The sequence below is a fragment of the Camelus bactrianus genome, chromosome 32 (assembly GCF_048773025.1).
Source record: "Camelus bactrianus isolate YW-2024 breed Bactrian camel chromosome 32, ASM4877302v1, whole genome shotgun sequence".
NCBI lineage: Eukaryota > Metazoa > Chordata > Mammalia > Artiodactyla > Camelidae > Camelus > Camelus bactrianus.
In genome coordinates, this window is record NC_133570.1 from 8,853,035 (window position 1) to 9,110,669 (window position 257,635).

The following is a 257,635-nucleotide window of genomic DNA, read 5'->3' on the forward strand; positions in this document are numbered from 1 at the left end:
TCTCTGAACCCCCATCTCTGCCCCTTCACCATTCCCCCACACTGTGCCATCCCCCTTATTGTTTCTCCAAAAGGGAAGCTCTGCTCCAGCCTCAGGGCCTTTGCATGAGCTTGTTTGTTTATTGTCTGTCTCCCCACACACACAAAAAAAATGTCCATAAAAGAAGGAATTTGTATATTTTATTCACTGCTGTATCCTCAGAACCTAAAAGGGTGCCTGGCACATAATAGGTCCTCAGGAAGTAATTGTTCAATAAATTGAATGGAAACCCCACCCCACCCCCACCCCCACATCCTTCGGCCAACTTCCTAGCTGTCTGAATTTAGGCAAGTGACTTCACCGCTTGTGCTTCCTGTTTTCTCACTTGCAAAAAGTAACATCCTACAGCAGTAGTAAATCACATCCCATAGTGACCCCTGTATAGACTGTTTGGGGTGGTATGCACATTTTAACTGTATTAATTCCTGAAATCCAAGAGTATGGTATGTCTTTCCATTTATTTGTATCTTCCTCAGTTTCTCTCATTAATGTCTTAAACACTTCAGAGTGCACGTCTTTCAGTTCTGTGGTTCAGTTTACTCCTCGGTTTCTTTTTTTTAAATTCATTTTGATGCAACTGTAAATGAGATTGTTTTCAAATTTCTCTTTCTGATAGTTTGCCATTCATGTATAGAAATGCAATAGGTTTCTGTATATTATTTTGTATCCTGTAATATTCCTGTATTCAATGTGTCATTCTAAAAGTTTTTTGGTGGTGTCTTTAGGGTTTTCTATGTATAGTATCAAGTCACCTGCAAATAGCAATAGTTCAAATACTTCCTTTTAAATTTGGATGCATTTTGTGTATGTGTGTGTCTGATTGCTATGGTAGCACGTCTAATACTCTTTGGAATAAATATGGGGAGAGTGGGTATATTTGTCTTGTTCCTGATCTTAAAGGAAACGTTTTTAGCTATTTACCATTGAGTATGATGTTTGCTATGGGTTGGTCATATATGGCGTATATTGTGTTGAGTTATGCTTCCTCTATACCCATCTTATTGAGATTTTTGTATTAGAGGTGGATGTTGAATTTTCTCAACTAGTTTTCCTATATCTGTAGAGACGATCATATGATTTTTACCCTTGGTTTTGTTAATGCAGTATATCACATTGATTGATTTGTGGATATTGAACCATCCATGAATCTCTGGAATCAATCCAACTTCGTGACGGTGTATGATCTTTCAACATATTGTTAAATTTGCTTTGCTAATATTTTGTGGAGGGTTTTTGCATCTATGACCATCAGGCTGATAATTTTCTTTTTTTCTAGTAACTTTGGTTTTGGTATAAGGGTAATGTTCTCCTCATAGAATGAGTTTGGAATCATTTCTTAATCCTCAATTTTGTGAAATAGTTGGAGAAAAACAGGCATTAATTCTTCTTTTAAAAATGCTGCTGAACAAACACATTTTTCTAATTTTTTTTCCCCTTCTCAGTGTAAGAGGAGGAATGGGAAAGAAGGGGCACTGCCGCCTCAGTATGCCCTGGAGCTGCTGACAGTCTACGCATGGGAGCGAGGAAGCGGGAGCCCAGAATTCAACACGGCTCAGGGATTTCGGACAGTCTTGGAATTAGTCCGGAAGCATCAGGACCTTTGTATCTACTGGGAAAACTATTACAGCCTTGAAAACCCTATTATTGGACGTTACCTGAAGAAGCAGCTCGGGAAACCCAGGTACTGTGTCCCCGCATGGCTGAGCCCCCCACGTAAATGAACCCCTGCCCACAGCGGTGGCACCTTGGAAATGCAGGGAGTGGGAGGGCTCCCCATTTATTGGTCATCATCAATTACTAATCACTGTGCTGGGCACGTGACTCCTACCATCTGATTTAAATAATCACCTTGATCCCTGCGAGGCAGGCGCTATGCTAACCATTTTACAGATGACTGAGGTTTGGAGAAGTGCGAGCTTGCTGTAAGACTAACACACTGTAATAGAAGAGTAAAATGTGGGTTATTAACACTGACAGGTATTGACCTTCTGTTACGTTGCAGTCCCTGTGCTGAGCGTTTCGCGTGCTCGTCTAGCTCCTCCTATGACCACCTTTGAGGCAGGTTGCTTACATCTCCCCACTTCACGAATGAGGATACTGAGGATGAGAGATTCAAGTTAACTGCCCGAGGTCACAGTGCTAAGAAAGGGCAGAGGTGAGAGTCAAAGCCAGGTCCATGAAGACTCAAAAGAAAAGCTCTTTCTCCTTGTGATCAACACCCAGCATAGGGCAGGCACTCAGGACACAGCCCTGGGAGCCAAGCCCTGTGGGGCCCCTCCTGCTGCCTGTGTCCCAGCCTGCGCAAGGTTTGGTCTTTGCTCTGCCCGGAGCTCTGGCCTCCCAGAGACACCCCAAGACCTCACTTGGCCCTCTCTAACTGTTACTCTTCAGGCCTGTGATTCTGGACCCGGCTGACCCTACTGGAAACGTGGCTGGTAGAGACCCAGGCAGCTGGTGGCTACTGGCCCAAGAGGCGGCAATCTGGCTGCGGTATCCATGCCTTACGGAATGTAATGGGTCTCCTGTCAGCACCTGGGAAGTGCAGTGAGTCCTCCTGGTTTTTATTGTGAGCTGACACTGATCGTGCGTTATAATAACAACTTCGAGAAACTTTGTGTTAAAGTCATTTTCTCCTGTGTCTTTCTAATCTTTTAAAGGAGTTACTAGAAAATGTCATATTGCACCTTTGGTTTGCCTGATATGATGTTCTGCCCTAGAAGGTGAATCACTGGGTTAGGCAATGGGCTTACCAGTTTACATTGTCACTCTGTCACACTGTCTCAGTACGAAAAAAACAGCATCCCATTTACAAGCCTATCCTTTAAAAACTCCCATAAGTACCCAGCAAAGAACCAAGCACGTTCTTAGCACCGGGGTGGCTGGAGAACAGTCTTTGGCTTGTCCATCTCACTATTCCTCCTTTGAGTCCTCCAGCACCTCTGGGAGATAGGTTTTGTTCTTATTCTCATAATAAAAAATTGAGATGTGGGCACTCGCTCAGGATCTCCTGGCTAGTGAGAGACAAGAGCCTCAACTTGAACCCTGGTCCTTCTCACTCTGAAGCTCATGCTCCTAATCACCGTAGTGTGGTCTTCATGCATCTTCAGTCATGGAATTTCTATGCTTCCCTCTCGTGACCATGAGAAGGGATCCAGCAGAGCCCCAACTAGAGGGAGTGTAATCAGCTGAGGGCCCCAGCTTCTCCCTCTCAGATCCGCCTGCACGTTTACTGCCTCCCTGCAGCTCCCAGCCAATGACCGAGGGTGGCAGGGATATGAAGGCAGCCCCCTCCCTGCAAGACACAGGCCCCTCTGATGAGTGACCTTGGCTCCAGGGCGCCCCACTGGCCTCGCGGGATCTTCTCGAGACTGCAAACCAAACAGTCCTTCCATCTTTCCTTCACCCAGAGTCAGACTGGATCGGGGTTGTCAGCTTTCCCAGCCTCTCCCAGACCCCTGCCCAGTATCTCTCACGTGGGCGTTTCTCCCTGTCAAAATCCCTGACATTTAACTCTCCACTGGCATCTGCTCCTTGGAGTTACCCAGACCGACCCAAGCCCTTCTGCTGCCACCGTCTAGGTAGGTGTGGGCTGTTCCACAAATCCAGGCTGTGATAAAGGACTGAGGCCCACCCTGGTCATCTCAGTTCATCACCTCTTCTCAGTCAATGTCACTGCCGACCAGGCGGCTCCTAGAAGAGGCCACCACCTCCGCCTCTCTCCGCCCCATCTCCAACCTCACAGCTCCTCCTGGGCGGTCCTGCTGTCCTCATCAAGCCTTTCTCTTTTTGTATTTTCTGACGCTTTGACACCTGGGGCCTTGCTGATCCTGGACAGACCACCCTCCTGGGGCCCCTTACTTCCTAGACACAGCACCCAGCTCCCCAGAGAGCTTGCGTTTCCTAGGGACACCTGTTCAGCAATTCCAATCTGACCCACGGCCCAGACTCAGAGCCACTCTGGGCCACAATGCCACCTGCCCCGCTCACCCCAGGACCAGACAACTGAGGAAGACCCCCACTCTCCAGAGCCCACGTAGCTGAGTCACACTGGCCCAGCCAAAGTCTGCCTTCCCTGCCTGGCCTGGCCCCGGGAAAGGTCCCCATATAAGCTCTTGGCTGTGCTTCCTTCCAGCTCCCTCTGCCTCATGAAAGACCCTGGTGCTTCCCACGTGGCCCTGCGTGGCAGGCTGTCTCCTGCATGTACAAATCTGTGAGGGTCATATTGAGATATTGTCTTTAACGTCAGCACAATAAGTGTCACTGAAAAAAAAAAAAAAAAAAAGACTGAGAGTCCTGTAGTCTCTCCCTCCAACCTGTTACAGTTTGGGACTTGACTCTCCAGGCTTTTCTCTGACTCTGCCTATTTCCCTGTCTCTGTGGAGTTTTTCTAAAAATGGGATTCTGCTCCCTGTGGGATTGTGTTACATGCCTGGTCCCATTTATCACAGCTATCCCTCCACGCTGAGAGGAAAATATTGGAATCACATGTAAGGCCGGACTGTGTATTACAATCTGAGTGATCCACTTGCGTTGTTTTCTGAGAGTGTTTCATCATTATAAATGATGCTACAGTCATTAGTCCATTAACTGAATGAGTAAATACTCAAATGCTTAATTGAAAAGCCACATAGATCATGTGGTGGTACTATTTTTAATCTGGGGGGGGGGAACTCCCATTCTGTTCCCAGAGTAGCTGCACCGTTTTGCATTCCCACCGGCAGTGGACAGAGTTCCAGTTCCTCCGCATCCTCACCCACACATGGGTCTATATCAACACACACACATATGTATCTAATAGCTATGCTCACAGGTAAAAGAGATCCCCTATGATCTGGATTTCCATTTCCCTCAGTAATGCTGAGCATCTTTTTCATATACCTACTGGAACCTGCAAACCTTCTTTGGAGAAATAAGTCTTTTCAAGACTTTAGCCGATTATTCATCAAGATTTTGCTTATTTGCTATCAGGTTCCCAAGCTCCTTGTTATTTTGCGAATAAACCCCTTACCGGATATATGGTTTGAAAATATTTTCTCCCTTTCCATTGGCTGCTTTTCTACTTCATTGGGTGTTTGTTGTTTTTTTTTTTTTAATTTCCTGTGTAGGAACTTTTTAGTTGGATGTAGTTCTACTTGTCTGTTTTTGTTTTATTACCAGCGCTTTGCATACACAGTCAACTAATCTTTGGTGAGTTTGTCAAGAATACAGAAAGGGGGAAGGACAGTCTCTTTGACAGTCAAGCTAGGAAAACTGGAATGCCACATGCAAAAGAATAAAATTGGACCTGTTTCCTACAACATACACAAATATCAACTCAGAATGGATAAAGTCTTAAGCATAAGACTTGAAACTGTAACACTCCTAGAAGAAAACAAAGGGAAAGTTCATGACATTAGATTTGGCAGAGATTTTACAAATATGACACAAATAAAACACAGGCCACAAAAGGCATCCCATTTTATACGGTGTGAGGTAGGGACCCAGCACCACTTCTTCTACCTGGATGCCCAGATATCCCAGCAGCATTTGTTGAAGGGACCATCCTGTCCCCACCACTCTGTGAGGCCACCTGTGACATATGTCCAGAGACTGCCTAGTTGTGAGTCTGTTTCTGGACTATGTTCTCATCCATTGGTGAATTTTGGTATCCTTGAGTTTATAGAATCTTGACTAATTACTCTAGCCTGGTATTCTTAATTTCTTGTAGAAAACTCTGTTCTCTTTCTATCAAAAATCAATGTCTTCTCATGGCTCTTTTTATTTCTATGTTAATATTATACTAACATCATTCTCTGTTTATATAATACTAATATACTATTTCTACATTAACGTCACCCAAATGCAGGAGGCATTTGATTAGAATTCCATAAGTTAGTCCAGGAAAAATGGCGTCGATGTAATATTGAGAATCCCAATCCATAAACTTGGAGCTTCTTTCCATTGCTTTTACTCTTCTTTCATGACTGTAACTAAGTTTTCTAGTTGATCGCTGCATTGGTCTTCTATGTGTTTTGTCATATTATTCCTAGACATTTTTTCTTGTTCGTGTACTTAGTATGTTTTGTTTCATTTCATTTTGTAATGGTTGGTCTCAGGAAGACTAAATGTTTTCAGTAAGTGTATTTGCTTGTAGCTTTATGAGTGATCTTTATACTTCTCTGAATTTTCTGGCTTTATTAACTTGTTGCTGTGAATTTATTTTACTTGTATTAACACAAGAAACAATAAAGCAACTTTCTTTCAAAGCCTTTTTTGATAAGCCTTTGTCAGCTGAGGTCTGACAGTGTGTGCAAAGCTCGCAGACCTACGTTCTAGAAAGCTCTAGGGTGCCGCAGTTTGGAGCTGCTGGTTCAAGGACAATTTCAGAAGGTTTGGAAACAGAGGAGCATGTGTGTAAGGGATGACGGGAATGCTGGTATGAAACTCAAGCACCCGAGTCATCAGCTCCTGATTCCCAAGGGACAAGACCCCATTCTGGGCAACTTCCCGCTGAGGAAAGGAAACTGAAAAGGACTAAGGTTGAGGCAGCAGAGATGAGGGTGGAGGCCTCTGAGATGTGTTGTCTGAGATGCCTGGTCCCTCGGCTCCACCAGGGGGCGCAGAGTGATGTGCTGCCCGCCTCCCATGCCCTGGGTGAGGGCTCCCAGCCACGTGGGAGTCAGGGCTTCTTTCTCTCTCTCTATTCACACTGCTGAGCAGACGTCTCCCACAGTTTGAGAGCCTTACCGAAACAAGATGTCCCTTCAAAGTAGAGAAGAGAGCATAGTATCTCTCCTGGGACAAGAATGATCCAACCATGCAAGCGACGGTGAACAGCAAATTGGCACAATTTGGGCGCAAGACCTCTCTTAGAGAACCCAGGCCAGGCTTACTTGGCTGGCTTAGGGCAAAGCGTGTCAACTTTCTCTTTCTAGCAACGGGGGAGCATTGATCTGTCCCCTGCACCTGGGGGTCTGAGAAGCGCACGTCTGTGGGGTTTGCTGCATTGGAAGCACTGTAACAACACCCAGCAGTATCGCTATGAATAATTACCATCACTGTCTTCCTCCTGGCAAACAGTGTGCATTCGTGGTCTCTCCAGCCTGCGAGATCCTTCCTCCTGTTTCCCCTTCCCAAAGGCCTCTCCTGATAATAGAAAGCAAACCTCCCTTAAGGTCACGGCTAAAGGCAGGCCGGTCTGAACTTTGCTCCAGATTCTGTCAAGTGAGGATCTACTTAACAAAAGAACACACGTCAGGGATGAGTCTGATTTGTAGTAATTGGCCTTTATTTTCTCACACTGTGCATGAGAGAACATGAGCTCATGGGCTCCTGCCCCTTAAATGTCCCTAACCCCTTACATCCCAGCCACATGCAAGTTGCTTTTCCTAAATCGTTCTCCCCACCACCCCTTTTCCCATCCACCCAACCCTCCAGAAGCAGCAGAGTTGCAGCAGCCAGAAGCTGCGCTGGTCATTGTGAAAAAAGGGACCAGGAGGCCTTTAACCAGTTTAAGATCCAATAAAGATTTGATAGAGTCAGGTTTGCCCTTTATATTTGCCCAGCATTTGGTACCTTTCAAAGCCCCTATTGCGTCTCTTCTTTAAGATTGTCCTCAAAAGCAGTTGTGGGCGTGAGAAAGAAAAGTCTGCCCTCTTTACAGATCAGGACACTGAGGCACACCCAATCACACTCGTGTTGAAAGCTGCACAGCCCAGGGCAGTTTGAAACTTTTCCGTCAACCTAAAACTGCTTTAGAAATAAAGTCTGTTTATCGAAAAAGTAAAAAGTACATGATGATGCCATTAAAAAAAATAAGAGAGACTGTGTTTCTATGTATGTGTGCATGAACCTAGAAAAATATCCAGAAAGATCTACACCAAAATATTTATATTGTACCCTTTAAGGTTTATATCATGGATGGGTTTTATAGTTCCTGATTTTTCTGACTTTGAGTCTGTTTGCAGTACACACTACTGATGCTGTAAAGCTCATAGGAAACTATAAAATAATTGTGTCGGCAACAAAAGAAAGGAAAGGAAAGCAGAAATCTGTCTTCATTCATGACTTCTCTTGGATGAAGCACGAACTTGAGTTAAAAAGTACATTTTCAGAGGGCAGTCTGGAGAAAGGCCAGACATTCCAGGCTGCCTGTTGAAGGCAGAGAATAAGTCCGGGAGAGTAGAGGAAGCAGCTGGGGGACCAAACATGGTTTGCGGTCAAAGGAGTGTTTGATTTGCTAGAAGTCAGAAACTCAGGGCAGAGCTCTTCCACGGAAGCGAAACTAAGAGCAGCCCAGACTCAGAGCAGAGCTCCTCCTTTCCAAGGAAACGAAACTAACAGCAGCCCAGTCCCCGGCAGCAGGAGAGACAGAGGCTAAGAGGCTTTGCCAGCCCGCTCTGCCTGCGCTGGCTCTCCTGCAAGGAGCATCGTGATGGCGCTCAGAGATACCCGAGCCAATCAACTGGACAAGTTCATCGAAGACAACCTCCTGCCAGACACCCCTTTCCGCACCCAGGTCAGAGAAGCCGTCGACATCATCTGCACTTTCCTGAAGGAGAGGTGCTTCCGAGGGGCCGCACACCCTGTGCGGGTGTCCAAAGTTGTGAAGGTGAGCCCGGGACTGCCTGGCCGGGGACAAGGTGGCTGAACCAGTAGGCATTTCCGTAGAGACAGAGAGAGAGAGCAAAAGGTTGAGTTCTCCGGGGCTGAGGTTTCTGATTTATCTGGGCCAGAAATGTAACCACAGCTCGCGAAAACAGCTCCTGGGGGGAGGTCCTCCACCTGTAAGTGTTTACCAACTGCCCAGGTGAAGCCTGTCAACCACCTATGTCCCATCCATTTCCGACGTAGGAAACCCGAAGCCCGGCTCTGCCAACCATCTGCTGATCAATGGCCAGGCTGGGGACTCACCATTTCTGCAGAGTCCCGAGCTGTTGAAAGTTTTGAAAGCAGATAGCACCTACTGGCTGTGAAACCTCGAGCAACTCACTTAACCTCTCTGTGCCTCAGTTTCCTCAGCCACAATTCCCAGTAGCTTACAGGGCTTGCAGATTAAGTAAAATACAGCATGTCACCCACCCGGCATGGGCCAGTCTATAGTATTAATAATACAGGATCAAAAGGACAGGGGGTACAGAACACAGACCCTCGAAAAAGGCAACCAGGTTGTGAATTGCATCTCTGCCACCCACTAGCTGTGTGGTTGGGCTGACACACAATCTCTCTCCGCATCTGTTTTCCCATCTGTAAAATGGGAACAAACAGTAATAGTAGGTAAATCACAGAGTCCCTGTGAGCATTCTAGGAGTTAAGTCTGGTAGTGCCCTCAGAACAGTGGCTAGCACTCAAAACTGTTAGTGATTGTTCTCAGCATTTTACATAGGGAGGCTCTTCTCAGTAATAAATGTTAGTCTTCGTTCTCATCACCTGTTTTAGGGTGGCTCCTCAGGCAAAGGCACCACCCTCAGGGGCCGGTCAGATGCTGACCTCGTCGTCTTCCTCACCAATCTCAAAAGCTTTCAGGAGCAGCTTCGTCGCCGTGGAGAATTCATCCAGGAAATTACAAGACAGCTGGAAGCCTGTCACAGAGAGAAAAAGTTTAAAGTGATGTTTAAGATCCACAATTCGTCATATGCAAATCCCCGAGCTCTCAGCTTTGCGCTAACATCCCCCCAGCTGGACCAGGGGGTGGAGTTCGATGTACTGCCCGCCTTTGATGCCCTGGGTGAGTGTTCCCGGCCATAAGGGGTTTCAGCTTTTGTCCTGTGTCAGGGCTTCCTTCTCCCTCTTTTCATGTTTCTGAGCAGAAATCTGCCTTTGTTCAAGAGTCTGTTGAAACAGGGCATCCCTTCAGCATGGTGGGGGAGATCTTAGCATCTGTCCCAGGGCAAGAATGACGAGGGTCCTACTCAGCCACCACAGCGACATTAAACAACAAATTGGTACAGTTGGGGGTGAGACATTTCTTATAGAAACCCTGCCAGGCTCACTAGTTCTACTTATGGCAAAGTGTGAATCTTATTCGTGTAAAAATCAGGCGGCATAGATCTGGCATAAACTCAATATGCTAATTGCCTCTTTTATCTAAAACCTGAGGAAGCTTCATGAAGCCTCTGCTGAGGGTTAGAATCTACTGATCATCTGCAGGAACATTTGGACAGGAAGCAAGACCTGCCAGAACCTCAATTTCCACATTAGGAAACCTGGGACACTGCAGTACTGATGTCACACTGTTGTCTCCAGTATTAGGAGATTGTCTCCATTCAGCCCTTACACAGGGCCTGGCACATAGTGGGTTTTCAAAAATGTGAGTTCCCCAACTGTGCATCAAGGCACTCCAAGACACCACAGTGACTCACAGGGGTGAGCAAAATCAAGGGGAGAGTTCAGCTTTAAAAGTTTTAAGGGAAACATAGTGATATCAGTCAGACCCCAGGAAAACTAGATGTGTGGACTAAACTACCTACGCACAGCTGCTTGGGATTTCTTTGGGCCTAGAGGACGGGTAGGGAACACACTGAAACTCTAAAGGCAGCGGTAAATGAGACTGTTTGGGAATTTCTCCTTGTTGCCATGTCCTGTGTGGGATGCTGGGGTACAGTGGTTGCCAAGAAGTAGGAGAGAGAGCAAGAAGGGGTCGGGGGTATGCCAGGCAGAGGGTCGAGTACAGACAAAGAGCTGGAGGTCAGAAGAGATCAGAGTGTGGTGGGGGAATGGCAGGACCCTGAGGATGAATGGAGGGGAGGGGGCAAGGACCAGGTGACCGAGAAACGAGCCAAATCAGCTGATCCTGCAGAAGCCTGTAGCCTTAGGAATCGGTTTCTAAACACAGTGGATAGCTGTGGAAGATTTTAAGTGGTGAAGTAACACGATCCCGCTTGTGGTTTAGGATGGTTGAGGGGGAAACTGATTGGAAGAGAGGCATCCAATCAATAACCATCAGCACAGATTATCCACTGAGCACCTACTGTGTGCACGGCAGAGTCCCATGATCATGAATGAGCCAGACAAAGGAACTTCTCTCCTGGAGTCCAACAATAAAAAGATCCACAAGATGAATGCAGTGATACTTGCTGTAAAAATTAAACATGATGCTCCTAGAGCGTGATGGGGCTGGGAAGGCTTTTTTTAGACAAGGCAACAAGGGAGGGGACATCTGACCCGAGGTCCGAGGGATGAGAAGAAGCCAACAATGGGAAGATGTAGGGGTTCCAGGAGGAGGAAGCAGCAAGTGCAAAGGCCCTGAGACAGGGACGTGGCTCGAGCTTGAGGCACGCAGGGCTGGAGACGCTGGGTACTCGGGACACAGAGCAGCTCGGAGGCGATGAGTAATAGCTCTTCAAGTCTGCAATAAAAAATGGCCTCCAATAAAGCTACATTGCAAAAAATGGGAAAGAAACAGAATGGAAAGAGTTAAAAAGTCGAAGAGGCAGAGCCTGAGGAATTTGTGGTGGAAAAAGTGCTGGGCTGTCGTTCTTAATTCTCAAAAAGCTGGTAAAGAAAAAGATGGAACAAAAAGAAAATCTTTATCCAACAGTAAATCGGATGATAGCAAATCAAAGAAGGAAAGAGATGCTGCTGATAAACCAAGAGGCTTTGCCAGAGGTCTTGATCCAGAACGAATAATGGGTGCCGCAGACAGCAGTGGAGAATTAATGTTTCTCATGAAGTGGAAAGGTTCAGATGAGGCGGACTTGGTGCTGGCAAAGGAGGCAAATATGAAGTGTCCTCAAATTGCAGTCGCTTTTTATGAAGAGAGACTAACCTGCCATTCTTGTCCAGAGGATGCAGCTCAGTAATTGTTTGCATTGCTTTTTATATATATTATATATATATAAAATCTGGGTCTTGGGTTTTTGATTTATTAGTGTGAAGAAATATTAATATTCTAACAAAAATCAAGTTTGATATGTTCGTTTTGAAATAGTATTGGGGAAGTTGTTGGGTTTTTTTTTTTGCATCTATAGCACTGGTAACTTTGAACAAATAAAAGCTTTCTGTAGTTGCTTCCTTTAGCAGAAAAAAAGACTTGATATATTATTATTATTATACTATTTTTATTATATTATTTCCTCTGCATTAGGGAATAGCTTTTCTAAATGTTGGGGGAAATCCCTAGTCATTACTCAATCAGAATTTACATTTAACTCATATGCCTAAGGACCATTCTTGGTTTTGTGTGCATATATATATATAATACATATGTAAATGGTTTTCTTTTCATTGTTTTTGTTTGTTTGGTTTTAATACATTTACCAAAACAAACAGTATTTCACAACCGTGGATAAGCCCATGTTTCTAGGATTCCATTATTTTGAGCAATCTAATAAATCACTTCAAGTTAAGTTGAAAATTTTTGAAGCCTTAACTTTTCAAATTAGATAAGTAATCTTCTAATTAATTGGACAGTTTAAATAGAATGTAAACAATTTAAATTGGACAGTTTTTTAAAGCAGCCATTTCAGAATCCGTATCCATATCTATAGTCATATAAATGCAATTTTATTTGCAAAACCCCTGAAAGAAAACTTTTATCACTACTGACAACTTCCCCATCACCCAAATGAAAAAATTAGACAAATTCTGGTGTTTTTTAATTAGCCAAGCAAGACTTACTTAAATGGACATTTAAGGGTTCCTTCTGGTGAACTGTTCCTTTACAGGAGATTGAAGTCCCTGTGCTATATTTACTGAAAGCTCGCGATCCATGGAATGTGTAAGACTTGTTCATGGAAACCTAATCAGATGGTTAGAGATGCTGTCAATTTAGGATCTGCAGGAATAAATGAGTGAACAGACGTTTGTAATCTAAACTCTTGACCTGCATGCTTTTTCTTTACTCTAACCCATTCCTTACATTGTACGTTCTCAGTATTTGGGTTATTGGTTCAGCAGAAGCCAGGAAAAACAGTAACTTTGTAGTAATCAGAATGTTACTCAACTGTATATTGTTTACTTTATTGTGAATACTGGTGAACAGTGGTCAATAAATAGTTTTATATTCCTTAAAAAAAAAAAAAGACCCTGAGACAGGAGTGAACTTGGTATATTCGAGGATGTGAAATAACCAGAGGAGTAAGTGGCAAAGGGGTGAAGACAGGAGGTGAGGGGGGAGGTGGCAGGAGACAGACCACACCAAGCCTCTAGGCTACCGTGAGGACTTGGGATTGTATTCAGATGACCTGGGAAGCAAGAAGTGGAATGATCAGAGTTTGAGAGGCCTCTGTGTGGGCTGGGAAGAGAATGGGGTGTGGAGGACCCAGAAAGGAGGCTGTTGCCATCTCTGCTGTGTCCAGGTGAGGAAGGATGGTGGCTCGGACTGGGTGACAGTGGTGGGGATGGGAGAAGGGAGGACTGGGGGTCGACCTCAGGCCTCCTAGCTCTGGGCCTGCTGACCTTTCCCCTGCACCCCGGGGCCCGTGAACTTGTCTCCCCAGGGTGGCTGAAAGATCCTCCAAGCAAAGCTGACATCTTCACCTTATGGATTCATTCCCAACAGGTCAGTTGACCAGAGGCTACAGACCCGACCCTAAAGTCTACATTCAGCTCATTGAAGAGTGTGAGTCCCTGGGGAAAGAGGGCGAGTTCTCCCCCTGCTTCACAGAGCTGCAGCGAGCCTTCCTGAGGGACCGTCCAACCAAGCTGAAGAGCCTCATCCGCCTGGTGAAGCACTGGTACCAGGAGGTACGGCCGCCCTATCCAGACAGGGAGAGAGGAGGAGGAGGACAGAGAGCAGGACAACAGTGAGGACAGGAGCAGGAGGGAGGGGTGGCCTAGAGGGAGGGGAGGGGATAAGGATGGGGTGGGGACAACGCCATCCTTCCAGTTACTCTGGCCAGAACCATAGGTCACCTTTGATTTCTTCACACACACCCATCCAACCAGTCAGCAAATGATACTCATCCTGTATGTAACATATACCATAATCCATAAATTGTCACCACCTCTATCACTGCTACCCTGGTCCAAGTCACTTGGGAGGCTCACAGGATCTGCCCTTGACCTCCTGAGCCCCCATCTCTGCCCCCTCACCACTCCCCTAGGCCATGCTCTCCTCTGTTAGTCCTCCAAGGAGATGCTACTCCAGCCTCAGGGCCTTTGCATGTGCTTACTTGCGTGCACATAATGGGAGCTCAGTACATAATTAGTGGATGCATTAGTGAGTGCTGTATGCCCACACAGACACTACAAACACAGACACACACACTTCTGTTCGCTTCAAAATAACTGTCTGGCTTTGGGCATGTGAGTGAACGTCCCTGAGCTTCCTGTTTCCTCATTAGCAGACAGCCACATGGCACAGCAATAGGGAACCACATACCAAGAGTGTCTGGCAGAGTTCGTCCTAATAAATGTGCTTTCTCTGAGATGCTGCAAGAGAACATACCCTAAAAGCTAACGTGGACTGTGTGCCTGCCTCGCCACAGTTCATCCTTTGTGGATGTGACATTCGTTTCTGTTTACTTGTAAATAGCCCATATTTAAGCACTGTGGTGCTTCTGTGAGCTGGGTAAGGGTAGGTATTATTAGTAACCCCATTTTACAGAAAGAGAAACTGAGCATCAGAAGACACTTTCAGCTAATAAGCAGCAAAACGAAAACATGCATCTGGGTCTTCTGATGGAAGGTTTGGCCTAATACATAATAAGCATTCTATATCATTTTAGATGAATAAATTGAGTTATAGAAAATAATTCAGGATAACCTTCCTACTTTAAAAACAACACTTTAGGCAAGGTAAGACAAGCATTTATTTGCTAGACGTTTCAGTTCACTCTCCAGGCATTATGATTATGGTGCCTGTGCACTTTAGAACTTACAAAAGTGGTTCCTGACAAATGCAACCCTGTTCTCCAGGACATAGTAACCTCTTGAGAACATTTTCGTGATGAGGGACTGTTGCAGAAAAGTGTGTTATAGCTCAGCGTTACAGCTGATTGTTACAGCTCAGTCGTGACAGCGATCCAGGCAAGACACAAGCAGCACTCAGGCAGTTGGAGAACTAGAGTTTGTTACCCTAATGGGCCCAGAGGACTTAACACTGGAAGCTCTGGACCGTATCTGTGCATTTACACAGGCTTTTATAGGCTGCCAGTTTACACTTTGCAACATTATATGCAAATAAGGTATAACAAAAGTTGACTAATTAGAAACAAGCTTTGTAGAAATGGACCAATCAGGAGTGAGAGAAATAACCAATCAGGAGTGAGCTCCATGCAAATGAAGTACTACAAATGGACCAATCAGGAGTTAGCTCAGGGCACCAATAGAATTTTAGGGGTAAGTTCCACTCTCCTAGAAGTAAGCGTTTCAGAGCCAAAAAGTGAGATAATGCGGCTGGGCCAGGGAACCGGATGGTGCTGGCAGGAGAGTAGTGGCCCTGCCTGGGGGTCCTGCCGGTCTTTTTTATGGGGCTTCCCACCTCAGGACTAAGATACACTGGTAATGATCGGAAAGAAGCCAGGAATACTAGGTGTTTTCCAATGAGCAAGACAGTTCTGCTTAGCAAAAAAAAAACTCTTTATTTCCTTCTTTCTTTTTAATTCCTTCCTATTCTGATGTACATTTTACTACTACACAAACAAACAAATCTTTTTAAAAAAGAAAAAAGTTTCAAATTCAAGTTTTGTGGATTCATTACCATTTGCCTTTTTATTGTTGTCGGTCATCACTCTGGGTGTTTTGTTTCTTTGTGTGTCTGGTTATTTACGTGCTGGTCATTGTACATGAAAATTATTTGTGAAAGAATTGGAGGCTTTGGATTAAATATCTTCCTCAAAGAAAAAAAAAACTTGTTTGCTTCTCTAGGCTCTCAGGAACACAAGTCCTTATTCTCAGTTACTTTTCATAGCATCCTTCTGAGGTCCGTGCTAATATTACTATTCACTTGGCAGAGGAGAACAATGAGGCGCCAAGAGTCGACCCTGTCTGCTCTCAGAATCAGACAGTAGTGGAGCCAGGATTCAAACCCACATCTCTCAGAATCCAGAGCCCAGGCCTTTCACCAGGGGTCAGTTGCTTTACACAAAAGCCGGACAGACCTGTTTTTTCTGATTGTTCTTCCTCTCAGTGTAAGCAGCAGCTTGGGAAGCCACTGCCGCCTCAGTATGCCCTGGAGCTGCTGACAGTCTACGCTTGGGAGCAAGGAAGCGGGAAGACAGAATTCAACACGGCTCAGGGATTTCGGACAGTCTTGGAATTAGTCCGGAAGCATCAGGACCTTTGTATCTACTGGGAAAACTATTACAGCCTTGAAAACCCTATTATTGGATGTTACCTGAAGAAGCAGCTCGGGAAACTCAGGTACTGTGTCCCCGCATGGCTGAGCCCCCCACGTAAATGAACCCCTGCCCACAGCGGTGGCACCTTGGAAATGAAAGAAGTGGGAGGGCTCCGCATTTATTGATCATCATCGATTACTAATCACTGCGCTGGGCACATGACTCCTACCATCTGATTTTAGTTATTTAGTTACTTTGATGGAGGCACTGCGGGTTGAACCCAGGACCTCGTGCGTGCCAAGCACACACTGTACCACTGAGCTGTACCCTCCCCCACAACTACCATCTAATTTTTTAAAAAATGTGTGCACAACCCTGTGGGGCAGGCACTGTGCTAACTACTTAACAGATGGGTAAACCAAGGTTCTGAGAGGTAGGGAACTTGTCAAAACCTTAACAGAAATGAGCAAAACGGCTGAAATTTCACCTAAAACACCAACAGCTGCAGCAACAATGACAGTTGCCACCAGGGATTAGGAGCTTGCTCTGAGACTAACACAGTTTTGTAGAGGAGGAAAAATAACGCTTATTATAACTGATATGTGTTGACTTACCGTGTTCCAGCAAGTCCGCTGAGCGTTCACACGCTCGTCTAGGTCCTCATGCAGCATCCTTTGAGGTAGGCGTGTACCGCTTTCCCCTTTTCACCAATGAGGGCACTGAGGATCGGGGGTCAAGGGACCTGCCCCAGGTCACACCACTAAGAAGGGGCAGGGGAGCGATTCGAACCCAGGGCTCTCAAGGCCCCAAGGCAAGGCTCCTCCTCCTGCTCACAGTCCTCCTGAGGGCAGGCAGTCAGGGCACAGCCCAGGCAGCAGTGCCCCCGGGCCCCTCCCGCTGCCCTGAGCCCCAGCCTGCGCCAGAGCCTCTCCACCCCCAGACACAGCCCCCGCTCCTCACCTGTCTCTCTCTAACGTTGCTTTTCAGGCCTGTGATTTTGGACCCGGCGGACCCTACAGGAAACATCGGCGGGGGAGACCCACGCAGCTGGCAGCGGCTGGCGGAGGAGGCTACAGCCTGGCTGAGTTACCCGTGCTTGAAGAAATGGGATGGGTCCCCAGTGGACTCCTGGCATGTGCCGGTGAGACCTTCCTCCCTTCTGCCCTGCACACCCCACGCCCCAGCACCACACAGCGTGGGCGGTGGGGTGAGAGACCACTTCCTTCCAAAGACATTGCCTCTGCTGGAGGTCGCCACATTCATACAGTTCCAGGATGCACTCTCTATTTTATAACCATCGGGCCCCATTCAGAGGGTTCCCGGATTTTTCGCATCCCTTATCCAGAGTTCCTTCTTCAATTAGTGCCCCCTTGGCTGGAAGTAACTTTTTTAACACCTCCGGCTGGCTCATCCACTAAGAAGAAATACACACAGTAACAACCACTTCTGAATGAATACCTACCTGCTTTGGGTTCAGTCTCTGTCCTAAGCCCTTTAAAACACATTATCTCATTAAATCCTCACTACACCCCCCTGAGATGTGTGTTGTGCTCCCATCTTACAGATGAGAACAAGGGGCTCAAAGAGGTGCAGTCACCTGCCCAAGGCCGCTCAGCTAGGGAGTGGTAGAGCTGGGCGGCCACCCCAGTGGATCACACGCCAGTGCTTATTTCACTGCCTGGTAGCCTCCAGGGTCACGTGACAAACGAGGCCCAGAGTAGCCGAGGACGGGGGCGTGGCACACAGCCAAGTAGGGACAGAGGGCCCAAGCTTGGTCTCCCCACTACAAGAGCCGAGGTCTTTCTCATGTAGGGTGGGGAGGGTTGATGATGCCCTAGGTGGGTTTCCTAGGAAACAGACCGTGGGATGAAGTTTAGAGTGCACAGTGTTTCAGGGGGCCCTTGGCACCAACACCTGTGTAAAGGAGGGGAATGAAGCAGCCCAAGGAGAGGTGCAGCTGGAACGCAGCCCAGTGACAATCTCAGCCCCCCTGCCCCCCACCCTTCAGGGAGCCGTGGAGATCCAGTGGCCATTAGAGTTGTCCTGCAGAGGAACAAGGTGGCCAGGTCTGTATTCCCCGACATGGATCAGCCACTGAGTGTGGACACCTCAGGGGCTGGGGTGGCCTTCCTCAAGGGGATCCAGGGGGCATGTCCGTGTCCAGCAGAGATGCTCACTGAGAGCCGGTGCCAAGGTGGGAGGACCAGCTCTCCAGTGTGATCGTGTGCTTTACCCTTGCAGCCCAGGAAAGACAGTTACTGGACACATGAGGCCTGTGATGATTGTCAGCACTGGGAATTCTCTCCAAGACCCATTACACTCCAGGGAGGGCGCCCTCCCTTGGAGGAAGAGAACTGGAGCTGTGTCATCCTCTGAACACCGGAGGATTTTAAAGGCAAGTTCTCCAGAGCCACCTGGGCCAGCCCCGTCATTTCTAGGGGTGGAGTTGGGGGGTGGTCCTTGATCTGTAGAGGGCAGAGAGTTGGTGTCAGACCTGGGACCACAAATCCAGGTCCCCTGGCCCCCACCCTTCCCACTGTTCTCCGCTGTCTTCTTTTGAAGGTAGGCTTTCCCCAAGGCCCCCTCCCCACTGGAGCCTGTCCTCTGACAATATTCTCAGAGAGACAACAGGAGAGGCTTTGGCCAAAGAGTGGAATCTCAGCCTTGACTTTCTTCTGTGTACCTGGTGGGAGGGTTAGGGTCTAATTTATAGTCCATAACAATAGAAATAATAGCAAATGCCATTCAGTGGGTGTTAATTAACGACAAGGCACAGAGCCAAGATGTGCATCTGCATGTTGTATGTGTGTGCTGTGTATTCACTGATTCAGCTGCCCTGTGGGATACAGTGGTCACTAACCACATAAGGCTGTTGGGCACTTGAAACATAGCTGGACCAAATCAAGATGGGCTGATCTGTATACTTTTCTGAATTTTCTGGTTTTATTAATTTTTTGCTGAAAATTTATACCACTTATATGACTGCAAGAAACAATGAAGCAATTTTTCCTGCAAAAAAAAAAAAAAAAAGGTTAATGAGTACTTCCGCTGAGCTCTGATAACGTGTGCAAAGTCGGCAGGACCAGGTTCTAGAAAGCTCTGGGGTGCTGGTATTGGGAGCTGCTGGTTCAAGTCCAAATTCCTGAGACTTGGAAACAGAGGAGCAAGTGTGTAGGGGTCAATGGAAATGCTTATATAAAAATTGAAACCTAAAAACTGAAGTCCTGAGTTTCTGATTCTCCAGAGGTAAAACCCCAGTCTGGGCAACTTCCTGCCAAGGAAAGGAAACTGGGCGGAGCAGATGTTTAGCCAAAGGAGATAAGGGTGAAGTTGTAGAAGGAGATTAGGACTAGCTGGTAGGCTATCAAAGAGGGGAAAATGCATATTCAGTGGAAATCCAGGGTTGCAGTAGGAACCCCAGTGTGCTTAGCTTCGTGCTGAGCTCCCCACAGCTCATCAGGAGCTGGGTTTTAATGTACTGCCACCTCTGAGGTCCTGGGTGCGTGTTCCCAGATACCCCCTCATCCTCACACAAACCCCATCGCTGCCCACCCCTCACCTGCGTCTGCAAGATGCCGGGGCACCTCCCTGCAGCTCCTCAGAGCCCTTCCCACCCTGCACAGGGACCCTCTACTTCCTGTGTTTTGGGCTGGATCCAGTCCCAGATCCAACCCCTTTATCCAATCCCGTATCTCCCTCAGCGGCTTCAGTCTCCATTTCACCCAAGGTACCTCGACGTAGGAGCCAGCAGCACTGTTAATTGTCTTCATCTCTTTCCTGTTCTTTCCAGAGGTCTTGGGTGAGAGTTGAGGACCCGTGCCGATGATCAGTCCACCATCGTGATCCAATTCTTGAACCTTCTGCTTTCTACCTTCTTAAAAACTCATCGAATGTGTTCTGGCCCCTTGGTGGCTTGCTTCCTCAATCTCAAACCTGTTGAGTCACACGGTACTTTTAACACACATTTGCTGTCATTTCAGTAGGCTCTTGAGTGTGTGTGCAGCCTACCATCTCAAATGGAAGATTTCTAAAGTGACCTGTGAATCTGGAAGATGACTATGACTAATGGGGTGAGCAGGAAAGTCACGGTTTTATGTCTGAAGTCACCTGGCTTGCATTCCCTCTGCAACATCCAGTCTTCTTCCTGTACTTGAATGCCTCCCGTGATGTAGCACTCACTACTCAAAATATAAACTGGGTGTACACACTGACAGTCTACCATCTCTCCTGCGACTTCACCACGACCTCTGAAACTCACCATCTGACCACATCTACGTCCTTTCAGTTAAGGTGGATTTCAGGAAGCCTTTGTTAGCTTTGTCTCCTGACATGTACTCAGAGGCAGAGTAAACACTGGATTCCTGACCTGATGGGACAGAGGACGAATGAGTTTTTGAGTGAGCTAGGGAGGAGGAGAGGGACTCTGGCATGGGCCTGGCCTGCCAAAGAGCTCAAAGGTGCAGATTCTGATCACCTGGCTGGAGGGGCAGCGGGGAAACAGACGCGGCCAAAACAGGAAGGGACAGGCCACCATGAAGATGGCAGCAGCCAGGGACGGCCACGTAGCTTTACATCTTCACGCTGAGGGCACCTGCTGCCTAGTTCTCTGCCGGCCTCACAGGGATTTACCTGTTACAGCTTCATCAGGTTTTAGTACGTAACTGTGTGTGAGAGTTGCCACTGTAAACTGATTTTCCTTTCTCATTTTTCCTCTTTACAAAAAAATTCCTTGTCACAGCTATAGAGAACAAACTAGTGGTCACCAGTGGGGAGAGAGGAGAAGGGAGAGGGGCCAATATAAGGGTAGGGGATTACGAGGTACAAACTATCAGGTATAAAATAAGCTTCCAGGATATATTGTGCAACACAGGGAGGATAGCAAATATTTTATAACTATAAATGGAATATAACCTTTAAAATTGTGAATCACTATACTGTATAACCTGTATCTTATATAATGTTGTGTATCAACTACACTTCAATAAAAATTTTAAAAAAAATTCTTTTACATGCAATATAATGTATACGTGCAGTCAATCTGTAATAATTCTACCTAATAAAACTTCAAAAAGGAAAATAAATTCTTAATGCTTACAGATAGACTTTAAAATGATGTGTTAGAAGTTTTAAAAAAAACAGAATGTTTGTTGGGATTGCCCTAAGTGTATAAATTAGTGACGGAGAACTGGCAGCCACACCCCTGTGGCTACTGGACAGTCAGCTGCAGTTCAGAGGACACAGCTCTCAGAACGAGCCACCTAGGCCAGCGCCCGAAATCCAGGGGCAGACCCGCTTGCCAGTTGCCTGCCTGGCTTCACCCTTCTCACAGCAGTGGCTAGTGCTGTGACCCAGGGGAAAATTTTTTTAAAGCTAAACCTGATCAATCAGCAATTGAAATCCAAGCATAAGCGTCAGAGGTGCCCCCTTGGTGGCCTGTGAAGAGGCCCCCTTCCTCTGCAGCCAGAAGGCAGAGAGAAGTAACTGAGTCCAGAACTGAATCCCCAGAGATGCAGAACTCCAGAGGAAGTGTTGGCATTTTAAAATTTTCACTTTGATTTTTTCATTTTTATAAAATTCTTACTGAAATGTAAGTCACATGCCATAAATTTCACCTTTTAAAGGGTCCCATTCAGTGGTTTGAATATAGTCACGAGGTTTGTATTCATTGTATTCACATGGTGAGCCGTATCATAAGATACACTCATGGTACAAAGTCCAGAACATTTTCATCTCCTCCCGAAAGAAACCTGAAACCCAGTAGCAGTCACTCACTCCCTCTTCCCTCCAACCCCTTTCCCCTAATCCCCGCCAACCACTAATCTGCTTTCTGTCTCCATTACAGCGTTTCATAGACGTGAATCCTACAACGTGTGACCCTTTGTGTCCGGCGTCTGTCACTTAGCATTAGGTTTTCAAGGTTCATCCATGTTTACGGCGTATATCAGTGCGTCATTCAATTTCACCACCTGAAATCAATGCAATGTTGTTACACTTCAATTTAAAAAAAAAAAAAAAAAAAAAAGATGACCTCCAGCCCCCTGTGAAATGTTTGCTTAACAAAGACTCACAGAGCCCTAGCCATGAGCTGGGTCCTGTTCTAAGCACTTTACAAGCATTTAATCCTTGCAGTTAAGCCCACGAGAGGCACTGTTGCGATCCCCACTTTACAGATGGGGAGATCAAGGCACACAAAGACACAGATCTAGCATGGAGCAGGCTCTCATAATCCAGCTCCAAAAGCTGCATTATTAACCACCGGGATTCCTTCAGAGCAGCAGAAACACCCACAGCTGCGGGGGGCGGGCAAGACGCTGGAAGGAGGGAGTCCGCAGGGAAGGCTGTGAAGTTCCTTTCCTCCTGGCGGGAGTTTCTGTTTTCCGGCTCCTGGCACAGGAGTTTCTCCTTCTCTTCTGCCTCCCGCCCGGGCCTGGCCGTTAGCTGTCCGCTCAGCAGCCAGCCAGAGCCACGGGAAAGTGGGAGTCCCAGCTCTGCTCACTGCCTGCTCAGAAGCTGCGCGAGTTTATCCAGAACAAGCTGAGGCCCTAGGAAGACTGTCAGGGACAAATCGACCAGACCGCGGATGCCAGCTGTCCGAGCCGTTCCCGCTGGTGGTAGCCAAGGCCAATGTGAGTAGAGAGCTGGGATCTGGGCTTCCGAGATCCAGAAGGCAGAGCGACTTGGTGCTGAGCACCTACTGAGTGCCAGGCTCCGGGCCCACAAGACGTCATCTTCTCTTCCCCACACTCTAGTGAGATGCTGGGATCTGGTGTAGTGTTTAGGGGTACAGCCTGGGGAGTGCTGCCCTTTACTACTGTGTGAACCGGGGCAGGTTGCTTAACCTCTCTGTGCCTCAGTGTCCAAATCCATAAAATGGGAGAGGAATACTACTCATCACAAAGTGTTACAAGGCTTCTTGCACAGCGTTTGGTACATACTTAGTGCAATCAATTAACTGTGATTGCTATTATGGTTTTTAATTGTTCCCATTTTACAAAGGAGTAAATTGAGGCCATAAAACTTCAGTAAAACTACCCAAGGATGCTCTGCGATTTCTCAGCAGTAAGCAGGTGGGGGGCTCTCATCAGTTAGAAATGTTTGGTGTTCTGAGCACAAATCCCAGGGCTGAGGCTGACGATTCTGGATCTTTGAGTGAGGGAAGGCTCTGGGAAGCTGTCAGGACCCTGGGGTGCAGAGGGGATTATGGATGCCCACGCCAAGCCCCATGCTCTCTGGCACTGAATCCCCTGCTCTGCAGTCTGAGTGCTTTCTGGCCTCAGCCCTGACACACCCCCACTAGTCCTAGCAGTAAAGATACCTGGACACTTGGTGCCACCTGCCTTGTCCCAGAAGAGGAAACTGAGGCCCTAGGAAGTTATTTAATAGCTGGCACCTGACCTTGGATTTTAAGCTCAGGTAATCTGCTTGGGAGCGTACACCCTTAACCACCACGCAATCCTACCTCTCAATATTGTTAACTTTTTTCTGATTATAATAGTACACACAAAAAGGGTGCAGATCTAAGGGTACAGCCTGATGGATTGCCACAAACAACATGCGCATGTAACCTACATCTGGATCGAGAACTAAAACATTCCCAGCCCCCACCCAAGAGCCCCTATCTAGTCACCGCCCTCAACCCTAGGCAAACACTCTCCTGACTTCTAACAGCATAGATCTGTTTTGCCTGTTTTTAAACTTTGTGTACATACAAGGTGACCAACCATCCAGGTCCGCCCAGGACTGAAGGGTTTCCTGGGTCACGGGCTTCTGGGTGCTAAAACTGAGACTGCCCTGGGTAAACCGGACAGGTTGGTCCGCCTTTATAAAACAAGTCATGCCCTGTACGGCTTTAGCGTGTGGGTGTTTCAACCCATCTGTTGGTGGAATGTCTGGTGTCGTGCGCAGCTGTGGTTTATCATCCGTTGTTGTCGTGTGCCCAGTGTGTGGGGACACCACACGTGTCCATTCTATTGTGGACGGCTGTTCGAGCTGCATGCAGCTTGGGGCTCACATGGAAAGTGCTGCTGTGCACCCCGATTCTGGTCTTTGGGTGGACAGATGAACGCCTGCCACTCAGCCTTACGACTGTGTTGACACTGGGGGCTTTTGCTTGAGTTGAGAAACGCTGCCGCCTGCTGGGGTGCCCTGTGACTCCAAAGGGTCCAGTCTCACGTCCACTTCTCCGTTGCTGACAAGGGTGCTTCCTGCGGCCAAAAAACAGTCTTGAGGGGCTAGAAAGATCAGACTAGAAACAGTTACTTAGCCGGGACTTTAGGACAATTAGGGTTGAGAGTATGTGCCTGCCTCAAACAAGGGCTGAAGTCAAGGTGAAGAGACACAGTGTGACTCAGAAATCCTGTGTTCTCTCCCTCTGGTTCCCTGCAGAGTGGTTAGGACCCAGACCAGAGCGCCCTCTGCTGGGCTCACTACATCATTATAAGAATGAGCAGCTCTTCCTCACGTGTAGTAACCAGAAGCTGCCACCAGATGGCGGTAGAGCTGCACATTCCAAATAGTCCTTTTTCAGAGGGAAACAATAATGGACGCTTTCTGAGAAAAACAACCTGCTAGGGAATTTTTAAATTACTCTTTATTTGCTAAATATTAGCCTAACTAATCTGGCCTATTCTCCACACCAACTTCCTTTAACTCTACGTCTCGTTCCACTGCCGCGGGCCACCACTGCTCTCTCCCCAGGGTCTTTGACCCAAAGCAGGACTCCCCCATTTACTTGACTTCTTGGTGTTTGAGTTTAATTTGTAAATCTGTAAATGAGCAGCTCATTGCACTAACCACGCAAGAGTTTCACGAGGCTTACATATTTCACTGAACACGAAGGGCTTAAACTGTGCCTGGCATAGAGGAGATAATGCTCTTTCCCTCACTCGCCCTGCACGCCAAGTGCCCAGAACTGTGCCCGGCTACTGGTAGGAAGTCAATAAATACCTGTCGAGGCGAACGGAAAGAATAAATTCTCTGGCTGCTGTCTCCTGGTTGTGTGAACAGTAGGGCTCCGTAAGTGAGAGAGCTAATCCTGTGCTGAAATTCTGGAATCTACTGCCATCCTATTATATTTGTTTTTGCATTCCCACATCAGTGGTCCTCAAAAGTCAGTGGATATCAGAATCTCCTGGGGAACTTAGTAAGAAACACAGAGGCCCTGTGCTCTCTCCCACTTGGGGGTCAGATCTCCTGCAGAGCTAATCTGCAACCCAGAGGCCCAGGCTCACTGACACAGGCCGCTTCTTGGCTTGTGTTCCACATTAGCTGTGCAGCAGGATTCTGCTAGGCACCCAGTCTGAGAACCACTGCCTTGTATCACCCTCAACTCAGGGGGTCCAGCTCTGCAGGGAGTGACCCTGCCCACTGGCCCCCATCCCCGGCCTCCAGTGCTCTGCCTTCACCTCACCTGCCTGTACCCTTGACTCTCTGATCTCAAACATTCACTGGATAGGCTGAACAGCAACCTATGCTGTATGTGAGACACAAACTTCATCTTCTTCCGGGTGTATGCCAATGGTGCCAACACCGTTTTTTTAATTTTTAAAAAATTTTTATTGAAGTGTAATTGATTTACAATGTTAGTTTCAGGTGTACCATAAAGAGATTCAGTGAAACATGTACATACATAAATTTCTTTTTCTTTTCAGATTCATTTCCATCATATGTTATTACAAGAAATTAAATACAGTTCCCTGTGCTCTACAGTAGGTCCTTGTTGTTCATCTATTTTATTTATAGTATGTGTGTGTCTGTTAATCCCCAACCTCTGATTTATCCCTCCCAGCCCTTTCCCCACACCGATAACCATACTTTGTTTTGTATGTCCGGCAGTCTGTTTTGCCAACACCATTTTTTAAAACTTTTTTTATTGAGTTATAGTCATTTTACAATGTGTCAAATTCCAGTGTAGAGCACAATTTTTCAGTTACACATGAACATATATATATTCATTGTCACATTTTTTTCTCTGTGAGCTACCACAAGATCTTGTATATATTTCCCTGTGCTATACAGTATAATCTTGTTTATCTGTTCTACATTTTGAAATCCCAGTCTGTCCCTTCCCACCCCCACCCCCGTCCCCCTGGCAACCACAAGTTTGTATTCTATGTCTGAGTCTGTTTCTGTTTTGTATTTATGTTTGTTTTTTTTTTTTTTTAAGATTCCGCATATGAGCGATCTCATACGGTATTTTTCTTTCTCTTTCTTGCCAACACCATTTTTAAAGCAACCATTCTTTCCCTACTCTTGGAACTCCCTTTTTTCGTTTCTGTGTTTCTCGTCACTCCATTTGGTACTGTTCAGCACGTCTCGGCAACAACCATGCCACCTTCACAACAGTCATTTTATTTACTTGTTTTTTTCCATAACAGTCACTTTAGACTTTGTTTTATTATCCAGCAGAATGAGCAAGCCCTTACCTTTCATGCAGATACACCAGACCTCTTACAGATTAAGCAGTGGATGTGTGCTATCAAACCACATCCGACCTTCCTCGTGGGCTCACTGAGGCCAGGTTCCAGGAACACCAAAAGTTGCGTTTCTCTTGAGGGCTCAAAAGATCCTTGGAGATGACAAAAGCCAGCCCTGGTGAGTTCTCAGTCTGCTTCACCAAACTCCAGGAGAAGTTTTTTAACAACCATCCCAGAAAACTTTAGGATTTGATCCTCTCAGTAAAGTACTGGTATCAACAGGGAAATTTCAGTTTGCCTGTCTGTTGCCATCATCCCTTCCCCTTTTACTGAGATCATTTACATCCGGTAAAGGACCATGATCTTAAGAATACAGCTCAGTGCATTTTTATAGCCTTTTAAGCCACACCCAGATCAAAACAGGACACATTTCCGGAACCCCAGTAGGCTACCCACTCCCAGTCCACATTCCCCGCAGAGAACCACTGTCCTAACTGTCTGTCACCACAAATTAGCTTTGCTTGTTTTCAAACCTGCTGTCAATGGTATGTACTTCGTGTCCACCATCTTTTGCTCAGTAGTATGCCGGAGGGACTTGTCTGGGTCGTGGCACATGGTGGTAGGTCATTGTTTGTAGTATTTCACTGGAGTAACACACTGCACACTGATGTATTCTACTGCTGATGGATATTTGGGTCATTCCTAAACTGGGGCTATTATGAATTAATATGTTACTGCCCAGGGAAATATAAAAATGTAGGTGAATCAAAAATCATGACGCTTATTTTAAATGTTTCTGAGATTCAAAATATGGGAAGGTCATAACGAACGTTCATAAATTGTACATTTAAAAAATAGCCTTATTAATAGTGAATCCTCAATGAAATTTGAGAGTTTGCTGCTGTTGTTGTTAAATCTGTTCTCACATATTTTGGCTTCTTTTCTTCCAATATAAAAAGCCTGGACAGGTTTTAGTTCTTGACTGTTGCAGACAGACTTAACAACGTTTCATTGGAGAAATAATACAAGTACGTCAAGGCCATCTCACAGCCGCCCTCTAGGTGGCGCTGTCAAAGTATATGAAAGGACGTCGCTCCTCCCGGTTCTGATCCAGGCTCCCTGCCTCCTAGATGCTACTTTATGAAACGCCCACCAGAAGACAAGGACCCGTTTGACCCTGCAGCTGCTCACTTCTGTAAATGTCTCTGTCTCTTGATAACTAGGGATATCCTGACTACATGCTCCCGACAGGATTGTTTACAGAATGACAGCGGATTAAATCCACAAGTAAACGTTCAGCCTTCCTTCTCCCTGAGAACCTTCACCCCTGAATGACGTGGCCATTGCGACTTGACCACCCCCAACGCCCCAATCAACTAACTATTCCTTCCTCTAGGAATTTTTTATTTTGTCCCAGGACAAAGCATTGCTTTATGTTGCTCTCCCAGGACAATTTATAAATATTCCTTAACTAATCTGTCACTATTTTGTTGTTGGTGGTGGTTTAGAATCATCTATGAACTTAGCAGAGAACTGAGTGTGTGGCCGTGATCTTGGTTATGAACCACAAGGGATATCAAGTCAATAGTAAACAATGAACAACTACTGTTGGCTTGACATATAATTGAATTTAATCACTTGAAATCAGTCTGATTTGCTGTCTATTTTCTCCTGGTTTTCTTCCTCCCTGCACTCTCCTGGTTCTCCAGGTGACATCTCCTTAACAGTAAAAGAACTCGAACAGCCTCACACTTCCTGACCTGAGTAAGAAACCCAGTTAGCCAGAAGGGACTTCTGACTTACAGAACTATGTGATGGTAAATGGCTATTGTTTTAAGCTGAAAAATAAATTCTGAATTAATAATGTAATTGTATTCGTTGACTAAGTGGGTGGTATTTACCCACTCACACTTATCTGATGACCCAGACAGATGTACCCTATGTTTCTTTGTCCATGGTTTCATTCATCAGGGACACCTACAGAAGATGGGGCTGGTTTTCAAACCCTGACCATGATGCTTTTGTAACAAATTTATAGTCTGTTACATTTACTTCAACCATTTCATTTTTCATTTTCCTGGTCTGTTTATTAGAATATTCAAAATTACATGTGAACCTGAGGCGGGAAGCCCCGTAAAAAGACCGGCAGGACCCCTAGGCAGGGCCACTGCTCTCCTCCCAGCACCGTCTGGTTCCCTGGCCCAGAGACTTTACCTCACTTTTTGCCTCTAAAGAGGCTAACTTACACCTAGAATTCTATTGGTTCCCTGAGCTCACTTCTGATTGGTTATTTCCTTCACTCCTGATTGGTTATTACTCTCACTTCCGATTGGTCCATTTGTAGTACTTCATTTGCATGGAGCTCACTCCTGATTGGTCTATTTCTATTTCCTGGTTGGTCAACTTCTGTTATACTTTATTTGCATATGATGTTGCAAAGTGTAAAATTGGCAGCCTATAAAAGGCCTGTGTAAACCTACAGACGGGGTCCGGAGCTTGAAGTGTTAACTCTTTTGGGTTCCCTGGTGTGATAAACCTGAGTTCTCCAACTCTGTGAGTGCTGCTTGGTCTCTCGCCCCAATCGAGGTTGCTGTCACCACTGAGCTGTAACACATTTTTCCGTAACACACCTGGCATGATATAATTTTTGGTGAGTGCTCATCTAGAAAATGGAAAGTTATGCCCTCTTCTTTTACCCCTTGAACTCAACTCTGCTCCGGGGTCATGTCCCAGCCAGGCAGGAGCTGCAGATGGAGCTGGAGTTGCTGATAAGTTTGGCTACTCTTCCTCCACCTCAGCTCAAAGCCCAGAGATGATTCTAGACTTTGATTCCAAATCGCACGTTTCAAATCTCCCTAGGTTTGGACTGTGTACCCTTTATTTTGTGTGCACATTGCTTAAAACTAGAAATGACATTAAATGAGGACATGTGAACTATTTCCATGTTAAGGATGAAAGGCTTTCAGGAAACAATAACATTTAAATTGCAATTGACCTCATTAACCTATCCAGCTACTATTCCTTCGAGAAGCCACCTTGGAAGACACAAGGGGAAGTTCTCTCTGCCTTGCCTCTTTTGAGAAGCCTCTTGTGGTATAATAAACAACATATTTCTTCTTCATCCCTGGTTCCTGGCACGGGGCTCCTAAAGGCCCTTAGAATTTCCTGAATTCCTTGGGACTGCACCTGTGTTTATGATGCTAATAAGGTGATGGGGGAGGGTGTTGAGATTGCATCAGGATGGGGCTGGTCACCAGAGAGATCAAAGATGTGGTTGGTTCAAGGATCTAGAACATTGGCCATCTGTGAGGGGAGCGGCCTGAAGACTGGGCTATAAAAACTCTTGAAAGAGATTCAGGGAATCTTCTAGTTTGACGGATACATTGTTGTTCTGGGCTGGAAACTCACCACCACCCCGTCTATCTTGCTCTATGCATCTCTTCCATTTAGCTTTTCCTGACTTGTATCCTTTGTAATAAACTGGTAAATGAAAGTAAAGTGCCTTTCTGAGTTTTGTGAGTATTCTAGTGTGTTATCAAACCCAAGGAGGGGGTCGTGGAACACCTGAATTTAGGGTCAGGTAGGTAGAAGTGTGAGTAGCTTGAATACCCCATTTGTGACTGGCATTGGAAGGTGGGGGCAGCCTTGTAGGACTGAGCCATTAAACCTGTGGGGTCTGACTCCAGCTGTAGGTAGTTAGTGTCAGAATTGAATTGTGGACACCTGGTTAGCTAATTTGGAGACTCAGTCCTGGTTGGCAACAGAAAAGACCACACACCCAGGTACTTGAAACATGGACACGTCTGCTGTCTTCACTGCATCAGTTTACCGCAGAAGGACCCTCATGGGGGGTCCTCTATGCTCTGAGATTTCTTGGAAGAACTGCATCAGGCTCAGTTGGCAGCGGGGGATGTTGATTTCCAAGATCACAGATTTGAAACCTTAGCTGAGAGCTCGTCTTCTAGGTGAACCCAAGGATGCTGAAATTGCCAGGTAAGAACCTCCACCCACTGTCCCCTTCTCTTCTGATTAAATGTATTAAATTTATTCTTTGAAATTCGGGGAGAGCCTAGGAGGCTAAAGTTTTGTTTTGTTTTTTTTTTCGAACAAGCAGGCAGAAGCCCTGGTGGGGTGGAGTTTGTCCCAGGAAGTCCCCATAGGGTCCTGTTCGGTTACATTTCCCACCTCTTCTTAACCCTGGCCCAAGTTCAAGAACTTTTTGTCATAATGAAGCCTCAAGTTGAATCTCTGTTGTAGGCAAACCACCTATTTCTAATGCTGATTTCCTCAAGATATGTAACACAATCTTGCCATTTTCCTTAGATTTCTAGGGAGGAAATATAATACTAATGTGTGTCTAACTGACTTGGGATAGGATGCGGGCAATACAGATGGGAAAAAAGCTAAGTACTTCAAAATTACACTGCCCATTTGTCTTAGGTTGCTTATTTTCCTCATTCAAAATTTGTTGTAAGTGATCTACCATGAGACAGGATATGGGTTAAGATGGGTCATTTATTGAATCCTGAATTGGGAGTTCAGGAAAGATTTCTGTGGAAAGATTTTATTGACTGTGGAAAGAGCAGAGATAAACCAACTTAAATGCAAAAGGAATATATGGGGGCCTGCTCTGATTGGGCCATGCATTCTGTCTACCTGCTCAATTATTTTCACTCTCCACTGGCTAGAGAGATCCAGTGACAACCTCAGGATTTCTGACAACCTGAGGAGTGTCCAATGTTGGTATTCATTTCCAACAGAATTAGAAAGCCTTCAACCTGACATTTCTTGTGTGTGTGTGTGCATGCGTGTGTGTAGATAGATGGATGGATGTCAGCGACAATTTGCTGGGGTCTTTTTTCTTTGTTTGTTTGACGGGGGTGGTTAGGTTTCTTTATTTTTGACAGAGGTACTTGGGATTGAACCCAGGACCATGTGTATGCTAAGAATGCACTCTACCACTGAGCTCTACCCTCCCCCTGAACATGACACTTTTTAATTGACTTGCAAAAAAAATCAAAGGTAAAGAAAAATCTTGAAAGCAGTCAGTTATACATAAAAGAATGTCAGTTTCAAGACTTGTGATTTCTCACCTGAAAACAAAAGCGGGAATAAGGTCTTTCAACAACTGAAAGAAAAGAACTAGTAACTCAGGACACTAATGTAGCAAAGATCTCCTCCAAGATTGATGGCAAAACAAACGTGAAAATAAAGCCAAGTCTGGTGAAGGTGAAAGAAAACAAAAAAGTTCATTATCGGGTAACTCAATACAAAATGATGAGAAAGGAACTTCTTCAGGTTGAAGTCAAGTGACACAAGAGTTTCTAAAATCAGAGCTTCAGGAAGAAAGGAACAAAGCACCAGAAGTCGTACCATCTGGATAAATGAGATAGCCTATTTTTCTCCTCTGCAATACTTTTATTGTATATGTGACATTTGAATGAAAAAATGATACCCCAGTCTCAGAAGGTGAAGTTCAATTCATGTTGATATATTACACATGGCTACTATAACATAAAGGCCAAAGGGTAAGAAAGTCTATATTGCTGTAAGTCTTCTACCCTTTACTTTCATCAAAGCAAAAATTACACCCAAGAAAGTTTAAACAGACAAGGAAGATGATATCTAAGGCTATTGCAATAAGGGGAAAAGGCCAGAACTCAGTCTGAGCTCAGCTTCCCTGAAACAAAAGGCAGGGGAGTTTTCAGTGCTGAGGTGAGGTTGATCTGTGGAGTGTGTCCAGCACATTGAGTTATGCCCGAGTTTGCAATGGTTTTTCTTGGTGATGAAGACATCTCTGTGTGCTATTTAGTACCCACCAAAGTTAGGCTCCTGCTCTCCCACAGAAACTGGGAAATATATATGGTATATATGTCCCTCCCAGGCCACCCCAGCCGCCACTTCAGTTGCCACCCTAGCAGGATCTCGGTGGCATGGGCACTTCTGAGCGGCGTTCCCCTCAGATGGCACCCAGGGAAAGGGCGAGAGGATGGACAGGCGCTGATGCCAAAGCTGCTACCTCCGGCAGCGGCCGCTGGGCCAGGTACCCTGCTCCCCAGCAATTCCCGCTCTGCGGCCGGGGTGGGGTGGGGGGACCGTCCTGTACAGTTAGTTCCCAGACAGCTCTGGGGCCCTGGCCAGGGTAGATGCTCATCGCCCTCAAGGCAAAAGCCTCTAATCCACAGACTGCAGGAGACTCGGAAGCGCCAAAGGGTCGGGGGAAGAGTGGGCGGGGGGGGGGGGGGCCGCATCCCCATGTATACAGCCGTGGGCCAACCCCCAACCCGCTACCGTGTCTTCTGCGCATGCGCCGTCCCGCGTGGGCCCTGTGCACATGCGCACATTCTATGCTCGCAGGTTACAGAGCTGCGTCCCGGCAACAGGCCAGTGTGCTTGGCCTTAGACAAAGTTGGTAGCTAAAGGGCAGAGCTCAGAGCCCAATTCTCTATCCAAGAACTGACCTTATTCAAGTGCTCTATAGGCAGTTACCTGGGCAGATCTTGCCCCTCGGCCCCGCCCCCGGCACCGGGGGGGTCAGCACCTGCCAGGAGGGCTCGGCTGCCTCCAGCCCGCTCCCCGTGCTCTCCGATTTCCCTGGGCTTGTCCAGGTCACCCAGCTGTCCATGAGCTGCTAGCCACTTGCAGGCCAGCCTATAAGTATCCAGTGACTTTGCATCCACGCTTGGTCATAGCATCTCTGAGACTACATTCAATGATCTCGCAGACCCTGCCCTCATTTCTGGGCATCCTTAGCTCCATCTGAAGGCGAGGCCATCAGAGGAAGGCGGTGCTGTGTACTCAGACCTCCACGATGTCCTGCAGCTCAGTGACTTCAGTGGGCATAGTCACTGTCTGTGCGGTGCAGGAACAGCTACTCACCCCTAAGCTGCCCACAACACCCAGGTGTACCCGGGACTCGTGCACAGAGATGGTATGGAGGGCCCTTGGTGAGAGCGGGAAAGGGATGGCCAAGCAGGAGAAAGACCTGGCAATCAGAGAGGAAGGAGGATCAGAGGCGCCCACATGGCACTGGGGGTGAATAACCTGAAATGAGGCACCTGTGGGTCCAAGAGGCCTCTCTTCCTTCACATGTCAAGTCCTGGGTCTCTACAGAGAAACCTCCACATCAAGAGCTTAGAAGACAGATCCAACAAGAAATCCCAGACCTCCTCTATGAACTCCTGCCCCCAAAGAAATGCCATCAGGGGCTCATACAGTTCCACCCGAGGTTTCCCGCCAGTGCAGAGGAAGAGGGGTCCTGCACACACCTGGTTGCCCCCAAAGTCCTCAAAGAAAAGAAGGGAGGAGAGCCCTCGGCCTCCCTCTGCAGCTCAGGTGGTTTCCCAGCAGAAGAACCAGCCTGACTAGGATGCACATGGAACAAGAGGGCAGAAAAGAGCCTGAAAGAACTGCTCACTCACATCTCATGGTCCCATGCCCCGAAGACGCAGGATTCCTGTTGCCACACAGGCAAGGGGAGCCCCTGAGGCTGCCCACACCCTCTGGACTGGGTTTCTGAGTCACCGCTGAAGACCTAGACTTGGAGAAGGAAGCCAGCATTCCACCACATCAACAGCACACTGCGGGGTGAGACCCAGGCAATTTGGGGCTGCGGCACCAGCACCGCACAACCTTCCTGTTCCTTCCTCCTGCCTGCCTCAGGGGCTGCTCCTCTGCCCGCTGTCCCTCCAGCCCCCAGCAGGAATCCACAGCTAGAGGGATGCAGGAGGAGGCAGGACCCCCCCCCCCCCCAGCCCCAGTGAACATCCGGGCATCTGCTGGAGGGGCCACCTCGGTGCATCCGTTGTCTGAGAGGAAGCACAGCTCACCAGGCCTCCTCCTCTCCCTGTCACAGCCCCTTCCAGGCACCTCTTCGCACTCACAGCCCTCAGCCCCATTCGCCTTGTTGACCTGGTATCAGACAGGGCTGACCTGTCTGTTGGGCCCCCAAGCCCCTCGGGCTCTGCTCCCCCTCTTCCCCAGGCCTGGCAGCTGCTGACTGGCTTGCTCCCGCTGCTGCTAGGCTTCCCTCCTCTGCTTCAAGTTGAAGCCCATCTGGGAGCCTCCTAAGAAGGGGGCAGGAGGAGGCCCTTTACCACCCAAGGCAGCTGTCCCCGCTGCAGCAGGTGCCATATCTGCCTTCCCTGCAACCCCCAGCACCTCCAGAACGGAGTCCCCCTCACCCATGTGTATAGACTCTCCTGTCCTCGCCTCACAGAGCCCCCGCCATCACCAACCCTAGTGTCCCTCCCCCCACAAGCCTGCTGATCACCTCTGCTGTCAGTTCCAGCCCCTGGACCAGCACCTCTGCAGGCCTGGCTCCTCCGCCAGCTCCACACACTGAGGTCACACCCATGAACACCACTCAACACTCCCAGCATCTCTCCTCTTGAGGGCTCCCCCTACCTCTAGTAGAAGCATCTTCCCATCTATGCAGGCTCTGCAGACGCCCGCAGTGATAGCATGGACTTAGTCACCACCGCTCTGGACACTGAGGTCACCCCCATGGACACTACCCCACCCTCCCAGCATCTCCTCTTGGGGGCTCTCCCTACCTCTGATGGGAGCATCTCACCACCTATGCAGACCCTGCAGATATCCCTCAGTGATAGCGTGGACTTAGTCACCACCGCTCTGGACACTGAGGTCACCCCATGGACACTACCCCACCCTCCCAGCATCTCCTCTTGGGGGCTCTCCCTACCTCTGATGGGAGCATCTCACCACCTATGCAGACCCTGCAGATATCCCTCAGTGATAGCGTGGACTTAGTCACCACCACTCTGGACACTGAGGTCACCCCTGTGGATGCTACCCCACCCTCCAGCATCTCCTCTTGGGGGCTCCTCCTGCCTCCAGTGGGAGCATCTTCCCATCTATGCAGACCCTGAAGACATCCCCCAGTGATAGCATGGACTTAGTCTCCACCGCTCTGAACACTGAGGTCACCCTGATGGACACCACTCCACCCTCCCAACCTCTTGTCTTGGGGGCTCCCCCTATCTCCAGTGGGAGCACCTTCCCATCTATGCAGTCCCTGCAGACACCCCCCAGTGATGGTATAGCCTTAGTCACCCTCACCACCTGCCTGTCTGCACTCAGGTTGTACGAACCCAGCCCAACTTTGAGACTTCCTGTTACCCCTGGAGCCTCTGCCGAGCCCATCTTTGCAGCCCCTGATGGGCAGCAGCGCAGAGCCACTGCCTGTGACAGCTCTCCCCAGTATGGAAAATGGCCAGCTCCAGCCCCAACCTGGGATGCATTCTCTGCTCCAGGTCCACTAGCCTTGCCCCCACCCCAAGCATATTCTGATGCTTCATCACCCAGAAACTCCACCGTGGACACCCGCGCCAGCACCCAACCGATCTTTGCTGCCACCTCGACTGTATTCCCCCTGGCTCTGCAGCTGCCACCTATATACCCAGCACTGTGACCAGGGCTGGGCCCCACACTTGAGGGCACTGCTCAACATCTGACATCTCAAGTCCAGCCCCCTTCAGGTTGGGGGTCTCAGCAGCATCTAAGGGCTTCAGGAGCCAAGTGGCTGACCTAGATCTGAGCTGCCCCTTTGCAGCTCTCAGCATTACGGGAGGAGTAAAGGGAAACCAGAACACCACACACTGCTGTGGGGGAAGCATTGGCCTGAACACCTGGGGCCCTCCTCACCAGAGCACCCCCATACTGACCAGGGGACCCAGCACCCAGCCTGGATTTGGAGGCCCTACATCCCCCATCTTAAGTCACATGCCCGGGGGCACACCCAGGCAGAGCCCCTTTACTGCCAGCCGAGGGACCGGCACCACTCCCAGCAAGGCTGCCCTTAGGGGCATGTCTGTCCTGGCCTCTGCTAGCAGCCCTGCCTCCTCAGTGAGCACGGCAAGGAGCAGTCTTGCTGTTAGGGCCCCCTCATCACCTGTCCAGGCCTTGGTTGGACACAGAACTGCTGAGCGGTCAACCAAGTCAGTTTCCTCCAGCTTGGGATCCACTCCCTTGGGGTCGAAGAGGTGAGTGATGGCCTGAACTGGTAACTCTGGGGAGAGGCAATCAGTGTCCATCCTCCTTCAAGGCTGGACCTTGTGTAGGCCCCATTTGGATGTGAAACAGAAGTCTAGTCCTAACCTTGGTAATCCTGGAGCAGCCTGGGCACCCCCTGTACAGCATTCTGTTCCTGCTCCCTGCCTACGATCTTGTCCCCAAAGATGCTTGATTTGAGGCTGTTGTCTCATCCCAGTGGTCAGAGTGCTTAGGACAAAGGCCCTTGTCCTGTCCCCTCGGGTCCTAGAGCGGGGGGACACCCCTGTTGCCTACAGCTGACTCCTCCCCTCTCCCCATTTTCCCCCCAGGACCCTCATGTCGCCTTCATAACTTATAATAAAGTTTTGTTCTTGTTCCTTTGCATAATTCTCAGTCTGCAGTCTGTAGATCAAATGTGAAAAAGCATTGGCTTGTATGAGTGGTGACACGGGAAACCAGACGTGTTTACAGTCTCCTGTGACCCGGCTCATGGGGTGTGGAGAGAGAAGCATAGCTGACGGCTAGAAGGACTAACAGGTGGACATTAAAAGTGTGTTTGGGGTTTAAAAGATGCAGCCCAGGATAATGTGGGCCCAGGGGGAGAGGTAAACAGGGAGGATCATCCTGGTCTGTTGGAATTGCTGTTTCTCACCCACCTCTCTGACCTGGAGGAGGCTGGACCATCCCGACTGTACCCCAGGAGCCCACACTCCACATGTTTACTCTTTTCTAATGTAGCAGTTTGACTTTTTGTTGCTTTCAATAAGTCTTAGGCAAGTCATGTGTACATACATCTTACCCAGCAAATACATGTTCATGCTACCCAGGCAGTCTGCAGATTCAGTGCAATCCCTATCAAAATTCCAATGGCATTTTTTTTACATAAGCAGAAAAAAACAATCCCCAAATTTGTATGAAACTGCAGTAGATTTCGAATAGCCACAGCAATCCTGAGAACAAAGCTGGAGGCAATTGCTTTCCTGATTTCAAACTATCCTGGAAAGTTATAGTAATCAAAATAGTATGGTACTGGCATGAATACTGACACAGACACCAATGGGACAGAATTAACAGCCCAGAAATAAACCCACACAGGTACAACTAATTGACAAGGGATCTGAGGATACTCAACAGAGAAAAGATAGTCTTTTCAGTAAATGATGCTGGGAAGACTGGACAGCCACATGCCAAAGAATGAAACTGGACTGCTATCAAGCACCACTTATAAAAATTGTCTTAAGGGGGAGGGTATAGCTCAAATGGTAGAGCGTATGCTTAGCATGCACAAGGTCGTGGGTTCAATCCCCAGCACCTCCTCTAAAAATAAGCAAATAAATAAATTGCCTCCACCAAAAAATTTTTTTAAAAATTAACTTGCCATGGTTTGAAGACTTAAATGTAAGCCCTGAAACTGGAAAACTCCTAGAAGAGAGTGTAAAGAAAAAGCTCCTTAACTGTGGTCTTGGTGATAGTTTTTTGGATATGACACCAAAAGCACAAGCAATAAAAACAAAAAGCAGTGTTACTCCATCAAACTGAAAAGCTTCTGGAGAGCGAGCTAAACAATCAACAAAATGAAAAAGCAACCTAGGAAAGGGAAAAAATATTTGCAAATCGTGTATACGGTGAGAGGTGTATATCCCAAATCTATAAGGAACTCATACAAATCAACAGCAAAAAAAAAAAATCTGATTTTAAAGTGGGCAAATCAAGACATGGAAACAACTAAGTGTCCATCAACAGATGAACAGATAAAGGAGAGGTGGTATATACATACACGACGGAATTTTATTCACCACATAAAAAGGAGGAAATCCTGCCGTTTGTGACAACACAGATCGATACTCGAGGGCACTATGCTAAGTGCATTAAGACAAATGGAGAAAGAAAAATAGTGTATGAAATAGCTTATATGTACAACCTTAAAAAAGGAAAAGAAAACAACCTCATAGATACATAGAACAGATCAGTGGTTGCCAGAGGTGGGAGGTGGTTGAAGTAGCTGGAAGTGGTCAAATGGTACAAACTTCAAGTTATAAGTTAAATAAGTCCTGGGGGTGTACTGTTCAGCGTGGTGACTATAGTTCACAATACTGTGTTGTGTATTTGAAAGTTTCAAAGAGAGTAGATCTTAAAAGCTCTCATCACAAGAAAAATAATAATAATTTGTAACTATGGGTGGTGATGGATGAAGCTGGTGGTGATGAGAAAACATGGAGGAAGCTTAAATGCCTATTGCTAATTGAAAGAAGCCAGTCTGAAAAGACTGCACACTGAATGATTCCAGCTATATGACATTCTGGGAAAGGCAAAACGACGAAAACAAGAGGACGTGTGCCCTCAGTGGGCAGCACCATCTCTCCTTCCAGGAGCCTGGAGGGGAGCAGCATTGCTCAGCAGCTGGTGGACCCTGGCAGATACAGGGTCTTCTCCAAAGTGAGTGTCCGGGTGCTGCAGACATTCCCTCCCAAGATCCAGGTCTTTGTGATGGACTCCAGCCACCAGAGCAAGCCTTATGCCATGGGCCCTGATGACTCCAGCCGTGACTTGAAAGAGAACACAGAAGAGGCTGGAGGACCTTATGTGGAGGGTAAACTGTGCGATCAACATAGCCTCTCAGACCTGCACCTCAAGGATTGTGACACCATCACACTCATTAAGAGAGGCCACAAGTCCCCATAAGTGCCCACGGTCGGGCTGCTCGTGATGTAGACTTCCATGGTCCTGTCCCCCTGCCCACCCCTTTTATCCCCAGGCTGCTGTGCTCTTTCTGAAGCATAAATATGAACATTACCCTCACCTGCTTAAAAAAATCTGCCAATGTGAATTCCCTGGAGAGAGGAAAGAGCTTGACATGGTCCCAAAACTGACCGATTGGGTTTCAAGGCAGGGAAAAGAATGGAATCTCACTTTAGAAGCTTATTGAAGTTGTCCAGGGGGAGGTGATAATGAGTTGGGCCGGGGGAGGCGTGGAGGTGAAAAGAAGTAGATGGATTCAAGGCCCATGGCTGATGGTTAGAATGTGGGACAGGAGGGAAAGAGGGAAATCAAAGCTGTCTCTCAGTTCTCGTAGCGGGTTACTGATAAGCACGCAGTTGAAGGGACCCTGCTGAGATACTAGAAATGGTTTCTTATCTTGATCTGAGTGGTGGTTACAGGGGCATATGCAAATGCATAAACTCTACCCAGCCATACATCCAGGTGTCTTAGATCGGGTTCCCAGAGAAACAGATTCTGAGATGGACATGTATGTACAGTAAGTTTACTAGAGGGTAATTCTCAGGAGCAACACCTGGAAAAGATGTGAAAGAAACGGGACTGAGCAGAAAGAAAAGCTGAAGTGTGTTACAGTCACAGCAAAGACTTCAGCCAACCCACAGGAGCACTGGAGCTGTGTGATGGCCGTTCTGAGTTGTCCTCAGCTGAAGCAAGGGACCAGGCCTCTAAGCCCCTAACGCCAGTCAGTCATTACATGCAAGCAGCCCCAGGAAAAAGGGTATCACCATGGACAAAGCAGCCTCCCTTTAACTGAGGGTGATGCTCAAGCAGGGACCCAAGTGAGCGTTGTCAGCAGCAACACTCCCACCAGCCGAGGAGGTGAATGTCTCAGTCCTGAAGCGGGGATCTGGGTGGCGCATAACAGTATCCACTACACTTCAAGTCTGTGCACTTCATCGTGTGTAAGTTACATCCGCTGGAATAATCAAGGAAATAGAAGGACACTCAGATTTCTAGCCACGTCTGGTGGATGGTGTACCCTGTAATTTTTGCTATTCATACTCATATCATTAGCAATTCTGATTTGAGGTTCGTCTCCCCTACTGTAATAACAGCTCACATTTATCGAGCACTCACTATGTACTGGGCATTAGCTGAGTACTTTTCCGCCATCATTTCATTGAAGCATCATTATAGCCCTAGGATGTAGGCATTCTTATTATCGCCACTTTTTATAGGTGGAAGGAGCTGTTATTGGCTCCTTCCCCTGCCCTCTCCAAGCTCACCTTTCATATCCCAGGGTAGAGGAAGAGGGATTTCTCTAGAGCTGTATCCTCTCTGGTCTGGGGCCAAAATGGCAAAAACAGAGAATGGATGTTGTAGTAGCAACTGCTCTCCTCCCTCCCCACATTCTTTTCTCCTTTTCTTCCACAGCAGCAGAGTTTTTAGGTAGGCATGTCGCCAGAGTCTGAAGACTACATTTCCCAATCTCCCCTGTGGCCATGTGATTAAGTTATGAGCAATGGCATTGATTTGTATTTCATGCATGAATTTACATGTTCAACCTCGACAACCTTGATTTGTCTGTTGGGTCCAGAGTCCCCATGAGCTATTTTCCTCCTGCTTTATATCTGGCAAAGAGGATGGAAAAAATGTTGTGATATTAGGCATTTGGCAGCATTTAGGTGAAAGTTCCTGTCCCCTGAGTAAGCTTTAAGACTGGGTATGGCTTTCCTTCATGGAGAAGTCTCCTAAGAGCCACAAGTCCAACAGAGCTACATCTTGCCTGAATACAAGATGAATGATGAAGATGAGCAGGGAACGGGCTCCCTAGTTTTTGTACCTTTCAATGGGGGAGTGTTCAGAGCTCTGCGGACCTCTGGGTGCCTGGAAGGAAATGGGCTGATATGAGGTAACATGGGTTCAACATTGCTGAGGGAGATCAGGAGGCAACCCATGAATTTGACCCAGTTCCAAGAAGAGAATCAGAGAAGGAAACCCTAGTGTTTCAAGGAGGAAGGACCTTGAACTACCCACCCTTCCATTTCCTCTCCACCATGGATTTACTTCCTTTTCTAACCAGCCTAGACCCCATGATCAAGCCTACAAGTCACTCATTAGTTGATGTCTTCATCTTTCCTGCCCGTTTGTCCGTGTAGTCCATTCAGTTTTGGATCAGCAAAGACCCCTTTTGTTGCAAGTGGTAGAGACCCAATTCAAATTAGTCTAAGCAAAAATAAGTAGACTGTAATGGCCCATAAGAGTCTAGGGGTAGCTAATGTCAGGCACAGGTGATTCTCAGAATCCAGATGATGCCAAAAGTTGTGTCAGTTAGTTTATGCCACCTAACAAACCATCCCCCAAAACCCATTAATTTGCTTGTGGTTCTGTGGATCAGCCGAGCAGTTTTTCTGCTCTGAGCTGGCTCCCCCGAAGCTGAAGGTCTACAACATCCTCACTAACATGTCTGGCAATTGGCTCAATATCAACTGGAAAAAAAGGAATGCCTTAACTACGTGTTCTTCATTATCCAACAGGCTAGTGTGAGCTGGTTCAAAGGTTACTGGGTTGTATAAGTAGCAAGAGACAGGGCAAGCCCCAACATAAGCCTCTTCTTGCATCATGTTTGCTGATGTCTCACTGGTCAAAACAAGTCACGTTCCCAAGCCCTGCCTCAAGGGATGGAGAAATAGGCTCTACCTCGTGAAGAAAGGAACTGCAAAGTCAGCATTGCAGAGGGGTGCATACAGGGATGGGGAAAATTTGAGAAGCTTGTTTAAAATTTCTTGGATAATCTCTCTCCACTTAGCATAGAAAATGACCCTGCTCTCTACGGGGCATTCTCCGCTGCTCCAGAGGAGCCTCTGTGGGCATCCACTCAGCCATCAGGATGCACAGCAGACATGGAAGTTCCAGGGAGTTAACACCCCAGGGGGCAAGCCTTGACCAATGGAAAGACAGGAACCAGTGAGTGCATACTCCCCTTTTCCACTGCTCTTCCACCTCTCTGGTGTGTAATTTTGAGGCACATTCTGCATGGCTCCTCAGAGGGTCCCCAGTGGGATCAAACCTCAGCTGCCCACAGTAGTAATCAATTTCATAATATTTCTTGGATTGGTTTTTCCTTCCTCCTCAATTCCCCAGCCCTGTCCCATGGGATCATTTCCCAAAACAAGTCTCATATAAATCCTTGTCTCAGACTCTGCATTTGGAAGAACCCACACCCAGATAACACTCATCTTTATTTCCCTCCTTGCCAAAACCTAGTCCACACCCTCCCTACCCGCCACTAGCTCTTCCACCACCTCCGTAGAAATGTACTCAGCTGGGTGGCATTTTGACAAACCATAAAGCCAACACACAACCGACTCCATGATCCCTTTTTAAATCTTGAAAGCTGCTGAATTCCCAGAGATTTCATGAAGATGAATCCAAATTAATATGTGAGGTCTCTTGAACAACGTGGTGGTTACCAGTGGGGAGGGGAAGGCCGAGGGGCAAGATAGGCATAAGGGATTAAGAGGTACTGTGTATAAAATAAATAAGCTACAAAGATGTATTGTACAGCACAGGGATTACAGCCAATATATTTTAATAACTTTAAATCGAGTATAACCTATAAAAATATTGAATCACTATGTTGGACACCTGAAACCAATATAATATTGTAAATCAATTATGCTTAAAAAAATTTAACCAATATGTAAGGTCTGAATGTTTATTGTTGGAATAACTTTTAATATTGCCTTGAATTTCATTATTTGTCATTATAAACATATGGCAAATGTTTAGAGTCTCACTTTATTGTTGACCTACATTTGTGAAATTGCCACTACTCTTGAAACTCTTATAATATGGGACTATTTAAGGACCAAACACAGGAAGTAGGGGGACTTACAGAATTTGTCATTAAAAAGATGATTCTTTCCATCTGGGGTTAGCCAGTTTGAAAACTGAAATTGAAACATGTCATGATTGAGGTTTGTTTTTTTTCAAAATAGTGTTTAAAACAGTAAACCTATCTCTTCCTCTAGCTCACGCCCTGTCTTTGTCCTCCCTTTCATGAAACTTCTTGAAAGGATTCTCTACATTCCTGCTGCTAGAGGAAGTGGTGAGAATGAATGAGTGAATAGCACCCCCAGATTCAGGAGTGAATGGCCAGTCCAGGTAGATCTCTCACCTCCCCACTCCTTCCCCTCCCCCAAGACAGATCTGACAGCTGAGTCCTGGGCCACACCCTTCTCAGCCTTATCCTCTGCTGTGCCCTCTGCCTCCTGGCTGCATTCCCAGTCTTTTAAGACTCATCTTAAGCAGGTGTCCACTAACACCACAGGTGACCCAAAGGAAACTCTTCTGCCTGAATTTCCATCAGGTTTCTGTGCCTTTTTTTCTACCTAGCACTGGTGACACTGGATTCTCAGAGTCTCTTGGCTGCTCTGGGAGCCCTTTGGGATAGGAACCACGTCTTCTTTTGTCTTCTTAGCATCATGTCTGGCACCCAGGAGGCACTCAATAGATGTTTATTGACTGAATAATAATACTTGCACTTACTTAATACTTTCTCTGCTAACTGTTCTCATGCATAATCTGCACAACATCCTTGGGATAAGGATTATTATTATTAAGCCTATTTTAAGGATTAATTATGTAAGGATCAAAGAATTTAAGAGTCTGGTAAAAGGCAGACTGGAATTCAGAGTTCGTTTTGTGTGACCCTAGAATTCCCACTGTTCAGCCCAGCCTTGAGCAAGTCCTTCCTCTTTGGGACCTGTATCGTATGACAAGGTGGGGCGATTGGATTGCGGATACCATCCAGCTCCCATCTGCTAGGGAAGTTGCCTCTTTCGGGGCCAAACTCAAGCCAGTTTCAGTTTCCAAATCATAAAAAGGAAACTAAAACTTTAGAAATGAAACCTTCAGTGGAAAGGCTGAGCGAAAGCCACTCCTGTTAAGGTGGCCCCAGACCTTCCAGGCTAAACTCAGTGTCCTTCAGTGCCCCTGCTGCAGTGGACGGTCTCCAAAAAGAGGCGCCCCAGGTCAGCCAGACGCCCTGGTGTCCTCTGCACTCTGGTCCTTTATTCCACAGGGTGCCGGAGGTCAGCTGAAGAGGAGCCCCCTTAAAGAAGAGGGTGTGTGCCACGAGCTGCGTAGGTGTGTGGCTATATATCTCCAACACTGGTACCCTCAGGACAGAGATGGCACTGCCACAGGAGCTGTTTGACACCCCTGCTTACAAGCTGACTACCTTCGTGCAGCAGTGCCTGCACCCCAGTCGGGAGTGGAAAGAGGAGGTGCTGGAGGTTGTGAGGACTGTGGAGTATTCCCTGAGAAAGAAGTGCTTCCAGAGGAAGAGCAGACTGGACAAGGAGGTGTGGGTGCAGAAGGTGATCAAGGTGAGACTGCTGCCCTCCATCCCTGGGCCACACAGAACTGAGCATGAGGGTCCACGTCCCTGAGGATGCTGGCAGACCTCTTGCCTCATTATCCCTAGCCCATGCCACTGACATCTCAAGACCTTCCACCTAGCTGCCGGCACCTCAATGCACTGCTGCCTTGAGCAGAATGAGTCCAGTAAGGAAGCCAATGATAATAGTTCACTTTCTTGGATGCACTAGCTTAGCCCCTTAACATGTATTATCTCTAATTTGCGTACCCTGTGGGGTATGTATTACTCTTTCCCCATTTTACAGATGAGCAAAATGGAAACTCAGTGAAGACAAGGTTTGTAACAACCAAATGCAATGCAAGGTCTCTGATTGGATCTTAGTGTGAATGGACCATCTGTGAAATATAATTTGAGGACAGCTGGGAAATTTCAATATGGCCTGAATATTAGATAACATATATAAGGGAATTTTTTTTAAGGTGTAGTAGTTTTGTGGTTATGGGAGGAAATGTTCTCTTTGTTGGACCCAAATGCTAAAGTATTTAAGGACTAAGTTCCTTAGTGTCTGTATTTACTTTAAAGTGGCTTCGTTGAAACAAGTGTAGCAAAAAATTTAGACTTGTTGAATCTGACTGTTTGGAGGTATAAGGGTTCATTGTATTCGCTTTCTATTTTTCTATGTTTAAAATTTTTGATAATGAAAAGTTTTTCTTTACTGAAAGCTCAGAGAGGTAAGTTAACTTGCCCAAGGTCACACAGTTAGTGGTGAAGCTGGGATTTGAACCAAGATCTATCTTACTCCACTCCAGGCTGCCTCCATGGAGATTTTTTTCCCCCAAGCCCTTCCTCCAGCTGCGTCATGTCACCTCCCCTAGCTAGGATCATAATTCAAGAGGGTCAAACAATTAGAAAGGTGAGATGAGAAAAACAACTTTTAAGGAAAATAATTTTGCTTTCCTAGCATTTTACAGTATGATGACCCAACTCATACCCAGAATCTGGACACTTAGATAAGGGCTTGAGTTTAGGATACCCCCTCAAGTTCCTGCTTTGACTTTCCTGGGGCACCTTTTAAAATAACCACTTAAAAGAGTTAAGCTTGTGAAAAGCTGGTAACCTCCAGCCCAACCACCTTATAAGTAACAGGTGCTTCTACCCTGCTCTGTGGCTCATTTCTGGCTGGGACAGAGGACTGCTCTTTCCCTGGCTCACTTGCGTCCCCTGACTTTTGGGATCTGTAAGTAATCAATCTTACGACTGCTTCCCTTGTATGGGTGTATTGAAACTGTGCCTTCCATCCAAACAACTGGGTAGGTTTCATTTCCCCACAGAGGGAGTTTGGATGCTGAGGGAGCTACCTGCCCACACTGTGTGGGTGGCTTGTGCTCCCTCATTCATCAGGTCATAATCTACATATTCTTTTGGGTTTTTTCCCCCTTTTTGGGGGGGGGGGGATGCAGTAATTAGGTTTCTTTACTGATTAATTGTTTCTCTATTTTAATGAAGGCACTGGGGGTTGACCCCAGGACCTTGTGCATGCTAAGCACACACTATACCCTCCCACCAACATATTCTTAATTCAGTCACCAGCTCCAGTTTCCCAACACAAAAGGCCCTGGAGACAGACTATCTTGTCCAATCCTGCATGTAAGCACTAAGGAGACAGAGGCACAGAGAGGGTGAGCGACTTCCCAAGTTCACACAGCGAGCTGGGGACAAAGGCAAGACTCGCATTAGGACTCCTGATTCCCAGCTCAATGCTCTAGTTCCGCCTTGAAGCTTCAGGGCCGAATCACTTCTTTACTCTTATCCTTAGCACCTGGATCCTGAAGCCATACAATTTAAGTGAGAAACCATACATTTTGACATCAGACGTGGGTTTGACTCTTGGCATCTTCTCTTACAGCTGTGTGACCTTAGATTTACCATCTTTTCTCTCAAACCCTTAGTCTTCTCATCTGTAATTGGGGTAACGCTGTCATCACCTTCATCATCTGTCTCTCATCAAGTAAATGGGGTGATGCAGGCTACATGATTAGTCAACGCTCAAAAACAAAAACATCGATATAAGCTCTTGTTCGAACTTTCTTCTGGGCCTGGGGCATCAGTGTGACTCATGTAGACCCTCCCAGACCACCCCCATGAAAACCCTGAGAATAATGGGGTTGGAGTGGGGGATGTCTGGGGATGAGAGGATACCTCAAACAATATGAGTTTTGAAGGCAGGAAGTGGTATTTACCCAGCCCTCAGATCCTGACTGCAGACCACAGCCATTTCTTCATCCTTGAAACCAATTGGTAATAGAGACACCCAAAAAGCAATGGTCAATGAGAAGTTAACATTTTATTTGGGCTCTAAACCCTCCCCCCACCCCCTGAAAATCTGGTGAGCTGTGCTGGTCCACATGAATGCGTGCTTGTCTTTAAATAGTTTAGATTCTAACTGAAGCAACTCATGAAGCCTATGCTAGAATGCCTTTCTCTCTCTGCCTGTATCTTAGTACAGGGAAAGGTGAGGAGGGCAGCCTAGGAACAGACTTCAAGGGGGATGTGCCCTTCATCCACACACAGGGTGCCATCCCCTGCCCTCTCACATAGGGTGGAAACCAAGAGTCTGGATGCAATTGGAGAAAGAAAATGGAAAACTAAGAGGGGAAAAAAAAGATGGCAGACTCCTCCTCCACAGAAGCAGGGTCTGGCACGTAAGCTTGTGTCACAGGGAAGAAAGAGGTAGAGGAACCACACCGTGTGCTCTGACCCTCTATCTGACCGTGGCTATGAGTCCTGGCTATGAGTCCATGGCAAGATGGTTAACCCCCAACTTCCTCCCTTTTTCTTATCTGTACCAGAAGGATAATGATACTAGTTCCCTCACCTCAATCAGTGGGGATGAGGGTTAAAAGGTATCGGATGTATAAAGGGCTTTCAGTAGTGCCAGACAGTGAGGGCTCAGCTGCTGACAGCTGGGTTAGGATCAACTCCACCCACCAGCAGAGGAAGCCGACCTGAGGTCTGATGTATCCCTGGAAAATTTCACCTCCCGACCTGGAGTGAGAAAGAGAGAAGGACAGAGAGTTGGAGGGCTTTGTATATTAGAGGAAACAGGTTCAGAGAGCAAGTCTAGAATCTCAGAGCATGAAAAGGACCCCTTAAAAAATCATCCAGCTCAGGCTTCTTCTGTTCAGATGGGAAAGTTGAATCCCAGGCAGCAGAAGAGCTGATCTAAGTCAGCAAGATTAAGAGGAGGAAGAGAGATGTATTGCTGACTTTCTGAGGGCCGGGCACCACGATCTTATCTAATCCTCCCAATAACCTGGTGACTCACATTCCATCATGACTTTCACGTTACAGAAGGATCCCACAGCTGAGAAACAGGTGCCAGAGGCAAGGTCAAAATCGGGCTGCCCCATTCCCCAGCCCGTGGCTGTTATCCATCAGGCAATCCTGTGCCCCGCTATTTAATGCTCATAAAATTGCTCAGACCCCTCACTTCCCACACCCCAGGATCCTCAAACCACTCTGTGGAGTAGACAAGCCTGTTCGCTCAGAAAGGGATCACTCCTCAAATAAGGTGAAGTCTCAGAAGCAGAGCAGGGTAAGGAATAAGAAACCTGGCTGTGGTAAGTCAGAAACAGAAAGAAAAATACCATATGATATCATTTATATTTGGAATCTTAAAAAAAAAGAAAAAGAAAAAGATGAAGGTATTTACAAAACAGAGACAGACTCAAAGACATAGGATCAAATTCTTGGTTCCCAGAGGGGAAAGGGAGTGGGAAGAGATAGACTGGGAGTTCAGGACTTGTAGATGCTAACTACTATATATAAACATAGATGAACAACAAGGCCCTACTGTATAGCACAGGGAACTATATTCAATACCTTGTAATGGCCTATAATGAAAAAGAATATGAAAAGGAATATATATGTATAAATGAATCATTATGCTGTACACCAGAAATTAACACAACATTGTAAACTGACTGATTTCAATTCAATTTTCTTTTTTAAAAGCAGGGGAGGGGAGAGTATAGCTCAGTAGTAGATTGGTCCTAGGTTCAATCCCCAGTACCTCAATTTAAAAAAAATAAATAAACCTACTTACTGCCCCCCTCAAAAGAGGAAAATGTAGGCTGTGGAGTCAGCCTACTTGGGTTCAGACCACCCCCTGTGTGACCCTGGACAAGCTGCTTGTCCTCTAGAGATCTCTTGTGTTCTCCTCTTTGAAGGGGGATGTTAGCAGTAACCACCCATCCCTGAGGGCGGTGGTGGGCATTGAACAGGATAATTCATCCGGGTAGAGAGCCTCAGGGATTGCCTGGTCCAGGTAGAGGCCTTGGGGTGATGGGACTCTTTGTTGCGCAGGTGGGCTCCTTGGGGAATGGCACCATGCTCGGGAACACCACGGAGGTGGAGCTGGTGGTGTTCCTGAGCTGTTTCCGCAGCTTCCAGGAGGAGGCCAAGCACCACCAGCGCATTCTGAACCTGATTTATGAAAAGCTGCTGTATTGCCAGGACCTGCTGGCCCTCCAGCTCCAGGACCTCAGGCTGGTCCAGGGAGCCCCCTGTGAAGTTGTCTCTTTCACCGTGCAGACCAGGGAGACTGGAGAGCCCATCACCGTCACCCTTGTGCCTGCCTTCGGGGCCCTGGGTAAGCGGAGGGGAACCCACCCGACTCACATTCCCGCCCTCCCTGCAGGACCCTCAGCTCCCTCAGGCCCCGGTCATGGCCGCGTGCAGACACCCGCATTCACGCGTTCAGCCCATGTCCTGCGCTGGGCGCTGTGCCCCCCGCGGTGCCTGGGACTGACCAACTGTGGCTGTCCCGTGGCTCAACTTGGGAAACAGAGGTATCAAAGAATCATGCACATAAATATATGCTTGGAGAGGAGGTGAGACCCAGGGAGGGAAAGGAATAAGCGCAGCCCCGGCTGCTCCCAGAGCCGTTCCCGGGCAAGGGGGCGGGGCACGGTGCGGGCTCTCCCGCAAGCCGACCCTGAGACCCGGGTCTGAGGATAAGCAGGCCCAGCCAACGCTGTCAGCGGAGTCAGGCAGTGAGACGGAAGGGAAGGAACATTGCAAGGTGCACACCGAAAAAGTCAGCGTGGTCAGCCCCTGGGCTTGTGACCCTGGGGAACTGCGGTAAAAGTACGGAGCACCGCTCAACCGACCGTGTCCCACGTGGGATGTCGGAATGTCCCGCCCACCAGCTTCGCGACAGCCGTTGGCTGAGGGAGCGGGAGCCGTTAGCGGTAGTGACACCTGCCCACCTTTGAGCACATGGGCTATCTCCCAGCCCAGCTCTCTTATCCGGAACTGGTTCTCCCCTGTGATGATGGAGGTTCCAAATCACTGAGAGAGCGAGATCCAAAACAAACATTAAGGGAAACTGAGGGTGTTGGGCACAGCAAGAAAAGAGGACAGTCCTTGAGTGGCCTGCCGAATAGAAAACCCACTTTTGATTCTCCCCAGAATGACAATCGAGAAGGGAAACCTTTAGTGTCTTAGGCTATGTGGTCCCAGGCTCCCCTGGAGAGAGACTCCAGTGAATTAGCAGGCTCTCCCCCACCGGCTAACTCATCAACCTGGGGCTTCCTAAGCGCTTACTCTCTCCCTTTTGCCTCCTCTCTCCTCAGAGCTTTATCTTCACAAACCTCAGCCCCCGCCAGAGGTCTATGTGAGTCTGATTAAGGCCTGCAATGTCCCTGGAAATTTCTCGCCATCCTTCAGTGAGCTGCAGAAAAACTTCATCAAACACCGGCCAGCGAAGCTAAAGAGCCTCCTGCGGCTGGTAAAACACTGGTACCTGGAGGTGAGGCGGCTACTAGGATGAGGGCAGGAGGGGAAGATGGAGGAGGGAGGGTAAGAAAAGGCAGGAGTGAGGTCTGCCATCTCAGCAAACAGCACCCAGGGGCGATGGAGGTGGGGTGGGAGAGAATGCTAGTCGTTTGGAATGTTCAGTGAAATATGGGAAGAAGATGGAAATGAAGGAGGATAAGAAGAGGGAGAGGAGACAGAAACAGAGAAGGAAGGAGAAAAATAAGGAACGTACAGTATTTCAACAAACAGTCCTTGTAATGGTCCGGCTACAGTCCAGTGCTGGCTAACGTTAGCTTCTCTGGGTTCTCTGGATGTTAATCTCAGCTGAGTCAGGACTAACAAGAGGAAAGATTCATTTAAGTCCATCCTGCACCTATTCCCCCTTCCAAATGATTGGAGTAGCATCCTGTCTCCTGACCCTTACTGAGTGAGCACATTCAGAGAGCAGCTTCTTTTTAGATTTTTACATTTGAGATCTGCATGGTGTCTGCCAAGTGTATTTCAAAATACCCAGATGGACAGAGTCATCTGGACTTGTGAAAGGAAGACTCAGAAACAGACAAAAAAAAAGAAAAGAAAAGAAAAGAAAAGAAAAGAAAAGAAAAGAAAAGAAAAGAAAAGAAAAAGATGCTTTCTTATTTTAAAAAATGATGAGTTGGATTTTAGAAAGACTGGCTTGGTTAAAAAAGAAAAAAAAAGTATTTAAAGATAAAAATCAGAAAATTACCAAAGTTAGTTTACAGTTACTATGTCCATGGTAGAAAAACAGCAGTTTTCTCACATAATTATCACCTCAACCAAGGTTGTGATGTATCTTCAGAAATTAGCATCACCGAAGCCAAGAATGAAATTGGTTTCTTTGGTCAGGCACATAACAGCAAACAACCCTAGGTTCTGCTGGATTTGGAAAACTAGAACTCAACAAAATGATCTGGGTGCTTTGCTTGTTTGTGTGACTAAGGATACATATAATATGCACATTTATGCTAATGTCCACAGAACAACACACCAGTTTTACTTCTATAGCTCTTCCTTTGTTCAAGTCTTTGCTTCTAAGACAAGAATTTGACTACATATGGTTTTGTGAAACAGTTTTTTGATTCAGTATTATTAATTTGACATTTTCTTTTATATGAGTTTTATTTAGCTAAGTGTTACAAGGTGTGTTAATCAATACACAAGGACACAAAGAGTTTATATTATGCATGTTAAACAAAACTAGAGTCCTCTGATGTTAAAAAGGTTACTAGTTCATTTTTGGCTGCAGACTTCATAATGTCCTGGGAGTTGTCATTTACCTTCATGGTTCAAAAGTATTTTATGGTTCTTACCAATTCATCTGCTAGGGTCAGGGTCCAAGGAACATGTAAGTTAGCATCTCTGGGTTCTATCCGCCAAATCTTACCTGTAAGCGGGTATCACTGATTTCAGAAATGCCCAAGTTTATTCATGCTTGTGACCTACCAAAAAAAGTGTTCTTTTGACTGTCTGTAGTGCTGGGCTTTCAAAAGCTTTGCAACAGTAACAGTTTCCAAGAGAGACTTTATAAGCATCATTTCCACATCAGAAGAGTTGTCCTTGATTTTTTTGTTTTTTGGGTTTGGTTTTTGGTTTGTTTTTTATTTACCAACAAACTGATGTTTATTTTCTATCTTTTGAAGTAGTTAATTTAATGCCATTCTGGGAACAACATGAGACTTTGTTTTTTTTGTTAATTTGTTTTGTCATTTTAAGTGTACAATTTAGTGGCATTAATTGTATTCACAATGTTGTATAAATATCACCACTATCTATTTCCAGAATTTTTTTTTTATCATCCCAAACAGAAACTCCTCTTTCTATCCTCCCCCTGGCCATGATGTCTGTTATATTTTCTGTCTCTATGAATTTGGCTACTCTAGGCACCTCTTATAGGTGGAGTCATGCACTATTTGTCCTTTGGTGTCTGATTCTTAATCGTGAGATTAGCAATACCTAATTGAGATTTCTGACATGGATACAAATTTACTTATAAACTTGATGTATTGATTTATCTAATCGTATCCTAGTAGGAAGGAGGACAAATTTTTCTGAACGTAGGTAAACACTACATAGTCCTGAAAAGGATCTTAATATAAAGACACTTTGTGAATATTCAACCATCATTCTAAATAGTTTTGTAAGCAAAACCAACTTAGATATGCTATTATTTTACAGAATAATTATATTTGTTTTCCTGAGGATTTGTTACTTCATGATCTATACTAGGAATTTGTATGGGGATTTTCAAATTCTGAGGTGTCAGGTAGAATGATCTATCATTTGAAGAATGTATCTTAGCTTGTACATGGATAGCTGTGTATTGATGGTAGGAGATTCAGCAGAAACAAAGGTTTTTTTCCTCTTCTCCTATAGCCATTAAAAATAGAGCATTAACCTGGGTAATTCTCATTTTGTTAAGCAATCTGTTTTTATGAATTCATCTCCCTTTTCTAAAATTAATTTTATAGACTTGTTTTTGTTTTTTGGTTTTGTGTTTATGATTTTTCTTTGCAGGGAGAGGTAATTAGGTTTTTGTTTACTGATTTTAATGGAGGTACTGGGGATTGAACTCAGGTTTGAGCATGCTAGGCACACACTCTACCAATGAGCTATAGACTCTCCCCACCCCAAGTCACCTACTTCTGAACTAAAAGATTCTGGTAAATTCAAAAGTCCCCTTTGGCGACCATATGAATCCTTATCTACAAATTTATTACACTCCATTAATTTCCTATAGTGGAGTTGTGAGGAAGAGGTGTTTCTGCAGATATATTATATCATAATGAGACCACTCTTTTGTGAAAAGCTTTTTTCACTTATGTACACAAAGACAAAAGGAACTGACAGCTTTAGTTTTACTACTTTAATTATGGGTCCAAAATAAACACAGCATAATATCTAATAGTCCATCAGCTCCTAATTTTATAGGGTTGTTTTTCAGGAGTCGTGAACACACACACACAGACACACACACACACCAATTTTTGAGTGATTTAAATTCGTAATGGCATGAAAGACAACAATAATGGAGCTCTCAGGAGATATCTGAATTCTCAAGACAAACAGACCAAAAGAGAGAGAGAGAAACACAAAAATACAAATTCTCATCAACTGCCACCCAGCAGAGATTGATTAAAAAAAAAAAAAAATACAAGTACAATCGAATGAATAAAGGCGTTAGATGTCTAATCACTCTACCCAGATCAAGAAACAGAGCACTGCGGTCATCTTCCCTCCCCTCCCCAGTGTCCCCCACTGCTATGCTGGAGTCAAAACTCTCTCCCTTCTGTGGATAACCCCCATCTTGATTCCCATGATAGTAACTGTCTTCCCAGCAGAGAGTCAATTCCTACCATCTGTCTCCCAGCAGAGGCCACCAGATGGTCAAACCATCAAACCAGACTCCCAGGTTGTAGTCACCAACAGGGACATAAGTGGCCCAACACAATTAAGTACAAGAACCAGAATCAGACTTGACCAAGAATCAGATTTCATCTAGAATCAGAAAGAAAACCAGAGCAGAGGTGGGGAGGGAGTAGACCAAGTCAGAAGAGTAAAAGCTGTGGTTGTCACCCTCCAAATTGAAAAGGTGCGGCATGTTTGAATCTAAACAGCCCATGGGGTGGGTGCATTTCTCAGGCAATGTGGTTTCCTCAGCTTTGGAAATAAGTCCTCTGAAACCATCTCAGTGGGACCTCCAACTGCAAAAAGAAACTAAGATAAAAATCATATATTAAATCAGAGAAGTTGCCAGGGAATCAGGCTGCAGAAGGAAAGTCTTGATTCAATTAAAAAAATTCAATAGGTGTTTAAGGAAAAAATGATCACCAAGATTATTAGGTTTAGAGCGTCTCTGTTGATGCTGGGGAAAATAGTGATTTTTCTCACATGCTTATATCTAGAAAGGTCATGACACACTGCAACTTCACAAGAGTCAGAGAAATCCAAAATACGAAGAAATCAGAGCATTACTAAACATCAGCACTGGAAGGGAACAGAAATCCTTTCTTCTTTTCTTCTTAATGGACCATTAAATAGTCTATTTAAGATCCTAGAAGGAATGAGTGGCTCATTTTTCCTAAGGCTTATATCTTATGATTATAGGCATTCTGCATTTTCTTTATCATCTAAGTTTTAAGAATCTCACTAGTAAAACCTCACCAGTATTTGAATTGTATTGTCATGAGTTTAAATTCTTTTAAAAAATTATTTTATTAGTGAAGATTTACAGCTTTGTTAGGTGTGAACTCACAAAATGTTACAAAAACAAATTAATTAATAAATACATTTGAATTTCATTTAAAAGATTTTTAAAGTCAAAGATAAAGTTGTTTTTGTTAGTGAGTCAATAACTTACAGGCAAGGCGTGAGGTTTCATTTATTTGGGGGGCTAGAACTAGACAAGATGACCCTGTTCTTTTTGTTTCAAGGTCAAAGTGGGGTTTTGTCCATTTGACTGTGGGGTATGATACAATACTTATTTGTAATGGCCAGTGGACAAGATGTCAGTTTTGCTTCCACAAACCAAATAGCTGGAAGTTTGACAGAAATTTTCACTTCCTAGCTCAATGTTAGAGTGGTTTCTAGGCAGGAAGTGACTGATATCAGTTAAGATGCTTTATTCTGCAATTAACACACACCAAAAAAAAAAGAAAAAAGAAAACAGAAAAACCAACTCATACTGGCATAACAGAGAGAATTATCAGCTCATGTGTGAAAACCCACAACAGTGAAAAGGGGACTTCAGATGCTGTTTGGTGAAGACTCCAGCTCTGTTTATGGTACTTTCAGCTTCTCTCAATTCTTACATCACCTTGGTGCTCAGGCTGGTTTCCCTCATGGTGGCAAAATGACCACATCTGTTCCTGCCCTCACATCCACATACAAGAGGGGACTTTTCTTCCTTCGACCACTGAACAAAAGAATTAAGCTTGACTCAAATTGAGCCAACTTAGATCACAAGGCTTCTCTTGAACCAATCACTTGGCAAGGGGAATAGGTTTATACTGATGATCCTGTCCAGTTAAGGCCAGCCCTGGAGATGAGGGGCAGGTCAATCCCATTCAAACAGCAAGACTACTATACAATGGAGAAGGAAGAAACACCTGTTAGAGAGGCAACCCTGATGCTCACCATAGATTCTCAGCTACTACCTAGTCCTGTAATCCCCCAACACACACACTATTTTTTGTTTTTTTGGCTAAGAAGACTTTTCCTTAAAGGAAACCTTTCAGAAGCCCAAATAAATTTAAATGGAGCTGCTTAGTCTGGGGTGCTGATGGCAGACCCCAACCTGCTCGCTCTTTGGGACACCTCTTCATCACTCCATTCCAGGAGTAACATCTGTCACAGTCTGAAACCAACTAGACTAACCCAGTTACTTAAATTCTAAAGTAGAGAAACCCATTTAGAGCCAGAGAGGGAAGGTCACTTGGCCAAGTAGGTAGCAGAGCTGGGACAAGAATTTGGATTTTCCAGTTTCTGGTTCAATGTCATCTTTACAAGGAATCTTGGGGTCTCTTCTCTTTCCATGTCTTTCAACAGTACGTGAAAGCTCTGTGCCCCAGGGCCAACCTGCCGCCTCTCTATGCCCTCGAGCTACTGACCATCTATGCCTGGGAAGTGGGTACTCAGGAAAATGAGAATTTCGATCTGGACAGAGGCCTGGTCACTGTGATGAGCCTGCTCACAAAGTATCAGTCCCTCTGTATCTTCTGGACCAAGTACTACACATTCCAGAACACGATCATCGAGGACTTTGTCAGAAAAGAGCTCAAAAATGAGAGGTACTAGATCACCACATGCCAACCACACCTCAAAGAGGAAAGAAAGAGAGTTGAAGGAAAGGTGGCATCAGGTTTTATGGGTGGGCTTTATTCAGTAGGAAAGCTGAAATCTCACCCCGACAAGGATGACAACTCAAGTTGGCTGCCTTTCAAAATTACCAGGGCCTTAGGGGCTATAAGCCTTTTCCTTGTTCCTGAAGCCACCACTCCACCTTGCTTCAGCCCTCTTGCCCTCAGATAATTTCAGTGCTTTTTAGTGACAGTGTGGGAAAGTGGGAAGAATCGTGGAGACTCAAGTGTAATCCCAGCTCTGCCATTTTCTCATCTCTGTGAGCCTCCATTCCTCACCTGCAAGACAGGAGTGACTGGCATCAGTTACTGTTGGGAGAGCTAGAGGAAATATATGTAAAGGGCCTACGGTATCCAGACTATGGGAGATGCCCGATAAATGTTCAATATTATAGCACATGCTACCAGTGCCCACTCATACTCCCTGGGCCTTTACCATTTCAGGGAAGACTGGTTCAACCTCCCAACTGTCAGCACCTTCGTCCCTTTGTCTGTGGTTTTTCAAGTTCCCCCAGTGACTGGTGGAAGTTGGCATGTAAACACCCCAGCTCCCTCCCATCTCAGATGGAAAGACTCTCTCTGGGTCACATATTCTGTACTGGTTCCCAGAGTCCACCCAGTGGGACTAAACCCCAGTTGCTCACAGTGGTAATCACCTTGATACATGCCTTGTGTTGTCATCCTTCCCTTCCCTTCCCTGTCTCACTTTGCCAGTCCCTCACTGGTGCTTCCTGGCATCTCCTTCCAAATAAATGACCTGCACTCAAATTCTTATCCTGGGATCTGCTTCTGGGGGAACCTAGCTTGAGACAACTCTTTATATTAGAAGCAAGCAGTATCACAAGAGTGTTTACTGTTCCGTTATGTGACTGTTTTTTACAAGGAAGAAAAATCAGGTCTTCTTCTAAAAAGCCTTATTGTAGGGATGCTCAGAAAATTGACCTTGGAAAACCACTGGGGCCTGAGCAAACGCATAGACTCCCTCTCTCTCTTTTTGCCACATGGTCCCTTTCCTCTCGCTGCCTCTGCCTCTCTCTCCACACCTGCCCTGCTCCCCTCTTACTCTTAGTTGATGAGGTTGACTCCCATCATCGCTGGTCCAAATTCCAGAGGGAACCAGTCTGTTCACTGGGCACTGTCCCTGCACATCAGGTCACCTGGTGGGTCACTTTGAGTCAGGTGACCCTACCCCATAGGACAGCCTGGCACTGCTCCCTGACTCCTTTAGGCAGGACCATTTCAGGAAGCCAGGAATGTTGGGAGTCGAGAGCATGGAGCCTAAAGTGTCCAGTTCACAGCAATAACCTTCTATCACATTCTGTCACATAGATAAGGTAGCAATGAGCACCTGAGTCAAAAGCTCCCAGAGTACAAGGGCCAGGTCTTGATCATGGGTTTGACATCCTACACATGTGGTCACCCTGAGCAGCCCAAGTAGGCTATTAGACCCCCTTCAATCCAACATTCTTTAAAATATTTATTCATTTACCTAGAGGAGAGATGCTTAGAGGCAGCCCAACCTGTCGTCTGTTGAGGCAGGAGAGATGGGTACAAGTCCCATCTTCAGGTTGGGAGAACCTAAGGAGGTTTGTGCCTCAGTTTCCTCATCTGTACAATGGGGGAAACCATCATCATCATCATCACCATAGCTCCTTCCTTACAGACTTGTTGTAGGAATTAGAATAGGTTCATTCAGAGTTTGGCCCAGTGCCTCAATAGCCCCCAGTAAATGGCACTGGTGGTGTTACTATCATCCAGAGCAGTTCAGCAGCCCTAGCCTCAGCTCACTTATGTAGCCTGCCCAGCAAAACAAAAGCTCTGAACTTAAGAGGTCCACCTGCCTGAGTAGGGTCTACAACTCAAAAATTCTTTGCAAGCACCTACAGTACGCTCTCCAAGAGAAATTCTTGGAAATAGAATCCTCCCTGTTCTGTTACTCTCTGGTGATGTTTTGGGGGCCCTCCTGGACTGGCTGCTCTGGGTTCTGGACATAGCAGAAGCACAGAGGCTGGAGTAGATGATTGCCAAGGAGGCTTCTTCCTGGCTTACAGGCCCCCAAACTAGAGCGAGCCTGCACACCCTCTCTCTGCATTGCAGGCCCATCATCCTGGATCCGGCTGACCCCACCCACAATGTGGCGAGAGGCTACAAATGGGAAACAGTCTCTCAGAGGGCCAGACAGTGCCTGAAACAAAACTGTTGCTATAACAACAAGCACCAAGTCTGCAGCTGGAACGTGAAGGTAATGGTTCTTCTCTGGGCTGCCAGGGGCTTGAAGCTCAGAATGAGAACACCACATAGTATTTACTTATTTACTTTGGTGTCAGTGGAGCCAATAGGGCGTGAGTGTCAGTTTGAGGCCTGGCTGCACCACCCACCAGCTCTGTGAACTTGGGGAAATTATTCAACTCTCTGAGCCTCAGATTCCTTATCTTCAAATTCTTGTTTCCCTGTTCTTTCTTCTTTCTGTAACCTTCCAAAGAATCACTGGGATTCTTTGCTGTCAATCATTCTTTGCATAAGTTGAGCCCACACAAGTCAATTCAATCAGCTGTTCCGTGCCAGCACTGGGCTGATGGGAGGTGGCCAACGGGGCAACACTGGTACAGAAATAAGGCCTGGCCCCTGCTTGAAGAAACTCACCAGATTTTGTCAGGAAACAAGTCCATGACACAAACTTGCACAAAACTGCTAATCAGAATCACCAGAGAAGACACTCAGAAAAGAAAAAATGCCATTATAATATTATAATATGATGCCAAACCTATGGTATAGGTAAAGATCGTAATAATGTATTTTCATCACATTGTGCTTTTACAATTTGCAGAGCACTTGTCCAGCAATAGTTCTGCAAAATAGAAAGATCAAGTACTATTATTATCATTATCTTTAACATTATTATCCCCACTTTACAGATGAAGAAACTGAGGCTCAGAGAAATTAAGGTGATTAACCAAGGTCACACTGCTAAGAAGCAGCAGAGCCAGGATTCACATCCAGATCTTTGTGGGGCTGTGGAATCAGAAAACAAATGTCACCAGAAGTCACCAAGGAAGATTCCTTGAAGTGAGGGCTTGAGGTGGGCCCCAAAAGCCAGGGAGGGATGTAGACTCAGAATGAAGGGTACTCCATCCAGGTAGAGGGTCAGGGCAAAGGACTGGAGGAGTGTGCAAAAGACTAAGCTACTTGGAGCAGAAGGCATAAGCAGACTCAGAGGATCAGGCACAGACATTACAAACTGGGGCCGTACCAGCCAGAGGAGGCCCACAGATGGGCTAAAAAGTATATCCCTCTGGATTTTTCCTGAATATAAAAACCCTCATGCATAGATTTTCATCTTGAAAAATCAGAAGAGTTGGCAATGCTAGGCCTCTTCCTTCTTGAAAGAAAAAAGGATCAGCTTGAACGGATTAGCTAGGGGTCTGCCTACCATCCCCCTCCCCCAGCACCTTCCAGATGGTGTTCTCCAGCCACCTGGGGCTCTTGGGCCCTTGAGTGTGGCCTCAGGTGGTGATGAACAGACTTTGGAGTCTGACTGACCTCAGTTCAAATACCTGCTCTGCTCCTTGCTCCTTTTGTAATGGTCAGTAAATAACTTAACCCTGCTCAACCACGGTTTCTTCATCTGTAAAATGGGCTAATAATAGAACCAACCTCATAGGGCCACCGCGAGAACAAAATGTGTTAAGAAGACTATGAATGGTGCCCAGCCCAGAGCCTGGAAAGGGGTTGGCACCCTCTAAATATGTGCTGCTGTTGTTGCAAAGATGAGGACAGGTGAAGGGAACTTTTGCACTCAGACAGGGATGCGGACTTAACCCATCTCTCTCCTCTCCCTTCCAGAGCGCACGAGACATCCAAGTGACAGTGGAGCAGTGTGGTTACCCTGATTTAACTCTCACGGTGAACCCTTACAAGCTCATAAAGGAGATTAAAGAGGAGATCCAGGAGACACTGGGCTCCTCGGCTGTACTGCGTCTGTCCTTCCAGGAGCCCAGCGGGGAGCGGCAGCTTCTCAGGAGCCGCGACTACTTGGCCAGTTATGGGATCTTCTCCAACACCCGCATCTGTCTGCTGGAGACCGTTCCTCCTGAGATCCAGCTCTTTGTGAAGAATCCCAGTGGTTGGAGCCACTCCTATGCTGTTGACCCCAACAGCCTCATCCTGGATCTGAAGCAGCAGATTGAAGAGAAGGAGGAGCTGTTCAGAGAGGAGCAACAGCTGGAGTTCCAAGGCCAAGTCCTGCAAGATTGGTGGAGGTTGGGGATCTGTGGGTTCCAAGACAGTGACACCCTTATCCTCTCCAAGAAGAAAGCTGGGGAGGCTCAATTTCTACCCAGATAGTGTCCTCTAGGAGACGTCTCTGTGCATTTCTGCCATTTGATCCAGGTCCCACCAGCTTCCCCTTACCTCGCCAGTGAACAAATGAGGAGGCATATGAGAGACTAGATGCACAAACTGACAATGGCAAGACTGCACTTGACAATAGAATTCTGACCCACCACCTCAGCAGCCACCAGCCCGAAAGCCAAACCACAACCTCTGCATCAGTCAACCCCAAACCATCAGGATTTGGTCAATAACTGCCAGCTTCCCTATTTCCCCCCTTCCAACTTAGGACCAACCAAAGAAAGCCAAACAAGCTCCCTAACCAATCATATAGGATGCCCTGCTTCTAGTTAGCCCGCCTCCAGCTTCCCCATGCAAACAACCACAATTAGGATATACCTGAAGCCTTCCCTTTTCCCCAGTATGAAGCTTCCCCATTGCCCTGACTGTGTTGGAGTCTTTGCCAAACACAAGTGATGGTGGCTGACTCCCTTGCTACTGCAACTTGGAAATAAATAACCTTTGTTCATTCTCTTCTGGGTGGTCTTCATTTCTTTCCATAGGTGCTAAGGCTGTCCTAGGGGGTTAATGTTTAGTCAGCTTGAGCCTCTCAACTCTGGAAGGTGAAGACCGTGGGGAAACTGAGATGAAGACATGCAAAGTCTGGGAGAGCGAGGATGACGCAGTGTTAAAAATCTGCTCAATTCCTAAAACACACACACAAACAGTACCTAATGCTCCAAGGACTTAAGGAAAGTAATAGCATCTTTATTGTCAAAGGACATCATGTGATTAGGTTTACTCCAATCAACCCATAAAAATTTCCTTTTTTCCCTTCCCCTTTTGCCCTGTTTTCTAATGGACTACTCACCATAAGGGTTAAAAAAAAAAGATACTTCATAATTGGTTCTCAATAGTCTTTGGGCACTTTATCAATAATAATCTGTTTCCCACCTCTTTTTGCCTTCCGGGGCAGAAAGAGTGCCACTTTTCCTTGGGGTAGACAGGGTAGCCCACATCTTTGTATCCCTCATAACACCCAGTATAGCCCACGTTCTAGACAGTGGGCCGATTCTTGTTTCATAAAATGATGAACAAGTCGCCTTCCTCTCTTTCATAATAGAAAAGCTGAAGCCAGAGAGTTTATTTTAAAAATGATTTTTACACAACTTCAAATATAAGATAAAAAGAAAAGCATTACGAAGACAAAAGTGATTTCGTTCATCTTTCACAGTGGAGTATCTTAATTTTGCAGATTCTAATGTGTTGGTCTTGGGTGGATCTTAGGAGTCAGTATTTAAAAGTTTCCCAGATGTTTCCCGTGTGCAGGCAGAGTGAAGTCTTGATGTTAGAAAATCGCAGAATGTTTCCCAAACCAAACCGTGCATCAGAATCACCTAGGAGAGTGCCTCTCAAACATTAATGTGCACACAAATCACCTGGAGGTCCTGTGTAAAGGCAAGTTCTGATTCAGTAGTTCTGGGCTGATGCCAAGATTCTGCATCTGTAGCAAGCTCCCATGAGTTTCCAATGCTGCTGGTTCACAGACTGTACCAAATAGTCAACGCCCTAGAATATTGGAGGAAATACAGATTCCTGAGTCCCACCACTTGGAGACTCTGATTCGGTTAGTTTTAGTGAGACTCAACAATGTGCGTTTTAATGAGTTCCCTGAAGTTCTTCCGATGCCCAGATGGATTTCGGAATTACTGGAATAAATGGAAATATTGAAAGTGCCCTGGATCAAAACCTGCAAACCAATCCTGGCTCTGTCATTAACCCCCTGCGTGACCTTAGGCGATTCCTTCCCCTGAGTAGGTCTCATTTTCCTCATCAAGAAAAGGATGCATAAAAATATAACACACATGATTACAAAGAAAACAAATGATCCTGAAATTCAGTTGTCATTAATAGTAAAAAGTCACATTTGGGATATTACTATGTATGAGTCTTCATCCATGCATTAAATAAGAGATTAAATCATGCATTAAATAAGAGATTAAGTCGATCTCTTAGGCCCTCCTAGCTCTCACGTTTAAGGAAACCTCCAAGACCTTTTGCGACCAATGGCGGCCTGAGGCTGAGAACTACAATCCCCACAATGCCTTGCGCTTTTCCCGCTGTCTTGTAGGGTCGTGGAGGCGCTCCCCACAATCCTTTGCGGTGGTTCAAGGTGGCGGCGCCCAATGGCACCATGAGCGATTTGGAAAGCAGCAGCAGCAGCGACGCGGAGGAGGTGCAACGATGTCGCGAGGCAGCGATGCCGGCCTGGGGCTTGGAGCAGCGCCCGAGGGGGCCGGTGAAGCCAACAGCCGGTAGGGGACTGTGTTCAGGGAGTCTGGCCGAAGGGCGTAGGATCTTCCCCTGCGGCCTAAGAGGATGGATGGTGAGGAGGGAGTCACCGGGATTCCACTTCTTTCCCCGAGAAGGCTCCAGGGTTGGGAGGTCTTTAATCCACTGATGAGGAACTGGTCGTCCAAACCCTCAGACCCCTTTAATTTTAGGGCAATGTACACTTTTGACTCCTTTTTGCAACATTTATTTTACACCAAGGCACTATGCCGAGAGCTGGAGATAAGATAAAAAGAAGCAGACCATGTACTCCGGTAGCTTACAAATCCAGGGAGAGAATGGACATGCAAACGAAGTGTCCGAAACAACATAAAACTTCATTATGTCCTCAGACTCACCCTGGAAGGTCAGTAATCTATCCCTATTTTATAGATTAGAAAAAACAAAGGCTTGGGGAGGTAACATGACTTGTCCAAGGTCGTCAGTAGAGGAGCCAGGGCTCAACTGAACTCTTGTCATCTGGGGCCTGGGATCTGACTGCTTCTGTTCCGTGACAGAACCTCACATCCACTGGTCTGTGGTCGTGACAGAAGAAATCCTCTTCTTCCTGTGATCACTCAAGAAGGACCAGGTCTTTAAAGACCGTGTATCCCAGGCTTCCAAATTCCTCAAGTCCAGGAGCATCGGGCACTTCACATCCTGCATTGTGCTCCAGAGCCGGCGACACAGACCACAGTGTCAGCTGTGTCCCCTGGAGTGTTTGATGCGCTGTGGCCCTGCTTTGGGTCGAATTACCAAGTGTCCATTTGGCTCAGTTGGCCTCTTAAAAACACAAGCACATTTTGTCCCAGGATTCACAAAGCTCAGAGCCATCTTTCACTCATCTCCCACACTGTCTGTCTAGACCATCAGCAAAATCCCATTGATCCATCTTCAAAATACTCACATCCCGAGTCCTGCCACTTCTCACCATCTCAGTTACTACAGCAGTCTTCCGCCTGCTTCCGCCCTTGTCCCTCTGCAGTCTGGCTCCTCACAGCAGCCCCAGAGATTCTGTAAAATCCTGAATGCATGTGTGTCCCTCCTCAGTGCACAGCCTTCCTGTGGCCCCTCACCTCCCTCAAGGCCCAAGTCATCACGTGGTCTGGCCCCTACAAGTTCTCCGTTTCTGCTGTTACCCCCGCTCCCTGGGCTTCAGCCCCACTGGCCTCATTGCTGGTTCTGAAACACACCAGACAGGCCCCTGCCTCAGGGCCTTTGCAGCTGCTCTTCCCTCTGCCTGCAAGACTCTCCTGGATAGCCATGGTCTCCAATCTCTGCTCACGTGTCACCTGTCAGTGAAGCTGTCTGCCCACTTTTATAAAGTGATCCCCAACCAGCACTCCTTACCTCCCTCCCCTGCTTTGTGTGTTTTCCCTGTACCTATTATCTAATTTTGTGTTTTAATTGTGTGTGTTTTTTGTCATCTGTTTCCACCAACTAGAATGTCAGCTCCATGAGGGCTGGGATCTTCATCTAAGTTGTTCAGCAGCTGGAACACCAGCCGGATAATATTAGACCTTCAGTGTTTGGTTGAGCAGGTGACCGCCAGGCCAGGCATCCCCATTGTCTTAGCTTGAAAAATGTGATCAGCATAACTGAGTCCCCTTCTCTCTCCTCCACAGCACTCAGCACACAGCCAGGTACGTACTAGGTACTCAATAAATACTGAAATCAAATGATCCTTAGACTTGCCTGTTCATCATGGTGGCTAAGAGCAGGGCTCTAGGGCCAGACAGCCTGGGTCCTCAACTCTGTCGCTTACTAGCTGTTTGACTCTGGCTCAGCTCTTTTACATCTCCTTGCCTCAGTTTCCTCTTCTGCAAAATGGGGATAATTGTGACCCCTCCCCCGTGAGGTTGTTAGGAAGATTCAGTGAGTTACGCATGTAAATCACATAAAATACAGCACTTGACAATTGTTACTGTCATTTCCTCTATAAATGCCTCAGCGTTCTGTTTTTCCACAGGTGCTGCGAATACTCAGTTGCCAACCACCCAGCCGAGCTTCAGGTACCATGCATTGTGGGTTCAAATTTCATGTATTTGTTCACTGATGTTGCTCCCCTGCTGTGTGGCTGAGGCTGGGTGAGACCCTGCGATGTCAGAGTAAACCAGACATACATTGTCCCTGCCCTCACGGGGACAGCTTCTAAGCTTGCAGGAAGTGAGCCTTTTTGTGTGTGTTGTAGGCACAAGGCGAATGAGCACGAACAAGATGGCAACGAGCTTCAGACCACCCCCGAATTCCGAGCCCACGTAGCTAAGAAGCTGGGAGCCCTGCTGGACAGGTAACCAGAAGCTTCTGTTCTCTTCTCCCACCCTCAATCAATATGCACAGTAATGGCTCCCGTGGGCTAGCATCCGTCACCTCACTGCTTTCATAATCACCCTGCCACATAGGGTCTGTCCAAATGTAGAAATAGAGGCTCCCCTCTGAGTAGAAGCACTTGCTTGAAGTCATAGGAAGGAAGGAGCAGAGTGGCTTTGACTCTGAAGGCCATGCTCTTAACCACTGCGCCCGGCCACCAGCAGAGTAGAAGGGGAGCCCGAGATGAGCGAGCTCCTTCCCACCGCAAGAGGGCAAGGGACCGACAGAATTACTGCTTCTTGGGTGCTTTGTGTATGCCAGGCACTGAGAGAACACAATCTGTAAAGATCCAGGCCAGCGTTCCTAAAGTGGGGGCCAAGGAACGCGAGTCTGGAGCGTGGCTCTCGACAGAAGGGGTCCAGCAACAAAGAGGCTGGGAAACGCTGCACTCTGTGTGCCCCCCGTGCCCTGGAGATTTGGATTCCTTGTAGAATAGTCAAGGCTCTGAGAAGCCCTGCTGTAGAGACCTGTGTGACTTTGTGTAGCTCAGCGTCTTCCAGAGTCATGTGGCCACAGTGCCTCTGTTCTACGGAGGACCCATAGCGGGGCATGGGGCACGTTTCAGGACAGGCTGGTCTAGACCCGTTTCCGATGGACAGAGGCCTAGCAGGATTTAAAAGGAAGATGAGGACATCCAGGCCACAGTCTTTCAATTTGAAATAGCCATCTAAAAGGACAAATGAACCTCCCAGAGTGCACAGTGGCTGCTCCTCTGATACAGAACGGTGGGCCAGGCCTCAGCAGGCTGCACCCCACATTAGTGCTCGTCCCCTGACCCGAGAGTGTGCTGAACGTGTTGAGGAAGGACAGTTGGCATTTTAGTCCATGGGAGCAGTTTTTCTCCACCTGGCATTGCAGTGACCTACATCGGCCATTTCCCCAGGTAGAAATCCGGCAGGATGCTAGTTACACATGGTCAGAATATTCCCTGCAGCATTTCCGTATTTCTCTCTAAAGAAATGGTGCTCCAGTTGGTCCTGTGTTACATCAGGGTTTCTCAGCCTTGGCACTATGGACATTTGGGACTGGAGCTTTCTGGGTTGTGGGGCCATACTGTGCACTGCAGGATGGTCAGCAGCATTCCTGGCCTCTACCCACTAGACCCTAGTGGCATTCCCCCTCATCTTTTGTGACAACCAGATATATCTCTAGACATAGCCTGATGTCCCTTATGGACCAACCTTGAACCACTGCTAGATGCTCAGGTCAGAGTCAGCGCCTGGTTGGCATCATCTCCAGTTTTATGTGAGGGGTCCTGTGAGGCTCATTTTTTATTTCTACAATGGTAATCGTCTTCATCATTGTCATAGCTGCCATTTACCGAGCACCTGCTTACAAGCCAGGCTCTGTGCTGAGTGCCTCATATACCCTATCTCATTTCATCCTTGTGACAGCTGTAAGAGGCAGGGACTGTGACCATTCCCAGTGTACAGATGGGTAACAGAGACTCAGAGAGATGAAGTCCCTTGTTAAGTGACAAAATCAGGATTCAAAACCCAGGTCTGACGTATGAAAAAGCTCCATGGATTGTAGCAAAGTTGGTTTCCTAGTTGTGATGATGGACGCTAGTCACGCCCAGTATTACCACAGGGAGAAACTGGGTGACAAGTATGTGGGATCTTCCTCTATGTTATTTCTTGGCACTGCATCATGTCAGTATGCAGTTATCTCAAGCTTTTTAAAAATTTAAAAATTAAAAACAAAAACCAAATAAAACAGGTTTGCCCTGCTCTAGGCACCAACCTCAGAACAATTTTTTCTAGATTAGTCATATTTCCTTCTTCCTGCTTGCTGCCAGGAAGCTCAGAACGCAGTGTGTGCCCTCTGTCTAGCAAGTGTATGGGACTTCCTGACCACACTCCTGGTTCATTCTGTCCCTTGTGCTCTTATTTTCTCTTTGCCTCATTTAAAATTGCACTCTTCTGTTGGACTGAATATTTTCAAAACTTCTTCAGCACTTTCTGGAATCAAGTAGGGTTTAAACAAATGAGGCACTGCAGTGGGAGCTAGCAAGGGCTGTAAGCATGAGCGTCTTTATCGGGCCAGTATGCTCTCTCCTTTTGCACTTAACATCACATTACCCTGTCCCCTCCACTTAAAAAAAAAAAGGTTTAATTAAAGTTTTTTTTTTCCTTGTCACCCCAGATCACATCCTAAATCAACCATCTCCTCTTTCTTCTTCCCTTAGCTCCATTACCATCTCAGAAGTAGTGAAGGAGCCAAGAAAGGCTGAAGTACAGAGAGTCACCCCAGAGGATGATGGTGAGCAGTTATACTATTAATAACAGCTCTCGTCTATTAAGCACCTGCTGTGAGTCTGGAGCCGGGAATACAGTTTTGTATGCAACCTTCTTTCATCCCTGCAGCCCCTGTCTGCGGCTGGTATTGTGCTGACACTGTTTACAGGGGGAGCTGTGAGGGAGGCTGGGACTCCAAGAAATGCAGGCACTTGCCTGAGGTGACCTCGTCTGTCTGGCCCTGAGCAGGAGCGCCTCACCAGTGCACACTACAGACATCCTGCTGGGGTCTCTGTCCCATGCCCGAGTCATCTGCCACTTGGGAAACTGCCTGAGGCAGGAGGCTCAACTGCTGCCTTCCAGATGCCTCAGAGGGCGTGCTGACCTGATTTGGCAGCTGGCCTCCTCTCAAGCACCCCGTCCTCTCGCTCCAGCAGGCAATAAGCGTGCCCCTCATCCCGTGAGGCACCATTCCCTGTGGACTGGGAGCTCCTTGAGGGCAGAGGCAGGGCAGCTGAGGCACCCGGGGAGGGGGCCCCTGGGATGCTGACTCCGCCCCTTTGGATTTCAGGCTTCCGGCTTTTCTTCACATCCATCCCCGGAGGCCCTGAGAAGGAGGCCACCCCCAAGCCCCAACAGAAACGGTTGCCTTCCAGCTCCAGGTGAGACAGCACACCCTTTCCTCAAGTGCCCTCGCTTTGGCCTTGTTCTGTCTTGGCCAGTTCTGCACCCCACCGCCTGCCTCCCCCGAATAGTCTAGCCGACTCTGGTCAGGTCCAGAAGGACCCTGTCAGGCAGCTGGAGAAATAGTGCATCAGTGGGAGGGGGAGAATTTCCACTGGGAGTTGGCTTTGGATGTTTGCTGCTTCTTGAGCACCCATCTTGGCCAGACACCTCACTCCCAGGACATCCCTGGGAGCCCTGGGCTCTGTTAAGATCCTCATTTTATAGATGAAGACACTGAGGGTCAGAGAGCTTAAGTCACTTAAAGAGGCCACACAGCTGGGAAACAGAGAAGCCAGTACTGGAACCCAGGTCTACCTTACTGAGCTCCCTGACTGCTGCCCTCTCTGTGGCCTTTCTGGTGGCTTTGACTGAGGCAGCAAGAGACAGCCTTGGGGCCCCATCCCGACTCCAGCTGACCCTGCCTGCCCTCCCCTTGCAGCAGTGACGATGGCGGCGAGGAGTTGCAGCGGTGCCGGGAGGCGGCTGTGTCAGCCTCCGACATTCTGCAGGAGTCTGCCATCCACGGCCCTGTCAACGTGGAGGAAAAGGTGAAGAAGAAGAAAAAGAAGTTGAAAAAGAAAGCCAAGAAGGAGGCCAGCACCGACATCGTCACCGCCACCACCACCACAAGCAAGGCCGCCGTCAGGAAGCAGGAACAGGAGTCCGCTGAGCTCAACGGAGACCAGGCGCCACTTGGAACCAAAAAGAAGAAAAGGAAGAAAAAGGCAAAGAGGGCCAGTGAGGCCTCCCCATTCCCACCAGCAAGGAGTGCAACAGCTGTGCCTGCAAACTGAGCCCAGCCCGACTAGGGGCGCCCACTGGGGACAAGGTATTTCCACGCCCTGCCTCCCTCTCCCAGTTCAAGGACTTGGCTGGCAAGTCCAGACTCTGCCCATGACTGGGGCTTGCCCCAGGGCCAGGGCAAAGGCGTAGCTGTAGGGCCAGAAGCCTGAGCTGAGCCCTGCCCTTCCGGGCTCCCACTGGGGCTGGGGCCGGCCTGTGGTACCAGAGCATTCCATGGCCTCGGGAAGCAAGAGGAGCCTCCAGTTACCCAAGCTGATGGCCAAGTGGTAGAGCTTCCACCTCCTCAGTCCTGTCTGAGGAGAGCAAGTCAGGGGAGACCTTTTCCTTCTCCTCCACCTCCTCCACCTGATGTGGGAGACAATCTGAAGAAGACAGGGGAGGGGGACCCCGAGATGCAGAGGCCTGGAAGGAGTTTTGTGCTTCTCCCGCCAAACAACACAGACTTGATATAACATTGCCTGAAAAAGAAGGAGAGAGATTTCCCCCTCCCCCGGTTTTCCAGAATCCCCTTTCTCCACATGGGTGAATACGCCACACATAGTCTTGTCTCTGAGCCAACCAGATTATGGAAAATAAATTGTCAAGGAACCTAGCATGTAACAGAGTGATTTGGGTGCTGCCTCCCTGTCAGTGCTAAATCTTGATGAGCCATTTTAAGTAAGCATCACACGGGTGGGGTCTTCCTGCCTACATCCCTAGGAGTGTTCCTGCACCCCAGCTTCAAGGAAGTATCACAGCGCTTGTGGACTGGGATTCATGGACCAGAGTATTCTGCAGGAAGGAGCAGACGTGCAAGGTGAAGGTGAAGTTCTGGCTTCATCACCTTGCCTTGGAGATTCAGCAGAGCAAGAAAGACACGTGGGCTGTGAGAGTGGGTGTGCTAGACTCAAGCCCCCAGGTCCCTCTGCTCCCCTCTGCCTGCCCATCCCACTCTGGGCAACGTGTGGACACACAAGAAGTTTCTGCTACGTTCCTCATTTGCTTTACTAAAAGTTAAATAAATGTACAGGCTCGCCCTTAGCCGGCTGCAAGCTGCAGGGGTGCCAGCTCTCCCCCTGCACCAGGATGGAGGCGGTCCACGAGGGCCAGGTTGTCTGCAGCAGCCCTGGGATGATGAGGGCACATGAGCCCTGGGTTTTCACGGCTGCCTTGTCCCTCAGGGCCTCAGGTTCCGGGGGTGCTGTGAATGCATGGACCTCTCCCCATCGCCTCAGCCAGCCAGGCTCCAGGCTTCCAGGTGGCAGCCTCTCCGCCAGTCTTGCCTCTCCTCCCTCTGGGCACCTCAGCTCTGCCAGCTGCTCCTGCCTTACTGCCTCCTGAGCTCAGCAGCTTCTCCTCCAAACCAAGGAAGGGTCTGCTGCCCCAGGACCTCGACTTCACACCAGGCTCAGAGTCACGAGGCTCCCATAGGAATGAGAATGACGTCTAGCCCTGAGGGGGGCTTTCCAGCAGCAGCAGGATGCCAGGCTGGCGTCAGAAGGCTTGATGCTTGGGGGGGACGTATGTCCAAGAAAATTGGAGGTCACAGGGGCAGGGAGAGGGATGGCTCAGGACGAGGGAAGCTGGTGAGGCCTGCGTGCCCTGGGCCCCTGGCACAGAGTAGCCACTCAGACGATGCTGATGTGAGTTGGGGACAGGGGTGGGTCCAAATGGGGGTTCACAGCAGGAAGAGAGGCTGGGCATAGGTGACAGAATAGGGCCATGTTGATCCATGACCTCTGTCCCTTGTGTCCTGAGAAGTGTGGCTGGCAATTTCCTTCAGGATACCAGGGCTTTCCACAGGCCCAGCCTTGGGGTACCAGAGTCCAAAGGCTGCCCCCTTTCTATTCCAAGTCATAAGATGTACCCTGAGTGGCAGGGATAGTCCCTCCCATGTCGCACTGGGAACAAACTGCTTCCCAGCTCTCTACAGTCCCCTCTTGTGCACTGAAGCAGCCTTCTTTGGGTTGGGGCACCTCAGAATCCCCATCTTTGATGCTGGCAGAGCAGGGTGGGGACCGAGGCACCGTTTTCCAGGGGAGAGCAGCAGCCCCGTGACAGCGGAAGTTTTGCAGGCTCAGATGTCCTCGTCACCCCTCAAGCAGGCTGTGGAGGCTCCAGGGCCCAGTCCATGGGAGGCAGTTGCCATGGTTACTGGGAAGAAGAGGCCATCTGCGTGGAGATGAAGGTCTCGATGACGCTGTGGTTGGACGGCAGCAGGTGGCTGTGGCCGTTGGTGGAGTCGGAGCTCTGGTACAGCACCAGGCTGCTGGAGGACACTGCAGAGGCAGGTGAAGCTGTTGGATTGCACACCAAGGCCAGCCTGACCCCTCCGGACCCACAGGGTGCTCAGGATGGGAACATGGGGCCTCGCCTCCTCCTGAGTCTTAGCAGGTAACCAGAACCCCAAAGTCAAACCTCTACCCTCAGGCCTTGTTAACCCCCAGCCAGGTTCCAGGGCCTCCCAGGAAATGGCCTCAGCACGTTTTAGTGGAAACATCAGAAAAGCCTTGGTGAGACAGTGGTGGTTAGTTTTATGCGTCACCTTGGCTGGTGTTTGGTACCTAGTCACTTAGCCAAATGCCAATCCAAGTGTTGCTGTGAAGGGTTTTGTAGACGTGGTTACCACTTGCGTCAGTTGATGTTAAGCAAAGGGTATTTCCCTCAATAATGTATCTGGGCCTTGTCCAAGCAGTTCAAGGCCTTAAGAGCAAAAGCTAAGGTTTCGCAGAGAAGGAATTCTGCCTCAGGACTGTAGTATTAACTCCTGCCCTGCCCTGCAGCTTTCAAACTTGCCAGTCGTGTGAGCCATTTCCTTCAATATATGTATGAATGTGTGTGTGTGTGTGTGTGTGTGTGTGTGTGTGTGTGTGTGTGTGTGTGTACATGTTCTTATTGGTTCTGCGTCTCAGGAGAACCTGACTGATTCAGACGGTTGAGAGAATGAGCTTTGAGTTTGAACCTGGATTCAAGTCCCGGCCCCATTACCTAGTAGCTGTCGGGGGCACAGCCAAGCCCCTCTCCTTGAGTGCTTTCTCATCCGTAGAATGGGGATGATGACACACACCTCAAGGGCAGAGCGTGGAGCCTGGGCCGTGGAGCCCTCGGTGACTGTCCCTGCAGCCACTAGGGCTGGATGCAAGGCCTGAGGCTCACAGGGGAGTAACTTGCCCAGAGTGACACTCAGCAAGCAGCCGCTCCAGGCCTCAGAGCCTGGCAGCCTGATTCCAGAGTGCCTGCTCTTCACTGTGACATGGGGGCTGCAGACTCGGGGCGTCAGGGTGGAAAGGCACGGGTTGGGTGGGACGTGGTGGGCTGGAGAGCCCACACTCTGATTGCTACGTGGGAGCATGAGTCCTTCCGATTTTCCAAGAGAAGTCAGAAACCTGTGAAAACTCTTAATTTTTAACCGTTGGCAAGGAGTTCAAAAAATGCTAAGCCCTGAGCCAAGGCAGCACATCCCTGAGTCACTTCTGGCCCACAGCCAGCCCAGTTCTCACCTCATGATTGCCCTTTACTGCCTCTTCCGGTTCTTTTTCCTCGACTGAGTGAATAGATGTTCCTGTGAGATAGGCCCGTTTCCTGTGGTTTCCTGTCCGCCCGGGCTCACTTTGGGGGAGTGCAGGTGCCCCTCCATTTACACCCGTCTGCTGCCCACAGCTTCCTCCCCAGCTGTGGAAGCAGCAAGGAAGGGGGCAGGGAAAGGCCGCTCACCGGTGGGGCTGGCACTGAGCCGATGGGTGGGCTGCAGGTGCTGGATGCCAGCAGGGTCCTGGCTTGGGATGTGGATGGTGGTGGCCTGAGATGCCGGCGTGTGAAGCCCGGACTCGCTGGAAGCCTCAGCATCTGAGGTAAAGACCTGGAGGAACAGCGGCCTCCTGAGCCCCCAGGGTGTGTGCTGGGGCTGGGCCCAGGAGGGGCCGAGGCAGGTCGGGGCCTTACCTGCTTGGTGGGTGTGAGGCTGGCCAGGGCACTCAGGTTGGTGGTGTCGGTGATGAGCATGGTCTGCGGAAGCAGGCCTGTGTGGGTGTACTGGGCCACCTCTGGCTTGTGGCTGTAGAGGGCTGGCCAGGAGGGAGAAGAGAGGAGGATGCAGACATGGCACCTGGGCTGGGCTGGGCTGGGCTGGACCCCTCCCCGGAGGGCCTCAAGGCAGGGGAGGGGGACTCGGGGATACGGGGAGCGTGAGCCTGGTGAACACCCAGTGGGATGTTGGGGACTCAGGGCTAATTTCCAAAACTGGGAGCTCCAGATGGAGGGGTTGGATGTTCTCCCCAGCTACAGGGGCTGCTCCGCCTGTCTCAGTGATGAGGAGCCTGGGGGAGACCAGGAACCCAAACCCAGGTCCTCCCATCACCTGGAGACAACAGGGGTGAAAGGGACTGGGAGGCACAGATACTACTGTACCAAGTACCAGCCTTGGAGGGAAAGGCCGGTGCCTCTGTTAGGGGGTGAGGCGGGCAGCACATCTCTGCCTTGAGGACCCCTCGCCACAGTGTAACCCAGCCTTTCACCGGCAGTGCCCAGCCCCACAGCAGCAGACGCCAGCAGAGAAAGCAACATAAACTGCATATTCTCACGTGGACCCCGATAAAAACACAACTACCCATGTGCACACATAAATGATGCTCTTAGCCAGATACTGTTAGCCACAGATACTCAGGTCCACGATCCCTTGTTCATGATTCCAAATTCCAAAAAGGTCTGAAAGCCAACAGGTTTTTGTCAGGTTGGCACTAAAGTTCATTTGGTGGCAAAATCTGACCTGAACGCGGTGTGAGGCTATGTGAATCTTTATTAGCCTACTTCATGGAATTCTGCCTTTTGCTGCAGGAATCATGGTGTTTGATGACGGGGTGTTGCCCCAAACCCTGCTGGGAGCATTATGTAATTCATGCTGTGACCACCATGTTACCTTTCTAAAGGCTGAGCAACAGTGAACCCTGAAATACATACGGCCCCAAGGGCGCACATCCACTCCCACAAACCCACGTGTGCACACACATGGCCACGCACATTCACACAGTGAAACGTGTTCTGGCCCACAGACACTCGCCTGGGCCCCTGGAGAGCCCCCGTCAGAGAAGCGCTCGCACTTGTACCAGACAGACGCGCAGGCCACATCTGCTAAGCCGCCCCCTTCCCTTAAGCCAACCTCTCCCACCGCCTCCCCCAGCGTGGGGCCAGGGGACGCTCACCGTGGGGGCTCTGTAGCTGGGCCATGGTGGCCATGAAGGGGCTCTGGGCCACATGGCTCTGCACCGAGGGCATGAGTGGCTGCTGGTAGGACGGGTGCAGGGGCTGCGAGAACTGGACCGGTTGCAGGGTGGTCAGGCTGCTGCCCATGCTGTTGATGACCGGCACGCTCTGGGCCTGAGTGGAGGCCAGGCCTGGAGCGGGAGGGGCAGGAGTCAGCCAGGTCTGCCACCCCTGTGGCCTCCCCGGACCCAGCCCAGACCCACTGGGGGCACCCTCCCTCCTTCCTAGAGCCAGTGTGCTGGAGGAGGGACAAGGCAGTCAGGAAACACCCTTGCACTAGGAACTGTCACTAACCTACATGGCCCTGGCAAGCAACTCCCCTTCTCTGGGCAGGGGGTGTGTCAAACTAGATTCCCTGGAGGGATTCCACAGCAGTGCAAAGGCCCTGGGGTTAACTCTCTGTACCCCTCTCCTAGCAGCTCCCTATGTGTCATATATATTGAACTTCTGCATGTTAATTCCCACAAATAAAAGTCTTCCTGGACTTTAAAAAAAAAAAAGAAACACCTACAACCTAGAAAACGTCAGTCCTCCTCACCGCTCTGTTTTCCCATAGCTGTTTACCTTCTAAGGCGCTCTGTGTATAATTTATGTATTACGCTTGCTGTCTGCCACCCCAGTTGGGCCTCTGAGATTTTGGTCTGTTTGGTTCCTGTGTGTATTGCTGATGGAGCACGGGGTGGGCACTCAATAAACACACAAATGAATGAGTCCTGGGGCTCTAACAGTTCCTGGATTCCATGGGAGCCCCATGAGCCCCTCTCCCAGGTGCTCTCCCACCCCCACCAGCTTACCAATGACCAGGGTGGAGGCGCCTGTGTTGGTGAACGTGGGGCCCAAGGAGGCCGGCTCACCAGGCCCGATGGCCATGACCCCGGGGAGTGAGGCCATAATGAGGTTCTGGGGCTGCTGGTTAAGGCCTGGGGATGTCTGGTCCAAGCTGTGCAGTGCTGTCAGAGTGCTGACAGGGGGCAGGGGGCCCCCAGCGGCTGAGACCTTGGAGGGGAAGCCGAACTGCGTAAGGCTGAGTCCACACCCTGCCTCCCTGGAGACTGCTCCAGAATCTCCCAGCCAAGGGGAGGTGGGGTTGGAAAGGTCTCCCCCACCATGGGGATGGGGGAGACACTCACCAGCTTGGCTTCTGTGCTCAGCAGACTGTGACTCGGCTCCAGGCCTGTGGGGGACACTTGGTGCAAGGGTGCAGACACTGTCACCAAGGGACCGCCACTGCTTGAGGGCACTTCTGCCCCCTCACTGGTTGCAGACTGTCCATAGCGCACACCTGCAGTGGAAGCAGTGTCCAGCCTCAGCACCCCACTTGCCTACCCGCCTCCAGGGCCCCCATCACTCCACACTGCATAGGTTTGCGAAGGCCCCTTGTCCCATCCCTCTTCATGCAGCCAGCGAACTTTGCTTGAGCGTCCACTTCCCACCAGGCCCTGTGCTGGCTGCCTCCAGGTCCTTGAACACAAGGGCCGTGTTTAATGAGCTCTGTGGCCCCCACTGCCTAGTGCTGTACCTGACTTGTAAGTGCTCCAAGTGCTTAAAGACAACTGAACCAAACTGAACAGAGGCTGATGAAACTGCAGCGAACTGAGTTGAGTAGAATTGGAATTAGTTGAATGAAACTGAAGCTAGTTGAATCAAACCTGAACTGAATTGAGCTTGATTGAGTTGAATTGAATTGAACTGAGCTCTACAAAATTAGCCAGCCAAATTTCCTTGAAATACATTTAGTTAAGCTGAATCGATTGGGAGTTGGACTGGATCAAACTGTACCAAATTTAAAGGAACCAAATTGGATTATAATGAATTGGATTGAATTGAACTGAAATGAATTGAGTTGATTTGATCTGGAATGAATTGAATTGAAATCAAGCAGAGTTGAGTCAATGGCATGAGTGGAGTTGAGTGGTCAGTGGAGTGGAGAGGAGACCAGAAAGTAATGCAGATGGAATGGAGTGGAGCCCTACTGAAGTGCTGAGAGGTTTGGGTGGCTGCTGCCACTGGGGTGGGGCCCCCCAACTCTCCCACCTACCCCCATATTCCCTCTGCCCACCGTCCTAATCCCCTTGCCCGCAAGGCACTCACCGTGGACCTTACTGGGGGAGAGGGCGGGTGGGGGCAGGCCGGGGGAGCTGTGGGCAGGGAGCGCGGGGCCCGGGCCTGGCCCGGGGGGCGGCCCACTGTATGTGTCCATGGCCAGCTTGTGCCGAAAGGCTTCTTCCTTGCGCCGATTGGCAAACCAGTTGTAGACACGCACCTCCGTGACAAGGTTGGAGCCCAGCCCCTGCGCCTGCGATGGTGACACCCCTCTTTGGATGCACTCCGCCCTGCAGGAATGACCATTCGTGAGCGTCCAGGGCGGGTGCAGAAGAACCCTCTCCTGGGGTCTGGGGAGGGTTCTCAGAAGTAGGGCACTACCTGAGTGTTTAGGTTCCAATCCCAGGCTGCTGTGTGACCTTGAGCAAGTGACTTAGCCTCTCTTAGTCTTTTCAATCATAAAGTGAGCACAGTACACATAGGTTGTAGAAAGGATGAGTGAGACTAGCAGCCACTCAAAGGTTGCTCAGGGTGGTGGGGGAGTGGGTACCAGGAGGTTTTAGACACTGAGCGGGAGTTGAGAACTCCTGGGCCAACAGCAGCCATGTCCCTCAGGACCCAGAGCCTCCCACTTCCCAGCCTCTCCCCAGGCCTGCTGACCACAAGCCATACTACCTATTGCATTCCTCCACCAATGCCTCTCTCTCCTCCTTGCTGGGGTTCTTCTGCCTCTCGTAGGCCTGGAACAGGATCTGCTGGGATGCTGGGCCCCATTTGAAACGGTTTCTCCGTCCTTTCTTGGTTGGTAGCTCATCACCTGTGGGCTCTTCAATCAGCCCACCCTGCCCAGCGTGAGTGAACTCTGTAGGCACAGAAAGCCATGAGCAGGACGCTGGCCAATCACACCTTCCCACATCAGCTTACCTGACCATGCCCCTGATTCTTTCTCACCCCTAGGGTGCTGAGCCAAATGAGCTTACAGCTAGAACTTAGAAATATCTGATCCAGCAGTGACAAACACACAGCACACGCACCACCACTTCCTTAGCCTGTGTCCAAGGCAGACATCACTAATCAACCCCTGCACACTTTTTTGCTGAGCCACGATATCATCTCACAATCCTTCTCAACACAAGGCTCCAGGTAAGCATCAGCATTTGTTCGTGTTTGACACATATACCACTCCATTCTGCAGATGAAGAAACTGAGGCTCAGGGAGGTTAAGTATTTTTCCAGTGTCACACGATAGAGCAGAAACTTGAACTGTATCTCCTGAGCTTGATTCAGAGCTATTTTCAACATTCCAGACTTGAAAATCAAGCTTAAAGTGCAAGTATTAGCCAGGAGAGAAGAAACCCACTTTCTCAGTTGGTCCTTTGGTAAGGGGGTCAGTTAGCGGCAACTCCAAATAATAGAACAGCAAGCAATCCTTAGAAGAGTGAGAGGTGGGGGGAATATGTATACATACATAGTTAGTATATTCACACAATATCTCTGCAAGGATACATATGGGACTGAGAATGCCAGTGGCTGCTTTAGGAGAAGGACATCTAATTTTTATCGTAAAAATCTTTATTTTCTTCCAGTTTTAAGCACTTTTAAACCAAGTGTGTATTGCCTTAAAAAAAACTGGATAATTAATAAAAGAAACATCGAAAGGATTTTTTTACACTTAGGCTTTAAAGTATGAAAGTGCACCTGGGATTTTGTGGGGTGTGAGGCTTGAGATGTAAAATCCATCCATTCCCGGAGTAATAATGTAGGAATAAAAAATTTAGAAATAAGGTTTTCCCAGGTTTGCAATGGAGGATTCCCTGAGCATACTCCTTGCCTCTGAGCCTTTACTCATGCTGTTCCTTCTGCCTGAGACACCCTTCCCTGCATCTTCATAGGTCAAAATTCAACTCACACTTTAAGACTTAGTCAAAAGATCATACTTCTAGCGTGATTCTTCCTAATGCCCCCACCTTCCTGAGGAAGAAGAGATTATTCTCTCCTCCCCCACCAGCTCAAGGCTTGGAAATGCTGTCTGTAGTGCTCTGCCCGCCCGGGCCAGCACATGGCGAGAAGTCCATAAACACTAGCTTTTGTGGTTGTTGTTATCACGTTGTAATACGTGTCTCATCATATTAAAATGATATTTTTCTCCTACTTCCCCTCTACACAGGGAGCTCTTAGGAGGCAAGGACCCAGTTCTTCCCTCTTTGGATGCCCAAGACCAACCCTCCTCCCCTCCTGCAGAGTGCCTCGTGCAGAATAGGGGAATAAATGCTGGTTGCATCCTGCCGACTTCCTCTCAGTCTGCCCATCTGAGCCCCAGCTGGCGAGGCTCCCCACCCCGACCCTCGCGCTGCAGGGCGTCCCAGGCCCTGCCCAGAAGTCGGGGCTGCAGTCGGTCATTACTTACGCTGGGCCACCTCTCGCTGCTTGCGGACGTACCAGGTGTACAGGGCGGCTCGTTTCTGTGTCTTCATGGGGGTGCCCTTGTTGAGGTGCTGGGACAGGTGGGACTGGTTGAGGCCCGTGGTGTCGACCACCTCCCGCTGCGGGATGTTGTGCTGCTGCAGGTAGGACTTGACCATCTTCGCCACGCGCCACGGGTCCTCCCTGGGAGGAGGGCAAGGACAGGGCCTGCTCAGCCAGGGCTGGCGGTGCTGCGGGCCAGAAGCCCTGTCCACTCTGGGGGTGGGGATTGTGGGTGAAAGCAGGTGTGGAGCTGGCGGCCTGCACCCTGACTCAGGGACAAGGAGGTATGGACACTCGCGTCAGGACACAAGGACATGGGGACAGAGACCTGTAGACACATACACATGGCAGACATGAGATCACAGGCCCCAAACAATCCCACACAGACATGGGAACAGATAAAGACTTAGACAGACACATGGACACAGATGTCGACGTGAACAGACTCCCACCAGAAGCTACACAAGCCAGATGGAGAGGGACCTCACCTCTGAGCCTCCTTTAAAGATCCTCCCCTCATTCTACCTAAAAAGGTTATTTGTGGGTGTGTCTTATCCACTGTGAGAGACTGTAAACACCTTGAGGGCAGGAACTGTCTGGTACTAAGCACCCAAAATAGGCCTGACATAGAGTATGCCCTTGATGAGTACATGAATGAATGAGTGTAGAGATGGATGGATGGATGGATGGATGACTTGGTAATGTGTTGATGGTGGATGAGAGGCTGGATGAATAGTCGGATTGGTAAAGGGCTGATGTTGGATGAGAGGATGGATGGTTGGATGGATAGATGGGGTGGCAGATGGTGGTTGGGTATATAGAGGACGGTTGGTTGGATGAGAGAGACCAACTGCAAAAGAGATTGGGTCTGAAAACAAGAAGAGAAACATGATTCTGCCACTTTACAGCCTGGGCCTCTGAGGCTAAGAGCACCTGTGTCGCTTGTATCTCTTGCCCAAGGTCACAGGACCAGCTCAGCAGAATCCCAAATAAAGGGATTCGGCTCTGAGTCAGCCTATCATGTAAAAATCACACAGGTCAAAATGCCTCCTGAAAATCTGCACTGAACCCTGGACGGTGGTGTGACCAGTCTTTCCACAGCACGAGGCAGGTGGCCAGTCTCTCCAGAGTCCTAGGGGAAGGGGTTGTGGGCTGGCATTCAGAGGCCTTGTTGTTGAGCATGGAATCCCACTCTGCGAGCTGAAGTTCTCTCACTAGAGGGATTCAAGGGACCGAGGCCACCTGTGGTTCCTACTCCATATGGTCCTCTGCTCACTGTGGGGTAATGGAAGGGGTCAGGTTGCCTGTACGATATAAATTCTCCTCTCCCTCCCTCTCCTGCTCTGGCTCAACCCTCCTCTCTTCCCTTCCCCCTCTCCTGGGCTTCTGTTACAACTGTGTCAGGTACAACCATGCTGAAACAGGCAGAACCAGGATTTGAACCCAGGTCTGTGAGATCCCAGGGCCTGTGTTCCCACCACCCTGATGCAGCAGTTGGCTTCTAGACTGGGAGCCCTCCCACGCTGGCACGTGTGACAGATGGCATGTGCAGGAGGCAATTCATCACCGTGTCACTTGCCACAGCCGAAGAGTGGAAACAACCTAAGTGTCCAGCAAAAGGATGCTGATTAACTAAATTGCGGTGCCTCCGTACAAGGCAGCTGTAAAAACCCACTGAGAAAGTTCTGGATAACCCCTGATGGAACAGTTTGTCTGTTTGTGTAAAATTTCAGGTGGGATAAGAAAAGATTTCCACATACTTGCTTAGGTTCGCATGAAATACCAGAAGGACACAGAGTGACCTGGAGACGCTGACTGGGTGCCAGGGAGTGGGTGAGAGGTGAGAGGGACATTTTTCTGTTGCTCTTCTGTACTTAGTAAATTACATAATATAGTATACTACGTATACATATATAATGTTTTCAACTGAATTCTAAAAAACTGAACTAAAAGCAAAGAAGCTCCCTGGTGCTCTAAAGCCAACCCTCACTGCCTTCTCCCCGGCCCTTCCTTCTCTCCTTTCTCAAAGAACCAGCCTCGCCAGCCCCCTTGACAATGCCCTTCTGAGACAGGAGGCCACAGAGCCTTTCGTCGGCTTTGGCCCTCTGACTTCCTCCTTTTTTTAATTAGCGGTTCCTATCCAGGCAGGGAGGAAGGGAAGGTGGGGACAGAGACAGTTAAAATAATCAGCAGTCAGTCCAGCAAAGTCCCATTTGTATAAAAATGATAGCTGTGGGAATTCTGTTCTTGAGTATTTACGGTGAAGAGGTGGTCATTTAAATCTTAACAATAACCCTAAGAAGCAGGTACTGCTCGTACGCCCATTTCACAGGTGAGAAGATTGAGGCTCAGAAAGGTGAGCCCTTGTCCAAAATGACCTAGCTGGGACTTGGGAATATCTCACTTTGCCAAGACCCCCCTGGACCTCTCCCTGAGCTGCATCTCCCTGCTTTCAGGGGCTCCTAGGGGCCTCTGCTCCACCTCCCCGACTCTCTGAGTACCAGTCAGAGCTAGGAGGGAAGGGCAGGACAAAGTCCAGCCTTGTGCTCTGTGGCAAACATGTTTATCTGATTCTGGGGCTGGGCTGCCCGATGGCCTCCCCCCCACCCCCGCCCCAGAGGCAGTCATCACCCTCCTGAGTGCCCCTCCCTCCCTCTGTCTCTCTTCTCCAGAGAGAATGAGCCCGATCTTCCTCTCAACAGGGCCCCTCCTGGCTCAGACTAAAGACTTACTATCTGTCCTTGTCCATATGACCCCATATGAGTCTGTCTTTGTTTCCCTCCATCTCTCTTTTCTCCTTCTGTCTCTGTGTTTCTCTGTTTTCTGCTCTCTTCCTCTCACCCACCCCCAACCACACACACACACATACACACACACGCACACACGCACACGCAGAGTCTCTACCAAGGGCGTGGCTCTTTTCAGTTTCCCCAACTCAGAACTAAGGGGCCAGGTCTCCAGGCGTCTCCTGCTTTCACTCTAACGGATTTGAGAGTGAAACCAACCTGGGTTCAAATCCCACTGCTGCGACCTGGCACCTGATGTGCAGATGCCCCACATCTCTCCTATAACATGACGGTAAATCCATGCCTACCTCCCAGGGCCGTTGGGAGAACTGAATGAGTTTCTACTAGGATTGAAATGCTGAGGTCAGGGCCTGGCACACAGTAAGAGCTCAGTATTTGGAAAAATATTGTCATCATCATCAATACGATGTAGTCCTGGGAACTCCCGGCCCCACAGCTGAAGGAAGAGGGCCTGGGAGAGGTGAAAAGTCTGCCCACATCTCCCTCCTCCTGCCTCTGCCAGTCCTGGGGTCAACCAGAAGTTCAAGGCTTTGGGTCTTTTGCTCACTGGTCCCTGGGGTTTCAAGTGGGTCCAAGGTCACAGAGCTGGGAGACAAGCCTGAAGGGCCACTCGACTGGAGGGTGAGCTAAGTTCTCAGTGTGAATCCCAGCTCTGCCACTCAGTCTCCGGGTGGCCCTGGGAAGTTGCTTAACCTCTGTGTGCCTCAGTTTCCTCCACTGTGATATGAGGCTAATAATATTTCATAGGCTGTCAGGAGGAGAAAATAAGTTCAATGCATTCATAAGCCCTTCGTGTAAAATGAGACCACTAATAATAGCAATCATCTGTTGCACTTATGTGCTATTTAACCCTGTGGGTAAGCATTATTATCAGCTCCACCTGGCAGAGGACCTAGGGCTCAGAAAAGTAAAATCACCTGCTGGAGCTAGAATGGGGCAGAGCTGGGATTTGAGCCCAGGCAGGCTGGTCTCAGTCAGGGGTGTCAGACTGACCCGCTAGCCACTGTCTTCCTGGGTCTCAGTGCCTTGGTGCTGCCTGATGGAGAGGATCAGAGACCCTCAAGGTTGAGGTGTGAGCTGCTCAGGGATGGAAGGACCTAGGAGGACACTCAGGAAGGAGCCTCCCTTAGCCAGAGCAGCAGACATCCCCAGCGGCTCAGAGAAGCCTAGTCACTCATTCATTCCTGCTGCGCGTCAGCTGCTGGGCTGATATCAGGGGTATAAGTGGTGAACAAGACCCTGCCCTGGAAAAACTTCTGTTCTCATGGCAGGAGCTAGAAAACAGACAGACAAATAAGGTAATGATAAGGGACAGGTGAAAATTAATGAAAGTCACGGAAGAGGGAGTGACTGGGGTGGAGCCTACCTTTATTTAGATGGGGTGGTCAGGGAGGACCTCCCTGAGGAGGTGATATTTGAGCAAAAAGGAGAAGGAATTGGCCCCGGGAAGATCTGGAAGAAGAATTCTAGGCAGAAGGCACAGTGCATGCAAAGGCCCTGAGGTGGGAATCAGCAAAGTCAGTGTAACTGAAAGGAAGTGAGGAAGGGAGAGAGGTCCCTTAGAAAGAGGTCAGGAAACCAAGGCTGGGAGTTTGAATTTTATTCATTGTTGAGGTGGGGAAACTGAGGCAGGAGGAGGAAGAGACATTAGCCCAAGGTCATACTTGGTCACACTTAGTTTGTGTGAGAAGTCCTGCCTCTTCACCATCCTTTCTAGCCTGCCTGGGCTTCATCAGGGGTCCCCTACCCTCTCTAGCCTGTGCCCTGGGGCTCGAGGCCCCACTTTTTCCCTTCGGGGCGTTTTCAGATCCCTTTTGTTACCTGAACAATAAGTAACCCGGGTAGTTAGTTATAAACTCCGCAGGAACAAGGAGCTGGTTGATAATTTATAGCAACATCTCAAATTTAAATGGAAAGTAAATAGCATGCTGTTAGCATTAAAGAAAACCCAATCGGGGCGGGAGGGAAGCACTCCAGCCTTCTCTCAGCTTGGGGCGCCTCACTCTCTCCCCAGCCCCTTCTCCCAGCTGCCTGTGAGCCCCTCTCCCCTCCCGGCTTCTTGGCTCTGCTCTGCTTCTCCAGGCCTCTCTCTACCCACATCCTGTCTCTTCCTCCATGCCTCCCCTCTCTCCCTCAGCTTCCAAGTCTCTGCTGGTCCCCAGGGAGCACTTTGACCCCTGTTCCCCGCTCAAGTGCTGTGGATCAAGCCTTCCCCTCCACCCACCATCCCACCAAAGGGGCTGCTGGTCAAGAGGCCCCACCCAGCCAGGTAAGGCCTTTGGCACCCCTTGCCCCCACTCCCCCCGGAAAGCCCCCAATCCCATCTGGGGCCCTGAGCAAGTCTGGCCCAGCCCCACCCTGTCAGGGCTGCCCTTGCCCTGGGCCTGGCGATGCCTGACTCTTTGCCCCTCCCCTGCAGACAGAGGCCCTTTGCCCTCCTCTTCCTGCCAAGTCAGGGGGCCCTGGCTGCTCCCCTGCCCCCTGCCCAGGCCCTCATGAGGCCTGGCAGACCCTGAAGGCTCCCTGTGGCAGGGATCCAGCCACCCCCACACCCCAAGCTGGGATCAGGACCTTGGACAGAAAAGAGATGGTCTCTGGGACTCTTTCTCAGTCTCCCCAACCCACCCCCAGCCGGCCCCTGGCCCCCAGTCATGGAGGAAGAGGGCACCAAAGAGAGTGGGTGTGGAGTCCCAGTTGGGTGGCCTTCATCAAGCTACTTCCCCTCTCATTTCCCTCGTCTGTGAAGCAGTTATTCATAGCTGCCTCCAGAGTTCATCTCAGTGTTGCCAGAAATCACACATGTGAAACTTCAGCACAGCGCCCACCCGGCTGTTAGGATGGAGGTTACAGAGCCTTAGGGGAGGGGCAGTGCTTGAAGCCCCCAGACCCCCTTCCCCTCACCTTTACCCTCCCCATCCCCCAGCCCGCTGGGTGGGAAGTTGGTTGGCTCAGGCCTCCCCAGGCCACCAGCCCTACAAGTTAATGATCACAGGCCTTATCAGAGCCTTTTGCCATGTATAAATTTATAAAACAAAAGAGAAATAATAAAGCCTGTGGGTAATTAGTAACCAGGTCAACTCTGCTGAGGAGAGGGGAGGCATCAGGCTCAGACCCACCCAGCTCTCCGGGATATGGGGAGCCAGCCAGTGGGTGGGGGTACGGAGCGGGGAGGCCTCTAACTGCACCTGCTGGAGAGGTGGGGGGGCCTGAGGCTGTGCTGGAAAGGGGAGCAGCTCCTTCCTTGAGGCTCCATTTCCCTCAGGTAAGAAAGACTGGGCCCTCCTGGCCAAATGTTTGAGTTCCGGGGAGGCCAGGGAAGCCCCCGAAAGCCCAGTTCTCGCTCCCCAGTGGTGCACCTGGTGCTTGGCAGGGAAGGTAGGGCTCGGGGAGTGGAAATAGGGATGGTGGCTATAAACTCCCTCCGCCCTCTGGTTGTCCGGCCACTTGAATTGTGGACTCTCCCGCTTTGTCCCCATCTTGGAGCTCCCCGGGGGGATGGCCCCACTTCTGAAGTGCTGGGCTGAGAGCCTTGGCTCGTGGGGACTCAGAGGACCAGGTTGGGGGCTGGAGGCTCCAATCCCCGAGCCGGGACCACCCCCCCTCCAAGCTCCAATGGGCCCTGTCCCCCTTAACCAACATCCAGAATGAAGGCCACAGCCATGGGACTCTGGAGTGGGAAGGGCTGGTCAGGAGCCGAGGGTGGGCCCCTCCAGGCTCCTTGGGAGCTGGGGACAGGAGAGGGGTCCTTACTGCAGCAGGGTCTCCACCACGGCTTTCTGGTGGGCTGCCTCCTCCGGGCTGAGGTTCTCCAGCTCTTTGAGGATTGGCGGCGTGAAGTCTTCCCCATCGTCGTCCGTCTCGTCCTCGGAGCCCCTCGTCTCCCCGAGTCCGTTGGGAAGCTCGGCCAGCTCCCCTCGCCCACCACCGCCACAGGACTCCCCCTTGTCCAGGGGGCCATCTCCGGCCAGCAGGTAGGGCGCCGGCTCACCCAAGGCCTGGATCAGCGCCTCTTTGCTCAGGCCCGACTCAAGCAGGGCGGCCAGGAGCTCCGTCTGCAGTTGGCTCAGTTTAGAAACCATGGCTCTGCTAGCGCTGGGCCACGCGGCCCTGGGCCACCCAGCTGGCCGCCTCCCCAGCTGCGTGGGCCGGCTCCGTGCTGGCCGGCCAGCAGGCAGGCCCAAACCAGGCTCCTTGCACCCGCTGCCCCCCCAAACCCCACTAGCCAAGCCCTGTGGGCACCCCCAACCCCCAACCCTGGCCCCAGTGGCCAGTGAATCAGGGCCCCTGCCCGCTCTGTTTACATTGGAGCTGGGGAAATTCTCCAAGGTTCATATTTATCCGTGTGCTTAGAGAAGGGACTGAACTTTGGACTTCACCCTGCAAACTGCAGGCCTCATGGCAGCGCCGAGGGACGGGGAGCTGCGGCCTTCACTGGGAGTAGGCAGAGCAGAGGGTGGGGGAGGCGGCAGTGGGGGGCCCAGGGCAGCTGGGACGGATGGTGCTGAAACAGGGAGGTCTTCAGGTGACCAGCATGGGGTCCCACCCCACCAGGACCTTGTCGGGGATCAGGTTGAGGCAGGAGAGCAGAAACAGCGGGTTTCCCTTGGGAACAGAAGCAGCAGGGAGTTTTAGGCCATTGGGCCATCTCTCCTCAAGGGCAGGGCTGGGTCACATCCATTTGGGGAGCTGCCTTCCTGCCAGCCCCAACATCAGGCCTGCTGGGAGGAACACTGTGTCGACTTAAGTCTGCTGTGGGCTGGGTCTGTAATGTGCATCATTACCTCAGAGTAGCCCCTAACCACTGTGAGTAGGTACAGGAATTATGCCCATTTTACAGAGGAGGAAACTGAGGTTCTGAGAGGGTAAGCAACTTCCCCAAAGTCACACAGCTAGAAGACTTGTGGGATGGGAATAGGGTGAGAGCAGTCAGGCATTTGGCTCAGAATTTTAAGGGGGCACCAAAAAACTCAGTAAATCAAGAGAAAACAATATTTGTATGCAATATATTAAAAATTCAGAATTAATGCTAAGCCCAAAAGAATTTAAGATACTACCACATAAAAACTTGCATGTGAATGTTCATAGCATTATTCACAATAGCCAAAAAGTGGAGAAACATAAATATCCATCAGCGGATGAATGGGTAGATAAAATGTTGTCCATCCATGCAATGGCATGGTATTTGGCCATAAAAAGGAATGAAGTCCTGATTCATAAGGGTGAATCTTGAAGACATTATGCTAAGAAGCCAGACACAAAAGGCCATCTATTGTATTATTCCATTTATAGGAAAAGTTCAGAATAGGCAAATCCACATGGACAGAAAGTAGATTGGTGGTTGCCAGGGGCTGAGGGGACAGGTGCGGGGAGGGGGAGAGGGAGGGGAGGGAATGGCTGCTTAAAGGCTACGGAGTTTCTTTGAGGGTGATGGAGATGTTCTAATGTAGATTCGGTGATGTTATACCATTCTGTGAATATACTAAAAATCACTGAATGGTGCATTTTTAAAGGGTGAATTTTATATAGGAATCAATAAAATATATTTTTAAATCAATGCAAAAAATCTGTGATGAACCACAAATATCAAAATGTTAAGTAAAGGCAGATTCTAACCCTCACTCACCCCCACCCACCTCTTCCCTCTTCCAGTCAGAGCCTGGACAAAAATTCCTGCAGTCTGTCCCCTGGGGTGGCCCTAAGCTCCCAGAACAAGGGGTGTACACCATTGCCTGGAGTACGCGGAGTGGGTGCTGCGGGGCTGCCCCCTAGGCTGGGGCATCTCTCAGGGGTCTGCAGAACCAGGGTCATATGTTGGGCAACAGAAGCAGGGAGAAGGTACCATTGGCCAGAAGGCCCTCCCTGCAGGCCAGGCCAGGCCAGGCCAGCGGAGAGGAAGCGGGGCTGAGGAAGGATGATAGCTGATCTATCAGCTCCAATCCCCCTTCTCTGTCGTCTCCCAGACCCAGGGCTCCAATCCCCCTTCCTCTGATTTCTGGCTTCATTTTTGCACGCACCTAATGTGCTGGCAAATGTGCTGCCCATGCGGCCACTAAGCACTTGAAATGTGGCTGATGCCTCTGGCTGAAATAATAATATTTTGGATATATTGGGTAAAATTTTTCAATTTGAAAACTAAATTTAAGGGGGGGAGGGTAATACATCCATGGTAGAGTCCATTAAAAACACACACACACACAAAAACAAAACAATATATAAACATAATTAAATTTTTTAAAATTTTAATTAAAAATTATTTTTACTTGTTTCTTTTTGCTTTTTGTTTGTTTTATGAGAGAGAGGTAATTAGGTTTATTTATGCTTGGAAGAGGTACTGGGGACTGAACCCAGGACCTTATGCATGCTAAGCATGCACTCTGTCACTTGAGCTACACCCTCCCCTGTTTTTTCTTACTTTTATAATGGTACCACCAGAAACCTTTATTTTTTGGTGTATATTCTTTTTCGATTGTTTGCTTTTGTTTTTGTTTTTTATTGAAGTATAGTTGATTTACACTGCTGTGTTAGTTTCAGATATATAGCAAAATGATTTCAGTTATACATATATTCATGTATTCTTTTTCAGATTCTTTTCCATTATAGGTTATTACAAGATATCGAATATAGTTCCCTGTGCTATACAATCGGTCTTGTTTTTTTATCTAGTTTATATATAGTAGTGTGTATCTGTTAATCCCAAACTCCTAATTTATCCCTCCTCCTCCCCTTTCCCCTTTGGTAACCAGTAAATTTGTTTTCTATGTCTGTGAGTCCATTTCTGGTTTATAAATAGGTTTATTTGTATCATTTTTTAAGATTCCATGTATAAATGTATCATATGATGTTTGTCTTCCTCTGTCTGCCTTACTTTGTTTAGTATCGGAAGCTTTTAAATTACATTTGTGGCTCATGTCTTTCTGTTGGACAGCACTGCTCTGTAATTTACTTAGATATTATGTTTGTTATTTATGGTTTGTCTCCTTCTGCTAGAATGTAGGGCAGGGCTTTTGTCTGTCTTGTTCACTGCTATATTCCCAGTGCCTAAAGTATTGCCTCATCCATACATAGTAGGTGCTCAGTAAATATTTGTGGAGTGAATAGCTAAATTCCATTGCACACCGAACACGTATATTTAGCTCTGCACTAAGCTTTAGTAATATATGCAATTTGCAGACCCACCCTGTGAAGTAGATACTGTTGTTACTCCCATTCTGCAGAGGAGAAAACAAGCTCACAGGGGTTGCTCAGAGTCCCCCCAGAGCCAGGCAGTCAGACTGCACATGATGATGCTAGCAGTGGCCCCTTGGGAAAGTGGGACCCCCTGCGTTTTTCCATTGCTTCCATTTTCCTCCAGTGCCGGTAGGTTTGGAGTCAGGCAGCTCACTGCTGGGGGCAGAATTTTCAAGTCCAGGCTAAAGGCCAGGGAGGATGCTGTGTGCTGTCCCTTCGTGGTTTCATGGCTCTCCTGCTTGCTGCCTGCAGCTGCCTGCAGCTGCCCCTTGGTAAATTTCTCCTAGAAGGGAACCAGAGGGAGCCAGTAGGGTGGGGCCTGGATCCTCTGCACAACTTTTGAACTCATTAACTGTTGGGTCCTCTGGCAGCCAGCTGGTTGAGCCGGTGACTCTGGGACTGAAGGTGGATTTGGTTGGGAGCGGGACCAACAGCGGGCTGTGGGGAGACCCTCCAGGGAGTCCAAGGAGAGAAGATCCCCCAGAACCCAACTTCAGCTCCCAGTATACGGAGAGGCTATTGTCCTGGGCCCCCTGAGTCAAATATTGATGCTTGGCAAACAGAAAGGGTGGTTCCAGCCCCACCCTGCCCTTCCCCACAATCAGGGGACAAATCTCAAGGGACTCCAGAGGTTGGGAGAGGCATTTTGCCTTCTTGAGAATCGCACAGGACCTAGTGTGCATTTCATAGGCCCCTCCAACACCCTAACCCCTCACTGGGTGGCCTCAGGCAACGAGTTCCTCTTTCTCGACTCATTTATAAAGCAGAAGTATACCTCTCCTAGGGTGGCTTAAGATAACATTTTGTAAAGAGCCTAATGCAGAGAGATTCCAAACTTCCTTGGTTCTAGGCACCCTTGGTGTCTCAGTAATTTTTTTTTTTTTTTTTTGGCATCTCTTCCTACCTGCCTTCCAGCCCCAGCAAAAAAACAAAGAAACAAAACTAACAGTTTTGTTTACTTAGTAAGTAGTTAACTAATAAGTATTTATGTCCTAACAACTTAGTAGCCACTTGAAAATGCATATAACTTAAAAGAAAAAATAACATTTTCACTCCTTCTGAAATAATCATGGGTATGTACTCCAGGGACGTGTGGGTTTGTTGGGCTCTACACAGCAGCTCAAACCGTGGAATTAAATTAGACATGACCACCTTCATTTCTGGCTCCACAATAACTTTTGCATTTTAAAATTTTTACTTTTTAATGAGAACAACTACCATAAACTCAGCTTCACAAAGCTACTCGACATTCAAACCGTGAACTGCCTTGGGTTGGTAGTTTGCGAGGTGTCCGACAGATGTCGCTGTGTTCCTTTCAAAAATCCTCTTAAAATATACTGCAGTGCCCAGGGGCACCTCGGTACATAGTTTGGGAACTGCAGACCCCAGAGAGATGATCTTGGACACAGATGGTGTTTGGGAAACCATAGCTGTGAGCTTTATCGCCATTCTCTCCTACTGAGCAAGCAGATGTTTGCAAAGCCAAAGTTCAGGCATGTTGTAAAGCTTCTCCTTGGCCTTAGGAAGAAGCACGAGAGGGGTGCCCTGTCAGCCAATCTCAGGGCTCTCTTGGAATGTGATTAACCCCACCACCCCCACCTCAGGGCCCCCCTGTATTCATCCTCAGACTATTCTTCAAGCCCCGCTACCATTTAACCTTTATCAAACAGTCATTGGTACATGCAATTTCATGCAATTTCTCACTTACCATCTCGACAGCCTCATGAAGTAACTACTACTCAAGCCAGACTGCCTGGGTTTGAGCCTGGCTCTGCCACTTACCAGCTGTGTGACCCTGGGCAAGTTGCTTAACCTCTCTGTGCCTCAGTTTCCTCTTCTGTAAAATGGGGGTGAAAATACTGTCTGTCCTGTAAGTTGTTAGGATTAATGAGGCAATACACATAAAACACTGTGCCTCGCACATTGTAAGTGCTCCTACGACTGAATGATTATTGTTACCTGATCATTAACCTGGCTGCCCTACTCCCACTGGTCAGGCTAAATTCTCTTCTTTTGCAAAAATTCTCCATGTAAGAGTCCCTGCCACCCATTTTATGTGACTCCTAAGCCCTGATTCTGGCATTCAAGGCTATCAATACCTCAACTCCACTCTCTCACCAGTCACACTACTCGCCATCTCCAGGGCATCCCTGAAACTTTCTCTCACCTGTGACTTTTGCACCAGCTGTTTTCTCTGCCTGGAGACCGCCACCTCTTAACCTGTCCTCAAGATCCTCCAGGGTCTTCTGCCCACAGCGATGTGAACCTTCACTAGCCAGCCTTCCCTAACTCACTGGAGCAGGACAGCAGCGACAGAAAGCCCTGGGCTGAGGATGAGAGATGCGGCTTTCAGACCCCACGCTCAAAGGGTTTGATTTAGTAGGTCTGGAGTGAAGTCCACAGTGTGCAAGTGTCTTGCATCAAAGGGCAGAGAATTGAATGGTGTTCTCTGCAAATCAACCATACATGTGGTGGTATGTGTGTATCTGAGGAAGACGTGGAAGAACATACGCCAAGCTGTCAACATCGGTTATCTTTGGCAGAGAGGTGTGCACAAACAAAACCAAAAACAATAGTAGGGAAGAGAAAAAGAGATCAAGAAAAGAAGCTTCAAAGAAAGAAAGAAAGAAGAAAGGAAGGAAGAAAGAAAGAAAAAGAAAGAAAGAAAGGAAAGAAAGAAAGAGAAAGAAAGGAAGAAAGGAAGGAAGAAAGAAGGAAAGAAGTTGTAACTATGTGAGGTGATGGTTATTAATTAAACTTCATGTGGTAATATTTTGCAATATATACAGACATATATCAAATCATCATGTATACCTTAAACTAATACAATGTTATATGTCAACTATACAATAAAGTTGGGACAAATTAGATTGTGATGATGGTTGCACAACTGGTAATACACTAAAACCACTGAACTGTCATTTTAAATGGGTGAGTTTTGTGGTATATGAATTACAGCTCAATAAAGCACTTAATAAAAAAAAGAAAGAAAAGGTGCCTCAATAAAATACTGCATGTATAATGAAATGATGGGGTGTGTATATGTGTGTCGGTAGAAACCAGACAGCCACATCTTGTAGTTATTGCTAGGTGGTGGGATTTCAAGTGTTTTTTGGGTTTTTTTTCACTTTGTTTATCTTTTTCTGTATTATTTGAATAGTTTAATATGAATGTTTATGTTCCTAGATATAGAAAAACAAAGTTATTTTTATTTGAGTGGTACCTCCTCCCCACCTCTCAAAATGAGCCAGACTCCCCAGGATATGGTGAGGCCCACAGTTCTGTTCCCCATCTCGGGTGTTTGTCCCTGGACCCCTACCTGGCTATGGGCCACAGATGGCAAGAACCGTGGTATGTCTATTCCTGGGCACCCAGGGCTCATCAGTGCGGTACCTGTACTCACGGAGCTCCGGACATGGCGCATGCCCAGGAAATACTTTGCCAGATGGAGACCCTTCCACTCTTTCTGAACAGGATTCTCATGATTTCCCGTAGTTGTCAATCTAATTAGACTGTAAACTCCATGAGATCAGAGAGAACCTTGACCTTCCTTTTACTCCCCTTGCCCCTGCCTAGCTCTGATCTAGGTGCGTAGTGACATTGAAGGTTAGAAAAAAGCCTCAATGCAGGAAAAACACCTGCAGGAGGAAGGGACCAGACCAAGACTGAGAGGGCCTCCATCTGTTTTAGTGTCATCCTCTTCATTGACAGCAGAGGCCACTCTAATTCCATGCAGCTAAAGCTTCCAAACCCGCGTTACCTTTAAAACACCCAATCACCAGGGCAAAAAAGAAAAACATAAATCCAAGGCCCCACCCCCACTGTTTCAGACTCAGACTTGCCAGCAGGAATGCCAGAGAATCTCTCCTTTGAACAAACACCTCAGACAAATTTTTTCTGGATCAAGCAAGTTGCAGAAACTGCCTCACACAGCCCTCTAGCTATTAAGAAGACAATCTGGTTCCAACAAGCAAAAGCCCAGAGAGACTTAACTATAATACAAGGAATCAAATTGAGCAAACCAAATTCTTCAGCCAGGATGTCACACTGCTGCCCGAGGGCTAGATTATGGCACTGCCCAGAGAGCAAACTATTACAAGCTTTGCTGTGTACTAGTTGTGCGACTCTGAGCAAGTCCCGTGATCACATTAAACCTGTTTCCTCATCTGTAAAGCAGGTATAATATGTGCCTAACAGGGTTGTTGTGAGAATTCAATACAGCAAGTAGGCATTTGGTTAAATGTCAGCTTTCATCCTAGTAAAAATAGCTAGTTTTTGATCACCTACTACCTTGCCAAGCCCTGCATAAGTGCTTTACATTTATTTTCTCCTTTAACCCTGGCAGCATGGCATGAAGTGGGTTCTGTCATCCTCCCATTTCACAGATGAGGAAACTGAGGCACAGAGAGGTTAAGCACCTTGCCCATCGTCTCCCAGCTAGGAAGTGGCAGATCTGGAGTTTGAACCCGGGGAACCTGGCTCCAAGCCCCAGGATGAACTAGCCCCATGGGAACAAAACTACAGAGTCTTTCAGGAATCATGAAAATTGCCCCTTGGCTTCTTTGGGGAAAAGTAGACCACCCAGCTGAGCCAGCCCAAGAATTAGCTGAGGGGCCAAATGCAGGTGCAGGCTGTCAGCCGGCATTCTTAGTCCTGTGAATTTTCTCTGATTGGCACCTGAATTCCTGGGACCGGGAAGTGCTGGGTCTTGCTAAAGCGGGTTCTCGTTGACGGACCGCCACTCACTCACAGACAAGTGTCAATGCGTTGCAGCCTCAACACAGGACAGGGGCAATTCCAGAAAGCCATGGTTTCTGGACTCTGCCCACTGAAAACAAGGGCTTTGTGAGCATATAAAGAGACAAGAGGGAAATCAAGCTGAACCGCTGTCCTCGGGACCTGGCATTGGAGTCACGTCCACTCACGTGCTTGGCTTGGCTCCCAAGTTACTGGTAAACCCAAACAAACTGTGTGGTCATGTTTCTGGGTGGAGAGATGCCAAAGAGCCTGGGAACATTGGTCGTTTCTGGGGAGGGGAACCCAGAGACTGGAGGAGAGGTGGGACAAAGGCTTCTCTTTTGTGCAGCTTTAGTTTTACTCCCTGAGTGAGCTGGTCAGGGTCCTGGCGGGATACCACTGGCACTCTCAAATGAGAAGATGCGGGCAGGCTTTCCTGAAGAGGCTGTTTACCAGAGTGGGAGCAGACATAGGTCAACCCAAGGGATGGGGTATCCGGGGTGGGGCTGGGGCCAGTAATAGCAGGGAGCTGTTGGCAGGCCTGCGCCTCTTTGGGTGAGGGCTGGGAATGGCCACCAGCGCCTTGGAAAGGGCTGCCCTGGGAGGACAGAGCCGGGTGACTCAAAGCCCAGGGGTGGGATGGTCATTAAATACCTCCGCCTCCACCTCGCTCTGGTCCTGCCCTCCAGTCTTCTGCTGGCCTCTCCGCTTGCCAAACCCAACCACCAGGCAGAGACAGGGAGACACTCCGTGGGGCACAGAGCAGGGTGGAGACAGGCAGAGAGGCACCTCTGCAGAGCAGACCGACCACTGCACAGTAGGCATGGTTACAGCGATACGGTGACATAATGAGAAATACGTATTTGGCCTTCATTCTTGGTTCCTGGCACAGAGCCCCCAAACCCTTGTAAAACTGAGTGATGGGGTGATAGGAGCATCTTTTGTTATACTATTTGATCTTTTTTCTTTCAGGTTTTTTTTTTTTAAGGTATAGTTGATTTCCAGTGTTATACTAGTTTTCAGGTGTACAGCAAAGTGATCCAGTTTTTTTTATATATATATATATACTTTTTCAGATTTTTTTCCCTTATAGGTTATCACAAGATATTGAATATAGTTCCCTGTGCTCTACAGTAGTTCCTAGTTGTTTATCTATTTTATATATACTAATATGTATCTGTTAATCCCAAACTCTTAATTTATCCCTCCCCCCACCACTTTCCCCTTTGGTAACCATAAGTTTGTTTTCTACATCTGTGAGTCTATTTCTGGCTTGTAAATAAGTTCATTTCTATCATTTATTTTTAGATTCCACATCTAAGTGTTATCATGATATTTGTCTTTCTCTGTTTGACTTCACTTAGTATGATAATCTCTAGGTCCATCCATGTTGCTGCAGATGGCATTATTTCATTCTTTATTTTTTAAAAATGTTTGGGGTTTTTTCTGGAGTGATTAAGTTTATTTATTTATTTATTTAAATGGAGGTACTGGGGATTGAACCGCAGTTCCTCCTGCATGCTAAGCACTGGGCTGTACTCTCCCCTCTCGTTGTTTTTTATAGCTGAGTAACTTTTGATTGACTGAATACCACATCTTTTTTATTTGTTCATACTATTTGATCTTAGTCCGCATTCCTGACATAGAGCTTCTAAGACCTTTGGAATCTCCAGAGTGATGAGTGTCTTTCTGTTATGTTAAGGAGATGATTGATTGACTAGGGGCTCCTGGGGAGTTATCTTCAGAACCAGAAAGACCAAGGCAAAGTTAGAGGGTTAGAATTTTCAGCTTCAAGTGGCAAGAATGTATACTAGGTATGTAACTAGCTACAACTAGCCCCCACCCCGACCTCTGGGGAGGGGAAAGGGGCTGGAGATTGCATTAGTCATAGATAGCTGGTGATTTAATCACTTATGCCTAGATAATGAAATCTCCATGAAAACCACAAATGAAAGGGTTGGCATTGTTCGTGCTTGGGAAGATATTCACAAGCCTGGAGGGGGTGCACCCCAAATCCACAGAAGCTCCTACGCTTGGGACCCTTCTGGAACCTGCCTAAGTACCTCTCCCTCTGGCTGGTCATTTGTGTCCTTTATAATATCCTTTATAATAAACCTGCAATAGTAAGTAAAGTGTTTCCCTGAGTTCTGTGGGCCATTGCTGCAGATCAGCCAACGTAAGGAAGGGGTCAGGGGAACCCCTGATTTGTAGCCAAGTCACACAGAAGCGTGGGTGCCCTGGGAACCCAATACCAGTGACTGGCATCTGAGGTGGGGTCCGTCTTGTGAGACCAAACTCCTAACTTGTGTCTGCGCAAACGCCGGGAGGTTAGTGTCAGAACTGAATTAAAGGCTGACGCTCCCAGAAGCTTCATGCGATACTTCTGCCTATGGTTCATTGAACAACATGCAGTCATGTGACCCCATAGCTATGCCATAGGAGCTGGGAGATGTCTTTATTTTTGACAAGGAGAGCAGGATTCTGTTATTAAGAAAAAGTGGCAAGAATGTGTATTAGGTATGTAACTAGCTACAAAATGTAACAATTGCTTCTCAGTTTCCTGAGCAGTTACTATGTGGTAGATACAGTGCTAAGCACTTAATAAGTGTGGTCTGATAAACAAGATTGCCCTCTTATAGTCAGGAACACACACACACACACACATACACACAAGCCTTTTGGATGTGGTCCCTTCACTGTGAGCCATTGATGTGAGAAGTCTTTGTAATGCGACCCAGCAGGGAGGGAGGAGTAATGTTCCCTTAGCCTAATAAGGTCAGGATTACTGGTGCTCATGAAATTAAATCAAAATCTGTAACCAGGAGGAATATGAGTTTCCCATGTAGAAGAGAAGGGGGGAGGGATGTTTTCAAAAGGAAGTTCATCTTTATGGTTTGAGACGTGTTTGATTTTAAATATATCGAGAGAAAACCAGCCACTACCTGGCATGGAAACCCCCCACTGTTCCAGCCAACTCCATCCTCCCCACTCGTGCCCCTAGAGGAGTCAACAAATGATGAGACCAAAGTCCCTCTGTTCCCCTCTGCGAGTCAGCAGAAACTCGGAGAAGAAAGACTTTTCGACAGTCAGCAGACTCCGGGAACTGTGTACTTAGCAATTTACAAAAAGGGGCTTTGGCCGGGACTTTGACATTTTTACAGAGAAGGGTAATGTTTCATGAATTGTGAAAAGGTCGGAGACAGAAGTAGGTGGTGCAGAGAGGAAGGGAGCTTCACAGGGCTGCCATTTTGCACAACTCCAGGGTCACACCCACCCACAGAGAAGAGAGGGAACACTGGTTCTAAAGGCTTACTGAAAGGAGATGCCACAGGACCCTGTGGGGAGGGGGTTGGAAGAAGGAGTTGGAGGGTTAGAGGCTGAAGCAAAGGGAGATGCCCCAGGACTGGAGACTGGTTTGGGATTCCTGAGGATCTGGGGAGACTGGATCTGAACTATGAGTAGCCAATCTGAATGAAGACTCCTGCACCAAAACTTGGCACAGAAATAGTGGTATTCCCAGATTCTCAAAATAATACTAATAATAATCCCAAATGTGAGTGGGCTTGATAGCATTAGGACCCCAGGTTCTCTCCATCTGCCCTCTCAGCACAGTATCAGCTTGCCTGAAGGTCAGCTTCCCTCGTGGTCACAAAGTGGCTGTCACCACTCACTGAGGCATCTTGTTTTCCAGGGGTAGGCAGTGGCAAAGGAGAGGGAGATGCTGGTCACACCTATTAGCCCAGACCAAGCCCCTCTTCACACCTCATTGGTCCACCTGCTCAAGCTTAACTCTGAATCGATCACTGGCAAAGCGAGATGGAATTACCATGATTGAGTTAGGCCAATGGTTTTCTGTGATACCAGCAGTATCAGCCTCAGCTGGGAGCTTGTTAGAACTACAGATCCTTGAGCCTTATCCCACATCCGCCAAATCACAAACGCAAGGGGTGGGACCCAGCAGGCTGAATTTTCTCAAGCTCTCCAGGGATTCTGATGCACACTCAAATTGGAGAACCACTGCCTTAGGTAACATTCTTCTTAAACTGCTCTTAACGTCCAGGTGTGAGGGTGACTTTGGAAGAAGGTAGGTGAGGTGGTGTGAAGCTGGGGGAGGGGAAGAATGCCTCTTCAGTGGGCACTGCAGCTCATGCTGTGGACAGCCAGATGACAGGAATGGTGTGGACTCAGGAGTCACCATCGGCAGTAAGGAGACAGCAAGACTAAAGTGTCTTCCTACAAACCTCTCCTCCCCGACCCCAGGGGGAAAGGATAAACCCAGTGAACAGGGAAAAAAGAAAATCTACATGTGTATCATGTCATTTGACCTCACAGCTATCTTTTAGAAGCTATGTTATTAATTTCTAAATTTAGTGATGAGGAAATTGAGATTCAGGGAAGTCACTGCTACACAGTCACACACAGCCATCCATCTGCGTCCTATCCTCTACGCCACATGAGATGTCCAATCTCTTGTCCATGTGACCAGTGCTATGCCAATGGCAGGGCAGTGGAAGCCGTTGGAAGCAAAAGGGAACACTCTGTGTAGAGAATTTTAAGACATTCATAAAACAGGCTGAAAGTTCGTCCTTGTCAAAGTGCAATAGCAGTTTTGATTATCGGAATGCAAAAGCACTTCTAAACAATGTCAGAGACAAAATACCCTTCCCCCAATTGGTTTGGGTTCTAAAGAATTGCCACAGTGATTATTGAGTTTTAAGAACAGACATGACGGTAGAAGAATAACTGTAGAAATAAAAAGAGAACAAATAAGCAACAAGGATATATTGTATAGCACAGCGAAATAGAGCCATTATTTTGTAATAACTTTAAATGGAGTATAATCTATAAATTATTGAATCACTATGTCATAACCTGAAACTAACATAATATTGTAAACCAACCATACTTCAATTAAAATAAATAAATAATATAACTAGGTAAATAATGGAAGTTAAAATATAACACAAATAATATAAATTAAAAACAAATACTTTTTAATAACTCCTCTTTTAATCAACATTGTAGTCTACATGGAGGAAGCTAATTCCGAGAATGCCTGCTTATACAACTGGTCCCCAACACAGCTGGTCTCAACTACCTTGGTTTCAAAGGTAAGTTTATAATAATACGAAATCATAGGGCACAGTGTATCACTCTAGCCCCTATGGTACTACATACTCCTCATTTAAACAGTAGATTTAAAAAAAAATACAGTGATTGTAAAGATGAAGAAATAGAACTTAGCCTACTTCAATTCTGTCATTCTGTGTGGCCACTGGGGTTTTTCTTTGGAGTTAAAATTTAAAACTGTGAAACAGCACATAAGCGACAAGGTGTAAAGATTTTGTGTGGTCAGTACAAACTGTAGTTCATGCATGAAATATTTTATGAAATATTTTACTGAATTTCAATAATGTCTTTAAAGCTGAAATGTATCCCCACTTCCTAATTGTTAACGGTTTTAAAATGAAAGAATGAATCAAGAAAATGATGATGATGATTGTTACATCATTAACACTGAAAATATTTCTATCATCTAGAAGAGGGGAGTTAAAAGAGGTTACAATCTGGGTCAAGTGCACTCCTTCAAATGTCTGAAGACTGTTTCACGCCACTACTGAGAATTCTCTTTTCTGGTTAAACGGCCCTAATTCCTTTGTCCACTCCTCAGCTGACACATTTCAGACAGTCCACTTGCACACCCCTGTTAGCTGCTGAATAAGATCACGTTGTGGAGATCTTCTAAGATTGTGGCATCCAGAACAGAGGATTCTGCAGGAGAAAAGAGCAAACACAAGTTTTAGAATCAGATGTGCCTGCGTGCAAATCCTGGGTCTGGCTGTGTGACCTCAGACAGGTCATTTTCTCTCTGAGCCTGTTTCCTCATCTCTACAATTTGATTAAGGATCTTTATAATCTCTTGGGGTTCACACGAGGATTAGATGAGCTAGTTTATTATTATCTAGGTGTGATTATTCATACTCTCCCTCCCCACCTTCAAAGGGGGGAAGATTCTTGCCAACTCAGTTCCATCATACCTTTCCTTTATCATGCAGAATCCCAGCAACGGGTTACATCTTGGGAAAAAAGTGGTTGGGGAGTTCAAGACCTGAGTGTACTGCCTTCTCCAGGGAGACCACTGTAAGGTAAGAAGGAGGGTTCTGAAGAAGTCTTATTCTACATGGGAAATGCACTTACTCCAAAACCACACCTATTAGAATGGCTAAGATTTAAAAAGACTGAGCAGAACAAGTGCTGGTGAGGATGTGGAGCAACCGGAATGTTCATGCACTGCTGTTCAAAATGTAAAGTTGTGCATCTACTTTGGAAAATAGTTTGCAAGTTCTTAAAAAGTTAAATATGTAACTACCATATGACCTAGTTGTTCTACATCTAGATATTCACCCCTGAGATATGAAAACATGTGTCCAGAAGTAAACCTGTACCACAAATTTCTTAGCAGCATTATTTGTAATAGTCCCAAATTGGAAGCAACACAATGACCATCAACCAGTGAGTGTGTGAACAAAGTGTGTCCTATCCATAAATGGAATATGACTCGGCAACAGAGCGGAATGAGTTATCTATACACAGAGTGCATGGATGATTCTCAAAATAGTTATGCTGCATGAAAGAAGGCAGGCAAAAATGAGAACATACTGTATATTTCACTGAGATGAAAGTCTAGAAAACGCAAATTAATCTAGAGTGATAGAAGGCAGACTAGCGGTTATCGGGTGTGAAGGTGGGGTAGGCAGGGAGGAAAGGATTACAAAGCGCAGGAGGAAACTTTTGTGAGTTACAGGAATATTCATTATCTTGATTGTGATGATGGTTTCACGGGTGTGTACTTATACCAAAACTCATCAAATTATACACTTTAAATATTGTACGTCAATTATACCTCCACAATGCTTTTGTTAAGAATATACTCACCCCTTTGCATTTTTTGACAGATTGGGAAAAGATTTTCATTCCTTTCAATTACATTTTTTCTGACAAATCAGTCACCATGCAGAGACAAGACCACCAGAAGCCCTGAGTGTATTTGGCTCACTTATAGTATGCGTGCAGCTAGGTGCCTGGCCCCATAAATAGCCGAGATTGGGGTTACTAATGCAGTGTTTCAGGTATTGTCTGACTGGCACGGAACTCTATTTAGACCAGAAGTTGCAAACTCAGAGGCTTTTAGGGCCCAGGCAGGTGAAATAAAGCAAGCAAACTGGGCTGAATTGGGCAAGTCCTTGGAGCTGGGGTGGTGGTTGTGGTGTAGTTTACTTCATTGTCCCAACTACTTACCTCATGTCAAGTAGGTCCATGCAACTCAGTGATTCAATAGTAACAGTTGACATTTTATAAAATGCTTTTATTTGGTCCCCCTGACAATGCTGTCTGCTTCATAGGATTATCTCTATTTTCTAGACGAGGAAACTGAGGTTCAGAGAAGTCATCAAGACTCCCGCCCAGGCCAGTGAAAGTAAGACCCCGCCTTGCTCCTCCTTGAGTCTTTTCGCCATCCGGCCACACCTGTGTTTGTATTCACTTTGTTTCCTCCCGTGGAGAAAACTCAGCTACCTCTTTCTTCCCATGACGGTCGCTTCAGGGGCCACGGATGTTTTGGAAGGAGAAAGAGCTCAAGAGCCCTCTTGTGGACGTTCCAGGAAAAAAAAGAGTTGGAGACAAACACACTGCCTGTAATGACTCCAGTGTTTTGTTTTTCTAAGTTCCCTTTTTAAGGATTTCACCTGTGCCTAAATATCCTGGGGTATGATGGAGGTATGTAGTATCTTTCTATGGTGACAGATGGTAAGCCAACTTACGGTGATCATTTTGAAATGTATAGGATTATCAAATCACTATGTTGCAGAATAGGAACTAACATAGTGTTGTAGGTCAATTATACTTCAAAAACAAGCAGACTTATAGAAAAGAGATCATATTTGTGGTTATCAGAGGTGGGGGTAGCGGGAGGAAGAACTAGATGAAGGCATTTGAAAGGTACAAACTTCAGTTATACTAGGGGTATAATGTACAACATGTAAATATATTTAACACTGCTGTATGTTACATATGAAAGTTAAGAGAATAAATCCTAAGAGTTCTCATGACAAGGAAAAATATTTTTTCTATTTAATTTTATATTTGTATGAGTTGATGGGTATTCACTAAACTTATTGTGGGCATCCTTTCATGATGTATGTAAGTCAAGTCATTATGCTGTACGTCTTAAATTTATGTAGTGCTGTGTGTCAATTTTATCCCAGTAAAAATGGAAGGAAAAAAATAAGGGTACTAATTCCATGCATGAGGGCTCTGCTCTCATGCCCTAATCACGTCCCACAGGCCACCATCATTTGAGGTGTTAGGATTCCAACGTGTGAATTTGGGGGAGACACACACATTCAGATCATAGTACCTTCCACCACACCAAAGGATAGGGTTCCCCTCCAAAAAGAAAGTTATTATATAAGAACTTAAACCTGCAAAATACATTTGCTTATTCAGTCCACAAGTACTTACATCAGGTGTGTGACAATCTTAACAGTTGGTAGGGCCAACTACATATCCGGTTCAGTTTTAAGTGCTTTGCAGGTATTAACAATTAGTCCTGAATAAACAATTATTTATCTGGGTTCAGTTAGATCTTAGTCCATTCAAGCTTCCATAAATATGCCATTGACTGAATGACTTAAACAGCAGAAATTTTATTTCTCACAGTTCTGGAGGCTGGGAGTCCAAGATCAAGGTGCCAGCAAGGTGGGTGTCATTCTGAGGTCTCTTTTCTTGGCTTGGAGGTGGCTGCCTTCTTACTGTGTGTTCACATGACCTCTTCATGCTCTGGGAATGTCAGCTGTCTGGTGTCTTTCCTTTGAAGGACACTAATCCTATTGGATCAGAGCCCTACCCTTATGACCTCATTTTAACCTTAATTATTTCATAAAGTTCCTATCTCTAAATGCCATCTATTGTGGGTTAGGGCTTCAACAAGTGAATTGGGGGCTGGAGTGGGGCACAATCATTTGGTCCTTACCATCCTCATTTTACAGCTGAGAAAAATAAATCCACCCTCCTGAGCTTACAGTCTGGTAGGAGAGACTGATATTCAATTACAAATTACTATCATCACCAGGGAAGTGGGACCCAGCCTGGTTTTGGGAGTCAGAGAAAGGGACTTTCCTGAGGAAGTGCTGGGTGAGCAAAGAGGGGTGTGGAGTGGAAGGTGGCGTGGAAAACCCAGAGGCATACAGGAGCAAGGCACATCCTAGAAACCAAAGAATTGTGGACATCGTGTAGAAAGCCAGTGGAGGGCCCAGTGGAGGAAAATGGCTGAATTTGAGGTATGTTTTGAAAATGGGCAACTTGGGACAGAGGGGAGCAGGGGATGCCCCTGGATGTGTCCCTGCTTCCCTCAATCTATTACTGGGGGAAAAGCAGAAGCAGCAGCAACGGTGGGGCCCCAGACTGAGCTGCTTAGGGAGTGGAAAGACCGTGCAGCACTGGGACTCAGACAGCCTTAGATTTTGAAGCCTCCTCTCAGTGGCTTATTGGCTGTGTGTTCTTCTGCAAATAGTTTGCCCTCTCTGGGCGGACTGCAGGGCATGAGGCTCTGAGCTGCCTTCTCAGCATTTCTCAGGACTTTGTCATCTGAGCACATCATGACAAGCCCCAGGCTGCGCTGACAATTACAAGAGTCCACACGCCACCACCTTCTCCGCGTGGCTTCAGAGTCCCCAGGTGGAAACCTGACCCCGCCCTGCCAAGCCCAGCTCATAAACAACAGAGCCCTGCGTTAGGAGAGCAATTCCCCCTCTAGAACCTCAGCTTGGTTCCACTGCTTCTTCAGCCCAGCCTTGCCCTGATCCACCTCCAGGATTACTCCAGGCTCTCGTGTTTGCTAAGCTCAAATCCTGCTTCTCCCACATCCTGGCTATGAGCTTGGGGAGGTGACACGCTCTCTGAACCTCAGTTTCATCACCTGCATAATGAGGATTTGTGTGGATCCAATGAGATCTTACGAAACATAAAGTGTTCAACCCATGACCTGGTACACAGCGACCCCCAGTAATGGTTTTCATTTCAAAAAGACATTTTGTTATATAATGTCTGCTACATGCCATATAGCATATTCATTTCAAAAACATTTATGAAGGACCTGCTGGGTACCAGACCTGGTTGTAGATGCTGGGAATACAGCAGGGACTTAGATCTAATTGCTGCTTTCGTAGAGCTTACCTTGTAGAGGGTGGGATAGATGATAAACAAACAAAAGCTGACACTTTCCATCTCTCATATGGTAGTAAGTGTTCCAGGAAAATGTAAAATAGGAAAGAAGTTAAGGAGCACAGAGTGGGTAATGGGGGTATAATTTTACCGAGTGTGACCTTAAAAGCTTCACTGAGGAGGTGAATTTTGAGCAAAACCCTGAAATATGCTATAAAACTTAATCACAAAATGAACACCATCCATGAACAGACCTGCTAATTTATGAGCTAGAACATTATCTGTTCTGAATCTATGATATATATTTTTTTGCATTGCTTTTCCCACGCAGAACAGAGCATTGCTTTTTTTTTTTTTTAAGAGAGCATTGCTTTTCAAACTTTAATGTGCACTAAGATCACCTAGGGGTTTGGTTAAAACGCAGGCCAGGCTTGAGGCTCTACATTTCCAACAACAAAGCTGTGGCTTTTACGGTATTTTCACTCCCCTGTTATGGCCTCCCCTAGCTTTACCCATCTTAAGATGTTCCTCCATCTTTCTCCCTCCTCCTCCACCAAGAGAACTTCCTGTCTGCCACACCTCACATTTGTTTCCTTTCTCATAAGTTCTGAAGGGCTTTAAAACAGCTTAGAAAACCTGAGTCAGGAGGTGGGTTCACAAAGAATCTTGACCACAAGCTCTCTCGGTGACCTTGAGCAAGTTGTCAGCCTGCTCTGTGCCTCAGCTTCTCCATTCTGAAAATGAGACAAGAGGCTCTTCAAGATCTCTTCTAGCTTAGACCAGGGGTTGGACTCTGTGTGTGTGTCTTTCCAGCATCTGAACCTCATTCCTGTTTTTGAATGTTTGGAAAATCCACCTTGTAGATCAAATATCAGATTTTGTGTGGAACAAAAATATCAAAAACTTGTTCTCCTCAAGCTCGATCGTTTGGACAGTGCCCCTCAAAGCACAGACTGAGGGCTACATGGGAGGAGAGGTAGTCTAGATGTCACGTGGCTGCCAGAGTCCAGTGGGGGCAGCATGCTATTTGTGGCACAGCCCTTAGCTGCGGTTCTAGCGATCCAGGTCCCCTGGGTTTCTGCCAATTTTCTGATCCCATCTCTCTTAGAGAATTGTCTCTAAGCTTCCAGATATCCTTCCAACAAATTCCATTCTACCTGAGTTACCTCGAATTGGATTCTGGTATTTGCAACTGATGGGCCCAGACCCTCAAGTGGTCCTGTAACACAACTATGTGTCTTTTCTTAAGTGTGTCTTGCCACTTGGATGTGTATGTCTTATGTCTCCCTGCCTCCAGTCTCCCTTCCCCAGATAGAGGGGTATCTTGAAGGCCCAAACATAGTGCCAAACTCAAAAACAGCTGGTTGATAGACATGGAATCCTTCCAAAGATTGGGGAATATCTTCTAGTCCAGGGGATCAAACTGTCATCCTGATATAGCCAGCATGTGGATATCCTTTGTTTGCAAATTTCACATAAAAGTTTCAGATTTCTAGATTTTCCTGAAAAATCAGAAGCTCTGGCCACATTGACCCACAGTTCCACATGGCAACATTTGGTTAGAGCTAAGTAACACCTACCCTCTTTGGCTGGGGTGTGACTTCTCCAGTTACCCACAGTCTCCACTCACCCCTTTTGTGTTACAATTGGACCACTTCATTTAAATGATCTGTTTGGGTCTAGGAGGCATCTGAGTTTGCACCCCTTGCTTAGGGGAGTAGAATGTTGTAGTTCATGCCTTGTTTTCCCTGAGTATGTCTTTTAAGGCCACAACTGGGGATAGGATGTGGCAGGGTGAGATGAAAACAGGCTTTAGAGTCATTTACTAGCTGTATAATCCTGGCAATGTCCCTTAAGATCTCTAACCCTCAGGTTCTTCAACTCTGAAACAGAAATAATAGTTCACCAGAATATTGTAAAAAAGATAAGTGATAAGCCTAACACAGAGTAGATGTAGACTAAAAGTTTATTAAAGAGTTAGAGGATTCTTTCATTTTAATTTTATTTTTTATTGAAGTGTAGTTGGTTTACAATGTTAGTTTCAGGTGTACAGCAAAGCAATTCAGTTATACATATACATACATATATAAATGTATATATATATTTTCAGATTCTTTTCCATTATAGTTTATTATAAGAAATTGAATATAGTTCCCTGTGCTATACAGTAGGTCCTTGTTGTTTATCTGGTTTATTTTATATATAGTAATGTGTATCTGTTAATCCCAAACTCCTAATTTATCCCTCCCCCCGGCTTCCCCTTTGGTAATCATAGTTTGTTTTCTATGTCCGTGGGTCTGTCTGGTTTGTAAATAAAACCTGTATCTGTTTTTAGATTCTACTTATAAGTGATGTCACATGATATTTATCTTCCTCTTTCTGACTCCTTCACTTAATATGATAATCTATAGGTCCATCCATGATGCTGCAAATGGCATTATTTTATTTTTATGGCTGAATAATATTCCACTGTGTATGTATATATATAATATATATATTATATATATAATATATATATAATATATATATATATATATAGCTTTTTTATACACTCATCTGTTGGTGGGCATTTAGATTCCTTTCATGTCTTGGCTATTGTAAATATTGCTACTAAGAACATTGGGGTGTATGTATCTTTTTGAGTTAGAGTTTTCTCCAGATATATATGCCCAGGAGTGAGATTGCTGGATCATATGATGAGTCTATTTTTAGTATTTTAAGGAGCCTCCATAGTGGCTGCACCAATTTACATTCCCATCAACAGTGTAGGAGGGTTCCTTTTTCTCCACATCCTCTCCAGCATTTATTATTTGTAAGGAGTTAGAGGACTCCGAGATCTTAAATTTGGAAGGGCCCAGCAGGATGCTTGGCTGGAAGCGGGTGCTTTGAAAATGTGCTTTCTCTTCCCCCAGCTCCTTGATTGTTGGGCAGAGTTCCTGCATAAGGATGCTTTGGCTGAGCCAAGGTTGGGCAATCAGGCCACGGTGCCCTCCAGTGGGGCCCTGTGGGCTAGAAATAGGCCCGCCTCCAAATAGCTATGGGACGTTAGCTGTGAGGGGGCGGGCGTGACTGACGCTGCATGGAGTGTGGCCAGCCACACCCCTTGATTTGCATGGGTCCCATGAGCTTCTTGGGAAAGAACTGATAAACTTTCCAAGTGTGTGAAACTGGGGTTCAAACCAGCCCCACAGGCTTCAAGGGACGGACAGAAGCTAGACGGAGGGAGGAAAGGGATGAAAGGAAAATCACAGGAGGAAGGCAGTAGGCAGAGAGGGCCTGACAGAGGCTGGGCCTAGATTGAAGAGAACATACGGTCGGTCGAGGAACTGTCTGAAGGCTGTGTTCCCTTCTTCGTGCTCAGGCTTGTTTCGTAGCCCTCGCTTGCTCTGAGCTGGAGAAGGCTGTGTGTCAAGGCTAGAAGGGGCTCAGATGGAGCCCAAACAGCTCTGCTAAAGGAGCCCTCTCTCTGTGGAAACACTGCCAGAGTCAGCAGAAAGCCTCCACAAGAGGCAGGCCCGGGAAGGAGGCTGGCAAGAGGGCAGTGCCTGAGACCCACAGACAGTAAACAACAGCTCTAGCCACACCTGAGTCACCTCCTCCCTGCCGAGGCGTCAGAAAGAGCCACAGCACCTGTCAGAACCCAGAGCCTCACTGGAATACTTGGTGAAAGGGACCGATGTCCAAGATGGGGCTTCCCGCTGGCCGGATCGGGGCTGGTGAGGGGCGTGGAGCACCAAGACTGTAGGTGTGGGCGTGGCTGTAACCACGGCCCCGTAATGCGCACGCGCGTCCGCACCTATTCCGCACCTGCTCTGTGTCAAGCTCAGGCCAGGTGTGCAGTGGGGAGCAATAAGCAAGAGCTTCCAGGCAGCAGGGGAGATAATAAGCAAGGGGTCAGAGGAGCCAAGGGAAACTCGGAAGCGATGCGTGTCCTGAAGGAAACAGGGTGATGTGGCAGTGACTGAGGTGGGTGGGGCTGTGTCCAGGGCACACTTGGTCCTTGATGTCACCAAGGGATGAGCTCGGGGCAGAAGGCCACAGCTGTTTCCTCCTTGGCCTTGTCTTCTAGGGGCCCCGCCCCACCGAGAAGCAGGTCCAGGGAACAGCCTGCCCACGGGCGCAGGTTAGCCTGTAGCCCCCTCAGCAAGCCAACCGCCGGGGTGTCGTCTTAGGAAGGAGGCTGACTGGGTGAGTGTCCTCGGAACCACTGGGGTTTGCGATGTGCTCCTACCTGCCTAGGGAGGTCCAGGCTCCAGGGCTGGGGCGTCACCTGTGAGTCATCTCAGGTAGTGCTGGGGAGCATCCTGCTGCACCCTACTGCCCACCAAACACACGCACATACGCACACGCGCGCTGACAGAAATGCTTAAAGAAATACGGGCTTGTGATCAGAGGAGCAGCAGCCGTGACCCCTTCCCCCCACCCCACCCCCACAGTGGCCGTGATGAAATTGAAGGTTCGTTTCCACCTCTTCCTGTGGGCGGGGCGTGTGGTTCTTGAGGAGCTCCATTTCTCAGGGGAGTGGCCTGGGCTGTTTTGCAGCACCCAAAATACTTGCTCTAGGAGGCAGCCAGCGGGCTGTAGGCCTCGCCTTTGCTCCTTCATCCTCAGAAGCGCTTCCTTCAAAGTCCACTCGGTTTCTCCCTTTGCACCCCCATCTCATTCACTCAAACCAAGAGCCCCCCACCTTTCACTTCCTGGGTCATCAACTTTCCCTGGATTCAAAGCCTGGCCCCTGTGCATTTATTACCTGTCTGCCCTTCCACCGCCACTTCTTTCCCGCTCTGCATTTTCACATGTCCTCTTCTGTAATATAGAAAGAGTCTAGCCTTGTAGGGTAGTTATCAAATTTTTCATCCAGGAAATACTGTGAGTTAAGAGATACAAAGCACTTTGAACAGTGCCTGGCATGAAATAAGCACTCAATCAATGGTCGCGATTAGCATGATTAAATATTTACCGTCTATTCTGCTAGGCGTTGAGGATTCACTGGTGAGGAAAACAGACAACATTACAGTGGCTGAGGTAAGATAAAGGGTGTGCAGCGTCTGGCACAGAGAGGGCCCCCAATAAATAGGTGGATCCTCCTCTCTTCCTTCCCAGGAGCATATCCCAGCTCTGAGAACCCCTCTGGTCCTCAGTGTTCACTGGAACCTGTAGACCTGACATAGGATGGAGGCTGAGTGGATGCTTCTGGCTGGCAGAAGAGTCCCAGGAGTGTCTGATCATCTTAGGATGGGCCGTGTGCCGCCTAGGAAAGGCTTCCTGGGGAGGAATCCTGAGGACAAGTCGGGAAGATGTGGGGCCAGCTTCGCGGGTGGTAGTGAGTCCTGCCTGCCCAGTCAGCTTCTAGAAATGGGATGTTAGAAGCTTGCCTTCCATAAGTCCTCTTTGGCCGGGCCCTTGTTCCCCTAGGACATTCTGACTCAGTTCTGATTCAACAGGGGTGGTTAGTTTCAGTGATTTAAGTCTGGTTTTGTGATTTTCACAACTCATCCTGGTATTCAGAGTTGCCACTCAAGGCTTTATGGAAGGCATGACCTATAAGGTCCAATTCACAGGTGAGAAGGGGCACAAGCTGAGGCTGAGGGCATCTTAGTCACTTCTAAGAAGCTCTTCCAGGTCTTGGCTCAGTTTAAAATGCTTCTTGCTCCAGAGCAGAGGGACTTGGATGGAGATGGATCAGTTGCAAGGATAGAGGTTGTGTTAACTTTTGGGAGAGGGGGATTTTGAAATACCTTGGAAGATATGGGGATGGTTTAACTCTGGCAGTTGGATTTAGGTAGGAGATAGAGCAGAGTTCAAGACACCAGAAAAGCCGAGGATGTGTTCACAATAATCGTTACTATCTATGGAAGGCTTCTAGGTGTCAGACGCTGTGCAAAATGCATCACATGCATTATCTCATGTATCTTTACAACAGCCCCGTGAGGTTGCTGCTATTATCATCTCCATTTTTGAGGAAAGATGACAAAAAAGCTCAGAGAGGTGGAGTCACCTACCCAAGGCTACACAGTTAACGTGACAGAGCCAGGAAGTTGATCTAAGTGGAGTGACCCTAGAGCCTTCAGCCTTAGCACCAGTGTTGCTACCTAGAGGAAGCATAATGGAAAAGTGAGAATCCTGAGCTACAGTAGACAGAGGAAAGCTGGTGGTAGGTACTTTGCCTTTACGACAGAGTTTTTTTTTTCTTCTTCTAATTTTTAAAGATTATTTTCCATTTACAGTTATTACAAAATACTATATTCCCAGTGTTGTACAATACATCCTTGAGCCTATTTTACACCCAATAGTTTGTATCTCCCACCCCTATATTGCCCCTCTCCACCACTGGTAACTACTAGTTTGTTCTCTGTATCTGTGAGTCTGCTTCTTGTATGTTATATTCACTAGTTTGCTATGTTTTTTTTAGACTCCACATATAAGTGATATCATGCAGTATTTGTCTTTTTCTGGCTGACTTATTTTACTTGGATATGCCCTCCAAGTCCATCCCTGTTGCTGCAAATGGCAAAATTTCATTCTTTTTCATGACTGAGTAATATTCCATCAGTCATATGTGTGTGTGTGTGTATATATATTATATATATATGAGTTTCTTTATTCATTCATCTGTTGATGCACACTTAGGTTGTTTCTGTACAACAGGGGTTTTAAACTCTGGGCATTAGAATCATCAGGAAACAGGATAAAAGGTAGGTTCTTAGTCCCTACTGCTAGAGATACTAATCCAGTAAATGGGGCCTAGCATCTCTATTTTTCCTTAGTTTCTCAAATGATTCTATGATGTGGGTTGAAAACTACTGCCGTCACCTAAATAGGGGTTTTGAGGGAATCTCACCTCTTCCTGTCCTTAAATATTTCCAAGTGGGCTCTAGCTGGAATGCAAACCACCCTGAAGATGTTTGGGCATGGTTGTGAAGTGAAGCAAGGCTGGGGTCATGTCATTTGACTGGTTTCAAATTGTGGCTCTCTTATGAACTAACTATGTGACCTCAGGCAAGTGGCTTCACTTTTTTCAAAGCCTCAGTTTCCTTAGCTTAACGATGGGGGCTAAGTATACTGAACTTAAAGGGCTACTGTGAGGAATAAAAGGGTTAAAGAATATAAGGGGTGGTAATGGCAGAGCAGCTTTTTCAGAATAATTATAAAATCTGAATGAAATATGGACCAAAACACCCCACTTCTAGTCGGGATGTTTTGGTCCATATTTCATTCAGATTTTATAATTGTTCTGAAAGAAGCCTAAAGCCTGATAGATCAACATCTTTACAGCACTGGGAGGGGAAAAACCCGTTTCAAAACAGGTTTCTACTTCCAGTAAAGATATGTTTCAAACATGAAGGCAAAATGGACACATTGTCATCATTCTAAAAGAAGTAAGCCAGAAAGAGAAGGAAAAATATGGTATCACTCATATGTGGAATGTAAAAAAAGAAAAAAGAAGACACTAATGAACTCATTGACAAAACAGAAACAAACACACAGACATAGTAAACAAACTTATGGTTACGGCAGGGGAGGGGGAAGGAAATGGGAAGGGATAAATTGGGAGCTCAAGATTTGCAAATATTTACTACTATATATAAAATATGTAAACAACCATTTTCTTCTGTATAGCACAGGGAACTATATTCAATATCTTGTAGTAACCTATAATGAAAAAGAATATGAAAATGAATATATTTGTGTATATGTATGACCTGAATATTGTGCACCAGAAATCGACACATTGTAAACTGACTATACTTCAATTTTTTTAAGAAGTCAAAAAAATAAAATAAAATAATTTAAAAAGCTCCCACCAGGCAAAATGGGCCCAATGTGAAGTCTAATGTGGGCCTCTGAGTACCCTTAGGGGAACTTATTTTACTGTAAAAAAAAAAAAAAAAAAAAGATAGCTGGGAAAGCCCCAAATATTTGGAAATTAAACAACACATTTCTAAAAATCCTACGGTATACCAAAATAAGTTGAAAAGCTATGTTCACACAAAAATCTGCATATAAATATTTTTAGCTCTTTTATTCATACTTCCCCAAATCTGGACTCATCCAAGCTGTCCTTCAGTAGGTGAATGGAGAAGCAAACTCTGGTAGGTTCATACAATGGAATATTATTCAATGATTAAAAAAAAAAAACAAGATATCAAGCCCCAAAAAGACAGAGAAAACTTAAAAGCATATTGCTAAGTGAAAAAAAAAAGTCAATCTGAACAGGTTACATACTGTATGATTCCAGCTATATGATATTGTAGCGGGGAGGGTGGAGCTCAGTGGTCGAGTGCATGCTTAGCATGCACAAGGTCCTGGGTTCAATCCCCAGAACCTCCATTAAAATAAATTTTAAAATAATCTAATTACCTCTCCTCTGAAAATAGTTAAAAAAAAAAAAAAGAATCTGTACCCAACTATATGACATTCTTGAAAAGGCAAGCCTAGGGAGACAGTAGAAAGGTTGGTGATGGCCAGACGTTTAGGGGGAGGGAGGATGAAGAGGGGATTTTTAAGGCAGTGAAACTATTCTGTATGATGCTGTAATGGTGGGTACATATCATACATTTGTCAAAACCCGTAGAATGTACACCACCAAGAGTGAACCCTAATGTAAACTCCAGACTTCAGTTAATAATAATGTACCTTTATTGGCTCATCAATTGTAACAAATGTATAGACTAATGCAAGATGTAGATAATAAGGGAAACTGTTGGGGGAGAGGGAGTAGGTGGGAACTCTCTGTACTTTCCCATCAATTCTTCTGTAAACCTAAAACTGCTCTTAAAAAAATAAAGTATTAAAAAATACCATGATCCGGGGGTGGGTATAAGTTCAGCGGTAGAACTCATGCTTAGCATACATGGGGTCCTGAGTTCAATCACCAGCACCCCCATTAAAAACACACACACAAACACAAACAAACAAAAAACCCATGATCAAAGACTGCAAGGGGCTCGAGAGCTAATAAGCTCACCATATACCTTATTTCCAATCTTTTGTCTTCCCATAATGTCTCTAACAGATTTCTTTCCCTTTGGGATTCTCCTTCTCAGTCGGGGGATGAGATGGGAGGCTGAATTTGAGATTACGGAGAGAATCATGGGAATATCAGGTAGAACCAGATGTTCTGAAAGCTGGTTTGCCTTCTCCCTCATTCAAGCATCCATTCCACAAACTTGGAGCTTTTCCTCGGAGCTGAGTTCTGCGCTGGGCACTGAAGATGTAACTGGCAACAAGCCACAGTCCCTTCCCACAAGGTATTCACAATCCAGAGGGAGAGTATGATAAGTATACAGGCAGGGACAGCTCACTGTGCTAAGTGTTATGACACGGGTAAATTCAGGGGTCTGTGTGAGCACAGGGGAGGAGTATATAACCCAACCTAAGTTTGGTCAAGTAAGATTTCCTGAAGGAGGGGCCATAGAAGCCAAGCCTCAAATTTGTGAGTAGCAGTTAAGAAGCAATCAGAGATTTGGAAGCAAAAAAGAACATAGTACATCAGAAGCTGCAAGCAGTTCACTCTGTGTTTGTGTGTGTGTGTGTGTGTATTGCGAGGCAGTGTTGGGTAGGGGTGAGAAATAGGCTGGAGAGGCAGGAGAGGATCAGTCAGACCTGAGCCTCTGACCCTCTTTGAAGCACTGCCTACGCAGCCCAGTTAAACCTGGCAATGCCTGCTCCCTGGAGTCTGTGCCTGAGGCAGATGACGTGTCCTGGGGAGACTCACTAAGTCTCTTTTGAACGCACTTGGTGGAAAAAGCAATCCTATAATTACCGCGGTAATAATTAGAGGAACTTCCATTGCCTCTTTCACAAACATTTCACAAGCTGTAGCCCTCTCACGTGGGCCAGGTGGGGTGTGGTGGGAGCCAGGTACCCCTCCTGGGGGGAGCCAGTGCCTGTGTCTCCTGCCAAGCACACCGGACTCCCCGGCTGAGGCCCAGGGGTGCCATAGCTACCACCTGGGGCCGCTCCATCTTGGAGCTGAGTGCTGCTGGTAGAGGGACTGAAAGTCACTCCCCAAGTGCCCCAGGCTGGGCGGCCTTCAGTCACCCCACAGACTTCAGATTTATTCAAGGAGACTTCAAGCCTGCAGAGGTCCTGAGCAGGACCTGGGGGTGTCTTCCATGTCTGGGCAATCCTAGCCTGAGATACAAAAGCCATTAGGTTCTGGGCTCACACTCCATCTGCCTGGACACAGGCTTTCTGTGGCCTGACACCTCCCAGCCCTGCCAAATGCTGTTTGGCTTCTTATACGTTGGCATTCACACATTCACATTTGGAGGGCCTCTGGTTTAGAGTGAGAGAAGAAAAGCTTTCTTCTCATTTCTGACCCCATACCTTCACCCAGACCCCATCTCCCTCCTTTCTTCCACTAGACTTTTCTCAGTGCAAAGAATGGTCCCTTTGCTTCTGGGAAGGCCTTGACTTTCTTTCCTTAGCACATCCTATTCCATCCCTCCCATACCAAGCTTTCACTTGACTTTGCCTTCTGTGACTCACTGGGAACGAAAGCCCAAGTGGATTGCCCAGGGGCTCGGCGTGTCTTTTTGTTTCATTAGCGACCTGTCTTGTCTGTTTTGTTTTTAGCTCTCCAGGGAAGGAGTTTCTGCACCTCCCATATCCTTTTGTGCCTTTCCCATGGGGCCTGAAGTCTCACCCATTCGAGACTCAGAATTACTTTGTATCACATTCAAGGGTACAGCTGGCATTCTGTAAAAGCACCTGGCCAAACCGTAAGAGCTACATGAATATCAAAAAAGTAGGCTCTTTGCTTTTCCATCTCCCCATGATACCCCTACATCCAGTGCCATTTAGAGCTGGGCAGATATTTGCAGGCTGGTATCTTCCTGTGAATGGTCAGAGGAAGGGCCCCTGGTGGTTTGGTATATACCTGGGGCCCTGCCTCAAACCCTCTGGGGAGACCGTGATCTTATCAGCCAGCTCTTTCCCAGGGCTCTCTGATGGAGCTTCAGGAAACATGTTGAACCTGACTGGTCCTGGCTCCTGGCAGCAGGGGAAGGAGGAAGGAGAGTTTGCTTCTGAAGGAAACGTGTACTTGGCTTTCCCATGAAAGGGTTCTTCCCCTTGGGGAACAGGCAAGTGGCAGATGTATGGGCAATGGCCAACTGATCCACTTGGAGATAGATTCAGGGTGTGGTATTCCCCGTAAGGCTGGGCAGGTCCTGGGAAACTGGGGCAGAGCTAGATCCCGGCCTGAAACTGGGCAAGCTGCAGAGGATCTTGAGTATGCTGGTTTCAGGTGTGCCAGCTCTGCTCCTGGTGGAGACTAGGGGTCCGGGAAGGCATGTGTGTCTGTGGCCCAGGCGTGCTTCTAAAACCTGGAGCTGCACTGATCATTTTTATTCACGAACGTAGTAACTGGCAGGGAGGCTTAGCTAGGCCCTTCAAAGTCTAGGTTCAGAGTGCTTTTTCAGTCTCTTCTCTTAACACTCGGCAGCACAAATCAGCCACCCCACTCCTGGATCCAAGCTCACGCCAATTCTTCACATCTTTGGGCCTTGCCTCATGCCATTCTCTTTCCCCAGAGTCCCTTTTCTCTTAGTAGCCGCTCACTCTTTCAGACTGCCTCATCCACTCCTGGAAAAGCCTTCCCCAATGCCCCGGGGCTCAATTCATCTCTTCCTCCTGTCTCCTCCTAAGCCCCAGATTCACTCTGTCAGTCTCTTGTCTAGCTCTATTGAGTTTACTTCTGTGTCTGTCTCCCGTCCTCCAGATGGGCTGTTCCCTGAGTTTTGCCCTTGTGTGGTCAGCTCCTTCTTATCCTTCGGGTATCAGTTTAAATGTCACCTCCTCAGCCAGCCCTTCCTTCCCCACTTTATCAAAGGAATCCTCCACCCCTCCACACTCTGTCCCCTTACGTTGTGTTTTCACCTTCATAAAACTTAGCAGCATCTGTAATTATATTCACTTATCTGTTGGCTTGGACTATGTCTTTTCCTCTGGAATGTAAGCTCTCAGAGGGCAGAGACCCAGCAGCATGAGTTGATACACAGTTGGCACCCAATAAATTTCTGTTGATTTGATTACATGAAGGCAAGTATGGGATATTCAACTTAGCACCCCCCGGAGGACTTGGCACAGAGCCTGGGCGCAATAAAACCTGGCTGCGTGGAATATTTGCTAAACGAATGAATGAACCAACGAATGTACGAAGGAAGGGACGCAGCGTTCTCCCTGCTGACTGACAGATTGACTGACAGTTGGGAACCCGTGGCCAGAAGACTCTTGATTGATGAGTGACAGCTGAGTGGCAGCGAACAGACGTGCATCCGGGCTCCTGACTGGCTGGCTGCAGCAGCCCCTCGGAAAAAGTAAGAGAAAGGGGTCCGAGGCGACAGCTCCGCGTGAGGAGGGGGCGGCACCAGGCGGCGGTAGGCGGCCCAACCGCCAGCAGCGATGCTAGCAACAGTCGCCGGGAGCCAAGGAACCGACATCTCCGCGCATGGGCCGGCGCGAGGGGCGGGGCGCGCGCGTCACGTGAGTGTGTTTTGGGCACGTGACTCGCGCGGGTCCAAGGCTCGCTCCCGCCCCCTCCTCTCCTCCCCTCCGCGGGTGTGAGCCGAGCGGCCTCGCCTCATCGCCTAGCGCCCCCCTCAGCTGCCGCCGCCGCCGCCGCCGCTGCCTCCGCCCGCCGGCCATGTACCCCGGCCGCCGCCGCCGCCGCGCGAGCGCGGCGCTCCCGCCGCCCAGCGCGCAGTGAGAGCAGGGCCCTCTTGCCGTTCGCCCGCCGCGGGGCCCCCTTGTTCTCAGCGCCGCCGCCGCCGCCGCCATGTTGGGTTTAGAGCCGCAGCGGAGCCGCCGCCGCCGCCGCCGGTGAGGGAGGCCGAGAGCGGAGCCCGCCCCGCCCCGGGGCCCAGGGAGCGGGGCCGCCTCGGAGCCCGGCCTCTCTCCGCCAGCCGCCTTCCCGGCCCGCCCGCCCGCGGTGTCAGCGAGCGAGCGCCCGGCCGCGGCCGCGCCTTCCGCCCCGGGCCGGAGCGAGCCCGCCGGCCGTTCGTTCTCCCGCCGCCGCCGCCGGCAGAGCCTGCAGTGGAGCCCTCGAGAGTCAGCGCCATGGCGGAGCAGACCTACTCGTGGTGAGTGCGGGGCTCCGGGAGGCCGGGGCGCGGCGAGTGTGGGGGGTCGGGGCGCCGGCCGTAGGGGGAAGAGGAGGAGGAGGAACAGGTGCGCGCTGGGGGGGGGCGCGGGATAGGGGTGCACGCCCCCTTCGCCCCCACTGGAGGGGGCGGCTGGCGCTCGTGGGAGGAGGTGAGCGGCCGGGGACCCGGCGTCCGGGGAGGGGGATGGAAGAGGCGGCGGCGGCCGCGGCGGATGTCATCTGGTCATGGGCGGAGCAGGTGATGGAGAAAGGGAGCATGACCCCGGGGGTGGGAAGCCCACGGTTGAGAAGTAGAATCCCAGGGGAACCCCGGAACTGACCTGAGGGGGTGGCTCCCTGGCAGGAGGGATTGAAACGGTGGAGAGGGGCGGGCCGGGGCACAGGTGGGCCACCCAGCTGAGAGTCATTTTCTGAGAACAGGTGATAAGAGGCCGAACTTGGAAGTTGGGAGGGAGGAGGAGCCTCACCTACTGGGGCTGCTGCTTAGCCCTGGGATGAGGAGTGAAGGGAGAGTTGGTAAGGTGGACAGAGGCCCAAATGTGAACGGAGGAAAGCCGCGGAAGGAGAGTATCTTGGAAACCCTGGAGGGGACTCCCTGGTGAAGAGGTTGGAAGGGGAGCCTCTTTGGATAACTAAATTCTGGAAAGGAAGTCGTTGGTAACAGTGGGGCGTGGGCAGAAATCTTTGTACGGGTTGGTACTCTGTTTAGAGTATGACTCGGTACCCTGGGTCAAGTACGAGAATGGAGGATCTGCAACTTATGTTCATTTTAATGGGACTTTTAAAGTTATAAGATAGCTTGTTAAGGACTCAGAAGGGTAGTATGTAGTTTATGGTGTGAGGACATACCTATCCTGAGAAGGGAGTGCAGAGGTTTGGAGAAAGGGGGACGAGACGCCTCCCTTTAGCAGGGGGAGGTGGAATATTTGCAGGAGGGGCTGGAAGGAATGTTGATAGTATTTGTGAGGGGTGGAAATTGGATAGTGGGGAGGAAGCAAGAAATGAGGTGATTGTAGGTGCAGGATTGGAAAATCTGGTTGCAATCTAGAGAGATTGTTCGAGGATGGTTTACTCTTTGAAGTAAATGTGGTTTGGGACGGAACTGTGGCCTTTCCCTTATTTGCAAAGAGCGTAATAGAGTGGGAAGAACATGGGGTTTAGGATCGTGTTCACTAACTTCTTAATGACTAGACAAGATAGTGAGTTCCCCATTCCGTTCGCCTTACCTACAAAATAGGGGAATTACCTTTTTCGTAGGCTGTAAAGATTAAATGAATAACTTTACAAAGCACAGGGTAAACTGTAAGATGCTATATATTACTGTATTATAATTAGGGAAACAGCAAAGAGATGGGTGGGATCTGAAAACAAGGAATGGCTTTGGGTAGAATGCTTTAACTGAGTGGATTATTTGTAGTGGTTGGGGTTATTTTAAGTCAGGAACTCATCGTGTCTTCACATAGGGAAAGAGGATTGGTGATTGAAGATTATTCAAAAGGGAACTTCAGTGATCTATATACAATCTCAAAAAGAAGGTAACGCTACAGGAAGAATTAAAATCTTAGTGAACAGTTGTGACAGCATATGTATTTTTAAAAAAATGTTTAACCTGCTTCGAACGTTTTGCGCAACAGTGAGCTGCCTCTCAGTAACAGGTGAGATGCAATACAAAATTACAGTTCCAGCTTTCTTATGGTCAGAGTGAGAAAGGAAGTGAAGGTGCCCCTGCATGCATTGTAACTAACTAGTCGTGAGCTTCATAACATTCTGGGGGTGTTGAGAGTCCTCATGACGTATGGCCCTGCTGTTTGTACCATGCTGTGTAGAGGCCATGGATGGTTCAAAGAGTAAACACAGGGGCCAAGAAGTGGGGATAATGAGAGTGTTTTACACCGGTAGATTGGCCACACACCGCCTCTGTGTGATGTTGGGTGGTTCTGCTAGTTAGGGGGAATTACTTTGTGAAGTTTGATAGTTTGTAAGATTTATTCTACTAGAATACTTTCTTCAATCTCAGGTCCCTTTATTTGCTTTACAGATAAAGAAATAAGCTGCTTGAAGTCAGAATGCTTAACTCCTTACCTTTAGCATGTTTTGAGATGGAGAAAGTGTTTACATCATCTTGAGAAAGGGTGATATGTGAGGGGAGAGGATTGAGAAACCAGGCAGCTTTCTTCCTGACTGGTTCTTCCCAAGTCCACCGGGTAATAACATAAAGAACTATCTATGTGGCATTTATGGAATTTTTTTTTTCTTAAAGCCTTTACTTTTGAGACATGATAGGAAAATCTTACAGAACACATGGAAAATACATGATCACAGCTGAAGGTGAAGACAGTCTAATCAGAAAGCTTTTTTTTTTTTTTAACTATGCATCCATTTAATTATCACAATTCCTTGAGGTAGGTGTGATCTTTCCCTATTTTATAGAGGAAACTTAGGCTCAGGAGGCCAGATGATTTGTCTGAGGTACTTCACCTGTGATGCTTCGTTTTGTTTGATGTGAATTCTCCCATCATTTTATTCATTCTCATTGAAACAAATATGGAAAAGGTATTCCCAAAGCATATGTAAACTGAGTTTTGGATTGTCTATCATTTTGCAATCACTTTGTCACTGTTCCCTTGGTTTGTGCAATCAAAAGAGTTGATTTTTTTGAAAATAGATTTGTACTTTATTTGTATGTGGCCTTTAGGAAAATCAACCTTGTGGAGACTACTGTGGCTGTACGGGTTTGACTGAGGATGGAATTAGTGAAGAATGTAGGAACATACGAAAATAGGTTCCTTTAGGATTTTTGTATAATAAGACACATAAATTATAAGATAAGCTTGGCCGTGAGTTGATTATTGTTGAAGCTCAGTGGTGAGTCCACAGAGGTTTATTTTATTGTGTATACTTTTACATGTTAAAATATTTTATAAAAAGCATTAAAAAAAAAAAGCCCCCAATCATAAATTCATGCTGTTCTGGTTTCTTGTGCTTGATTTTTTCCCTAGAAAACTCTATCAAAGTTCTGTTACCCAAGGTCTCCAGCTCAAATTCCACCTGTGAAGTATTTTCTGACCATCCCAACTGAAAGTGAGCTCTTTATTTTTGACACTTGTTGTTCTGTCTGTATCACTCCTTCCTTTTGTGTGAATACCTTATCTCGTCACTAGATTGTAAACTCTTTGAGGGTAAGGACGCAACTATACTAACCTTGGTCCTCCCATGGTGCCTCACACGTTGTCTTGCCCATAGCTCCTGCTTAGTAATACTGAACTATTGAATATGATAGATTTTCAGGATGGTTCATCCTTTGTTGAAAGAATATTAATAAGAGGAGCTACAGATAGATGAGTATTTGTAATCCATGTACTTAAAATAAAAGAGAGCTTTTGGTAACTTAGTTTCCTGGTGAATAGTGCTGTAAGAATGAAGAATAACATTCCTTAATAACATTTTAAATGAAAGCAATTGACAGAAGAAATTATAATAATTGGTAGTAACACCACAATTCTTTATCATGATTAACCACAAGATGATGCTTGTATCCTTTTTTACTTATAAACACTGAAGAAATAAAAGAATGCATGTGAAAACACACATTGAAAGTGCAAACTAGACTTTCATTAATTTGAGAAAAACACCTTGCTCAATGTATATTTATGAGCAGTTGTTTTAGCATAAGTTCTGTGAGGAAGAACTTGTCTCTTGATGGAGTAGATTTGGTACTCGTATATAATTGTGCTTGAATCTTAGTAAAAATTACTTATGTTAGGATTAATGTTGGTGTAGGGGAAAAAAGTCAGTCCACATGAACCTCACTCAGATTAACTTCTTTGCCAAAGGAATAACAATAATTTATTGTATGTTTTCTGTGTGCTGGGACTTAGCAGGCGTTGCTAACTAAGGAAACTGAGGCTCAAAGAGTGTTAGTAACTTGCCCAAGGATGTAAGTCAAGACTGTTTGACACCAAGATTCCAACACTGAATCTGTCTGCTTCCTTGTGCACAGTCACTGCTCCAAACCAATTCCTCTTTTGCTTGAGTTCCCCATTCTCCTCCTCACTGGTTCCCTCTGTTCTCTGCACAGTGGCCATCTATTCTGAGCGGATTTCTCATAATGTAACTCAGATCATGTCAGTCCTCTGCTTAAAACTCTTCAATGGCTTTTGGCCACACTTAGAATAAAATCCAAATTCCTTAGTAGGGCTCTTCATGGTCTCATTTTGTGTGTGTCTCGGAGGAATGACAGACAATAATCAAACTAAAAGTTACAGAAGGGTAAGAGTCTTTCTGTTTTGGTGCTCAGTTCGGTGACTGGCATATACTAGGTGGTTGGCAAATATTTACTGAACAAATGAATGAGCATGCCTTCCTCCGGGGTGCTTGTCTGAAGATCTGTGCTAAGGACTGCATTATATTGAGGTGATACATTGTCCTGTAAGGTATTTACAAATAATGATAAACTGGAGAATGAAAAATAAAGATCTCCAGAACAAATGGAAGTTTCTTCTATTTTTGGATTTCTGTTATGTATCTCTGTATCTGTTATGATCATATCTAATTGTCTTGTGATCATTGCATCTGATGAAAGTTTTTCAGAGAGAAACATTTAGTTGAAAATGTTTGTCTAGCATTATAGACTTTATATTTACTTCTTGTTTTAAAGACATGTTTTGCCTATAGTTAAATGTTATGATAATGTTTTGGCGATGCCATGCGTAATTTAAACTGTTAGCCAAAGGTAAGATCATAAATTTGTATTGAAATAATTTTCCTCAGTGTTTGATGGCAGTGGGGGGTGGGGAGCTGGAGAGTTTGTAACCATATCAGTCTGTAATTTATCAAGTAGTACTGTGAATTAAAATGTCCAATGTTCATGCATTTCTCAAAATAGATTTCTGTGATCATTTATTTTAGAGCTGATAAATGTCACTGAATTGAGGTATTAATGTAGTTCTATATAATTGTATTTTATTTCAACCTTAGTAGCTTACTTAGTTTTTATCATTCTTACATTTCATCAAACCATCTCATGAAAAGTCAAGGATGTCCTAAGAAGAGAGTGTCTAAGTGCTGTTTTAGTTGGCTGTATTTAGCATCTGAAATTTTATGTGATTGCTGTCCTTGAAAGTAGAGCCATAAGTATAATTTAATTTTCAAAATCGTGTAATATATTTTCTGGAGTTTAATGGTTCCTTCTTAGGAGTTAAAGGAAAATAGTGGTTTTATTTGTTGTATGTATAAATCAAGAAATGTTTGCAACTTTGAGTTTCTATAGCATATTTTCTAATTCTCATTTAAAGAGTTAGATGTAGAGTGCTTCTCTTCTGGAATTTTAACCTGTAAGGTGTCTAGAGGGGCTCCAGGTGACCAAATTCAGTTTCACAAGGAAAATCTAGTTAGTTCCCATGATCCTTGCAATAAATTGTTACCTCTCAGATTTTGTTAATAGGTCTCACTAGGGCCGCAGCTCACTCATTTGCTATGATAAGACTAGATTGAGCCCCTGTGAAAAAGTAAGGTTTCAAAATATTTTTAAGGCATTAGACCTATGAATGTGAGTTACCCTAACAGAGACTTGGTTTTTGGTTTGTAGAGTTCACCCTAACCTTGTGTGAAAACTTGATGATCTCTGTTTTAGAGTTCCAGTATTGATAATAAAGAACCACTAAAGAATTTTTTTAATGCACTAAAATAGAGATATCTTAATTGTTTTTTACATGTTTTTGAATTATACTGGATATAAGTGATCAAAGTATTCAATTGTGAAGATTTGTCTTGTTTCACAATTTAACCAGCACTTAAACGTTGAGATGTCCATTCTAGTTTGAATAATGCTGTGTAGAAAGAAATAGAAAGTTATCATTGATTTCTGTTTTTGCCTTTGAAATGTGATATAAGATTGAGGTGCGGAGGGTATAATTCAGTGGTCCTGGGTTCAATCCCCAATACCTCCGTTGAATAAACAACCCTGATGACCCCCCAAAATGTGATATAAGGTCATCTTTAGTCCCATGTTTCATAGTCCATTGCTACTTTCCACAAAACAAGAACAATGTGAACTGAATAAAGGCTAAATTTTTTTCATAAGATAATATTAATTTAATTTTATTTTAATTTTAAAAATCTTTTGAAGGCAGTTTCCCTCATAGTCTTCTTAGTGGTGTGGATAATCCTGGTCTTTGCCTGTGTTTGTTTATTTGTTTTGTTTTGTTTTTGGAATGCTTAGGAAAGTTTTCTATCTTAAAATGCCTGAGGCGGGACTGTTAGCAGTCACTTATCTGTTTCCTTACTCCACACCAAGTCTGCCAGGCCCACCCACTTCCCTTTATCTGACAGCTTCAGGTTTGGGCTTCATTCTTGACCTAAATAGGACATATGTAGCAAAGTTTTGTTAATTGTTTCTTCAACCTGGTTATACAGACTTTTTGACCTAAATACAATGCTTGACTTTTTGTTGTTTCTTTATCTTAGTTTTTGCCCCAAATTGTCTAGCTTGACCTTCCAAACTTGACTAAATCTTCAGGCTTTGCCTGACAACCTTAACTTTTAAAGCTTTGACTGGATTCTCTGATTTTATAAACTCCTAGAAATTTACATTTATTTCTCAAAAAAAATGCATGCAAAAATACTGTTTGAAGAAAAAACAAGTTTTAGAGAACAAATTCTCTTACCTATGCCATTGATTAGCGTAAGGACTAATACCTTAAAAATATTAAGGTCTAATAACCTTAAAAATATTTTCAAACGTAACTTTCATAGAGCTCAGTCTCGTCTTATTATAAATACCTCCTGGAACCACAGCTAGGCCAACTAGAGTTCAAGATTTGAGATAAGGTCAGTTACCCAGGAGGGAGAGTGTAGAGAGGACAGAATGGAAGACCATAGTTGAGGCTTGGGAAACTCACAGTTGAGAAATGGGAGGAAGGGGAGTCAAAGGAAGCTTCATCAGAGGTAGGAGAATTCAGAAAGTGCAATAGAGATGAAAGAAGAGGCAGAGAGAATTTCTAGGGGCAGTAGTGTAAAAAGCCACAGGGTTCAAAAAGAATGAAGGAAAAACAGGCTGTCGAATTTGCGAAGGAAGTCATTACTGAAAGTGCACTAATAAAGATCAGAGCGGTGAGGGTGAAAGCTAAATTAGGGATGGTGGTGAAGAAATAAGGGCATCCTTTGGGTGCTGACCATTTGTTTGAGAGATGAGAAGGACATAAGGAAAGAGGGTTTGATACAGACAGCAGAGTCATAAGAGTCTTTTTATTTTATTTTAGTAAGGGAGAGGATTGTGTATTTGAAGGAGGAGAAATTGGTCTTGGAAAGAAATTTTTTTTTGCTGTTGTTTAAATTTATAGAGATTTCTACCTTTTTTTTTAAATCATGAGTTTCAGTTAGTTGTGAAGAGAATTTAATGAGGAATGAATGCTATGTGTGTACATTTTATTCTTTGTTTCTTTTTGTCTTTACATTGTCTCTAGTCTGGATCCTATTGCATTTGGATTCCTAGGGTTTTTTAAATTGCCTGCTGTATAAAATCCAGTCTTTGTTCTGATTTTCTAAACAACCTGGCCTTGTAACCCTACTTCCCTATATTTTCTTTAAAAACTCATTATTTCAGCCAAACTGGATTAGTCACTGTTTACCTTTTTATTTAAGCTGACCAGTATGCCTGGTTAGGCTTTCTCCCGTCTCTGAAATTTGTGAGACCTTGTCTTTCAAGGTCCAGCTGAAATGCTGTCCTCCTGTTACAGAGCCTTCTGATTGGCCCAGGAAAGATACTCTTCTGATGCCTGTAGTTCTTTATCTGATCCTGTCAGATGGCAGTGCTTTTACAATTTTCTGACCTTGTATTGAATGTATTTATGTAACTATCTTCCCACCTTGACCATGAACTCTGTAAAGGTAAGATCACAGTCATTAATTCCATGGTTTAAGGACCCATATACATGACAGATACTAAGTTGTTTTTTTTTTTTTCAAGAATGGATATTTTAGAGGTGAAGTTGGCCAGGTGCTGGGTTTTAAAATAGAATGTTTACTTAAAAATATAATGACAGGGCATATAGAAGAGAGGAAGAATACTTACCTAATGATCTCACTGCTCTTTGAAGAAAATACAAAAGTAGAATTGTTACTGTTAAGTTGAGTGAAATGTTATGGCCAGATTTGCCTACCTTCCTAATATCCATAGAGCACCTAGAGAATGAAAGTAGCTCAACCTGGGAACTGATCACCTAAAGGGGGCACTTACAAAGGACCACGGGCCCTGTAGACACCTGCATTTATCTCCAGTCTTCTTTAGCTGCCCACAGACTGGCTACTATTTATTTATAATTTATCTCCCAAATAAGCACTTGTTCAGTATGTGACATATATGATACATAATATAAATGGAGAAGCTCTGCTTTTTTGTTTTTGCAATTAGCAAAACAAATTATTGTAGGGAAAATTTTTTCAAATGAAGTATTTTGCAGGAAACTCCCTTTGAGGTGTGAGGAGAGCCATAAGCTATGTAGAAATTGGCTCCTGAACAATTTAACATTTTCTCTCTCTTTTGCTACTGTTTCAGAAATTCATACTTTTTGTACTTAAGCTTCTGTTTAAAAGTTAATGTTTTTAAAAATAGAAACTTGTGTTTCATCTTTTTCCTGTTTCTAAAAGACTATTTTCTCTTTTCACTCATTTTTTTTCTTGTGTTTAATAATTATTATTCACAAAGGGCAATTATTAAAAAATCTCCTGGCCTGGTGTGGGCATATTTTAAATTTCATAGATAGAGTAGTGCCTCAGTCTTAGGTTAGAATTAAAAATCTAGTCATCTGGAATAGGCATAAACCAGAAGTTTGGGGGATTATGAGTTTGTTTTTGAACCTTTGCATGCTGTGCAATGGTGAAAATAACCTACGGGCCTAATGATGATGTTTTAGGCTGGTATTCATGGATATCAAACGTTCTCAAAGCCAAGCTAAAGGTTATCAACAAGTTTATAAAAAAGGGAGTAGCAGGTAGGGGAGAAGTGGGACAACAGTGAATGGCAGATGTGACTCTACAGTGGAACAAAGGCGAAAGAGACTCCAGCATCAGGAACATTCAGGTAGTGAAACCAAATGGTTTAGAGCCAGCTGCTAGAGGACAGGAAACCAAGCCAGTCTCCATGTATCCAAGGTACAGTTGGCCCATGCAATTCTGGAAATCCAGCTTTGTGCTTCCGTTTAGACTTAACTAAATTGATAATGAGTCACCATCTCTTAACATGTCCCATAGCTTTTGAAGGCATCTGGTTTGGGTGTCACAGCTAGAGACCTTGAAGAAATTCTCGATTCTCATCAAACAAGTCACTAAGTCCTGGTGATTGAGATACCTATGTATCTATCTTTCTGTAATTAGATATAATTGTTATTAACTATTATATGTTATAATTGTATATGACTATATATAGATAAAATTTTTAAAATTTGCTGCCTCTTCATTCTCATCTTTATTCCAGGATGGCCCTGCTTTGGTTTCCCTTGGTACACTACACTTGCCTCTTTGAACTGTTGTTTCCCTGTTCATCTCCCTGTTAAGTTTTAAGGACGTGGATTGTATTTTGTTCATGTCTTTATCCTCAGTGGTTTGATACATAGTTTATTTAAATTAGTATTATTCTATATTTGATTTTTTGGATAATAATCCTAAAAATAAAATTAGTAAGATGGAAAGAGTATATGATATCTTGAGTTGCTCTCAACCTTTAGTTTAAGAGCTTAAAGGGACAAACATTAAATATTTGAGGTATATGGATCTCTCTCTCAAGTTAATGAAACTTTTTATTCAAGGTGTTAGTCTGGAACTTGATAATCACTTTCATTTGTAGAACCTCTTCAAAATACAGTGGGAGAATTGGTTACAGTATTGGTTAACTATTATTGCCACAATAATACTGCATAACAAATAGCCCCAAAACTCAGTGATTAAAATACTAATTGATCTGCACATTGGCTGGGGCAACTTTGCTTCTTGCTTCAGATCTAAAGTCAGGAGGAAGACTCTGCTTCATGTGTGTTCATTTTGGAGCCCAGGCTGAATAGGCAAGATGATACAAGATGTCTTCAGGGTTCATCCTGTTGTAGCATATATTAGTGTGTCATGCCTTTTTATTGCCAAGTAACAGTCAGTGGTATGTATATACACATTCTTCTTATCCATTCATCAGTTGCCGGTTGTTTGGGTTTTTTCATTTTTTGGTTGCTTACGAATAATAATGCTGCTATGGACCTTCATGTAAATGTTTTTGTGCAGGTATATGTTTACGTTTCTTGGGTAAATACCTGGCAGTGAAATTGCTGGCTAATAGGGTTTTCTGTGTTTAACATTTTGAGGAACTACCAAACTGTTTTCCAAAACGGCTACGCCATTTTGTATTCCCACAGCAGTGTATGAAGGTTCTGATCGCTTCACGTCCTCGCAAGTTCTTGTCATTGTCCATCTTTTTAATTATAGCCTCCATAGTGGGTATGAAGTGGTTTGTCTAATGTTTATATTGAAGAGTTTATGAAAGAGGAAAAAGCAGTGGTTGAGAACTTTAGATCTGCTTGTTCTTAATAGTGTAGTACCAAAGTTGAACCTCAGTTTTAGTTACCTAAAAATCTATCATTGAGGAAAAAAGTACGATCTTTTGGCTCACAGGTTTTTGCTCAGACTACTTCTTATTTCTTTTACGTGCTAGAATCATTTAGGACGAAATTAGTCTCAGATGATTATTAAACTAGTTACTTCCCTTTGGGTAAGTGAATGACCAAACTACTCTGGCAACCTACTGCGTCATCAGTAGTCCTGGTTTAACGACTGAAGGGTGTGTGTGTGTGTGTGTGTGTGTGTGTGTGTGTGTGTGTGTGTGTGTGTGTGTGTGTGTGTGTCGGGGTGGGTGGGGAGCTCTGTGTGTGTGTGTGTGTGTGTCGGGGTGGGTGGGGAGCTCTATGTGTCTTCTTGCCAGGAGGAGGAATTGGTTGTAAAATATGACCTTTTCTTGGGCAGCACAGTCCACATATATAATTTAAAGTTTTCTAGTAGCCACATTAAAAAGTAAAAAGCAACAGTAGAAATTAATTTTAATAATATAGTTTATGTAACCCAGTATATCAAAAATGTTTACCATTTATTTATTGGATGTAATCGATACAAAAATTAAGATATTTTACATATGTTTATAGTACAAAGTCTTCTCAGTTCATGCTAACCACATTTCAAGAGCTATATGTGGCTAGCAGCTACCATATTGAACAACATAGTCCTGGAGGTCTAAGAGCTTATGATCTAAATTTCTGCTGACAGGTATGATGATCTGTGTATCTTTTGGAAAAACAGATGAGTGCTTGATCAACCTGTATTTCTGGTTCTTTAATTTTATGTTGTTACTGCCCTTTTTTTTTTTTTTTTTAATGTGGAAGAGGATCTGTAGAGGGGTATAGAGAGGCATGCTCCTTACAGCTCAAATTTTTGATTGTGAGTAGGAATTAGTTAGCAGAAGGAAGAAAAAAATTTGGTCTCTGTCATCATTAAGGATGTACCAGTTTCCATAGTTCTTAGCAAATGAACTAAATCTGTTGGAACTGCTGTTGTTTGGTCTTTATTGTAATTGTTCTGTATGCTCAGGGTTTGCTTCGGCTTGTTCTTTATCAGTTACACACTACTTGAACTGTTTGACCACATAACTCACTTGGTTAGACAGAATAAGGTTGTAGATTCGATCTTTATAATTAATGGATGACTTATGCCTGCTGGGGATCCACCATAGTAACTAAAGCAGAATAAACAGGATCCTCTCTCTTCTATGAGTTTGCAATGTTGTTAGAGACTGTTGATATTTGCTGGGTCACATGCCAGCAAATGTAATTAAGACAACTTTGAGAGAAAACAGATTTCAGAGTGGGCCTTTAGGTAGTCTGTGTGTCCCAAGCAGTCATTTTATTACTAGATGGACTGAATTTAGTCAAAAGTGTCTTAATATTTGAGTACCTTTACTCGTAGCATACAGTTTCTAATTTGCCCCAGTCCCTCCACTTTCTGGTCCTGTACAGTGACTCTCTACATCACTACTTTATATTATTTACCTAGCCCCTGAAGGCAGTTAAGTTTATGGTCCCCTGATGTCTATGATCAGTTCATCGCCTCAAGGATAGGTTAGGGATAAGGAGATAGTTGATCAGTGCCCCAGTGACACTAGATATGGGCATGTGCATACTTAGACACACATACTTTCACCAAATTTGACCATTGCATTAAGTATCACAGACTATTGGATACCTTAATGTTCTAACAAATGTTCCATCAGCCATTGTTCTGGTTTTCTGAGTGTGGACTTGCAGTTACTCTAAATGGAATTCACATGCCTTTGGATTGGGGTCTATGAATGGTATCCTGACTGAGAGAATGGGGTCACTACTGAATTTACATCATATAACCCTATTGCACTCATCTTTGAACTCTTTGACATTTGTGATAGTGTGAACCCAGGGCCCATTTGTGAGTTCATGGATTTGAATTTGAAGGCCACGTGAAATCTGCATATTGTAGGTCCTTGGTGCACAATTGTGGAATTAAAGAATACCATGAGTGGTGTTACTTTTTTGGTCAGCAGTTTACTTGGTGCCTTTGTTGTGTTTTTGATACACATTATGATTTTGATAATTTCCAAATATAGCTTGACTCTTTATTAACTTCTTCATTTTTTGAAATGGACTTGAAAGCTTTAGCCTTTCTAAGAGAGAAGGGTCTTTCAGTTGTTGAGTGTTAAATGCTTTGACTTGTTGGTAATATGAAATATAAATTTAAAGGCTATTTTACCTGTTCTCAACTGAGTGCACAGTCTGCAAGTGGCTAAGCTCTAAGTTGGTTGGACCAATGGGGACAGAATTGGAAACTTCACTTCTCTGGTCCTGTGGACTAAATAATTCCACTCCTTTGGTGGTAAAACCTAATTTAGATCTCTTCTGGTAGTAAAAACACAAGACTTTAAGTGATGTGAAGTTATTTACCAGTTTATTCCACTTAGTGTTAACTCTTTGCTGCCGAAATGTTTGTGTTTGACTATGGAGTACTGCTTGAGACCCTGCTGGGGGTGTAGGTAATCCTAGTATATGTACTGTGTTCCCTTTCGTAAAGCAAAAAAAGTCAGGATTCTGAAACATCTCTGGCTGCAAGAATATTAGATAAGAGATTATGGAACTGTAATACATATTATATTGGTACAGTTTTGGAAAATGCAGGTAAACAGTAAAAGACAAGTATACCACTGGTAACCCTACCAACCCACATAAGTCCTTTATTAAATTTTTTTTTTTTAACCATTCAGGGCTTTAAAAAAATGCACATGCTTGTGACTTTTAAAGAAAATTTTATTTGCATAAAACAAGTGCATTGAAAATCAGAGATCCTAAGTAAGGGGCAATTAGAAAATTATAGTTACCTAAAACTTAACTTACCTAGAAAACTGAAGGTAACATTTCATGTTACTCTTTGGGAATTATATATATAGGAACTATAGATCATTTTTTACACAAAAATAGAAACAGGTTCATACGATGTTTTCATTTTTATGTTTAATATCTACAGAAGAATGTATGTTCTGTGTATGTACGTTATGAGCCACAATAAACAAACATTCATGAACATTACCAAACAACTGAAGAACTACAGGATTACCAGTAGTCTTGAAACTGTACTCCTTGATCCCTCCTCTTACCTCTGTCCCCTACCCCGGCCAGGCAACCACTATTGTGAATTTTGTGTTTACAATTTCCTTGCTTTAAAAAAAAAAAAAAAAGCCAAACAAACCAGTTTTATGTTTAATACATTTTTATGTTTTACTGTACAACATAATGTTTACTTTTTGCTCTATTTTTATAAAGTTGAGTATTAAAAAGATGATATCTTTTATAATTTTCTTTTTTCAGTCAGTATCGTTTCCAAGACTTGTCCGAATTATTACACTCTTTACTGCTGCTTGTATAGTGTTCCATCCCATATATAGCCCATAATTTATCTATTCTCCTGTTAATATTTAGGCTTTTCTAGTTTGGGCTATTTCAGAGAGTTCTTCTGTGAGCATTTTTGTACATATTCCCTGTGTTCATGTTTATGAGTTTTCCTAGGGTTTATACCTAGGGCTGGAATTAGTATCTTTCATGGTGAGTGCTTTTGTGTGATAAGAAATCCTTTTCTGGCTTGAGGTTTTAAGGCTATTCTGCTATATATCTCTCCTATATTTTCCTCTACGTAGGAATGGGCTGGGGTAAGCATCAGGGGTAATACTTTACCTTTCATGTATTAGTTTTTAATCTAGAGTCTAGATTAAATTTAGAGTGTAGTCTAAATTAAGATGGCTTTAGATAAGACTAAATGACATCTACAATTAAGTTTATTTATCTGTGCATGAGTGAGGAATTCGGTTGTAGTACCATTTATGGAATAGTTCCTTCTTTCCTTAGTGATCTCTAATGTCACCTATGAGACTCTTCTGGCGGGTGGGGAGGGGCATGTAAGGTTAAATGGCAAATAGTACTTTGTTATAAGTGGTAAATAATACTTTGTTATCTACTTAATATGTCATGAACATCTTTTCATACCATATTATAGATCAGTTTCTACTGTGTGCATAGGAGACCATTATATTCAGCCCCTCTTCATTATATTGTGTTCATTCCTGATTACCTTCCTCTCCAAGAAAACTTGTAACATGTTTTCTCTCCACCCTTCTAGAAATGTATGCTAAAGGCACATGTATGTATATAACTCAATGTAATTTTTAAAATTATTGTGGTAAAATATACAAAATTTTTCATTTTAACCATTTTTAAGTGTAATTCATTGGCATTAAATACATTCACATTGTTGTGCAGCCATCACTGCCGTCCATCTCCAGAACGTTTTCATCTTCCAGAACTGAAATTCCATACCCATGAAACCCCATTTCCTCCATTCTGCCCTACCCCTGTTCCCTGGCAGCCACTGTTCTACTTTCTGTCTGTATGAATTTGACTAGTCTAGGTAAGTCATATAAATGGTATCATGTCATATTTATCCTTTTGTAACTGGCTTATTTCGCTTAGCATAATGTCTTCAAGGTTCATCCATGTTGTACTGTGTGTCAGAATTTTCTTTTTAAGGTTGAATAACATTCAGTTGTATGAATTTATCACCTTTTGTTTATTTATCTATCAATGAACATGGTTGCTTCCACCTTTTGGCTATAGTGAATAATGCTGCTGTGAACATGGCTATACAAGTATCTCTTCAAGACTCTTCTTTCAGATCTTTTGGATACATACTCAGAAGTGGGATTGCTAGATCATGTCGTAATTTTATGTTTAATTTTTTGAGACGTTATCATATCATTTTCCATAGTAGCTGTACCATTGTACACTCCCATCAGCAATGCACAAGGGTTCCAGTTTCTCCACATCCTCTCCAACACTTGTTATTTTCTAGGTGTTTGTTCTGGTGGTGGTTTTTTTTTTTTTTTCCCCGTAACAGCCATCTTGATGGGTAGGAAGTAGTATCTCATTGTGGTTTTGACTTGCATTTTCCTAATACTGTTGATGTTGAGCATCTTTTTATGTGCTTGTTGGTCATTTTTGTGTGTTTGGAGAAGTGTCTATTCAAGTCCTTGGCCCATTTTTTATTCAGGTTGTTGAGTTTTGTTGCTGATTTGTAGGAGTTCTTTATATATTCTAGATATCAATCCCTTATCAGTTATATGACTTGTAAATATTTTTTCCCATTCCATAGGTTGCCTTTTCATTGTGTTAATAGCGTCCTTTGATGCACAAAAGTTCTTAATTTTGACGAAGTCTCAGTTTTTTCATTCGTTGCCTTTGCTTTTGGTATCATATCCAAGAAATCACTGCTAAATCCAAGGTCATGAAGATTTTTCCTAAGTTTTCTTCTAAGAGTTTTATTGTCTTGGCTCTTTACACTTTGGACTTTGATCTGTTTTGAGTCTGTTTTTGTTCTTTTGTGTAATCCTTTTTAATAGAATGATAACATACTATACACTGTGATGCTATATCTTGCATTTTTTTCCCTTAGTAATCTATGTTAACCTCAGTAACTTGTTTCCTTTTTGTTCTGTCTTCCAATATTCAGTTGAAATGTGTGAGCCCATATGTAGGAGAGCTTTTGAGTATGACTAATAGTTAAATTAAAAGAAAATCACATAGGAATGTTAAACACAGGTATCACAACTGAAAGGAAAAGACAAAAGCAAGGAGAGAGGGAATGTATGTGACTAAGTATCATCCACTTTTGCTTACAGAAGGAGAAAGTGCAATTTTTTTTTTTTTTTTTTTGGTCTGATCTTATTTATTTGTTACTCTTAGAACATCTCATTTTTGACTGGATTCAGACTTAGAGGTAGAAGCTCTCAGAGAGGAAAGCCTCCGTCTCTTGGCAATCTGTTCCTGGCGTTTTTCTTTGGCCTCCTTCATCCTCTTAGCCAAAAGTTTAGCACGTTCTGCAGCCTCTTCCTTGTTTTCCTTAGTACACTGTCTCTTCAGAGCAATACGCTGATGTTTGTGTTGCAGAACACGTGGAGTAACAACACGCTGAATCTTGGGAGCTTTGGTCCTAGGTTTCTTACCTTCTCTGTTGAGGGGCTTCCTCACAACATACTGGCAGACATCATCTTTAGAGAGGTTGAAAAGTTTGCGGATTCTGCTAGCTCTTTTGGGCCCCAGGTGACAAGGCACGTATTATCAGTGAGTCAGGAATAGCCTTCTCACCTTTTTTCACAGTGACCAAATTGAGAACACTCAGATTGGCATCCACAATACAACCCCGTACAGATTTGCGCTTTCTTTCTCCAGTCCTCCTTGGTCTGTAATAGGAGTGCCCCTTACTCAGTAGCAGGCTGACTCGACCATGGGTCAAGACACCCTGCTTCATGGGGAAACCTTGCTTGTCATTCCCACCACTGATTCGGACCAGATAACCCTTCCATTCTTCACCCAGAGCGTCAGCAGCAACTTCCGTGGCCATGTGCTTCTCATAAAAGGTACAAAGTTTACGTTCATCGTCTACTTAAATGAGTTTCTGGCAGCCGGTGGCCAGGAAAGAGATGTTCAGCTTCATTCTGAAGCAGCCGACTGCCTCCGAGGCACCGTGAAAAAGGGGGAAATGGCAATTTCATTGAAAGTTTACCAGATGCGTTGTTAACACTCTGTGTGTATATAACTTATCCTTAAATCAGTCCTCAAAAGTACATTGTTTCCCCCATTTTACAATTGAAAAAACTGATTACTCACCCAAGATTATATAGTTAATGAGTGGCAGAGCTAGAATTTAAACACAGGTATTTTTAACTCCAAAGCCAGGGCTCTTTGCCATTAATGGTTCTCTGAGAATAAAGGGAACCTTTGATCAAGTAAGCTTGAGAAAGACCGCATATTAAATCTCTCTTTTGGAAATATGTAGTCTGAATTAGCATATTATGAGCCCTGGTAAGTTGAGTGATAAAAAAGAAACCTGTTTAATTTTGTTTTAAATGTTAAAAGACACTTGCTCAAGGGAAGAGTTTGCTTGATATCTTAACAATATCTGAAGCAGTTCTCTTGTAACACTGTTTTGGGAAGTACCACTAACAGTTGTGTTCAGTTTCTTGGATCAAATCTCAAGAAAGACTAAGGACAGGAAATTAAATACTAATTTAGTGAAGAAAAGGAACAGCCTGTAGAATTAGCTTTTTGGGGAGTGAGAGTCAGCTTATACCCCAGAGGCTACTGTGAGGTAACTCAGAAGAACAGGTGCTGTTCCACAGGTGAATTGCGTGTGACTGCAACTTCCGGTGTCCACATGACAAGTAAGTATTAAGCTCTAGCTTTATTCCAGTCTGTATAATATGGTAAAGTTATAATACAATAGAAGGATTTAAGACATTCATTTAGAAATATTTAAGAAAAAATAACATTTGGCCTGCAGTACTTATTATGCATGAGCCTTGTGTTAAGGATTCTATCTTGGTCATGAGTTGTTCATTTTAGCTGTACCACAGATAGCATAAACTATGATTTAGGAAATGAAAGATTGTCTGTTATGAGGGTACCATTTAAACACTGCACAGAAACTGGTGTCAGAGATGGTCAGCAAATGAATGAGTCAGTAGCCTGTTTGCATTTGTTTTGTAAGGGAGTCATTTATCAGTTTGAGACCCAACCCCTTGATAAGGCATTGCTTTTTCTGTTCCATAGGGCTGATCCTATCTTTTTGTTTTTACATATTGCTCTTTGATTTTTAGTTTTCATTTATTTTCCCAGGTTCTACAGTTCTGTGAAATATCTTGCTAGTGTTTTAATTGGAAGTACATTGCATCTCTTTTTTAACTTGGACAAAATTGTCTCCTTCATGATACTATGGTATATTTCTTCTCTGCAGCTAACCAAGTTTTTACTTTTGTTGCTGTTTTAATGAGATACTGCCCCATTCTTTCTCTGGGTAGCTTTTACTGGTTATAGAAGTAGCACTCATTTTTGCAGATTTGCTTTATATCCAACAACTATAGAAAACAAATTATTCTAATCATTCTTTGCATAGAGTTTTGTATAGAATCAAGTAGTGATAAATATCTTTCAGTAATTTTTGTAATTTCTCTTGTTTTATTTGCCCCTTCCAAAAAAAAATTACTCAGAAGTGAAGAATCTGTAATATACTGTTATAAATAACTGAATCAAGTGTCCCTTGGTCTTTTAAGTGGAAGGTGTTTAACCAATCAAATTTGTGATGTGGATTGTTTTAATTATATTAAAAAAGAAGAAAAAATCTTTACTGCTTTTTATAGAATCACTAAAAAAAAGGAGTGGGATTGGTTGAATTTTATAAAAGTTAGAGTATTGCTGTCGTGACATTTTGCGTGAATCCTTTGCTTGTACGATATCAATAGTTTTACTTATTTAAAACCATGCATTCTTAGAACAGAACTTATTTAATAGTTTTAAGTAAATCTTTTGAGGTGTTGCCTTAATTGGTTGAGTTTTAAGATTCTCACATCATTATTGATAAACAAGTTTGTTCTGTAGTTTTCTTTTTAAATTTTACCGAAGACCTGAATAATATTTCTTCCACAGCACTTGGAGATCAGTATGCCACATTTTTGTTAGAAAAATTTTTTTAACATTTTTTTATTGAGTTATAGTCATTTTACAATGTTGTGTCAAATTCCAGTGTAGAGCACAATTTTTCAGTTACACATAAACATACGTATATTCATTGTCATATTTTTTTTTTCGCTGTGAGCTACCACAAGATCTTGTATATTTAGAAATTTTCAAGTTTCTGTGTAATTTCATAGGGTTTTAGTGCTCTTATGGGGTAAAGATGGGTGTTTGGGTAATTTTTTATCTTGGTCACTGTCTTCTGTTATGGATTTGTTTCATGTTTTCTTATATTAGTTTTGGTATTTAATATTTTAATAGCAAATTATTCATTGAACTTAACACCCTTAAATGTATTAGCTTGTAAATGTGCATAGTAGTCTCTAATCTGATCTGTTTTATCTAGGCTTTTATGATTTCTCTCTCACTTCCCAGTATGAGATTTTTCTTTTCCAATTTAGCTTGCAAAATTTTAGTCAGCTTTATGAGTTACAGTTACCTACAGTAAAATTCACCCATTTTAAAGTAATAATTCAGTGAGTTTTGGACAAATACATACTATTAACGAGAGTACCATCACAGGCAAGATACAGAACATTTATTTCCATCACTCTTAAGCAATTCCCTCGTGTCTCTTGTGCCCCTTTACAGTTAATTCTCAACTCTCACTCCTAGGCTCTTAGGAATCACTGATTTGCTTTTGGCATTACATAATGTAATTTTGCTTTTTCTGGAATTTCATATAACTGGAGTCATACAGCAATAGTCTTTTGATCCTGGCTTAACTTAGTATTATGTTTTTGAAATCATCTCTGTTGTTGAGTGTATCAGAAGTTTGTTCTTGTTATTGCTGTGTAAATATATCACATTTTGTTTACCATTCACCAGCTTATAGACACTATTTCTCAATTTTTTTGGCTATTATAAATAAAGCTGCTATGAATATTCAAATACAAGTCTTTTTGTGGATGCATGATTTTATTTCTCTTGTATAAAACCTAAGTGTGGGAATGCAGGGTCATACTGTAAGAAATGTCTAATTTTTAAAGAAACTGTTAAACTGTTTCTGTTCCCACCTGCAGTGTCTGAGTTCCAGTGGCTGCATTCTCATACCAGAGAGTTCGAGTTGCTTCATTTCTCTGGTCATTCTAGTGGTGGGTAATGGGATCTCATTATTGGTTTTAGTTTGTATTTCCATGGTGCCTGATGATACTGACCATCTTTACAGGGGTTTAGTTGCCATTAATGTATCTTCTTTGTTAATGTCTGTTGAAATCTTCTACCCATTTTTTCCATTGGCTCTGTCTTACTGAGTTGTAAGAGTTCTTTATATATTCTGGGGTACAAGTTCTTTGTCAGACACATGCTCTGCAGGTCTGTAACTTGCCTTTTCATTTTCTGAACAGCATTTTTTTTTAACTTTTTAAAATTAACATTTTTATTGAAGTGCAACATTAATACAGAAAAATCACATGAATCTTAAGTGTATAGCTCCATTCATTTTCATAAAATGAAAACACCTTTAAATGAAGACCAACCAATAAGACATTCCAGTATCCTAGGTCAAGAAATACTACATTTCAGCATGTCTTTCTGCCCACTTCTTGTCACTATGTTTAATGGCATTTGTTGAAGAACAAAGTTTTTTAAAAAAAATTTGGGGGGGGAGGGTAATTTGGTTTATTTATTTTTCACTGGAGGTACTGGGGATTGAACCCAGGACCTCATGTGTGCTAAGCATGCACTCTACCACTTGAGTTATACCCTCCCCTCTCAAAGACCAAGTTTTTAAAGTTCTGTTGTGGTCTAACTTACCCTTTTTTTTTTTTTTTTCCTTTCATGGTGTATACTTTTGGTGTGCTATCTGAGAAATCTTTAAACCAAGGTCATCATAATTTTTTTGCTGTGGTTTCTTCCAGAAAGTTTATGTCCTTTGTTCAGGTCTTAGATCCATTTCAAGCTAAATTTTTGTATGATATGAGGTAAGATAATGTTTGTTTTTTATTTCCATGTGAATTGATCCAGAGCCATTTTTTGAAAAGGCTATCCTTTTCCTATTGAATTACTTGCACCTTTGTCAAAAATCAATTGACTGTAAACATGTGGGTTTACTCCTGGACGCTCTGTTCTGTTCTGTGGATCTATGTGTTTTTGTCTTTACAGCAATATTATACTGTTGATTAAAACAGTGTTAAATTATAGCTGTATGTATTATACCTGTATAGTAAGTCTTAAAAATAAGATAGTATAGGTCCTCCGATTTTGTTCTGTTTTAAAATTGAGCTATTCTAGGTCCTTTCTATTTTAGAGTGAGCTTGTTAATTTCTATCATAAAAGCCTGCTGGAATTTTGATTGGGATTGTGTTGAATCTATAGATTCAATATTGAATTTTCTGCTCCATGGGCATAGTGTATCTCTCAGTTTGCTTAGACCTTCTTGAATTTATCACAGCAGTCAGTGCTTTGTAGTTTTTGGTATACAGTTCTTCCAGATATTTGGTTAAATGTATCTCTTTTCATATTTCATATTTTTTGATGTAGTTGTAAATGGTGTTTTTGTCAAATTTTCAATTTCCAATTTTTCACTGTTAGTATATAGAAATATAGTTGATCTAATTTCTCTCGTACTCTGCAACCTTGCTAAATACACTTATTCTACTTTCTGGTAAATTCTTTACAATTTTGTACATGCACGATTATATTATTTACTGATAAAAATACTTTTACATAGTCCTTTTTAATTTGGCTGTTTTTTGGTTCTTTTTCTTGCCTCATTGCACTGGCTAGGACTTTGAGTATAATGTTGAATAGAAGTAATGAAAGTGGACGTCTTGACATTGTTGATCTTAGGTAGAAAGGATTGAGCCTTTACCATTGTGTGTGATCTAGGTTAAAGAAGTTTCCTTCTGTTCCTACTGTCATGAGGTTTTGTCAGGAATGGGTATCGGATTTTGTCAAATGCTTTTTCTGCATCTAGTAAGATGTTCATACGGATTTTTAAAAATCATGATATGGTAAATTACAGTGATTGATTTTAGAATGTTAAACCAATCCTGCATTCCTGGGATTATAACGTATTATGCTTTTTCTATGTGGCAAGATTTGATTTGCTAATGTTTTGTTACAGGTTTTTGCATCTATATTTATGAGATCTGTTGAGCTGTTATTTTTTTTTGTAATGTTTTGGCTTCAGGGTAATGCTGGCCTCATAAAATGAGTTAAGAAATGTTTCCCCCTCTTCTGGAAGTTTGTGTAGACTTGATTATAAATGCTTCCTGTAAATAGTTGATAGCTGACCAGTGAAGCCATCTGGACCTGGAGTTTTCTTTATAGAAAGATTTTTAATTATAAATTCAATTTTATTACCAGAGACTGGGCTATTTGGGTTATCTTTCTTCTAGAAGTTAATTTAGGGTTTATGGTCTATATCTCATCACACTTTTTATTAGAATTGGTGGTTTGTCTTCTCATTTCTTCTAGGTCGTCTGATTCTTTGGCATAAATTTATATTTTCTTATTCTCATAATATTCTTTCTTATTTTCTCATTAAGTTTTATATTTGTGCTGTTGTGACATCTCTTGTTTCATTCCTGATATTAGTATTTTGTTTCTTATTCCTTTTTTCTGACCAGTCTAGCTAGAGTTTTATTAATTTTATTTATCTTTTTAAAGAATCACTTTTGGTTTTTATTGCTTTTTCTCTTGTGTTTTTTTATTAATTGTATTGATGTTTACTCATGTTTATTTCCTCCCTTCTTACTTGACATTTTATTTGATTTTCTTTTTCTAGTTTCTCAAGGTGAAAGGTTCATTGATTGATTTGAAACCCTTCTTCTTTTCCAGTATAAGCATTTAAAGCTATGAATTTACCCCAAATACTTGTTTACCTCTATCCCATAAATTTTGATCTGTTTCCTTTTCATTCTAATCAAAATATTTTCTGATGTCTCCTATAATCTCATTTGAGCCATCGCTTATACATTTAGAAGTGTATCTTTCTATTAATTTGTAATTTAATTCTCTTGTAGTTAGAGAACATGCTTTTTATTATTTCAGACCTTTTAAATTTGAGAGATTTTTGGTTGGTTTTGTTCTGTTTTGTTTTTTCAGTAGTCAAGAATATGGTCCATACTGGTGAATGTTTTAAGTACACTTAAAAAGAATGTGTATTTTGCTGTTATTGGGTGAAATATGTAAGTATCTATTAGGTCAAGTTGGTTGATAGTGTTCAAATCCTTGCTGATTTTTCAAGAATTCTGTCAATTACTGAGAAAGGTGTGTTGAAGTTTCAAACTTTAATTGCTTTATTTCTCCTTTCAGTTCTTTAGAGTGTTGAAGCTCTGTTAACAGGTACATACATATTTAGGATTGTTGTGTCCTTTGATGGATTGACCCCCCTCCATTATGTAATAGCTCTCCTGATGTTCCTTGTTCCAGACTACCTTGCTGATACTTGTACCACTCCAGCTTAGTGCCTGCATAGCATATGTATTTTTTTTCAACCTTTTATTTTTCAATCTATCTGTGTCTTTGTATTTAAACTGTTTCTTATAGATAGCACATGGTTAGGGCTTGCTTTTTTAATCCAATTTGACAACCTTTGCCTTTAATTGGAGTAGTTAGATCATTTACATTTACTGTAATTATTGATATGCTTGTATTAAACATATTTTCCTTCTTGCTGTTTGTTTTCTATTTGTTCCATCTTCTTCCTTTTCCATTTTACCTGCCCTTTTTTTTTTAAAACACTAGCTGAGAATTTTTATGATTCCATTTTATATTCTTTCTTGGCTTAGTAGTTTTATGTCTTTGTTTTATAATTTTAGTGGTTGATAGAGGATTTTACAGTATACATCTTTAATTTATCACCATCTCTGCTGAAATAATGTTATACCAGTTCACCTGTAGTTTAAGGAATTTACAATGGTACACTTTAATTTTTTCTGTTTCAGTTTCTTTCATGGAATAATAAGAAGCCAGCAGAGTGAGTTAATTAAAACTATACTATTAATTTTGCATACCTATTCTGTGGGTCAGGCGTTTGATTGGAGCACACTGGAAATAATTTACGCGTGTTCCATGATGTCTGTGGCTGCCACTGAGGCTGCTCAAAGTGGGCACTGGGTTTATCCCAAGGTTTACTCACTCACATGTCAGCCAGTTGATGCTCTCATCTCATCATTTTTATCTTCTAATTCATTGTCTGTATCATTAATAGGTCTGTTTCAGTTGATTAACTTTTCTTCTGGACATTGATCATCTTTTCCTGCTTCTTTGCATGCCTGGGCATTGTGAATTTTACATTTCTGGGCACTGAATTTTGGTGTATTCTTTTAAAAGAATGTTAGGTGTTACTGTCACACAGTTTTAAGTAACTTTTGGGTCATTTTGATCCTTGTGAAGCTTGTTTTTAAGCTTTTTATGGCTGATCATAGCAGTCTTTTATCTTTGGACTAATTTAGCCCCACTGCTAAGGTGTGATCCTAGTAACTGTTTCTCCCTTCTGACCAAAAGGATCACAAGTTATTTTCAGCCCTCTGTGACCTCTGGGAATTGTTGGGTCTGTTGCTTCCCATTAGTTTGTTCTCTGCCTTTGGGAGGAAGATTTCACTTGCAAATCTGAGATTCTGGGGAACCCCTTTGGAGATCTCCAGGGCTCTCTATGCATGGAACACCTTGCTCTTTCTTACTTAGCTGCTTCAGCTTCCCCCAACTCTGTTGTCTCCTCAATACAATCAGACGCCATGCTTTGTTTCAGTGTTCTGTCTCTGCGGTGAAGCCTGGAAGTTGCCTCCAGGCAGTCAGTTTGGTTAATCATAGAATTTACCTTCCTTTCCTTTCTCTCAAGGATCATAGTCGTGTGTTGCTTTTTTGCCCACTGTCTAAAAACTGCTGTTTCATGTCTTTTGTCTGGTTTCTAGTTATTTGTAGTAGGAGGGCAGTTCCTATGCTACTTATAGTTTTATGTTCAGAATTGGAAGTATTCCTATTTAAATTGTATTAATACTTTCAACGATTATCAATTTCATTTGCCAACAAATTTTGTAATTAGTTGTGAAAAAATTTTAGTGTAAAAGGTAGGATTACTGTAACTTGGGTTTATGACTTCAGATAGTGACCTCTACATAATTTAGGAGACATGCACTTAAAAAAATTATTTACGTTTTCAAGCATATATATAATGATGTGATTTTATGTTATCAGCAACTGAAATGCGTAGTGATGGAGCTGGAAAGAGCAGAGTTTTTGTATGTTTTTGTAGTTAGGTAACTAACTGTAAATTCATATTAGGATGTTAAAACATTAAGATGTTAAATGGGAATCCCTATAGTAGCCACAAAGAAAAATTGGTGTGGAATATACACAAAAGGAAATTAAGAAGGAATATAGACATTTTATTACAAAATATCAACTAAATACAAAAGAAGGAAGGAATGTAGGAAATGAGGAAAAAAATATCATAGGGCATGTAGAAAACAAAGAGCACAATGAGAAAAGTAAGTCTCTCCTTTTAGTAATTACTTTAAATATAAATGGATTAATCTCTCCAATCAAAAATCAGAGATTAGCAGAATGGATAAAAACAAAACAATCCAATGTCATTGTGACTTTGATTGGAATTTAATTGAATTTGTGGAATTTCATTGAATTTGTAGAATTTTGTGTACTATGGACATTTTCACAAAAAAGTTACAAATTTTTCCAGCTTGAGCACACAGATATCTTCCATTTGTCTGTGTCTTTAATCTCTTTCATCAATTTTTAACATTTTTGTATTAAAATTTTTTCCATTTTCAGTTTTATTAGGTAGAATTGTTAGTTTGACTGCATATATACAATATATTTTATGTAAATACATGTACACAATATACTGCTCATATTTTTTAAATTTACATATATGTACTGTTCATTGTTTCTAAGAACGTTCAAAGCTTTAGCTTTTTAAACTTATACAGTTATCAAAGGAATAAAGCCAACCATAAAGTAAGAATTAATTCAGAAAGATACATACACCCTGCTCTTAACAGCAGCATTCTTTATAATTGCCAAGATACGGAAGCATCCCAAGTGCATATCATAGATGAACGGACAAAGAAGATGCAGCACATATATGCAATGGAACACAACTCACCCATAAGAGAGAAGAATATTTTGCCATTTGTGGCCCTTCACTTTTTTTTTCCATTTCACTTCAAAAACCAGAATTTTATAACTGGCATAAACATTTTCATTGCATCAAAAACAACAAAACACCCAGAAATAAACTTAATTAAGGAGGTTACCTATACTCTGAAAACTGTAAAACATTAATGAAGGAAATTGAGCCCCCGGCCCATTTATTAAATCTTGATACTAGAGCACACATCTTTTTAATAGTCTCTGTGATGTAATGGGAAGTACGTGTAAGGCACTTGCTTCTTCTGCAATTTGAAGAACTATGTGGTTTTAACATGGAGGATTGTTTGAGTTGCATGCTGACCTAGCAGCATTTTTCGTGGAACACCATTTTTACTTGAGAGAATAATTGACAGAAAAACTGTGGTTATTCAGATTTCGGTACTTGGCAGAATTTTCTCAAAAATGAAGGAACTGATAATAATTGTTGTCAGCGATGAAATTGAAGCTTGACAACTTCCTAGTATTTAAAGATTTCTCTGAGGAGATCAGTGGTAATGTTAAATAGGAAGTTTTAGTATTGAATTGTGAAGTGTATCACCATTTTAGGAACCACACACACAACTCAGTGAATTATTTGCTGAGTAAACATTGATTCAAATTGCAAAATAGGTGGATTTTAGTGTAACGGAAGACAAAAAGTTCATTGGTGGGATATCAGATTCTACATGCATGTAACCTTTAAGAAACGACCATCAGTTGAGTTTTGTTGCAGTATTAGAGAACAATATCCAGTTATCTGAAAGGCTGTTAAAATACTTCCCCTTTAAACTACAGATTTGAGTGAGGCTAGATTTTCTTCCTATACTTCATCCAGAACAAATTATCACAACAGATTAAATGCAGAAGTAGATATGAAATTGCACTTGACTTCTGTTAAACCAGGCATTAAGGGTATTTGCAGAAATGTAAAGCAGTGCCATTCTTACTATCTTTTGTGTTTGTTTTGGAAAAGTTATGTTTCACTAAAACATGTGATTTATGTGAATATGTAATAGGATTTTTTTACTTAAAATTTAACATTCTCAATTTTAATTCTAATGTAAATATCAATAGAATGTAGGTATAATGTTCATAAACAAAAATTTGAGAACAGCTTCACTAGACACTATGGACGTTATTTTACAGTTGTACTGGTTGCATTACAATTATTGTTGACTAATTTATCGTGGTTTTTGAGTCTTGGTCCTTTCAAGCATGTTGGCCAAAATTCTAGAATTGAAACTATATGGAAAACATGAAAATGTTGAGAACTACTACTCAAACCTGTGTTACAAATCCTTTAAGAGTTCTCTCTTACCCTTAACTTCCTTATAGCCCCTCTTCTTGTTCTTTTTGGTAACTGGGAACTCCTGGGTGTGAGGGATCCAGGTCATATTTTGAAGGGTACTACGTGCTTTTCTGTCCTCTCTACCACATCTGTTATCCTTGTTGCTCCTGGAGTACAGTTATTGGCCTGCTATTTAAAATTGAGAGATTGTTCTTCAGAGATATTTTAGGTATCTTTTAAGTTTCTGAATTTTATTTTTAATGGTTGGAAATCTGCTCATGGTGGAATTTTGTTTTTTATTTATATTGAGGCAGTCAGGGTCTGGTGAGAAAGTTTGAGTAATAGGGGTTAGGAAATTTGAATTTTGGTCTTAAATTTGCTTTTAACCACCTGTGAAATTTGTTTCCTCGTCTGTGAAAGGCAGGTGACATTTACTCACCTTTACTCAGACCTCACTCATTCATCAAATAGTGAATTGATTGGTTGGTTGATTGATTTTATGTGTTTGGTAGAGGAGCTGCAAAGAGGAATCAGACAGGAATCCTCTTATGTAACTTAGGGTCTAGTAGGAGAAGTAATGTCATTTTTGCCTTGTATTTTGGCTATTTATAGATGTATCTTATTTTAATCATTAGAAAATAACTTTTTTGAAGGCAAAATCTTATTTTTGTACCCATAATCTACCACCTGTGGAGTTTTGCACCTATTAGGCACAGAAATTATTTCTTAACACAAATAATGAGGGACAGGACTAATATGTTAGGAGATTTGATTGTTTTTATATGTTATGATTTCAAAGATGTGATTAAAAAGAAAAATCTACCAGAGATTTGATTGTTTAAGTGTGATATCAGACAGTGTTCTCCCCTGCCTGTTAAACCAGGATTCAGTCCTTTGGTAGGATGTATATAAAGGAAGACATCTTACCTGTGTAGTATCAACATAGGTCACTATAGTTTATTATAATAAAGTGAGGATCCACCACGGCCTGATTAACATGCAACTAGAAACATAGCTGATGGCATAGCTAAATGATATCTAGACCAGTCTGATAGCAGTCTTTCAGGACTGGTTTCCAAAAATCGTACTCTTTCCCCCTTTATTGTCAAACCCTTTCTAAAGTTTTGTCCTTTTGGAACATTGTGTGCTTTGTCTCCTTCCTCATTCTACTTTTCTTGAATGTTACAATACAGGAATCAGCAAACTATGGCCTGCAGGGCAAATTCAACCCACCACCTATTTTTTTAAGTAAAGTTTTGTTGTAACAGCCATAGCCATTTTGTTTACGCGTCATCTGTGGCTGCTTTCTTGCTATGGTGGCAGAGTTGAGTAGTTGCATCAGAGACTGTATGGCTTGTGAAGCCTGAAGTGTTTACTCTCTGGCCCTTTACAGAGAACTTTGCTGGCTTCTGCTTCTCAAACTGGTAAAGTACTGGTTTCTCCTACCCTCCCTCCTCCCAGTGTGTCACAAACAGATTTTTTTTTTGATAAAATACACTAAAAATAAATTACCAGAAAAAAAAACTTTACAAAGTGCATGTCCCAAATTTTCATTATTAGGATTAACAGACATAAAATTACCAAATTGCTGTAAAGATTTTGAAGACTTGTGGTTGCCATAGGAGGGGTGTGGGAAGGAATAAACTGGGAATTTGAGATTTGCAGATACTAACTGGTATATATAAAATAGATAAGTTTATACTGCATAGCACAGGGAAATATATTCAGTATCTTGTAGTAGCTCACAGTGAAAAAGAATATGAAAATGAATATATGTATATTCATGTATGACTGAAGAACTGTGCTGTACACCAGAAATTGACACAACATTGTAAACTGACTATACCTCAATAAAGTAAAATAAAATAAAATAGATTTTGAAACATTTATTCTGTTTTTGTGCTTACCTTGAAGTGCATCAGTTACCGATGGTTTGTGAACTAACGCCAGTGCTGAACCACACTTTGAATAGCCCTTTTCTAGTAGTCAGTGCATTACTCAAAAACTTTTATATTTGTACAGTTTATTCACTTTTCCTGCAAGTTTTTAAAAAATATTATATTTTCTTTCTCCAGATAGGATGGGTATAAAGTTAGAAAATTTTACCAAAGTTTAATAATACAGTAATCCTTGATTCTTCAAAACAGCCACCAGCTTTTCTGGACACACAGTTTACACAACCTTATGAGACTGATTCAACCAGAAATACGCTTTCTCAAGAAAGCACAGACAGTCAGTCTTTTTCAAGAGGCTTTCCTGCAAGTATTTTTGTAGACCAGGCATATTATACATTTATATGTTTCTGGTTAAATATGCCAAAAATTGATGAAGATATATCATGAAAGTGATGAGAGTCTTCCAGTGGTGAGCCAAGTCCTTCCTAGGTAATTTATGTATTCTCTGACGCCCTAAAGACCCTGCTCAGTGACTGAGTAGACTTTTTGACTCTGTATGTTTTCTATTGTGTTTAAACTTAACAGCTTCCTTATTAATAGAGACAGTATGGCTGTAGGTATAAGTGTTCCAAAAATGTTTTTTAAATCAGTGGTTCTTACAGGATTTCTGTTTCAAGAACTGTTGCTTTTGTTTGGAGGGGGTGCAAAATAAACTGTGTACACACACTACTATAGTATGTATACTGTACTATACTATCACAATTTTAACCTCAGTTATCACATGATAAAAGCATTTAGATTCAGCAATTTTTATCTTATTTAGGAAGATGTTAGCGCTTTCTTACATTTTGCTTATAACACACTTCAAATTTTCTTTATAGATATAATCTCCCCATTGGAAAGTTGTTTTACTGTGCCTCCAAGAAACATGAGGAGACAATAAAAAGTGAAAACATAACTTTTTAATAAGGACCCTAAATACAGTTAATAAATAAGTAAAGGAAACACTAATAGGTTCTGAAAAGAAACTGGTTCTTAAAAAATTAAACAAATTTACGTTATGACCATGCAGTTTCATTCCTGTTAGTTTGACTGCCTGTAAATTCTTGGCTCACATTTGGTTTACTCTGTTGTCTTCTGCCATCTAGCATTGCTGTGAAAGACTAATAATATTCTGATAGTCTTAACATTACGAGTGGTTTGGGCTTTTTGCCTGGATGCCAGGACTTTTGCTTTTAAAACATCCAGTAATTTTACTAGATTATTTCTCAGAATTGGTCATTAGGGATTGATTGATTCAATATAATTTCTTTTTTTTCCCATAAAACTTTTCTTAAATTATTTCTTATGTTCCATTGCTTGGATTTTTTTCCCTTTGGGACATTGTGACATTGTTACATCATTTTTAAAAAATTCCAAAGCTGATTTTGAAATACAATTTTCCTGTTTTAAAGGATTGTTTTTGTAGGGTGCTTTCATTATCTTTAGGAATGCTATCTGCACCACCATCGCCCCCCTCCTTTTTTTCTTATAATAACTTTCAGGTATAACCACATTAGTTTCTCTTGCTCATTTTTAAATGAAATTAATTTTCCTAAACTATTAGAAAAAAGAGGTGAGTCTTGAGAGCTTTTCTAGCTTCATGGTTCTAGAGCTCCCTCTTCTGAATTTTCTGGTGGGGAAGAGCTGAGAGAAGCCTTGTACTTAAATTGACGTTTCCTGGGCCTTACCCCTCCCAAAGTTCCTTATCTGGGCTACCTCTTCCTGTACCACTCTTGTCTGTTCTGCTTAATCTTGGATTCTGTTCCCAGTAGTTTCTCTTCGGTACGAGACTGTCCTGAAAGCAGCGTCGCGTGGTTAGCATTGAGTTTATAGGGCCCAGAGCACTCCGTCCCCTTCAGATTGCCAGTCTCCTTGTGCTCAACCACAAATTGGAATGTGCAAAACTCCTTTCAGTTTCAGCTGCTGTTCTTAGTTTGGTCCATGGCACTTTCCAGTGAGTATTATCTGTTGTCTCTTTGGGATTTTCCTAATTTCAGGCTCATCAAATACCCCATTGTTTCCCTCTGTTTTTCTCACACAAGTAGCAGTTGCACAAGAGTCGTTAGCAGTCAGTAGTTTGTTCCCACCTGCTTGTATTTTGGGTTTCATAAGGATACCTTATCACTTAGTTTTGTTGTAAATGCAAACTTTAAGTTTTGCTATTCAGATTGCTCAACCTGTTTTTATGGGAGAATTCAGGAGGATTCAAAAATAGCTATGCCCTGGCTGCTGCCATCATTCTGGAACCCTGCCCCATAATTAAATATTAAAATTTTTTTTTTGTTTAGCAGAAAAGTGGGAAAACTGAGAACCAATAGTCTTTTTTCTTTTTTAATTTCAAACCTGCATGTAGTCTGTTTAACATGATATGGTGGGAAAGCTCTGGTGTGATACACTATCTTGATCCATTAGGGGTACCAAACAGATTTGAATTATTTCACTTTGGGAACATGATTTAGTCTGTGTTTATATGATTAGTAAAATTAATAATGTGTTATTGGAGTATTCTTTGGTTTGAGAATAATTAGATAATTTAATGCAAATTTTATAATTGTTTAATTTAAAACGGTAGGGAGGTGAATGGAGGAGAAATTAAGTTAGAAAATTTTTGTTTGTACCTACATCTTAATAGTGATAAGTTTAAATGAGTCCTTGGATGGTAGTGTACAGGTGGTTAGTTTACTGTTAACTATTTTATTAATGTTCCTTAGTAGTCAGGTCTTAATGTTTGCTAACAAATGATTTTTAACAAAGTACTTACAACCCATTATTTAGGATCTGTTTGTTCTAGAAGTATTTCCTTTGAAATTGACATCAGTATCTGACCTTTAAATGCCTAAGGAAAACAGTTTACTTCATCCCCTTTTACCTTCTTTTGTGAATTAGTATATCTTCAGCTACAGTTAACCGAAAAGTCCTGATTTGACTGACTTAAATAATATGGTTTTACTCCTATGGACAGTTGTGCTCTTTGCTGTGTCTCTAGTCAGTGCTTAGGAAATACCTAAATAAATGAAAGCATCTAAAACATCTTAATAAATGAATAGGTGAAATGTTGTCTCTACAACAGTGGCCAGGCAGCTCATTGCTAGTTTCAAGGGGCTGTGTTGTTCTTTCTGTTCTTCCGCTCTGCTCTCTTCAGTGTCTCTCTCTCACCTGTAGGCTTGTTGCCCTGCTCTTTGCAAGATGGCTGCAACATTTCCAAGACATCGTGTCCTCAGAGGCCACATCCAGAGCCAGAGAAAAGAACCTTCTCTTGTGTGTGTGTGTGTGTTTTTTTTTTTTTTTTTTTTTGGTACAAGAGAAACCTTTTCCTCCTGTTTCGTTGGTCAGAATTGCATCATAAGCCCGCATCACTACCAAGGGGCCTGGAATCTCCAGGATTTGCTTAGATCTGTGCTGTCCAGTAAGGTAGCCACACATGGCTACTTAAATTTAAATTCATTAAAGTTAAATAAAATTACAGATTCAGGTCTTCAGTAGCACTCACCACTTTCAAGTGCAGATCTACTGGACAGTGCAGATTTAGAATGTTTTCATCATCACAGGAAGTTCTGTTAGACAGCGCTGACTTATATTAATCATGATTCACCCTTCGGGCCTTTCAGAATTACACTCTTAAGACTAGAATTCTCTCGGCTGCCTTGCAGGAACATCTGCATGGGGAATAGGCACAGTATCTGACAGTGATTCCATCATGATGTGGCTCTTGGGCTTCAAGTGCACCTCCAGTTCTTTGCAGGAGTGACATATTTCCTCCACGTATGAAAAAGAGTAAGGTTATTTTACTGCCGGAAAGAAGACTGAATACATTTCTGTAGCAAGTGTTTTACTTGACACCAATAACTTTTGAAAATTAAGCTTTTAAGTCATGATGCTAAATAGCAGGGATCTATGATTTACTTGACAAAAATTGGCTTACATATATTTGTCAGTTTCTAATTGGGTAGTTGAAAAATGCCATTAATCTGTGTTATTTCTGTTCATTTATTGTGCTGTCCGGAAGCTCTTCTACTGGGAAGGTCTACTTCATAAGTTATTAGAATCAGCACCCAGAGGTGCTAACTTAAGTTGTTAGGACGTGAGTACTTACTAAGTTTGGATCTAACAGACTATTAGGCATTTCTTTTGGCCTATGGCATGCCATGAGAAAGTGACCAACATTCTAAGGGAGCAGTGGCCTGAGAAGGTTTAAGAATCTCTGGTGTGGTCTAAAGCTTTTTGGTAACTTGCAGTTTGGACTTTCAGTATGTTAAAAATTCAAGAAAATGAGAGGAGAAAGGCCAGGGAATTATAAACAGCAGTGTGGAGGAGAAGCCAGTAGTGGCTCTGGTTTTGAGTCCCAGTTCTTTGTCTGACTTTATGATGCCCGAGAAATTAACTTTTCTAGATCTACTTGATCATTAATAAAATACTAATGATAACAACTCATAAGGTTTAAATGAAATGTGACACCTTTATAGGTAAATGTGCTTTTATGGAATTTAAAATCTCTGTACAGGTGTGTGGTAGGCTGAATAATGGCCCCTCAAAGATGTCCACTTCCTAATTCCTGTTACTTGGGAATATGGTTAAAGAGACTTGGTGGATGTGATTAAGTTAAGGATCTTGAGATGGGGGGCCATCCAGGGTTATCCATGTCGGCCCAGTATAATCGTAGGGGTCCTTAGAAGAGGGAGGCAGGAACTCAGAGTGCATGGTGGAAGATTTGATGACAGAAGCAAGAGGTGGGAGCAATGTGATGAAGGGAACATGAGCCAGGGAGTACAGGAAGGCCTCTGGAAGCCGCACATTTCCCCTCAGAGCCTTCAGAAGGAACCAGCCTGCCAACACCTTGATTTTTAGCCCTGTAACTCATTGCAGGTTTATGACCTCCTGAATACATTTGTGTTGTTTTAAGTGATTTAGTTTGTGGTAAGTTGTTACAGGAGCAATAGAAAATTCATACAGAGTGTTAAGTTCAAAAGCGGAAATTTTGTTTAAGAAACCATTAGTCCGTTATCCAGAGACTCAGCGTTCTTTTTCGTAGTGTGAAGTCTGGCATAGCAGCAGTTGACTTTTTAGACTTCCCTACACTGTGGCATAAATTTACATGGTGTGTACATGTTGAGACGATTTCCTTTGGCCTTTAACAGTCAGATGGCTCCAGAGACTAAGTAGATTTGAAAGGGGTAGTGGGGAGGACTCATAAACCTCTGGAACATAAGAGTGTTTCCAGAGGCTTAATTTAGTGGGAAGAGGTCTAGGAACAGACTTCCCTTGGTACCTTCTGGAGCTGTCCTTTATTGATCATCCATCTTATTTCTAAACCTGGCATGGTCTAGCAAGTTACTTTAGAACAGTTTCTCCAAGCCTAATGTGTTTTAAGTTTGCACACCAGAGGGTAGTATTTCAGAACCTCTCTGAGGTACAAACTTGGGGTTTTCCTTGGCCTAGTGATTCAGCTGAGGGAAGCGTCTGACCAGCGTCTGCCTTGTATGTGTCTGTTACACTGTTAGGAATGTTTTTTTGGTTTTTGTTTTTTTTTTTTCTTTTAGTTTTTTTGTTTGTTTTTTACTGAGTCCTTGTCAGCATCCTTTCAATCTTAAATTTTCAAATAAAAATATTTAACACTAGAATTACGGATTTACAGAGCAGCACCTGTCATAAAGAAGTGGTAAGGCTTGAGGACATGAAAACTTAAGGGGAAGGGTTGCATGTGAAAAGATTTGGAGCCTGTAACCCAGAGTTGTTTTCAGGAGTCTCAGCTCAGTAGGGTTTGCCCAGTTCCAAAAGGTGTAGACTGCATGTAGCATTCACAGCTAACCAGAATGCCTGGTACAAAGCCAGACATTTTCTTGGACATATTCTCAGATGCCGCATGCAAAAACCATACAGAATATGTTGGTCTCTGTTTTTCAGAGCAATTTTGACCGTCTAAGTAATAGTCATGATTTTACCTGTATTTCCTATATGTTAGTAACCTAACTGCCCCAGATCTTCTGAACAGTTCCTGGTGTAAACAGATCACCCATTTCATCTGCCTCTGTGGTGGCTCATTAATCCATTAGTAGCTACCTAAATATTAGTAGCCTGGGAAACATCCTGCCATTTGACTACAACTTTGTAGAAGTTGGTACAAATTATGTGAATTTGTTACCTTTAGAAAACTGACTTAGTTGCTTTGATACACAAAATCTTTTTAGAGTTGATGACCCCATCTCTAGTAACTTTGTTAGAGGGAAGGGAGAGTATGGGAGTATGTGTAAATGTAGCTTTAGTTTTACTTTCATTAATGTAAAAACGTTTACATACAAATCAAGTTTATATTATGTCCTGAGCCCCAAAAGATGGTTAAATAAATAATTAAATGTCATAAATCATCTCTAGTCTGCTCATTTTTTGGTCATCAATGTTGTATCACAAAAAGGTAATAAAGGATAGTTTACACACAATTTTTTTGAGAATTCTTTTCTTTACTATTTGCCTACTTTCTTTACTATTTCCTTATTCTTTAGATATAATGAGGTATTCTACAAGAGCAGTATTTTTAAAGTACCCTTGAAAAACCTAGCCTTTCCCTTGTACCTTCTGGATTTGAGTTTGACTTTTGGAAATGAAACAGGAAGTAGTTACAAAAATTGTAAATTTGGCTTCCTTTACTCTTAAATATATGGATTAATTCCACAAGCCCATGTAAAATAAGCAGATGATTTCAGTAGTGTAGCAGTTTTAGAATAATACTTGTTAAGCTAGCTCACTTGGATGGTTGGGGGAGGGGGAAGGTAAATTATTTTTAATTTTTATTTTTTTATAGAAGTACAGTCAGTTACAATGTGTCAATTTCTGGTGTATAGCACAATGTCCCAGTCATGCATATAAATACATGTATTTGTTTTCATATTCTTTTTCATTAAAGGTTATTATAAGATATTGAACATAGTTCCCTGTGCTATACAGAAGAAATTTTTTTAAAATCTATTTTTACATACAGTGGCTAACATTTGTAAATCTCAAATTCCCAAATTTATCTCTTCCCACCCCTTTCCCCCAGTAACCATAAGATTGTTTATTATGTCTGCAAGTCTGTTTCTGTTTTGTAGATGAGTTCATAGTGTCCTTTTCTTTTTTCTTTTCTTTTCTTTTCTTTTCTTTTCTTTTCTTTTCTTTTCTTTTCTTTTCTTTTCTTTAGATTCCACATTTGAGTGATATCATACGGCATTTTTCTTTCTCTTTCTAGCTTACTTCACTTAGAATGATGATCTCTAGGTCCATCCATGTTGCTGCAAATGGCATTATTTTATTCTTTTTATGGCTGAGTAGTATTCCATTGTATAAATATACCACAACTTTACCCAGTCATCTGTCGATGGACATTTAGGTTGCTTCCACATCTTGGCTATTGTATATAGTGCTGCTGTGAACATTGGGGTGCATGTATCTTTTTGAATTAAGGTTCCCTCTGAAAGAAAAAAAAAAACTCAATTAAAAAAAAAAAAGGTTTCCTCTGGATATATGCCCAGGAGTGGGATTGCTGGATCCTAGGGTAAGTCTATTTTTATTTTTAGTCTTTTGAGGAATCTCCATACTGTTATCCATAATGGCTGCACCAAACTACATTCCCACCAACAGTGTAGGAGGGTTCCCTTTTTTCTACACCCTCTCCAGCATCTATTGTTCATGGACTTTTGAATGATAGCCATTCTGACTGGTGTGAGATGATACCTCATTATAATTTTGATTTGCATTTCTCTGATAATTAGCGATATGGAGCATTTTTTCATGTGCCTATTGGCCATTTGTATGTCTTCTTTAGAGAATTGCTCATTTAGGTCCTCTGCCCATTTTTGGATTGGGTTTTTTTTTTTTTTTTATTAAGTTCTGTGGGCTGTTTATGTATTCTGGAAATTAAGCCTTTGTCAGTTGCATCATTTGCAAATATTTTCTCCCATTCTGTAGGTTGTCATTTTGTTTTGCTTATGGTTTCCTTTGCTGTGCAAAAGCTTATAAGTTTAATTAGGTCCCATTTGTTTATTTTTGCTCTTATTTCTATTGCCTGGGTAGACTGTCCTAGGAAAACGTTGCTACGATTTATGTCAGAGAATGTTTTGCCTATGTTTTCTTCTAGGAGATTTATTGTGTCTTGTCTTATGTTGAAGTCTTTAAGCCATTTTGAGTTTATTTTTGTGTATGGAGTGAGGGAGTCTTCTAACTTCATTGATTTGTATGCTGCTATCCAGTTTTCTCACCACCACTTGCTGAAGAGACTGTCTTTTCTTCATTGCATATTCATGCCTCCTTTATCAAAGATAATTGACTGTAGGTCTGTGGGTTTATTTCTGGGATGTTCTGTTCCATTGATCCATATGTTTGTTTTTATGCTAATACTATGCTGTTTTGATTACTGTAGCTCTGTAGTATTATCTGAATTCTGGGAGGATTATTCCTGCTTTATTTTTCTTTAGTATTGCTCTGGCGATTCTGAGTCTTTTGTGATTCCATGTAAATTTTAGGATTGTGTTTGTTCTAGCTTTGTGAAAAGTGTCCTGGATAATTTGATAGGGATTGCATTAAATCTGTAGATTGCCTTGGGCAGTATGGCTATTTTATTTTATTTATTTTTAGTATGGCCATTTTAATGATATTGATTCTTCCAATCCAAGAGCGTGGGATATCTTTCCATTTCTTTAAGTCATCTTTAATTTCCTTAATGTTTTGTAGTTCTCCATGTGTAAGTCTTTCACAACTCCTTGGTCAGATTTATTCCTAAGTATTTTATTGTTTTGGATGGGGTTTTAAAAGGGATTGTTTTTTTTACTTTCTTTTCCTGCTAATTCATTGTTAGTGTAAAGAAATGTAACTGATTTATGTATGTTAATCTTGTATCTTGCTACCTTGATGAATTCTTTTATCAGCTCTAGCAGTTTTTGTATGAAGCTTTTAGTGTTTTCTATATACAGTATCATGTCATCCATAGGTAACAGTTTTACCTGTTCTCTTCCAATTTGGATCCCTTTTATTTTTCTTGCCTGATTGCTGTGGCTAGGACTTCGAAGATTATGTTGAATAGAAGTGGTGAGAGTGGGCATCCTTGTCTTGTTCCAGATTTTAGTGGGAAGGCTTTCAGTTTTTCACCATTGAGTACTGTGCTGGCTTAGGTTTGTTATAAATAGCTTTTGTTATGTTGAGATATGTTCCCTCTATATCCACTTTAGTATGAATTTTTATCATAAATGGGTGTTGGGAAGGTAAATTAGTAAAAACAAACTCCATTCTCATAGCAGCACCCCTGTTCACAGTCATTCAGACTAGACAGGAAGGAGCAGTGCTTATGTCCCACCTTCCTTGGGTCTTTCCCACACTGAAGGACTTTAATTTGAGGTCTTAGTTCTGTGAGTATGAGAGTAACTCTAGACCCATATGCATCCCTATACTCCTCAGTCCACACTCCAGGGTTTTAGGATCTAGTAGTTGTGGTTTGGCCTCTTTTCTCAGATTCTTTCTTTGAGATTTATATCCTGATTCTGTATATTAAGAAGAAGCTATTGGGGAAAATGAGGTTAGACATTGCAAGACTTTGCTTACAGTGCCAGCTAAAACAGCCCTGAGTTTCTCTGTCAAGGCAGTCCTAGTCATGTTCTTTTCCTTTAATAGATTCTGGCTGCCCTGTTCATCAGGAGGTGGTAAACAGTCCAGATCAGGGTCTGCTCTTGGACATGTATACCACCCTCTCAGCGCACGCCAGTGTTGATGAACAAGACTAGTTTTGTTTTGTTTTGTTGCATAGTGCCACCATTCAGCTGTTTAAATGAATCACTCTCTACCCAATCAGAGATTATCCCCTTTATCTCAGCAGTTAAGGTGAACACAGTTTATACTTACTGTGGCATTTAGAAAGTAAGGGTACACACCCAAGGTGATTATTTGTGGGTCCAGGAGAACAGAAAGACCAGTGCTCTGCTATGGAACATTAATTATGAATATTGGCACTGTTTTTATTAGATTAAAAGCCAGTTCAAATGGCTACTTTAAAATTAAATCCAATCTGTATTTCCAGCCTCCCCAGAGAGACTAACTAAATTAGTTTTTTCCTCTTCTTTTTTTTCTTTCTCTCTAGTTAGTGTTGAAAGCAGTGTTACATCTTTTTTGGGGGGATGGTAGTTATTCTGTTTGTTGGAATCTTCGTTTTCCTTAATGTTTGGTTCTGTGTGTAGTAAGCCTTGAGCCTGTTGGTGCCGGTGTTCAGTAACATAAAACTTCATTTACTTGTGTTTATAAGTCAGAATCCTATTTCACTTCTTCATGAGCCTGAGGGAAGATCTTAGAAAATGCCATTGAGATTTAAGTTATAAACACACCACTTAATTACCACACAAGCTTAAGCACAGGGTTTGCTGTCACAATCCAAATACCGAGATGAAAGCCTGAGAGAAGCCTCCACACTTCACCCCTGTGAACTCTCCTGGGCTTTCTCATCCTGCCTTCTGTCTGGCAAACAAAAATATGAAATCCATTCCAAGAGCTTCTGTGAAACTGGTTTAGAAACCTTATAAATGTCTCAACTAAATGCTCAAAACTCTACTACTTCCCTGATGTCTTGCCAGCTTTCTCCAAGCCACTTTTTTTAATTAAAAAAAAAGAATTGGTTATTTTTCTTAAAAACTGACAATATTTTACCCTACTTGCTGCAAGTTTTTAAAACTCCACTTTTAAGACTTGTTTCTCCTTCTAGTCTTAAGTATCATACACTAAATAAGTAAACCATCCCTGACTCACTCTCCAAATCCTTTATAGGATAAAACATGTTCAGGCTTTAGAATTCTCACACAGCTATTTTAAAGTGAAGTAGCAGCTGTTTAAGTAAACCAGAAACGAGGTTATTTTATCAATTTAAAACAGTTAAATATTGCTTTTACTGTAATTAAATATCTATTTAAAGAGCTTGACATATACATTTGATAAAGTGATACACTGAATAAATGTGCCATACTGTGCATGTGTTTGAAATGAATTTGTGAGATTAGAAAATTATTGTATCAGTCCCCTTAGAGTGTCCCTACTTTTCTGTTATTCAGTCATTTAAGATATGTACTGAGCTCCAGTTATGTGCCAGGCACTGTTGTAGGTGGTGGGGATACAGCAGTGAACAAAGCGAAGGTCCCCCCAGTGAAGCTTACCTTCTCTTGGGGAGCAGCAAACAAAGTACTGGGAAGGAATTCTAAGCAGAGAATGATACAGTGATTGGGATGGCCCTGATGTTAGATGGGCAAGCAATGCCTGTCTGAGAAGGTGACATTTAAGCTGATGTCCCAGTAACAAGAGCCAGCCCTGCAAAGATCAGAGGGAGAGGCAGCATGTTCTAAGCAGAGGGCCTAGTCCTACAGTTGAAATGAGTTGGTACCCACAATAGAAATGTGGTTAGTGAAGCCACATCATAGTGTTTGTGTTGGTTATAGCATGGGGGAGGGGGCGCCAGGGAAGGCGTGTTTCAGCGAATAAGGATGAGATTGAGGTCAGATAGGCAGACAGGAGCTAGGATTTTATCAGTACAGTGGGATGCCATTGAAAGATTTTAAACAGAGGCATAAAGAATTGTGCATGTGTTGGCAGAAGGAGGACAGATGTAAGACCAGTTTGGAGGCTGTTGTAGTAGTAGTTTAGGATAGAGAAGGTGGTGATGTGAATTGGGTTGCTTATACTGGAGATAGAAATGGAAGGATTTGGGGTAGGTTTTGGAGGTATGCTTGATTTACTTGTGTTGTAGATTTTGACTTTTGAGTACCAGGATGGCTGATGCCTTTACTGATATGGTGAAACTGGGGAAAGAGTAGCTTTTGGGGAAAAAAAATTTGTTTTTGTTTTTGTTTTTGTTTTGTCCATTTTAAGTTTCAAGATACCTATTATTAGATAGCCAACTGGTGATCTCAAATTAGCAATTGAATATATGACTCTGGAGTTCCAAGGAGAGGCTAGGCCTACAGGTATAGATTTAGGATTAAGCAGTAGAGAGCAAGTACTGTTTAAAGCCATTTGACTTTATAAGATTATTAGCAAAATTGTGTAGATTGAAAAGAGCAGGGGAAGGAGTCAGCAAAGGTGACTGAGAAGGTACAACTATTGAGGTGGGAGGAACCAGTGGATTGTGGGATCAGAGAATCCAAAAGTTGAAAGTTTCAAGAAGGAGGGTTAGAAACCAACCTACTACTGAGAGGTCAAGTTAAATAAGAACAACAGACATTTTGGCTTTGAGAGTCATTCGTGTCCTTGACAAGAGCATTCTCAGTAGAGTCAAGGAGAGAATAGAAGTGAGGTAGGAACAGTGATTATAGATAGCTCTTAAATCACAAAGGATTATATCAAGAATAGATATAACAAGTAATTATGTTTCTAAGAGAATAGGAATAGCAAACACATACTTTATTCCTAATGCAAATCAACAGAAATATCACTGTATAATTTATATATGTGTATTCCCTACCTGTGGACCCAGACATGTATTAGTAGAACTGCGATCCACCACGGTATGAATGCTATTGAATGGAGCAGAGGCACAGAGGTCCCGCATGTAGCTGCACTCCTGGGGATGTGCTCAGTAACTCACTCTACTAGTCTGAGGCTGTAATTTAATATATTTCAAGCTAGAAATAGTGCAAAACATACCGTTGGAAGGGATGTGTGTGTGTGTGTGTGTACTGCCTCTTGCAGCTTCCAAATCACTGATCAGGTCCTGTTCTTCTGCATTTAAAAAAAAATACCTTCTTGGTGTTTTTTCCATTAATTGAATGTTTGTTAGAGCTCTTTTTGCTCTGTCTTTAATACTGTATTTTTTTCCTTTCCACTATTTTTTGAAAAATAATTTGTTTAGGAGCATTTTATAAGCTACTGGTAAGATCTCCACCAGCCCCGGCTGTATCTTGTTCGTATGTAGTATAATGTTCGGCCGCTATCTTACGTTGAGGAACAAGAGTTTCTGGTAGTTGTTTGTAGATGTCTTTAACTTTGTGGTGCCAGTTGGCATGATTACTTTTATCAGTCAGATAGACCATCAGAGGACTTTTTGTGACTATTTTCTCTCTTACTGCTCTATCTAAAAACTGTCAACTTCCTGTGTGTGCTTCTGACCCATCATTTCAAAAATTGAACTCTCCTTTTCGTTTTGCCATCGCAGTTTATAGCTGCACTTTATTTTTTATCTGAACTTCAGTAGTCCAGCTGACACAGGCAGTCTGTGTTGGTGATCAAAGTGAATTCAGCCTGCAGATCCTTAGATTTACTATCCTAGATAGTAAGCTAGTACTGGGGTGTGAGAGAAGCTTTAGGAAGTGATAGTTACTGTGTCATATTTTGCCTTAAATGCCTAATAGTACTGGTGCTCGTTTAAATGTGCAAGCCAATAGTTCTATGACTCATGCTATTGATTAGTAGTAAGAGTATAAAGACATATTATGTTGATGCTTTGAAGAAAAAAGTTGTAATTGCTAGGTAGTCAGATACTGAGACACTCTGACCAAAGGAGAATTCAGTTATCACTCTGTGTCTGACCTTTCACTTTCCAGATTCAGAAACTGAATAGATTTGGATAACAAGGGATAGTTGTTTTTGTAACATTGGGCTAATTGTATAAAGCACAGACTGGGACTTGCCCAATTAACACATTTTGTTTCATATTCCAGAACTTCTGACTAACACAGTCATGTAATTTAACCCAATTCATGTGAATGGGTAAACTGAGGCAGTTTCTTTTTTCACTCTTTTAAGGAAAATGTGTAACTTGGCCTTTTATTTCTTATCCTCATACAACATGAAGGTTTCAGAAATCTATAATAATGAAAAACAGTTGCAGGGAGGAGACAACCCAGATGTTTTGCATATAAGTAGTCTATTTTCACTTAAAAGTGCAAAGCAGGGGAAACCAGTGAATAATAAAGATATGAACAATTCAAAGCTTTTATTGTTTCTTTTTAAAAATAACAGCTTTATTGAGATGTAATTAACATACCATAAAATTCATCCTTTCATAGAACACAGTTGTGTAGTTTTTAGTTGTGCTGCCATCATTATAACCTAATTTTTATTACCCCCATAAGAAACTCATATGTACAAGCAGTCATTCGTCTGCTCCCCCAACGCCAGCCCTAAGCAACCACTAATCTACTTTCTGTCTGTATTAATTTGCCTCTTCTGACATGTCATGTAAATGGAATCATACAACATGTGGCCTTATGTGTCTGACTTCTTTCACTTAACATGTTTTCAAGATTCATCCATGTTGTAGTATGTATCAGTACTTCATTCTTTTTTATGGCCCACATTAGTCCATTACATGGATATACCACAGTTTGTTTATCCATTCCTCACTGGTGGACATTGGATTGCTTCCACTTTTGAGTGATTATGAATAATGCTGCTATGAACACCTGTGTACATGTTATGTGTGAACATGTTTTTTCAGTTCTCTTGAGTGTATACCTAGGAGTAGAATTGCTCCATTTTATAGTCTATCTTATTGTTAAATAACAGTTATTGACTAGTCCATTGAATGGAATACGTCATATGTAACTACATACTGAAAAAATAATTTAGCCATGGAGCTAAGGGTATTATTATGCTATTTTTTCACCTTTGGTTGTTTAAGGAGAAAGTCTCTTAAACATGAGTTGAGGAAAACTCTTTGGGTTTTTTGAGACTGCCCATTTTCTTGGAATGATGGCTTATGTACTTTGATAATACTTCTAATTCTCATTTCACATTTGCTTCTTGGTAGCTCAAAAATTTTTATCAGTTGAATGTTTGGAAGCAAGTAATAGAACAGAAAACCCAGTGGCTTAAGCAATAAGAGGCTTTTCTAGAACAGTAACTGAAAAGGCCAGGAAGCACTGGCTTCAGGCAAGACTTGTTCCTTCACTCTTAGTGTTCCCTGGTGGCTTAGACAGAAGGCCCAGGTGCATCTCATTGGTTTTCTTGATCTGCCTTCTGTCATGTCCTTATCTTGGGTCAGGATTTGGAATAAGCTCAAGCTGGCGATGGGTGCAGTCCAAGTCAGGGTTCTGCTAGGAAAGGAAGAAAGAATGCATGCAGAGATACCAGCAAGTGCCCACTGCAGGATCACACCTCTCTTCCTGTAGAGCTGATAAGGAAGAAATAAATACACATTCACTGCACTCGTGTCTGTATCTGATAACCTGCTGAATTCAGAAAGCCCATCTTTCCTCAGAAGACCAACTCTTTTTCTAGGCTTTCCTGCAGATCTTTAGATGTCTGTGCCTTTTTATTCTTAAGTATCTGCTTTGGTAAAGTATTTTATAGCTTTGTTAAACAAAACTAGTTCCTTTGTTTTAAGTGGTAAATGTGGTCTGTATTCATAATCACTGTATCTGAGTTTTCATTCTGAAGAGACAGTGAAGAATGTTTTACTTTTGCTCAGTGATTGTCTTGTTTGATACAAGGATTGGGTTTTTAGTGGCTGGTGCAATTTGAGTTTTGTCTGAAGCAGCTTCTCTATATGACCCTTCCAGCTAATTCTAATAAGTAACAGGACAAATCTAAATATGGTGGCTTAGACATCCTCTGGGCATCAGTGAGAAGAATGCAGATGAGCATTGAGTTTCTGCCTGTCACGTGAATTGTCTCCAGTTTAATAACTTTCCTTGTAGAACTCGATTGCCACGCCTCCCGGCCCCCAAGCGTAACAACCTCAAAACCTCAGTGAATTAAAACCCACAGCATTTATTTTTGTTCTTATGGGTATTCAGGTTGGTGTAGTTCTACTGATCTAGGCTTTGCTCATCTAGGCCAAGCTGGGCCAGGTTCAGGTCTCTTTCCTAAGTTTTTATTCTGAGGCCTAGGCTGAGAGGCAGTAGCTACCTGGGCATGTGGCTACATGTTCTCCCATAAGATCGCAGGAGTTTAAGAAGGATGAGTAGAAGCATGCATTGCCTTGTAAGGCATTTACCTATTGTAAATGTTATCTTACTTCATTTTGAAGTTTGAATTCCATAAAAAGTACAAAGAATAGGATAAGATTATATAACTTTATGCAATTAATGCTTGTTTCAAATAGAACTTCTCCTTTGCAGAGCAAGTTGCTAGAGTTCAAGTTACTTACCAAATTTTTAAGGATTCTCAGGGGGCCCGTGGTATTTGCAGAATAAGTGGCTGTTAAGATGTTAGGAATGGTTCACCTCTCTTTTATTTTCCCAGGCCAGCTGTTTTCTTGTGATCTTAAGATAGCAGGGGCTTGTATACATAGTTCCAGCTTTCTATATTACCAACTTTAAGAGACATACAGATTTTTCATTAAACTTTTTAGGTAGGCATAAGGATACTGCTTTTCAAGATATTTTCGACTTCATAGAAAAGATCTTTTAAGAGGGTATAAGGTTGTAGAAGGAAAGAGATACTCATTTCAGCTAAGGATTTGAAACCAGAAGAGCATTTTCTCTTAAGATTTTTTTTGACTATGAAATGTTACACTTCCCTTGTTGTGAGAGTAGAATGGGACAAAGGTTAGAGAGTCTGGACTTCATTGGGAGAATTTTTGATCATCTCTTACACTGTAAGGAATAAACTTCCATAGAATTTGTGGAAGGGGAGAGAATTTAAGAGCTATTGCTCAGGGAGGAATACATGCTTAAAGAGCCTCTAGTAAATTATGAGGATGATTAAGTATAGTTGTTGCTGCAGATATAGAAATGAAATCTTCACTCTGAGTTTTAGAACAATGTTATTTGGCTGAGAGTTTCCTTCCTGCCTTCCCTTCTGAGTGATAACTGATTTCACAATTACTGTGCACTCTCAAGGGTCCCTATCCTCCAGGAGATTATGGTCCTACAGGACAAATTAGATGTACACAAATAGCTGATACACAATACCAAGGTGATAACATAGAAGTTCAAAACAAGGAGAGAATGTTAACAGACAAGGTAAGCTGCCTGAGGCTCATTTTTCACCACTGTAAAATAAATGTGGACCGGTTCTCTTCCATCTCTAAAGTACTGTACTTCTGAAACGTTTGTTTTGGTTATTAGTTAGAGGCTTATACTTTTTTATAAAGATGCATCAGATTCCATGTGACATGGAAGATTTATTACTGTGTATTTTTTTGGCACTTTTATGTACTGTGTACACAGATGAACACTTGTTTTGTTATTCATTAATGAAACAAGAGTTACAGGAAGGGAACACACAGAAGGTTGTTTTTATCTTTGGTTAAACCAGAGCAGTTTGAGACCTTCATTTAGTGCTTTTCATACCATTCATAATGGTGAGAATAGCACAGCTGATCCTTGTTCCCTCTGATAGGGAAGGAGAATGAATTTTAAATTGCAGAAGGAAGTATCACGTAGGCAGTGGGGAGGAAATGTCTTCCTTTGTTTTGGTGGACTTTTCTAACTTCTTCTTTGGCAACATCCACTATCCTCTTTTGCTTTCCACCTCCTGAATGTTAGGTGTTCACGTGAAAGCTGTCGTGGCCTGTTTTTTGGCAGTCTCTCGAAGGGTACTTCAGAGGGCAGAATCCCTGCCGATCACCCCTACTCACAGCCCACCTCAACCCGTTTTGGAGACAACTGAGTGGACTCCTGGACCAGTGAGTCCATCTCACCAATCTGTTGCCCTCTTATTAACCATGGCACAGTTGGCTTGAAACTAGTTAGCACACATACGTGTGCTGAAGGGATCAGGATCAGGGAGCTATGAGGAGTAAAAATGTTACGAACTGAAGACTTTTAAACCTGTGAGGTGAGATTTCCTTTGTTTCTGCTTTCCAGATCGTGATTAACATAAAGCTAGTTCTAACTGTGAACTCATTAACTAGGAAGAATTTATAGGTCAAATATTACAATTTCAGGAGAGAGTGATAAGTAACCTTGTGAGATAAAGATTACTGATCTCATTAGGATCAAAGAGAATGTAAATGAAAGTGTCTAATCTTCGACACCTGTTTATTCTGAGTCTTCAGAGATTGGTGCTATGCAAATTTAAAATCACCTTCCATATGTCTGTGTTAAAATGAAATCTCATTCCTGAGCTCTAGCCCCACATTTGCAGCCCATTTTACTTAAATAAAACAAAAGTGGGTCTCACCACTTTAATATATCCCTCTATCTCTTGAAATTCAGTATATTAAGAACAACTCTCTTCCCTGCCTCTACTTGCATGCATCTGTTTCTCCTCCTTTGCTCCATATGTTTATTATTTTTATTGTTGTATTACCACCCTCTCATTTGCCCACCTTCACTACTGTTTCTCTCTTGCTCCGCTATACCAAGTCAGCTGCCAACTGCTGTCCATTCTGCCTCTTAAAATGAGTCTGGTGTTCTTCCTAATAGCGTCCCATCTGAGCTTTCTCCTGGTCTCACTCCTTTTTTAAGGCCTGTCTTCACCAAGATTAACCAATCTGGCCAGTCTTGTTTCCCTCTATTTCCTTTCTGGTCCCCATGCTCCAAGTGACTCCAGGTACTAACAAACCCCACACTTTCTTGTCATTATGCCATCATTCCTCCTGTATCCTTTTCTTCTGGATATTCTTCAACTCTGTTGGATTCCGCATACACAGATCCTGCTCATCCTTTGAGAACAATTCAAATATCGTGTCTTCAGAAGAAGCTAATTTGACCTCTGCAGTTGGAAATAGTCTCTTCCTCCTCTCCTGTAGCTGTCTGTTTTATTGAACTTTAGATCTCTTTCTGGTTCATTTAGAGTTGTTTATATACATTTTATCTTCCCACTTAGATTGTAATCTTAAGGTCAGGAGCCATGAGTTGTCACCGTATCCCCATGGTGCTAATGTAGTGCATAAAGCAGTCCCTTATACTTCAGAAGGGTTCAGTAAAACATCTGTCCAAAACACTGTTTCTAAAGAGTCTTCCTGTGCAGTTCAGATCTCTAATATTAAACAGCAGTGTGGAAACAAGCTGCCTGTGTACTACAGTGAGTCCTGAACTGCTGTGAGAGCAGCCTTGACATTTTCAAATAACCCACTTTCTTTAAGAGGGGGCATACCTCTGTTTTTCTTTTTCTTTTTCTTTTTTTTTTTTTAATGTTAGAGCCAGAAGATAATAGTATAAGGTAAAACCCAATCTCTCATAATCTTTTAAGGATTAATTAAGTGTCCTACTGCTTAGTATACTGCCTAAATATTAGTCATTCAGACCAAATTTTAGGTACTTGGTGCTTGCTTATTTCTAAGGTTGACATAATACCTCTTGTTTTTATGAATGTTTTCTTGAATGCTGACTTTACATGTGTAGAATAGGTATAATGGTAATGATAACTTTGTCACAGGGTTATTCTGAGTATTAAATGGGCTAATTTGCTAAAAGCACATAGCACAGCACCCCACATATATTAAATGGTCAGTAAAACTAAACAGTGTGACTACTATTAGGAATTTACAGTTTGAAATTTCAGATTGTTGATGGTACAGAGGCAAGTGTGCTACTGGTTTTTACATATTGAACTGTGCCAAGTAGTTTCCTAGGAGTTAGATTAGCCCTGAAACATTATGTCAGCTGAGAATTTTGGTTTCTAGGTGACAGACAATGCTACCATAAGAAACAGGACTGGCTCTCCCTTTGGAGAAAAAAAACCTTTCAGTGGGAATCCATAGTAGCTTCTCTGTTTTGCTATCAGATTCTTCCCAACTCTCAGATTAAAATGATAGTCAGTGTAAAGGAGAGAATAGAGAACCTCTGCAGAAAGGATCAGGGGCTCTAGAACTTCAGAGGAACTGCTAAGAGATGGCAGAAATGAGAAGCAGTTTTTGTTTTGCTTTGTTTTTGTGTGTTAAGCATGCGCTCTATTAGTGGAAATGAAAAACTTCATAATAGGAAGGAAAGGCTGTGTCAGAAATACAGGTGATTCAGACACGAATTCCCAAAATATCCAACCTCTCCTTCACATAAACCACTGGGGTAAACATTGAACGTAAGGAGTGAAATATAGAAATAGTAACTTGGAGGAACTTCTTCTGAAGGGCTGTGAGTGGGGCCTGATTAAAGGGGCTATACACAGTAGCTTTTCCCTTTTGATAAGGAGGAGCATGCTTAACTTGGGTGTGAGAGCTTGCGGACCCATCACGCTTCGATGAGCAGAACTATATGATGGCTGGGCTTCCTTTGTGGGGTCACAAAGTCTGCATAGTAAGGCTTCCAGCTGAAATGCAGAATGCAGTGATGTTTACAAAAACAAAACAATGAGTTACATAATGACACTTGTCTCCATTTTATAGCCGACTTGAGCTTAGAACTGAGTTCCTGACCTCTGCCCTCCTCCCCTCCACTTGTTTCATTATAGCATTCCCATCTCAGTTGATGGGGGCTCCATCTTTCCACTTGGCTTGTGCTAAAACCATGGTACCTAGCCTTCACTCCTCTTTCTCTCCATGCTCCATGTTCAGTCTATCAGGAAGTTCTGTAGACTTTATCTTCAACATATAACTAAAATCAGATCACTTCTCACCACACCATGACTTTCACCCCAGTGCCAACCACCATCTGTCATCTTTTGCCTGGATTACCACAGTAGCCTGTTCTCTCTGCTGCTGTACCTCGCTATAATCTGTTCTTTTTTCTCCCAAGGTTTATTTTATTTTATTTTATTTTATTTTATTTTATTTTATTTTATTTTATTTTATTTTATTTTATTTTATTTTAAGGTATAGCTGAGGTATAAGTTTTAGGTGTACAACATAGTAATTCATCATTTTTAAATGTTATATTCCATTTAGAATTATTATAAATTATTGATTATTTTCCTGTATTCCCTGTATTGTACTATATATCCTTGCAGCTTATTTATTTTATACATAGTAGTTTGTACCTCTTAATCTCTCACCCCTGTGTTGCCCTCTCCCGCTGGTAATCACTAGTTCTCTAAATCTGTGAGTTGTCTTGTTATATTCACTAGTTTGTTTTATTTTTTAGATTCCACATGTAAGTGATATCATACAGTATTTGTCTTTCTCTGTCTGATGTGTTTTACCTAGCATAATACCCTTCAAGTCCATCGTGTTGTTGCAGATGGCAAAATTTCATTCTTTTTAATGGTTGAGTAGTACTTGTGTATGTGTATGTGTGTGTGTATCCTGTATCTTCTTTATCCATTCATCTGTTGATGGACACTTAGGTTGCTTCTATAATCTGTTCTTAATACATCAGCCAGTCATCCCTTTCCCCCCTACTTTTCTAGAAGTCAAATTTCTTAAGGTATAATTCACAAACAGTAAAATTCACTTTCTAGGCATAGAGTTCTGTGAATTTTGACAACACACGTCTTGTACTGATCTCCATAATCAAGTAATAGAACATGTCCATTGCCCTAGAAGTTCCCTTATGCCCTTTTGTAATCAATCTCTTCCTCCCATCTCCAGCGCCTGGCAGTGGGTCTCTTTTTTCTCCCTTTAGTTTTACCTTTTCTAGAACGTCATATAAATGAAACATGTTTGTGGTCTTTTGAGTCTGGTTTCTTTCACTGAACATAATTCGTTCAAGATTCATCCATGCTGCATTGTCAGTAGTGTGTATCTTTTTATTGCTGAGAAGTCCTCCACTGTATTAAGGGACCACAATTTGTTTATCCTTTCACTAGTTGATGGATATTTGGATAGTTTCTGGCTTATGGCAGTTCTGGATAAAACTGCTGTAAAAATTCATGTTCCTGATTTTGTGTGGGTTTATTTTCATTTCTCTTGGGTCATATGGTAACTTGTTTAACTTTATATGAAAGTGTTAAACTGATGCTAAAGTGACTGTACCATTTTGCTATAAATTAGGTACAGTAGGAGAATTGGCAGCATCATTACTCTTGCTTTTTAGGGGTCATTATTAATTAAAATAAGGGCTACTTGAATGCAAATACTGAGACACCATGACAGTTGATCTGATAACTGAGACAGCTACTAAATGACTAACGGGAGGGTAGGTATACAGAGTGGATACTCTGGACAAAGGGGTGATTCATGTCCGAGCAGGATGGAGCAGGAAGGTACGATATTTCATCATGCTATTCAGAACTGCATGCAATTTAAAACTTATGAATTGTTTTGGTTTTGGAATTTTCCATTTAATATTTTCAGACCACAGTTAACCGTAGGTAACTGAAACTGCAGAAACTGAAACCTTGGTTGGGGGCAGTACTACAGTGTTATGAAATGGTTTAGAGCATGGCCTCTGGATCTGGAGCCCCAGACCCCCTGGGTTGGTGGACTAGCCCTGCTTCCTCCTTGGCCAACTTAGTTCACCTCTCTGTGCTTCAGTATCTTCATCTCTAGAGCTGAGGATAATAAGTGCCTTTTTCAAAGGGATATTGTAAAGATAAAATGAGTTAGAGCAAACAGCTAGTATAATGTGGAACACATAGTGAGAGCCCCAGACATGCGAGTTACTGTTAACTGTGACTGTTACTATTAACAGAAGTTTTATTTCTTGGTCCTATAGACCTTTTAGACAGGGCTTTGTTTGGTTGCTTGGACACTTTTTAAAGAATTACTCATCTTTTAAAGGTTGTTCTTACATTTATTATTTATGGGAGGCCAGATAACATCTGTTTTGAGTGTTTGTGGCACCAAGGTATAGAGGAATATTGAAAGTTTGGGAAATCTATATAATGCAAGCTTTTAAAACACCATAATTTAATCTCTAAATGAGAATTTGACTCTTAATAAACCAAGTTTTCTGTGATAGTGTTCTCACAAGTGGCAGATGTCTCTAACCATAAAACAGAGTCCAGCATCCTTTATAGCTACTAACTAGAAGAAGTCTTCTTATAGTATGACTTTAAAATTTTGACATTTCCCCTTATGAATGTCTTACTTTTTCTCAAGATTAATTAAAAAATTCATAAGTAAAATCACTCAGGGCTTCTCATTTTTAAGTTTCTAATAGTATATTTGTATTGGGGTCCCCCACCTCTTGGAGTCCTGGACAGTAGTTATTTGATCTGAATCCTTTTAGAGGAGTGAAAGTGGGTTAATTCCAGCTAAAGACCTCAGTCACTGATTCTTTGTGTATATGTCTAGAGAAAAAAACAAGGGTATTAAACATTCTTGTTACTGCTAAGGACAGAAGAGCCCTCTCCAAGCAGCCAAGTGTCTGTTTGGGGAGATATTTAGCATAGAGTACTTTAGAGCTCTGGGCTCAAATTGTCTGTATTTGAATCCAGACTCTGTTACCTACTGTGTTGTGAAGCTGGAGCTGGTGTATTGAATTGGGAATATGTATTTTGACCTGATGAGTGAGGGGACACAAGCCACCCACACAGGGTCCGCAGGAAGTTCCCTCAGCACCCAAGCTCCCACTTTCGGGGAGGGAAACCCATGGGGTTGTTCTGATGGAAGGCTCAGTTTCCGTGCACCCACACAAAGGAAGTAGTCACAGATTTATGACTTACAGACCAGAAGCAAGGGGGCGCAGTGAGCTGGGGGAAGGGCAGTCCTCCATCCCTGGTCACAAGCCAGCAGCGGGAGATAGAGCAGGGTGGCAAGCACCTTTAACTTATAAGATGATTGGGCGAAGGTTGCTAACTTTTCTTGAGCTTAACTCTAAATGATTATTTTAAAGGGTACCCTGGGAAAGACAGTGGAAACTTAACGGCAGGCATCCTAAACTCAGATCGTTAATCCAGACTGGTGTGAGTGGGGCCATCATACTGTAAAATGTCTACACAGCAACTCAGAAAAACAGAGTTTTCTCAAAAGTTGTTTTTCTCATCACATCTAGTAGCTGTGTGACAGTGAACAAGTGCCTGGATACTTCTCTGTTTGTCAGTTTCATCATTTTAAATTATGGATAATAAAAGTTAGCTATCTCAAAGGGTAGTAATGAGACATAATGAAATTAAAAACCATATAGTGATACTTGACACATAATAAATGCTTAACAATTATTACTTGCTATTATTATTGTGGTTGTTATTATTTGTATTTAGTTTTTGAATCAAGAGTTAGCAACCAGGTTTTTACCTGGCTTTGTGTTGGGAAAAAGATTCCATCTTTTAGGGCAGAGCTTCCCAAAGAGTATGCTGTGGAACATAAAATCTGTTTAGGTACTCTAAGAAAAAAGGGGGGAGAAGGATAAGTTTTATGGAAAAATATATTATGAGCTTCAGGAGGTTCTTAAAATTTTTGTTTAGCTTAGCACTTACCAAACGTACTTGTCCATCACTGCTTTTAGTCATACAGATAAATTAAATTGCCTGAGAAACTTCTGTCCCATAGAATCTGCTCTGGGAAACAGATTTATTTAAGAAGTCTTTTTGTCTGTTTTTAGTGACTTTGAAGCTTGCCAAATAAATTTTATCACCCTTATTTTTGTCTTAAGACATTAGCCCACCGTGACTGATTAAAATTCTGTCTTACCATTTCTGTTCTCTGGGTCACTAAATCCTCAATATAATAAAAGCAATTGTGAAGTAGACACTACATTTCTTCCTATGAGGGGTTACTCTTTGTGGTAGAAATTGGGTTGCTTTTCAAATGAGGGTAGGATGGTTTTCCAAATGAAGATGGGATGGGGTTTGGGGAACTTGGAATTCAATTATGACCTGTGTCATAGTAGCTGCTTAAAATTTTTTAGCTCCCTTTTCAAGTGAAATAGGGTATGGAAGTTTGCTGCTGTTTCCTATGTGAAAAGCAGTGTCAGTAACCAGAATAGTAATATTTACCTGCAATAGCATTTAGTGCTGAATCAAGATCTAAATTTACATGATTATGTGACTAAAAAAATTTTTGAATATATCTGTAGTTGTAATGTTGTTAATGCTTTAAAAAGTTTTAGAAAACTTTTATCTTTAAGTTTGGCTCTTTGAAATAAAATTCTACTATAGATGGGATGTACATTTAACTGTAAAACATAAGCTTCTAGCATATGGTTAAAATAAATAAAAAATATAGCCAAATCAGAAACCACAAACACTTCTTAGTCCTTTTCTTAAAATGTACACTAGGATCCTAAACAAAATTTTTAAAATATTTAGTGTTATTTAAAAATTGCAAATAAAACAGAAATGTAGAAATAGTGAGTCCCATTTTCAATAAAAGTAGGATTATGTGATATTGGTCTTCAGCCTGCTTCTTCCTGTAAGAGTTTTCCATGCTGTTCTTTAAAATTTTTTTTGTAGAAGAATGGATTATACAAAACATAGTGATTATAGTTTAAAAAAAAAACTCATTTTTTTCATTTCATGTGTAAAATGGGGATAATAATGTAAAGCATTTAATACAGCACTTGACATGCTACTCAATAAAAGACTTGTTATTCTTAGAGAGAGGGAGTCACCAGCTCTGTAGGTAGCAGCTGGAGACACGACAGTGGACAGTATCCCCCAAAGACAATGTGTGGGGTAAGAAGTGAGGAGAACTGGTGACAGAGCCCGGATGATGGGCAGAGGAAAAGAGATTAAGATTAGGAGCCAGAGGGATAGGAAGAAATCCAGGAGAATATTGTGGAAGCTGGGATAAAATATTTCAAAAGGAAGTGGCCACTGTTGTCAGATCCTGCAAGGGGCCAGAGTGGGGCATGTCAAGCAAGATACTGACCAAAGTTTATTAGATGAAGCAACAAGATTGTTGCTGATGTTGGGAAGAGCATGGCCCATGGACCACTGAGGGCATGAGCCAGATTGTGTCAAGAAGACACCAATGGAGATAGCAGATACAGCCTGTTCCCCTAGGAGGCTTGATAACCCTTTATGGCCTGGCTTTTATTAACTTTTCTGGCTTTTCTCCTTTTCACCTGCCCCCTTCCCCAACACACACATAAACACGCACGCACACTTTTGTGGAAGTACATCCTAGCTCTTGCTCATTCACTGTCCGTCTTGCGCGTGCTTGCTCCCTCACATTTCTTGCTTTTCTTGCTCTCTCCTCTGTAGCCCAGCTGAACTACGTGAGTGTTTGTAGTCTCCCAGTAGGCCACACTCTCACATAGGCCTCCAAGCCGAGCTCCTATACCTGTCTATATCGTGGCTTAATTTGATAGCCTGTTTACTTCTCTGTATCCTCATTAGATAATTCTTGGTGGGTGGTACTCGCTGGGTTTTTATCTTGGAGTCTCTACATATGCAGTGATGCAAAAGATAGGATGGAACACTGAGCAGAAGCAATAATACTAGTTAGAGCTTATAACAGACATTAGATATTGCAAGATGATGGGGATATCTGTTTGGTTTTAGATGTGTTGAATTTGAGGCGACCATAATAATATATGCAGGTGGAAATACCCCACGGGCATTGGAAATTTATGACTGAAATTCAGTCTGTTTTAGGAATTCCCCTTGTTCTGGGACATTCTTTTTGAACTTCTCTAGTTTATTTTGATAAAAGTAATGGAAGCACTGTGACTTAAATTTTCAGGCTCCTTTTTGCTTTTCCACAGAAATAGATTTGTCACTAGGAGATATTAACTACCAGGAAGTAACTAAATGTCAACATGTAGCATCCATTTTTCTAAGTCACTGGAAGTTTTCTTCTTGGAGTCCAGATTTGGGAATCGTATGGATGCTTTCAAGATTTCGTTTCTAGAATTATTTCTAGAGTTGCTACAGCTATTAACAGCATTAAGTGGCGGAGAATAATCTTTTAATGAGAATGAAATGATCAGTGTAACCCTTCTTTTAAAAATATTTTTATTGTGATAAAATAAATGTAACAAAATTTACCAGTTTAACCATTTGTAAGTATACAATTCACTTGCATTAAGTACATTCACTTGTAGTGTCACACAACCATTTTCACTATTTCCAGACCTTTTTCATCATCCCACACAGAAACTCGGTACCCATTAAGTAATAATTCCCCATTCCACTTCCTGTCAGGCCTGGATGCCTCTCTTCTACTTTATGAATTTTTCCTGTTCTAGGTCCCTTATATAACTGATATTATGCCGTTTGTCCTTTTGCACCTGGCTTACTTCACTTCGCATGTTTTCAGGGTTCAACCCATGTTGTAGGAATTTCTTCCTTTTTAAGGTTGAGTAATATTCAGTGTCTGTATATGCCACATTTTGTTTATACTTTCATCCATTGATGGACATGTTGGTTGCTTCCACCTTCAGTAACCACCTGTGAATAATGCTGCTGTGAACATAGATGTACAGATAACTGTTCAAGTACCTACTTTTAATTGTTTTGGGTATATACCTAAGCCTTACTCGGTTTTATGGGCACATATCCTGAAAGACTATTTAGATATTCAGGAACAGTTCCTTTATGAAATGTTAATCCTGACCAGCATGTTAACACAACTTTCCGCAAGTTTTTAAGAAAATGTATTTAGTTCAAGTTCTAAAGCAGTCTTGGATAGTGATACAAAAATGTCTTTTAAAGCTGTGTTATAATTTTCTTTTCTGAAAATGAATCCCTTGGTCAAATAAAAATGCATTAAACCACTTTATTCCAGCTTTTACCTATATACTTGGAGGAAACCAACTGTCCAGTTTTCCGCCTGCCTTATAAATATGTCTGTTACAGCCAATATAGAGCTATTTCTAGCTGCTGGTGTTTTATTACAGGAGTCACAATTAGGTTGCTGGGTGTATTCTCAAATCACTAAAAAAATGCACATACATGCTTTTGAAATTGTAATACAAGGACCTATCTAAGAGAGGAATTCACAGGAGAGAAAAGAAGCATATTGCCATGGAAGCCTTCAGTGTGGGGTCGTCTTTCTGCTTCACCAAAACCCGGTAAATCCTTTCTTATCTTTTCTGGGCAATAAAATATGTCTGGAAACAGAATGACTCCAGATCATTTTTACTGCCTTGGAGACTAATGCCTTTCATGGGAATTTGCTCAGTCACATTTTGTATCTCTGATGGAAGTAATTATTTTTTCACTGTACCAGTTTGGTAATATTAACATATGGTGCATCTCATATATGTTTTTTTCCATAAAGTATTTGGTGCTAATGAAGGAATATGAAGAATGAAAATTCTTCCTTTCTAATCCAAACTATTCTGATAGTGGAAATCCATCTCATCTTTGTGGTGTGACTCAGAGATGTTCATGACTGTTCCTAGCCTCTACACACACATACCCTTTGTGCAAAATAGATAATAATTCCTCCCTGGCCAGCTGGGCTCAGGCTCATAAATATCACCTTTGTGAAAGGAAAGGATGCCTTTCCTCCAGGTGGCTGCATCAGTCCACTAGGACATAATGCTCTGCTCACCAGAGTGTGCCCAGTGTGGAGGGGGATGCATCCCTCGGGAGGAAAGTTGTGAGTTGTATTTTAATGTTTCTGGCCAGGTACCATCATGCAGTAATGACAGTATACAGTATATGACGAGGATTGGCAGACCTTTTCTGTATAGGGTCAGATAGGAAATATTTTGAGCTTCATGAGCCATATGGTCTCTGTCACACCTATAGTTGACCCTTCTGCAACGTAGGTTTGAACTGTGTGGGTCCACTTAGAGGCAGATTTTTTTCCCAGTAGCAAATATTACAGTATTACGTGATTTGCAGTTGGTTGAATCCATGGATACAGTTGAACTGTAGATACAGAGGGCCAGCTGGAAGCCAGCACTCCTAACCCCTACATTGTTCAAAGGTCAGCTGTACTCAGCTCTGCCTGTGAAGCTCTAGAGCAGCCATAGACACCACCTGAATGAATGAGTTTATTGGAATAGCAGAAGCCCCTGATTTGCCCACTCCTGGTGTGTGGCAACCCCAGAGCACTTCCAGAGCACTTCATTTCTCTGTTAACCATTACACTCTGCCACCTTATATCATGTATCTTTATTAGATTGTAATTTTCTTAAATGACTGTCTTAATTTTTGTATTTTACACGCACATAAAGATTTAATTTAGGGTTGGGTGTAGCTTAGTGGTATAATGTGTGCTTAGCATGCGTGAGTTGCTGGGTTCAATCTCCAGTACTTCCATTAAAAAAATTTTAAGATTTAATTTGTTAAATTTTATTTGATAAGATACCTGTTCCACTACTATGCTGAGAACACATATTTGCACATGAAAAAATGCTCAGTATTGTTAATTATCAGAGAAATACAAATCAAAACTACATTGAGATATCACCTCACACCAGTCAGAATGGCCATCATTCAAAAGTCCACAAATGTTATATGCTGGAGAAGGTGTGGAGAAAAGGGAACCCTCCTACACTGTTGGTGAGACTGTAGTTTGGTGCAGCCATTATGGAAAACAGTATGGAGATTCCTAAAAAATTTAAAAATAGACTTACCCTATGATCCAGCAATTCAACTTCTGGGCATATATCCAGAGGGAAGTCTAATTCGAAAAAACACAAGCACCCCAATTATCATAGCAGCACTATTTACAATAGCCAAGACATGGAGACAACTGAAATGTCCATCAATAGCTGACTAGATAAAGAAGTTGTGGTTTATACAATGGAATACTACTTGGCCATAAAAAAGAATAAAATAATAAAATAATGCCATTTGTAACAGCATGGATGGACCTGGAGATCATCATTCTAAGTGAAGTAAGCCAGAAAGAGAAAGAAAAATACTATATGGTATCATTTATATGTGGAATCTAAAAAAAAAAAAAAAGAAAAGAAAGAAAAACCCATAAATGGACTTACTTACAAAACAGAAACAGACTCACATAGAAAACAAACTTACAGTTACCAGTGGGGAAAGAGGGTAGGAAGAGATAAATTGGGAGTTCAAGATTTGCAGATACTAACTACTATATATAAAATAGATAAAATAACAAGTTTCTACTGTGTAGCATAAGGAACTATATTCAGTGTCTTATAGTAACCTATAATGAAAAAGAATATGAGAATGAATATATGTATGTATATGTATGACTGAAATGTTATGCTGTACACCAGAAATTGACCCAACATTGTAAACTGACCATACTTCTATTAAAAAAACAAATAACTTGGTTTTTTGCCTTAAAGTAAGAGAAAATGTGGAAGAGAATTATTGTGGACATAATGATACTCAAATATTTTAGATAAAAGTGCAAATTAAATCCTATTTCAACATATTCTACCATGAAGAGAAAGATTGTAGCATTTCTTAGGCATGGAATGTAAGTCATTTTCTGCATATTATATTTTATGCTTTGCAAATTATTTTGCATTGCAAGAAAAATTATAGCTACCTCTTAGTATTTTGTGATGTGTTAGAATTCAGAATTTCATGTGAGGAAATAGTAGCAGTTTGTAGAGCCACGCGTGTGGGTAAATGTGTAAGGCAGCAGTTCAGAGTGTGGCCTGTGGATCACTGGGGGTTCCTCTAACCCTTTCAGAGAGTCTCTAAGGTCAAACTGTTTTCATAGCACTACTAAAATTATTTGTCTTCTTCATTTTGACATTTCCCCCTCTTATGCCAAAAAGCAGCAGTGAGTAAAAAAACCACCACTGCTGTGCTGTAACATGAATCAAGATAGTGACACCAAACTGTAATCATTGTACTCTTAACCACCGTGCACACACTGCTTTAAAAAAAAGAAAGGCAGTTTCACTTAGGGCAAAGCAGTGAAAATTGCTTTTATTAAATCTCAACCCTTGAGCACACATTTAAAAAAAGTAAAATGAAAAATTTCCTTTGATTAAAAAATGGGCAGAGGACCTCCTTTTCCAAAGAGGACATGCAGATGGCCAATAGGCACATGGAAAGATGCTCAACATCACTAATCATCAGGAAGGTACAAATCAAAGCCACAGTGAGAGATGACTACCCCTGTCAGTGGCTGTTGTCAAAAAGACAAGAAATAACAGGAGTTGGTAAGGATGTAGAGAAAAAGGAACCCTAGTACACTTTGTGACAATATAAATTGGTGCAGCCACTGTGGAAAACAGTATGGAGGTTCCTCAAAAAATTAAAAAGAACTACCATATGATCTGGCATCTCCACTCCTGGCTATTTATCCAAAGAAAACAAAAACACTAATTCAAAAAGGTAATGCCCCCCAGTGTTCATAGCAGCATTATTTACAATAGCTAAGACATGGAAGTAACCTGAGTGCCCATCAATAGATGACTAGATAAAGAAGATGTGGGGTTTGTATATATACAGATACACACACTGTGGAATATTAGTCAGCCATAAAAAATGAACATTGCCATTTGTGACGAAAGGAATGGATCTGGAGGATATTATGCTTATTAAAATAAGTCCAAAAAAAGACAAAACACTGTATGTGGACTCTAAAAAACAAAAGAAACAAGACAGAAACAGATACAGAGAATAAACTAGTGGTTACTAGGGGCGAAGAGTAGGATGAAATAAGTGAAGGGGATTAAGAGGTACAAACTTAGCATATAAGTAAGTCACAGCACAGGGAATAGAGTCAGTATTTTATAACAACTTTGTATGGTGTGTAATCTATAAAAATGCTGAATCACTTATGTGTTGTGTATCTGAAACTCACATTTTAAGTCGACTGTACTTTAGTAAAAATAAAACAAAAACAAAAAAAGAAAAGAAAAAAATGGAAACTTCCTGTTAAGGACGTCTGCTATATGATAAAGTACCATTGGTTTTATTAAATCTTAACATTTGTACATTCATTAAAAGTGCTACCTGAACTATTTGTTTTTACTTGACAAATGAAAAGAGGACAAACTAGAGTTACTCACATTTGGGTATATAGCAGACAGTTTCTAAAAAATGAATGAAGTGAGCCTGTCACTTCAAGGGGAAAAAAGGTTATTTTTGCCAATGATCAAAGTTGAGCTTTTAGGTGAAAATAGGAATTTTGAAAAATTTGTACCCATTTATCATTAGCCTCAAGAATGAAAATTTTTTTAAAAAGTAAAATTAACAAATGTGATTTTTCAGATTGCATAACTCAGTGACCAATATCTTCCAAATGACCACTGCATGATGTCACAGAATCATCCATGGGTAAAAGGTCCATTCAAAATATAGCATAGTTCATGGGATTTTAGCATAATACGGGCTTTAAAAAAAGTTCTGATGTGGTTTCAGATTACACATTGCAACTAAGTTGTAAGAAATTACCACTTGTTGAATTTTAGTGTAGTATCAAAGAAGAATATTCTCAGTTATCTGAAGAGGTTATTACAGTTCATCCCTTTTCCATCTATACATCTGTGTAAGGCCAGACCCCCCCCCCCCCCGCCCCAGTTCACCTAAAGTAACATATGGCAACAGACAGAATGCGGAAGCAGATATGAGAATCTGGCTGTCTTTTATTTAAGCCAGACACTGAAGAGGTATGCAGAAATGTAAAAGTATTTTTTGTCTGTTTTGGAAAATAGTTATCTTTCCTTTAAAAATCTTATTTATGTGGCCATGTAATGATTTTTTTATATTTCAATGAATTAGTAAATAAATATTTTAAACTTTTCTCATTTTTAATTTCTAGTATTGTGAATATCAGTAGCTATAACCTACAGGGACAAAAGCTCTCAGGGTCCTTAATTTTAAGAGTGTAGATGGTCTCAAGATGAAAAATTTTGCAAAGTGCTATTCTAGGTCAGTATCTCTGCAGGGTTGGAATAGTGGTTGCTTGGTTTGTTGGGTGGACAAGAATGCTTTCATTGTATAGCTGGAAGGCTGACACATAGAGCACGTTATAGAACAGTGCTCTCTGTGTCTCAGTTTGGCATGATTTTTAGCAGGATATGTGTCTAAGCACTTGCTAGTAAAGCAGCTAGAAATAGATGCTTGACTATGGAGCAGCTACTAAAATCCAGCCTGGTTCTAAAAAATCTTAGGGTGTAGAATATAATCTTACATATCAGAAAACTTTCTGGTAGCTCTTTGTCTATGAATGCTTGGGAAAATGTAGGTAAAGAATTTTCATAATGGTTTTCATAATGATCATATAAAACACTTCAGCTCAACAGCAGACCTGTACTAATACATCATTTGGAAAGTCTTCAAGTCTGTTTTTAGTACATTTGGCTAACCTGATTTCAACGTGTCTCGAATGCATGTATTTAGTTTCTTTTTGCATTTCTGTAAGAATTCCTTATTTCAGAGTGTAGAGTAGTTCCTGTCTTTAATGTGCATCCAGAGTCTCTGGAAGCAGACACCTCAGTAGGAGGGCCTGAGAGATGACACACTGCTGCTGATGCACTGATGGAGCCTGAAGTGTAGGATAGGGAGAGGCTGCGAAATAAATAAGATTGCAGGACTTTGATTTTCTAGAATTGGCCAGACTACCCTCCCTGCCTACCCCATTCTAGTCCTACCCTAGAGCCCAGATCCCATTCCTGTAGGATCTCTGTGGACTTCTGAAGTGCTGATGACTCTTACTTTAGTTCTTTGGGCAAAGAGAAGAATAGAGAGATATGGGTGAGGCCCTCTCCCTCCCCTCCACTGTCAGCAGTGAAAACCCTTTAGATGTTTTAAAAAATGCTATTTGGTAATTTTTATGATCTTTTAGAGGAGTTAAAAAGTGAGCCTGTATCCTACCAAGGGCGTATACATATATTGGACAAAGCAATCTCTTTGGCAAAGGGAAAAAGGAGCTCTGGGTTAGGCCCCAGGGCTGGCCACATTTTTTAACAGGTAACCCAAGAGAAGAATTTACTCTGGGATGATTAAGCCCACAAGAGACTCTACCCCTGTAATGGCTTACCTTCATCTGTCTCTGCTGGAATAATGTATGATTTACAGAAATCACTTTTAAATCTGTAAATATTGGGTGTTTAAAGGAAGAAAGTTAATATTCCAGTAGCCTGGAAACAGCATTGTCTTTGTCAGTACTGTTTTACCTGTAACATGCCAGTGATCAACCAAATGAAAGACAGTCATCTTGTAGAAGGGTATTTCTGGTTTCTCTCCCTCCCTCACTCCTTCCTTCTCACAATGTAAAAACCTGGAATCTTGAAAATAAAACTTAATTGGGCCTTCCGGTTCATCTAGGCCAAAAGAGGACTTTATATAAAGACCAGAAAGATGTAAAGGCTTGCCTAGGGACGATCAAATCACTGGTTATGGTACAATTAAAGACAGAAACTGGAGTCTCCTGATTGCAGATTTGTCATCTGGTTTAGGGTAGATGAGGAAGTCAACTTGGGAGACTCTGGAGTTAGGCTGCCTTTGCTCAGAACTGTACCTGGCTTCTCATCTCAAAAAGGTGGTAGTCCACAATTCCCCGAACCCCAAACCCTGAAAACCTCAAGTTTTTCTGTAATTCATTTGGAAGCAAAAGCTGATCTAAACTGATATGAAGCTATTTATAATCTTTATCTTACTGTGACTATTCATATGTTTTCTTACAGAAATATTAATATTTGATTAGCAAGTACTGCTCCAGACCCCACTGGGGATGCTTTCTTTGCAAAATCCAAAATCTGAATTCTGAAACACATCTATTCTCAAGCTATTTTTTTGGATAAGGGGCTGTCGACATGTAGGACTTACTTCATAAAATGGTTGTAGGTAATTAAATAAATGCTCAGTAAAATGTTAGATATTGTTACTGTTACTACCAATAGAACCCCAGAACCTAAGTTTTGAAATATATATAACACGTGTATCTTTCTATACAGATGTATGTCAGCACAGTCACTAGAACTTTCTGCAGTGATGTAAATGTTCTTTATCTGGCCATCCAGTACAGAAGCCACCTGCTTTAGAACACTTGAAATTCAGCTAGTGCAACTGAGAAGCTGAATTTTAAGTTTAATTATATTTGAAGTTAAATAGCCATACGTGGCTAGTAGCTGCCATATTGGACAGCATAGCTCTGTAATGATTCATCTGAGTTCATGTTCCATTCAAACTTCACTTTGGCTATTTTTAATTATAAAAAATGATCTCTTTCTGTTTATTAAGTACACCATGACCTAGCAGATTTTTATTGGTTCAGGCAGCTAGTGTGAGAGGGAGAACTTGTGTTTCTAAGTCCTAGGTTTATCACCAGCCAATAGTTCCTTGTATCTCTGGGGGTTTTTAAAGACTTAATAGTTAAGTGTAAATATTTCTACTAGAACTTGACACAGGCAACCTCTAATGAAATCAGCTTAGGTGACACCTAAAATATAACACATCTATGCCAAGAAGTCCCTAAATTAAGAGAACTTAAGTGGCAGAAAGTTTTCTGGTAAATGAGGAAAAAGAAAGACTTCATTATAAAGTTGTTTTAGGATAGCAAAATGTACTAACATGTTCGATGTTGGTAATAAAATCTACTAATATGGTCACACTGAAGCAGGTGTTACTTTCCAAAAATGATTTCTATACACATTTAAAATGTAACATTATGTACAGTATCAGTGCTTTTATGATTCTCGTCTAGGCTAGACTGGAGTTGTTAGGGTTCATCTACCAAAGTACAAGATGCACTTCTTCCTAATATTATTTCACAGAGATTTGAATGTTCAGTATCATGATACGGGCATTACCTTATACCTTTGGGATTCTATGATTTGCCTTTGATAAAAGGGCAATAGAAATGTTTGTGTCTTCACTAAATCTTAAATTGACTAAAAAGAATGACTTAGGCAAAGGCATACGTTTGTTTCTATTGAGATTAGAAACAACAGAATACCTGCCTCATTCAGAAAGTCAAGATGAGTAAGTGTGAAACATTGGGAGATACCGCTGTTGTTAAGAACTTAGAAATGAAGATTTCTAGACAGTGTTCATGTAGTTAAAAGTTGTGTTCACTGAACCTAGAAGATTCCTCTTTATTAAAAAAGAAAGAGTGCTTTCTATAATGTCAGGTGTTCTGTGTCATAATTTCATAGCAAAAGGCCAGTAAGGTAAGGCCATAGAAAACAATAGTTCCTTATGCACAGTTGAGTTTTAAAAAGAGCAAATTATAGAAGAACACGTGTGTTTTCATTTTTACGGTGTGTGTCTATACTGTGCATACAATTTATATGTAAGTATGTGTACACCAAACTGTAAACAGTGTTAGTCTTCTTGGGAATAGAGATGCAGAAAAGGGAGGAGAGAGGATGCACTTGTACTTCTGCTTCTTAACTGTTATTTGAATTTTTACATGAACAGTTATTTTCATAATTTTTAAAAAGAAAACTGATAATAATTTTAAAATGGAAATTGGCTAAAATTAATTTTAATCCATGTTCTGTATTTTATAATAAATTCTTTCTGTTAAAGGGCTTTCTGTAAAACTTTCGTAATGGTGGTTTGAGTTGAAAATACATAAAATTTCAAATAACACCATGAAATAAATTACAACTTCTAATTAGGTGACATTTGGTACAGTTTACAAAGTTGTTAAAACTTTTTTTTAAGTTTTATTATAAATTATAAAATACCATGAACTATATTAAGAATCAGCATTAACCAGATTTTCTTGGTATAGACTTATTTGAAAATAAAATGGTCCAGCATAGAAGAAACCATGAAATGAAACATCAGAACGTTTTTTCTGAAACCATGCACATAGTTCTGCAGGGGTGACATGCTTCTTGCCAGGAAATGGAGACAGGACCTGGTAGCACTCATCAGCCTCTTCATAAGGTATTCTGCACATAGTCAGACCTTGACATTGAAAGAGACTTTCTTCACAAGAAAGTCAGTGACTAAGGATGGTCAGTCACACAGACTAGAGCACAGCACAGAGGATTTTTGAAGGAGGAAGAGCTGGTTTCACAAAAATTGAACCCAGACTTCTAGAAGTCTTAAGCGACAAGTCTCTGGAGAGTCTCCATTGAGTGGATAGCAAAAGGAATAAACAGTACCAGAGCTTAAGACAGTGCGTTTGGGAAGTTTGGCCATTTAATCTACCTTTTATAAGGATTGACAGTATGCTTCAGAATACAAAGAGTACAAAAAAGCCAAGTCACCCAAGTAAAACACCAGCAAAAGGAAAGTTAAAAAAAAGGCTGCCTTTATGTTTTGTAGCACAGGAGTCTGAAAAACTTCTAAATTGCTTTTTAAAATGCCTACTGGTCCTTAGTCTTACGAAAAGCTGTTCAAACTCACTTTATTTTAAAATTTAATTACATCAGAACATTAATTAATACAAATGAAAACCATATTGAGATACCAGTCTTCATCTGTCAGATTGGTAAAACTTCAAAAGTTAGACAACACTCGCTGTTGACAAGGCTTTGGGAACCATGGATGCTAATCTATTACTGGTGAGCATGCAAAATAATATAACCTCTCTGGAGGGCAGCTTGGCAACATCTATCAAGTTGCAAGTGCACTTCCTCATCCATCCCTCAGTCTCACTTTTAGGAACTTCGTTCTACATAGATGTGTCATTTCTAGTGTGCACTGCGGGTGTAATTTATAAAGCTCTTTACTACAGAATTGTAACAGAATTTTTGGAAACAACCACATCTAAAAGGGATTTGTTTCTTGAAAAACAAAAACTGGGATATCCACATGATGGAATACTATGCAGATGTTTAAAGAGAATAAAAATAAAGAAGAAAAAGATCTCCATGTACCAATCCAGGAAGATCTCTAGGCTATAGTTTAAAAGGGGAGGGGATGCGGCAGTATAGAGTAGTATATTTAATGGTCTGTCTTTTCTGTAAGAAATGGTGAGAAATAATATGTTTATACGAATATATTTTAGAAGGCTAGACAAGAAACTAATAAAAGTGGTTTTCTGAAGACATGGGGGAGGGGCTAGGTGGGACTGAGACTTCTTAGTGTGTACTATATGTAGTTTTGATTTTTGTGCCATATGAATATATGAGCTATTCCCCAAAAATATTTTTTAACTTTAAGAAAATATTCCTTCTAAACAGGTTATTTATTTTCAGAATTTTGAAAGATATGCACAAAGATTATGGCATAGCAAGAAATAATTTTAGACTAAAGAGAAGTTGAATCAATCTTCCTAATGTATGAAATGTACTGTCTCAGGTATCTCTTGGTGGGTAAGCCCTGTCTGCATTGCATCATCTGGTTTTCTGAAAGAGGACACCCTGGCCAGCCACAGCTGCACTGCTGGACAGGCTTGCAGAGAGGCTGGCGGGTCCGCCCTGTCTTGTGCATTCCCATTCCCTTTGCTGATGGAAATTTCAGGAAAGGATGGTTGCCCTCTGTGGGATGCTGTGGGACAGAACTCATGACCCAGAACATACACTCCTGTGTTCGTCTGCCTCTCATGCTCTTCATTGTCTCACTATCTCAGAGACTTTGCTGTTTAAAAAAAAAAAAAAAGTTTTTGCTTTTTTTATTGTGGAAGTTTTCAGAACACACAGAAGCAAGGAGAAAAGTATAATGAACTCCCAGACACCTATCATCCCAGCTTCAATAGTTGAAAACAATTTCACCTTAAAAAATGGTTCCTCCTACCCGTTTTTAAAATTCTGGAATATTTTAAAGCAAATCTGAAATCATATCATTTCACCCAGAAATACTTAAGCATATATCTCTAATAACTAAAGATAAAAAAATGACATTACAGACCACAATATCTTACCATGAAATTTCATTATATTTCATGTTTTTTAAGAAAGATTAAAGGAAACTTATCCCTCACTGTATTCACTAGTCTTTCCTCTTCTAGTCAGCATACAAAACAGACTGAGTATCTTCTGTCTTTAAAAAAATATTTAAGGCTTCCTTACCTTACATTCCCCTCTAACTGCTATTCTCCTCTCTGTACTTTTCATAAAACTGTCTGTATCCATTTCCTTAGCTCCTCAGCCTGTTCTAACCTGACTCCTATTCCCACCACTCCACTAGAACCGTTCTTGCTAAGGTCACCAGTGACAGTTCAGTTTTCATCTTGCTTGGCATCTCAGTAGCCTTCAACACAGGCTACCTCCTAAAATGAACAGTGAACATTGAGTACTTACTTGTTCAGCTCTGTGTATGAATCATCTCATTTAATTCTCTTACAGCTCTTTGAGGTAGGTGTTGTCATTATCCTCGTTTTATAGATGAAGTTGCTAAAGTTTAGAGAGGTTAAGTAACTAGTCCAGCAGCTGGTAAGGGGTAGAGCACGTTAAGGCACCATCTCATCTGATCCTGCTGCCTCTCTGACAATTCATCAATTACCTTGCTACCTTGGGGTTTCTGGGGTTTCTTCCTCTTTCTGTTTCATTTTTATTTTCTTTGCAGCTCTTCCTTCTTCCTGATCTTTAAATTTTTTAATTTTGAGGCTTTCATCCTGACCCTCTTATCACCCAAATCCATGGCTTCATTTACCATGTAGAAGGTTATGAGCTCCCAGTATGTGTCCTTAGATACACATTGTGTGTAGCTTAGAGCTGCTTCTGAACTCTAGACCCAGAAGTCCAACTGTTACCTCAGCACATCCCAAACTTAACTTTGAATCTGCCCCTCCTGTATTGCCTTTTTTGCCAAATGGTACAACCATCTACAAGCTGCTTAGCAGAAACCTGGGTGTTCTCTCTTAGCTCCCATAAACAATCAGCATGTCTTGTCTCTCTCTCATTCATCTACCTCCCTGAGGAAAGCACCCCCAACCTCCCATTTCTTAGATAGCGTCCACCTATTATACATTCTCAGGGTACCCTGTACTTCTCTTTCTCCCCTTTAAACATTTTCAACAATAATATTCACTTGCTTATGTTAGCTTTTTGTTTTCTCCCTTTAGAACAAAATTTAATTTTTAAATTCTTTTAGGAAAGACATCCAGGGACAAGACAAGACAGTCTTGTTTGTTGCTATATCCCCGGGAGCTAGCAGAGTGCCGGGGCTAGCTAGCACAGAGGCATCATTAAATATTTGCTGAATGAAAAAAAAATGAAGAGGAATTTGTTTTACGAAAATCCCTAACAAGAATGGGTGAATTCCTGAAGGCAGACTAGCAGATAAGGTTTCTGATTGTCAAGCCATAGAAGGGAGCTGAGGAACTGGCAGTAGGATTGAGAGAAGTAAGGTATTTGGGGACGTGGAAGTTGTGGGACTTGCTGCCTGTCATCACATGTGGGAAGTAAGTGAAGGGGTGTCAAGAATGCGACAGATTTCTAGCTTTGACAGCGAGGGAATCATGTTATTATTCCTTGGGAGGGTCAGGTATGACGGGATAAATAATGACTTCAGTTTTGGACCTGTTGACTCTGAAGATCCTCCCATAGGACACCCAGTTGGAGAGAACCAGTAGGTAGTTGTAAAAATGGAACTAGAATCCAGGAGAGAGATACAGGCTTTAACTTCATCACTGAGTAAAACCAGTAAAATACTATTGCTAATTCAAGCGTACTGAGTTGGTACATATTTTGGTACTTTTTAACTTGGGAGTGGATGTTACAAGCACCTACTGTGTATCATACAGGGATAGGATATTTACACTGGTAACATTTTAACACCCTATGAGTGTTAACTAATAATAGCTGTGAATCTGTACATTTATTTTTTATGTTAAACTAGCAGATCTATTTTAATTATGTATTTTGTTAGTGCTAATTTACACCTTTTTTCCTTCTTAAAGACAAAAATAAAACTTAGTGGGGTTTGTAGAATTTGTTAGGCTGTAAACCCCATGAAGATTTGCTGCCATGTCTTAAAATTTTTTTTCCTCTTATTTCTCTAGGGCCTATTCCCTGGTGGATTCCAGTCAAGTGTCTACATTTCTGATTTCCATTCTACTTATAGTCTATGGTAGCTTCAGGTAAGATGCTCTCAAATGGGATTGATTTCAGTTGGAGGTGGAAGAAGCATTGCTCTGAATGTGTTGGCACCAAAACCTATTGCCCGAGGAGGAGAAACATGACTTTGACAGGAATTGAGTTGAACGGAATAATTCTGATGTTTATGCTTTAGTTGGCTGTTGTTAAAACGCTTGGTTTTGCTTACTGCTTTGGCATTTTAATGCAAACAAGCAAAAATTAATTGTTTAAATTCTGGTTCTGAAAATAATGACTCACATAAGTACAGTCATTAAGAAGGTTTAAGGAGAGAGGACCGTGATCCTACAGAGTCTCAAAGAAAACGAAGTTTTTCTGAATAATAATAATAATAATAATAAAAAAGGCACTGACCTAAGTTGAGCCATATGAAACTGCTCATAGTCAGCTTTTTTGTCCTAATTTCATATGGTTCAGTATACTGTTATGAGGATTGTGCATGGTAGCATTTACCAAGTATGCTCTCTGCTGACCTTAATGCTGAGGCTGGATCTTCTCAGGATTCCCATCCTAGCAGGCAGCCGTAGGAATACAAATGAAAATCAGGAAACTTTTCACTTCTTTTTTTCACTACTCTTACTTGAGAGGAACTTTAGTGGTTGTATAACTCAAGTAGCTATAAAGTTATGGCTGATACATTTAAAAGTGAAGGCTGCTTGAGAAATTTTACATTGAAAACATGAAAGGGAGTAACAGTGACAAATGAAATAATAAGGCATAAGGATTTTGAACTATCCAGGATCATATCTGAACTTTAATGGGTGCTTCGTAAAATCATAGACTTCCAGGCTTTATCTCAACACTGAGTAGAACAAGTAATGTACTGCTGGTAATTCCAGTATCAGGTGATAAAAGTTTTCATCATTGAGACTTCTGCGGAGTTCCCTGGGTTCATAACCACTCTTGGAAGCATTAGGCAAGCCAGAGTGACTTAGAACCTTATCAGCATAATCCTGATATTTTGTATCTTTATCCTTTGGGCAAGTTTTTTATTTTTTTGAGTATATAATATGTCAACATTTCAAAAGTCTTTATAATTAAAAAAAAAAACTTTGGACTCCTTTCATTATTTCAAATGATCTTTTATTTGTCATATACTTACATACTGTGTACATTTTTATAGTTTAAATCATTCATATTCTGATTATTTTTATCTAATAAAAATATTTTCCACTGTCATCTTCACACTGATTTTTAGTAATTTGATATTTCTTTGTCTTCCACTCTTTTGGACGTATGGGTTGTTAAGGTGACCGTCTTTTTATGTATTCTTTTGCTTTGGTTGAAAAGTATCCCTAAGAGAAATATCAAAAACTTGAAAACCTCCAGAAAATATAAACTGGCTCTTACTACATATTGCCTTGTTGTTTTCCAGAAGGGTTATACCAATTTAGAACGGGGCAGTTTCTAAACACAATTTTATGTAGTAAATGTACCGTAGAACTGTATCATATAGACGGAAAGAATTTCTCTGGTGAGTCTCCTTATTTTACAAATGAGGGAACTGAAGCCCAACGAGATGAGGTAACTTGACAAAGATTGTATTACAACTAGTTGGTAACAAAGTCTGGATTGAAACCCAATTCTCAAAACTTGTGATCAATACCTTGTGTATTTTTACTTTAGCACTTTCTGCAAAAAGTAAATCATGTTGCCTTTAATTACACATTTAAATTTACCTCACTGAGTAAGTTTGGAAGTATTTCCACCTCTTCTGTTTTCTGAAAAAGATTGTTTAAAATTGTGTTATTTCTTTTTCAAATATTTGCTAGAAATCACCAGCGAAGCTGTCTAAAGTTGTGCTTTCTTTGTGGGAAGATTTGTTTTTGTTTTTGTTTTTCCTGCTTTGTTTATCTTTTTTTTTCCTAAGTATTGGTAAGGGCTTTGCTATGTGTGTGGTAAAATATAAATAACATAAAGTTCACCATTTTAACCATTTTTAGGCATACAGTTTAGTAGCAGGAAAGGGCTTTTTAAAACACATTGTCTCTTTACTATACCCATTCTAGTACTAGGGTGTGAAATGATATCTCATTGTGCCTTGATTACATTTCCCTGATAACTGAGATCAGGATATTGAAAAGATGGCAGGCATCTTTTAATCTGTTTATTGGCCATGTGTTTTTCTTTTTTGGTGAAATGCCTGTTCAAATCTTGACCCATTTTAAAATTATGTTGTCTTATACCGAATTATAACAGTTCTTTAAATATTCTAGATACAGGTTCTCCCTCATTCATATGATTTGCAGATATGTTTTTTTCCGATCTCTAACTTGCCTTTTTATTTTCTTGATAGTGTCTTTTAAAAATATAAACATATTTAATTTTGATAAAGTCCAACTTACTTTTTTGTCTTATGGAGTATGCTTTTGGTGTACCAAAAAACTCTTTGCCCAGTCCATGGGCACAAAAATTTTCTCCTGTGTTTTCTTTAAGAAGTTTTATAGTTTTACTGTTTACATTTTAAGTCTATAATTTCATTTTGAGTTGATTTTTGTGTATGGTGTGAAATATGAGTCTAAGTTCATCTTTATGACTGTGACTATCCAATTGTCCCAGCACCATTTGTTGAAAAGACTATTCTTCACCCATTGTCAAAAATCAGCTGACCATAAATGTAAGGGTTTGTCACTGGACTCCCCATTTCTGTACTTGTGATCCATATAGCTTTCTTTATTCCAGCACCCTGGAGTCTTGATTGCTATAGCTTTTATAGTTAGTGTTAAAATCTAGTAGTGTAAGTCTTACAGTTTTGTTCTTTGCCAAAATCATTTGGCTATTATGGAGCCTTTGCATTTCTATATTAAATTTAGATTCAGCTGGTCAATTTCTACAAAAAAATTTCTTCTGGGATTGATAGGTATTGTGGATCTGTAGATTGGTTGGAAGAGAATCACTATCTTAATAATATTGAGCCTTCCAATCCAGAGACCTGGAATGTCTCTCCATTTATTTAGATCTTTAATTTTTCTTACTAATGTTTTGTAATTTTCAGTGTATAAAGCTTTCAGTTTTTTCCCTTGATTTATTTTTCGATTATTCATTGCTAAGTATATAGAACTACGGATGATTTTTAAATATTAATCTGGTACCTGTAGCTTTGCTGAATTCATTTATTAGTGCCAGTAGTTTTTTGTGTATGGATTTCTTGGGGTTTCGTACATGCAGGACGATGAGGTCTGCAGGTAGACAGCTTTGCTGCTTCTCTTCAGATCTGAATGCCTTTAAGTTTTCTTCTTCTCCTCTTTTTTTTTGGCGGCGGGGACGGGGGTGTCTTACTGTACAGGCTAGACCCTCTGGTACAGTGTTGAAGTGACAAGAGTACACCTCCTTCCTTGCCTTATTCCTAATCCTGAGGGGAAAGTGTTTAGTTGTTCACCATTAAGTATGCTGTTAGCTGTAGGTTTTTCATAAACCGCTTTATCAAACTGAGGAAATTTCCTCCTGTTTCTGGTTTGTGAAGAGTTTTTATCATGGATGGATGTTGGATTTTGCCATATGTTTTCATGCATTTATTGAGGTTATCATGTAGTTTTTGTCCATTATTCTATTAATATGCATACATCATATTAATTGATTATTTAAATATTGAACCAACCTTGGTAGTCTTGGGATAAATCCCACTTAGTCTTGGTATGTAATCATTTTTATATGCTTCCAGATTCCATTTGCTGGTATTTTGTTGAAGATTTTTGGGTCTGTATTCATGAGGGATATTGTTCTGTGGTTTTCTTATGTCTTCTTATGGCTTTTGTATCCAGGTAATATTGGCCTTATTGAATGAGTCAAGAAGTGTTTCTTTTTCATCTCTTTTTCTGGAAAAGATTGTGTAGAATTGTAGTATTTCTTCTTTAAATGTTTTATAGAATTTACCTGTCTAAGCCAGACCTTTTTTTGTGGGAAATTTTTTTAGTTTTGTTTTTTCCTGCTTGGTTCACTGCTTCCCACCCCCCCTTTTTTAAACAGCTTTATTGAGATAGAATGTACGTACTGTAATGTTCTCCCATGTAAAGTGTACAGTTTAGTGGTTTTAGCATATTTATAAAGTTGTGTAGTCATCATCATATCACACCGATTTTAGAACATTTTCATCATCCCCAAAGAGACCTCGTACTCATTAGCAGTCATTCCCCTTTCCTCTCTCCGTAGCTCTGGGCAACCATCAGTCTCTTTTCTGCTCTCGATGTGCCACCTCTGACATTTCATAGAAGTGGAATCATACAATATGTGGCCTTTTGTGACTGGCTTCTTTCACAAAGTGTAATGTTTTCAGAGTTCATCCATGCTGTAGCATGTATCAGTATTTCATTCTTTTTTATTGCCAAATAATACTCTTTTGTTTATTCATGCATCAACTGACAGATGTTTAGGTTGTTTCCACATTTTGACTGCTGTGAGCATTCATGTATGAGTTTTGTGTGGACATCTCTTGGGTAGATACCTAGTAATAGAATTGCTGGGTCATGTGGTAACTCTGTGCTTAAACATTTTGAGAAATTGTTTTTTGAAGCAGTTGCACCATCTTACATTCTTAACAACAATGTATAAGGGTCCCAATTTCTCTTATTATCTGTCTTTTGGATTCTAGATACTCTACTATTCTGGTGCATTTGAAGTGGTACCTCATTGTGGTTTTGATTTGCATTTCCTTAATGACTAATGATGTTGAGTGTCTTTCTTGTGCTTATTTACTATCTGTGTGTCTTCTTTGATGAAGTGTCTGTTTAGGTCTTTTGCTCATTTAAAAATTAGGTGGGTTCTTATTGTTTTCAGAGTACTTTATACAGCTGACCTTAAAACAACGCAAGGGCTAGGGGTGCCAACTCTCCGCGCAGTCAGAAACCTATGTTATAACTTCATAGTCGGCCTTCTGCTGCCATGGTTCCACATCCCAGGACTCAACCAACCACAGATCATGTAGTTCTGGAGTACATATTTAGTGACAAAAATCCATGTATAAGAGGAACCATGCAGTTCAAATCTTATTTTCAAGAGTCACCTATATGTTGTGGATACAAATTCTTTATCAGATAAATGCTTACAAAGAGTTTCTCCCGGCCTGTGGACTTGTCTTTTCATTTTTTGCTTGTTTATGATTGTTATGTTTTCCTGGTGGCCTGACTGGGATAAAATGTCCCTCTTTTATTTTTAGCAACAGTTTTTGTCTTAAAAGTCTTCCATCAGTTGTTAGTATAGCCATTCCAGCTCTCTTACGGTTGCATGTGGGAAGATTTTTAGTTACCAATTCTGTTTCTTTACTCCCTGTAAGTCTACTTGGATTTTCTGTTTCTTCTTGAGTTTTGGTCATTTTTATCTTTCTAGGATTTTTGCATTTCCTCTAAATTGTCTCATTTGTTGGCATTAGTTTGTTCACGCTGTTCCCTTATAATCCATTTAATCTCTATCGGTCAGGAGTGTTCCCTCTTTCGTTTTCTATGTTAGGCATTTATGTCTTCTAGCTAAAGAGCAGTCCAGTTTTGTTGATCTTGGCAAAGAACCAACTTCTGATTTTATTTTTTTTTCTTTTTCCTTTTTCTGTTTTTACTTTTCATTGATTTCCACTCTAATATTATTTCCTTCCTTCTGCTTGCTTGAGGTTTAGTTTATGTTGCTTTTTTAAATGCTTGAGGTGGAAGCTCAAGTTACTGATTTGAAACCTTTCTTCTCTTTTAGCACAAGCAGTTAAAGCTACAAATTTCCCTCTAAGCACTGCTTTAACTGTATCATAAGTTTTGTTATGTTGTATTTTGTTATTTTGTATTGTATGAATTTCATTCCATTCAAGATACTTTTCCCGGTGATTTTTTCCCTTTGACCTATGGTTTCTTATTTTTGGGGGGGTGGGTAATTAGGTTTATTTACTATTTTATTGTTTTGATGGAGGTACTGGGGATTGAACCCAGGACCTCATGCACACTAAGCTCGCACTCTACCACTGAGCTATACCCTTCCCCTGACCTATGGGTTCTTTATAAATGCTCTTCTTACTTTCCTAATAATTGGAAAATTTCAAAATTCCCTCTGTTGTTTAAAAGAATTTCAGCAGCCTAATTCAGTTCTTGAATTCTTGAATTGTGTTGAGAGAGATACTTTTCATGACTGCAATCCTTTAAAGTTTTTGCAGCTTGCTTTGTGGTATAGCATATGATATGTCCTGGAGAATGTTCCATATGCACTTGGAAAAATCAGCCTTCACAGAGAGTTGAATGCAGGGAGTGACAAAATCTGGTTTGTGTTTTAGGAAGATTGTTCTGGGTTCTGTGTGGGAAATAGCTTGTTGAGTAAGAGGGAAAAGTGAAATAAAGAAACCTACTGCCCTAGTAATAGGCAAAAAGTGGTGGCACTTTATGCTAATCAGGGTAGAGTGAGGTATCAGTGGATTTAGGACAAGATTGCTGGTGGAGTGGACATGGTGTGTGTGAGAGAGAAGAGTCAAGGATGACTCCAAGGTTTATGGCCTGAACAACTGGAGCCAGTGGTAGTGCCATTTTTGAGGTGGAAAACGCTTTTAAGAAAAACAGATTTTTCATGGAAACTTGATAAATGGAGCCAATACAATTTGTCAAGAGACTGGTATGGTTCTAGTTTGGCTCTTCCCACTGTTTAATTTGGGGCAAGTAACTTCTGTGGACCCATATCGTGACAATTGTTACTTCATTAGTTATGACATAATGATAATTTATGATAGTAGTAGTGTAGTGTTAACTATATTCTGGCTTGTAATGCTCTCCAAGTTTTCTAGAGTGATTTGTAAGTGCACTGTTTTAGTAGTGCTCAAACATATTTTTACAACCAATTTTCACATCTCTTTCTTTCTAAGTATTCAGTAAACAAACCATACTGAGATTACTGTTTTGATAGGTCAAAACTTGTCAAATATTGTAGTTCAACTGATAGGTTATTTTTACTTATTGACCTGGGATCCTGTGGAGGTTTTTAGGAATGCCTCTTTTAAAAAAAATATCTCTGTGGTAACAAATGAAAGTTGCAGAAGTCAATGAAGTAAAACTGGTAGCAAAGCAGTCTCCTTGATTCTTGCTTTAACATAAACAAGGGCTAGCTGGGTGAAGAACTGGCCTGTGACTTACTTGGACATGGATTTCCTGATGAGAATACTTACAGGGAGTTTTCCATTAAGTCATAACCAGTTGGGTACCGTAGGGTGCTGAATGATGCTTCCCAGGCTATCCTGCTGTCTGACTTCTACCATTTTTATCAGTTTAGATGCCTCTTAATTGTTGTGAGTGACTTCTGTTTCTTACTATGAGGCGGTTAGATAGAGATGCTTGATTTTTATTGGCTATTATAATTTTTTTAACTTAGAAATTGACTATTAAAGAAACCTGATGAAGAAAATAGCTAATATTTTACTGAGCATTTATGTGCCAACTGCTTTACATAAAGTCTCATTTAATCCTCACATCAATTCAGCAAAAGAGATGTTGCTGTTCCCATTTTACAAATGAGGAAACTAAGGCCTAGAAATGTTAAGTAGCTTACCCAAGTAGTAAGTGGGGGCTGGGATTCAGACTCAAGCTGTACTTTACTGTTGCTGGCTATTGAGAACAATAATAAAATTTCCAATATGAAGCAAATAAATTGATTTGGTAGTAAAGTCAGAAGGAATTTCTTAAAAACCCCTTTTTAATGATTTTTCCCCCTACATTGGTGGTTCTCAGACCTTATTGTGCATAAAAACCACCTGGGGAAGATTGTTCAGTAGGCTTAGGATGGAGGCCCAGCACAGCACCCTAGCCTCATTCAGATGACCTGCATAACACACTTTGATAAACTCTTTCCTAACAATTTTTTAAGTTGCTGTTTCTTGATTGCTGATAGCATTTTAAGGACCCATTCACTGATATGTTATTTACCTCCTACCCTGTTGAAAGTCTTCTGAAGTTCTCAGAGTTTCTCCTCTTGCTAAGTCAAAAAGATTTCCCCTCAGTCTTCATCCTTGATAAGCCTTGATGGTTTACTGTCACTAATGTAAATTTCTCCTCCTTTGGCTTCCATTGTTCACTTTCATGCTCCCTTCCAAATGGGACATGCACAAAACATGTTTTCTGAATTTGAATAGCTCTGTTCCTATTGCCCCCCCACCCCAACCCAAATGCCCAGCCAAATATGTCATCTCCTCTGATTTGAGACCATAAAAATACATCATTTGCTCATTTAAATTATTACATTTTATTTAGAGCTGTGAAGACATGGAGAAAATCATAAAGTACAGGATAAAAGACTTGTGGATTGTACTGGTTATTCCCCACCTAAGCTTTCACATTTCTCAGATCAGAGAGGGAAACTGTGCCAAATAAAACTAGATTCTAAAACCCCAAACAAATCTTTGATTTAGGAACCCTTATGTTTGCCATCCCTGGGCTGAGTTTTGTTTGCTAGACTTGCTATATTACTTAAAGATGACACCTGTCTCTCCTTAATCTTTCCAGCTGCTCAGGAAAAAAAATAGCATAATTACACATCTAATCAGTATGTCCCCAAAGCCTTTGACAAACCAAGAGGAGAACATTAATTGGTGGGTGGGGTACAGGGAGAGAAAGGGACTGTTCTGATGGGCACATAGACCCAAGAAGCACAATGTGAATATGGCTTAGAACTTCTTAGGCAGCTTAGTACTGTCAAGACACTTAAGTTCTGTCCCATCAGGAATGATAAACAAAAAATAACAGCTTTGCAGTAGAGCTAAAAGGAAATCAAAAGGAAGAAACACTTCATAATCTATAGATTATATATCTATATATATAAAGTTGATATATAAATTAAAAACACTTTTATAGAGTAACTACTACCCTTTTTTTAAAGGCAAGCACTCACCTGTGCTTTCTTTAATGATGAGGGTAGTTTATTTGTTTATACCCAGACCTACTCTAGGAAGACAGTGTCAGCAGGTTAATAAGACTGCAGAGATAATAAGAAATGCACTTTCTATGATTATGTTACCCTTCATACTAAATGCATGTAATTGTAAGGTTAGACCAGGTTAACCAAAACAAATCTAACTATGGTTCATAAATGTCATGATATGTTCATCTTTTGAGCTGTTCTTTTTGCCATCTCTTAACCTGTCTTACTTTAAGAAAACATACAGAAATCTGAATGTTACTAGATACTGTAGGGAATGGTTATGTACATTGTAATATATATGGACAAGGTCCTTGATATATTTAACAGTTTCATCAATTCCTTTTTCAGTGTTCCATTTATAAAAACCACTGTAACTTATCTAGGAACACACACATTTAGTTTAAAGCCAAGGTCAAACAGAGTGTTTACCTTGACTGAGTGAATTCTCCCCTTCAGTGTGCTTACTTCCAATATTAGGATAATCAAAAAACATGATATTCTTTTAAAAAATTAAAATAAAAAATTGATTTGCCTTTCTCTTTCAGCATTCACAATTGTACTCCGTTATCAGAATTCAAACAAATGAACAAGTTTAACTCTCAGTAAATATGATCTCAGCTCCATTTTGCTTCCTGCAATTCTTTATTTTTGCTCTGCTCTGTTCAAAAGGATTTGACCATTCATTAAGTTTTACAAGTTGTGATGAGATAAGGTAAATTAAAATGGGGCCAAAAAAAGGGAAAAGTATGGGTGGAGACAAAGTAGAGCCAAAAATAAGTCTAAAAATACAAGCCACATTGGCCAACACCCTTGCTCCTAGTGGTCCACAAATACCACAGTAAGCGTCCTAGCAGACAACTTTCAGAAGAAAGAAAGAAAAAAAAACTTCACAGTGCCCTTGGATAAAAAGAACCCAGTTGTTTAGGTGAATTGCAACTTAGTCTTAAGATCAGACAGACCGTTGTCTCAAAGATACTCGGAAAGAGGATGCAACATTGAATTTCATAGCATTTCATAACAGGCATTCATTGTTTGTTGAATGAATTAAAGTACCCTGCAGTATAAGCTGGTGGCGTTTGTGAAAATAGATTTCGGCAAAAGCTACAGTTGGAGACACAACCAGCAGCAGAAAAGTGTGGTCCAGATTGCTAGCTTACTGTGGTCTAATGTTACATTTTATGATATCTGGAGAAATGAATGGGTTACTAGTTCTTCAGCTGATTATTCCTCAATATTGATCTCTTGATAAATGTTGGCAGCGGTCCAGACATGTACTCTGTGGCCAGCTGAATACTGACCTCTTTGTCTTAACAGTTCTCACAGCATATTTGCATTTTTTTTTCACAACTAAGGAACCTAAAAAAGCCAAACTGTAAGCCCGTATTTCCCCTTGTCCCGAGCAAGCAGCGGAAGTTCTCGTGGGCCTAGGACTTACTCAGAAAATTCTTTATAATCCAGTCTAGTGCCTAAAGATATGAGTAGTTGATTCCTGAAGTTCTATTCCTTATAGCTGAATTAGTTTTAGCCTGAAAAAAATTGAGCGCAAATATAACCAGATCTCCATCTCAGCCAAATATCTTATTAAAGCACTCAGAGAATGTTAAACTACTTCCTGATGTAGTGTCTACGATAAACTGCTTGTTATACATGCATCAGAGTGACCAAAAAATGCACACTGGGATTTATACCTTGAATGTTGATCAATTTCTGACACTGATCATCTGCCAGGCTCAGCTGCATTTATACCTCACCCAGTTCAAGATCAAACCGTATTATCTGCCTAATAAAAGGTTGCTTTTCTTACTATTTCTCTCTAATTAGGCAGAATAGATACAGTTCATCCAAAAGCGATATCACGTTAACTCGAGGAGAAATGTTCTTAGCTATTTTTTTTTTTAATGAAAGAGGTGTGTCTATTGACGAGCAAAGATATGGTTGACATAGTATAGAATGAAAAATTAATTTGTGAGATGGCGTATATTAATCTTCATTTTTTTAAAAAAGGGAAATATATGCCAAGTTTATGTATCTCTGGGATAGGGATTATGGAGTCTGTTGTTTTGTAGCATTCTTTGTTGTTGGAGGTGGTAATCATATATATTACTTTTTTCAGAAAAAAAATAGAAGTTTGTTTTGTAAAGGGAGATAGTACAGGCAAGGCAGGGTGGTGTAATAAGAACCTTTGGCTTCCTTATTATAGGGCTAATAATAGAGCATCTCTGTACTAATTTGCCCGGGCTGCCGTAACAAAGTACCACAGCCTGGGTGACTTAAACAGCAGAAATTTATTTTCTCACAGTTTGGGAGGCTAGAAGTCTAAGATCAAGGTGTCGGCAGGGTTGGTTTCATTCTGAAAAGGCTGTAGACGTCCACCTTCACACTTAGATGGTGCCCTTCCCGTCGTCTTCTCTCTGTGTGTGCATGTGTCTGGTGTGTGTGTCTCTGTCTGTCTCTGTCCTAATCTTCTCTTCTTACAAGGACACCAGTCACACTGGACTAAGGCCCACTCTAACAACCTCATTTTAATTTAATTACCTTTGGAAGGCTTTTTCAAGGCTCTGTCTCCAAATGCAGTCACATTATTAATTATAGTATTCTATGAATCAGAAGTAATGTTGCCTGTGAAGCACCTAGCGTAGAGCCTGACAGTTTAAGCTCAATAAAGTCTAACTATTACTATTTTAATCCTCAGCTGCTTAGTCAGAAGACCATCTCTTCTACCTGGATTCTTAGTAGGTTCTTAATGTAGGTTCTATATGAGCATCAGTAATTGGAAATTTGTCTGCCTCCTACAGCTTGACCCATAACTATTTTCTGTTCCATTATAGTTAATGAAAATAGCAAATAATATGCTATAATTTAGGTGGCTTTTTCTGGGATGGTTAATGGTTGTCTTTAATGGAATAGCCATAGCTAAAGTCTTTCTGTTAGTATTTAAACATTAATTTCAGTAACCCAGACTTGCTGTTTGTTAAGCACATAGCCAGGATGCAGTTTACTTGGAATATCTAGTAATAAGATTATGATGTATTAATATCACATCGTATATTACTGCACAGTAATAACAATAAGGTTGTAGTGGCAGCGTGGACGGGATTGAAGGATAGTCTTCTGTGAAGATGAAACACTGTTCTAAGTCAGGCCAAGCCTATATTAACTCTGTAGAGTTAATATAGATTACCAAGTAAGTTGGGATAAAGGTCCGTAATTCAAAATGGTCCCTGGTTCACTCAGGAAGCAGGGTCTTCTGCAAAGGCTTTACTTAAATAGCTTAAGTTTGCTGTCAGCTATGCAGTATGGGTAACCGTTATTGGACCCCAGTCACCGTGGCCTGGTATCTGCTAAACTTAGGTCCACTGATACTGTTTGTAAAGCTGGAATGTATGAATCTTCTCTGAGCAAATTTGTGGGGTCCTACACCTCATTTAGCCAGATTACTGTTTTGTGAATAATGACCCATGGTCTACGTCTGATGATCAGTGCTTGATTTGAGCTAAGCTTTTTTGAGGCAATGAGAAATTGAAAGAAAGCTTTAAATTATATAAGCGCTTGTCCTCCACTCCCCGATATATTATTACCTCATTAGCTTGCCTAAAGCATTCATGTCCCTGCAGCCATTCTTATCAAACTAGGTTCTAAGGAAATGGAACGGCTAAAATTGGTTTTAAGTTAACCACACCTACTGGTACTTGAAAAACGGGGAAATTCTTGCCTTAGAGCAGCCAGAATAGAGTTTAAAATAGTCCTCAACTAATAACAGATTGAAATGGAGTTAGATAACCCTTAAGCCTATCCTACATAACTCTCGGCACCCAGTCCCATTTACCGAGTCTTAGGAGAGAGGCTCTGAACAGCTGTGCCTAGGGTCAAACCAGAGATGATCGGCAGCTTTCCAGTCCAGGACATCAGTATGCCAATGGAAAGCAAAGGAGAAGCTAACAGTCTGTAACTGCCAGCCCCCAGGGTAGGGATATGGGTAACTGTTTCTGTAAATTTACCATGCTACCTCCAGATTCTGAGCAGCAGAGTGGGCATAACAAGTTTTGTTGTTGTCGTCCATTCATATGTAAGGGAATTCGAAAAACACAATTTAAATTAATACAGGTCTTTTCCAAAGCATGCCCACAGGGAAGAAGCAGTCTTCATGTTCCAGTGATTCCAGACAGGTTCCCATGAATTGCATCACTAGAGAGTTGAGCTCTCCAAAAATGATTAGCTTTCCAGGAAAAGCATGAATTAAAGTTTAAAGGATCATAGCAATGAAACCATGTACTGAAAACTAGAACAGTTTTCTTAGCAGGGAAAATATACTCAAAATATTATATCTAATTTGTATGGAACAAATCACAGTTGACAGAGAAAAGTTCTCAGGAGCTGACGAATCACCATAACAATTCTCCAGGGTTGACTGAGGTGGGAGCATCTAGTGTACTTTTTGATCTCTGTTAAGGTGTCTTCTGATGGCAGAAGAAATATAAAGCCCCAAAAATTAGATACGAGAAGTTGAATGTTCTAAAATCCAAGGCTTTTTAAAAATTAAAAACTCCCCGGAAAGCCAGCACATCAGAGTCCTGACCATATACAGAAGAGGAGTTTTAACCACACTTCAGAGTTTAACCATGTTTCAGGCATCGAAAACTATCCATTCTTTGGTCTTACTGGGGAATTTGTCACCCATTAGTGCTGGCCTTCTAATGGAACAGTTTGCTAAATAACTAATTAGCCAAATTTATAGGGGACAGGGTGAAGTGTGCCTGACCAGTCTGTGCTCCAGGCTTTCCTAGCCAGGTCACCAGTGCTAACTGAAGACATAGCCAGTGGAGGCTTCTTCTGCACCAGTAGTTTCAGACAGTGGATGACAGTACAGGAAAGCAAATGGCAGACAGAGTCAACCTGTTGTAGTAGAAGGGCCATTCTCTTGAGTCCAGCAAGAGATTTTGAGTCACAGGAGTAGGAAACTATGAAGTGAAGAGCATTACTAGGACCTGAGCCTAGTGATTTGCTTGAGAGCCCCTTCAGGAAGAATTCTGAGCTCTTGAGAATAGAGGGATACTCTATCCTTAAACTCTCCTTAAAGAGAGGGATAAAACTCAACCAGGTGCCAGTACCCACCGGGACTTGTACACGGCATAAACAAATGAAAGGAGACCTCTCCTTCACTTCAATATCTGCTCAGTTTGGAACCTGAGTATTTAAAGAACTGTCTAGAGGCGCTTCTAATTCTAGCCAAGCTGAAGTAACAGAAACTGGATTTGCCATTCTGTTCTTCATAGAAAAACAGAGACGATAAACAATCTTCCCAGCTGTCTTAAGACAATTTCTATTGCCCTTCTGACCCCCCACCAGAAAAAAAGGTCAAACTTACAGTTACAGAGGGTAGTAGGATGGTTACTAGAGTCTGGAGGGTAGAAGAAAAGGAGAGGGATTGATTAAAGGGTGCAAACTTTCAGTTAATAAGTTCTAGAGCCCTGACGTACATCATGGTAACCATAGTTAATAATAATGTATACTTGAAATTTGTTAAGAGAGTAGAACTCAAGAGTTCTGACCCCACACATACACACAGAAGTTAACTATGAGAGGTAATGAATGTGTTTGACTGTGAAAAGGGAGCTGCAAAGAGAGAAGACCCCCGCGATCTGCAGGTGCACCTCTTGAACATTCATCAGAGTATATGGTCATTGGAGTCCCTGAAGGGAAGGAGAAGAAAGGGACAGACTAAAAAATGCTTAAAGAATTAATGGACAAAATTTTTCCAAAACTTGAAGTAAACTACAACCCACAGATCCAAGAAACTGAATAAAACCCCATAGCACAAGAACCATAAAGAAAACTACACCAAGGTACATCATAATCAAAGTACTCAAAACTAGTGATAAAAGAAAAAAAAAATCCGAAAAGCAGCTGTAGGGTGAGGAGGCTGAGGAACTGCTAGGGGGCAGGGGAAGGATCAGATTTCTCATTGAAAACAGTGTAGATAAGACAGTGGAACAGCTGCTTTCAAGGACAGAAAGAAAACACTGTCAACATAGAATTGTATGGCAAATACATCTTCCAGAAATGAAGGCAAAATAAAGATGTTTTCAGACATACAAAACCTGAAAGAATTCTTTACTAATGAACTTATACTACAAGAAATGTTAAAGAAAGTTCTTCGAGCAGAGCTTTAAGCAGATTAAAAATGGTACCAGTTGGAATTCTGGGTCTACACAAAGGAATGAAGATCACCAGAAATAGTACCTACAATGATAAATGTGAAAGGGTTTTTTCCTTATTATTTAAAACTCTTTAAAAGATAACTGTCTAAACAAAAGTAATAATACAGTATGAAGTTTGTATCATAACATATAAAAATAAAATACATGGTAATAATAGTACAGAGGTTGAGAGGGAAATAAGCTGTTGTCAGGTTTTTATACTATACATGAAGTATTGCCATATAACTTGAAGGTAGACTGTGTTGGTTAAAGATGTATACCATAAACTTTACAGCAAACACTAAAATAAAAGAACAGAGAGTTATAGCTAGAAAGACAACAAAGGAAATAAAACCAAATCCTAGAAAAATAACTGTATTAATCCAAAACAAGGCAAGTAAAGGGAAGCAACAACAAAAAAGATAGAACAAACTAAAACGTAGCCTCAAAGCTAATCATAACAATAATCACATTAAATAAATTGGCCTAAAAACTCAGATTAGAAGATGGAAATTGTCAGATTGAATTAAAAAGCAAGATCCAATGATACGCTGCTTACAAAAAGCACGCTATAGGTATAAAGCCAGAAAAAGGATTTAAAGTTAAAGTTTGGGAAAAGATATCCCCTATACTCATCAAAAGAAAGCTGAAGTAGCTGTATTAATATCAGACAAAGCAGCTTTCAGAGCAAGGAAAATTACTAAAGACAAAAAAAAAAACCTTTATTTCATAATGATAAAGGGATCATTTACGCAACAAGACATAATAATCCTAAATGCATCTAATAGAAGATTTTCAAAATGCATGAAGCAAAAACTTATACAACTTCAAGGAAAAATAAAAGAAACCCACAAGTGTAGCTGAAGATTTTCATACCTCTCTCTCAATAACTGATAAAGCAGAGTGGTCAGAAAATCAGTAAGGAAGGATATAGTGGCTTAAACAATATTTTTCAACCAGTTTGACCTGATTGATATTTATAGAACATTCCAGCAGTGGAATGAATACACATTCTCACGTGCACCTGGAACATTTACCAAGATAGATCGTGTTTGGGGGACATAAAACAAGTCTCAGTAAATGGATTCAAGGCATACATAGTATGATCTCTGATCTCTAGCCCGCTGGGGCTGCCGTAACAAAACACGCAGACTAGGTGCCTTAAACAACAGGAACTTGTTTTCTCACAGTTCTGGAGGCCGGAAATCCAAGGTGGGTTCTGGTGAGCACTCCCTTCCTGGTTTGTAGATGACCGCCTTCTCGCTGTGTGTCCACATGGTCTTTCCTCGGTGTGTAGCTCCAGGAGAGAGCTAGCAAGCTCTCTGTGTCTCTTCTTAGAAGGGTACTAATCCCATCCCAAGGACCCACCCTCAGGACGTCAGCAAAATTACCTCCCAAAGGCCCTGTCGCCAAATACCATTCATCACATTGGGGGTTAGGACTTCAACAAATGAACCTTGTAGGGGACACCACCATTCAGTTCCTAATGAATCACAGTTGAACACAAAGATGTCTGGAAAATCCACAGATATTTGGAAGCAAAAATAACACACTTCCATGTGTTAAGAAATCAAGAAAGGAAATACTTTTGAATTAAAAGAAAGTAAAAACACAACACACCAAATTTATGGAATGCTGCAAAAGCAATATTTAGGGAATTATAGCTCTGAATGCCAAGGTTAGAATAGAAGAAAAAGTAACAGTAATCTAAACTTTTACCTTTCTTAATAAACTAGGGGAAAAAAGAGCAAGTTAAACCCAATTAAGCAGAAAAAAGGTAAGAATAAAGATCAAAGCCATGTAGTAACCTGTAATAAAAAAAAATGTGTTTGAGTATATATACTTACGTGTGTGTGTATATAAACTGAATCACTGTGCTGCACACCAGAAGCTAATACAACATGGGAAATCAAAAAATAAAAATAAAAGAGGAAAAAAAAGATCAAAGTCAAATAGATTTTCTCTGTTGGAGAAAAATCAGTGAAACTATAAGAGCTGATTTTTTTTAAAAAATCAGTAAAATTAGTAACCCTCTAGCCATACTAATTAAGGAAAAAAGACAAATCTACCATCAAGGATAAGAGAGTTGGTAATACTAGAGCCTACAGATATTAAAAGATAATAAGAGATTAAACTCTGTGCTGATAAATTTAACAACTTGGGTGAAATGGACAAAATTTTTGAAAGACACAGTCTACCAAAGCTCACTCAAGAAGAAATAGATAACCTGACTAGTGCTATATTTATTAAAGAAATTGAAAATTGACAGGCTGTTCCAAAGTGGTTGTGCTAGTTTACATTCCCACCAGCAATTTTATATGCTTGCTAACACTTGGTTATTATCTGACTTTTTGGTCACAGCCACCCTAGTGGATACGAAGTGAGTACCTCATTGTGGTTTTGATTTGTATTTCCCTGATGACTAATGATGTTAAGAACTTTCCATGTACTTATTTGCCATTTGCTTATCTTCTTTGGAGAAATACTTATTCAAAACTTTTGCCCATTTTTTTAATCATGTTGTCTTTTTATTATTGAATTGTAGGACTTCTTTATATATTCTAAATACAAGGCCCTTATCAGACACATAACAGCAAATGTATTCTCCCTTCCTGTGGGGTTGTCTTTTCACTTTTTTGGAAGTGTCCTTTGCAGCATACAGGTTTTAATTTTGATGAAGTCTAATTTATCACTTTTTTCCTTGTGTTTTTGGTGTCATATGTAAGAATCCACTGCCAAATCTAGGGTCACGAAGATTTACCCTATATTTTTGTCTAAAGTTTAATAATTTTAGCTTTCAAATTATTTAAATTAATTAAAGTAAAAGTGAAATGTAGAATTCAGTTCCTCAGTTGTGCTTCCACATTTCAAGTGCTCACACGGCTCACATCTACCAAATAGGTCAGTGCAGATACAAAACATTACCACCATCACAGGAAGTTCTTTTGGACACACAAATGCTTTAAAGGAACACAGCAGTAAAAAATGAGCTAAGGACTTGAAGAGTTATGTCACAAAAAAAGACAGACATGGGCAAACTCACGTACATAAAATTGTTCAACAGTTAAGAGAATTCTAAATTAGAACAGAAATAGCATTTTTAGTTCCCCAGATTGATGGTGACTACTTCCTTCAGGTCTTGACTCAGAAATCGCACCAGTGAGGTCCTCCCTGTCCACGCTGTTTAAAATTTCAGACCTACTGTCTCCATTTCCTGCCTTTTCTCCTTAGCTCTTAGCATTACTCTACCACATATTTAACCTATTTTTCATGTTTACTGTTAGTTTCCCTCCCCAAATGTAAAATCCAGGAGAGCCTGTTTTACTCACTATTTATCGTCTCTTCAGTACCTAGAACAGCCCCAGGTACAGCACAGACTCGGGTATATGCTGCTGTTGAATGAAAGCTGGCCAGGTGTAGAGAAACAAGTGCTGTCATACCTGCTGTCTGTCCGAGAGTAAACTGGTACGCCTTCTGTGGAAGCAGTTGTGTAAAAGTCTCAAAATTGTGCTTGTGTTTTGACCTAGTATTTTTCCTCCTAGGCATTTAGCATAAGGAAGTAATAAAGATGTGCACAGAGATATGGCTGGAATATTCAGTCACAATGGAATGCTTTTATCTGCAGTCAAGAAAACTCTTGAACTGATGTTAGAAGGAATATAGACAGTTTTTTTTAAAATGTAGCATCAAGAACTATTCTGCAGATCTGTTCCAGAGAGCTCATGCTTTGCATTTAAAAATATGTCTCATTTGCTGACTTTTCTGGTCAATTTCTTAAGCAAAACTAAAACTTACCTATTCAATTTCTCCCACAGGTCTCTTAATATGGACTTTGAAAATCAAGATAAGGAGAAGGACAGTAACAGTTCTTCTGGGTCTTTCAATGGCAACAGCACCAATAATAGTAAGGCATTTTGTGTCAGTTGACTTTCATACATGTAGTTGTCTTAATTTGATTCTTTCTGTAACTCCAGTTGATAATTTACTGGGCTCAAGGATTATTTGTTATAACGATAAAATCTCATCTGTATCGTATAGTTTGTTAAAGTCTTACGTTCTGAATCTGAACTACAGAATTCTTGTGTACTGCTTTTAATTCATGCCTAAAAGCTTGCTGTCCTGATTCTTTATTTTCTTAAAGACAAGCAGGATAGATAGGTATCTGTCTGCTTATGTCTTCATTTGAATCCTTTGGCGAGGTTGATAATTTTGTAGGGGTTGATCATAAATTCTTCTAGTGACTGTTAAAAATAGCTACGTGAAGTACTTGTAAAACTAAGTATTGTGAGTGTCTCTCCTGATATTTAAGATTTTATAAGAATATTTGCTTTAAAAAAAAATAGAAGTGTGCTATGTGGCAAGTGTTCAGCATTATTCATAATAGCCAAAAAGAGGAAGCAACTCAGAGACCAGTAAACTAGTTAATGGATAAGCAAAATATGGTGTGTCTGCACTATTCAGCATTAAAAAGAATGAAGTACAAAACATGCTACAACATGGGTGAACCTCAAAACTTGTTAACTAAAAGAATCCAGATGGAAAAACTCCATATTGTATGAGTGCATTTATATGAAATTTCCAAAAAAGGAAATATATGGAGGCAGAAAGTAGATGAGTGGTTGCCTAGGACAAGAGATGGGAAGGAGAATTAATGGTAAACTGGCATGAGGGATCTTCTTGAGGTTATGAAGACACTCTGAAACTAGATTATGGTGATGGTTTCACACGGTAAATTTACAAAAAAAAAAAAATTGAATTACACAGTTAGGATGGCTACATTTTATGGAATGTAAGTTGTGCCTTGATAGAGTTGTAGAAAATTGGTGATGCTTATTATAGAAAGAGAACTGAATTAGAAATAAGGAGACTTGATAATATTAAGACATTCATATTGGGTACCTCCCAATATGCACTCAGCATTTATTAGATATTTTGAAAGATGCAAAGTACAAGAGCTTGTACCCAGACTGTCACCTAGGCAGTGTGGCCAGAATACTTTCCAAGGTGTTAATAAAGTGCTAAGACATCCCAAATACCACTTCCCACCCTGTACTAGAGCAGCTACTTTTTCTTATGGATTCTTACCATAGCCTCAGAATCCTTCTGAACAAACATCTGCTATCAGTAGATCAGAGTACACACTAGAGGTGAAGTCATTTAGACAGCCAGGTACAAAGAGAGTAAAGAGAAAGGCAAGCCAGGGTGAGCAACAGTGGGTCAGGTTAGTAAGGGACTCTTTCCGGCAGAAGGTGAGTTTGACTTGACGCAGTAAACTTGAGTTGCTGGAGAAGTCCCTCCAGGTAAGAAGAACATGTAAAAACAGGCCCAGAGAAGGAGGATAGCGGGACTTACAGGGCAAATTAAAGTTTCCACCTAATAGGGAGGAAAGACTGGAGATCTAATATAAAATTGGCTAGAATATTGATGGAGGATCTTAGAAATTAAATTGAAAAGAGATCACTTAATGCCTATTTCAGTTTCTCTAGTTATTTTAATATTCCATCAACCAAATTATGCTTGCCCAGTTTTTACCCAGTTAAATGTGTTTCATTGTCCCCAACAGTATAAAGTGGACATGATAAATACAGTAAGTAGAATCATTTAAATATAAGGAGCCTTTTCTTAAATTTATGACACAGATCCTTGCATAGTAAAATACCATACCAGTAACTTACCAGGAACCAGTTAAAACCCAGTGTCAATATCCAGTTTTCAGGTTAAATTATTACATAGCAACTTTTCTTCTATCAGTATTTTAAACCCAGTCACTCCATACACTTTAAATTCCTGTGTTATACAGCATATATACAAATGATGTACTTAAAACAGATTGTAAATCTGTTGTGCATTGCATCACAGAAACCTGAGAAATCAATAGTATGTGTTTAAGTACAGTTTTACCTGCAAATAAATAAATGGTTAAGTCATTCCACACAGTGGAAGGAATTTACCTGGTGACATTAGTTTTGTATTTCTCATTGTTAATCAATATCTAAAGAGTAGTAGATGGTTATTTAAATGGTCATTTTCTTAAATCTGCCTCCTGTGATGTGCTAAATTATCCTCAACAAATGTATTTCTTCAGCGCCTAATCTGGGCCACGGATACCAAAAGGGCTAATAAGCACAGATCAGGATAGAACGCAGTCCACGCAGGAAAAATACAGAAAGAAATGACCATTACAGAGAAGGCCAGTACTTGATTATGGAGTATGACCCCATTCCAGATTGAAGGGGTGGCATGGAAAACAGGATGCATTTATCAAAAATCAAAGAAATGATAATAGCCAGAGAAATGAACAGAGGAACATGGGATTGTGTAGGTGCGAAGGAGATTGAAATACTGAGTGATGAATAATGTAGAAGAATTGGGGGGAAAGTTCTGAGAAAAGGAAGGTATGACTTTAGAATTAAGATTTTGTCAAGAGTGTTGTGAACTAATAATGTATGAAGGAGAAAGTGAGTAGATAGAGGGTTTTTTTTTTTTTTAAGTTGGCAGTTGCCTACTCCCAAGATAAATAAGAATCAAGGAATTTGTGGAAAAGACATGAAAATGAGTGAACTACAGCTCCATATAACAGCATGGTTGTTTCTCACAATGTTGAGTGAAAGAAGCCAGACCAAAAAGAAAATACATACTACATACTTCAACGTATATGATAAGGAAACAGGCAGAACAGATACTAACATTTTAGGATGCATGCTTGGGTAGAAAGCATAAAGTAAAAGTATCATAAAAGCTAGGGAAGGAGTAGTTCCCTTTGGAGGAAGGAGAAAGAACAGTGATTGGGAAGGGCGTGAGAAAGACTTTGGACCTTGGCACGGTTCTATTTCTTGACCCTGGTGGTATTAGCCATGTGATGATTCACTGAACTCTATTTTTGTTTCATGTACTTTTCTCTGTGTGTGTTATGTTTTACAATAAAAAGGGTTAGAAAGTAGGGGTGGGGGGAGTTCCCTCCAGGTCCTCTCTGATTTTCCCTAACCTTTTTTCTAACTCCTGTCTCATCTCTACATCTGCCCCAGGAAACCTGTATAGAGGTTCCCACCCACCGCCACTCCCAGCACACCAGTCCTTCACTTAATTAACATTAAGTGGGTTTTCTTTAAAAAAAAAAGTGACTCCCCTTCTCCCCCCATTACCTGATATCTTGAAGTCCTTTTCTTGGTTCCCATATAATTTATTTGGACAATGAAGACTGATGGGGATGATGTACAGTTGGAATTCTCGTCATTAACAGAGAAACATAACTTAATCTCCCCACCTAGACTGTAAACTCCATAAGCTCTGAAAGTGACTTTTTAAATCCCTTATGTTGCCTACTGTGTAAATGGTCAATAAATATTTAGTCAAGGCATGCTTCTCTCATGGAGGTACAAAATCAGTAACTTTTTTAACAGTTAGCAGTACTACAGTGGTGTATGGCTCCACATCTGTTTCATGACCAGACATATATTTAGTCTGCAGCCTTGTTCACTGAATACAAAAAATATCTCTGTACATAATTTTTAATTCCATCACCCTGCCTATTTCTTAAGCTGATTTTGCCTTAAAAGATAATGCAACTGTGTTTGAGTAAGTCTCTCAGTTATGACTGTTCTGTTTTACTTTGCTCTGTTTTGTTTTAAGTCATTGGAGTTTGGCTAAAATTTCTGATTAATTAGGTCCTTCCCCTGCAGGACCATTATTTCCAGACCTTTAAGGAAGCGCAGTATTAAAGTTGTATACATTATTTTTGGTAGCATATTATCAGCAACTAAAGGAGTTCATTGCTGTTTGATAAACTCTCTTGAGCATCCTTCTGTAAAACTAATGGAAACAATGTCTAATGCCTACTGGTTTAAAATCTATGCTTTCAAAAAACAGAGATCTGCTCATTTTGTCTAATATTTTTTAGAAAGGTTCTTTGTATTCAGTTTTGCATTTTAATTGTAGACTGAACTTCTAAAACTTAGGTGTATTATAAACAAATATTTCTCATATACCTGACTTAATGAACATTATTTGTTTTAGCCAGTCATTTGATTTCTCTGTTCATGTTTTAAACCAGTATAGTTAACCTGTGGGCTATCTGATGCTTTGTTTTACAGAAGATGGCGGTGTGGGTGTGTATTTTAAGATTTATAGATTTTTTTTTCAAGATTTGTTTCTTACATAACAATTTTTTTTGAGAAACCACTATTTTCTGTTGTGAAAGGCCCCTAAAGTCTAGTTTCCTCAAGTAGTTCTTTGAACTATTGTAGAGCACTCAAGTTAAAAAAAATTAGTGAAATTTACTGATTTCATAGTTTTGCCTTGTAAATGCCCATAAGACACTTGCGTCCCTGTGCCTCCCCTCCCCTGCCCCAGGTGGATTTGACTGAAGTTCAGGTCAGACTCTTCTCCAGATCATTTCTGTTTGTCTTAACACACAGATCACTCTTCCTAAATTGAATTGCCCTATTCCTAAATGAATTATTTGACCCAACTGCCTAGCCAATAGGAAGGAATTTTGTTCTGTAGAAACATTTAATACTTCATTTCACCAGAATCCCTAAAAATAACTTTCTTGGGGACAGGTGAATTTAAATACTGAAGAGCAGTTTTTAAATGTTGGCTGATGATTGCAGCTCTTTGTGTCTACTTATGTTCATCCTGGTTGCACAGTATTTTATTCATCACCTTAATTTAATGAAGAGAGGCTTTTACTTCTAATATTTCTTTAATTTGAAAATTTCTTCTTTGGTTTCTTCCATGAACTTTATAACATTTCAGCATGGAAGTAGATACCACATAAGTTAAAATGGATAATTTTTTCTTCTCATTCAGTGGTTATCAGATTTTGCTGTATGTTCCTTCTCTAACAGATAATCTGATAATGTTTCTCAACCCTGGATGCAAAATAAAATTTTGTGGGGCATTTTCACTGGGCCTACTAGCCCCCAGATATTTCATAGTTTAGTTGATCTGGAGTTGGGCTTGGGCACTGTGATTTTTTTTTTTAAAAGTTCTCCAGGTTATTCCAATGAGCAGCCAAGACTTGAACACTACTGTGCTAAATTTTGCTGTGTCTTTCCAGGAGATTCTATTTCCCCCATTTATCTCCTATTTATTCCTTAAAATGATCCCACAAAATAATTTTTTTGATTTGCTATTTCCAGGTATATCTTATTCTCTCCTCCTCTACCCTCCAACCAGTCAGGCTTCAGCTGTTAGCAACAATGGGAAAGAATGAACATAAGTACATTAAATCCACCAATGATGAGAAGTTATTTTAGTCAGGGGATTTAAACCACCTCTTTTACCAAACCTATATATACAAGACCACAAATATACTCAAATTAACTATTATGAAATTTTACTACCTCTTACTGTTCTTGATTTTTGTTTGTTTGTTTTGGTACTCTGTCATCTAGATGGTTAGCACCCAGAGATAGTAATTCAACTCACCAAGTATTTCTTGAGCACCTACTATAAGAAGACACTATGAAGATAGCAAGGAGCTCATGGTCTCTTAGGGATAGAAAGAATCAGAGGGCCTAGATAATCTGCATTTTATATGCTAATCCCTAGAACTGTCTGCATTTTAATGAATTAACGTATCTAAAGTATGGGTACGGTGCCTGTTACGTGCCTGTTACGTAAGGTGTTAATATGTCCCTTTTTCTCTTTCAGGTATCCAAACTATTGACTCTACCCAGGCCCTGTTTCTTCCAATTGGAGCATCTGTCTCTCTCCTAGTAATGTTCTTCTTCTTTGACTCAGTTCAAGTAGTTTTTACAATATGTACAGCAGGTAAATGAGTGCCTCTGTCTATTCTTAACGTTAAGCTAAAAGGAAAATTTTTATTCTTTTAAAAATCATCATTCAAAAATGAAGATTTATACATGATACCATGAAAGTTTTTGTTGATAGTCTGGCTTTCTCCCCCCTCCCCCCAACCACTTGATGCCCGTATCATTAGTTTGGACCTGCCAAACGCAATCTGAACAAAAGGCCAAGGGGTTGAAAACTCTTGAGTTTTGTGACACCAGAGCAGGATTGCTTTGGCTGTAGCTCCTTGTCTGGTAGGTTACCAGAAGGTCCAGTTTGGCAGAATAGTCATTAGCAACCCTAACCCATGTTTCTGCAGATAGAAACATTGATAGCTAATCAAAGTAAAATAGCTAATCACAGCAATTCAACTTAAGCTATCCGATCAGTTTGCAGGCTGAGCAGTGATGGATGTGTATAAAACATCAAAATACTAGACTTGTTAGAAGATCATAGCCTAGCCCGCTATTTCTTTTCTTGCTGACATAGAAGAGAATGAGAAAAACCTACCCATGCTTCTCCTGTTTCAAATCAAGTGCTTTTTTTTTTTAAAGAGGTCATCTGTGCAGTTACAAAGGGAAGCTACTTTTCTTATTTAGTTAATATTATTGTATACAGTTGTTGAGAAAAGTATTTTGGGCAATACTTGTTTCCATAAGTCATTGCAGTTTTTCTTATGATTAGTAAAATAATAAACAAAAAGAATTTAACCATACGTCTTCTTTCTCTAGTTCTTGCAACGATAGCTTTTGCTTTTCTTCTGCTCCCAATGTGCCAGTATTTAACAAGACCCTGTTCACCTCAGAACAAGTAAGGACCTGGGATTTTCCTCTAAGTTGTAAACTTGTGTATGTTTTTCTCTCATACTTGATAACAGTATTAGGAGTCTAAATTTCTGCTATTGACTGAAGCACACAAATGCCTAAACACTGGGAAGTGAAATGTTTGATCTTTAAAAACTGGAAGGTAGTACTTCTTTTTTTACCTTTTCATAGCAGAGGAAATACAAGTAAGTCTTAGGAAGTCAGAGGCAGTGTAATATGCTTCCTTGCTTAGATTATTAAAAGATGAGCAGTTTTCTTTTGAAGCAGCATTTTCATTCCTTTACTAGTGAGTTAATGGAATACAAAATAGTGCTTGACTCAAACATTCTTCTTTGCCTTTTGTCTTTGGTGACCTAAAATATATACTAGCCACTTAGGGTTTTTGTTTTGTTTTGTTTGTGTGTGTGTGTGTGTGTTTCTGGCTATTTATTCACATATTTTTTCTCCTATTGATATGATTTTTTTTTAAAACATGTTTTGTTTAATTGATGTGTAGTTAGTTTACAATGTTGTATCAATTTCTGGCACATGGCACAATGTTTCAGTCATATGTATACATACATATATCCCTTTTCCTACCCTGTTTCATTGTAGGTTACTGCAAGATATTGAATATAGTTCCCTGTGCTATACAGTAGAAACTCGTCGTCTCTCTATCCTATATGTAGTAATTACTATCTGCAGATCTTGAACTCCTAGTTTATCCCTTCCCATCTCCTTTCCCTCCTGGTAACCATGAGTTTGTTTTCTCTGTAGCCGTTTAGGTTTAATCCCAGTGTTCACACCTTAACTCCTAAAGCCATTGCTCCATGGAGACAAAATGCCATCTCAGTGGAGATGCTCTATGCACTTGGGAAATCAGTCACTTGGGGCAGCTGATTTTTCCAGAAATTAGTGTTAACCAAATAGATGTACCATCTTAAATTTTATTCATTTTTGCTTAATGAATTGAGTTGTTGACTTTGTTCATTTTGTTTTCCTCATAAGAATTAAAATTTCCCCTATGCTTAGATTCTCCAAAAATTGATATTATCATTTTGGACTCCTCAGTATCCATGTTGATAATTTGGGGTGAAAAATGCATTTTTGAATGAGTGCAGAAGTGTAATTCTTTTGAACTTTTTGTAGTTTATTCCAGAGAGATTTGGGTATTTTGAATTTCTGGGTATCTAGGTATTGCCTACTGTTCTAAAAGGCCGTCATGTATTCTGATCATGAAGAACCAAAGGAGTCTGGTTATCGAATGTAATTTGTTGTCCATGAGTCCAATAAATGTTGTGTGTTTTCCAGGATTTCCTTTGGTTGCTGTGGGCGTTTCACTGCGGCTGAGTTACTGTCTTTCTCTCTGTCTGTCATGCTCGTCCTCATCTGGGTTCTCACTGGCCATTGGCTTCTCATGGATGGTAAGTAACTAACGTGACCAGTTGAAAATGTAATATCATTTATAGTTAAGTGGTTACCAGAACTGCTGTATTTCCCAAATCGAGAGTTTGTGCTTTCAGTATTCTTGTGGGTTGGTGTGTGATGCTTCAGTGCTTCTTGAAGGTTGATAATCAGAAGAGGAAATCACATCCAAAGTCACACAAGCTGCTTGCCCAGCTGATAGGAGAAGGTTAAATGGCTGTTTTATACGCACTAGATGTTAAGAGTAGTAATGTGGCTGGTTTGTGGTCTGAGGGCTCTGTAATTACACCCCTGAATTTTGGTGGCCCTGCTCTCATGGAACTCTTTAGTCATGTGATACTGTTTACAGGTTTTGCTAAAGGTTTTAAGTTTATTAAGCTACTGACCCAATTTTGTCTTTTTAAGTGAAAGCAAGTTTATTTAGAGAGAGAGACGGATACCTCTCAAGACAGCAGGCAGTTCTTAACTCTCTCTTCTCTCCCTTCCCCGAGCATTACGTGGAACGGAGGAATACCAAAGTAGTGTATCACTAAAAAAGAAAAGGTTGGCATGAGGGAGGATGGCATTCTTTACAAGATAAACTGATTTACACAGCCGTCTGAAACTCGTATTGGAGAGCAAGCAGGTCAGCAGGGTTTTCCTCCCTGCACCCCTGTGCAGGCAAGGGTGGGGATGGGCTGAGTAGCCTCACTGCAGGAAAGGAGAGTGGGGTAAGCAGCTCTCCAGCAGCCATTCTCAAGGGTCCGTCTCTCTACAGGATTCTTTGCTCTAGACCACAGTCAATAAATATTGGCCATAAAGGACAAACTTTTATTTTCCCAGTGACCAAGATCAAAAACAAACTTCCACTGTGAAATTCACCCCATGGTTGTAATATTTTGAGTGTTCAGGGAGGCTCCCCAAACCCTTACTGGCCCTAACTTGTAGACTTCTATATCATTTTCTGTCATTTTTGTTACTTCCCAATATTAACTTGTCCAAGGATCTTTTCTTCTTACAATTTACGCTAGTTAAACTGCCCCTGTGGCCAATTTTAGAGTTTTCCCTCAAAAAAACAGAGAGCGCCTTTGAGCTTTTTAGTTTGTCTCTCAGATTAGTGTTCGACATGTGTTTGCCTTGTTTCCTGCTATTGCAGAAAGGAGCTTTCTAGCCATTTGTCTGTGACATTCTGAAATGTGTTCTTTGACATGTGTAAATTGTCTTTCCAGACTTCTCTGCAGAATCAGAAATCATTTCATAGGCAGAAATAATGTGATTGTAGAGTTTTTTAAATGAGTGTTTTTTAGTTAAAGCCTGTTCTTTGAAGTTAATTTACAATGACAATGGTAAATATGGTTGTTTTAAAGGGCAAGGCATAAAGTATATTTTCAAGGTTATACCAAGAAGCATTAATTTTAAGAAGAGACTTCAGAGTTTTCTTGAACTAAATCTATAGCTTTTTTATCTACTCTACTCAGTTCTGTCTGAAAAATTAACCTTTTAAATTTGGGAAGACTTGAAAGGATTTGACCAGTAACTGGGTTTGGTATGTTTGCAAAAGCTGAGGAATCTTGTGCATGCACACCCTATGTTCGCGGACCACTGAGCAGACTCCAGTCCGCTTCCCCTGACCAGTTCAGGGCCTGCAAGAGCCCTGACAGATGTCTCTCTTTATAGCACTTGCTACTAACCTGTAATTAGAAAATATTCAGTCCCAGAAATCTAGCAATTGATTTTTTTTTCTTGTTTTAAGATTCCAGACTCTGGCCCTTAGTCCACATCAGGCTTAGCTTCTGAGAGATCTTTTATTTTAGAAGTGAGCCCTGCTTAAGACCTTATAGATTGAATAATCCTTTTAGAGAACATTTTAGCTTGGTTTGGTGTCACTGTCCCTGGCCCTACTGTTTGTGGAAGACAGAGATTATATCAATAATATATTGGAAGTAATTATAGCTAAGTGGCTGAGATTAATTTACTTCCCTAATACTTTAGGTTAATTTACATTTAACCAAAAGTTAAGCTTCTTGGTAAAGCTACTAAGCAAAGTCTTAGGAGTTTCTCAAGCAGCGTATCACAAGGGAAGTTACCACCTCTCTTCATTTTGGCTTGGAAAAGCCCAAAGGAGAAAGTAAGATTTTTAAGGATTACTTGAATGAAAATATGAAGAAAAAGAGAGGCAGACTAGATGAATAGCAGAGAGTCTGTTTCGGGGACCAGTCACCTGCATGAGTTGCAGAGGCATATACGTGCAACGCTGGAAGCGTGCCCTTTGGCCTGTCTGTCCATTCGGTTTCCATATTCCTCTCCTGGTTTCGTCAGTCAGTCCTCGGACCCTCACTGCCCACACACGCGTGTCTGTCCATCTCAAGCCTTCATTTCTTCCTTTGTTCTTTTGATACTTTGTTCTCCACATATTCACTTGCAGGTTCCTGAGCAGATCAGCTGTTGCTGCCCTACCGCCATCACCCCAGCCGGCATTCACCCAGCATATTTGACCTGTTGTCTGGTCGTCAGTCCCCGCCACTGTGCCAGGGCCTCCCACCCACCGCTTACCACAGTTGTTCCTCAAGCCCGCTGAGCTTACCCCTGCCAGCATCCTGTTTATTGATTCACAACACAGCAAACACTGGTTTCCTAAGATAACTATAATGGGGAATCACGTTACTTAAAAATGGGCATGGACTGGCTGTGTCGTGGGCCTTTGGGACATCTCAGCACTGTACTTCAGTTGTCCCTTTGCACCTTGAAGGCTTCAGTCTCCTGCCAAGCCTAACTGATCCTAACTGGTTAATACAGTTTACTACGTTTGTTTCAAATGGCATGAATTTGCATACATTTTACCAGTTTGGTTCTGTTTTCATAAATTTATTATTTTTTTTTTAATTAAAGGAGACCCTAGTAAAATGGGCATCCTAGAATATATAAAGTCAGGAGTTATGTCTTGACTGCATCAGTCCAAAACTCATACCGCAGTACACGCTGTGGACCTCAGTGGATGCTTGAGGACAGCAGTGATGGGGGCAGAGATGGTCTGTTCTTCTTCCTTGTTCTACTGCCTTCTTCCCAGCCCTTCTCTCTTGTAGGGATAGGAATAATTTTTCTTCTCTTGTTTACGCAACACCATACCCACAGTAGGAACTCATTAAATATTAGTGCCCAGGGTCTGCCAGGCTGCTTTGTTTGCCCACCTTGCTGCACACACTGACAGTTTACTGCCAGTTTGATTAAAATGAGAGGCATCTGTATCATAGCTTTACTTGCTTTTCTTACTTTGTTTAGAAATTATAATTTGAAATTTGAAGTTGATAAAACATAATTTTTCATTCATTCTGCAGATATTTATTCAATGTCTACTAAGTGCTGGGGATCCACAGAAAAAATGAGCCATGGTTTCTGTCTACTGGGAGCACCTAGTTCAGAGAATGAACTCACTTTTATATAATCCCACTATTATTAGAGTGGATGGATGAGTTGAGGGAGATTCAAAGTTCAGTGGCATCACAAATCAGAAACAGCTTACTCTGGTTAGGTCAGGAAAGACCCCCAAGCAAGGGCTCTGACATGGCTCTTAAAGAATGAGGATGAATTGCCAGGTGAAGCCCAGGACAGGGCCTTTTGTGTAGAGCATGAAAAAACATAGGATGTGTTGAGAGGTGTGATCATCTTTGAGAGGCTAGAGAACAGAGCAGCAGGAAGTGCATGCTCAGGGCAGGAGGGGGAGCTGCACTGCACAGCAGGGAACGCCCTCCTGTACATCCTGCCAGTGCCTGGCCCAGGAGTTCCACTTCTGTCCCACCGTGACAGAATCCGTGGGAAGAGTCTGTAAGCAGCTACGTGGCCTGATGAGACTTGTGTTTTCAGAAGAGTGGAGGGAAAGAACTGAAGGCGGTGAGAGACCACTCATCTGCCAGGCCTGTTGTAGACTCCATGTAGACTCCAGGGAACCATGCCCTCAGGGACCTTACGTTTTAGTTGAAAAGATTTTAGTTGAGAGATAACTTTAAAAGAAAAAAAGATCCTACGTCAGAGTTTGATTGGTGCAGGGATAGGGAGGAAATACGAGGACAGGGAGAGAGGAATGAATTGTTGGAACAGCGAGCATCCTTAAGTAAATGAAGAGGATGTGATCTAGGGTGTGAGTAGCTTTAAAGGAGCAAGGGTGATGTATCCGCAGTGATGGGGGAGGCAGGAAGCAAGGACTGTGAGGTCCCGAACTGAGCTTGGCTTAGAGCTGTATCAAAGTGGAGAGTCTCCTGGGTCTTAGATGTTTGAGTACCATTTACAGCACGAGAGAAGGGATTTCCCCAAATTCCAACCAGTCACAATGGACTCAAGTGGGCACTTTGCAGCAGGAGTAGGGTGTAAATGTCTTAGACTGGACTTAGCTCTGTCTGATCTTTTGAGGGACTTCGACTCTGTTAGGTCTATGAGCTGAACAGCTTGTGGAGAGAGGCTGAACCTTGCTCCACACTGACTGCTGTCTCCTCCCCAGCCTTGGCCATGGGTCTCTGTGTCGCCATGATCGCCTTCGTCCGCCTTCCCAGCCTCAAGGTCTCCTGCCTGCTTCTCTCAGGGCTTCTCATCTATGATGTCTTTTGGGTGAGTGTCTGTTTCCCCAAGGCTGCCGCTCTCTTCTGTTTCCCCAAGGCTGCCGCTCTCTTCTGTTTCAATTGGAACATTAACTCCTGAAAACTGTTAACTGTAAGTATCCAAAGTCTGCCTCCCGTCTAATACCACTCCACCGGTCCTGCACTGTACCTGTTAAAAGCTGAGCAGGCAGCCATCCGCGCCTTCGTTTGCTGAGACTTGTGACTGTAGATAGTACGTGTGTGACTCTTGGGAGTGGGCAGGCAAGGTTCTCCGCCCTGGGAGCACTGCCAGCTCTACCGTAAGGGGTTCATCTTGGGTGTGGAGAGAAGAAATCTGCAGATACGCACAGGAGCAGAGTTTCTTCCTCCTCAAAGCACACAGTCAAAAAAGCTTGATGATGTAGGACTGAGACTCTTCTGTTAGGAACAAAGAGGGCTGGTGCTGAGATGAGGGTGCTTCCAGCTACCTGTGTTAAAGGTCGCTCTCCACTCGGCAGGTGTTTTTCTCCGCCTACATCTTTAATAGCAACGTCATGGTGAAGGTGGCCACGCAGCCGGCTGACAATCCCCTTGACGTTCTGTCCCGGAAGCTCCATCTGGGGCCCAACGTTGGACGTGATGTTCCTCGCCTGTCTCTGCCTGGAAAACTGGTCTTCCCGAGGTAGGACTGGTGTGTCAGGCCTTGTCTTGTGATGATGAAGACACTGTCTTCCCCTGCCCCTGTTCCTCCGTTAGTCTGTCTTTGTCATCAGCATTCTGATTCTGGGCTGGAAAAGGGGTGTGAGTCATCTCCATTTTACAGTGAGGAAGAGAACGCTGACTTGACTTGCAGAGATTGATCATTAAGTGCTACAGGTGCTGCTTTTTATTGTTGCTGAATGTTACCAAACAACCGTATGTCACTGCTGTTGCCATAGTTCAGAGTTGGCTGGAGGCCATCAGCAGGAGAATCTGGATCTTTTTTACTTCTAAGACGTTTGTAAGAAAATATGTCCTAATGCTAAAATTATACAGTTCCTGAAACTATAATCTTGGAAAAATTAATGTGCTGCTTTAATCTCCCACGTCTGGTAGTAGGTGCTTATTTGAAGTCTTAGCAGTGAATGTGTGACAAATAGTGAATTGTTTGACGTTTCTACAGGAGGCAGTCTTCCACAGTCAGTCGTGTGGCGCTCTCCCGAATCACTGAGGGGTGGGGTTGAAGACCTCTTTTGCCAGTACTCTTGGGCTTTTAATCTCTAAACTCAAAAAAACAAAAAAACAAAAACAAAAAAACCCACCTAGTTTTGTTAAACCAGTAGAGATTTCCATCTCTCGTTCAGAATAGTTCTTTGACTTCATAGAAAGTGAACAGACTGCACAGGAGAAAGGGGGTTGTAGAGGGCGGCACCGCTGACGCGTGACACTACATTCCAGCTCCACTGGCAGTCACTTCTCTATGTTGGGCATTGGAGACATCGTGATGCCTGGACTCTTGTTGTGCTTTGTCCTTCGTTATGACAACTACAAAAAGCAAGCCAGCGGTGACTCGTGTGGTGCCTCTGGACCCGCCAACATCTCTGGACGCATGCAGAAGGTTTCCTACTTTCACTGCACCCTCATTGGATACTTTGTAGGTAAGAGAACCACAGAGGCTGCACGTGATCTCCCCTCTGGCTGTCCTCCAACCCCTGGAACTAAATCAGATCTTCCAGCTGCAGATACGAGATGCAAGGAGAACAGTAACTCTGGTTGCTGTTATAAACAACCACAAAGAAAAACAGAAACACTGGCCCTTCAGATCAAAGATGCTCTCTGTATTGGCCAGCAGCCTGCCCAGTTCCCAGTAATCTGTCTAAAGAACACTAGAGGAAAAGTGTGGTCAGACCTCGAGGTTTAGAACACCTACCACACAATGACTGTGAATCAGCCTGTGCTTAGTTAAATCTTCAGCTTGAGTGTAATGAATGTCATATTTATTTCCTGCTTTATTAGACAGATACCTCCCCTTCATCTGCTCTAACGTTTCTGTCATCTCTGATCTCACTCTTCCTGTGCTAGTCTTTAGCCAGCTCCATTACAGGCAGACAGGAAGAGACGGTTATAATTCGCTAGGAACAGTAGTAACCTGTCCTGCAGCAGCTCCGTCCAAGTGAGTGGAAAAGAGCAGCTCTCTCGCCTCTGTGCCTCCTCCTTAACATCGGCACGTCACACTTCCACAGGCCAGGCTTCATTTCCACTCCACTGCAAACACTCTTGAGAGGAGCAGGGCGGCTGGTGTTACCCCCTTTGACAGATGAGGCCGAGGCTTAGAGATGTGAAAGGCTTTTGCCAGGGTTACGTAGCTGTTGTGAGCAGCAGAGTTGGAACTTGAACCCAAGTCTTTTGCCTCCGAGTCTGACATCATATACCACAGGAGACGGGGCGGGGCTGGGCGCACGTGGGGTTGAAATGCGGGCTGGAGCCAGGGACCTGAGCACAGAGTGGGTCTCGGGCCACTCACGGGTCCTTGGAATTGTAGGTTTTTAAAAACTGCTGCTCCCTGTTTCTCTGCCTGCTCAGGCGGGGGCATCTCACTCCCTACTGTTGGACAGAGTGTCACGTTGAGCTACACAGTCTGAAGACTGTGCCTAGAACCGGGGACAGAGGCCCCGCTTTCACGGGGCTGCCCCTGGGAGTCACTCTCCCCCCGCAGGTCTGCTCACGGCCACTGTGGCGTCCCGGATCCACCGTGCAGCGCAGCCTGCTCTTCTCTATTTGGTGCCGTTTACCTTATTGCCACTCCTCACGATGGCCTATTTAAAGGTGAGAAAAGCACTTGTAAACCAGTGAAAGCAATGACGTGGCATTGACCCTGCACTTGGGTACGTATTCTTCCTGTTGGAGGTGGTTCTGCTTAAGACTCTAAGCTCTTAATCTTGATAGTGGGGTCTTTTTGTTTTTATTTCTGTTTTTTGTTTGTTTTAGGAGGGTTTGTTGGTTTATTTTTGCTAACCTAATATTAGCGGCCTCTTCCAGATTCTTCCGGTCATTGGTGGAAAATACTGATGAGTAGACCCCTGCAGCACCTGGTCGTGGGCCAGTTAAATCCCTAAAGCCCAACCGCAGAGACTTCCTGTTTCTCTTTAAAGCAGCACCCTGTTGCCCTCAACAGCTCTAATACTCTGCATTAAAGTTTGGACTAATTAAGAAATGTATTTTTAAAACTAAGAGCATTATCTGATTTATAAGATTTAAATTATCATCTGCATTTTGCAGATAAGGAAACCAACACAGAGGTTAATTAACTTGCCTAGGTCACCTGCGCCCTAAGTGATAGCCCTGCCACCAGGACAGAGTGGGTAAAAGCCCTTCCCTGCTCAAGGGGCCTGAGAGCTAGCTCTTCTAGTGAGTTCTTCAAAGAATGGTGGGTTACTTTTCAGTGAGTAAAATTCGAATGTTCTTTGATTCTCCCAGAAGCAGTCTGACCAGAGACCAGGAATCAGAAAGGACTTGTAGATATGTGTGCCTTGTGTTTAGACCTGTAACTTAGTTGAGTTCCTTCTTTCCCAGGGTGACCTCCGGCGGATGTGGTCTGAGCCATTCCACTCCAAGTCCAGCAGCTCCCGATTCCTGGAAGTATGATGGATCACAGAGAGTGACCAGAGTGGCCTCTTTGTCCTTTTCTGTCAACGCGTGGTTTTGTTTCCTCTTAGAGCTGGCCTGGTACTCGGAGACATACCTGTCTAAGGACTGACGTGTGACCGGATTTTGCATTTGCAGGAGCGAGGTGCTGGAGCCCTGCGTGGTTTCCTCTCTCCCTGCTGTTGGAGAGGTGCAACCCCCCTCCTGGAGTGACAGGCCCTCCCCAGCGCTCCGTCCTCCACTGTTTTTATGGATCTGCACCAGACTGTTACCTGTGGGGGATGGAGACGTGACTGTTTAAAACTGATGACCAAGAGTCGTTCTATATCTTTTGAACACTAAAATGATGAAAAACATTAGCAAATTTGTTTCTTCAGTGAACCCTCAAGAACTTTGGGACCAGTTTCCTATGGGGGACTCAGTTTCAGAGAACTAAGACAGAAGCTCTTCTGTCGTTATATTCCTCTTTCCTTTTTTTGGATTTATTAAATATTTTCTGTGGTGTGAAGTGACTTATTAAATCCACAGACATTGAGTGACTTCTTACAACATACACATAAGAATTTGTTGTAATGAGTTCATGTCCACCCAGATATCGTGTTGGCAGTGAACGAGGGCACGGTTTTTATACCTACATACATACACACACATGCACATAAATATATATGAATAAACAAAAATTAAAACCTGCTAAGATCATGCTGTGTAGCAGACAGGGGCTTGCTGTAATTTTTAGCATGTAGAGCAGTTCACTCTGGCTTCCTTGTATATGGATAAGCTGCTGTCTTTCCCTCGACAACTGAACGTGCAGTTAAAAACCAGTATAGTATTTGTACTGATATACTCATGGACTTTAGGGGACTGTCATTTGGTTTTGATCAGTGTAGCAAATTAGGGATGAAAAGTTAAAACTTTTTGGCCCTTTTTTTTTGTTTTTACAGGCTTCTCCCTTGCAGGGTTTTTGGTAATTTCTTCTTGAACCAATGCATGTATTATAGCAGCAGGTGTCTTTGTGCTTTCGGATCATAGTAATGTACTACTTGTAAATACATTTTTCTATTTTCTATTTTTTTGTATTTTTTTTTTTTTGGCATTTTTGTTTCATTGGTGTGCTGTATTTTCCATGCCCTCACTCCTTTAAGAAAAAAAAAGGAAAAAAGCAACATGATCCTGTCCTTGCTGTTGTGATTATAGTCTGGGCTTACCTGTGGTGACAGCTGGGTATTGGGGACAGATGTCAAACACTCCCCGAGATGGGCCCTGCGTTCCAGGAGTCATGGGATGAGCAAGCTGCCATGACCCTTAGACTGACTGTGTGCCGTGGCCTCTGCTGGAGGGCCGTGTCCTGGCGGTCCCTCGTGTGAGTATGTCCGCTTGCCTTTGTCGAAGCAGCCACAGCTGCAAGATCGTCTGTTGTTTGGAGGCAGAGAGAAACCTGGGATGGGCCTGCACACCTGAGAGCAGGGGTCGGAGAAGGGCCTGCATGTCCTGGTTTCTTCCTGAAGCAGGTGACCCTCCCCCTGTCCAGCATAGCGACTGCACGCTGGGAGGGGTGGTGGGCGGAGCCTGGAAGTGGGGAGCCCCAGGTGGACAGGACGCCGCGCTCCTCCCTCATGTGTTCAGATCCTGTTGTGGGCTGGTGGTTTTGTTGGTTTGGTTTTTTGGTTTTTTTAAACAAATGACTCCTTTCTAGCTTTTGTTACCTTATCCTCACTTTTGGTTGTTGGTACCAAATAGAGCTCCCGTCACCTCCTGCCTGCTCTGCCTGTTCAGGGGACTGACAGGAAGCCCCTGTCGGTCTCTAGTAGACCGGGTCCCTTGCAGCTCTGGTTCTTCCTACAACGTCAGAGAACGGAGGCTTCTGCTGGCCACACAACTCAAAACAGCCTCCAGGTTTGGTGAAGACCAGAAGTACACCCCTGTACCCCCTGCTTAGCGGCTGTACTTGAGCCCTGCAGGATGCTAACGGCTCAACGGGGCAGGGGGTGGAGGGACTCTTCCAGAACGACTCTGATTAAGGGTAAGTGCCAATAACAGTTAAAAATAATGTCCTGGCAGTTTGTCATTTTAATTTTTCTGACTATTCATAAATACTCAAAAATAAAATATTTCTAACTTTTCATTACAAAATTAATTCCAGACAGAAGGAATGTTCAGTTTTTGTCATCCTCACTTCTGTGTGGGTTTAGAGCTGAAAATACGCACACATGACTCCTGAATGTAATTTGGATTCCAGTTCTAGTCTTCAAAGCCCTTAAAACTTTGGCAGAGGAACTGCAAACACCCCTTTTGTTTTAAATTAAGGACAGCAGACACACTGGACTTCGTCCGGTTGTGACGTGCAGTGCTCTCCTGACCGGCAAAGGTTGAGGGGAGCTGCGGTTAAAGCACGTGCTTTTAGTTTCTCCTTACAGCCTCCCTCTCGCCTCTCTGCCCTGCCTGGTATGTTTACCTCCTCATCTTACTTTTCCCGGTTTCTCAGATTCTCTGGAGTTTGGGGGTTTTCTATCTAAGAAGTCTTTTGCATTAGGAAAGGCATCTTGACAAAGTTCCAGCATAGACCCACACCCTCCCTCCCTGGTCTGAGGATCTTCTTCCCACAAAGAGTCTGCATGTTGGAATTCTCACTTATTTACAGTAACTTTCTTCTTACTAATGTGAGCTAATGGAGATAGGACAGCAAAATTTACCCAAAGCCTAGCATGTTCCATCACAATTAATTACCGCTTATGCCTCTTCTGAATGAGACAGCCACACAGCTCCCTGTGTGAGACCAGTTCAAACTGGGGGAGCTTGGGTTGGGGGTAGGGGGGTGTGAGTTGCCTTTGCGGCATGCCAGCACAGGCCTTAGGCAGGTAAGTCATGTTACTCAGGAGAAAAACAGTTTTTCTGTTTTCTAAGGGTGGAGGGAAGGGAGTCCTGTTTTGCCAATAAAGTGTTAAAAATAGAATCTGCCGTGTCTGCAGAGCAGCTGTCACATTACTGCCGACCAGCTCCAGTGCTGTATGTCAATGTGTGTGTTTCATAAAGCTTAACATTTACGTCAGCGCCTCAGAACGTGGCAGTTTTCTGCACGTGTGAGTATCAGCTGTGCGGTTCTCCACAGCAGCAGCACAGGCTCAGAGGGAAGCAGCCCGTTCTGCTTTTGGTCTTCCAGTGCATTCTGGCCCGGGCAACTTCCTGCCTTCACTCAGTCCCATTTCTTTAGCAATTTCCAGCAATGAAATCTCTGCAAGCTCCCCGGCTCCTGACGCAGGTGTCAGCCTTGCCGCAGGAGTTTGTACTGAAGAGCCGCAATTCTACTCATAGAACTTGGGCCCTTCCCTTTTCTGGGACGGATGAGCCAGGTAAGAGTTGTTTATTTGTTTTTTGGGGGGGGTTTTAAAACATTATTACTATCTTTTAGGGGAGAGGTAGTTAGGTTTACTTACTTATAGAGGAGGTACTGGGGATTGAACCCAGGACCTTGTGCATGCTAAGCATGTGCTCTACCACTTGAGCTCTACCCTCCGCCCTGTTTGTTTTTAATCCAGAAATTATTTCCATTCCTACACAATTTGCAGGCTGTTTTCTACTTGCAAGACTTAAACGCTTAACTTTGGGTTCAGACTCCAACTTCTCATGTGTGTGGAGAGGAGCCTCTCCCAGGACAGTACTTTTTCCCACTCCTTGTGGCTGTGTCAAGCCACAATCTGTTTCCTCCTCCACCTTTCCCTTGGAATTCAAAGCCCTCTTTTTCCCATCCATCTGAGGTAACTCAGTCACGTTCCAGCCTAAGCTGTTTGGCACTGGGTGCTCCTGGAACAAAACCAGACATCCTGATCCCTGCCCTTGTGGTCTAAGGCAGGCCTGTTCCAGCTGGCGTGGCCTGTGGGGAAAGTAGGGTGGTGGTCGTCCCCCTGCGAGGTTACTCAGCCCCGCAGCACAGAGCAACAACCCACAGCTTTCTGTGTGCGACGCTGGGCCTAGTGGCAAACAGCAAAGGCGAGGCTGGGCACACTTCGTAGGACTCGACGAGTCTTGCCAGGGGAAGGTTAAAAGCAGGTTCGTAAGTGTTGTGGGCACACGACGAGGCAGCCAGTCGGTGGCATGGTGATACGCGCGAGTTGGTAAAAGAATTTACCAGAGATTAAGTATAAGAATAGAAAGGAGTTTATTAGGGTACACCGTCATAAGGAACAGCAGGCCAGACAGACAAGGAGTGCGTGTGTGAGCGCTGCAGGCCAGTTGTTGGGGTGTTTTGTAAGGTCAGGTCACAAGGTGCCTGATCGGCTTGTGTACAAGTGTGATTGGTTGTAGGTGAGGAAAGAGGCTTAGGGTCTGTCAAGGGCCTTGGGGTTTACTCTGATAAGGTGGGCATTACCTGGGGCAATTAGTTTATTGGGGGAAACATGCCCAGTAAAGAATGTACTTTACCTGTTGAGGGATCACATAGATCTGAGCCCAAGAATGGGAGTCATTGGACTTTGAAGGACATGTGTGGGCCCAACAATAAGTGCTCCTTTTTCCTGTACCATTGGTGCAGCTGAAGCCCAGTGCTCCTGATGGACACAGGCCAGCACTGGGCCAGACGTACCAATGACAGCTGAGAGCAGCGCCAGGCATGGTTCGGAAGCCTGACTTTAAAGCCAGCAGTTAGCAGGCACTTCGTCAGGGTCCCGCGGCCCGTTGTGAAGTTTGAACTGGATGCAGCTGGAGCAGTGACCCCTCCACTGTCCTGTGGAGATCTTGGGTATCTGAGTTATGAAAGATTCACGTGGAAGAGGCAGGCTTTGTTACGGTTCTGATGTAGTCAAAACGGATGTGGGGCTTGAGGAGGGCCGTGTCCCAGGTCTCAGTGGGGCCCCTGGGACGTGCCCTGCCAGGTATGGGTCCTTGGCTTTGTGCAGAAAAGAATTCAAGAGCGAGCCCCAGTTGAGTAAAGGTAGATTTATTTAGAGAGATACATACTGCATAGAGTGTAGGCTGTTTCAAAAGGCAAGAGAAAGGCCACGAGGTGTGTGGGTTGGGTGCTCAGGCTCAAGTAAAACTAGGTACACACTCCACAGACAGGGTGCAGGCCGTCTCCAAAGAGGGAGCAAGAGAGAGGTGACCACAGGGCGTGATGTTGCCAGTTTTTATTGGCTTGGTAGCTTCACATGCCTATAAGTGGGAGGACCATTCCAACTACCCTCGGGAAGGGGCTGGGATTCCCAGGAATTTGGGCCACCGCCCACTCTTTGACCTTTTGTGGTTAGCCTTGGGACAGTCACGGTGCCTGTGGGCGTGTTATTTATCATGTTAATATGTTACTGTGAGCACACAATGAAGCTCAAGGTCTACCTGAAGTCAAACCTCCTGGCCACGTTAACCCTCAAGGCTTACCGTTAACCCTCAAGGCCTACCGGGAGTTGAATCTTCTGCCGTCCTGGTGTCAGTTGCCTTCCTTCCTTGAATGCTGCCCTCTGCCCTCTGCCCTCCTGTCTGAGTTCCTTTTGTTTGGATTCTGCCCAGTTTAAGTTCCAAGAAATCTGTCCCCTATTGGGTCAAGCCTGTAAAACCTGCCACTGTTACTGAAAAATCAGCCTCTAAACCCTGAAAAGTGAATTCAAACTTAGAGGCAGAGTTTTGGGAGCAAAGAAAACAGTGGCTTTCTTGCTTTGCCCGGCAAAGGCAGTCACAGCAGGCTGCTGCCTTAAAGACTGTGAGCCCAAGCTGGGGTTGGGGTCCTGAGGGTTTATAGACAAACTGGATGGAACAGAAAAGGCGGTAACAATCAGGGCACTTTATAGGGTGCTGTATTCCTCTTAACCTCAGTGAATCTGCAGGAGGAACTCTGGAGGGTCTGTCCACTCTTCTGAGATTATCAGCCTGTTACCTCCTTCCTGGAGCCCAGCCTCTGGGTTAGTTACTCTCAGCACAGAATGAATCAGCACAGTTTCCCATCGGGAAGTCAGCTTATTAGTTTGCTTTGTGCTCCTTCAAATCCCCGCTGTTGGTTAAATTTTTTCCATTTCTATGGAAATAGGGAAACGGGCGTTGTTCTCCTCTGGCTGCTTCCTCCTGGACTGGGGCGTCATCTGGGGCACCCGAAAACCAGTCGGAGACTTTGACACTCACCTCTGGTGCACAGGCCTCTGCATCTCCTTTGCTCTGAATTTGAGATCTCGTATCATTTAAAAGTAAGGTAACATTTCTAGACTCATCAGGTATAAAAGTACAACAGGTAGGCAGTGTGAATCCCAGTACAAGTTCCCTCTTGGGAGGCAGAGTGAAATACCCGAGGCCATTTGGTTTTGCAGTGCTGCCTTCCTCCTCAGACCTTAGTGTTCAGCAGAGAGAGGCTCCCTTAGGGAGGCTGCCACTTAAAGCCTCTCGCATTAAAGAGACTTTGGTGTTGTGATCGCCCAGGTACCCCCAATATAGGAATGGTGGTCTTGCTTAAAGAGGCTAACTTACAATTTAGAACAGAGTAGGTGGCTAAGAAATTCACCAACTGAGACCCCACAGTTAGTTGTACCCAGAGCTCCTGTGAAGCTCCAGTTACTGGGGTCTCTAACACTGCCAGGAACCCTGTGTTCCCTTTACTTACTGTCATCATTCATTTTATCTCTGAGTTACCATGACCTCTCGGGAAGTCTTGTTGCTTTGGGAAGACTGTTGTGGGACACAACGGGGTGGCAGGGTCAGTGAGCCAGTGACACACAGGTTGGTAAAAGAATGTACCAGAGATAAAGTATGGGAATAGAAGGGAGTTTATTAGGGTGCACTGCCACAGACAATGGCGGGCCACACAGATGACCAGTGTCTGTGTGAGCACTGAGGGCCAGTTATTGGAGAGTTTTATAAGGTAGGGAGGGTCACAAGGTGCCTGACTGGCTTGTGCACAAGTCGCTGATTGGTTGTAGGTGAGATAAGAGGTTTTGACTCTGATAAGGTAGGCATTACCTGGGGCTGTTAGTTTGTTAAGGGAAACACACCCAGCAAAGAATGCCAGACATCTGAGAGCCCAGAAATGGGGATGATGGAACTTTGAATGACATCACCCAACAGAGACTTAAAGCCAAGTAGCCAGTTGTCTAATGCCAACTTTTGATGTGGTATTTACATATACATAATAGGAGCTATGACTACTACAGTAAGTTTTTTCTGTTTTCTATTAATATCTGATCTAAAGGAATTTCATTGTCTAGAAACTTAATGATTACAAGAGAACTTAAAGCCAAAAGGTTGCAACTACAAGTTGCCAGCAGACACTGCTTTGAGAAGAGCTGGTGGTGTCCCAAGTTTGACACAGCTCAGAAAACTCAAGTTCTCAGCGATACACACACGTGTCTGAAATCACACCTGCAATGGTTACCTAGTTTTACCTTGGATGTCTGAACTAGTTATTCCATTTTGATTTTCAAATGCATTTCTCTCCTTAATGGCCAGAGCAGATGTCAATAGTAATGATTTTATGGGTTTTCTAGTGCTAACTAAAAATTGGCACCTACCATCTACCTCTGCTTGGATTGACTCATGAGCTGCTGCAGCTTTCAGCACTCCCTGAAAGGAGTTAGGATGGAGGTCAGGAATAAGGCGCCCTGTGCTCTAGGAAAACTGGCTGAACAGGCCTTCAGAGAGTTGGATATTTTGAGGAGAAGGGTTTGTAAGCCCAAATTCTTGTGTCTCCTTGTATCTAGAAAATCACTAAAATCATTAACATTGACATCTGCTCCTCATGACTAGCAGCAAGCCTCTGCCCAAATGTGTGCTTGACTGCATGTACCCCACTTCACTGTAATCATACTTAATACTGACTTTCCCCCGCCTCTCTCAAACAGTTTCTCACAGCTATCTGAGATGCTGTCTCCCGGGCTATAGTCCTCATTTTGCCCCAAATAAAACTTAACCCACAACTCTCACGTTGTGTTACTTTATTTCAGTTGATAGTTTTGGCGACCCCACGAAGGGTCCCAGAGCAGACTTCTCCTTCACCTGAACTCTACAAGGAACCGGAGCCTTGGTACCAGCAAAGGCCCTTTGTGCCCATCCCCCTCTCCTCAGGGAATCCTGACGAATTTGGGTGAGTCTCTTCTGGTTCTTGGATCTCCCATGCTTGATGATCCTGAGTTTTATTGGGCAGTGTATCCAGGTACCTCGCCCTCCAGTTGAGAGATACTGGGGAGAAATACCCACCCAGTGGAGATGTCCTGGGTGGGGCTGGTTGAAAGATACCAGGGTCTGGACTGAGTGGTTAGGTAAGAGGCTGAGCTGACACTTTTTCTCAGTTTGGCTACCTGAATAGAATTTGCCAGGGATAAAAGTGAAATTTTATCCCTAACAAATTCAACTGAAAAATGAGAAATAGAGTTTTTCAAACAGAAATGAGGGGTGTCAGAAAACCAACCTCCAACTAACACCCCAGCCAGATTGATATACAGAGCTCATACTCGCAAGTACCTCCTTAATTGGGGAAATTCTACTAAAGGAGATCTCAATCTAAAATGGCCAAATTGGGGTTCTTTTGACACTCCAAAATTGATGTTTTTGTGTACATAGTTAGAAAAGGCGGGCCATAAAATCAAATAGACTGAATGGAATGCTTATTTGGTATTTAGAAGCTTCTAAAAGAGAAAATGATAAAGTAACTTCTTTGCAGGAAACCAAGAAATTGCTTGAAACTGTACCAGAACTAAAAAAAAGGCCTCTAGCCCTGACACACTCTCCCTCTGCTCCCCCTGCGTGTCCTCTCCTATCTGAATTGCCTGGTCCAGACACTGTCTCTTTTTCTCTTGCGTCTCTTCCACCTCCTGCTGTTCCCTCTCCCCTGGTGAAGGAGGATAAAAAATCAGAAGTGATGATAGCTCCCTTTAAGGAGAAACTTACTACAGGGGGAGGTGAACTGTCCTCAGTGCTTATGTACACACCCTGGGCCCAAGCTGAAGTTAGAGCCTTGGCTAAGGAATTTCCCAGTCCAAGTCAGGATCTATTGGGATTTGCTAAGGAGTTTGAGTTAACCCATCGGGAACCTACAAGCCTGGGTTTTCAGATCTATATCGATTTCTGAAAGCAGAGCAAGGGAATGGACAGAGAAAGCAGATTGGAAACTACCTCTAACGGACTTTGAATTCCATAGTCCACAGGCTCACACTTAAATGCAAGAAATTAGCTCAAAAATTACTTAAACATATCCCAGAGCTTTTTCCAGAAACCGTAGATTGGACAAAGATTCAGCAGTGCAAGCAAAGACCCGATGAACCAATTCCAGACTATTATGAAAGGTTTGAAAATACCTTTAAGCGATATTCTGGCTTGACACCTGAATATTCTCTAATCACCAAAATGATCCTTTAATTAACTGCCTTTTTAGAACGCTTAGATGAGGAATTGACTACTCTAGTCAAAAGACAATCTAGGTTGGTCCGCATTACCTACAAACGCCCTTGTTACACCGGCTGACCAACTTTTCAGGACCATTAAAAAGAAAGAAAGGGAATATCCACAAAAATCATGAACATCAAGTATTCAATGCCAGTTGAAGTTTAACCGATCCCTGTGCAATCCACAACTGATAGAGAAAACCGAAGTTTACTTTTACTGCAGAAAACCAGGGCATCAGAAGATGAATTGTAAGTTAAGAAGGCAGAAGCCTAGAAGGAAAACTGGATTTTAGACCAGAATTACGAGTTAAACAAGAATAGGGCTGGGGAGTCTTTCCCCTTCTCTCTGACACCCTAGGAGAAGTAGAAATGGTTCTACAAGGAAAAATAATTAAAGCCCTGATAGCTACAGGGGCCACCTTTTCAGTTTTGAACCCTACCAAAATTAAAGGACCTCTGCCTCAGAGTATTCCTCAGTACAGAGGGTAAGGGTTTCTAATGCAGCTACTAAGGCTTTTAAATCATTACCTGTAGAATTCTACTTAAGGGAACATAAAGGAAGGTACCCCTTTTTTGTATAGAAAAGGGCTCCCGTTAACCTGATAGGCAGAGATCTATTGGAAACTTATGAAGCCCGTATTTCCTTCACTCTTAAGGGAGAAATGTTTCTAGATCTGAAGGACCAATGAGATTTCCTTCACCATATAAAGTTCGTGACTCCTAATGAGGATGATGCTGAACAAGACAAGTTGCTAGGCTTAGTACTTAAACAATTATGAGGACTTGATTCTGCTGACATTGGAAGAATACATTCTGCATCACTCATTAAAATATTTGTCATTCTGTAGTACCAGACCCCCATACCTTATTGTCCATATTCCTAAAAACAGTAACTTCTTTACGCCTTTACTTGGACTGAGAGGCGATATACGTGGACTGTTGTGCCACAGGGCAATACTGAAAGCCGCACTTCTCCCAGATACTAAAAGCAGACCTAGACAATGTTTTCAGAATTCTGACACTTGAGGGACCAGGTCCTTCTAGGAGAACTTGCTTTTTTTACCCTGTGGCTTAGGACCAAGGCTCTCAGGAATATTTATTTTATCCAGACCATCTCTAATTCCTGAGACTGCAGAAAGAGAAAAAGGCGGCTTTTTAAATTTAGCCTATTCCAGCTGTGAAGACTAGTGAGTTTTATGTTGCAGTGCCTGACCTCTTGACCAAGTTTATAAAGTGGAGCTATGGGATCTCTGGTTGTATCTGTCTGGATGTCCATATGTCTATGTGTGTGTTTACCTTTGAATGGTATTATGAAAATTAATTTGTAAATGAGCTCTACTTGGTTGCCCTAGAGAAAATTAAGTGTTTATATAAATTCTTTTATAGAAATATAAAAGGAAACTGGCCAGAATGAACTTCAGGTTCATGTGAACTGGGAAACTATGCAATATTAAATCAATACCCGTATTAAAGTTTGCTGACTTAATTAATATAGATATGTCTTTCTAGTCATCAACATTAAGTATAACACCTTTGTTGTACCTAGGTTTAGTAGAAGTCAAATAAGATCTTACTATATGTTGCAAATTTGTCAGCAAGAAAAATAACAATATTGTGAAATTTTTAAAAGTAAGTTGAATGCAAATGAGATAAGAGCCTTTGGATGAATTCTTTAGGAGTAATATATTTTAGAGATGTCTACTTCAATATAATTTCTCTAGATATTTACTAACTTGAAATTTTAGAGTTGTGCTAAATTAAGTTAAATGACGGAAGTTTATTGAATAGTTAGGTTATTCCCAAACATAGTATTGGCTTCCGTTTGCAGAGAAACTAAAGGTATCTAGGAATATTACTATGTTTAGTGCCAAAATGAGATATTTTCTATAAGAAAACTTGTTTAGAAATTTCTTGATATTTGTTTGCCAGCCAACAGAATACTAATGTAAAAAACAGTTCATAATTGCTTACTTAGTTTTCGTTAAAAATCTCAATTTCTAAGAGTTGAGGATCCTATTTAAAAAATTTAAAGCTACTAGGAAAAATAAACATTTCAGTATACAGTAGGAAAGTAGGATATGTGATTCAGTAAAGAAGTTACGAGGAATGGAACTGCATTTTGTTAAGGGAAAGTAAAAGTAGGTTTATCCTTTAGCTGGTTGTTTCCAGATGGAGAAAAATAAGGAACAAACTAATATGGATACAGAAAGTAATGAAAGGTTTGTGGAAAAGGAACCCTAAGAAGAGAGCTTTGTGCATCATCAGGATTGGTTACATTTAGATTTAATTTAAATAAGTAAATGGATTTGGTTGTTAAAAGTAAGCTGGTGCAAACCTTGAATTTAGTTTTTCTCTGTTATCAAAAATGGATCAACATTTTATGAAAAATTTGTCCTCTTATCACAGAATATAATGTTTCTTTTACCTTTAATCATAAACCTGTTACAGCTTTCCATATTTGCCTTTGAAATGTTTATCACTTTGGCTAAGGGAATAAGTATTGTTTCACAATGATCTATGAGCCCATCTGACCAAGTGTTTTAAAGCCTTTTTGATATTTTTTTTTTTAAACAAATTTCCCATATCAAATTTTAATAAAGCTTCTTTGACCTCTGGCTAACTTTCAGGGTGCTTCCCCTGCAACATCCCCAAAAGAGATATTAAACTAATTTGGTTCATTTGGTATGTTAAATTGCATGGGAGGTATTGTCAAATAAGTAATCTTCTTAAGTTATATTAGGAAAAATGTTACTAATATATATATTCTAAAAATTATGGAATTCTTTGAAAAGACGTCTGATATATGCTGGCAAAATGCTATCAATCATAGTTCTAGCTTTTATCTTAAAATATTGTATGTCACAGCAGTACCCAAGTTTGTCAGTTGCATTTTAATAAGGTTTTTTAACTGTGCCTTAAGTTTTTTATCATTCATAGATATGGTTTACTCTGATGCCTTTGCAAAATGCCTCCTCTTCAAGAATGTTTATAGAAAAGACTTCTTTAATAAGCACAATCTGTGTTAACTTTCAGACCATATGTTGAACTGAGTAAGAAATTAAAGAATTCTAATAGAAACCTGATGGGTTCATAAAACTGTTAACAAAAAGGATTAGTTACATAGGACTGAGTGAACTGGTAAATAATGGTTGTAATTTTTATGATTCCTGTCTGAAACACTACTGGCTTTTTTTTTTTTTTAACTGGTTTTAATCTCTGTTTTCCAGATACTTAAAAAAAAAACAAAAAACCTTCTCCTTAAGCTAATTATGATCCACAGCAATTTGGTAAATTATACCTATGTAAGCCAACTTGGAATAGTTATCTTTTCTCTCTTAGGTTCCTAGTGGCTTTATCAGATAAGTTAGGAAGACCACCTCCTAACAGGTATAGGAATCTCAAGGTATTTTGGGGACCTCGAAAAGAGAAGAATGTACCTAAGTCTGTAAGGCAAAATCTGTGACAAGCCCTTGACATGGCTTTCCTGGCCCTAGGAGACCATATTAAAATTTCAGCCTGAGACACCTTATGAAAAGTTGTGGCACAGCCAATTTAAAAAAGCCTAGACGATCACATAATCAGACTTAATTTGCAGACAGATTAATCTTGATTTGGCTACATTTGATAAAAATGAGGGTAACTTTAGAGAGGAAAAATTATATTTCAGTGAATATTAAATTCTAGTTTTGTTAATGGAGGTCTGCATTTATGGCCTAAGACTCATTTGCTGTTTTGTTATAGAATTATTAAAAGGACACTCTAAGTTTGTTTCTGAAGCTCATCTCATAAATCTCTTTGGATGAAGATCCAATGCCCCAGGACCTGCAACCAGAAGATTATGCATACTGGAAGAGACACAATTTAAGGACTGTCTCCAGCCTAGATGGAAGGAGCTTTGTCAGGTACTCTTACTTAACTAGCTTATGCACAGTGAAATTGAAGGAACTGACTCTTGGATTAATATTCCCACTTACAAAGGGCCTCTGCAGTAGCCAGTTTCTTTTATATTTCTGAGTATTTATATAAGCATTTAATTTCCTTTAAGTCAATTAAATAGAGCTCTTTTACAAATCAGTTTTGTCAATACCATGCATCTGTGACACGCAAAGCACAGAGACCTCATAGTTCTCATTCCAAAATGTGAGCCACGGATTGGGTACGTAACATAAAACCCAACATCTAACCCATCAGTTAGAAGAGTTTGGATTCAAATTGGGTTTCTGGCAGATGGAACAAATCAAAGTTGCCTGTCTAGACGGCTAAACATTTTTACTAATTTCTATGGAAGACATTTAAGATTTCTATTTGTCCTCGACAAGCCAAGTTCCAAATTACCTACCCACTTTCTCAAAATTTGCATTTTAAAAAGATGGCAGAGACAAGGAGAAGACCAGGTAGAATATTTGCATTTCAAAGGCATAGAAAGGTACATTCTTCCTAGATGACTTTGTTCCCTTGAGGCCAGAAAAAAGGCTTTATTTTCCCTCAATACTTAAAAGTCTGTTAAGTAGGGGAGGTTTTTCTGTTTATTTTTCTTTTCCCTCAAAAAATTGGGTGGTCCTTGGTATCAAAGGACTGACACACCTATTCCAGCATGTTGGACAGTTTTACTTCCCCTCCCCCCAAATTCCTGTCAGGCTCTCAGTATCAGCGGTGGTCAGCTTAGTCAGACCAGTGCCCTCTCATTTTGGTAATCCATGTACAGACTCTTCTGAGGATCCTCCCTGGGTATAAAAAGTTCTCTTAACTGTGGCTCTCAGTTCAAGCCTTTGATCTGAAGAGGCTTGCCTATAACCTCACATGCTCCCATGTAATAGCACCTTCTGAGTAGAAAGGCAGTTCAGAAGAGTACTAGAATGAGTACTGAAAGGGTAGAGGGGAGCAGTGTTCACATTTCAGGCACCTCATATAGCATGGGTTCCAACAGCCTCCCACCGCAGGCCTTCCAGGAGGCTACGCTGGGCTTGAGGCCTCCGGGGACTTCCGCGTGCCAGTTACGTTAGGGGCGGTAGTTTAAGAGCTCTCTGAAATTAACAGTTTGGATGCTTCTCCAGTTCAAAGGCTCCATGGAGTTAGCCTTACAAATATTTTTCCCTGCTAATCTAATTTTAGAATAAAAGAAAAACACCACTGTTGTTTCCAGTAAACTGCAAGCACAGAAGACTGCTAGTTTTAACTAAGTGCTCAAAATTTAGTTTTGGGGTGTCAAAAGAACCCCAACTTGGCCATTCAGTACTTACAAACATGTATAAGCAATGAACCATTCAAGGGCCATTCTCCTAAGTGATCGTACAACTAAAATCTTTCCAGTCAGACAGACTTCGGCCAAAAGGGCCCTGTGGTGGAACAGAACCAGAAATTCCCATTTTACAAGACAGAAGGGCGATCACAAAACATGAGACACAAGATCCAAAGCTCACACGGCCATACGCACAAAACACAAACAGATCCAAGGGACCGTCTGATAGAATTGAAACGGTGCCACCCATTTTGTCAATTTATGCACACATCTACACGCAGAAAACTTCAAAGGACTCGTACAGATTCAAAACTTACTGGTAGCTAGAAGCACTAGACCAAAATTTCAGATCACAGAGGCAGGCTTTACAGATAACAGATTACAGAAGACAAATGCCAGCAGGAATTCAAAACACAAGTACAGATTCCAAGGGGCTTCCAAGTTCTCTAAGCCCATGACCTCCTATCCAGTTGGCACCTATTCAGTCAGGAGTCGCTTTCAAAGAAGGCGATCCCAACAGATGGGGATTTTTCAGCCTGCCAGGTGAATCCCCAGGTAGGGTCAAGGGGCCTCAGTCATCACTGGGAAACGTCCCCTAGTCTGGGCCGAGTCGTCGCTGTAGTCCTAACAGTGGTCTTTTCTCTCCCAAAGATGCGTCAGAGTCAAAGGTCCAGGCTGGGGCCGGAAAGCAGAAGGAAGAAGTCCCCAGAGCAAAGAGATTCCAGCGGCTGCTGGGGCTTGATCTGTCCTGTTCCTGTTTCCCCACTCCGGCGCGGCAGACCCTGGGGGCTCAGGCAGAAATGCCCTTCTTAGAAAAGAAGAGGGGCCCAAGGTTTGTTACTGAAAAATCAGTCTGTACCCGGAAAAGCGAATTCAAACTTAAGAGGCAGAGTTTTGGGAGCAAAGAAAATAGCAGCTTTCTTGCTTTGCCCGGCGAAGGGAGTCACAGCAGGCTGCTGCCTTAAAGACTGTGAGCCCAAGCTGGGGTTGGGGTCCTGAGAGTTTATAGACAAACTGGATGGAACAGAAAAGGCGGTAACAATCAGGGCGTTTTATAGGGTGCTGTATTCCTCTTAACCTCAGTGAATCTTCAAGAGGAACTCTCTCCTTCCTGGAGCATAGCCTCTGGGTTAAAGTTACTCTCAGTAAGGAGTGAATCAGCAAGCTATTCCTCATCAGGGAAGTTAGACTGCTTTATGCTCCTGTGCCACTGGTTCACAGGCAAACAGAGGCCCTGCGGGGGCCCTGAAATAGGGCAGCCCCTGAGCTCGCTCCAGTCCCCACTGAGTCCTGGGCTCTCACTTGCCCTAAAGAAGACCGAGGAGTGGCAGCCAGTTAGGGAGAGGAAGCCCGACTTGAGACTAGGAGTCGCGAGCTGGGCCAGGTGTTGTGCCACAGACTTTGGCCTTGTGAGGAATGGAAGACAGGCAGGAAGTGGGTGTGCAGAGGGCAACAAGGTGGCCCCTGGCCAGCATTCCAGCCTCAGGATGCTGAATGCCAAAACTTGCTACCACATCAGATGCAGAAGGTGGGGACCAGAAGGTGACTCTGGCTTTTGACCTCAACAGTTAATTGCTACAACTGAGATAAGGAAAAGATAAGAGTTCTGTTCTAGCCAGTGGAGTAACTAAAGCTAAAAAATTCGGATGAAGGCACAGAAGTGGTATTTAAAGGCTTGAGCAACATACAAGATGTTCTTAGCAGTGAGGGGAACTGTGTGTTAAGGCACCTGCCAGCACATAGCCCTCTCACAGCCCCATGTGACCTTGCCTTAGAGCCCCTCTGAGCCTTGGTTTCTTAATCTGGAATGGGAATAAAGATGCCTTATTTAAAGTATTAAATGAATTTTAGGCACTGTTCAGGATTGTTGAGTTTTCATGTTCTCCACAGACAATTTACCAGTCTTCATGGAGTTAAAATACAATTAAAATACTCATTTAAACATATATACACTTTCTTACTTTATTGTACTATATAGCTCTGATGCTTATTCTGAGGGAAAAGGTAACTGCTACACTGTAAAACTACCCTCTCGGTCATTGTGAACCTGTGTTCCCAAATCTGAAAGCTTTTCTTGAACACTCTTGGAACAAAAGACTCAATGGCTACTCCCTCACACCATACACAGAAATAAACTTGAAAATTGCTTAAAGGCTTAAACATAAGACAAGACACTATAAACCTCTTAGAAGAAAACATAGGCAAAATATTACCTGACATAAATCTCAGCAGTGTTCTCCTAGGGCAGGCTACCCAGGCAATAGAAATAAAAGCAAAAATAAACAAATGGGACCTAATTAAACTTACAAGCTTTTGCACAGCAAAGGAAACCATAAGCAAAACGACAACCTATGGAATGGGAGAAAATATTTGCAAATGATGCAACTGGCAAAGGCTTAATTTCCAGAATACATAAACAGCTCATACAACTTAATAAGAAAAAAACAAACAACCCAGTCCAAAAATGGGCAGAAGACCTAAACAAGCAATTCTCCAGTGAAGACATATAAATGGCCAATAGGCACATGAAAAGTGCTTGATATTGCTAATTATCAGAGAAATGCAAATCAAAACTACAGTGAGGTATCACCTCACACCAGTCAGAACAGCCATCATTCAAAAGTCCACAAACAGTACATGCTGGAGAGGATGTGGAGAAAAGGGAACCCTCCTATACTGTTGGTGGGAATGCAGTTTGGTGCAGCCATTGTGGAAAACAGTATGGAGATTCCTCAAAAGACTGAAAACAGACATACCCTGTGGTCCCGCAATCCCACTCCTGAGCATATATCCAGAGGGAACCTTAATTCAAAAAGATACGTGCACCCCACATGGAAACAACTTAAATGTCCATCGACAGATGACTGGATAAAGAAGTTGTGGTATACTTATACAATGGAATACTACTCAGCCTAAAAAGGAATAAAATAATGCCATTTGCAGCAACATGGATGGACCTGGAGAATGTCATTCTAAGTGAAGTAAGTCAAAGAGAGATCACTCATATGTGAAATCTTAAAAAAAAAAAATAAAGACACAAACTTATTTACAAAACAAACAGACTCACAGACATAGAAAAACTTATGGTTACCGGGGAGGGAAGGGGTGGGTAGGGATAAGTTAGAAAGGAGTTTGAGATTTGCAGATACTAACTACTATATATAAAATAGAGAAACAACAAGTTCGTGCTGTATAGCACAGGGAACTATATTCAAAATCTTGCAGTAAGTTACAGTGAAAAAGAATATGAAAATGATTATATGTATGTTCCTATATGACTGAAGCATTGTGCTGTACACCAAAAGTTGACACATTGTAAACTGACTATATACACTCCAATTAAAAAAAAATATATATATATATATATATTTTAAATGACTCAGTGGGCCAAACTCTCAGCCTGTTTTCAAATTAAAAGCAGTGCCATTTTAAGCCTCTTGACTCAAGTCAATCCACAAGATAGGAGAGGGACAGGAACCAGACTAGGTCTAGGTGTAGACTTCAACAAAGCATTTGAAAGATTCTCTATCCTCTGGGTCAAGGTGGGGAAATCAAGGCATCAAGCTATCATGAATGAAGTAGATTAATAATGAGCTGAATGACTCTCTTATCCCAATGAGCAAAGGAATGGCCCTAGCCTTTGTCCTCAGCCCCGCCCTGCCCAACATTTCTCTTGATAAATTGTTTGAGGACACAACTGCCAGGTTTAGCACATTTGAGGAGGACGTGAGGCAAGGAGAAAGAACATAACCATGACTCAAAGAGAGCGCCCAGGGCTGGGACAGGGGGTCGAGTCAAGCACAGGGAAGTTTGATGGAGAGAGCCCCTCCCCTGCAAATGAGAGCCACATCCCAGACATCAGCAACAGCCCACAGGAGCCCTCCGAGGTGGGTGCTACCACTGTCCCCAGTTTTACAGAGGAACTCGCCACGCCCCCAGGATCGCCGGCTGGTCAGTGGCAGAGTAAGCTCTAAACACTGGCGGACTGTGTGCCTACCCGCTGCGCTTCCTCCCCATCATGCAGTTACAGATGGCCCCCACCCTCAGGAAACACAGGGAAGTCTTTAAACACTCGGACAGCTCGATGGCCTACTCCTGGCTCCAAAACATTTTCAATCCAGCCACGGCCCAAGGATTGTTACAAGCTCTGCCCTGGTCTTCCCAAATCCAGTGTACATCCCACACTGGGGGCCAGAGTGGTGGTCAGCCATCTCAGACTTTTAATAAAATCTCATGATACGATAATAGGCAGGGCAGATTTTATTATCCATTTTACAGACCAGGAAACAAGTTTCAAGGCCAACTAATTTGTCCCAGGTCTTTCTGCCTCCAGAGCCTGAGCTCATTATCAAAAGGTAGTCACACCCGGGTTTTGTTTGGCTTCAACAAAAGCAGGCAAGTTTAGGTAAACAGGGAAGGACTGTGCAAACACAGTTGAAGTGCGGGACCACTGACCCTATTCGGAGGCAGAGAAGAGCTGGAGTTTGGTTGCCTGAGCCCTGTGCTGACCCAGCCGCCGTCCAGAGGGGCGCGCGGAGACCACCCGACCAGTGATGCTGCAGCAACATGGACCGCTCCTCACTGAGAGGTGCCGCCTCACGGGGGCAGGGGTGCACGCCTCCTAGCAGCCAAACCAACCAGGTTTCAGTGTGAAAGTTAGGAACCCCCCATTACTGTCATTAAAACAACAAACCATAAAATAAATGAGAACAACTCTCAGCTGCTGTTCTGATCGCCAGTAATGGCAGACTGATTCAAATCAATCCTCCTGCTAAAGTGACTTTAAAATGTAGATTAAGTATCTTTGGAAAAGAGATGGATAAGATTCTGCTTCTGCTAACAGTGGAGGAAAGAACTCCTATTCATCCAGCCCTCCCGTAAGCGACAACTATAAATTCTCAACAAAATACAGAAAGCAGCTACTTTAAGGCAGTGAGGAGCAGCCGAGCTCAGGAGAAACAGGACGGGAGCTAAAGCAGCTCTGGGTAAGTTCCCATTTTTATGGCTTTTTGCTTGAGGATAGGCCCTGACAGACACCAGTGTGGGGGTAGTTAAAACTTGTATAGAAACTTAGAATCTTACCGGCTCCAATAAGCAAAGGAAAGGGTTCAAAATGACCCTAACCCAGCACCTAACAAGTAAAGGAGTAAATTCCAGAAATGAGCAACGGAGCTCCACATTCTGTGTACAAACTCCACCCAACTCCGTGATCCCTAAATACACACTCGTGAAGCAGATGCCAAGCAACCAGCTAAAAGAACTAGAGAGAAATACTAGTTGCTGCTGCCCACCACAGGGGACAGAGTTTTAAGTCTGAGTTCAGCCAAGTTAACTGCCTCCTTTAAAAATATTAATTCACCAGAATTTCTACCACAGCAATATTCAGGATGTAATTCAAAATTATTATACATATGAAAACACCAGTGAATGTGATCCATACTCATAAGAAAAAGCAATTAATGGAAACTGAGATGACCTAGATGTTAGAATTAACACTCAGGATTTTTAAATGAACCACTATAAAGATGCCCAAGAATATAAAGGAAAATACGCTTATACTAAATGCATGATAGTTGTCAGCAGAGAAATAGTAACAAAAAGATAAATAAAAGTTATGTAACTGAAAAAATAGTAACAAAAAGATAAATAAAAATTACGTACCTGAAGTAAATGTAATAGATGGGATTAACAGCACACTGAAAATGACAGACTAAAGAATCATCAACCTTGAAAAAGAGCAGGGGTTAGGAAACCTTTCCTTAAAGAATCAATAGTAAATACCTTTGGCTTTGAAAGTCAAAGGTCTCAATTACAAATACTCATCTCTGCCATTCTAGCCTGAAAGGAGTTCTAGTAATCAGTGGGGATAAACAGATTCAGCCTGGGGTGGTCTGTAGTTTCCCCGGCCCTGAAATAGAGCAGCAGACATCCAAAATGAGGAACAGAGAGAAAAAAAAAAAAAGATTGAAAAAGTAATCAGAGTCTCATTGATCTGTGGGACAACATCAAGCAGCCTAACATACATAACTACACTCGCAGAGTGACAGGAGAGAGAGAATTAGGAAGAAAAAAATTTTTGAAAAGAACAAATGGCTGAATTTTTCCAAATTGAGGGAAAGTTTAAGAATCACAGCAATAAACAAGTTTCTACTGTACAGCACAGTGAACTATATTTAGTGTCTTGTAGTAACTTATGGTTAAAAAGAATATGAAAACGAATATATGTATGTTCATTTATGACTGAAGCATGGTGCTGTACACCAGAGATTGACAGAACATTGTAAACTGACTGTATATATACACACACACACACACAAATTATTTGGTTCTCTGTAGCTAAGACTGGCATAGAATAAAATTCCAGTGTACTTGGAATTTATTATTATAGAATGAAAAAGTTATTACAGAATTAATAAAATTATTGGTGATTTTTATACTTACAAATTTTCTAGAGTGAATATGTATTAGCCATATTATCAAGAAAAAAACAAACATAATATTTCAAAGGGAACAGTTTCCAGCAAAATTACTGCCTCGAGAAGAGAACTCGGCCATTTTAAGAGCTAAGCTGGTGGAAAAATTAAGTATAGTGTATTCAGGTAATTGGACTAGAACACAGAAAATATGGAAGGAAATGAGTGAGGCTTGATGAGAGAAACATTAAGTAGTTTCCTGAAACCAACTCATACTAGTTCTTGAGAGCTGACTGTTCTTGAGAGCTGACTGCTAAATTTGGGGGACTTTTGCAGATATATAGCCATTATTTAAGAATTAAATTATAAAACAAGTCCATACTGTATCACACAGGGAACTATATTCAGTATCTTGTAGTAACTTATAGTGAAAATGAATATATGTATGTTCATGTGTGACTGAAGCATGGTGCTGTACACCAGAGATTGACACAACATTGTAAACTGACTATGCTTCAATTTAAAAAAAAATTTATATATATATATATATATATATAAAGAATTTGGGGTTAACAGATAGACAATACTATATAAAAATAGATAAACAAGGACCTATTGTATAGCACAAGGAACTATATTCAGTGTTTTATAGTAACCTATAATAGAAAAGAATCTGAAAAAGAATATATGTATACATATATACACACATATATATATATAACTGAATCACTTTGCTGTACATCTGAAACATTGTAAGTCAATTATACGTCTAAAAAAGGCAGTACTGGACTCCTATAGATGAAAAAAAGCATCATAGTAAATGTTGAAAGAAATGAGCAGAAAATAAGAGTCTGAGGAAAAAATTACTCAGAAATCCGTGTTTAGGGGTGAATTTTGCTCATGATTCCTCTAAGCATTGCTTTAATCAACTGTATGAATGACATTGTCAGATTTTTTTTCTTACATATGCTTGCGCTTATAATCATCTGTAAAATGTTTTAGGTATAAAAATAAACTTACAAATTCTAAAACAACCACAAAGGAAGATTTTAATTGATGGACTGAGTAAACAAGAGAGTGAACTGCTAAAGCTGAGGAGATGACCCAGGAGGTAGTACAAAGGGAGATGGAAATATGAACAAGAGGTGGAGAAATACAGGCGACAGAGTGGGAAGGTCTGAATGGCATCTCCTAGGAATTCCAGATGGAAACGGTGCCCGCCAGCCAGGTTTGTTCTGAGAATTAGAAGAGGATGATGAACATAAAAGCTCACATGTATAATGTTTACTCTGTGCCAAGGATGCTCCGTGCAGTCATCACTGTAGTAAAGATAAAAGACCTGATGAAAATGCCCTCCAATCAGTAGATTTAAGTCATGGTACATCCATAAAAGTGCCATGGAGCTTTTTTTTTTAAAGAAGTACAAGGCAGACCTACAAGTATTCATTTCTAAGCAATCTTTAAGATGCATTGTTAACGGAAAAAGCAAGGGACAGAACAGTAGGTAGTGTGGCCTGTTCATGAAATGATACAAAGCACAGGTACCACTGTCCAGGCACAGACGGCTCTGGGAAGTTATAAGGATGTGACTTACAAGGTGATGGTCACTGCTCTGCCAGGAGGTGGGACCAGAAGAAGGCTGGCTTCACTCTGGGCACTTTTGTACTGTTTGAGTTTTTAAATTCGTGCCTGTATCAAGTAGTAAAAGACTTTATTAAAAGAAAGTATTGCCAGGTGGTGGGACAACCAGTGCAAGGGCTGGGAGGCAGGAAAGAGCCAATAGTCACTGAGTGTCCACCACCGCGTCTGTGCCCCCAGGAAAGCCCTGCCATTGACCACAGACTCCTGGCCTGTGTGCTTCCCGGGACTGAAGGGGTCCCAGCTGCCTCCCCTCCAGGCGAAGGTGCCTCAGGCCAGTCCCACTCCCAGTGGTGAAAAAGAGCAAGATACACTCACTTCCTCCTCCCGGAAAGGAATTAAAGTCATAAAATGATGTCTCTTGTCATCATCCCTGAAGTAGAAGATACGTGATGCAGTAATAACTGGGGCAAAAGCAGTCACACAACAAAAGTGTGAGGTGACAGGCAGAGAAGGAAGCAGAAGTGCACAGTGATCTCTTGTTTCTGGGAGAAAATACCCTGTTCCAGTGCTGAGGATGACAAGCTGGAAATACAGACCTAAGTACATGATTTAAAGTTACAGACAGGACACAACCTAAATGTTCATCGACAGATGACTGGATAAAGAAGTTGTATATACAATGGAATACTACTCAGTCATAAAAATGATAAAACTGCCATTTGCAGCAACGTGGATGTCCCTGGAGAATGTCATTCTAAGTGAAGTAAGCCAGAAAGAGGAAGAAAAATGCCATATGATATCACTCATGTGTGGAATCTTAAAAAAAAAATGAGTTTATATATAAAACAGAAACAGACTCACAGACATAGAATACAAACTCGTGGTTGCCAGCAGGGAGGGAGGTGGGAAGGAATAAACTGGGAGTTTGGATTTGCAGATACTGACTGGTATATATAAAGTAGATAAACAAGTTTGTACTGTATAGCACAGGGAACTATATTCAGTATCTTGTAGCTTATGGTGAAAAGAATATGAAAATGAATATATGTATATTCATGTGTGACTGAAGCATTGTGCTGTACACCAGAAATTGACACAACATTGTAAACTGACTATACCTCAATTAAAAAAAAAGTTAAAGATAGCAACAAGAAGAACTAAAAATGCCTTAATTCCCAAATTACCCAGGGGAAGACATTACAGCAAAAGATGAAAAGCAAAGAAAGCAATAAGGAAGCATTAAAAAAGGAGATAATACGAAAAAGGGGAAAGTTAAAATCAAGAACCAGTATTAATGGAGGTGGGATAAAGTCATTTATTAGAAGAGAAAATTCATATTTGACCAAAAAGATAAATCCAAGTACTTGTGACTCAGTTCCAAAGTAAAAGTTCGAGCAAAGATACATGGAGTAAATACACATGAAAGGAAAACAAGGGCGTGATAGGCACATCCAGCAATGCTGAGTTTTGGTAAAAAGCAGTAAATACAACAAGGGTCTCATAAAGGTGAGGACCACAACCCACACAGGATTTCATCATGCAGCCTAAGCTGTGAACCAGTGTTACGTTCAGAGAGGGAAATGGGGCTGGGCGTTAAACATACAGACTGTCCCATAATTTCATACCTTTAATGATAACATTTTCCATTATTTCTATAATGATTAAAAGTAAAAATCTTAAAAACACATTATGAACCTTTGCTGTCAAACATATCAAACTATAAGCAAAAATGCAAGATAAAAATAAAAACGTAGTTGAAGAACTACGCAGTCTCTTTCAGTCCCGGACAGTGCGAGCAGGAAAAGGAAAAAGTCCAGAAAGAAAAAGCTCATCCTGCCTAAGCCAGATCTTGTGCTCTCCCAGCACCACCTCCAACAACGGCGTCCCTCTTCTGCACGAGAGACCCCCCCATCCGTGCAGCTGGATGAGTCCCCCCACCCCCATGACCAGTCAGTCCGTCACTGGCCCATTTAACCTCCTCAGTGCCCTTGGCGTCACTCCATTTCTGTCCATCGCCTCTGTTTCCGTCGGATTCAAGATCCTTCCATCTCCCATCACCTGCTTTGCACACCACAGAGTGATCTCTTCAAAATGGAAATATTCTCATACCCTTCCTCTGGGTCCATGAGCCAAGGGCTTCCCATTGCTCTCAGGATAAGGCAGAAATCTGTTACGTCCCCGTCAGCGCCCAACACGGCCCCTCCCAGGCTCCCAGCTCCTCGCACACCAAACTCCATCGCTCTGCCCTCCAGATGTCCTTCCATTCCTCAAAGAACACACTCCTCTCCCACCACAGGGCATTTACCTCCACAAGCCACCCCTAGAGCTGGACTGTCCACCTCCAGGCTCTTTGTCTCCCTACGGCCAACTCATCCTTCAGAGCTCAGTTCAGCTCAGCTCACCTGGACAGGGAAGCCCTCCGTGCCCCGCCACTCTAGCTCTAACGCTCTCAGAGAACTCTGCGCCTTTCCTGGATAGTTCTTACCCCACTGAGGCTATGACTTGATTAATGTCTGCCCCCGCCGCTACCCCCACCACTAGCCTGGAAGGACTGTGAGAAAAAGAATCCTGTTTTTGCTCTCCTACTATTTCTTCCAGTGGTTTGCATGGTATCTCAAATATAGTAGCTGCAGCAGTAAATGTGAGTACCATGAATGAATCTGAATCAAAGTATCAATATTTATTAGATCTTATTAATCTCTGCTTACTGCCCTAGAAAACATAACCTTCTTAGTTCTCACGGAATATGGGTGGAAACTGATCATAAATTAGATCTCCTGTTCTGAAAAGTGGAAACAACCGACTGCTTTCTCTGACCCTGCACGACACGACTAGAAGTACACATGAAAACTAGAAACTGAAAACAGCAAGAGCGTTGTCGTTCACTGCTGTACCTCCAGCACCGGGAATAGACACTCAATCCGTATTTGTCAAATCAACAAATGAAAATACAAAGATGAAACTGGAGACACCCCCCCAGAGTGTAGGACAGAGAGACAAAGAAGGAAAATAGGAGAGAAAAGAAAGTTAGAGGTTCAAACAAGAAGGAATAATAGGAGTTTTAGAAAGAAAACAAAAGAGAATAAAATGATCAAAGAAATAATGTAATTTTCCAAGAAGTTAAAAGCATGCATCTCCAGGTGGAGGGAGTTCACCAAGCGCCAAGCCAAATGGATGAAAAAAAGATGTGGGACAGATACTAACCACTCTATATAAAATAGTAAGTTTCTACTGTAGAGCACAGGGAACTATACTCAATATCTTGTAGTAACCTTTAATGAAAAATTACAAAAATGAACATATGTACATATGTATGACTGAAACATTATGCTGTACACTGGAAATCGACACAACATTGTAAATTTTTTTCATATACACATGAAATGGTTTTCATATATACATATATATACAATTGAATATATATAATGTGTGTATACACACAAACACAAATGGAATACTACCCAGCCATAAAAAAGAATGAAAATGCCATCTGTAGTAACATGGATGGACCTAGAGATTATCATACTAAGTGAAGTCAGACAGAGAAAGACAAATATCATAAGATATCACTTATATGTGGTATCTTAAAAAATGATACAAAGGAACTTATTTACAAAACAGAAATAGACTCACAGAGAAAACAAACTTATGGTTACCAAAGGGGAAGGGGCTGGGAAGGATAAATTTGGAATGTGAGATTAACAGATACACACTATTCTATATAAAACAGATAAACAACAGGACCTACTGTATAGCCCAGGGAACCATATTCAGTATCTTGTAATAAACTATAATGAAAAGAATCTGAAAAAGAATACATATTTTTATATATATATGTATAACTAATTACTTTGCTGTGCACCTGAAACATTATAAATCAACTATACTTCAATTTAAAAAATTAAAAGTAAAAAAAGAAAGGTTTGACAAAAAAAAAAATCTTCCCTTTGAGTGCAAACACCCTGTGTGACCCTATAAAGGTGGGTACACATCATTATCCATTTGTCCAAACCCACAGTACGTACAACACCAAGGGTCCTGTACTATAAACTCTGGTGACTCTGGGTGATGCCGTGTCAATGTAGGGCCATCCCTTGTAGCAAATGTCCCCCTCTATTGGGCATGTTGATAGTGGAGGAGGCTGTGCATGTTGGGAGCGGGTGGGATATGGGAAATCTCTGTACCTTCCTCCGCATTTTGCTGTGAATCCAAAACTTCTCTAAAATAAAGTCTTAAAACTGAGTTTTAAAAAATCCATCCCTTATCCATAAAAAAGCATCTCATAACAAGTGTCGGTGGGGATGTGGGGCAACTGGAGCGCACCCTCTCATGAGCGGGAGAGTAACAGATACAACCTCTGTAGAGAAGCAGGCAGGACCTCGTAAACGTGTGTGCACCCCAGGACCAGCAATCCACCCCAGGCAGACATGCAACAGAACTCAGTGCTGCGTTCCCAAAACACAGGCAAGAATGCTCATTTCAGTGTGATTTGTAATAGGCAAAAACTGGAAACAAGCCCTAAATCCATCAGCAGTAGAGTGGGTAAATAAATCCTGGATAAATAAACAAACTCATACAGCAAATATACAGCTAGAAACAAAAGAATAAACTACTGACCGTAATCTGATGTCATGGATGAATCCCATAGACAATGTTGAGTGAAAAAAGTTAAGACTCCAAAGAGTTCATGTTGTATCACTGTAATTATATGAAGTTCAAATGCAGGCAAAGCAAGATGGAAATTAGATTTTGTCCTTGTTGCTTAGATGAAATGGTTTTCATTTTTAGATCATCCAAACATACTTAATATAAAAACCGTTTAATACACAAATTGTAATCACAGCAGCATCCACGTACCAGCAAGGAGACGGGGCACAGCCAGGAGCTTGGCAGGGGCTGGGGGGAGAGTTTTTCACCATCCCTGCTGCTTCCCTCGCCCACAGTCACGCTGCGGCCTGTGAGAGCACAAGGTCTTAGCGGAGGGCAGATCAAGGCTGCCAGAGGCAGAGGGGCCCTGATGTCAGCACTGAGACGGACGGAGCACAACAGGCCATCCTTCCAGCGTGCCAGCCTCTGGGGAAAGCCAGATCCAGTCAGGGAGTAACAGGAGATGGCTGTGACTGCGGGGAGAGTCTACCGTCATTCCTCAGCATCGTGCTGATCAGGAATCCCAGGGGACACAGCTTTCCAGGGACCCTCTGTGAACCACAGAGATGTGAGGTACCTGCCCAAGGAAAGCCACTCAGATCTTAGACCAGAGCTCGTACGAGAAGGTGGTCACATTCCTCCTGTCTGACCGGCACGGTGACTAAAACTTAGGGCTCCAAACCAGGCACCAGGTGCACATCATCAGCCTTAATGTTTACAGTAAATATTCTGACATCTGATCATCTGCTCCATCAAATCCCCAGTGCCCTAAGCCTACAGAGCAACGTCATTATTCTACGGGAACATTCCTAGGCTTTAGTTCTCAGGGCTCGTCCAAGGGTCAGTACCGTGGCTCCAGGTGCCACTGGAGATCAGCAAAGATTGAGTAGAGCTGGGGAGCTGCATTGACTCTGCTTGCAGCAGAAACACAGACTGGGGAAAACCCTGGGCTCTGCACTTCTCTCTCTGCCCCATCGCTCTAGCCTCTTCCCCACTGAGGGAAGAGGGAAAGCAGGGGCCCCAGCTGTGAGACTGTGTGAAGGGTGGATAAGATTGGGGGGGGGGCGTTTGAAGAAGGGGGCCAAGGCCACTCGATGGGGAAAGGACAGTCTTCAACAATGGTGCTCGGAGGACTAAACATCCACATGCAAAAGAATGAAGCTGGACCCTTCCTTTACACTAGATACAAAAATTAACCCCAAATGGATCAAAGTCCTAAGTGTACGAGTCAAAAAAAGAAAAGAGGAAAAGCTTCATGGCATTGGATTTGGCAGCAACTTCATGGATAGAACACCAAAAGCACAGGCAACAAAAGAAAACAAAAAGATAAATTAGACTTCATCAAAATTCAAAACTTTTGGATATCAGAGGACACTATCAGAGTAAGAAGGCAACCCACAGAAAGGGAGAAAACATTTGCAATTCACATGTCTGATAAGAGATTAATATAAAGAACTCCTGTAATTCAGTTAGCAAAACCATCACCACCACACAACCCAACTGAGAAATAGACAAACATGTTCCTCCAAAGAAGACACACAAATGAGCAATAAGCACATGAAAAGACAGATGATTGACATCCTTAGTCATGAAGGAAATGCACATCAAAAGCACAGTGAGAGACCACTTCGCACCCATTAAGACAGCTGTTATCAGTGTGGTATTGGCATAAAAAACAGACATATGGATCAATGCAACAGAACAGAGAGCCTGGAAATAAACCCACAGACCTATGGTCAATCAATCTTCAACGGAGGAGGCAAGAATATACAATAGAGAAAAAGCCGTCTCTTCAGCAAGTGGTGCTGGGATAACGGGACAGCAGCATGTAAATCAATGAAGTTGGAATATTCCCTCACTCCATACACAAAAATAAACTCAAAATGGCTTAAAGGCTTATAAATATAAGACAAGCTACGATAAATCTCCTAGAAGAAAACATAGGAAAAACATTCTCTGACATAAATCTCAGCAGTGTTCTCCTAGGGCAGGCTACCCAGGCAATAGAAATAAAAGCAAAAATAAACAAATGGGACCTAATTAAACTTACAAGCTTTTGCACAGCAAAGGAAACCATAAAACAAAATGAGCCAATGAACCAACGAACCAACAGAATGGGAGAAAATACTTGCAAATGACACGACTGACGAAGGCTTAATTTCCAGAATACATAAACAGCTCATACAACTTAATAACAACAACAAAAAACAAACAACCCAGTCCAAAAATGGGCAGAAGACCTAAACAAGCCATTCTCCAATGAAGACATACAAATGGCCAATATGCACATGAAAAATGCTCAATATCACTAATTATCAGAGAAAAGCAAATCAAAACTACAATGAGGTATCACCTCACACCAGTCAGAATGGCCATCATTCAAAAGTCCACAAACGGCCCTCCTCCTGACCCACACTCTCACCACTCCCCCTCCCCCCAAGCAAGACATGACCAGCATCAGCAACCCAGAGTGACCAGGGTTTGCAGGGCTCTGGATCCAGGGGAGCACTGCTGTCTTCAGTAGTCAGTGCGGAGAGTAGGTAGTTGATATACTGAAAAGTAAAAAAAAAAAAAAAAAAAAAAAAAAAAACCTGCCAACTACTGTGTTTGAGCAGAGGAAAACAGCAAAAGCCCTTTTACCAATTTGTTTCTCAACCATAGTGCACTACTCTCTGCCCTAACTACATTCTACAATCGTACTATGTGAGTAGCTTCTTGGCTTCTTGATTTGCCCATTCTAGGATTTTTTCTAAATAAAAGTTCAAGTAATCTTTCAAAAAAAAAAAAGTCCACAAGCAGTAAATGCTGGAGAGGGTGTGAAGAAAAGGGAACCCTCCTACACTGCTGGTGGGAATGCAGTTTGGTGCAGCCATTATGGAAAACAGTATGGAGATTCCTCAAAAGACTAAAAATAGACTTACCCTATGATCCAGCAATCCCACTCCTGGGCATATATCCAGAGGGAACCTTAATTCAAAAAGATACATGCACCCCACATGGAAACAACCTAAATGTCCATCAACAGATGACTAGATAAAGAAGTTGTGGTATACGTATACAATGGAATACTACTCAGCCATAAACAAGAATAAAATAATGCCATTTGCAGCAACATGGATGGACCTGGAGAATGTCATTCTAAGTGAAGTAAGCCAGAAAGAGAAAGAAAAATACTCTATGATATCACTCATATGTAGAATCTTAAAAAAAAAAAAAAAAAAAAAAAAAGGCCACTATCACCTCACCTACAAAACAGAAACAAACTCACAGACATGGTAAACAATCTTATGGTTACTGGGGGAAGGGGATGGGAAGGGATAAATTTGGGAGTTTGAGATTTACAAATGTTAGCCACTATATATAAAAATAGATTTTTAAAAAGTCTCTTCTGTATAGCACAGGACCTATGTTTGATATCTTATAATAACCTTTAAATTAAAAAATATGAAAACAAATATATGTATGTATATGCATGACTGGGACATTGTGCTGTACACCAGAAATTGGCACATTGTAACTGACTGTACTTCAATTAAAAAAAAATTAAAAAGACAGGTGTTATCAAACAAATGAACAAAAAATAGAAAATAACAAGTGTTGGCAAGGATGTAGAGAAATTGGAACCCTTGTGAACTGCTGGTAGGAATGTACAGTGGCATAGTCACTGTGGAAAACATTTCCTTAGAAAATGAGTAGAGAATTACTACATAATCCAACAACTCCACTTCTGGGTATACATACCCAATTGAACGGAAAACAGGGAGTCATTAAACAGATATATGTGTACATCCATGTTCATAGCAACGTTATTCACAATAGCTGAAAGGTGAAAACAACCCAAAAGTCCATCAGTGAAGGAAGGAATAAACAAAATGTGGAATATTCATACAATGTTCATACAACAGAATATTATTTACCCTTAACAGGAAGGCAGTTCTGACACATGCTACAACATGAGGGTTCCTTGAGGATATTATGCTAAGTGAAATAAGCCAGTCACAAAAGGACAAATACTGTATGATCTCACTTATATGAGGTTCCCAAAGTAGTCAAATTCATAGAGACAGAAAATAGGATGATGGTTGCCAGGGCGCCGGGGGCTGGGGGAGGGTGAAATGGGGCGTTACCGTTAAATGGGTACAGAGTTTCAGTTTGGGAAGAAGAGAAAGTTCCGGAGATGGAGAGTGGTGATGGTTACCCAACCATGTGAATGTACTTAATGCCACTGAACTGTACCCTTAAAAATGGTTAAAATGGTAAATTTTGTGTTACACATATTTTTCCACAACTTTTTTTAAAAAAAGGAGCATGTGTAGACAGGCTGGCTGGCCCACGAGCAATCTCTCTCTCTAGTGCTGGCCAGTTCTTGGTGTGTGTGTATGTGGAGGGGGGGGATCTTACTGCTAAAGAGAGGTTCAGAGAGGTCACTTGGTATTAAGGCCACATAATACACAGAGTATTCATCCCACTTGTGGGGGAAAATACATAACTGAGATGTTCATGGATGCACAGGAAAATGTCTGGAAAGGTGCCCACAAACTAACCCCAGGAAAGGGGACTCTCACTTTTGACCATGGAATGTGTATCTGAAATGTTTGCAGGGTATAGTTACAACTTCTGAAATTTTTTTTTAAAGTTTCAGAGTGGTCATTAAAATGTAAAATCACTTTAAAAAGTGAAAGTTTATATCACATTATATCAGTTTTTTTTTTTTTTGCAACTATACAGCTGGCAGGTGATTAGCATCCAAAATACCCACGTGGGATAATTACACATCAATAAGGAGCAGATAACCCAGAAAGAAACAGACAAAGGATGGACATGGCCATTCACAGCCGGAGCCAGGATGGCCGACCAGCGGCGGAAATACAGGCAACTCCTCTAGCAACCAGAGAGACGCAAGGGAAAAATCACAGTCAGGGTGAAGAAAAATTGCAAAATCTGATGGTTTCAAGGTCCAGACCCTCCCCTCCCCAGATAGAAGGCTGTGTGCTGATCAGACCATGGTGGAGGGCGATGTGGCAAACACCTGTAGCGCTGAAGAAACAAACAGCCTAAGGCCCAACAAGCCTGCTTGTATTTAAATTCTCAGATCTCACACATGAACGAGGAGACACCTTCCAGAATGTTCCCTGCACCATGGATTATAACGGAGAAACCGGAAACTACCTAAATAGAGTATATTTACACAGGGGGACACCATACAGCGATCAAAATAAATGAACTAGAGCGCTGGGTATCCACGTGGAAAAAAGAATCTCTTTAAAAATGTTCAGGTTTTATAGAAAAAAAAAATGACACGGGGCCATGATGCCAAATATCAACAAATTTCAAAGAATTTAAATAATGCAGAAAACGCTGTGAGACCACCATGCAATTAAGGTAGAAATCAGTAGCAATGGGTATGGAGTTTCCTTCTGGGTGATGAAAATGTTGGGGAGCTAGCCAGTGGTGATGGTTGCACAACTCCATATGTAACTAGATGCCACTCAATTGTACACTTTTTTTTTTAAGAAAAATGGTTAAAATGGTCAATTTTATGTATATTTTACCACAATTTTTTTTTAAAAAATCAATAAAAACTTTGTTAATAAAATAATACTCTTCAAAATAACTGATAAGTCAAAGGAGAAAGAGTAATAGAAACTGAGTGATAATGAAAATACAATCTATTGCAATTCACGAAGTGACGTTAAAACCATGCTTAGAAAGAAATGCCTAACTTTAAATTCATTTCTTAGAAAAAAGACTGGAAAAAAAAATAACATTGACCCCAGGAAGCTGGGGGAAGGAAGAGCCAATTAAAGCCCACAAAAGTAGATGGAAACAATGAAATGATCAAACTTAATGAATTTTAAAACCACAGTACTGAATGTCAGTAAAGCCAAAATTTGGCTCTCTAGAAAGATGAGAATAATTGACAAACCTCAGCTTTATTAAGGAGAGAAAATACTAATAATCATCAGGAATAAAACTAGTACTTCAAAAAACCACTGCCAAACATGTCACTACAGAGATATCACCAGACTGCTGCGGACAGAGGGCCAGTCTACAAAATTAACTGGCCTGGACACTTCAAAAATGCCAGAGTCACAGGGAGAGGGTATAGCTCAAGCGGTAGAACTCAGGTTCAGCATGCGTGAGGTCCTGGATTCAATCCCCAGTACCTCCTCTATAAATAGAAAAATAAACCTAACAACCTCCCATCAAAAAAAAGGCCAATGTCACGAAAAACAAATTCAGTCTGAGACCATCCTAGAATGAAAGAAACAAACTTCTCAACTAAATGCAACGTGTGATACTAAACGTCAGAAAGCTGTGAAGGGCACGGAGGGCTTGCAAATGTGTGAGGCCTGTGGATCCCACCACGGTTAAGCCTCCCAACTCCGGTAAGTGTCCGGCTGTCATGTAACTGACTGTCCCTGTTTCTCAGGAAGTACACACTGGGCACCCGGCACAAGGCAACATGACATCCGTGACCTACCTGGTAGTTGAGGTTCAGGGGACCCGGGGCCGAGTTCAGCATTCAATTTGGGGCTGGAGAAGCTTCAACTAAAGGCGGGCTGCTCTCCAAGGGGTCGTGGTTGACTCCCTGCCTCCGCTGGCCTAGCCCTTGGCCCTGGAGAAGTGCGGTGGCTCTAGCTGGCTGGCTGCAGGGGCCCTTCAAGGCCCAGAAGCTTTTTGGCAGGTCGGGCAAGTGAGCCTGAACACCAAGCCAGGAGGGGCCAGAGTCCTGAGCACAAGAGCTGGGTTCCCGGCCTGAGTGTCCCCACCTGGGACTCGGGCTCAAGTTGGGCTCCCTCTGTTCCCCTGTGAGCCTCAACCCGGCTACCCGCCTCCAGTGCCCAGAGGAAAGGCCCGGGGACAGCTTCAGCCACGTGCCTGTGGCTGAAGTCCAGGCCAGGAGCCATCTGAGCGCCTCCTCCCCGTGTTTCTGGGATCAAAGGCTCAAGGAGAGCCTGTCCTTCCCCTGCCTCCCAGGTGGGATGAGTCAACCCAGGCTGCTCAGGGTCGGGAGGGTGTGGAGAAGCCCTGATCCCAGCCTACTCCCCGCACCTTCCACCTGCACCCAGGGCCCCCCAGAGGTGAAAGCTGGGTGTTTACCTGGTGAAGGAGGAGGCGCAGATCGCCCGGACCTCCAGGCAGCGGGAGAGCGCTCTCTGCCCGCCCGCGCCCGGCCGCGTCTCGTTGGCAGGATCCCGCACCTGTTGCCCATCCTGGCCCCGCGCGGCTGCGCAGCGGGGGACACCTGGTCTCGATTAGCGCGCAGCGCCTCTGCCCTGCGGGCCGCGACCCGCCCCGCCCCCTCCCCCCCCCCCGCCCCACAACAGCACGTGCCGCGGAGACACGTGCGCCCCAGCCAGCCGCTCGCTGGGGAGCTGGGGAGCTGGGGAGCCTCCTCTCCTGGGCCCGGGAGGCCGGGCTGGAGGCTGCCTCCCCCGGCGGGGCGGCGCCCGGCCCGGAAACCCGCGTACAGCGGCGGCCCTAGGGGTTGGTCTCTCTCACTCCTTTTCCATTTTCCCTTCCAGCAGCTCCACTCTCTACGCTGGGCCGCAGCGGTTAAAAGCGAGGGCCCCGGATCCAGAGGACCCTTGGCCCAAAGCCAGCCCCGCTGGCACCTGGACTGAAACCGAGTCCCCCCAAAACCAACTTCCCTTCCTGAGTTTATTATTAATCTCTCTACCCAAAACTTTATTCCCTGACTCCCACAATGATTAATCCCAGCCTCTGTTCTTCCCTTTAGAACAACCCTTAACTCAAAGACCACATCAGAGTGGATCTGAGGCTTCTCTCGCTTCCTTGCTGGGCGCCCTGCAATAAATGCTGCACTTTCTCCACCACAACCTGCTGTCAGTAGATGGGCTTTGCTGCACCTTGGGTGAGCAGGCCTGAGTCCCGTTCTGTAACAGGTCCCTCTCACTGCAGACTCCTTGCCAGCCCTCAGGCGACAAATAGTAAGCAAAACGGATGCTTTTAAGGTCTCCATTCCCTTGCGCCTCGGTTGCAGGCCATTTTCAGCTTTGCTCCTTCCCCAGCCTCCACCCCTAGCCCATCTGGCATC

General features: G+C 42.8%; 5 protein-coding genes and 1 pseudogene across 11 annotated transcripts in view; 4 read left to right on the top strand and 2 right to left on the bottom strand.

Annotated features, from left to right (window-relative positions):
- OAS1 (2'-5'-oligoadenylate synthetase 1) overlaps positions 1-20,452 on the top strand; it is a 24,108-nt gene extending 3,656 nt beyond the window's left edge. The window contains exons 4-12 of the mRNA XM_074355948.1: positions 1,482-1,720; positions 2,431-2,584; positions 8,402-8,629; positions 9,457-9,745; positions 13,520-13,704; positions 16,091-16,323; positions 17,229-17,382; positions 18,483-18,636; positions 20,032-20,452. Of these exons, the coding sequence (XP_074212049.1) occupies positions 1,482-1,720; positions 2,431-2,584; positions 8,402-8,629; positions 9,457-9,745; positions 13,520-13,704; positions 16,091-16,323; positions 17,229-17,382; positions 18,483-18,617 (1,617 nt within the window). The 3' untranslated portion in view covers positions 18,618-18,636; positions 20,032-20,452. The remainder of the gene's footprint in view (positions 1-1,481; positions 1,721-2,430; positions 2,585-8,401; positions 8,630-9,456; positions 9,746-13,519; positions 13,705-16,090; positions 16,324-17,228; positions 17,383-18,482; positions 18,637-20,031) is intronic.
- Positions 20,453-44,340: 23,888 nt separating this feature from the next.
- On the top strand, positions 44,341-61,333 carry OASL (2'-5'-oligoadenylate synthetase like). Of its 4 annotated transcripts, none has more exons than XM_010969606.3 (6): positions 44,347-44,781; positions 49,290-49,425; positions 50,411-50,586; positions 56,160-56,401; positions 58,568-58,712; positions 60,314-61,333. In XM_010969606.3, the coding sequence occupies exons 1-6, from the start codon at positions 44,584-44,586 to the stop codon at positions 60,812-60,814; spliced, it is 1,398 nt and encodes a 465-aa protein (XP_010967908.1). In that variant the 5' UTR covers positions 44,347-44,583; the 3' UTR covers positions 60,815-61,333. The 4 variants fall into 4 exon arrangements, 3 of the variants coding, with proteins under 3 accessions (XP_074212752.1, XP_010967908.1, XP_010967907.1); XM_010969605.3 differs by having other exon boundaries at positions 44,348-44,781; positions 49,140-49,425; XR_012503712.1 differs by lacking the exon at positions 56,160-56,401 and having other exon boundaries at positions 44,341-44,781; positions 49,140-49,425; positions 60,314-60,452.
- Positions 61,334-62,957: 1,624 nt separating this feature from the next.
- On the top strand, positions 62,958-70,302 carry C32H12orf43 (chromosome 32 C12orf43 homolog). Of its 2 annotated transcripts, XM_010969600.3 has the most exons (7): positions 62,958-63,114; positions 64,756-64,773; positions 65,100-65,142; positions 65,322-65,420; positions 67,689-67,762; positions 68,309-68,399; positions 68,903-70,302. In XM_010969600.3, exons 1-7 carry the CDS (start codon positions 62,994-62,996, stop codon positions 69,255-69,257), a joined length of 801 nt encoding a protein of 266 aa, XP_010967902.1. In that variant the 5' UTR covers positions 62,958-62,993; the 3' UTR covers positions 69,258-70,302. The 2 variants fall into 2 exon arrangements, with proteins under 2 accessions (XP_010967902.1, XP_010967903.1); XM_010969601.3 differs by lacking the exon at positions 64,756-64,773.
- HNF1A (HNF1 homeobox A) lies at positions 70,225-85,900 on the bottom strand. Of its 3 annotated transcripts, none has more exons than XM_010969603.3 (11): positions 85,572-85,900; positions 78,956-79,155; positions 77,224-77,410; positions 76,597-76,838; positions 75,636-75,787; positions 75,300-75,501; positions 74,445-74,636; positions 73,189-73,310; positions 72,961-73,105; positions 72,747-72,808; positions 70,225-71,525 (listed from the first exon to the last, which is right to left on the bottom strand). In XM_010969603.3, the coding sequence occupies exons 1-11, from the start codon at positions 85,898-85,900 to the stop codon at positions 71,337-71,339; spliced, it is 2,022 nt and encodes a 673-aa protein (XP_010967905.1). In that variant the 3' UTR covers positions 70,225-71,336. The 3 variants fall into 3 exon arrangements, 2 of the variants coding, with proteins under 2 accessions (XP_010967905.1, XP_010967906.1); XR_012503706.1 differs by having other exon boundaries at positions 71,390-71,525; positions 72,235-72,808; XM_010969604.3 differs by lacking the exon at positions 72,747-72,808.
- Positions 85,901-116,554: 30,654 nt separating this feature from the next.
- SPPL3 (signal peptide peptidase like 3) lies at positions 116,555-222,857 on the top strand. The gene is made up of 11 exons (XM_074356226.1): positions 116,555-117,094; positions 187,003-187,080; positions 205,974-206,062; positions 211,813-211,932; positions 212,682-212,760; positions 214,065-214,177; positions 218,650-218,756; positions 219,244-219,407; positions 220,163-220,362; positions 221,421-221,530; positions 222,278-222,857. The coding sequence occupies exons 1-11, from the start codon at positions 117,072-117,074 to the stop codon at positions 222,347-222,349; spliced, it is 1,155 nt and encodes a 384-aa protein (XP_074212327.1). The 5' UTR covers positions 116,555-117,071; the 3' UTR covers positions 222,350-222,857.
- Positions 131,923-135,172, bottom strand: LOC141575793 (small ribosomal subunit protein eS6-like; annotated as a pseudogene).
- Positions 222,858-257,635: the final 34,778 nt, after the last annotated feature.

Bases quoted from the DNA above. Each gene is read 5' to 3' on its own strand.
- OASL (XM_010969605.3), top strand. From the start codon at position 44,584: ATGGCACTGCCACAGGAGCTGTTTGACACCCCTGCTTACAAGCTGACT. The intron at 49,426-50,410 runs GTAAGCGGAGGG...CTCTCTCCTCAG, and splicing joins GCCTGCCTTCGGGGCCCTGG to AGCTTTATCTTCACAAACCT. The intron at 58,713-60,313 runs GTAATGGTTCTT...TCTCCCTTCCAG, and splicing joins TCTGCAGCTGGAACGTGAAG to AGCGCACGAGACATCCAAGT.
- C32H12orf43 (XM_010969600.3), top strand. From the start codon at position 62,994: ATGAGCGATTTGGAAAGCAGCAGCAGCAGCGACGCGGAGGAGGTGCAA. The intron at 65,421-67,688 runs GTAACCAGAAGC...TTCTTCCCTTAG, and splicing joins CTGGGAGCCCTGCTGGACAG to CTCCATTACCATCTCAGAAG. The intron at 67,763-68,308 runs GTGAGCAGTTAT...TTTGGATTTCAG, and splicing joins AGTCACCCCAGAGGATGATG to GCTTCCGGCTTTTCTTCACA.
- HNF1A (XM_010969603.3), bottom strand. From the start codon at position 85,900: ATGGTTTCTAAACTGAGCCAACTGCAGACGGAGCTCCTGGCCGCCCTG. The intron at 79,156-85,571 runs GTAAGGACCCCT...CCCTCCTCCCAG, and splicing joins GTGGTGGAGACCCTGCTGCA to GGAGGACCCGTGGCGCGTGG. The intron at 75,788-76,596 runs GTGAGTGCCTTG...CTTCCACTGCAG, and splicing joins CTCCCCCAGTAAGGTCCACG to GTGTGCGCTATGGACAGTCT.
- SPPL3 (XM_074356226.1), top strand. From the start codon at position 117,072: ATGGCGGAGCAGACCTACTCGTG. The intron at 218,757-219,243 runs GTGAGTGTCTGT...TCCACTCGGCAG, and splicing joins TCATCTATGATGTCTTTTGG to GTGTTTTTCTCCGCCTACAT. The intron at 219,408-220,162 runs GTAGGACTGGTG...ACTACATTCCAG, and splicing joins GGAAAACTGGTCTTCCCGAG to CTCCACTGGCAGTCACTTCT.